Here is a 207785-nt window from a genome sequence, read left to right on the forward strand (position 1 = left end):
AATTTTACAGAGGTAATGAGGATATTTCCTGACTAAACACGGGCTTGCCGAACCTCTACTGTCGTGTTGGTCAGGTCTTCTTCGCCCACGTAAACGTATCACGTGGTGCCAAGTTACAGAGGGCGCCTATGAATAAAACCAAGACGAAAACGAAAGTGTATACAAAAACTCGGACAATAAGGAATGCATGTAACTGACACAAAAGGGCCACGACATTGAAAACGGTTGATATTGCAAGCGCAGTTCAGGTATAGCTGCGGTGTATTTTAAAGCCGGACTGCACAGAATTCAGCAGGTAAGGACAACCTTGGGTCACTTGTGACAGAACAAGGGGAAACAACACCCTGCACGACGCACATAATACCTTTGACATTCCCTCTTCCGCTACTCATGTTCCATTTTTTTTTGCTGCTTTTGCTTGAGCATAATACATTTTTTGGCGTTTACCTTGGCACATCATGTGCTCGGATAAATTGTGCTGGTCGCCCACTGCCTCTTTCTCACATTTCCCCGTGCACCCTGTTCATAGTACAGCTAGCTATGTTGGACACGATGCCTACGCGGTAACACCGCTGACGACGCAAATACTTATTAATAACGTGGCTGATGCGCGCTAAGAATAGTACGTATAACTACTACCTTTTAACTCTATTTCAGTTTTTTATACTGTGGACCATCTATACCACAAACCACAGTCGTTAAGGCGCGTATTGCGTTAGGTTTAGCCACCTTTCTGTGTGGCGTGTTTACTAATAGCTCCGCATCTCGTCCACATTCGACGTGCAGCAGGCGTACCGAAATTTCTGGGCCTTGGGAAGAAAAAAAAACGTAAATTGCTGTCACAGGCACGCCAAATCTCAGGCATTTTCGCGGAAACAACGTCCACAAGGAATTAGTGAAGGGCTCAGCGCCGTCTTAAATGACGAGGAAACATCGCTGGCGGGAAAGGCAAGGCTGAAAGGATGCGCTTACAAAGTAACCTTAAACACCACACACGTTGCAAGAGTTTCTGCGAGACACGTGGCACAGTTTCTCCCTTGAGATGGCCGGTGCACCACTTGGAGGTGTGAGATAGCACGCACACACACGCACACACATACACACGATTGATATAGACGCCGGGAACAAAAATGGCGCCGACACGGGTGCGCGCTGGTTCGACGCCGGTAAGCTGCGCGTAGCAAATCTTCCCAGAACACAACGCAGGTAGGTACGACATTGGAGGACGATGAAAATAGGACGCACGAAGGACAGGAATCGCAGCCCCTGAGACTTGTCCTAGCCACGTGTGCCTGTGCGAGCCAGTTGCAGTCTGCTGAGGCTTGGTAGATTCCGCATCGTCCGAGCGGGAAGCTGGACTGAAGCCACAAGTCGAGTCAAACGGCAGAAGTTGATGCTACTCTCCCCAAACAGAGGTTAGCCGCCTCCCATTGCTGACGTGCTCCGTCACGTGTCCTGTCCTGACCGACGTCTCTGGTCGAATGTATTTCCGGAGTATTTTGTATGGCAGCTACGCAGCTCGTGCAGAGTGTATGGCGGGAACGGAGACATCTTTTCGTGCAGAAGGCGACATATATAGTCTAAAATTTTCTGAGTAAACGACGCGAATTTACTACGAGTGACACTACGGGATTCTGTTTCAACAGCTTCGAACTTTGCAAACAGACTGACATGTCTTCCGTTGCGACTGGTCACGTGATGCTTCATTTTTCGTACTCTCTAAGTGAATTTATTTTTTATTTCTGTCTTGTTCTACCTACTTCCTGCGTAAAAGCCCCGACATAACTGACATTTCCGAACAAGCCCAAGTGTAGCTACCCTTTTGAATACGGTAGTTTTCTTGGTCGCCAATAATGACATTGCCATAGAAAGCAAAATCACGTAAGCTTGTATCTTCAGCAACAAAGTAATACGACGAAAAGGCAATCTTGTATCTGATGTGCGAGTCTTCATTTATAAAAAGTTAGTTGTGCTCCTCCAGAACGTGAGGCTACCATCTACCCAGCAAATGCCATGACCCAAACGCCATTTCTGTTCTGAGCCTGCATGCCTAGGAAACGAAAAGTGACACGTGTGAAAGTCTGGGGAAAGACAAACTTTGAAAAGAACCGGCAACGGCGCTGCGTCTTAACTCTCCTGAAGAACTCAACTTCTTTCGACCTTTCAGAAAACCCAGTCGTACAACGAACTTCTTCTCAACAACGAACTTTTAACTGCGCATCTTATAAACGACGTGTAGGCCTTCGTGGTTGCCTCAAGACGAAGCCATTCTGCGCAATGGTGTGCAATGGTTGCGAAGATCTCCCCTAAGAGAACAGCAAATGCTTTTGGTCTTGTCATACAGCTCGGACAGGCAACAGACGTGCAGCCAGGTCTCCAGTGACGCCCTCTGGCCCGTCCTCGTGGCCACCTGTTGTCTGCCATCAGCGTGACGAAGCCTTGGCAGCAAGAACGCTGGAACACTGTCCCCGTTAACGAAAAAAAAAAAAACTCCTAGCTCCGTCCGTTCTTGCGAAAGAAACTCAGGGATTGGCCGAGAATGTCACAGCTGCGGAGGACAACGCAGCGTGTCCATCTGGACTGGGACCCTGACTGAACCATGACGTGTGCGTTCCCCCGCTGAGAACGACGTCTTCATTCACGGCGAGTCGTCGTCGTCATCGTCGTCCTCGTCGCCGTTGCCGCGAGGCCCCGACGCCGAGGCCGGCCCCGCGGGCGTCTGGAGCGCGTACCAGGCGAGCGTGAGGCGGCTGAGCTCGAGTCGGTCCAGCTGCACGAGGGCGGCGCCCAGCGGCTGGTTGTGGTCGAAGCCGCGGGCGCGCTCCCACACGGTGACCAGCAGCGAGCGGCCGAGCACGTCGGCGGCTGTGTACTTGAGCGTCTGGCGGTACTGCGGCTCGCACGAGTGGCGCACCACCCGGGTCTTGCGCTTCTGCATCTGGCGATCGCCCTCCTTCAGGTACGTCTTCACGTAGGTGTCTGCGGAAAGAAAGAAATCCCACTGACGCGGCGGTTGGGGAAGGGCAACGAGAAAAACTCTGCTACGCTGAGACGTCACATATAACATAACATAACATAACATAACATAACATAACATAACATAACATAACATAACATAACATAACGTAACATAACGTAACATAACGTAACATAACATAACATAACATAACATAACATAACATAACATAAGATAACATAACATAATATAACATAATGTAATGTAACGTAACGTAACATAACATAACATAACAATATGCAACTCTTGCACATGGTTATGTTCGAGTGTTTGGGCTAGGCGTGTGAGGAATGTGCCCATCTGTCGTTCGAGGCAATAGAAAGTTGCTCGGCGAGTGTTGTGAGTTTGGCTGCGAGGCGTGCCTATAGGACTACAAATTTAGGGCCAAATTTGGCTTCCAAATTCTTGAGATCGGCCTGGTAATCGTCGGTTGTGTGTGAAGTGCGTTTCATATTAGCAGTAGATGGCAGATGCTTGCAGGACTAATGTAGTAAACTCCGAGACTGGTCATTCTTGGGAAGGTCACACAGAGGTAAAGAGCGCTGTTATTTAAAAAAAAAATATATGTACTCACCGGGCGGAGTTCCTCCCGACCCAAGAGGCAGGCCCCTGGCGCAGACCACCTCCACTTCCAGCTGGCCCTTGGTCATGATGAAGCCCAGCTTTAGCTCGCCGAGGCGCGCCAGGTCCCGCCTCGAGTTCTTCTGGCCAGGCCCCACCTCCTGGGGACAACGCTCCGAGCTGGAGCTGCTGTCGCCGCCGTCGCCTCCTCCACCTGCGATGCAGCGGTCGCACCACGTGGGGAACTTTCATTTGCTTTGGGGAACCACATCACGTGCCTCCAGACCATTCACGGCTCCAATAGCGGCGACACCTGTCGGTATTTACCTTAGAACTTTTTCCTGCTACGGCGTCACATTTTATTTAGAGCGGACCGTCCTCATTATGAAGAAGCCTCATCATGTCAGCGCAGGGGTTATGAGCAGTTATAAGGATAACCAAATTTCGTTATACGGTTTTCGGCATTTTGCCAAATACCGATAACTTCAGTGGGCCTGTATTCAATTAGGCAGGACAAAGACTAACCCGGGACATCCTCATGAACGCGACGCAACCAGCAGCTGTTCATTTAAAAATGAAACCAGCTCTTTATCGCGTAAGCTCTTGTAACAAGCTCATGTTTCGTCCTTTTAATGAGCGCGCTTTCTTTTAAAGAGTGCCCTAGAGGATGGCTTATTTCTTTTTTACTACTTTCTGTTTAGAGTATAGGTGTGGACATAAAATCACACGAATTAACAATCACACTTGACAGCTGCCCGTAGATCCACGGAAATGTCCTGCACAGCGCAATCTTGAGAGTCATATACACCGAAACTCAGGTTTAGGTTTAGCTTTATGGGGCTTTAACGTCCCAAAGCGACTCAGGCTATGAGGGACGCCGTAGTGAAGGGCTCCGGAAATTTCGACCACCTGGGGTTCTTTAACCCTTTAACGTGACGTACACTGACATTGCACATTACATGGGCGTCTAGAATTCACAGTCACGTCTTCGACTTTCCGAGCATATTATTATGGGGTTAGCTGGGGGTTGCGAGAGGTACGGGGATCGATACCCCGCTCGTCCACCAAATATGACGGGGTTAGCTCAGCAGCAGGCGCGACAGGCGGCAGTCGGAAGGCACACCAAAACCAAGTCACCCCAAGCACTAGCTGCAGCGTCCTCGTCGTCGTCAACTGCACAGCGTCAAAACAACGTCCTTTTCTCCTCGCGACTGTGCACCGTAACAATATTCAGCACCTTGAAGCAATACAGTTCTAACTGATGTAAAAGGGAAACAGGAACGTCCACTAAGTGTAGTTATTAGAAGGTTCAAAAGATGCTTCGGTTCCATCGAAACGTCTTTTATCTCTCCGAAGCGTTGGTGTTTCCTTTTCGCAATGTATTATTTCCCGATCAGTCGTGACGTCCTCAGACCTTAGACGTCATTCCAGAGTCGTCACTGAACTGTACTAGACGGGGTACAGCAATGTTCTATGCAACCGAAAATGCCTATCCTTAGGGGAAAAGAATCCCTATTTTAGTTACTTTTCCTCTGCACGATTTTGGGAAGTCGGTGCAATTTTCTCTTAGTTGTTGCAAATACTTTTCGATGTAAGTAGTCATCGTAGCATGTGATGAATAGTTAATGACAGAGAGGAGTATAGAAAGCAGGGGTGAGCCACAAGAAAAGCTGGACACTGTCGTAACCTACAGCATCGTGTTAAACAAAAAACGTTGTTAGGAACGCAATTCTTAACAAAGGCAAAGAAAACATGCATGGAAATGACTAGCGCGAACTCGCATCTCTTACATGTATGACACTCGAGCTAGTGCCAGCTCGGCATGATTACTGTCGATCCATCATACTCGTCAGCCCCCTAGCGTCGGGAAGTGTAAAAAAAAAACTATGTTAAAGGTGAAACATAGGATAGGCCGCCACTGTCCCTAAGGCAACAACAACCACAAGGGAAGTTATGAGTCATCAAAGTGCGCTTAAGGTGCTCAGCGGCACAGCATATCGCTTAAGCAATGGCACCGTCAGAAATGCGCCTCTGCAGACAGTGCAGACACGAACCTTAAGAACCCGATACATTGGAAAGCGCGATTGCAACAGGCGAAGTGGAACCGCCAATTTTTCTCTCCAGCAATGTTCGCTTGACAAAACTCGTCGGAAGAGTGAGTGCTGTCTTATGCTTAGTAATTTATCGAAAAACCAAGCGACGTCAGTGCGAACCCGCGGTCGGAGACGAAACAGCACGATTGGGCTCAGTGCTGATCACAATGCACTCTAAGCATGAAGGAGTAAAAATGGAGGGAAAAAGAAAGAAAGAACAAAAATGTCAGCTTTAATGCCATTAAGACGTGCGAAAGCTCTTGATTTGGAATTAGCTTGACTATGCCTAAACACAGCCTTAACTGGTCATTCGAATTCGGTTGACTGTTGCTTAGACATTGCCTTACATTGTCCTGCAAGACAACTTCTTTTAACGCGAAAACCTTTAATGGCTCATTTTCCCGTCCGTCCGTCCGGCGTTACATCCAGCGCCTGGGGTGACTCATCGACGAACGCAGCTGCCAGAATGTGACGTCGTCTTCGTCGACAGGTGGAGCTGTCGGCGTCGAGCGCTGCTCCGTCGTCAGTCGGTGTGCGGCAGCTAGTGGAGGAGAATGGCTCCCAAGCGGTGCAGCGATTCCGTGGCAGGTGGTTCGGCTCAGCAGAGGAAGGGCGACTCTCCGAACACAAAATGGCGAAAGATCAAAGAAACTTTAGTATTACGTGACCTTCCCTTAGCCACACCGTATCCAAATCATTTTATCTAAAAAAATCAAAGGTCGAGGCTTCAGAGACCCATCGGCCTTTCCTGGGTTGCTAGCGAAGTACTACGCGTTCGCTCTAAAAAGCAACGGTGTTGTTTAGCAAACACATGCATCCGCTAGCTATCTCACGCACTCCTATCAACGTTGCTCTTAACTCGTGAAATCAGTGCCAGCTAAACCGGTACCCAAGTTGTCGGGACCATGGTGGAGTCCTTCCGCATACGCTGCTTACCTTTGTTGACGGGGACTTGGTTGACCCTCTCGTCCGACTTGAGGCTGACGGCGCGCGACAGCTTCCGCCGGGGCAGGGATCGCCTCTCGTCCATTGCTGTGCAAGGAGAGCAATGGCGACAGGTTATCCGTTTGGGAGCGCTAGAACTCCAAACCCGCGGAGCGCCGAACTCCAAAAGAACTGCTCTGCTTCATATGCCAATCTAGAACACTTATAGTGCTAGCACTAAAACCCTCAGTCTCAGATTTCGCCGATGTTTGTCTGTCCAAAGCCTCTCTAGTCCCACACAGGCCTTACAGGGGGCTGCACCTGCCATCGTAGGGCAGTGGCGCATCGCTTAACCGCCGCACCACTGCGCCAGGAGTGATATGGGGACTCCCAGGGATCCATGACTGTTAAGTAGAGAATTACCAATTTCGGAGATATGGGCATTAATTAATCCATTAAGTCATACCCTTAAGGGTATGACTTAAGTCCCATTTCGCCGATCTTTGTCTCAAGCCTGCTTGACCTTGAAACAGCCTCGAACTGACACCGAAGTAAAAATTGTGAGGACACTTTGGCAACTAAAGTGATGAGAGGCGAAAGCCGAGGACACTATGTCGTGACGACTTCCGGTGGATGTGACGTCACACCGTTCCCGTGGCTATATTGATACCCGAATTATACATCTTTCGGGGATCTTAAGTGTAAATAACGCTTAATTACACATTTCTCTATCTAATTTGACACAAATCCGACGTTTTTCCGAGCATTTTTGGACAATTTTCACTATGCTGTGACGACTTCTGGTTGATCTGACGTCACACCATTCCCGTGCTGTATCGACGTCCGCGCTTGAACAACCTTGAACAAAAAGTGTCATGCGTGAACGGGAAGAGTTAAAGTTGAGTCTGTGATTAGAAAAATCGAATTACACGTAATCTCAGAAAAGAGAATACGGCTGCTTAACGTTAAATCCGAAAGCCAAGCAGTTGAGGCCAAGAAAGGATTAAGTTGTTCTGGCACTGTGACTGGTAGTAGTATATGATGGTAATATGAAGCGCGCAGCGAGGTTATGGATTGATGCAAACATGGCAGCAAAGTGAGAGTGTTGATGGCTGTGTATTATCGGATGCGTATTCGAACCTACTGGGCACAAAAAACTTCGCGCGGCAATTTTAGAGCTATTTTCGAGTTCCCCTGCATTTCTGTACTGTTCCTGAAGATAACCCAGCGAACTAGCCCGTTAGTTCGTAGTAATTTAGATAAGGCGGCAAAATGAACTCACAGTCTATGTTTGTCGCTATTCAACTCCATCTGTTTAGCGAAATATATCTTAGTTGCAAGCCAACGATTTGGTGAGGTCTTTTATGATTACACTAGCGTTTAGCTGGTTGCATCGAAAATAGCAGCCAATTTGCTATACTTGATAAGTATTTTTTTTACTTGCACATTGTGCCTAAGGTCATCACCACCATCATCATCAGCCTGACTACGCCCACTGCAGGGCAGAGGCCTCTCCCATGTCTCTCCAATTAACCCTGTCCTTCGCCAGTAGCGGCCACCGTATTCCCGCAAATTTCTTGACCTCATCGCCCACCTGGCTTTCTGCCGGCCCGTGCTACGCCTGCCTTCTCTTGGAATCCACTCCGTTACCGTTAAGGACCAGCGGTTATCTTGCCTTCGCATTACATGCCCTGCCCAAGCCCATTTCTTCCTCTTGATTTCGACTAGGCTTTCATTAACCCGCGTTCGTTCTCTTACCCACTCCGCCCGCTTCCGATCTCTTAACTTTACACCTATCAATTTTCTTTCCATAGCTCGCTGCGTTGTCCTTAACTTAAGCTGAACCCTCTTTGTTAGCCTCCACGTTTCTGCCCCACAGGTGAGTACCGGTAGGATACAGCTGTTGTATACTTTTCTCTTGCAGGACATTGGTAAACTGCCATTCATGATCATGAAGAATAAGCAGTTGCAGGAGCAACCTGTTTCGTGCAGCCACTGGTGGTGTAAAGAAGAACGGGAAGGGCGGCACCCAGCCCCGCAGAACTTGCGCGCTAATCATTGCAGCCAACCCCCGCACACTCACCGGCGGTGTCGGGAAGGTTGACATTTCGGCGAACCTTGAAGCTGGCACTCTTGGCCCTCTCCGGGGTTTGTGTAGGCGAAGACGTGTACAGCTCTGCGAATGATCGATCCGACTAAGATTGCGATGTCACTTCTCAAATGGCTAAAACGATTTGCTTAAAACATAGTGACTGGCTGGTTGGTTCTGCATACTGGAAAATTGCAGCGCAGCAGTAACAAGGACGAGACGAGACGAGGGTTGTTAGTCAGCGCTTGTGTTTGCGTTCTTCTCGTCTCGTACTTGTTACTGCTGCGCTGCAATTTGCCAATAGGCTAAAACGAAGACATTTTTTTTTTGTCCCTCTTACTGCATGTAATGTAAAACGGTTGCTCGCGTAACCACTTGGAAACAGCATTTCATTCTTCAATTTCGATGACAGGTAATGTGAGTCAGTGGGTGTGTTTAAAGAACGTCGAACTTTTTAGCACAGTTCCAAATTTTTTCTCTGTGCAATACCTATTTCGGCGCACTTAGGCGCATTAAAAATTGTTAGAATAAGCGCCGACGAGACTGGGTTTTTGAAACTGTGACATGTTCTCAGTATGAAAGACCGGGGGTTAGGCATACAAGCAGCACAACCAGACTGAAGAAACGGATTGCGGATTCAAATTACGGATTTATTACGATAGGCCTATCAGAGATACAGAATAAGAAGTCTTTCGCGTAAAACTGGGGGACAGCTACACTTGCGATAGATAAGAGAGATAAGTGAGCCTCTGGTCTTCCGGTGTCCGGCATACTTATGTCGCGTCATTCAGATAACATTGAAAAAATAATTATCTCGGCCGAACCGCACCTTTCTTGAGGCTCAAATTTCGCCAGCGGTAGTATTCGGCGGTCACTTTTGTGTTAGACTACGTTTAGGCCGCCTATATGCCTGAATTGGTGAGAATTAATAGAACGTCCTCATCGTACGCGGCGACGACGGACCGGAAAAGACGGTTTTCCTAACAGTTTTGCAGGTAGCGCCAGCTATTTGCGGCGGCAGAATGACAAAAGAAGAACGCGAGACGCAAAACGAAGAGCGCTTCCCAATTTCTTGGAGGCGAAAGATGGCGTTGCCTGTACAGCGGTCGCGAAACTATCTGCTTTGGTACGGGATCATCGTATATGGTGCGGACTTTAGAATAATTCTCAGCGATTTAGGCATGTACTCTACCAAACTGTAGTATAACAGAGTGTATATCTTGTTCTTTAGGTTGTTAATTTGGTTAGGCTTTGTTCCCTGCATTGCATCCACTGATTCGTTGCTTATACAATTTCATTGATATTATTATGGGAGGTCCCGCCTGTGGTCTTGTACCACGGGACCTCTTGTGTATTTCGTGTGTGATTTGTTCTAAACGCTCAGTAAACTTTCAACTTCAGCTGACCGCCAATGCCACTACTATGCGAAGTTTGAGCGGGAGCAAGCCAATGTTTTGTACAAGAAAATTTTTCTTAGGTTTTTCTCTGAACAACGCAAAACCTACTAGATTAAGCAAGCACAGCTATCAGAGCTTTACAGCTACTTGCCCTGCCGTAGAGAAAGGTCGAACTAGGTGCCCTACAGTTTATCGTTGTCTTCAAAGAACGTGACACAAACCTCATATGATGCCTTGATCTTCTATACCTCGTTTATTGGCTTTGCCCGAACACCTTTACATTGCCTTATTTTCCTGTTCATTGGGGGTTCCCGCTGATAAAGTTTCTAGATAAGTCCGTTTTGTCCCAGTCCGCGGGGATAACCGTGTCCCGTTCCCAGGGCGTACCGGGCAGGCTGTCCTGGGCGAGGAGTTGCCGGTTGCGTCCCCCTCCCGAGGACACCGAGTAGACGGACGGCGCGGAGGACTTTCGCTCCACGGGGTTGCCCTGCCAGGCATCGTCCGGGTGCAGCACTGGGGGGTGGAGAGCAGCAGGGAAACGAACGACAGTTCATTGAAGAAATACCTTTTCAGGGACTCGCATATTTCAGGAAAAGCGTTTAAATGGCCAGCGCGTCAGCGCACGAGCAAAATGTCTGTGAACTAATGAAATGAGCTGGCGTGATATTTTCTGGATTGCTCTTTAGTCTCTTAATTCGGGTTATTAAAAGATCCTGAAAGCTCTCTTGATTTGTTATTGCTCAGTTAAAACTTTATTCTATTTTGTGTTTAACATGTATACGCGCTTCAGTACAGCCTTTCTGCAGAATGCGCTGTGCCGTTTCGTTCTTTTTAAATTTGCATCTCTTTTAACCAAGCTGCTTTATGTACTTCTCGTTCTTGAAATCACTGTAAATAGAATCATAAAGCGCACTATTAAAGGTATGCTTTTAATACAATACATGTGTGCATTTTACATGTCCAAGCTACAAAAAAGATATCAACAGAATTAGTTTGGTTTGCTTATTGGGATTTAATGTCCCAAAGTAGCCCAGGGTATGAGGGACACCATAGTGAACGGCTCCGGAAATTTAGACCACATGGGGTTCTTTTACGTGCACTGACATCGCACAGTGCACGGGCCTCTAGAATTTCGCCTCCATCGAAATTCAACAGCCGCGGCCGGGATCGAACCCGTGTCTTTCGGGTCAGCTGCCGAGTGCCATAACCACATCGGCTATACCATGCTGAATACGCCAGTTCTCGTCCGATGAACAGAATTGATATTACATCATATTTATATTATATCAATTCATATCATATTTTTTATTTATTATAAAAATAAAAAGGGCTTAAACAAGGCACTTTCCATCTCTGGTCCCTCTTCGCGCCGACAAACTGACCCGCACCGAGAGAGAGACGCTTACGCATAGAGTCCATGGACGAACTCCTGATGAGGTCATCTGGCGGCAGTTCCTGGGATCGGCTGCGGCTGCTGCCGGCTCCCCTCGACAGAGGGAGCCACTCGGGCATGTCTCTGAGCGGTGAGCGGCCCAGCGGGAGTTGTACTTCGCCCAAGAAGGCGTTCGAGCCGACGGGCCGGTGGTCCCAGACGGTCAGGTCCAGGAACAGACCGTCCAGGGACTCGAGCGCGCGGAACACGAACGTCTTGTTCCACTCGGGGTTGGCCACAGGTTCCGAGATGGGCGTCTTCATGGCGGGCCCGCGCAGACCCGAGCTGGGATCGTGCAGCCGCAGCTTGACGTAGGAGCGCCGAGGGGGTAGACCTCGGGCACCCAACACCGTCACCTCGAGGTCGGTACCGTCGTACCTGCGTCGGACAGCCGCGACACTGACAAGTTAGGCCGTTTCGTCGGATGGGAACAACTCCACTATCTTTGCAAAGAACAGCATTAAACGATGAATTGACTTCACTGGAATCACTTTCACACAGCGCAAAAAGACAACGGACAAAGCGCTCGTGTTTTCTAGGCTCTTACTTCATCCGTTGTCTTTTTCCGTTGTAGGAACACGGAGGCGTACCAACACACCCGCTTTCCTTTAAGAATCCGAGGAAACCAAGAAGTGCCTGCTATCTAACGGCGCCCAACGTTCTTTGGATCATGGATATGGAAAATGTTGACAGGTTCTTGTACACTTAAGTGTAAACACAGAACCACAAGCGTTTCATCTAATTTCCGGCTAACTCCGTCACTGTCCGCCATTTTACTCCATGCAACTATGATAGCTGAACATACGGGTTCTGGTCGAAGCAACGAATACCCCAGCAGAGCATTACCCACTCAAAGTTAAGCGTGGATACACGTTAAATGAGCCGCAAATTTCGTCCTCCCCGGGGTAGGTACATCTACCTGACAGCCCAAAAAGGTGGCTGGAAGATATACTGTTTGGTGGTGCGTCATGTGGTATTGCGTGTGAAGCTAGAAGGTGGGCGGGTTCGTACCACAGGCGGACGCCCAGCTCCCCCTGGACGTGCGCCTTGTTGCAGATCTCGTCGGGCGTCTTGGGCAGCTTGCGGCGCGTGGCCGACCCTTCGCCGCCGCCGCCGCCGATGGAGCACGTGGACGACTTGCGCGACGGGATGTTGCCCGTGGAGGCGCGCAGCTCACGGTTGCTCCTGCGGACGACGCCACGGGAGATTAGTTTAATTGACCTGCTGACTGTAATGGCTCAAAAGAAGACATTAGACGGGGGGGACCAAACGTACAGCGAGGTACAAAAGTGTTAACGCAATAATACAGGAAAACGCTCGCAGGCTGCAAATTAGTGCTGCGTCTGAAACGCAGTAGGTACCTTCCTGTAGCCTCCTTCTTGTGAATACAAGGTCATTGCTCTTTCTGTCTGAGCAGTATTGTACTGCTGCTTGTGCCGCATGACGTGGATTAGTGAGGCGGGCTCCCATTGAAGCGTGTGCATCACAGAGCTAGATTTGCAGGCTACGTTGCACTGTTTCACGATGTTCGGCATGCGAGGAGGCGCACCTGAGCACAGGTGCCGGCTTACCGTTGCACAGGTGCGCTGTGCACCTGTGCAGACGGCCGGGCAACCAAAAGCGATTCAGGTCACCGGATATGAGAAAGTGAAAATATGACCGTGTAGGGCATTTCAAGCGTTAAAAGGTTTGCAAGGTAAAAAAAAAACATCTCTGTGGACGGTTACCACTGTGTAACAAGTGATTCAATGACAGCTGCTTGCGGTGGGGGGGGGGGGGGGGGGATATGTATTTATTTATTCGTTATCACTGGTCGTGTGGTATAGTGAGCGTGGAGTCACTATGGCGGTCACTTTGATGCAGTGACGTCACGCGTGACATCACTACATGTTGACCAATCAGCGTGGCACTATGTTGCGCCAACGCCACAACCAGGAAGCCTGCCCATAACAGCTGGCGTTATGCAATAAAGAAGAATAAAAACTAAGAGCTGCACCTGTAGCCAACAAGAAGTAAGCAAAAAACAAAACAGCTAGTTTGGGGTACATGAATTCACGAGGGAATGATCCAGAGAAAAAACTTCTCAGTAAGAAGTTACTTTCCTAAAAAGTGACGTCATCGTGCACGTGGCCGGCTGGCTTCTTTAGCAGGTGTTGCGACAGAGAGCATAAAGACGTGCTTTGCTGTGGACGAGCCATGGATCACAAAAACGCCCGTTAACAAAGCAAAAAAAAAAAGATATGTAACCAACTCGCCACACGGCATAGCTCTTTGCACCACACTGTCATCAATCGCTATCGCGTTTAAGCCACTTAAGGAAAAAGAAACTGCATGGAAAAGCTACTTCTGGGAAACAAGCCTCGCCGAAGTGGAGAGCTTCGAGTAGTCTCGCCTCGACCATCCGAGTGACATATATTATGCGATCACGATTTTATTGTCTCGTGACCGATATCACGCTGTCTGGTCTCTCATGTCCTCACTTTGTCTCTCCCATGTCCGGTAACTCTAATGCAAAAGCACTACTTCATCAGCAAAGCTCAAAAACCCAGGGTATGTGTGAAGCCTCAATCTTCGACCTTTGACTCTGATATTTGGCCTTGACGGTGACCTTGACCTTTGACCTTGAACTTTGACCTTGAACTTTTACCTTGATATTGCATGCGGTTACCTTTGAGGCGATATTGTCTGAAATGTTTTTCGCACGTCCTACTCGGTTTTTGCCCGTCCATCCGCACAGGCGCACAGTAGCGCTCCTGTAAAAAGGCGGTGCATGCTCTGCACATGTGCCCATCCTGTGCACGGACGCGCCTGTGCGGACACCGACCAACGTGACACGGGGTCAGTGTCCCTCTTAAGACTAGCCCTGTAGTATTATGTACACTTCATCGGAAGCCACTGTATCCAATACAGGCCTAAGTTCAGATGCAGGAGAGAGAAGCACCTATGTATTTGCAACCGTAGATGGGCATTTATGAGATCTCCACAAACCACATGGGGCAGCCGGCACAACTTCATATACGCTGTCATATATATTCGTTTCATTAATAATTCCTAAATCAATGCTTAGCTATAAATGCCGTCATGACATGCAGGAGCATTGAAGCTTTACGGTAGAAAAAATCAGACCCACAGAAAGAAGCGATGGAAGGAAAAAAAAAAAAACGCTCTCCCGTAGTTGCGTGGCGCATTGTGCAGTGCCGTATACTCGACCAAATTTATGACCCCGCGTTTCTAAGCTTCCATTAACTGGGCACCGCACAGTAGTGCAACGCTGCATGGATCGAGTGAACCTTTTGGGACAGCGTAAAGGAGGAGACGGCTCATGGTAAATCAGGTCCAGCGCTACTTCGAAGAAAGCAGTAAAATGTTTAAGTGCCGGAGCCCTTATGACCAACTCGAACGTGGTCGCATCTTTTACCGAGCGAAAGAAGAGTCCGCGGCAGCACCAGGCGCACGTCATTTTATGTTCCTCGTTTGTACAGTGGGTAGTACTCAGCCTGCCGAACACGTCTTGCCGTTGTTGCAATAACGTTATGCTAACAGAGCAGCCGCAACCGCGCCTTGCTGGTGGCAACATCTCGCGCGCAGTTTTCGAACAGAAATATCGATGATATGCTATGCAAGCTAGGGCTTTTAGGTGGATGAGGGGGGGGGGGGGGCAGTCGAAGGTTTGGCGGCCAAGGTAGGGGGCCTCTGAGTGGGCAAATAAGCCCATCACATTAGCACTACAATAAAACTGTTCGGTTCTTACGGTGTCCCCGTTAGTATCACGGCTGGCGAAGTAGCCACTGGATTCAGTCACTGCCCTTAGTAATTCTGGTTTAGGCACTTATTCGTTGCGGCGCTGGTAATATGAGTCCCTTCACTGAAGGCCCCGATGTTAAATCCAGCTGTCACACCTTTTTCGTCAGGGAGCGTAAAACACACCGTTCGGGAAATTTACCATTAGACCCATACTTAAAAATTCGTCACAAAAGGTTCGCATGTGTTATGCACGTATAGATATCATCTCGCCTTCTGAAAACATAAGAGGAACCACCCAGACGTGCTCAAGAGTCGCGCGCTGTCGTCATGGTTCGTATGTGGTGCCCTGCCTGGTAGCCTCTGAAAACTGGGCGTAGGACAGGTCCATAATTACACCCGTCAGTTTTTTAACTTAAATAACTGCTGGACCCTACTTTTTAAAACTGGATTAGACAGACAACCCGTATCGCGACAACGATCCCTGGTTAAAACTTTCCATACTACGATTTCCATAATGCCTCGCTTCCGTATGGTTCACATAGAAACCATACGGAATACGCGTAGTTTTATATGAATCATGAAAACACATACGAATAAGCCTAAACCCACACAGACGCTATGTGACGTCACGCACCTTATATAAAAATCACGTGGAAGCTGTACTGGGAAGGATGTGGAAAGCATACGACTTTACGTATATACTTCATGTCATACGGACTCTGTATTCTCTTAATCCCGTATGAGCGGCTCAAGTGAAACCTGTTAGTAAGGAGGAAAAAGGGAAACCGGGAGAATTAGGGATGGCGGGCAGCCGTCGGCAGCAGCTCACATCTTCCTTCCGGTCTCGACGACCAGCTCGACGCTGTGGGGCGACTTGTCGAGCACGGCGCACACCTCTTCGTAGGAGCGGTCCACGAGCGACGTGCCGTTCCACTCGAGGATGACGTCACCCTGCTGGAGGCCGGCCAGGTCTGCCGACGAGCCGGCCAGCACCCAGGCCACGGCGGCGTACAGGTGGCCGTCGGGGGCCTTCTTGCCACCCATCACACGCATGCCGAATCCGCGCGCTGCGACAGGGGAGGGGAAGGGAGAGAGAGAGAGAGAGCTATGAGTCATTGTACAACTACGACGACTGCTCAGATCATGTGGGGCTGAGCCTGCCGACAAGCCTTCCCTCCACCCAGAGCACCTCTTATAAGAACGCCTTCTTCGAGACCAAACGACGGAAAGTTATGACCACATATGGACCGATAACGTTCTTATTAGGGGGGACACTGGTCTTTGCGACCAAAAAATGACCAAGAAATCGGTTTTCAAAAAGTGACATTCGTGGAATCTCCAGCTATTATTTTCCAACTGTACCAAGTTCTTCCTTCAAGAAATCAGCATTTTGACCACACTATTAAATTCAGATCGTCGTATGAACTGAATTTATGTAGGAGCAGACAATTTAATGACATGAAAATTTTGGACATCTGGCTTTCTTAGTATGTCGATATCTCAACATCTAAGACAGATAGAGATGTCATATTGTTTACTGAGGGAAGCTTAAGGCAAAATGTGTGCAATAATCGAAGCAGATTTGTTCATTCGCACTTCAAAAATTTATAATTTCGCTAAGTTTATTGATGCATTACATTCACGCCTTGAATATTGATATTCCAAGTGTTGTAAAATTACTAATGAGGGTAAAATGGAAAAATGGTTTTGATTATTGCACTCTTTACTCACCATACTACGTAGCCATGGATTAAAAACGATTTTTTTCAGCAGTTCTTTTTGCACTGAGGTACTAATGAATGACTAATTAAAATTGGCTATCTTGGGAACAAACTAATTTATGAGAAAGATAATTTCATTGTTGAAATCAATATAAAAAAACTGAGCAAGGTGGTACAGTTACATTAGGATTGGACTAAAAATAATTAAAATAGGTCTAAGGCAAATAATAGGTCTAGTGTGATCCCGGTGCCACTTTTTCAACAGGTACAAGCTTTTCCCTGGCTTGGCGCTCCGCTTCTGTGGGGTGAAGTCGTTGGGAAAATGAGCGTTTAGTGTCAACTCGTGCACACTAAAACCGAGCTCGCCTTGGCAATTTTTGTCGTTGTTGTCCTCTGTTGGAGTGGCACATACCCACAGTGGGGGATTGGCCAGGGTGCTTTGTACAGTCAAACAGGTGTGAAACATTGACACATTTGTTAGGTAATTTTTGGCCATGCTGCTCTTGCGCAATTAACTTTAGATCTTCTTCATCCTACTTGAGCAGCAGATGAACACAGCAATGCTCTCCTTATAGCTATTCGCCAGAAGGTGATTGAGCGATATCAAAATAGGGACATCTCTGTACCCTTAATTATGAGAGAAACGGCAAAGCTACGATTAAGACGTCATAAACCCCACGAAAACCTCTCTGATAGAGCTAACGCTGCAGAACGCACCAGCAGTTAAGCAAGGAACGGGGAAGAGGAACCTCAATTTTTTGGAAAGAGTAGTTGTTTTGCGCCTTTATCATTGACAGCTGCTGCCTGGGCCTTTGGAGTTGACAGCCAGAATGCAATGTCGTTCGCGCATCTGGTATCAGTGGGGAAGCTCACCAAAACGGGAAAAGGATACGTGTAAAACATAGCCCCAGAAATAAAATGAATTAGCGTTCCTGGAAAATTTAACAACTGCATTTCAGCTCAGTTGGTATTCTGGTGAGAACAATGTTCACTTCTAAGTCGTCTTTCCTAAATAGGTGGTGCAGGTCGTTAAGTGTGCATTTGTGAACTGAAGGCTTATTCGCTGTCTTAAATTCTAACGTGAACTGCAATGTCTCGAAGTTCTTTGTCAGATGGCGCCCCCACTTAGAGTAGCACGAGTCGGAACTTTGCGGGGGGGGGGGGGGGGGGGGGGTAAGGGTTGTACGACAGTACAGTGGTGAGCAGCCTTGTCTAGAGCGCTTGAGCAGTGCGCACTTGGTAACAAAAACCGAAATTAGAGAGCACCCCCTCATTACAGGGCAAAGTTTTCGTCCCTGCTTTGTTTACGAGGCTATCTGGCGCTACTTCCGTGCAAGCGTTGCAGCTGGACCCTAGAGGCTGCCACAAAATCTGGATTTGTTTGCAAGGAAGTGCACCGCCCGAGCGCTCTAGACAAGGCTGCTTACCACTGTACACTTCCCCAACACAGATGTGTATCGTGTCACGTGGGTGAACGCCTGCACTCACTGCGTGCCCCGGTGTCGGCGGGGTCCCTCTGCAGCATCACTCTCTTTCGCAGCGGCGTCGGCGGCGGGCCCTGAGAGTCGACGTCGTCGATGACTATCTTGATGTTGTCCCCTTCGGGGGCCGAGGCCCTCCGCTCGGGTTTGCCCAGCTCCTCGCGTGGCAGGTCCAGCGAGTGAGTGCTGCCCGTGCCGTGGGGGGCGCCCGGAAAGAGGCACAGCTGCGCATGCCCGCGCACACATGGCACGACACGTCACAACTTGACCTCACGATTGCCGATTGGTGGTGTCATCATGACAGCTGCGCACCACTTACTAATCACTCAGGACAATGCTGTTATCTCCAAAACTCTTCCTAATTAGCAGTCGTTTCAAAACATCTCACGCCCGGCACTAAGAGGCGATGGGAGAAACTCCTCACACAGCACTGACAAGGCGTTTCGGTAAGGTTCTCGGCATTTGATCTCGTCATTTCTTCGCGCAAGCCTGAGCTCAATGCAATTTTTTTTTCACTTTTGCGTGCTCTATGCGACTCAGGTGAGCGCGAATGTAGTTTCACTGTTCTATATGGTTCATTTCACCTTTCACCTATTCTTTTATTCCTTTTTGTCCTCCTTTTCCACTCTCTGCCTTCACCCTCACATGGAGTAAATGCCAGGTTAGCTACTCTAGGCACAGCTCTTCTGTATTCATTTAAATCTCTCTCTCTATCTTCGTTTAAAGCAGTGAAAATGAACGAGACGGTACAACTCGTTCATGTATAGTATGTTCAGGTATTTTTTTTGAGAGACACGTGTGTTCGATACGATTCGACTTGAGCGTTCGATTCGATTCGAGGATGGGCGGCCCACCTGGTTCTCCGGTATGGGCATGCGCGGCAGGGCGCTGCCCGTCGAGCACCGGCGCACTTCCTCGTAGAGGCCCACCGACGGGGGCGGCAGCCCGATGGCGTCCACCGTCACGCTCGGGATGCTGCGGCGCTCGTCCGGCGAGCTCTCGGGAGCCCCGCGGCCGCCGCTTAGGTCGCTCACGTCCGAGCTCTCCGAGCTATAGCGCGTCAGCACGCCCAGCCGACCACCGCCGCGCTGGGAGGAGTGCGGGGGCGCGCAGCCACCGTCCGCCTCCAGACTGTCCAGCGCCGACGACGAGGAGGTGTTGCTGCGCCACTCGTTGCCCTCGGAGTCTTCCTCCTGCCGCAAAACAAGTGGCGCTCGAGTCGAATCGATGCGACACGCCAGAACTCGAGTCGAATCGAAATTGACGATGCGTTCGATCCTGCCGCAGAACAAGTGGCGCTCTCGGTTTATCGAGTCGCTCGATGCGACACGCCAGGTCTCGAGTCGAATCGGAATTGACGATGCGCTACGGCGATCGACAATGTGCAGGCTGCCAAACATCGAATAGAGACACTCCCTAAAACAATGTGTGGGCACGGGAGCAAGAGCTTGGAGAGCCTCTCTCAGTCTCTGAAGTCAACCTGGCGCGGCCTGGCAAGCCTCTGAGCTGAATCAAAACTGACGCTACGCGGCATAGCGTCCGGCTCGGCAAAAGGAAGTCGCCATAGGATTTATTACAATAATACTGTGTGCTGGGTGCGTTGGTAGATGTGCTTGCTGGAAGCTAGCCAAAGAATTAACCAGCGTTTCCTGTCTGCGTCTTTCTCTTTTGTTACATCCTTTGGCTGGCTTTCATTCGGCATGTATTCCACTTGGAAGTGTTCCCGCATCGACGTGACTCGAAAGCTTGAAATATGGCGCTTTCCGAGTCGTTTTAAGTGGACACTTTAATGGAAACTTCTACGCATTTGTCCCGCGTGCAAATTGCTTCAATTCTTCAATTCCGGGCAAGGTATCCGTCGATAGTTTCTGATCGCAACCTCTACAAAGGTCAGCATGCATGTCGTAATAGGTGCTTATCCACACATGTTGCGGAGCCCAGCGCGACAGCAACTGTTAACGAATACCTACACCAAGCTAAATGCGTCAAAGCTTACTTGTTTATAGGATGCGTTTGAGATACTGCCGGTTTTCAGTTTGAAGATAACTTTTGCGAGAGACCTGTACTTGTCAAAGCCCTGGCAGGAACACCTTAGGCGTGAGCGATTCGCGGCAGACCTGCGCCTGTCTGATTGGTGCTTACGGAGGGGGAGTGCAATGCATATGCTGCTTCCCGAAAAATACTTTTAGAAAATGTGGTCGGACTTCGAAGCAGAGATTTGCAACTAGGATGCTACAAAAGCAGCGGCCTATAGAGGTATCAAGGAAAGAATTTAGATTACATAATCTGTTCACAGGATAAGGTGGCCGCTGCTGGCGCTGATAGGTAGCTAATAAAAGTCAATGGGAGGGGCATTTATCCAGAAGCATAGTTAATCTGAGGGAAGACAGGGATGATGATGGTGGTGGCAATGATGATGATGATGATGCGAGTATGTGGTCACACTGAAAGCGAGGGCTCACGTCTGCAGTGGCGGCTCTCCCCTTGTGCCTCTGGAGCCTGGACTTCCGGCGCAGTCTCCCCGCCCGGGGCAGGTAGTCGTCCTCGAGTGAGCTGTCGGACGAGGCGCCACCCCGGTCCCGCTCGGGCCCCGGTCCGGGCTTCTGGTAGCTGTGCCGGCGCTCGGGAGAGGAGGAGCGCAGGCCGTTGCGTTGCCACTCGGTCTGGCCCGCGTACGAGCCGCGCTTGACGATGGTGCGGGCGCTGGGCGGAGCCAGGCAGCCGCCGTCGACCTGCACGAGAAGGGTTCGATGCCGTGGGTGGAAGGGACAACAAAGCGGAAGTGACGTCATCGTGACCTTTATCGTCGCAATCTCTCCAACAGCTTGATGCGAGAATATTTATTGATCATACTATCACAAACAGAAATAACCAGTTCATGTGGAAATTTTTTCTGAACGTGCTTTCACAAGTAATATTGAAATGCTCTTGCCTAAAAAAAAAAAAAACATCCTTTCTCTTCCAGGCGTTAGAACGTATTATAGTAAATATATATTCGTTTTCGCTTGCATATCTATCTAGAATAATCTTAGTTGTGGAAAAATAACTTAAATTGTTTGTCTAACTTCAAGCGGCAACATATGAACCATTACTGCTATATTTGTAATTCTCTTTTGTACAATCAGTTTCCTTTGAAACACCAACTCAAACCCCCCTTTTTTTGCCTAACATATTGTGGTAGGTTTCTTATTCATTTGCCGAAACCTATTATCTTACTTTTTTTCCTTCTTTGTGCTGTCGGTTGTCTTTTTCCGAGTTGTGGAATCATGAGCTTTTTATGCTGTAGCAAATTTTCTCTCGTTCTCACAATATTTTGTGCGCTAGCTCACTTAGTTATGTAGGCGATTCCTCTGCCGTTCTACTTTGGGACCTCCTGCTCTGTGCTATATCTATATGTTTTTTTTTTCAATTTGCGTAACGAATAAGGTCACTGAGTGATTGGTTGATTGATTCACTGAATATTTGATTGATATATTCATTTACTGCTCGACTGATTGATAGATAGATTGGAATCGTGCTCCCAGTGAGTAATTTGGTTCGATCCTTGGCACTGTTTTTTTCCAAACCGTGGCAGCGGCATGAGACCGTAGGTTTGGGGGAGGAGGCGGCACTACTGCTGCGTACGTGACCAGTACATGTCATACACTCACCTGCATCTGCATTTCCAGCCTGAGGGCCTCCTTGAGGGGCTCGCTCAGCATAAAGCTTCCCCGGGGACCCGTGCTGCAGCCCAGGCCGCCGGAGTCTTGCACGATGCGTTCCGTCTGCGTAAGTAGAACAGGAAGGTCAGTCAGTGCCGACAGGCACTAACCACAGATTCCGCGACTAGCCTGCAAGTCACGCTTAGAAAGAATAAACGGTGTGTTAGGTCCAGCTCGGATGCGCGAGTGCTTGATGTGCCTAGAACAAAAAAAAAAAAAGGTAATGCGGTGGTTTCGGTCCCTGCCACGCATCAGTAGTACACTTGAAATCGGCCGTCATAGCAAAAAATTTTCTCTGCGGTCAACCTGCTTCTGGCCGGGCCCACAGCCCGATTATAACAGGATGCACGACCCTCTTATAGTATCTTTAGTGCATGGCTTAATCGAGTCTGATTAATAAACTCTCTGAAGATACAGCGAGACGTGCACAGTCTTTGCGTGACGATGCCAGTTCGTGGGAGGCCACAGCGCACGAACAGGACATGTTGCATGCCACCAACCAGTTGTTGGTGATTCAAGCTGCTTACAAGTCTAAGCTGTTGCACGGAACATACGAAAGAGAGCGTGAACAGAAAGTTGATGCGACTAGGGTCATACTGGAGGCGTAGATTAAACCTGCTAAGACCACTCCGACGAATATACATGGTCTGTTCCGAAAGTAGTAGGACTGATTTTTTAAAATAAAATTTGTTCATGAGAATAGCACAAACGATTAAAATTTTTCAAAGTGGCACCCTTCCGCATCTACACGCTGCTGCCAATGAGTTTTCCAGTTTTCGTACGCCTCCAGGAACGCCTGTACCGGAATGCTGTTTAGCTCCCTCGTCACGGCCTGTTGAACTGCCTCTACCGATCCGTGATGTTTCCCCTTGAGCGTCGATTTTATTCTCGAGAATAGAAAAAAGCCTGGAGGAGCCAAGTCGGGGCTGTAGGGGAGCTGAGGCAGCGTTGCTGCCTTGTGCTGGGCAAAAAATCGGGGTCCTCAATCACATAATGAAGAAGGTCCTGGCAGATCGCCTTCCGTTTGGCCTTTTGCTCCTCTGACCACACTTCCGGCACCAACTTCGCGCACACTTTCTTCATGGCTAAGTTTTTTGTCACCATTTCAAAAACCTGGGTTTGAGGAATGCTCAAATCATCAGCAATCATTCTGATACTCATTCTACGATCACTGTTAAGTAAATGTTTCACTCGCTGCACATTTTCGTTGGACTTGCTGGTCGAAGGGCGTCTGGCGCGGTCGTCTTCCTCCACTCTTTCGTTACCTTCTCGGAACAGCTTGTGCCACTCAAAAAACACCTGATCTACCTATGGAAGCGTCACCGTAGGCCTCCTTAATCATGTTGTGAGTCTCTTTGCCCGTTTCACCAAGATTTACTCAAAATTTGATCGCGTATTGCTGATCCAGCAAACGCTCGATGATTCTGCGTGACGAGACGTTTCGACAGGGGTTCACAGTACAAGCGACCTCCTCTCTTCAACGGCCGAGAACCGACTGCCGATTTTCCCCAGCATTCCCATTATCCCCCTTCAACGATCCTGCACGCGCAGACCGCCTTTCGTCCGCCCGTTCGCCCAGGAAAAAACCAGTCCTACTACTTTCAGAACAGACCCTGTATGTGGCAAAATGGAGCCTATCTGTTGAAGAATTCAAACTCGTTGACTTTCAGGAGATAGAAGTATCGTTGGCGTCTTAGTTTACGCAAAGCTGTAAACTGGTGCAGCGCTTGCCTAGAGACAGTGAAATGACATCCCTCTATATTGCCTACAGTTAGCATTATTAGGTGGCCTTGAGGCATTACATTGATTACCCGCTCACTGTGAACGGCTCACATGCTGTCGTGTAGACCATAAAAAGAACGGCTTTAAAGACATGCAGAAACTGCAGCATAAGCCCCCCCCCCCCCCCCCTTCCCCCCTCCCTCCTTTCTCGAGGGACGCTGATACTTTTAAGTTCATGTATTGTACTTAGCTACTCGCCCTAACAGTCCCTAGCTTATTTGGCAGGCTTCAGACGCAACTGTGACTCATTCTAAACGCGCCCTTAGGCATTTGACAACGCAGTAGTGTGGCTTTCAGGAGCACCAGTAAAGTCCCAATTCTAATATTATTTAAAAGTGAGCAAACTATGCATAGCACAAAAGGAAACAAAAAATAAAAATTAGTAGACGCACTTTGAATTCTCTAAACGCGTTTGATTTCAAGAAGCGTCCGATGGAAGAGCCAGTTAGTGCATACTGATTGAAAACATGCAGTTGCTTGAGCCCACCAGGCACACAGGAAGTGCAGACAGGATGAATACATTTGCTGTTTTGAATGGTGAGAGTTTTTGTTCTGCTGGAAAATTGTTTGGAATGCTTGACATGTACAGGGTTATGTGAGTCACATCTAAATACGAAACTGTATGGTGCACATAAATTACAGAAAGGTATTCCGAGTGTATCTCTGAACATATATGAGCACTGCATGGACCCCGTATTCTGATTTTTATTCGAACATGTTCTCCCATAAAAGCTTTTGCATTATGTCCAGTTCGTCTTGTTCATCTAGCTGCATACCCAGCAATTCCGGACAAAAACCTTTATCAATGGGAAAGAGCTTATGAGCGCAAATTAAAGTTTTCGCAATTGCCAAAAACAATCCCCGTTGTTTTTTTACGGCAGTCTTAAGTGCTTGAGGCCAGCGATGGAAACATTTTAGGAGAACAATTTTGCTGCGGATTAGAAGAATGAACTATTACCTTTAGTGTTTCTATGACACTGCCTTACAATATTCCAATATTCAAAAATTTGCCCAAGAATGCTCGATATGTTTCCTCTTTCTATTCTTTCAGGCCCAGGTGGATAACAATACAATCTAACAAGACTACACAGGGCAACTTAATAGCGGTAGCGTTGGCTGCATAAGTGATTCTTATACAAAACACGACGCGGTCCCGCCCGCTTTGACGAACGAGACCAAACCCGCTCGGTCCATTTCCATTCTCCCTCTCTCACCATTCTGCGCACCGACGGCACCCTGTGCATGCCGGATCCGGGCGGCGGCCCTAGGCGGTCGTGGCTCATGCGCCGTCGGCAGCACGAGCAGCGCCACACCGCGTGCTGGGGGTCGCGCGAGTACGACGCGCAGTCGTCGCACACCAGCTGCTTGCAGTCGTCGCACGTGTGGCACGGCTCGCCTGCCTGGATGCCCTTGCGGCAGATGCGGCACGGCTTGGCCGGGGGAGGAGGGGGCGTCGACGACGAGGCCGGAGTCGAGTTGACCCCCGCCGCCGCGGCCACCGCGGCCGGAGACGCCGTGCCGACGCCCACGGTCCCGACGCCGCCGCCGGCCTTGACCGCGACGGCGCCGGGGAACACCTTGTCGCAGGACTTTTCTGGCGTCGACGTGGCCGTCGACGTCGGCTGGGACGTCGGCGGCGTGAGCGGAGGGGTTTGGGCTTTCCTGCGAGCGGGGAAAGAAACATTGCGCTATGAAGTTGAACACTCGCGGGGGGAATAGGATGTAAAAAAAAACATACAAACGTTCATGCAGTAACCAATGAAGATGACTATCTATGTGCGATGTCAGTGCACGTTAAAGATCCCCAGGTGGTCGAAATTCCCTGAGCCCTTCAGTACGGCGTCCCTCATACCCTGAGTTGCTTTGGGACGTTAAACCCCAATAAACCAAACCAAATTATCTAAGTAAGCGAATTGCTTCCCTATCCCGCTGCATTGCCCGTTGAGCACTGGAATCCAAGGCGCGTTACCAGCAAGGCTGGTATTGGCAAGCTTTGTCGGCGCATGAGCGACGGCGTTCTTCCAATTATTCCTGGAGGAGGGCATGCTTTCGTTGCATTTGCGAGAACTTTTCATTTGCTACAGTGGACACCAACGCAACGCTCCTTCTTGGCGCAAAGCGAACGCTGCCACTGTGGCAAGCCGTACGCGAGAAGCCACACAGTCGTTCTTTCTCACACGCCGCTAAACCACGGGACCTGACTCGCACCATCAACTCTCTCTCTCTCTCTCTCCCCCCCCCTCCCTCTCCCCGGAACCCTTTCTCCATGGCGCTTTTTTCTGCCTCTTGATTCGTTCAGGTGAACAAGAAGTATTCGCTTTAAAACAAACAAAAAAAAATTGAAATCCGCTCATTCACGCATTTAGGTAACTTTTTCCTGCGTAACATACAGTTATATACATCCATACCTATCCTAAAGCTACTGCCGGTTATGTCTCGTCTGCGTCTTTCAATCCCGATAGCTATAATGAAGAAGCCAGCACCTAATTAGGCAAGACAAACGCGTTCGCGCTAGACCTTCCACTTACTTGAGTACCACACCTTTAGCTCTCAAATCAGGGTGAAGCACCAACAATCGATGTACCTCCTCTCTATCCTACCCCCACCCCTGCCCGCCATTGCCACGCACACACACGCAAAAAAAAAACATGCAATCGAACTGTGGTAAGAAAAATAAGTGGACGGAGCGGTCCTCAGCGTCACTGTAACCGACGACAGGCAAACCTCTCGGCTACACAAGTACCGGAAAGGACACTTCACTGCAGAAAGACTAACATGTAGAGGAAGCCAGCTTATGAGGAAACAGTTCGAATTTCTTTGTGTTCTGCACATGCGAAATGACAAACGAAAGAAACACATCCATCACGTTGTGAGAACTCCTGGTCATTTTTTCTAGCTTATATGCCCGAGTTTATTTTTTTTTTTTTTGGCTGAAGAAACCGCTGGTGCGCGACGATCTACGTAACGGACTTACACAAGAGGCTAGTGCCGTTACATACTAAATACCGTTTTCGTAATGAGCTGAGTTTTAACGAAAGCCTCTACACGCACACGCAGCAACGACGAATTCACATGATGAAGCGCTTCACTTAAAACTTTAAGCGTTGCGCAAAAAGTACTTAGTTCTACGTGACCTACTTGAAACAAGTCGGTACGAAGCCACCGCGGTGGCTCCGTGATTATGGTGCTCCGTTGCTGACCCGAAAGACGCGGATTCAGTCCCGGTCGCGGCGATCGTATTTAGATGGAGGTGCAACACTAGAGTCTCGTGTACTTTGCGATGTCAGCGCACGTTAAAGTACCCCAGGTGGCCGGAATTTTCCGGAGCACTCTACTACGGCGTACCTAAAAGCCCGAGTCGCTTTGCGACGTTAAAGCCCATAAACCAAACCAAGCAAGTGAGTACGATGACGTCGGTGGATGAAATATAGCTATTCCTTATTGGTTAGCTCTGCTAAGGAAGATTCCCTAAAAGATAACTCGATAAAATAGGAGGAAATAAAGAATGATAGAGCGCGCACTCAAGCCGAACATGATAAGATATCAGTGGGGTGGCCAGGTATACTTCAGTGCGAAATTTCACCTTTAATTACCTACGTGCTAAGGGTGAAAATTGCGAAGACACTTTGGCAACTAAAGTGTTGAGAGGCAAAGTCCGAGGACACTATGCCGTGACGACTTTCGGTGGATGTGACGTCACACCGTTCCCGTGGCTAATCGATACCTAAATCATACATCTTTCGGAGATCTTGTGTTAATTAATTATGCCTAATTACACATTTTTCTATCTGATTTGGCACAAATCCGGCGTTTTTCCTACCATTCCGTGAAAATTTTCACTATGCCCTGATGACTGCCGGTGGATGTGACGTCACACCATTCCCGTGGCTATATCGACGTCTGCGTTATTTCGACGTAATTTTGACATTTTTTACTATAATTAATTAACTAATTACAGTCATCAAACGTGGCTTCTAGGTTCATTTTTTCCTCCTCTCTCTGAAGCAACTATTGGTTTTCTTCTATCTTTTTCAATTCCCGAGTTAACACGAGTTAAACGATGCCAAAGGTGTGACACCCTCTGCTAACAGACGACAGTGTGAGCCGTTAACGGCTTTCGCCTTAATACGTCGCAGGACTGTAACAGCACGTTTTGGTCACAGCAAACAAAAACAACAGGAGTACTTAAGTCACCTTAGGAGTGGAATGCCATAGCACTAGATTTCACACTTGTCGTCGCTTGTCTTGCAACTTCTGTGTGTGTTTGCTCCGCTTTGTCTATGAATTTCGGTCCATCAACTGCCATATCCGGACTGCTAGCTGCAGTACCGGGTATCCGCTATGCTGTGACGGTGCCAACGCTTACATATACCTGTTTTAAAAATTTTTGATTTAGATTCTCTATCTATATGGCTGTCTAGAAACTAGGCTGCTCACAACCAGATGGACACGTAGTGGGGATGTCACAAGGTCGCATGACCTCTCTAGCCCAGTCAGCAACTTTCGTGACACCAGTCGTAGGTGGGGTTTCGGTGGAACGACAACTCTAATGCTGTCGAATTAAAAATGTGAGGAACAGTGCAAGCCAAAAAACTTAATTGCGTGGCATGCTATGAAGCTTTGAAAATTTCTCGTCGCCAGGACACAATTAATGACCTGACACTGATTAATGACACTGCGCGACCAAGCAATAGCCTGATACAGCTCAAGAAAGCAGATGCTTTTCCACGTCAAAACACCCCATTCCAACCAAAGGCGTCGGCCGATTCTCATGGCCCTGCTAGCATGACAATGTAGAGAGCGGCGCCGCAATGGAGGGAGGGGTCCATCCCCGACCGTAGAGGGAAGGGATTATTCACTTTCATCTACTACTTCCTGCTTTGTCACACTAGCAGGGTGATGAGACGCCACTAGCTGGAAGGTGTTCCTTTAACGGGGAAAAGCCGCTGCGTTCGTAAGCTGTACCCGACTATAATGCTGCCGCAGTCCCTATCAGCGCGCGCGAACGGGTGCAGCCATTTACAGCTGTTTAATTGTAGGCTTACATACCTCCTGTAACCTAAAAAAGTGAATTGTTTACTGCCAACTTATTAATTAACTAAAGAAAAGAAACACACGCGGTTTATATAGTGAGTTTCAAGATCAAAATGTTCCACTCAGGAGGAACGAGCGAGCTTATTTTTATAGCTTCGATCATAACAAGTGAAACACGGAGTAAACAGTCCGCGCCTAGTTTTTAAATCCACAAAGAAGAGAACCAGGGAAGACGTACTTTTGTTTCTTCCGTAATGCAGAAAGGAGCGCGATAGAAGGAAGGAAGGAAGGAAGGAAGAAAGAAAGAAAGAAAGAGAAAGAAAGAGAAAGAAATAAAGAGAAAGAAAGAAAGAAAGAGAGAAAGGAAGGAAGGAAGGAAGGAAGGAAGGAAGGAAGGAAGGAAGGAAGGAAGGAAAAAGAGGGAGAGAAATAGGGGGACGAAAAGAAGAGGATGGGGGGCACTCACTTGACGAGCGTCTCGAACTCGTCCTCCTTCTGCCAGACCCTGGCCAGGATGGAGCGCTCCTCGGGCGTCAGGTGGCCGAGGTCGGCGCGCGACGCCCTCGGACTCAGGCCGGCCACGGTGGCGCGGAACTTGCTGCCCAGCCGCATGCCGTCCTCGTCCGAGCCGCTCTTCACCATCTGTCCGGGTTGGTGGAGAAAAAAGCGCATAGGAAGAGGTTGAGGGGGGTAAAGGGCAGTCATGGAGCGCGTCTCGTAGTCTTCAGTGTCTTCCAGAATGAAGCTCCTGGCGCCCATGATCATCTCAAAGAGGCACAAAAAAGGGAACCCGAAGCAATCGTGTCCAACATTCTCGAACAAAAATTTTTAAAATTGGAAAATTGTTCGATGCTCTTATGGAAATATTGAAGGTAATGGTCCACTCTTATGATGTGTAGCAAAGTCATTCTAAATCTTTTCCATCGATCGCATTGAACAGTTAAGACTGCCATAGATAATCAGTGGAGAACGCTTTCGACGATAGCACGTACTTCACTAGAAAGAAAAATACAAAACTGCCGTCGGGTGATCTGCGGGTATATTGATTGTTATAGTGAAATCTTACGTGGTATGAACAAACTGCGTTCATAAGCGCCGCTCAAAAATGCTTTATTCCAGATCTGTTAGGTATGCAGTTCTTTATAAAATTCGGTCCTCCGGTTTCTGTGGCTTCGTTGACCTTTGCTCGGCAGCCGGAGTCTGCCGAGTTGAGTATACCTGGGAAAATTGCAGCTGAAAATGCAAGTTTTTTTCCCCTACCACTGGACGAAAAGGACTCCGTGATGACCGGCGAAGTGAATAGCGGTGTGGTTTAGCCTCACAGATCAGCGACTAAATTTGACATTAATCTGCGAAAATTACTTGTAGCCGAGATGCCTGCATCTCACATTTTGGGAATTTTCTAGCTTAAGAAAGCTCCGTTTTCATTAAAATAGCCTCTTTTTCATTACAGTTGCAAGAGTGTGGCAGGCTTTGTAAAATTTTGTGTGGCTGCCATTGCCTCACACGTATTTTTCTGATTTCTGCCAGTCTGAGCCAATGGTCAGCGTCTTGCTATGCTAGCAAAAATTCCAAGGGGCTGTTTGATATACGTGTACGAAATTTTTGGTTTCATATAAAGTACTTCAGTTGTCAGAAGGCAGTGGAAAGAAATGCACACATAAGAAACTGATTTTATGGGCTCAGACGGCGCGTACACAATCTTTAATCCTTCAAAAAGTTCTCTTTAAGGACCAAAATTGGCTACGAGTCTTCTAACATTCCGAAATCATGACCTCCTCGTTCACGCTCGTTTTAGTCGTGTCAAGACCCGCTGGTCTCTTTAAGACGTCAGTAGAACGATCATAAACACGTTCACTTTGATCGGTTCTAAAGCAAGAATTCAGAATTTTACTAGGTTTGCTACGAACAATGTGATTTCAATGCCGCACTTGAATTTACGCAGCTCCTTGACTGTGGGCGCTGTTTCTAGCTAGCAGTAATGCTCGATTCGATTCATACAGCCGGCTTATGCGTCACAGCGATGCATTGATAACGATCTCTAACCAGCTGACATGACCTGCTGTTCAAGACGATGTTTATTCATCGCCAGATACTGTGCTGCCACACCCTCAATTATGCTCTTAAACCTCGAACAAAACTGAACACCAACAGCTCCTCCGGAATCCTAAAGCACTGGTCACTGTCTACACTAAAGGACAGTGAGGACTGTCTGATGTGGGTGTGTATGAACTGATTACCGCATTTGGTTCAGTGCCCTGCTGATGACAGCGGGACATTAGGAACGAGGCTCACGACTGTAGAGGAAAAGGCGATCATTCTGAAGAACACTGAAGGAGGCGTCATGAAACTACACGCCATCCTCAGTGCATAAAGAATTACAAAGAAAAAATGACGCCCAATTTCCATTCATCCCAGTGGAAGCACGTGGCACGACCCTTGCCATTCTGCAGTAACCATTACGAAATACTTAACTGGCATTGTCCGAGATTTTTCATAAGCGTTTTGTAAGTTCCAAGACACCTCTTACACAGAGTTCGTTGGGTAACCTGGGTTCGGTAAGGACCAACTCATTGATGCTATCTAGCAGAGCTTTGGACACGAATTGCGTGCTTATCAGGGTTCGACGAGAACTCAGCCTCTCCGCGTACAGTGTACAGCAAAAGTTTACGAAACGCGCGTGCTCGTGAACAAAATTTTGTATCCCTGTCTCACGACACATTCTCTTGATATTGATACTGCATAAGATGAAGCACGCACATGCCTGATTTTACCTCTGCATCTATGTGTCTCCATATATCCTCGAAAACCCTCATAGGATGGATTAATCGCATAAGAATCTATACCCGCATAAGGCGGGTTTCGCTCAGGCTTGGTTTATTTCAGGAGCACTTGTTTGAGGGCTAGTTGGTTCGTTTGGTTTGGTTTATTGGGGTTGAACGTCTCACAGTGACTCAGGCTATGAGGAACGCCGTTGTGAAGGGCTCCGGAAATTTCGACCACCTGAGATTCTTTAACGTGCACTGACATCGCACGGTACACGGGCCTCTAGAGTTCAGCCTCCATAGAAATTCGGCCACCGTGGCCGGGATCGAACCCGCGTATTTCCGGTCAGCAGCCGAACGCCGTAACCATTGATTCACTGCGGCGGGTGTGAGGGTTAGTTGGTTCACGATTTCAAGGCGGATTGCTTTTATTTTAGCGCAGCACATAAGCGCCTGTATGGTCCCCTTTATGTGTTGCGCTAAAAACGTAATCCGCCTTGAAAACGAGGCCTGGCTTGGTGAAGAGGTGGTGTTCTGTACTCGTCATGGCGTCCCAGGAAACAGAGAGCAAGCTCCCCTCACCTTCTTGACGAAGGACATAACGTTGTTGGAGATCATGTTGAGATCGTCCAGACGCGTGGGCGTCATGGGACTCGGATCATGCTGGCTCCACTGGTCTCACACCTCCCCACAGCCGCTGCTGCTGCCCCGGGTGCCTCCGCTCGTGTCCTGCGGGGAAGCCGAAATGACGCCACGCTTTCAATATTCACAGCCGTCGCTTATGAACCCCGAGCGTAGGCGGTCGAGATTAGATAAGGCGGTCCAGAGTGTGACACTTCGCTACGCTCGAGTGCCACACGGATGAGATAATAACAACGACAGAAAGACAGCGAAAAAGAAAAGAAAAGGTTGCCTCCTCTAACAGGAAAGTCCACGGCACAGTAACCTTTTCTTAACGCGGAACGGAAAGCTGCGTTTAATGTGCCGTCTCTAACAGCCGCGTCGCTTAAGCCCACAAGTCGTTAAGACGTCGAGCCGTGGTTGAGCGTTTTGTTCTAAGGCGGCGATGAACCTAACAAGGTGTTTCAGATGGAGAGAAGGAAACGCCGAAGGAAATGGCGGACATAAACCGCACACTGCTGCCTGTACTTAGTACGCTCCCGCCGAGAAGCAGGCGAAGAAAGTATTTACTCTTGTTTAATGTGCGCTGCATGTTTTTTTTTTGTTTTTTGTTTTTGCGAAGCGCCGGCCGGGCTTCCTCCCGTGTCGAAGCTAATAATCTCCCTAAAAAGAAAAAAAAAGTGAAGTCCGAGATTTATGCACTCAAAGGGGCAATTTTTGAGATGAATGACAATCTCTTCACATAACAAACGGAAAAGCAGACGGCTTTGTAAGCCTCTTAATAGAGACAGTGGCGCCACTGAACGTCGCTTTCATCCGCAGACGGTATGGTCCAACCAAGCGCACTGGAAACGACAGGCAGATTGATATTTGCGTGGTTGCTACGCGCATTTGACTGCAGCGCCAGCGCGGCGGCAAATCGCCTTGTATGCCTCGCACGAAAGAACAGTTTCCGCAAGACCTGCAGCCGCGTCTGTTCCAAGAAACCATGCACGCGTTCTCCGCTTCGATATTTCGCCGCGCAGAAGAAGAAGCACTCCGGAATATATCCGAATCATTTTTCGTCCCGGCGATTCGTCGAATCGCGAAATGACGAAAAGAAGTATGGCGCTAGCGGTGCTGAAACTTTCCTGCTTCTATGATGGTCGTCTCGTTCCTTTCGTGCCCCCGAAACAGGTGGAGCGTGCTACAGAAGCCTTCAGCAACGTTGTTCATCGCTTTGTGAAAAAGACAGCATTTTAGATAGAGACCGATAAGACATAAAGAGAGACGTCTACACAAAAGCGGTTGCATCCAAGTTGAAATTTATTGATGCATGCGTACGATCGGTGTTCACCGTTTAAAGCACATTGAGTGGAGCAAAAAGTAAGCAACAAAATAAAATGTGACAGAAAGAATAAACGACTCAGTGTATCTACCGCTTAGCAAGTGCGAGTGCATTATAAAGACAACAATTCCTTGGCCAGCTATAAGAGACGTGGACAGCATGCTGACGCAATATGCTCTTTGTCGGACTGGATCGCTGCTGTCTCGGTTGTAGGGCGTGTTCAGTGGTTCCTATTACGGCCAGGAGTGTCGTTCTTGGTGAAATGTAGCACGCGTCTTTTACTCTTTTCCCGCTTTTCGCCGGGACTCGATCGCGGACACTGAGACGCTTTCTGGTAGTATTTGATTTTTTCAGCGACGCGATCCGCGTTGCTCGGCTGCCGCCAAAATTGCCAAAGGCAAAAGACACAACCGGGGCGATGCCCGCGCGCGCAGCAAGATTGCGATACAGCCGCGCGGGTTGTTCCAAAAGAGAGCGAAAGAACCTAAGTGAGGAGCGGCAGGACTGGGTGTCGTTAGTCATAGTTCTATCTGCGTCAGGTATGTGCGGAACGAAAGTAGTCACTTAAGAGGTAGCATGCTTTGCACCCGTTCAATTAAGGCGAAAGCCTTTAATGCCTCAGCGTTGTCGACAGAAGGTTGTCAGCAGAGGTGTCACGCTTTTCGGTTGGTCGAAATGGTTATGACGTCAGAGCGCGCGGATTCGCAGTATTGAGGTCACCCACGGATGCCTGACGCCCCCTTTTGGACCAGACGACAATTAATAAAAAATAGTTGTCGTCCGCTCCGACAGGGGGCGTAAAGCGTCCGTGGGTGACCACATTACATACTTCAATACTGCGAACAGAGCCATGGATACAACCGAACTCATCGAAGCAGAGAGAGAGTAGTGCTGAAGAAGCAGTCAAAGTCGGCAGTCAAAGTGTGTAGTTGTAATGAGTAGTCAAAGTGTGTAGTCAAATAAAGCACTAGTACAGCACAAACAGTCTCGCAGTCAATGCCAAACAGTGCGCCAGGAAAGGCTTTCGCTTTGCAGCACTTTGCAGAGCCAAAGTGCCCCCTGAATTTTTTTGACATAGTGCTATACCCGTTGACTTAGCAAGGTGGGGATTAAAACTGACTCTTTCTGTTCCCGCGAGCAATCCTAGTACTACTATAGTTGACGAAGGATCTAAGGGCGTAGATGACGAATCTTAACTCGGGAATGCATTCTAGGGCTCGGAAGTCAGATTTTCACTGACTGTATTTTATTTTACCTACGCACTGCAGAATTCGCATGGATAGCAATCATAGTGGTAGACAAGGGAATGGAAATGAGGGGCTCGTTATGACATATATATGAGGCACAGGGCCTCAGTTCTAGCACTATTGATGCCATAGGTAGCATAAGAGGGTTCTCGCGCAACTTTCGCCTTTTCCTTTGGATTGCGTTGCACGTGATGATAACGCCAATAGTAAACGTACTACGTATTCCGCTATGAACGAGGGTGGGGCTTCTGAAACACTGTCAAGGTTAGGTTACACATCAAACAGAGACGTCGCCGTAGCTCGGTTGGTATAGAGCGCAGGACCCGAAACTCGGGGGTCATGGGTTGGGATCTTACCAGCGCGCCATCTGGTTGTTCTTTTTCTCCTGATTCCTTATCAGTTGTCCTCTAGCGATCAAATAATTACACTACTATTACCCCATTGATTAGCCTACAAAATTATAAAGTATTTATTTATTTATTGGATGGGCAATGCATGGTACTGCCAGTGGGGCAGGACAAAAGGAGATAATTAGACTCCTGACGAGGCCCTGGCCCCACTGGGCGCCACAGCAGCGGTTACAAAATACATGTACACCGTACGCATACAATTGGTTGTAACAATCATCACCGTACAAAAATGCACATGAAGCATGTGACAAATTCAAAAAGTAGGAAACACATGTTACTGTTAACACTTTGTACACAAATATAGAGATCAGAACAGAATAACTTTGCAATTAGAAATCACTATTCATACGTGTTTGGTCTTCTATTTGGAGTGAACAGAAGTTGTATTCTGCGTCTGAAAGTTCTCAGGCTTCTACATGCTTTTGCGATCTCGAGAATGTCTGGATAATTACTACATAGTTTCATAATTTGATGATCAATTGTATCTTTAGCATAATTTGTCCTTGGTTTTTCTATGGCAATGAAAGTCCAGCGCGAAGTATGACCAGTATCTCTTTTTAGATAATGACTAACAAATCGACGGTAACATTCTCCTATGCTTTCTTTGGTTTGGTGGCTGTTGGCTTCCTTCAGTCATAGTGGCAGTAATAGGAATACAAACCACTACAGACGTGATGTGCCTCTATCAGAGTGCCGCTAAGAAAGAGCCGAGGGGCAGAGAAAAGCAACCGTGACAACCCCCCCCCCCCCCCCCCCTTCTTAATTTTTTCACAGCGAGTGAAAGCAGCGTGGTACTTTTGTATCGCTTTTCCAATCGTTATACGTCTCACGTCTCTTAACAGATCTTCACTTTCCTCATATGGAAGCACCACAAGAATGTTGTTTTGATAGTTAAGATCCACAACCTCGAGCTCCCGTCTACAAGTGAATCGCGAGGACTTGTTTTTGTTGATAAAAAAATACATCACTGCGGATACGTTCTTTCTAAACGACGGACTTCTCTCTCCTTATGTCCCCAATTGTTCCCTGTGAATCTCTTTCACTTCTTTCCACGTGCAGCGCAGTTAGGGGGCCATTATGTCTTGTTAACCATTGCTTCCCCCTTCTACTTTTCTTCCCCCCTTTTTTTTTCTGGGAGCTAGTGGTAAGTTTTACTCGGCGAGATTGCGATGAGTGATGTTAATGTAGAGAAAAAAACATCACTGTTGAAAAACTCGTGAAAAATTGCGAGGACGCTTTGGCAACTAAAGTGTTGAGAGGCGAAAGCCGAGGACACTATGCCGTGACGACTTCCGGTGGATGTGACGTCACACCGTTCCCGTGGCTATATCGATACCCAAATTATACATATTTCTGGGATCTTAAGTGCTAGTTACGCTTAATTGCACATTTTTTCATCTAATTTGACACAAATTTCGACGTTTTTCCGACCATTCTCTGACAATTTTCACTATGTCGTGACGACTTCCGGTGGATGTGACGTCACGCCGTTCCCGTGGCTATATCAACGTCCGCGCTAGTTGGACGCAATTTCGACATTTTTGCCTATAATTATTTAAGTAATTACTCTACAGTCATCAAACTTGGCTTCTAGGTTCATTTTTTTCTTCCTCTATCTGAAGCAACCATTAGTTTTCTTCTATCTTTTTTAGTTCCTGCGTTAAACGTGTGTGACATGCTTTGCTAACGGACGACATTATGAGCCATAAGAGGCTTTCGCCTTAAAAACTCGTGAAAAACTACAGCGCTCGTTGTATGTTCTTGTTGTATGTATCCCGTCTGTGTTTTTTGCGCTGTACCTTGAAGATGAATAACCAACAAGCTGCTGTTCCGAAAAACTACTGAGCGCCTACTCTCCGGGTCTGCTTATTTAAAACTTACCACCGTACCGTTGTCATTTCTCCTTCTTTAACACAACGGCATAGCCCTGCGCCAGTTTTGCTTTATTTAACGCAATGTCTCAGCCTTCAGGTAAAAGATCTGGCGCTGCAGGAAACTCGGCCACGAAGTCATCCGTGCCGATCCATCGAAAATGGAGAGTATAGAAAGTTTAAACCTACGAGTTCAATTCTTCGCGCCTTTGTTCGATAGAGCGAGCGTTGTCATTCCAGCTAGCGTTGTTCAATAGGCGTAGAAAACAAAATTGAAACATAAATCTAATAAAAACGAAGCTGTGGAGAAATATCATTCTCAAAGGCCACACAGAACACAAGTAAAAAGCGAAATTCGATGAAGTTTACATTCAAACCGACGAAATACTCGCTGTCGAAGAAGAATCACCATTCCCGCTCTCGATATCATACGTTTTTTTTAGTTTTTTTTGCTGCATATGGAAAGAAACATGAAATGGTTTCTTCGTTCTGCGTCTTAGATCGTATACGCGTGTTTTGCAAGAAAGTACTACGTCAAATTTTTGTTGACCACAAAAGTAACGTTATCGCGAAAGCTGCTTTGAGATTTTTTTTTGTTCTTGGCACCTAACGTCGGTGTATACGTTAGCGCCTTTGGAGGCGTATGTTTGTGGAAGAGGCTCATAGTATTTTGCGCATTCGGAGTTAGGTGTTTAAAAAAATTGAAGCAGTCGTTGTGTTCCAAGGACATGCTCCGGCAGCAAAATGTAACCTTGCGCCCATTGTTATCGGCTTGTTAGCAGTGGACGCTGTGAAGTCGATGCTAAGTTTGAGCCCTGTGCACTAATTTTTGACGAATAGCCACCTACTGCGGCCACGTACTGTAGCCACGCACTGTAGCCACGTATTGCGGCCACGTACTATGGCCACATACTGTAGCTATGCATTGTGGCCGCGTGCTATGGCCTCGTATTTTGGCCACGTACTTTGGCAACGTACTATAGCCGCGTACTCTGGCCACGTACTTTGGCTACGTGCTGTAGCCACGCGCTTTAGCCATGTGCTTTGGCCACGTACTGCTGTCACGTACTTTGGCGAAGTGCCTTGGCCACGTACTATAGCAACCTAATGCGGCCACATACTTTAGCTAGGTGCTGTAGCCACGTACTTTGGCCACGTATTGCAGCCACATACTATGGCTACATACTGTGGTCACGTATTTTGGTCACGTACTGCAGCCACGTACTTCGGCGAAGTACTTTGGCCACATACTATAGCCGCGTACTCTGGCCACGTCTTTAGCTACGTGCTGTAGCCACATGCTGTAGCCACATACTGCAGCCACGTACTGCAGCCACATGCTATGGCCACGTACTGCAGCCACGTACTATGGCCACATACTGTGGCCACATATCCACGTACTGCAGCAACGTACTTTGGCGAAGTACTTTGGCCACGTACTGTAGCCGCGTACTCTGGGCACGTACTGTAGCCACGTGCATTATCTCCTGCCAAGTGGTCTTTCATCCCGGCCCGTCTACTTGCATGTAAACAGCGTCGCGCCCGCCCCACCTCCTTACTCTCCGATTTCCTTGAAGCTTTTTGTAGAAAAAGTGGCAGGGAGTACCAAGCGCCGTTCACACAGGCCTACATTTCGCTAGCGCCCGTTATATAGAAAAAAACGAATCACAGCAAGCCCGCAACGCTCGATGAACTGCAAAAAGACCGACTGGCAAAAGAAGAAGGAACCAGTCTCATCGTACCGAATGACAAAAGGCCTCGGAGTGCACACTCCTGTCCCTGTCCGAACGTTAAGTTAAGGCGGCCGCCCTGTTCGGGGTCGTACGTGCAGCCTCGTCACAGTCTGCTACGTCGGCGGGACCAAGTCTTTGTTCTTCGGCGCCATTAGCAGCGGCAGCCCGCCTGGGCACTTTAGGGCGTGCGCCCCTCTTCACAACCCTCTTCTTCCTTTTCTACCTCGATGAATGGGCGCTAGGTGACGCTGCTCTCGACGTCGCTGTAATTGTGTTACGTGCCGCCTTTTTACGCGCCTCCACACCCTCCTTACATTCCCCCTATTCTCGCCTTTCTTCTTAGAACGTATTATATTTCCTCTTCTTTTTTACTTTTGCACACTACCGCCCCTCCTGTCCCCCGCGGCAGTTCTTCGCATGTGTCGATCGATAACGGCCAATATATAGATATGTCTTTCGCCTCTACCGCAGCCGGGTGTTGAAACTCGGGATAACGTATACCCCACACCCTCCGCGCTTACCACCACTCCGTTGCTTTGCGCGCCGTCGCAGCCTTTGATGACCGCGGCTTCTGGCTTTCGTACGTGGCCGTCGCTTGCGCGTTGTAGTCACGTACACCCAGGTCATCTCCACCTGAGCCCCCTCTCCCCATGCTGCAGTCGGCAATCCGATACATGGTTGACGCCCCCGTGTCGGTTCTGTTCTCTCCGCTGATGATGAGCCTTGCACTGTGTGGAATTTACTTCTGATACTGACAGATAGAGCGGGCCGAATCGGCAAGATATCGTCCCTATCATGAAAATTAAGTGAATCGTGAGACGGGTGCGCCAATGAAACGGAAGCATGTCTCACTGGCATAATACCCCCCCCCCCCCTCCCCCCTCCCCCCCGCTTTCTACACATGGTTGTCTCTTGCATCTGAATGGAATCAGTGGCAATGCCTCTTATATTTCACTATCAGCCACATTGCTCACTTCGCAATTAGACTCGTTTTGAGGCCTGGTTTAATGAATCGTTGCGATGTGACGTCACCTGGTAACACAGCGCCAAAGCATACCACCAAAACACACCGCCAAAGCAGAAAATACAAAAGTGAAACCTGAAAGAAACCGTTCTTTTCTAACTCAAGAAGGAGTGTCCTGCTGTCTGAGACGAGATTAGGGTAGACTAGGGAGAACGCGAAGATACAAGAAGAAATTTAGTCACGATGACGACGCATGTGCTGTATGTGGTAAATCTGTAGAAACAGTTGAATATATTTTATTAGAATGTGACAGTACCTGCATAAATATTGAAGCACGCACAGTAACTCACCCTGAGGACCTGGTGTTTAGGGATAAAAAGTAATACGAATAAATCTGTGGTAGGCGTTAGTAAAAAAGGATTGGAAGATTGTCGGCTTAAAAGCAGGGAAGTTAAATAAAGATATAAGATCAGAATTCGAAACAAGCTGAGATTGCGTAAAAGTCAGCAGAATTTGTTTTCTTTAGGAAAAATAATCTCTATGCGGTACCTGAAAACTGATCAGATGGGTGAGATTAACATTAAAAAAAAAACGAACATGATGGCGCCCATTACCTCTCCGTTTCAAAGGCGTCGCTTCTAACATCCATCCATCCACTGCTAGGCTATGTCCCAACGTGAACTGTTGAAAGAGGGAAAAAATGTCTGTTTCCCACTTTTCTTCGTATGACTGCAGTCAAAGGGCACTCTCTCCCTTTCACTGCACTTGCGGAGCAGCCACTAATTTTACAGATGAGAATGGAAGAGAAGGGATGCTACGAGGGCTTGATTTGCCGCAACTGGCTGATCTGGCTAGTATTGAATTCAAGGTGGTGCTGGCATGGAACTGTAATGCTGTTTAGGCTCGTCCACTGATGATACCCGTTAGTCAACTAAAGGAGGAACTTCTTATAACAAAATGCAATATAGCAATATTACTATTATAACCAAATCGTTCTAAGTGAACCAGTAAAAGAGGCAGCTTCAATTGAGGGATACGGGCTGCGAAGAAGCAGCTTGCACTATGAAAACGTCGGGATATTTTTAGCCAATTTGTGGCCCGGTCTCGGCCAGTCATGACGTTGAGAACCACTGGTATCAGAGTTGTAGAGGTAAGGAGCTTCTATGACGCATCGATTTACATTTATGCAAATCGAGTCACTCTGGAACTGGTTCATCTTGTGAAGTGGGTCCAGCTTGGGCGGTGATGGTCGAGAGAATTAATGTATTGCGCATAACTGTTCTCTAGCTTGGTGCCATTTGCTGTACTGATGTGACTGATCGTGCTACCATAGCCCCGTTGAAATAGATTTTTCGTGGTTTACTGGTTAGAGACTTTGAACAGTTTACAGATGCCCGAGAGATTGTATTGTCATTTAATAAAGCAATATACATGTTCTAGTTATTAGCAAAGAAAAAATTACAAAAGAAAAAAAAGAACCTTATTGTCAGATGCAACTTAATAAATTAGGCCCACATGCACAGTCTAGCACAAAACAAGCGCATGTAAAGTATCTTTTCCGATAGCAGATTCACAGCTTCGTCATGCAAACAGAATAAAAAACTAAAAAGAATACTCCATCGTTGCAATATTGATTCTCTGCAAAACATCTCGCACGGTACCGTGTTTGTGCGTAGTTTAAGCACAGATGCTTACACGATACGATAGTAAGAGAATTTGTCCCTCAACATACTTCGAACTGCCTGCAACCACTATGGGTGGAAGCAATTTATTTGGGTAGTTCAGAAACGAAGCTTCAGATGTTCAAGAGATCTGTTACCGACCCGAGAACGCAATTTGCTGTGCGAAGAATGTGTTTAGGGGGACGGCATATCGGTAAACTCTGCCTGAAGAAAAACGAAGGTATACCTGGAGAACGTTGCGACGCCACCCAGCTGGTGTCGCATCTCCAAAGTGTTCTGAGGTATTTGGTTTCATCTACCGGTTAACCTCCCTGCCTTCCCTCTTCCTCCTCCTCCTAGGTTCCTGATCGCGACAGCCACTTATACTTCCCGTGCTACCTTTTCATTCCACTGCTTCAACTACCGTCATCATTGGCACAATTTAACAGTGTTGTATATTTAGTGGCAGTTAGCGTTTTCGTAGAGAACATACCCAGCAGTTCTGGACTTATGCATTTTTCAACAAGAAAGAGTTTATGAACGCCATTTTTTTCACCTATTGTGGGATTTCACTATAACAATCAATATATCCTCCGATCTTCCCTAGGCAAACGTATATTTTCTTCACTAGTAAGCTATTTGCTAACGCCAAGGACGTTCTCCATAGGTTCTTTATGACAGTCATAACTACTCGACGCAAGTGATAAAAATTTTTTAAAAGATAGATTTTGCTACGCATCGTAATACAGGACCATTATCTTTAACATTTCCACAACTGTCCCTTTCTGTATTCCAAAATACATAATTTTTGTCCAAGAATGCTGGGCATGGGTAAGCACAAGCCGCCTAAGAATATTTTTAACAATTAGGATTAGTGATATTCAGTATAATATCTGAACGAAGTTCGTAATGTTGGCATTGCTATGTTGATTATTCCCCGACGATTGTTCTGTCATCCCAAGCACGTGGCAATATGATAGTTTTCTGTATGAACTCAGCAGCTTACTCCAACTTCAAGCTCACACGAAGTTCTGTGCAGCTGTGGCGAACTTTCTTATTTGAAAAGTGTAAATTCTTGAAACTGAGGAGTTTCCGCCGAAACTAAGGTACAACCTAATGCTCCGTTTGTGGCGCTGCACCATGGAAGACAGTTTTTCACTGCAAATGATTCAGGCTTCAGGTCCAGACCCTAGTTGTGTTCACACTACCAGAAGTGCATAACCAGGCTTCCTTCTCACCGTAATTAGTATAATTAATAGCGATTCCCACCTTCCGACGCCGTCGACAACCGCTTGCACGGAAGCAGCTGTCTTCTCTGCGATCGTTTTTCACCACTTCCGTCCGCTTCTGTTACTGAGACATTGTGCCAACAAGGGTCTTAGTGTGACGGATGCGAACGAGTTTTTCCTGCAGAGTGAACCAGAGTTCTTTTACTTTCTTTAATCGGTGCGGAGTAGCCGACATCTAACGTTAACCTTGCTTACACTAACTTATTCACTCAGTAACCTGCAGCATTATTAAGCAGTCAGAATATTTAGGCATTGTAAACAGCTGTCACTGTAATTCAACCCTTAAATACCCTAAACATTGAACTCTTTTCATAATAATTCGAAATGTTTGACACCACCCCTGACCGCCATCTGTGATTGCATATGACGCGAACAATTTTCTAGGTAGGCTGATCAGGCCGTTTTATTAATGTCCATCATTAAAGATATAACAATGGCTGACTAGCCCACCGTACATATCACGGCGCATATGAAGGTCGTATTTAAAAAGCGTATGGAGGAATATGCAGCAAGGCTTTTCTTCAATGCGCAAGTTTTTAAGCCAAAGCAACCGGCTCTCAGCATTGCCGTATTCCTTGAAAAAGCAGTACACTCTAAACAAACGCCTATATGGGAGTAAAAAAGTAGTGAGATGTCTCCTAGAGTATTCTCTGTCATAAAAGAAAGTGCGCTCTAGGACAGCTTACCCCCGCTTTACTCTTTTCTGTACAGAGTGGAAGAACACATGAGGACCGGGCTGCAAGACTTGAGACCTTTCAGCCGAAGCGCTATTTGTGTGGGCTGAGAGTTATTTCAAGACTTGCCATGGGGCTCTGACAGGTTGGGTGACTACGTATTTGGAATAAATGACATCCTGCTGACAAAAAAGAAGATTACGACAAATGTGATATCCGATAGGAAGGGGGGGGGGGGGGGGGGCTCATTTCAGACAGAAACCGGATTTCGTTGGCGAACTTCCCAGCTTGCAAAGTGAAGAGCTCTGTTTTGCAGCCATAGCAAATAGGAAGGGCCACATTAATAGGCCAGGGTGGTTCTGATTGTTCCGATTATTCAGCGGCCTCGACAGTGTGCCGCGAGCTCGGAGTGTGTACTTTCATAAAGTGCGTTTCTCCATTAGACCGCACGCAGCTATGTCATTTACGCAACCCCACTCCCAACCGCAAAATGGCAGCCGTCATTCTTTTTTTCCTTTTAAACCCTTCCTACCTCCTACGTGCATTGCGTTGTTCCATTACCCAGTGCTTGTTGTCTGTCGTCGTCGAAGCTACAGGTAATGAATGGGGTTCGCCGTAGCACATCGAACAAACAGCACGCCTTAGTGTGCGCTGTGCGTTTGCACAAGCACGGAGGCGTACGATAGACCGCATATGCCTCGAAGACGCATCAACTTCTAAGCAGAGAGGCTGTAGCTAATCAATCCGCGGCTGCCTCTTTGACTCGCTCACATCAGTAGTGCGCACCCAGGGATGATTCAACCTGCGATTTACGACGCCAGAGGGAGCAGAGCGCGCTTTGAGCCCACTGAAGAACGGGTGTTGTCTGTGTAAGCATTGCCGGGGCATGATCGAAGGACCCTCGTCTGAGATTCTTGTAAAGGAACCACGCATTGACGCCCGCACCTACGCCGAAAGCCGCGAATCCCGAACGACGGGGTCCCGTTCCGCGTTCCAGGAAGGAACGTGTCGTCAGGAGGTGACGTTAGCGTGTCATTGAAGCGTAATTGCCTCTAAGGCGCGATTGCCGCAGGAAAAAATGGGACGGCAAACAAGCGTTGGGAAACGCGGCGTGATGACGTCCGTTAACGTCGCTGTCGTCGACGTCACGGAGTTCAAACCTGCCCGTCGCGTTTGCTTGATTGGCTGCGCGCCGGTCTTTGTTCTAGTTCGGTCCACGTCTCTCTGAGTACACTGAAGGCAGGTGCGTATAGTAGCGTCGGTAAACAAGCAGCGCGTAAAATCAATTACGTCTCGACAGGCTACGTGTGCTGGATCGTGAGGCGTTTTTTTTTTGTTTTAATGGAAAGCGCCGTTACGGCGTCATAAGATTGCGATGTCGTGGCAGATTAAACGACGCGAAATGCAGGAATGTTTTTTTTTTCTACGAAGGCTGCTCGAACCTCACCAGCGCGTCACTCACCCCAGATTAAGAAGAAGAGAAAGGAAAAAAAAGCGAACATGGCGTAAAGCGGAGTGTTATGTCTTGAGCGCTTCAGACGACGAGTCTATTTTATTTTTTGTAATTATTCTTTCTACCATAGTTGAATGATTTATAAGTTGCTTCTTCCGAGCATTTTTGTCAATGATGTAATTCATTATCGAAAAAGTTAATTGCTCTTTCGTTTTTTGACCACCGTTGGAATGAGGCCGCTATTACGAGGTACTTTTCTTTCACCGACGTGAAAAATTACCGAAGACACTTTGGAAATTGTAAAGTGTGCTTGGCGAAAGCCTCGTCCATTCTACCTCCCTTGCTTTCGCATCTCGTGGCATGTTCAGTCGGCGCACGCGCATTCGCTCCTTGTTCTTCTGGCGTTTGGTGTTGGGGGAATCCGACGCTCGCTTCCCCGAACCGCTTGGCGCGGAATCACTGGGCTGCTTCGGAGCCATGCGTCTCACTCACTCGACTGCAACGAGACGTCTGGCGAAGGAGCGCACCGCCGACGCGCGCGCGCTCGTTCTACCGCTACTGCGTGACTTCACGGTTGCTATGCAAAACTGCGCCCCCCACCGGCGCGACGGTTGCTAAGGAGGGGAGGAGGTTGCGCCGCTGCGAGGAGGAGAGGCCACAGTTGGCACGATTCCAGCGCACGGATGGACGCGACCGCGAGCATGAGCCATTAGAGGCTTTCGCCTTAAAAATGGCGGCAACGTTGCGACAACCCGGAACTGCTGCGCTAGGTATAGTAGTTTTTTATATCTACCGAGTGCGAAACTCGGTGAAATTTTGGGCACGCACCTGCACTAGAATCTGTGGGAGGTGAGCGTAGGGGGCTTGTACGCCAGTATATAGCCGCTCGTTGTGTTCAGAGACATTGTCAAATCGTGATACGCCATCTTGGAGCGCAGAGATAGCGTAGACTTCTACTCTGGATGTGATGCGCCTAAATTTCTGCCCGAAATATTACTTCGACGCGTGGCACCGCTGCTGGGCGGTCTAGACGCCTGAAAGGCCTGAACTGCTGCCTTCAGGAATGATATTTCGGCTGCGCACCATTCAGTCTCTGCCTCCAGATGGCGTAGAAGCCTCTGCGTTACGTTGGACGCTGAGGGACTTTGTGGTTATGATGATGATGATGAAGTTGCGGCCATGCCGTTCGCAACGATGGCCACATGATAGGGCAGCTGATACGGACTGAGTCACCCTCTATGAGCAAGGAAACCAGCTAATGATGACGCCCTGTAACTTTCTAATCAACACTAAGTAGCTTATCTCAATGCCGCAAGTGCCGTTACAGTCAGCCAACTTACTTGAGCTCTTGACCAATAAGAGTTCCGTAGTTTGGCACGTTATTTGCCTATTGGGATTTTCTCAACCGATATCACCGCGGAGCTCGCTATATATCAAAGTTCTCACCTTTAAAAAAGCTCGGATCGCTAAAAGAACTCGACGGAGGTAGAGCCAGTGAAGCCTTAGCGCACATTGATATAGAGAATTTCCGGAAATCGCAAAGCCGTCGCACAGTCGCTCTCAAAAGGAGCCGCCGTTTATTAAGGCTTCTCGAAATTAACTCTTCCCATTATGAGGCTCCAAATGCGCTTTCGTTTCCGGCTTCCATTCCGCTCCGGCTTCATTTCTGTTTTCTTCTTTTTGTTTCTTCCCAGTGTGAATGCAAGAAAGGCAGCGATATCGCCAGCGCGACGTCAAACCGCGCGCTATATAAGACCCCGCTCTTACACGACTCTTCTTCTTCTCCCTATTCTTATGAATAGGAATAAATTGCGGACCGCGGGGGCTCGTTCACGCGTAATTGTTTCCCACGTGCGGCCGACAGGGAGATGAACGAGTGCGGGAAACAAACGCAAAAGAAAGAAGAAAGAAGGAAAGGTGGACGCGAACGGGGAAAGAGGGAAGCTCATTCTCGGTTCGCGTACCACACTCTGTATATGCGAAGGGCTGATTAGCATTTGATGAAAGCGCGCGACGCTTTTGCCCGCACGCTACGTCGCGTCACTTACACGTCGCGCGCATCCCGTAAACAGCGTTTCGCGCTCGCGTCGATGACTGCGAGCGTGTTTTTGTTTACCTGTTTATTTTTTCCGTGACACATTTACTTCTCCTTTTCATCCACTTCCTTTTATTTGCACTTTTCTTACGGTCTTCGTTATTTGTTTATTACTTTGTTCGAGGAGAACGACATTTCCGTGACCTTACCGTGCCCGGAAAGGCACTTCCTTTTACTTTTTGTTTTTGTTGCTTTTTCTTTTCCCCAAAGAGCGGTATGCGCGGGAATGGGTAGAAGTCGGTTCCCGTCATTTAGGGAAAAATGGGACGCCCCCTTGAATTTGTCCCCGAAAACAAAAAAAAAAAAACGCTTGCGAGAAGACGCAACGAGGTGTCGGGAAAGAAGACACCGATATTGCTTTCTAAGAAGCCGATCTCCGATACGCGTTTCTAATTTAAAACCACTCAGCAGGGAACGGAAGCGATGTAGTACGGTGCGACGTGCCACGGTTACGAATGTGAATGAACAGACGTTGATGGCAGTATGTGTTTCTTTGTTGTTGTAATTTTAAACGAAGCGGTTCTATAAGAGATTCCCCATGTCGGCTTGGTTTTCGCCACTTGAGTCTGATTTGAACGCTGACTGTAGGAAATGATCGTGTCTCGGTGGAGAGAATTCCCCCAGTGCTGACGTATTTCATTCTTCGGCTGTTTTTTTTTTCGGTTTTTGTATTTCATTGTTCGTTCGTGCTTCGCTTTCAATGCAGGGGCGCCCAGAAAAGCGCGGGGGAAAAATTCGGCAACATTGATCGAAGATTTTCGTTAAGAATCACTCGCCGTTCCTGGATTCGCCTGTAAATGTACACGCTTATAAAAAAAGAACATTCATAAAGCAATTATGAAGTCCGCGCCTATCGCTTGAATTATGCCGACTGGCCACGTTCATCGCTCAGAGCACTTTGTTCTACGTTCAACATAATCCCTCAGTAAGTTAGAACACCCTAAGGAGACTACAAACCAACACATACCCAACGCCAGCCAAGTTACACCAGTGGTACCCTACAGTATACTCTCCGCAGTGCCCACACTGTGGAGAGGTAGCTACCCTCTACCATATGGTGGGGGCATGCCAATTTAATCCCTTAGTTGACCCCATTCCCAACCCCTCGGAGGAGCAGTGGGAGGCTATTCTGCTCAGCGATGATCGTGACCGTCAGCACTGGCTGGTGGGGAGGGCCAGCGCAGCAGCAGCACCCAATGGACTACCGGACTAGGCGGCCCACCCACATAAATCAATCAATCAATCAATCAATCAATCAATCAATCAATCAATCAATCAATCAATCAATCAATCAATCAATCAATCAATCAATCTGCGTTCAAGTTTTATATATATATATATATATATATATATATATAGCACAAAAAAATAAACGTGCTTGCTTGGTTGCTAGAGGTAAAATGTGAAATTGAGAAACCCTTCAACTTAGTAAACATTTATTGCGAGTTGATGTTTCGGACAGAGCCTGTCCTTTCTCACGCCTTGAGAAATCATATAGTACATGATATATATATATATATATATATATGACAGAAGCCAACAGCCACAGAAACCAAGGGGCACAGGGGATTTTTTTTTATTAATTTATTTATTTTGTGGTGTTGATCATTTTAGAATATTACTTAATACGTTATCGCTTAAAGCTAATTGATTAGAAAAGCAAAAGAAAAAACAACCACATGCCGCCGGTGGGATCCGAACCCACGACCTCCGAATTACGCGTCCGGTGCTCTACCTCTGAGCTACGGCGATGGCTGTCAAACCTTCTGCTTTCGGGGGTATTTATGTTTACAAGTAACCTAACCTTGAGAGTGTTCATCAGCGCCACCCACGTTCATAAGCGGCGGACGTAGAACGTCCTGATTTACCGCAGGTGTGACGTAGAACGTCATCGAACGGAGAGGGTGGAAGCTGTGTGAGAACCCTCTTATGCTTCCTATGGCATCAAGGCTGCCAGAATCGAGGCCCTCGCTAAGCAATTAAGCAAACAAGGAAGGGGAATGAGGGGCTCGTTGTAAATATGACAGAAGCCAACAGCCACAGAAACCAAGGGGCACAGGGGATTTCTTTATTTTTTTTATTAATTATTTATTTTGTGGTGTTGATCATTTTAGAATATTACTTAATACGTTATCGCTTAAAGCTAATTGATTAGAAAAGCAGAAGAAAAAACAACCACATGCCGCCGGTGGGATCCGAACCCACGACCTCTGAATATATATATATATATATATATATATATATATATATATATATATATATATATATATATATATATATATATATATATATATATATATATATATATATATATATATATATATATATATATATATATATCATGTACGATATAATTCGATCCAGCTTCCCCGTCTAGAGGCATTGAGGAGAAATTCTAGTTAAAGGGACTTGCCGAAGTGCTGCCCTCAGTTATTACTACTGCTGTTCTTTTCCAGCAATAAAATCTCCAACCCTAACCATTTTACTCACTGAAGCAACCGTTCCGCACGTCTGACATATCGGTGTGTATTTACAGTTTTTGCGGTTTATTTACGCATTCCACATCAAGGCGAAAAGATCAGAAAAATTACCTATTTGGTGTGATTGCACTAATAATTTTTTGTGCGCCAACACTAAGGCTTGCAATCTCGAAAAAAAAAATGGTGGTCTGTTTGTCTGAAGCCAGCTAGACATCCAGAAACAGACCTGCCTCGGATTAGAACCCACCGGGGCGCGAACAGATCAGCTCCGCTGGACACTGCGTGAGTGGCCAACAAAGCTGGTCTGTCACGCGGCCGTGGGTTCCAAACCCAGGCAGGGTTTGGAACTGACCACTGCGTAAGACCACTACGCTATCGCCGCTATTTTTTTTCTTTGTTGCACAACGAAATGCAACAACACAAGTAGTTACCGGCAAACGTGTCGACCGGAACCGCGGCGACTGCTTATTCGGCTGAAGCGGGCGGCTCTCGCTTGAAAGAACGCCGCCATGTTTTCACGCCAAGTGCGCCAAAGCCGCAACTGCCGCAACGCTAACTTGTGAGAATTGCGTGCATACCCTAACGCTATTTCCCCGTTAGTGTTCTGCGCATGCGCACTCTGGACCCGCTATTCCGCTAAGCACGCAGTAACGCAAAGCCCGCTAAACTAAATCTCTCTATTAACTTAATTAGCTCCGGCTTTAGTAAGCAGGCTGCGCAAGTCCGAATTCAAAAAAAAAAATCATGCTAGAAACTCCAGACAAGTGCCTTGAAGACTGCTATTAACAAAGTGTTCGCCTACTGAAGCCTTGTGTTGGGCGTTTTTTTTTTTGCTTGCAAATTTTTATTTCTCTTTTCCGCGCCCATTTTGTCTGCATGCTAAAGTAATAACAAATACCTGGTTTGTTTTATGATTGTTTTACGCCATGAAGGAGCTTGGGCCGCGCTGTTTTGTATCCAGTTGAGAAGTCTGCATGGCTGCATTGTATGCGTTGAATACCTTCGCTGTTTTGGTTGCCTCTAATGTATGCAGACTTTTTGTTTCAATATTCGTATATTCTTGTATATCAGTCTACAGTTCCCCATCTACCCGCGGCTCCCGGACTCGCCAAGCTTCTTACCCAGCTTTCTTTCCAAAACACTGACACATAATTAGTACATTATGAGTTGAAATGTAGTGAAACTGAATTGAATACGCGCAGTGTGATCTGCACATGCGCGGTGACGGCGCGCTTACCAGAATTATGTTGTGCAATAAGATGGCCACTTCACATCGACAGCACGTAACTTTGTACAAGCTGTAACAGCGATGACGTCACGAGTACATACCCAGTTGCTTCTGCAGGATCGGAAAAAGAATTGTTCAGCAGATATCGAAATATGGCGGAGACGCGTGAAAAGGCGCCTGGGGACAAAAAAGGCTTTTCAGAATCCCTAATCCCTTTTCCTCTTCCTCGGTCCCTAAAAGTAAAATGCGCCGGAGGGGAGGGGGGGGGGGTTGCCACGTCCGCGCCCGGGGATCATGGCGTCGAGGGCAGACGCATAAGCCGAGCGCAGACGGAACCTTGCGAAACTTCCCGAACCACTCGTTATTGCGCCCGCTCCATTATGAACTTGTCGGGTCCAATTAGTGACCGCATCTTCGGCGCGGGCCCTCTCCCTTTCTCTCCCCGCTCTTCTTTCTCTCTTTCACTTTCTTTTCTCTTCATACTTGCTTTGTCTCCGTCGAATAGTGGCGGGTCGGACGTATTTGTCGGCGTTGCAGGTTTTTGTTACTGGCGCTGTCTTTTACGAGGGTGCAGGCGCCACGAAGAGTTGGCTTATATAGCTTCTTTGAGTAAGAATAGCAGCGCGCGGATTGCACGCTACAGGGAACGCTAATGAAGATTTGCAGAGGTCAGCTAAGACCCGAGGGCGTTGTACGCTCCGTTGCTGATGATTCCCCCCCGCAACGCATTATACAGACGCTCCTCGATAGGGCCGCTGAGCTGGGGTAGCTGTTGCTACTGGAAAGGCCTATTAGCTGAATTCAAAATGGCGCGAAGACGCGGGCGTTTCCTGTGGTCAGTTCGTGCGAAAAATATACCGGGTGTTTCAGCTAATACGCTATGTAAAATATACAAATAAAACCGAGGTGAATCACGTTACTAGTTATCTTATAAAAACATTAGTAAAAGTTTTCCACCAAGCCAAATCACTTTAAAGAATACAGTTTCTATTTCCCTCAGCAAGAAACTTAAAGGTCTTAGCACTGTGGCCTGTATGATACTATGTGAGGGAAGGCAGTTCAGGTTTTGCGCAGTTTCGTTCCCTTCGCTTGCCAAGACATATTTCCGACGTGGTCAATGCGGGGAGAAACATATGAAAGGTGAAGACCCACATCTCCTCCTACGGTACCTATGACGATTAGATAGGACAGTATGGCGGTAGTACTGGTAGTACTGGCAGAACAAGGGCAGCACTGTCACCGGCATTACTTGTTGAGCCTCTCCTCGCTGCAGCGGATTTTCAACACCTGGCATTTCCTTGGAGTGTGCGGATGTGCAGTTCGAGGCAGTGTGAGGTGTCCATGACCCTTTTGCGCTGCAGGATACCGCGGCTAAATCTTTATTTATGCCGATCGGGGCTTTCGATATCCAACCTTTGTGAGTCTTGTGGCGAAATTGAGTCTATAGAACATTTTTTCCTCTCCTGCAGGCGGCTCGCTGCTCTCCGTAGAATTTGCTTGGAGATCCCCCTCGCTCGGCTTGGGCTTCCTCTATCTATTCCGATTCTCTTATCCTTCGGGGCAAGCGCCAAGGGATATGCCCTGAAACCAGTGTTCGATTCTATTCACGATTATATAATTTCATCTGGTAGATTCCTCTGCTAGAATGTGAATTCACAACTTTTCTTTCTCCTTATTTTTTGTATTGTACAAATTCTAGCTCTGTGTCCCAAATTTTAGATTTAATTATACTCCATTCCCTGTACTTGAGTGCGTTTGTATCCGCTATGCACCCTGGCCAATCCCCCGCCGTGGGTATGTGCCATTCAGCCCGAGGACATCATCATCATCATCGTGCATTTGAAAACAGTTTTTTGAATTCGGTGACATGGAAAGAAAAAGGAAGTAATGAATTAATGAATGCATGAAGGAAGAAGGAAGGAAGGAAGGAAGGAAGCAAAAAGGAAGGAGCAAAGGAATGAAGGAGGGAACATAGAAAGGTTGGAAGGAAGCAAGGAACAGAGGAAGGTAGGAAAGAAGGAAGGAGCGAAGGAATGGAGGAAGATAGGAAGGAATGAAGGAACGTAGGAAAGAATGAAGGAAGCAAGGAACGGAGGAAGGTAGGAAAGAATGAAGGAACGAACAAAGGAACGGAGGAAGGTATGAAGGAAGGAGGGAACGAAAGAAGGCAGGAAGGAAGGAATATAGGAAGGTACGAAGGAAGCAAGGAAGGAAGGAGGAAATAAAACAAAATCTTAGAAGGAATGAAATAAAAAGAAGTTCGTGTAGTTAAGAAAGAAACAAATTAGGAAGGAGACAAAGAAGGAAGGAAAGAAAAGAAGAAAGGCACAGTACTGAGCTAGCGAGTGTTCCAGCTTCAAAAAAGAATGCATTAGAAAGTGGCGAAAAAGCAACGTCGCCCGTCCGACGTACCTGCGGAATTTGCTCACGCAGCGGGACGAGCGGCTGAAAGGCGATTACATAAGCGCCTGAGCGCACACTGGCCGAGCAAAGCCGCAGCCGGCCGTCACCGCCAGGTGAGCAGATTCTCGCGCAACCGTCGGAGGGGACTCGAGTGTGACGCAACGCTCTCAAAAAAGTGCTCAGACCGCGACAGCTCTTTTGGTACGGCAATCGAAAGCTTGCAGTATTATATCTCGCAATCCGTGCCCCGCTTTGATAATGCGCACGCCCCTCTATACCGACCATCTACGCGCGGGATTTGGAATCAGGCGCCTCGTCGAAGAGCTTCCAATATTGAAAACCTCCCGAAGGACGTCGTCGTATTTCGATATTATTTCATTTTGGGCGTACATATATGTACACAGGCTGGCTTGGACGGGAATGCCTTAGAAATGGTGATTGTCGAGCAGTGTTCCACACAGCAGGAGTGGGAGGATTTTCCTGACATATTAATTTCCGTCGGTAAACTTCAGTTCAGTGACCTTCACGACTTGAAATAAAACAACCGTGTTAATGACCTTTTGACGATGGACATACAGCAAACTACCAAGACGCTAAAGGTAACTATGTTTTCACAGTGATTTACGTCTGCAGGCATAACATATACACAAAGAGATATCTACAAGCTGTCAGTGGAGTGTACCTGAAGGGCACAGACAGCCTGACCGCAGCGGGGGCCTTCTGGTTTGTGAAACTGTCTCGTATGCGTTGTGTGTGGGGTTCGACCCCAGTGGCGCTGTGTACCCACTAGTTTGTCAGTCGGTAAATAAAATAGGTTTGGTTTGGTTTATGGGGTTTAACGTCACAAAGTGACCCAGGCTATGAGAGACGCCGTAGTGAAGGGTTCCAGAAATTTCGACCACCTGGGGTTCTTTAACGTGCGCTGACATCGCACAGCACACGGGCCTCTAGAATTTCGCCTCCATCGAAATTCGACCACCGCGCCGGGATCGAACCCGCGTCTTTCGGGTCAGCAGCCGAGCACCATAACCACTGATCCACCGAGGCGGCCAGACCAACCAAATAAAATACTTGAGAAAATTAATCTTTTATCTCATTTTGTGCAGGTGAAAAAGCTACACGGCGATTACAGATTCGTGGTAGCTATTGCGTTACTCTTTTGAGAATAATTATTTTTCGGTTTATACTTTCTGGATTTATGGTTTAGGTAGTATATTTAGCTAGCTATCACATGACTACTGCGGGATTGCCAGCAAAACGTGGGCGCACAAAGGCAGTGAAGTTTCCCAGGCAGTCGGCAACGCCCTAACACATACCGTAGCGACGGATGTAAGCAACTTTGAGGTGGACCCAAACCAGTGTTGCGGCAACTCCATTCGTAGCATAGCTCGACACGCAAGTGTCCTTCCTCTGAGGAGGCTGCGTCCGGTAGCCTAAAGAAGTGATAGGTCACTTACCACGATCATTTTTGGTTAGATTAAGGTCAATACTTATGTACCTTTACTTAAGTGCACAGGCAACCCTGTTCGCATTGATAAATTACGTAGTCTAGAAGGCTTCGGATTGAGCTAGGCCACCCGTGGTATTTATTCCATTGGTGACTCTGTCGAAGTGCGGTCGCCGCGACCGTGGCGCCACGCCAGAAGCCGGCGCAGCAGATATCTTTGCCATAGCGTCTAGCGCTACCGCTTAACTTGTAACGCGCCCAGCCACTGCGCACGCGCTGATTGCTCCCGACGCGGCAGGCTTGCGGCCTGTTGAAGGGAACGTGGCGCCATTTGGCTGCTTCGGGACTATCTACGCATGCGCAGTGGCGCTCGCCGCACGCGCTATCTAGTGACCGTCATTCGAACGCAGCGCCATCTGTTTTTAAAAGAACATTGAGAGCGAAGAGAAGCTGGTCTGTAAACCTAATATGCAATGCTCTGATCACAAAAACACCAATGTAACCTAAAAGAAAGCCGTTATAAACTAGACAAAAAAAAAATCGAAATACAGGTGTCGCCACCACCGGCCGATTTCGCAACTAAAATGCGTGCGTCGACAACGTTTTTCGTCCGAATCCCGGAGGCTACGCTACACCGTCATTGACTTCAAAACGATGACGGCAACCCGTCCTTTTTGGTAAGAGCTTGATTCGACTTGAGGGACGATTTTTCAATCCTATTGTCTCTGTGATAAGTGCGTCTTTTGCAGCGGGGCAAATGTCAACATAGCCTGAAATGGGCACATAATCAATTTCTACTCATAACAATAACTGAATGGGGTTGCCTTCAGTGTCTCTTTAGGAGCGCTATCTCTGCAAGTTTTCTTTTGTTTTCCTTCTTATTCGTCAAATACTACCGCACAAAGATATTTGCGAGGCTTCCGAAATAAGTGATTATTATTGTGCCACCATTATACTATGCTTGTGCTACACTGTGTAATCCCTGAAGTACCCTTGTGTTACCTTTTGTCGCCGTTGTGGTTACCCCATTGCTGAGCCAATCCACTGATGGTCTCAGATTTGTCCGGTACACATTTCCACACACCTCGGCGGTCGTTCCGCACTTCCAGTGCTCACTCGCGAGGCCATCATTGCTACCTCATTTCAAAACGACTCGTGTACCCTCTGTGACATGGTTCATGCACACTAACTCATTCAGCCCTGTCGCGCAACGGCAGAGACTCGATTAGATGCTCGACAGTTTTCTGGGGTCAGGGTCGCGGAACCTTGACCGCATACGCCAATGCCACGTGAGCTACTCGCTGCTTCAGTGCTAGGCCTCGAAATCCGCTTGCAGTCTCATGTCCAATATTTTCGGGGAAAAAATTTGGAAATTGGAAAATTCTAAAGCCCTGTTATAGAAATAGTGAAGGTAAGGGCCGATTGTTCGAATATGTAGCGAAATCTTTCTTCTAAAGCTTTTCCATCTATCGCATCGAACAGTTAAGACTGCCGTAGAAAACCAACAGGGGACGCTTTTGACGGTAGCAAAAACGTTAATAGAAATAAATGCAAGACTGCCATCGGGTTATCTGCGGGCATAATGATTGTTACAGTGAAATCTTACATTATATAAAAAAATTGGGTTCATAAAAGGGTTCTCGCTCAAAAAATGCTTTTGTGCAGAATTGTTGGGTATAAGTTACGAGCACGCACTTTTCAGTGCCCGCGCTGAACGCTGTTTTTGTTTTCTTTGTTTTTTTCCCTTTATTTGTTTTACTATTATATAGGATTGCTAACCGAGCTCCAGGCTATTTAAAGGAGTATAGACACCTAACCTTTGGGTGCATGTTTTCTTGTTTATAATGATGCGTAAGGCATTAATGTACACGGATTACCGCCAGGTATTCTCCTACGTCCGCTAAGTAATTTATAATCGAATTTATTCCTCGTGCTATTTCCGTTTCGGTTTCAGCAACCGAACGAGGACTGCGACGTCAAAGTGAGGCAATAGGTCACGTGAGGCATGGAAAAGCGGCAATATAATCGCTGCTTCTGCATTCTTTTGTATTCCGGCTCTTGAGGAAGGCTGGCTTCAGCACTGCAGCGAATCAAAACGATGAAGCAGCGATTATATCGACGTTTTTCCATGCCTCTCGTGACATAAAACTCCGCTTTAACGTCACAGCCATCGTTCGGCTGTTGCTACCGAAACCAAGACAGCATGACAGACAAATACGATTATGAATAGCGGTAGCAGGCGAATACCACGTAGTGATTCATGCATAACAATGTCTTCCGCATCATTGTGGAGAAGAAAATATGCCACCAAAATTGGGCATCTATTTTCCTTTTACGTTCTTGGCTTCCCTTCATCTGCTATCTCTCTCCCTCTGCAACGACAATGCAGTAAAGACCGCTTGAACTCAAACTGTACATCATGAGTTGTAAAATATGTTGAAGTTAAGCGCAACGCCAGTCGCCGCTACTAGAATTCAATAATCGCCCATAACGCGCATGCCGGCCACTAGTGTCCTCCCCCTCCTCGTGTTCCACTTCATTGTCATTTATCATCTGGTGTACACTCAAAGAATCATAGAGCACGAGGTGGGCAGAGTCATTCTCACGAACACCAACCCGCTCCAGAAGCCGCTTGTTTTAGTGTGAAGTGGTCTTAGAGAGTCACCGTTGACTACAGGTCCGCTGTTAGCTCATGTCAACCTGTAGACTTACCACAACGACACCAATAGTGCCTGTCGTGTTTGTCGGATGCGACGGTGCTGCAGAGCGGCCCTCCCGGTTACAACGCTATAACAGTCGCAGATAATAGTGCGTGTACGACACGGTTCCGTCCATGGCCGGCGTCCTAATGTTCGTTCTCTCATTTTCGACGAACTACCACGACGACCTCCACGTTCTGCGGGTATGACTAGATATCCGATTAGTACACGCACTTAACACCTACACCGGTGTCTTCAGTTCGACTTCGCAACCAACTATACTCCCGTCGTTCCCGGGCGAAGTCGATTCGTCGCCGAGAGCGCAGGACGAAAAGACGACCACTGTATATCGTCTCTACGTCGCGTTCCTGCGGGTACAGTGACGGCCACGGCAGCAGCAGCAGCAGCACAGCCGGTCGCGGCACTCGTTAGCCCGCACGGTCTCCAAGCGGGAACATCTCGCGGTCGCGCTGTCCTCAATTATTCAAGCCCGGCCACGGAAGCCAGCGCGGAGGCCGCAAGCGAGGTCCTGTCAAATCGACAGGGTAAGGAGAGAGAGGGAAGGAGCGGATCGTCCTCTCATTTTCTAAAGTGATCACCATCTGCGCTCGTTCCAGCTAATGCCTCCCTCGGCACTGAACTTGCCCCTTTCTCCCCCCTTCCCCTACTCCTCCTCTCCACCCTTCCCCCATCGACGGCAAGAAGTGAGACGGAAACGACAGACAGTGAGCTGTCTGGTTCTCCCCCGTAGCATGCGAAGCTCGAAGGGGGAAAGAAGGTCGACCACGTGACCTTAGCAGTCAGCTCGACACGGTCGTCGGGGATAATGCACGCACGTGTATGCCTCCATTATTTTCTTCTTCTTTTTCCGACTGTGTCGCGTCCCTTTAACGGTGACACTGAGCCAGACGGGGCTGGATGGGATGCGGTAAAAAAGGATCAATGCCTCCGTCGTCGTCTCTTCCCGAACGGTAGCGAACGCAAATGAGTTCCTTTGTCAGTGCCGTCCCCGCAGACAGAGGAGCGGCGGTTTAAATTAATGCACAGACCCGTACCCTTCGTCCGACTATCTGCAGGCACGTTCTCTTTGTGTTGGAATTCGTATGTCGCTGCGGAAACCGAGCCGGAAGTCATCACAATACCGCTGCGCCAGGCCCCTCCGATTCTCTTTCTTTGTCTTCCGGTTGGGGTGCGGTCAGAGGCCATGCGGCCGCTGGTGTGAAAGCTGCTTTCAGCACTCTGCATTATGCCGCAAGTTAAAGGGACACTGAGTCCAGTCACGAGGAACTTTTGTGCTGAGTGAAGATCGATTGCTGTGCTCCTAGCGGCTGCGTTGATGCCAGTGAGTCAGACAAAAATTCATCACATGTCGAGAAGATTGGATTTACGAATGTAACGTATTAGAGCGAAAACACTATTCCGATGGGTACACCCTTAGAAAGATCTTTCGATATTTGTATGCTTGCGGTGTTTGTGGGTATCTGCAAAGTGAAATAAATAAATACAAATCAATCAAACAAATATCCGCGACTGGGATTCGAACCCGCAGCGGCGCGAACAAATAGCCTTGCTGGCCACTGCGCAAGAGCACTGGGCTATTGCCGCAGCCGCACACTCCTCGTGTTAAACTGCAACATTCTCACGCGCTGCACGTTGCACATCTTCATCATCATCAACTAATACTACTATGAAACTGATATTCGTTCTATGAGCTGTGTGGCGGTAGTGACAGAGAGGTGTGCGCTGCATGCGTTGGCGTGAACAGCATGGTGGCAGAAACAGGGCACTAGAGCAATACGCGTTGGCGTTGACAACATTGCTGCAGAAACACGGCACTGGAGAATAGGCCAACGGTGTACATTGGGTAGATTGGTATCGACGAGGAAAAATTGAAGATGCGCATAACTGGCTCCTTGGGTCAATGGACACTTCAATAACGCTTTCAGATACATGGAGGTGGTGTACACCCGCAAAACACTGTGCTTTCGCGTAGCATTTTCAGCTTAAAAATGCTAAACCTTCAGCCATTTTTTTTTTTACCTGAGGAACTCGTGATGTTCACACCGAAAAGGAACCCATGATCATCGTTTGGAAGTGAAAGGTGGTGCTGCCTGACCTCAGAAATCCGCACAACAAAGTTTGTCTTGACGTCACCGCAGCTGGCTTGTGAAAACGGCCCGGCAGAGGCGATACCAGCAGTCCACTTTTTGTTATTTTCCAGTTTATAAAAGCTCCGTATACAGTGAAAGTAGCGTCTTAGCAATTAGAACCCGGTAGTTTATAAATACAGGCCAGCTCAGTGTGTCCTTAGTGTAACTCTAAAGTTCTCTGTTCCTACCTCAAGTTCTATATTCCTCCTCCCGTAAAGCAGTGGTGGATTTCAACGTCGCTGCTTGCACCTTGCTTGTGGTCCGTGGTGGCGTTGACAGGTGGCATGAGCCACCTGCCTCTCCTTTAGAAGAGTAGAGGGGGAATCCCCCTCTACTCTTCTAAAGGAGAGGAGGAAGAGACCGGTAGGTGGCTGCCACGGGAAGTACCCTGTCACCTGACAAGTATGGTACATGGAAGAGCCAGCAGCGACCTGCCACCTGCCACGCTAGGCAGGTGGCAAAGAGGTGACAGAAAAATGCTCCTCTCTTCTTCTAGGGGAGAGGAGGTAGAGACCCGAAGGTCACTTCTTCTAAATATGCTAACCAGTTCACAAGTTGTGTCGAGTGGTGCATTGCATCTGCCGTAATGCATTGTGCTTGTAGTTATGCATGGCAAGTGTGCTTTGTACGGTATCTGGGGTTGTGCATGGCAACTCGCAACGATGTTCTTATGCTATCGCATTGTCGCAGCTAATGGTAATCAGATGTCCTCCAAGTTCTTTCTACGCAGTCAGTGGCCGCGCTGTTGAGCTTTACGTAACAGCAAAAACTGAGCGCCTAGATATTGCTCTCAACCGCTGTTGCTCAGGCTAACCCGAGCCTCAAGCGGCACACTCGATCGCAGAGCGGGCCATTTCGACGATGAGCCGCCTGTTGTCCTGCACGCAGTCCAAGTGGGTCCGATGGAGAATGCAGCATGTGCTCATGATTACGAAGACAGGCTTTGGTACACAGTCTCACTGTCACTTCTCCGTATGGGAGGAAGGGGAGATGAACGAACGGGCAATTTCCTTGCATGTATAATTTTTTCAATGTAGAAATGCATTCGTGTCTTTCTTCTGGCGCGTTCTCAGCGTGGCAGCAAGTCTCCAGATTTGTGCTTCCTAACGCGATAGCGTCAGGTCTCCCGTTTTGCAGAAAATCTACCATCGTCATCGGCGTTGAGAGTGAAAAATACCAGGAGAAGCAACCTAGGTGGGAAACCTAGGTCACGTGACCATGTGGCGTCATCACAACCTGTCCATCAGATTGTGAGCAAACTGACCACAGTGGCAGGTGGCAGTTAAATCAATGATCGGTCGCGAGGGGTTGCTCGGCAAGAGCAACACGGGCCGCACAAGCCCCACCGGTGCAGCACCTACCATCGCAAGGCAATGGAACATCGCTTGACCGCTGCACCGCTACGCCCGGCGTGGTATGAGAACTCCAAAGGCTATATGAATCATAAGCCGAGAATGACCAGTTCTGCATGTATGGGCAATAACTCATGGACGCTATCACGTCGTACCCTTAAGGCAGAGCTTAAGTGTCTCCTTCAATTTTTTTTTATTGGTTTATCACTTCTACTGTTCCTGTACACGCTCCGTACGGGAACCTTTGCAATCAATCCTTTGACATCGAGGGTACATGGTTAGGCTTCGTGCCTCGTACTTCGTGTAAAGATGACAAAATAAGAGCCCCCGTGGTGCTGCTTCGCAATATTATTAATACAGGGCGCATTGCCACCTGCGTGATACCCCGTCGCGAGCGTCCCGGTCTATTAACTCGCCCGTTAGGGTTAACCCCGGGAAACCCTGCGGAGACCTGTCGAGCCCCCGTGCCGCTCCAGACGGCAGGGGAGCCAAGCAAGAGGCAAGAGGCGCCCCGGCCAGACCTGGACGCGTCCAACCTGGGCTCCTGACACACCGGGCAAGCTGCATCGAAGCACCCGCGTCGGACACGCTAAGCTGCTAGGCCACAGGCCCGGCACTGACGATAGGCTTGCAGGGGGCCTTTATGTTGAGCACATTCGAGGAACCCGATGCAGCTGGGCAGGGGGTCAGCGGGCAGAGGGTGGCACCTCTGCTGGGTCACCCACCGGGCGGAGGGTGATCCAGCGCCCTCCAGTGCCCCCAGCTTCAGCTATTGACCTCCCCTCTTCTTGGATGAAGCCACGGATGTTGCCCGAACAGCAGATGGCCTTGCGTTGGCGAATACTACGCATGTGCGTGAGTGCGTGGGTACTAACAACGTGCGGCGCGACCGAATCACGCCAATGGAGTAGAGTTCCTTTATAGGCCCCCAAGGGGGCCACAGTTTCCTGTTTGGTTCGCAAAGCAACTGTTCAAAAATCGGGGGGGGGGGGGGGGGGGGGGACACTTAAGCTTCGCCTCTAGGGTACCACACGATAGAGGCAATGGGTTATTGCCTATATATGCGGCATTGGTCATTCTCTACTTTGTATTCATGGATCCCTGGAAGTCTTCATGCTCCTCCTGACGCAGTGGTGCAGCGGTTAAGCGGTGCGCCACTGGGCTGCGGTGGCGGGTGCTTCCAGCGGTGAGGCTCATTGTGAGAGCAAGGTTGGTCTTACCGAGCAACCTCTCGCGATCAATCAATAATTCACGATGGTCAATCAATCACAGCGCCTCCGGCCACGGCGGGCAGCTTTCTTCCAAACCGGTGGGCAGGTTATGGTGACGTCACGAAGTCACGTGACCTATGTGGCCCAGCTTCCACTTAGATTGCTCCTCTGGAAAATTTTTCATGAATTTCTTTTGCACATTTTTCGCTCACGGCCAACGGGGACGCCACTTTTTCTGTGGCAAGGGTGCCCTCTCTGCTTTCTGCAGGCTGCGAGAGGGCGACACACACGTACACGTACTCTGTGTGTGTACGTGTTTTCTGTCTCTGTCCCTGTTCATTAGCGCAGTTGAATCATGAATGAGAAGCACCAACTAGCCCGCCAGAAAACCCTTCCTTTTGAAGCGAAGGCTTCACTACGGGTCCTCGTGCTTCGATCGCCGGGTGCCTAGTTTTAAACTTCAGCTGAGTTAGAGGTCAAGCCATGAAAAATAGAAAAAGAAATTGAATCAATATCCATGACTCGGAGTCCAACCCGCAGCTGCGCGAACAGATCTCCTATAAGGGCCGCTCAGCGAGACCACTAGGCTGCCAACACGCCTCGTGTTAAACTGCACCACACTCTCGCGCTGTGGATTGGATTGTGTCGTCTTCCCATCTGCTCCGTCCCGCGGCACTGCCTGCTCACCGTCTTCTTCTAAGCAGTACAAATCCGTGCTTTCGCAGTACAAATCCGTGCTTTCGCTCCGATTCAAATGCAGTAAACATTCTCTGTAGTTTTTTTTTCATCTTTCTTCTCATGAGACCTGCTCTTCACTTCGGACTCTTTTTCATGTCACATAAATTATCCTGTTTCCTTTCTCCTTCCACGCAGCACACGCGCCACAGACAACGACAGAACAACAAAAAAACGTGATGACCTGAGCAAACAGACCGGCCATTTGGCCGCAGCCCTTTCGGACGAAACTCGCCCAAGGGCCAAAGAATCTCCGCGTCTGCGCTATGGCGGACCACATGCTGGACACAATGTGTGCGTTTGTGTGCGCCTGTTCTGTACGCCGGCATAATGGCGAAAAGGACTCCCCCGAGTCCTGCACGCGATGCCTCTAGCCATTATGTGACTTTTCGCAGTTCTTTTCGTGTGCAATCTATCTCAGAACCTGTTCGCAGCGTGGCCGAGGCTTTGAGAGCGGGACGCAGCGCTTTTGCGTCACTGCTCTTTCTTCTGAAGCGCATGGGAGCCAAAAACGCGGGTCTGGAAGCCGCTGTTGCGTACTCGTAGCCTCCTTAGTAGAGCGTTAAGTTGGGCGAGTTGGTATAGGTTCATGGTTGAAAAACAGCGCACATAAGACTTTACTCTTCTGTCTAGTCTTATGTGCGCTGTTTTTCAACCATGATCGTAGCCTCCATTCCACGGGGAGCGAGCCGCGTTGGTGAAGACAAATTTGTTTGTGCCCAGATGGGGCCTCTTTCACGGCTACGTTTGCTGCTCACAGAAAATAAGCTCCGCAGTTCCATGGAAACAGCGCCTGTTTTCTTTCATGCGATGAAATTAGCTTTAACCGTGTTCTGGGTGTAACGACTGGACCTGGAGGGAATCTACTGTAGACTCAGCAGCAACCACTGTTGGTCTGCGTAAACTTAAAAGGGGTGATTGTAATAAGGGAGTAATTAGTCATTGACATCCACCCAAGCGCAGCCATACGGCTACAAAGGAAAGCTGTACAGCTTTCTCAGAAACTTCGCAGTTAAAGAAAAATTCGTCCTGGTCCGGGGTTCGAACCCAGGACCACTGCTTCACCGGAGTAGTCACGCTACTAACTGAGCTAACCGGGACGGTAAGCTTATGGTATGCGTTGCAGAAGAACTTGCTTTGGGGCTAGTTGGTTCATAATTGAAGTTCAGAATGGCGCAAAAGACACACACACACAGGAAAAATAGGGGATGACAAAAATAGGCGCTCTTTGTGTCATCCCCTATTTTTCATATGTGTGTGTCTTTTGCGCCATTCTGAACTTCAAGCTTATGGTAGAACGAGAGCGAATCGATCAATAACTGAAGTGGGAACAGTGTTGGTAGAATGTTTTAGGGGAAGCCCCTAGGGTGGAGTAGATTAGGGGCTTCCCCTAAAACATTTGACCAAAAGAGGTGATTGCGAGAAATCGGCACTTTGAAGTCGCCGTGATGGCGTGTAGGCACGAATAACCTAGGGTCTGGACACCTGAAAACTTTAGCTGATAGAGCCGCAGCGGTGGCTCATTGGTTACGGCGTTCGGCTGCTGACCCGAAAGACCCGAAAGACGCGGGTTCGATCCCGACCGCGGCGGCCGAATTTCGATGGAGGCGAAATTCTAGAGGCCCGTGTTCTGTGCGATGTCAGTGCACGTTAAAGATCCCCCAGGTGGTCGAAATTTTCGGAGCCCTCCACTACGGCGTCCCTCATAGTCTGAGGTGCTTTGGGACGTTAAACCCCAATAAACCAAAGCAATAAGCCAACTTTAGCTGATAGAAAATAAATAAGAAAGAGTGGTCAGCCTCTGACGATAGTTATCGTTGAGCCCGCGCTATAAAAGCATGCACTAAAGTAGTAATTAATGATATAATCATCGTGCTTCAGCTAGACATTGCTGTCGCCGTCATATTCGCCCTGTCCATCGAATTTCAACGCTGACCAAACACAACAGCTTCGGTCGCGACACAAGCATGCCGATCCTCCGCAGTTGCTGCCTTGTTTTTTTTTTTTTTGAGCAAGTGTTTCATTTCGTATCGAACACCTGCCGGACAGATTAACCAAACGAAACTTTCTGTTGCTAAACAATGTGTACATTGGAGGCCTTATGTAGAAGTGAAGTGCACATGCGTTCACAAAAAAAAAAAAAAGAAGGCGAAATAATTTCGCAATCCAGACCTAAAGAGTCTCATATAGCTCGCTGTGTTGCTTTTGTATTTATTATAAATCTACTATTTTGAGGTAAATCCTCATTTCTTCTTTTAAGCGAAATGTCCCTAATCATTTCCCATGCACTGACACCGTCCACTCCACCTATCAATGGCGGTGGCCTCCGATGGATACATGACGTCATTAAATGCACATTTGCCCCATGGTGCTTGATGTCTCTCTCACCACGTATCCCTCGCAGCCCTCAAGACCTTCCGACACATCATGATCATCATCATGATCATCATCATCATCATCATCATCAGTCTGACTACACCCACTGCAGGGCAAAGGCCTCTCCCATGTCTCTCCAATTAACCCTGTCCTTCCTTATACAGCTGTGACTCAAAAAGATTTCCTATGCACATATTTATATTCCTATATCCTATACACCTATATAGGCATTCCTCATAGTCTTAGTCGCTTTGGGACGTTAAACCACATGAAACTAAACCTATACACTTTTGTACATCCTTTATCCTGTACACCCATGTATATTCTGCCTGTGCTTCTCACGTATGCACTTGTTTACATATGGAAGTCAGAAAGGGGGCCCCTAACAGGCCTGCACCAACCGTCGGGGTCGGCCCAGCGTGACAATATGCCGGGCAAGCGGATGTTGCTACGCCACGGGCGCCGGAGGGAGTGGGCGGCTAATCAGCGCACTTGGGGAACTCGCCGTTGAGCATAACAGACCCGGCCTCCGCCGCGCCCCCAATTATCCACTCGCGGGCACCATGAGGCGACGCGAGAAATCGGTGTTCTGCTCAGCTGGCGAGTCAGAAGACTAACCCGATTAGGGTCGAGTTGAAGATTACGTGTACTTGCTTGAGAGCGAGGTGAGGGGGGGGGGGGGGGTACATCCCCCAGAATTATATATAAATATATGTATTCTCACGTTCCCCTCCACCGTGCTGCCAGTGTTGGCTAGCTTCCGGGAAATTACGGCCACTTTGTCGTCCTGTGCGACCCTCACTCCCTCACCCGCCTAGCTCAAATTGAGTTAAGAGACTCTCGGCGCCCGACGCGGTCACAAACCGTGGCCAGCGGGCTCCCCGAGCCAGTGTGAGAGCTGAGCCCCGGGTCGAGGGCCAAAATACATTAACGGCTTAAACGGGACCATGCCCTTCGAGAATTGAGCGGAATATAGTATGATTCCATACGCGTCGAGGAGAATGAGATAGACACTTTCGTCGCCCTATTCAATGGCCTCTCTCTTTCCTTGGTTACCGCTGTCTTTAGGAGTGTTTCTTTTCGACTGTCGACAGAAAAGGAGAGGGTAGACAGAGTGATTGCAGTGTCTGCGCACATGTCGCAATACCCTTTAACCAAGGGGGTAGGGGGGACGTTTCCAGACGGATACGTTTTTAAAACATCCAGACGGAGACGTTTTTAAAACGTCCAGACGGAGACGTTTTTAAAACACGGAGACATTGGGAAATGAACTTTAGGAATGCTATAAGGTATATGGCGTGATAACTTTCAGTAAAAGCGGCGCGTTCAGGATTAAAAAACTCTTGTGCAAGCCCATCGCACCTGGCGTGATTATTATATGGGAAGGCGGTTTTATCTTTCGCGGACTCTATGGGATTTCGTGACCACTGAGTGTCCCAGCGAGTGCTGTGTTGTCCTTTTGTTGCGCATGCGCGCCTACTCTGGTAAGGTCTGTCAATCTCTCTTTCTGTCGCACACAAACGAACGTAACCCTACCTGGTGAGTACTGCATGATTCACTGTCATCCATTGGCTTCTGAATATGAAGCCTGCTATCACATTTCATAACAGCCTGTTAGCGAATTTGATTACCCCGACAGCAGACGGGCTTCTGTATGGTACATACTGTCGCTATTGTCGCTACTGTCGCTACTGTCGCTACATACTGTCGCTATAGTTTTGTAGCACTGTGTGGTCGCTATTGGTGCTTTGCAAGGCACGCAAAGAACCGGAAATTTTGTAGTGAAAGCTACATAGGGCACGAATTTGAGATTTCGCTGCGGCGGTGCTCCGAGGAGGCACAGAGACCGACCTTGAGCCGTCGCCTAGCAACCACCGTAGCTGGCGGACTCCGCGCGCTCGCCGCGCCATCTGGCATGACGTCACACCATGCGCCTGGCCGCGGAGCCGCCGCCGCCGTTTGGTATGACATCACACCGTTAATTAGATGGTATAATTAGCGATAGTTAGATGGTAAGTTCATGTCACGCGCCACTTAGCATGGAGTACTTCATCCTTGGAGCACGCATAATTCAAAGCGCTCCACCCTATACACGCAAGAACGTATTGATCCACGAGTGTGAGTGAGATCCGCTTAATAAAATAAACTGCTTGTGCGCTGTGTAAATACACGTGCCTATCAACTGTCCGTGTTCGTTTGCTCATGACGAGAAAATAAATGAGAAAGGTGCCAATAGAGCAAACTAAAATTGCGAGGACACTTTGGCAACTAAAGTGTTGAAAGGCGAAAGCCGAGGACACTATGCCGTGACGACTTCCGGTGGATGTGACGTCACACCGTTCCCGTGACTATATTGATACCCAAATTATACATCTTTCGGTGATCTTAAGTGTTAATTACGCTTAATCACACGTTTTTCCATCTAATTTGAGACAAATCCCACGTTTTTCCGACCATTCTGTGAAAATTTGCACTATGCCGTGACGACTTCCGGTGGATGTGACGTCACTCTGCTGCCGTGGCTATGTCGACGTCCGCGCTATTTCGACGCAATTTCGATATATTTGCCTATAATTAATTAACTAATTAGTCTACAGTCATCAAACTTGGTTTCTGGGTTCTTTTTTTCGTCCTCTATGTGAAGAAACCGTTGGTTTTCTTCTATCTTTCTAGTTCCCGAGTTAAACGCGTGTGGCACGCTTCGTTAACGGACGACAGTATGGGCCATTAAAGGTGTTCGCCTTAATAAAGCGATCTCCTCTCGAGCAGACATATGTCTTTTTAGAGGCATGCACATTCCGTGTTTGTATTTTCGTGAAAAGTTGTATGATACATTGGTAAAAAATATTGCGCGAAAACCTGTTCGCGCAGGACGGATCATCGCCGTATCATGTTTTTTTTTTAATTTCGGCTATTCAAGCGAGACGTACAATGCTCAATACAAGCACGTCGAGATTAAGTCTTCTCCATTTATCGAGCAGAATGTAACTGCGGCGCAAATTGATTTCAGCTTGCTGGATATAAAACAAATGCTGCTAAGACGTTTCGATTAGTAATGGCAGAAACATACGATTGCCGACAGCTTATTCTGTCCTTTCTATGCCCGATACCATGCGACACGCATTTATTGCTAAAACACTTAGTCCAGAATCTATTAACTAGCAAGACGAACGCATTTTGGAGCACTCTTTCTACACATTCCATGTATGAAGGTAAACCAATGGGCGCCGAAATATGGCGGGCATATAGGAAGGCTTAGCTTGTTACAAAAAATGCAATCGGCAATCCACTGTCCGTAGTTATTTATAGCCCTGCTGAACATCACGGGGGATTAGATCGGTTTGCTTTCAAACATCGTTCGGGTAGCAAATAAAGGATGACGACCGGCTTGTCGACAAAAGCCTAGGAGCGGATTTGGTATGTAGGCTAGCAACGATCTTATTACGTCTTATTGGCTCTGTGCAACGATGTACAAACTTCTGGTTCTGGCATGACTAGAAAAGAAACGAAAGCGAAAGCCTAAGAAGAAAAAGAACATGCCAAAGCCAACCAGATCATAAAATCTCCGAACACACAACAGATCCGACCCCCCCCCCCCCCCCCCCCCCCCCCCCCTATTTATGTTATTTATGTTCGAGCAAAAGAGTCTGTTCTTGACACGGCTTTTCTCCGAGAACCTGCATACCACGTCCCGTTACCCCGTTTCGCCTACAACTTTTACCCCAGGCGATACCGCCGTTCGTCGCTTGTACCTAAAACTGCGTTTTCGCCAAGCCTTTTTACCGCCCTAAAAAAGTCACTGAAAATGAAAACAATAAAAAAACAAACAAACGAGAAAAGGACCGAGGTAGAAAAAGAGAGGCCGGCAGCGGCGAACAGTGTCACAGAAACGAAATCGAGCGGCCCCACCGCAGGCATTCGCCGTATTACCGGGCCTTTTAGCAGCTAAACCGGCTCCTTGCAGACGGGGCTAGGCTTTTTTCTGGATCTAGTTTCTTTCTTTTTTTTTCTCCTCCCGTATTTGGCCGGGGGAGTTGCGCAACAAACTGCGCGCGTGTGAGTGTAAGGCAAAGGGGGAGGATAGAAAGAGGGATGAAAAAAAAAAAGGTCAGCAAGAAAGGACCTCCCTTTCCCCTTCCTCAAATAAACGAAGGAACGAAAATCGGATAAACTGGCGGACCTTGGGAAATACTTCCCTCGGCTCTTAGCAGCTGGCCGCTACTGAAGCACTGAATACGAAACGTTGAATGCGAGGTAGAGAAAAGAGAAGGTGTGTATGTGTGTGTGCGTGTGTGGTTACACAGCTCGTGCCGCGTAGGGGTTCTTGGCCTCTCGCCCGGCGAAATCTGTCGTCTGCGGATTGGCTTGTGGCTTGCAGTCTGCATATAGTGCCTAGAATATACTGGCTAGTGTGTCGACCGCGGCCTCCCGGGTGGCACCGGGAGCAATGAATGCCGGCGGCCGCCGCGAGGAGCGCTGCAGAGCCGGTGGGTGCGGGCCGCCGCGCTCCTACCGCGCTCGCTCTGCAACTGCTGCAAGGGGCCTGCTCAATTTTTTTGCTTTCATTAAGGTGTAACAGACCACAGCTTTCAGCTGTCATGGATGCATCTGACTACAAGTTTCATGGTTTATTTTGAGTATTTGACAAGAGGCGAAGTATTTAACGGTTGTATCTTGCGAAAGCTTGTACGAAGTTCGGCGCACAACCGAGCTTCAAACATCCGTGCTCACAAAGGAAACACGGGATTTTTATTCTAGCGACGATTGCATAATGTTTTTTTTTAATACAAAAACAACTTGAAATGCTGCAGTTATATTGGCTTGCATTTATGCGTTCTCTCTGTGTATTCTACGTTTGCTGAAAGTAAACACATTAAATTTTATTCATATCTTGTCTGTATGTGAACAATACAGGCCACAAAATTTCGCAACACTCGTTTTTACTTACAAGGAACAACAAACGCAGGGAAATGGCAGAATTGCATGGTGACTGGGAGCATTTACTGGCAGCTGCGCTGTTGAAGCAACTTTTGGTAATTGACGGTCTCTGTGCACCATCATTTTGCGATCCACCGGCGCTTGCTAGCTGCTTCACGGCCAAAACATGTGGAGCACTTTTCAATCACAGGAGCTCCGTTTTCGGCACCAGATCCTTCCGCGTCCACCGATTCGGCACTCTCAACAGCTAAACACAACTCGGAGGCTTCCGACGGGGCCCGCCTCTGGCGCTTAAATTTGCTGGAGGCTCTTGCTCGCACAAATTTCTATTTTTTCTCTTCGCTGGCACTTAAGGCACAAGGTGTTTCGGATAATCCGTAAATATTGTAGGTACGGCGTCGCGTTCCAAACGCGGTTTATCGCGGTGGAGCTCACTCCGTTTACGGTGACACTGAACATGCGCTCGATACAGGTGCTCTCAAAATGTTTCTCGTAAACCACAGCAGTTGGCGTCAATCTTCTGTCTTTCCTTTTGATTTTTCTCTCCCATTCTGCAAGCCGTAGATGGTGCAGTAAACATAGCAATGCGCTCTTTGTTCGAGCGGTAACCGCTTTTGCACAGCGGCACAAAGCAAGTCTTTTCCTTGCCCTGCTGCTTTGGCTTCGACATCTTTCTGGGGCGTTTGTAGACAGGCAAAGGAAAACAACAATCCGGGACTCACTCCATGAATTGACAACAGTGTAAACGACACGGTGAACGACACGGTGAACACACACGCACGGATACAAGATCGCACACAACGCTCGCACAGAACCCCGATGCAGTCCGAACGAAACTGCTAGGAGTACGGAACGGCTCACATGTGCGAGGACCTACGCAGAGCAACAAACGCTGTACCTCGCTGAACAGAAAAGATGTGCACAAGCAGGTTAAATCACGCACGTGTAGACCAACCGCTTGCTGCCTTCCGAAGCAAGAAAGGCGCGCTGGCCGCGTCGTCTGCTGCGGCAGCACCCTCCCGACAAGCAGCGCCCTCTGTCGCCGTCGGTGGGCATTCATTGCAAACGGCGCCACCCTTTCCCATAGCGCAGCGCGGGCGGTCGTCACACTAGCCAGTATATTCTAGGCACTATAGTCTGCATAAAGGTCGGTTACCCGAAAAGCAGACGACGGCGGCAATGGACGGACGTCCGCAGGTCTATAAATGAGGGCCGTGCTCCGCGACCTGTAGGGAAGCCCCTGACCATTCGCTCCGTTCAGGGGGGACGGTCATTGGACGAAATAATAGGGCGCAGCTTACTCCGAGAAAAAAAGAAGCAGAAGAAACGTACGCGCCCGCCAATAGTTGCTAGCGATCCTACGGTGTGTAGCTGAGCAGTGAAAACCGCGCTGACCGCTTTTTCGCGGAAATTTTGCGAGGCTTCCCGGCGTGAAATGGGCTGTACATCCAGCCACGAACGACCGAAGGTACCGACGAAAGAAGGCAAGTATGGGGTAAGGCCCGCGATTGGTTCGGCCGGTGGAGGTTTATACCGCGGAGCTGGAGTAGCAAGAACTGAGCGTGCAGTTAAAGTTGGCTTTAGAAGGCAGATTTAGTGCCACTTATAGCTTCAATGAAGATGACTGGAACGGCATTTGCTGGCTTAAAAAGAAATGTCATTGCCTAATTTATGCAAAGGAAATTCCTTGTATATGTCGAATTTCAAGAATTATTTTGTTTTCATGTACACACACATGTGCTTCTAATTACCATTACATAGCTTTTTTATGATCCAAAACATCACAACAAAGGAACCATGATCGGACATACGCCCTCAATAACAAAAGTTTATAGGCTTGTTTTATAAAGCGCCTCAAGTCAGATTCCCAATGTGCTTCTTCCTTTACGCAATGTAGGCAGTCCGTAGATAGACTGTGTCTAGAGACTCAACAAAGGCAACTCCCGATTTCTGCCTTGTCACTCCCACCTTCATACCTTCCCTCACCCCCACGCTGTGGTTGCGGTGTGTCTATCCTTGAGTCAGACAGTTATAGCGCCTTTCATTTCCTCATTACCCATTATTATCGCTATTATCAATATCATTGCGACCGACGTGGTACAGTTAATCCCAGCGCACATCGCACAGCGTGGCGGTTACAGTAGAAACAGCCTTTTTCTAATTCCCTCTCACATTTTTCGCGCGTGCATGCACCGCGCATGCGCAAGCACGCAGGGCTAGTCGAACGCATGCCTCACTGCCCTAGTGTAGTGCCTAGAATATACTGGACACTATGTCAAGAAAGGCTCCACTGTCTCGGGGTTCCGAGTTTTCTTACGAAAGCAACGTAAAACGGGGGTTACTTTAGTGACCGTAATTGTGTGACAGAAGCAATGTGCTGTGTTAGGCTAGAGCACATAAAACGTAGTTCGGCTCATTTTTGGAACGGCACTGTAAACTCGTTCAGATCAACACAACTAAAATAATTAAGAAGGCAAGAAACAAACACTACATCCTAAAGGAAATACACTCAGGCATTATTGCAGGCAGTCGCTTAGAGCCAGTACGTGTTGTTTTATGATTCGTGCTGATTGGTTAAGGTTTGATGACCAACTCACAGATCACAAGAGATAGAGGAAAACCTTAATTGTGAGTTTTAAGCGCACAACTTTTGTACCGTTTTCGAGACATTCTTGGCGCTAGACACTTCCATGTTAAAGCTGTAGCTGAATATTTATCTTTGCTTGAAGTAATTAGTTGCATTTGTGAATTAGATAAAACGCCTCTCTCGCAAGAACAAATCCATTTGTTTTTTTTTAACATTTCGCTAACTATAAGAGAAACAGCCCTATAAACCTTTGTGATTTGTAAGGTATAAATATCTAGCGTATAGGCACATTGACCCATTACCATCACAGTTTACAAAAGAATTTCTAATCACGCGGCCAGTTTCCAGACATAAACGTAGCTTATGTTTCAGGTTTCGTCTTATTTCAAAGTAAACCCTTTTCTTTAACAAAAGCAACGCAGGAAACAAAAGTGTTGCATCGTAAATCGCACGCAATCCTGATGTTGGCCTTGGTTGAATAAGAGCAAGCAGGTCATCAAATATACAAGGGAGATTAACATATCAGAAGCAAACATCGGCAAAAGCTAAAAAAGTATATATTTGTACACGTAACATTGCGACTAATAAATTGGAAGCGCATTTACGTAACGCAAGCAGCATTAGACACTGGGTGCCTGTAATTTCACGTTACGTAAGCGCATGGAGTACGGTGCAGAGTTACACGATCACTGTTTACTGGTTAGTTTTATAAAGCTTTGAGCACCTTAACGGATCCCCATAAAAGATATGGCTTAGAAAAAGGCGGCCAGTTTGCCGCATTTTGTGCTTCTTTTCTCGTATTTTTCCGCGTGTGGGTGGGAGTAATACATCTTACGAGACCATCACCATCATCATCCTGACTACGCCCACTGCAGGGCAAAGGCCTCTCCCATGTCTCTCCAATGAACCCTGTCCTTCGCCAGTTGTGGCCACCGTGTTCCCGCAAACTTCTTAATCTCTTCCGCCCACCTAACATTCTGGCGCCCCCTGCTGCGTTTGCCTTCTCTTGGAATCCACTCCGTTACCCTTAAGGACCAGCGGTTATCTTGCCTTCGTATTACATGCCCTGCCCAAGCCCACTTCTTCCTCTTGATTTCGACTAGGATGTCATTAACCCGCGTTTGTTCCCGCACCCACTCCGCCCTCTTCCGATCTATTAATGTTACACCTATTAACGTTACACCTATCATTTAGCGCCATGTGGAGCCCTTAGGGCGACAGATGGCGCCACGTTCCGGTCAGCTGCATGCGCGCCTGCCGCGTCGGAACCAATCAGCGCGTACGTAGTGGTGCCCCGCGGAAGCGGATCACGCTATGCTATAACTCTCTACTAACCGTAGGACTTTCCGGAAATCAATACTGGAGACAAAGCAGAAGATATTCGTTGCTCAGAAAGCATGCTTGAATCCCTAGCTTTTTATGCCAAGTATTTAGACGCCACCTCAGGGGCGTGAAAATGTCCCTGAATAATGAAATTCCGGTCTATACTGTTCTACCAGTAGTTTATGTTTCTATACGTGTACAAAGTACATTTTTCTTAACGTTGGGGAGGTAGACACCAGTCGATCTTTTCTTGCAAGTCTGGTTTAAGTTTTTTGCTTCCCGCACACATGTTTTGTTAGAACTCTTAAAATCTGGGTAATAGAACCAACCAACTAAGCCTGGCGGGCGAACTAGAAAAATTACATACTAATTCCCTTTGCGAACCCTAGTAAATGGCGGCACAGCGTTGAGCAACTCGAGTCCATTCAGTCTTCGTACTTAAGTGACCAGACGTCCCGATTCAGGCGGGACATGTCCCTCTTTTGTGGGTCTGGTCCTGCTGTCCCGCCAGCGTGCTTGTGGGACGGCGTTTTGTCCCGCCTTCGCTACACTAGCTACACCCGCTCTACTTAGCTCCACCAACCGGCCTAAATAATGGCAAAAACAAGCCATTGCCAGGCGGCTCGCGGAAAAGCACTCGCAATTGCGAGTCGCGTCTTTTCTCGTCCTTTTCTCGAACTATAGCTAGATCTAGCCAAAAAAATATTTAGAGTGTTGGCTAGCTAGTGAGCCGAAGTTAAATCCGGGTACAAAAATTGTTTGCCTATGCTATAGTTATGCGTTTGTCCGCGCTGTTCCCTCCGCGTGCTTGCGTTTGTTTGTTTTAATGCTTCTTTGTCGCACCAATGAAAATGCCTGAATGGAAGTGCAAGTTAAACGGAGAACTGGGTAAGGAGTTCCTATTCCTGAAGAAAGTGAAGGCGGAGTACGATGTCCGCTGCGAGAAATGTGGAAGAGACTTTTCCATCGCCCACATTGGACGTCTTGAAGTTTTAAAACACATAGGCACCGTGAAGCACAAGCAGCATATGTCAGCTGCTGCGTCTTCCATTGTACCGTAGAAGCTTTTCAGGCAAGAACATGCACCCCCCCCCCCCCCCCCCCCCCCTTAATGTCCCGCTTTGGGGTCAGAAGAATATGGTCACTTTATACTTAACGCGTATTTGTAGCTTCGTGCAAGCTTGCACCTGGGAGCAAATTTTATTTGACATTTGTATTCGTTATTCTGTGTAGTTCATAAGCATCAATCACATCTCGAAAACTTAGAGTTGCTGAGAGGCAGAACTTCGCTAATTTGAAAGTAAATGGGACAAAACGAATGGAAGAAAACGGTAAGAAAAAGCTCGTTTTTCCCAGGAAAACCAACTCCTCTTAAAGAATCGAAGAGAGATAATAGGAAGAAATTGACAAGTAGGAGTAGTCAGGAGTCGCAGGCTGGCTACTAAGAATCCGGATAAATATAATAAGCAACATTAGTTTAGGGGGGTTGGGGCTTCAAACAATCGAAGGCCCCATTTCTGAACAAACACACAGAGGAGGACTAGAAACACGCAACGTTGTGCCTTTAAATAGCAAACAGCTACATATTGTGACTCAGCGATGGTCCGACAGACCACGCATTCGGGCTGATGTATTTAGAACGTGAGTAAACAAAAAAAATGTTACCTGGTTGGGTAACCGGAGGCTAGTGAGAACGACGTCAGTGAGCACCAATGATGGATCACGTTGCTTTGCTCCGCTGTTCCGGTGCGCCCACGCGTTTCTATATTGGCGCCAGGGCGTTAGCAGATAACCGACACGCCCGACTATATATATATATATATATATATATATATATATATATATATATATATATATAAACTGGTCAGCCGCAGACCTATCTATATACAAAATTAGAAAATTGCTCTCTCCTCGTTACCCAACTTTGGCAGTATGCAAGGAAAATCTGAGAGAAACAGAAAGGGGGGGGGGGGGGAGAGTACCAGTAGAAGGTAGGCAAAGAAGAAACCAGAGCGAAACCAGGAGGCCACTCAGCGAAATCTCTGTTCCCTTCACTCTCAATGGGGAAAGCGGTTCACCAGATCGCAAGGCCGGAGGAGCAGCCGGTATATGCAACAAGCACAAAAACCTTCTTCATCGGCAGTGGTGCTACTGGCAAGTGCAAGGGAAAAAAAAAACGAAAAAAAAAACGCAAAGAAAATGAATCTTACGTCGCCGCAAGATTGAGAACGGCGTGTATGGAGGTTCGGGGAGCTGAGGTGAGGATAGGGAAGAGCGAAAGGGGATGGGGAGAGGGAAGGAGGGTTACCGATAAAAAGCAGGGCCGCCGCAACTGCCGCGACTGGTGTGTGACTGCGCGGAATAAGGTGGGACTGGGGAGGGAAGCCGAAGGGAGAGGTGGAGCCGATCAATACCTGGCCATTCCACCCCGATGCCGCCGTCCACCGGTGAGACGGGAATAGCATGGACGGCACCACAGCCTACCTGTTGAGCGAGGGCTGTGCGCATGCGCGGCCGATGCGACGGCAGAGGAGGAGCGCGCCTTTCCCTCCTCTCCTCACCTTCTCCTCCTCCTCCCACCGCCATGAGTCCGGTACCTTTGCTGTCCCGAAGTCGGCGTCTGTCTCGTTTCTTACATGATATGTTCCCGTAATATGCTCCCGTTGCTTTTAAACAAACGAGTTGTTTCATAGCCACAATACTGTTTCTTTTTTAAAATATATCATGGCCACAATAACTGCACATTCTACCTTTTTCTGCATTGCCTCGTACATTGTATACTTCATTAAACACTCTCCTAATCTTCTAATTTTCTTTGCTAATGTCTTGATTTTGTACCACATCTTCTCATGTCTGATGCGTTGTGTTTGTATTCTAGTTTTATTGCCAATGCCATGTTTTTAGGGGTCGTGAACCCCGTCAAGCCCAGTTAGAGGCTTTTTGTTCACGGTCCTCAGCATCTGTAATGTTTATTCTGGAATAAAATGATGATGATGATGATGTAAGCGCCCTACAACGCCGTGGAAGCACCCCCTAGCAAAAAAAAGAAGAGAAAACAAACTAATGAAGCTACATTAGGCTTGACTTCCCCGAACAGGGCGTTCATTAGGAGGCGCTCATTTGACTTCGGAACAAATCGACGTTCCGGGACTCTCAGCCGTTCGATTCCTTTGGTGCGGCGTTTGTCGGTGTTTGTTATCTGTCGGATGTAAACTCCAGAGACCACTGCAGCAGAACGTTTCCACTAGAAGCAGTGACCATCTTCGCGTGACTCCGTCTATACCGCTAAATAAACTTACGCTCTCAACAGAAAGCGAGTATAAAAGGAGCAGACTTTCCTCTCGAGCACTCCTTGCCATGAAAGGGGGTGCTATAGAGGGGAGCTTATCTCCTTTTTACTCCCATGTAGGCGTATTAATGTTTAGAGTACGTTTCCTGGGTCTTATTTCGGTTATAACTATTCAGCTCAGATGTCTGCCTTTCGGACACGTCAGCGCTTGAGGAGAAGTGCCTGGCGCGTGCATATATCAGAGCATCCCCTCCACATGAGTACACTCTTTCAAACTTCATACGTGTTTCTTTGCAAGTAACGACCCTCGACCTTCGGCGCATCAGCTTCTTTCATTGCGTTTTCGTGTTTGCGCGTTTTTTTTTTCTTATTTCGCAACAAGAGTGTTCGCGGAATACGTTGTCAGCATGAGAAGTCCACACGCCGCACTTCCTACTCTTGGTATTCGAGTTCATTTTAGAAAACCCCCCGCAAGGAATCAGTGGCTACGGCCGCCGGGTGCCGGTTTCAAGGTCACGGGATCTAGTCCCAGCCGCCGCGACCCGCATTTTCATGGAGGCGAGATGTGAAGGCGGCCGGGCGCAGTGCGATGTTAGAGCTCGTTGAAGAACCCCGGGGAGTCGAAACGAACTTTGTGCTCTCCACTACGGCGTCTGACAAAGCTGGAGTGCAGGTCCGGGGCCTTAGACTCAACATCCACCTATGCCCCATCCACCTTCATTCCTTTTTTTGAAATTCGTTGCACCTCCCCTAGTGTAAATAATTCCGGGGCATGCATGTGTCGAGTACATCTCTATAATTGTCGCATTAAACATCGCACGCTTCGCAGCTATTTTTCTTTCGTTGCTGATTAGTCCGGGCTTCCTACGAAACACCTGCTACCAACGTTCCTCGGTACGCTGTATTGATCTATCGGTTTTCTACCTGCAATATCACTCATGAGACTCATTGTACAATGACGTCATCACCTTCAATTTGCACTCTACCTCTTGTTTTTCTTCACTCCCCCTTTGTGCATTCTTGAGTTGCAGGCCGAGGTCACATCTCAACCCACCGACCTCTCCGCCTCTTCTCTCATTAAAGTTTTATCTGTCTGCCTGGAATTATTGGTAGCCATTGAATGACAAAAAAAAAGAACCACAAACGCAAGCAGAGCTATAAATGCTTCATTAGAGGCAAGGCCGAATCATCCCGACAAACGCGTTTTTTTTTCTCTTAGCTACAACGCGTAAGTGCCGTAGGGCCTCCCGCTGCCATAAGCGCTCTCTGTTGACGAACAGTTCAAACTGGGCATCGGAATGTGTTTGACCAGTGCCGCCTATGTGTCATTTGCACAAATACAAAGCGCACTATGCCAGCAGGGGTCAAGGCAATGAAAAGAGGAGAGAGGAGCAAGGGGGGGAGGGGGTATGCAGTGCCACCGACCGGCAGCCTTGTTCGAAGCGTCGTTTCGAAGTGTGTTTCGAAGTGCCTTTTTGAAGTGTTTACCGGGGGCCTCTGAAAAGTGGTTTTTCTGGTCGGACAACTTCAGTGGAACGTTTTTGCTGTAAGAGTTTGTTACAGTTCATTCTGCGGGCGAGGCATTAAACGAAGACCGTGCATGATTCTGGAGCCAGCGCGTGTTACCTCGAGTGAACCAGCAGCAACGGATCCGCCCTTTTCCTGCAAGGCTGGTCCTTCAGGGCAGAAAATATCGTATCTTGATCGCTGCGTATCTTGGTCGAGCAACGAATAAGGCCTCGTCGCTCGTGTTTTATAACTTTCGAATTAAGACATGCGCTGGAGCCAGCCCATGTCTGCGCTGGATTAAGTCATGCGTTGGAACCAGCGCATGACTCCTCCATGGCTTTCTGCGAACGTCAAGCAACGCTTTGCGATTTTTATTATCGTATCGGATGAACGGCGAGTCAACGCAGCTGCGAGGTGAGCGTTGAATCACGTTGTTCGACGCAGTTGCGATGGCGAGCAAACTCCGCCAGCTCCGCGCGCCGCAGCTGCGGGCGAGGCGCGGCCAGTCACATGGTATGACGTCACAGCCACACCTCCGCTCCGCCGCTTGAAGGTCATTCTTCGGAGCAACATGACCTTGAGGTTTTGCATGGGAGGAATAGAGCTACCGCTCTAAAACAATGCGGCCAAAGTATATCCCGTTTTTAGCGGTGTAAACGGAACGGGATTTAGATTAATCTTCACATTTAACCCTCGGATACGATTTCTGAGCTCCTTTGTGTAGGCGGCATAGGCCTTAGTGATTTACATTTGAACACACACGCGCGCGAAAGAACTAAACATTGAGACTTCAAAGAGAATCGGCTAAGTGATAAAAAAAAAAAGCCCGAAACTGACTTTGTTTTTCTGACGCAGGGTGGCGCCATAAAATTCTGAAAGAGAACGATTGCGGATGAAAGGCGGCGACACCGCAGGCACCACCGCACCTTACGGGAAGTGCCAAGTTTCGAGGAGCTATACGAAGAAGGTGGAGGCGGTGCAACGAACGGTTTACAGAAGAAAGGTTGCGCCGCTCACAGGAGGGGCCCCGTTGGGAAATCAGTGCGCCTCGCTCATCGCGACAAGGGGACAACAGCGATGCCGCCACAAAAACAGCTCCTTTTCGAGCTTTACCGACCTCTTGGGCCCGGCTGCCTTTCTTCTTACTGGCCTAAAAACAACAAAAGAAGGAAAGGTTTAGTTCTTTTGAAGCTCCAGCTTGTGTTAGCTAGTCGGAACCCGACTTCCCAAAGCTGTTCGCACTTGAGGCCGGTCTGCGATTTATCGGTGCGTTGTTTTATCTTCCCTGTGGGAGGAGGCGGAAGAAGTAGTAGTAGCAGTACTAGTAGTGGTAATGGTATTAGCAGTAGTACTGGTGATAGTAGTAGCGGTGATGTTCCACTAGTTAGTATTAGTATAGGCAATAGTTGGTTTGGTTGATTTACGGGGTTTAACCCACCGCGGTGGCTCAGTGGTTACGGCGTTCGGCTGCTGACCCGAAATACGCGGGTTCGATCCTGGCCGCGGCGGCCGAATTTCGATGGAGGCGAAATTCTAGAGGCCCGTGTACTGTACGATATCAGCGCACGTTAAAGAACCCCAGGTGGTCGAAATTTCCGGAGCCCTTCACTACGGTGTCCCTCATAGCCTGAGTCGCTTTGGGACGTTAAACCCCAACAAATGAAATGAAATGGTTTACGGGGTTTAACGTCCCAAAGCGGTTCAGGTTATGAGAGACACCGTAGTGAAGGGCTCCGGAAATTTCGACCACCTGGGGTTCTTCAACGTGCATTGACATCGCACAGTACACGAGCCTCTAGAATTTCGCCTCCATCGAAACTCGGCCACCGCGGCCGGGATCAAACCCGCGTCTTAGTAGGTAGTAGTAATATTAGTATTGCAGTGGGGATACAGTTTGTATTAGTATTCGCTAGTGGTAGTGATGACTGCAGTAATGGTGGCAGTAATTAGTATTAGTGGGCAATAGTACTTGCAGTAGCAGTAATGGCTGGTGAAGGAGGAGGTGTTGACACATTTTAATGGCTGTTATCGATGTCGTAATGCACCTGGCCTACACGAGATGAGAGCGATAAGAGATGCCGCCACCGCATACTTTGTATTCTAAATACAACATTTGTGTCACCCCTAGCACGTTTGTACCACTATTGGTTTGGTTTGGTTTGGTTTATGGGGTTTAACGTCCCAAAGCGACTAAGGCTATGAGGGACGCCGTAGTGGAGGGCTCCGCAAATTGTCATTAATATGCAGCTTATTGATCACAAGCTAGTCCAAAGATTTCCAATATAGAAGTGGAAAGAACAATCGAGGAAACTTCTATTGAAATCCAAGTGCTTTCGCACCGTGGATGAACCACTAGAGGGGACCGCGGCACCTGACTTCCCTCTTTTACTTTTATTTGATACATGAACCCCCTCCGCCCTCCTCCCCCCCCCCCCACCCAAAGAAAAAAAAAGGCACATATATACAAGGTGTTTCATTCTATTACTTTACACAATTTTTAAAAAACAGGCCTTTTGAGTTAGAAGGGCACTTTTTTCGGCATAGCATTGTCAGCGGTTCAGTACTTCGGAATACGCCTAAGACGCGCTGACTGACCGGCTGGCTAACTAATAGTGAATAGCGAATTTTTTAACCATTACTATTGGGCTCCTTAGTTATTTACAGGCGTGTAGCCCAAAGGAACTACTATCCATGTCAGTTTCTAGAATTTCGCAAATGCGGTTGCCCTCGGCGCTGTGGCCGAACAAACTTTGGCATCATCGCGCCAAGATGTATTCGATTTTAAGACCCTTGCAGACAAAGCAACCTCTCCAGTGGACATAACTCGTCAACATAGCCAAAATTTGTTGGGCCACAGCGCCGAGTGTAACCACGTTTTCGAAATTCTAAAAACTGATATGGATATTAGTTACTGTGGGCTACACACCTAACAGTAATTAGGAGCCTAACCGTAATAGTTGTAAAGTTAACTATTAAATATTAGTTAACCATCTTGCCTGTTGGTACATCTTAGCTGTATTCTGCTGTACTACACCGTAGATAATGCTATGCCGAAAAACCTTTCTTCTAACTCAAAAAGCCTGTTTTGAAAAATTGTGTAATGTCTTAGGTGAAACACCGTTTATACTCACTCATTCTCGCACATACACGCACACCCCATACGAATGGCAAATGTGTGCGGTATACATAATCTACATACATAATTAATCCCAGAGTATCAGTCAGGGCAACGTCACTACTCGTGCACAAAAGTGATTACTGCAGCGCATTTAGAAGCGTTTGACGTTTTTTTTTTCGTCCAGTCCGAGAACAACCATTTGTGAAGGCGGCGTGCGCAAGCAAAAGGAAAGAAAATTAATGCTTACTCAAGCTGGAACAGGGAGTGTCTCACGCGATCGCGAGCTGATATCATTGGATAAGAGTAGAAAACAGAGCTGGTTGCGTATAGTTAAGTTAGTTTCAAACAATCCCTAGCCTAACCGAGCCAGCGTTAACAGAAAGAACGGGCCACCACACGCAAGACGGGTGAGCCCGACGACCGTCATGTCGTGTACGTGCAAACAGTGCCGACATTAGAAAAAAAATAAAGTGCTTTAAAGAGGGCTCACACCGGCGGACTACTCTCCCTTTTGTCAGACAAGCGCTCATCACTTGACCCCAAGGTTTCTTTCTTTGAGTGTTTCTGCTGTCTTGAACTTCCAGCTGCTCTCTTCGATGCACAGGCGAGCCTAATTAAAGTTGGTTAAGGGGCAAAGACGGTCAAGAGAGACTGGCTAACGTAGCGCTCTAGCTTCGCAAACGTGGTCTGGCTAAGGATGCGTGAGGATATTAACCAGCGAGGCTTAACGATCTCTCCTGAGGTTCAAGACGAGGCAGGGCCAAAATAAAGAAGACATCGAGTGCGGATACAAGAAATGTGTGACGAGGGTTAGTTCACTCAATTTTCTGCTGTCGTCTCTACTAGCGAAGCTCACTTTGGATGCGATTTTGCCGAGAAAGTAAGTAGTGGTAAAAATTTGTTGGCAGACGATACTGGCAGACGATACAGCCACTCAAGTTGGATGGTACCTGGGCACGATTGGTGTGTCATGTCTCCGCGTGCTCAAGAGAGCGTTAATCACTGTGTATTTAAAAGTGAGTCCTCTTCTCCCTCCCCCTCTTATCTTTAAACAGATTTTTGCGCGAGGACGTGGCGCCCCCACGCGGGAGTCACGAGGAATAGAAGGCAACACCAAGAGCGCTTTTCTCGCTAGTCGGGCTGCCGTATTACGCAAGTAAGCGATGAGAACAGCCGGGAAAATTGAAAGAATAAAGTTTCAGGTGAAAGCACGCCCTTACAAAAATTTATTTACACTCTTTATGAACTGTCCATAGATTTTTGTCTATAAAGTCTGTAGCCTGTCTACAGACAAATCATGGAGATTAGACTATAGGCAATAAAAATCAATTAGCCAGCGTATAGACAATATAAATATTCAGAGTAACACACTTGTAGTAGTCTTTTGTGTGTAGACAGTCCATAGACTGTGAATAAACAGAATGTTTAGGTTTATTGAGGTTTAACACCACAAAGCGACTCAGGCTATGAGAGACGCAGTAGTGAAGGGCTCCAGAAGTCTAGACCATCTGGGGTTCTTTAATGTGCACCGACATCGCACAGTACACGGGCCTCTAGAATTTCGCCTCCATCGAAACTCGACCGCCACGGCCACGATTGAACCCGCGCCTTTTGGGTCAGCAGCCGAGCGCCGTAACCACTGAGCCACCGCGGCGGGGCATTCCTCTTAAAGAATCGAAGAAGAACGATAATAAGGAGAAATTGACAAATAGGAGCGGTCGGGTAACAGGGTGTGAGAAATCGGTTACATATAATAAGCAGCATTCGTTAATGGGGTTTGCTCTTCAAACAGTCGAAGGTCTAATTTCTGAACAAACACAGGCAGGAGTACTAGAAACACTCAAAGTTGTGCCTTTAAACAGCAAACAGCAAACAGCGATGGTCCGACAGACTATGCATTCAGGCGGATGTATTTAGAACGTGAATAAACAAAAAAAAAATGTTACCTGGTTGAGTAACCGCAGCCTAGTGAGAACGACGTCAGTGAACCCCAGTGATGGATCACGCTGCTTTGCTCCGCTGTTCCGGTGCGCCCACGCGTTTCTATATTGGTGCCAGGGCGGTAGCTGAGAACCGACACGCCGGATTATATATATATATATATATATATATATATATATATATATATATATATATATATATATATATATATATATATATATATATATATATACAGTCTAGCCCGGTTATAACGAAGTCGGCGGGAATCGGAAATCACCTCGCTATATCCGCTATTTCGTAATATGCGGACTACGATAAAAAAATGCAAACATCGGCATACCGATTTATTGCCGCTGAAAGAGGTCGTCCAGCGTCCCCTGAACACGTTTCGCGAGTGCGGACTTCAGGATTGCGGCTTCCATACCATCCAACTGCGAACTAAAGATCTGGTCGAACTCCGGACTCCCGAGGTACATCCGTAGCGTGTCAACAGCTGCGATGGCCGCTGCGGAGGTGACCGGCTTAGGGGCACAACTAGCATCGTTTCCATTTGCTGTCGGAGGCGCTCTCCGCCAAGGTCTCTTCCATGACACTCCCGGTAACTTCTTCAGTCGTCAAGTCCTCGGTGGCAACAAGGTCTTCGTCGGCGAAAACGAAGTCCATGTGGCTTAGACCCGCAGGCACAAGGTTCAAGTCGCTAGCGGAATCCCAAAGCTGCTCCAAGCAGCCCGTCGCGGCGGCAGCATCAGCGGATGCAGCGACGTCAATCGCGGTAGCTTCGTTCCCGTGTCGGCCGTCACGCCATTCAAGGACGGCGCAACACGAGACCGGCGTGCCATGCGATGCAGTGAAGCAACCTTTCGCTCCGCAGGAGAGCAGACGACGCCACGAAAGGACGCCGTCAGCCGAATTTTGCTCTTATTTTCGCGGAAAAAATCGCCTCAAGGACGCAAAAATGTGTTGATTGGCAGATTATTTTTCGGTTGGTATTAAATCTCTTCGTTATATCCGCTGCCGCGCTCTTATTTACTTCGTTAAAACCGGACCCAAAATGTATTGAAAATGCTAAAATGGGAAAGGGAAATAGAAATCCCTTCGTTATAACCGCTATTTCGCTATAAGTGGCTTCGTTATAAACGGGCTAGACTGTATATAGCGAAGTATACGTTTCGTTAAAGGAAACATATTTATTCAACTCGACGTTTCGATCGGAAGACCGATCTTCTTCAGGACTCCTGAAGAAGATCGGTCTTCCGATCGAAACGTCGAGTTGAATAAATATGTTTCCTTTAACGAAGCGTAGACTTCGCTATATATTCTTATAAGCAGTCTAGTACTTCACGCTTTCGCAACCTATATATATATATATATATATATATATATATATATATATATATATATATATATATATAAACACACACACACACACACACACACACACACACACACACACACACACACACACACACACACACACACACACACACACACACTGGTCAGCCGCAGACCCATCTACGTACAAAATTAGAAAATTTCTCTATCGAGCAGCCGAGCGCCATAACCATTGAGCCACCACGGCAGCTATAGACAGAGGGCAACATCAATAGGAAATAAGGACCGAAAACTGGGCGAGTTGGTGGGGATTCATACTTTAAACTGCGCAAAAAAAAAAAAACACGGAAACAAAGGTAGAAGGCACGACAGGAGCGCAGACTATCAACTAAATTTTTATTTCAGGTACAGGTGCTTATAAAAGCTCGAAAAATAACCCAGGGCATAGACGCATAGAAACACACACAACAATCACAAACTTTGGCGCGTGCACTGTCAATTCATTCATACAAAAAAAAAACTAGGAATAAAACCAACAGGTAGCATCCGATCAGGCCAACGGTGCGTACTGCCTACTTGTGCTAAGATGATTGTGTAGGAAAGGTATCTCCTCATCAAGCAGGCCGACGGAAGGCGAAGCGACGCATGCATCTGCTTTTTTTCTTGATGAGATATGCTTCCACTATCTCCCTGCATATTTGGTCTCGGTGTCTGAATAAGATTCTGGTCTTATTCAGATCTTATTCAGATGTGGAAAGCAACGTTGGCCTGACCGGATGCTACCTGTTGGTTTTATTCCTTGTTTTTTGGGTTTTGTTTTGTATTAATTAATTGACAGTCCGCGCGCCAAAGTTTGTGATTGTGTTGCATTTGTTTCTATGCGTCTATGTTCTGGGTTATTTTTCGAGCTTTTATAAGCACCTGGTCCTGAAATATAAATTTAGTTCATAGTCCGCGCTTGTGTCGTGCCTTCTACGTTCGTGTCCGTGTTTTTTTTTTTTTTTTTTGCGCAGTTTAAAGTATCAATAGGAAGTGAATGGTATATACGAAGTTCCTAGACAGACCCCTTTTATAAAGCCAGATTGCGAGTGAAAAAGCACGAATGAAAACGAAAAGACGAATGAAAAAGCAGTATATCTTTTTTTTTTTGCGAAGGAAAGTACACAATACTACTCATGGGCGCACTGCAAAAAGTTGCTAAATATTGCGTAGAATACATGACCAAACAATGTTAGATCGTGCACTGAGCGATAAGAAGCTATGGTGCTCGGCTGCTGACCCAAAAGACGCGGGTTCGATCCCGGCCGCGGCGGCTAGAATTTCTTTGGAGGAGAAATTCTAGAGGCCCGTGTACTGTGCGATGTCAGTGCACGTTAAAGAACCCCAGGTGGTCGAAATTTCCGGAGCCCTCCACTACGGCGTCTCTCATAGCCTTAGTCGCTTTGGGACGTTAAACCCCATAAACCAAACCAAACCAAACCAAACCAGTTTGTTACTCTGGTGGGCAGTTAGCAGTCACACTTTTATTGTTCCCATTTACCTTGAATAAGACTGACTAGTTGGCTAATAAATGCATTAAACCTCCTTCATTCATCAGCTGCAGCTGACGCAGTAGCTGTCTCACATATCTCGGTGGACAGGTGGACACCCGTCAAAAATTCAGGGGGCACTTTGACTGTCTAAAGTGCGTAGAGGCGAAAGCGTTTTCCGCACCACTTTCAGTGCTTCTGTGGCACTGGTGGCGTCACATGTAATTGAGTACTAATCACTAAGTGATGACAAATCACTAATTAATTACTGATTAATGCCTGAATACTAATTAACTGCTAATTAAGCTTAAGCTTCGCCTTTAGGAGTGGAACGCAACAGCGAGTTGTAGCGCTGCCAGGGAGTCCCCGGAACGCCACCACCCGTTCGGCGCGATGCCTTGCCCTTTGAACGCAACGCTTTTTGAGGAAAGGAAATGGCGCAGTAATTTTCTGTCATCTCAGTGTACACCTGAACCGCACCGTAGAGGAAGGGAGGAAGTGGGAGTGAAAGAAGACAAAGAGGGCCCGTAATGAAGAAAATGTAAATTGTACTTGAGGAAAGGAAATTACGCAGTAACTCTCTCACATATCTCGGTGAACACCCGTCAAAATTCAGGGGGGCACTTTTTTGCCCTAAAGTGTGGTCACTGATGTGTGATTAAGATGTTAAGCTTCGCCTCTAAGAGTGGAACGCGACATCTTGCAACGCTGCCAGGGAGTCCATAGAACGCCATTGCCCATTCGGTTCTCCGCCTCGCTCGTCAGTAAATTAGTTTTTGAGGAAAGGAAATGTATCTGTCTCTCATATCTCGGTGGACACCTAAACCTCTCCGGAAGGGAAGCGAGAAGGATGGGAGTGAGCGAAGACACCCTATTCACTAGACGCGCATTTGTTCATTGCGAACCATCGAGCTGGCATGTCGGAGTGGATAGCATGCTCGTCTCGCACGCCGAAGACCGCGGTTCGATTCCCGAGCTCGACCAATTTCCTACTCGGTCTTATTTATTTATATGGCCTGACTAGAAAAGTTAATTAGGCTAATTGGGTAATTATGCAATTAATTAAGTTCAGTCCCGCTCACTTGGAGCTTACTATACGATCCGTTCAATTGGTTGCATGGTGACTATCCAAAGTACAATTAACTCCTTTTGAAATTCGCGCACTGTGACGTCATAGCCGTTTCGACCAATTGAAAAGCGTGACATTTCTGTCGACAACTGCTGCTTACAACGATGAGACATTAAAGGCTTTCGCCTTAAAATATTCCGAAGCGTCATGGGTGGCAAGAAGATTTAGTAGCGCAGACTGAAAATGAGACAAGTTCGGCAATGACACGACGCTGGACCGCAAAGAATTCCAATCACCCTCATTATCAAATTCTCGAGAAGCGTATGCGCTCGTTGGATAGATATATACCCATGGAGTGCTGTTTTTAATCAGACCTTAAACTAACGCTAGAGCTTTTTGGTAAGCAGGGAAGAAAAGTTTCGTTGGTTTAGTTTGGTTTACAGGGAGTAAGATCTCAAAGCGACGTCGCCAAGAAAGGCGCCATCCCGTAGGAAGGTCACGTGACAATTGTCATCAAGCAATAGCCTGGCCAATTATTCTCACGTGACCTCTTAATCATCGATAGATCTCGCGAGGCATTGTACGACTGAATCGGCGAACACCACCTCTTGTCATCCTTTCTTCCACATCCCCGTTAAAGATGCAGTTCACGCTTAAGCTCGTCTTACGTTAGGCGACCGCCCCTATAACTGCAGCGCTAGTCGTTCTGTGGGCGTCACCGCGTCGTTCCGGAAAAGTGAAGCCGTCCAAATAATCGCGTCAGCGCGTTTCGCAACATCTGCCCCGTGATGCCTGGCTCGACTGCTTCGTGTCTCGCGACACGTCGCTCGCAAGCGGGCCATCAATCAGTCGCTGGCTTCTGTGGCACAGAACGTGGGTCGTCCGCTACCCACGAGATGGATTCTGTGAGTGTCGCTCTATGTGCAAGCGCTAGCGACAACCTCATGAATATCCGGAGCTGCGCTGCAATGGAGAGGAGCGGTATCTTCGGAAGGGGCAGGATGGTGACGCACGAGAATGTTTCGAAACAACAGCGGCAGTGTCAGTGGTTGTAGTAGCAGTGACGTACTTAAAAAAATGTCAGTAGTTAGCTCTGGTTAAACCTGGTTGCATTGCGAAAGCAACGGCCGCCTGGCTACGCTTAGGATTCGCTTGTTTGATTGGTTTATGGGGGTTTAACATCAAAGCAACTCAGGCTATGCGAGACGCCGTAGTGAAGGACTCCAGAAATTTCGACCACCTGTGGTTCTTTAACGTGCACTGACATCGCTTGTGGTTAGGCGTTTAGGCGTATTGTTTATACACAGACACATAGTTAAGCATTGGTTACAACTTTATTTACAGCAGTGAATACGCTTCTATGGTCAGTAAAGTAGTGTGACTGAGGCAAACCGTATATATACCCTCGAAAGGACACCTCCTCCCCCTCTACTACGCACAACTGGCGAAGCGAGCGCCGGCGGCGGCGGCAGCTGCTGCGGTTGCTAGGCGACGGCTCAAGGTCATTCGTGGACTCGCCGCCACGGTGAAAGTGCGGCCACACTGAAGAGGCGACGCGGTGGGCATAGTGTTGATTTCGCAACAACAATATTAAGAGGAAGGAAAAGATTTTTTTCTAGATCTGGCATTTGCCATCGCTACGGGAAGCACCTGAGCTGGGACAGCGGAAATAAAGAGATAGCAGGCAGACTGGAGAAATGAAATAAAAAAGCTGAGGGGACAGGTAGAAAGGATAGGGGGAGAGGGGTACAGTATACAAGTAATCTATTTACACTATGACATACGTACCGGTCGGACACGTGTGGTGTCGATAGTGAAAGCCGGTAATATCATGAAGCGCGCACCTGCGGAGCCGAAGCCGCAGGGCGAATGGGATAGACAAACCTTGATAGTGTTACTACGGCGTTTGGACATCAGTTCAAAAGACGACACGCTCGGCTATGCGTGTTTTGTCAGCGAATTTCAGTAATAGTTGTGCGCTTAAGCGCAGCATTCATCTATATAATGATGACAGTTGTTGAGTTTTTATGGCGCAAGGGCATCTATAGACCGCCATAGCACAAGGTGTTTATGTCTTCTCCAGGTGAGGTCAGAAACCCATTTCCTGAGCATTTCACCATAAACATCACCAGGCCAGGGGAAAGCTTGTACCCATCGTACCACCGGTGGGTACCCGCTGCGGCACTGGGGATCGAACCCCGCACCTCCCTCATGCGAGGCGGTTGCTCACGCCACTTGGCCGCCACTGGGATGCTCATCAATAGAATCATAGTGAGGCAGGGTTAAATGGAGAGCTAGCGCTGAAATTCATAGCATCTTTGATAGTCGCCTGGTAAGATTTCCAATAGTATCATGTGGTACCCCCCCTTCCCCCCCCCCTTCCCCCGCCTCTCCGCTTTCATTCTCCTTGTGTTGTTTCTTCACCTTTGGACGGCTTTGCTTTACTGCTTCTCATTCACGATAACTATCATGACCTGAGGATTAAGAAAAAAAATCGGCAGCGACACCTAAGATTGCTTGCGTGTGGGAATGGGAAAGCATTACTGTCCCTGTGTGCAGTGTTTACGCATAACATTTGTGCAGGCATTTTAAAGTTATTTGAATCGCTCGGCCAAATAAATAGTAGGTTCCTCTTTGAGATTTGTGGATGGTGATTGCACTCGCTTCTCAGAACGGGAATTTTCTTTTTAGGATGATGTGGGAGACGCCTTTCCCTTTGAGGTTGCGTACACGTGCGTATGACATCGCCCGAAACGCTGTGCGACGAACTGTTGCATCACAGTTTTGATACGAAATTCTGGGAAGGAACACAATTGAAGGTATATATGCCGTCGATTTGAATAGCTGTCGCAAGCTAGCCTCCAACTTGACTAGGACATGTAAGTTATATCTAACAATAAATCGTATGACACCAACCGGACCGCTGTAGACGAATGCTTGCGTCACAATTTTGACATGAATGTCAGGAACACTGGTGTCACATAGACGTCGGCCCGTGGCGAGTATATATAGACTAACGACGTGTATAGGATTGCCTGAAGTGGCGGTGATCGGCTTGTTGTCTGTGTCATACGGCCACTTGATGATGTCGCCCTATTTTTCTTTACTATCTGCGAGTACACATACACGCACGCAGCCATCTTTTCTCGTGACGGGAAGTAATGCTTTCGCTTTAAAAATCAATTGAAAATCGAGACTTTACACCAAATTCGCGATTTTATTTGCCCCGTCTCCCCTCAACAGTCAAGAGCAGATGGAGCTGAAAATTTGAATAGATTGCCAACTAAGAGTTTGGTGGTGCAAGTAATTAAGCTCCACATGGACTAAAATGTAAGGGGACCTCTTTACACAACGACGTACCCGTAAAGCCCTATTATGATTGACAGCTATAAAACACCTAGAACAATGTGTTGACTCGACGCCTAAAACGTCGAGTACTATGTTGATTCGACGCGCACTTAATTTCTCCTTGCACTTAATTTCTCGAACCCTCTCCATCGCTAGGCAACCAAGGGAAAGGAACCCATAGGGCAGGCAAATGCTCACGAACGGGGCCTGCGTTCGTGCCTAAAGTTTCAAGGAGGCAAAAAAAAGAAAGAATAACCAGCAGCGGAAATTCGCATTCTGCATGCCTGGACGTGTTGTAGCTTCGTCGGATAATCGACCGCGGCAGGAAAAAGAGAGAGAAAGAAAGGAAGGAAAGCGGACACACTGATTCTAAATCATAAAGCTGCTAAAAGTCACCGCGTCGACTGTTTCCTGCTTGCGATTCTGTGGTGTGTTTGCGGTAAAGCCAGGGAGATTGTGAGTATGATGGAGAGAGGGGGAGGAGGGGGAGGGAGGTAGGGCGCAGACACTGAGAATTAATTTCCTTCCTGTCAAAGAGTGAAGCGGCGCAGCAGAACAGGTGACGTATGCACAAGCACACGCATAAACGCAAGTAGGACTACACGCATTCGTACCCGCACAATGCACCGTATTTGCCATTCCAGTCGTGTAGCGGCCGGCTTTCTGGTTGTGCTGCTGGCGAAGGCGAATACCGGTGAATATGCGGGACCGAAATGTGGCACGTGACTACAGAAACATCGCCAAATGTAAGAGCACAATGCCCCGGCTCCTTGGTGGACGTGAAGTGATTGGAATCGTGCGTTTTCTTCGCTTGCGGCCCGACAGTTAAAAAAGGAAACCTGCTTCAGTTCTAGACCGTGATTCGCACAAAGTGGATTCTTTCCTCTGCTGTGTGCCAAAGGTGAATACAGCAAGAAGGCTGGACCCTCTCTCCCCCCCCCCCCCCCCTTACAAAAATAAAAATCACCGACCATGCAAGAACGTCTGTGACATGCGCAGTCATTGTAAGCGCGGGTACGCGGCCTTTTCTGGCAGCCCCTCCTCGACACTGGAAATGGCGGCTACAGCGGTGCCCACCATTGGTACGTCGCGTTGTGTGCAGACGAGACAATATCTAGTAGACGCGCGATAGCAGGACTAACAGCAAAAGCAGCGTTGGCTGGTGTAGAGAGCGAACGTGTTACAAAGAAGAAAGAATCAAGGTCTCCGCGAATAATCCTGCAAACAGGAACACAATTCTCGTCGTACATATTGTGACGAAGATGAAGCTGGCAGTGGCGCGGGACGGAGCGCTCGCGCTAGGCCAGCTGCCATTAAATCATCCCTTGTTCATCGTTCACCACGCCTCATTCTTCGGCTGGCCGCCACGTTACATTTGGTGTGAGGTGCTGGGGTCCCTTCATCGCCATCCCGGTCCCGGAGCTTCGGCGTCCTGCGCCTGCCGTGGACGTCGGCCGTGAGTGCCTGGTCCGCCCCGCACAGCCGTGCCCCAGCCCGCCCGACCTGAACCGACCTCGCCGCTCTCCCCTGCCCCGTCCCCCGCCCGGACCACAGGACACGACGACCCAAGATTCGACCGACCCGAGACCCGACCGACCCGAGACCCGACCGACCCGAGACCCGACCGACCCAAGACCCGACCTACCCAAGACCCTGACCACACATGAGGACACCGCCCCCCTGCTCCTGCCGTTCGGTGCGTCCAAGGACCTCGGCCGTCAGCTCCTGGCACCCTGCGGCCCGGATGCTTCGTGGACCGGGACTCATTCTCTCATCTTTCTCATCGTGGCGGCCAGCACTGCACCATCTTCTACAGTACTGTTCAACCCTCCACTCAAGACCGTCGCCATTTCGCGCGTCTGTTCGTCACCGATCGGGTCGATCGCTCGGTGGCCCCGGGTAGTGTGACGAAGACGAAGCTGGCAGTGGCGCGGGACGGAGCGCTCGCGCTAGGCCAGCGGCCATTAAATCATCCCTTGTTCATGGTTGATCACGCCTCATTCTTCGGCTGGCCGCCACGTTACAATATTATGCGGGCACACAGGCACGGAAAGACTCGCGCAACACCCCCAACTGTCGCACCTGTTTCTCTAATCTCTGCTTTCTTTCACTCCTTTCTTTATCCTTTCTTTCACTTAGTGGTTAGATAACTGGCTAGTGTATTGATACATAGGACGCGGCTTCAGTCCCAAAAGGTGCCCATCTGCTTTGTAATGTATGTCAGTGCGCGTTACGGATGACTTGTCGAAATTTTACCGTAGCCCTCCACTACGGCACCTCTTTATCTCTTCCTTCTTTCACTTCCTGCCTTCCCTCAGGGTGCGGTTGCGATGTGCACCCATCATAATAATCATCATCATCATCATTAGCCTGACTACGCCCACTGCGGGGCAAAGGCCTCTCCCATGTCTCTCCAATTAACCCTGTCCTTCGCCAGCCGCGGCCACCATATTCCCGCAAATTTCTTAATCTCATCAGCCCACCTAATTTTCTGCCGCCCCTTGCTACGTTTGCCTTCTCTTGGAATCCACTCCGTTACCCTTGAGGACCAGCGGTTATCTTGCCTTCGCATTACATGCCCTGCCCAAGCCCACTTCTTCCTCTTGATTTCAACTAGGATATCATTAACGCGCGTTTGTTCTTTCACCAACTCCGCCCGCTTCCGATCTCTTAACGTTACACCTATCATTTTTCTTTCCATAGCTCGCTGCGTTGTCCTTCACTTAAGCTGAACCCTCTTTGTTAGCCTCCACGTGTACCCATAAGTTGAGCAGTTACTGCGCCTTTTATTTCCTGAAAACCATTTTTTTTTTAAACGAAGTCCCTCACTGCAAGATACTTCGGAGGTGGCCATGATTGTCGCCAAAAGGCTGTGATGACAAGAGGCTATGATTGCCCCCTCAACGTGATTTGCCTTTTCTTTGTGCTGTCTCCAAAACAACACGAAAAAAATAGTCAAAGTGGAGTTGTATAAATTTCCTCTCTACGCGACAAGTTCAACGTGCCGCGAAAAGTTAAAAGGATACACCATGCGACGTTCGCGGGTTTTTGTGGCTTCCATCGATGCCTGATAAGGGTACACGTTTACCTGATGCTTTCCTTATCGGCACCGGCGGGCTATTTGTAGGAACGCAGTTACGAAATGACACTAAGAGATCACGAAGAGAGAACGACTAAACAATGCCTCAGCAGAGCGCTCCTGCTGTGGTTCGTCTATTTCCGGAGCCCTTCACGACCGCCTCCATCATAGCGTGAGTCGCTTTGGGACGTTAAATGCCCATAAACTAAACTATTCAATTCGAGGTCTTTTTGCATGCTGAGTGGCTAAAAAAAATATAAGCCTGAGTCTGTAAACTCGTGCTGCACAATGGATGTGCTCTGTATATTACCCTTAGGCTGGAGGAAGATGTAAAGGATTGGTTTATTGGGGTTTAACGTCCCAAATGCAACTCAGGCTATGAAGGACGCCGTAATGAAGGGCTCCGGAAATTCCTGCCACCGGGCCTCTAGAATTTCGCCTCCATCGGCCGATTTTCGATGGAGGCGAAATTCTAGAGGCCTGTGTACTGTGCGATGTCAGTGCACGTTAAAGAACCCCAGGTGGTCGAAGTTTCCGGAGCCGTTCACTACGGCGTCCCTCATAGCCTGTAAGATATAAATGAACCCCAGCTTGGTTGGTTTTCCGTCACGCCGACTCCAAATTTTCTGCGACACGAGCCCTTTACGCTTTCTGGCAAAAATTGGCAGTGGCTCAGCTCGGCTATGCCAGGATATACGTAGGGAAAGCGAGCGCTACGACGAGGCAAGCGGTGTGACGTCATACCAAACGGCGGCGGCGGCTCCGCGGCGATGGATGGATGGAAAAAACTTCATTGCTGATAAAGTTAAAGCGTCCTTGACCTTTACGGGTCACTGGACGCCATTGTCGATCCTTGGTCCAGGATGCCGCACTTGACTGCTGCCATCGTGGCTCGGCCAGCAAGTGCTCCCACTGCATCACACTGAGGTGGTCTATTCTTGGCTCTAAGTCTGCCTTAGGGCAGGTCCATGTGACATGCTCTAGTGTAGGTTTACCCTGACACCACGAGCATTCGTCTGCATATTGTGTAGGGAAAATCTTTAGTTTGTGCAGGTGCGGGTAGGTACAGGTTTGTAGTCTGTGCCAGTATACCGCCTCCTCTTTGGTAAGCCTTTGGTAAGCTTTGGTCTGGAGCTGGGTAGCATTTCCGCTGACCCCTGTAATGACATGAGGAGATGAGGGGCAACGTGGCAGCAGGCGAGTTAGCTCGAGGGTACGTCAACCGAGCAGACTCAACACTTTGGCTGAGCGGCGAGGCGCGCGGTGTGACGTCATGAAAATGGCGCGGCGAGCGCGAGGCATCCGCCAGCTGCGGCGGTTGCTAGGCAACGGCTCAAGGTCGCTCTCTATGCCTCCTCGGAGCACCGCCACAGCGAAATCTCAAGTTCATGGCCAGTGTAGCTTTCGCTACAAAATACGTCCAAGAAACCTTAGTGTTTACCAACGTGAAACTTGAGAACACAACACCAGTCGGCGCACCTGTTCAGGACTCGGGGAACGGTTTTAATAAATAGCTTCCTGCAAACCCGGGCGGTATTCACCTGAATAAAGCGCGGGCGCTGCACAAAGTGGGGCAAACTGATTGCTCGCGCACCTAAACCGGCTGCTCCTTCGCAATTCCCGTTGGTTCTTGCACCGGGGAGGGCGTACGGAAGCCCGAAAGAGGCATTTTTACGAACTTTGCCGCTACATTCTTCGCTTTACATATATATTTTTTCGCAATGTGGAACAAATTTACGCAGTCAGCATCAGGAGCTGGGTAGACCGCTCTGAGGCGTTACCGCGTGGCGCTCATTTACCCAACTATACGCAGCCGCAGCTCGCCAGTGAAGGCCAGGAGGGAAACAGTATTGTAAAAAAGCTCGAAGCGGACAACCGTTCATAATGGGCGAAGCCTTGCCGGCCGGAGAGGACGCGGGGGAGAGGGGGGTACGTGGCGCGCCTTATGAAAGTGCCGCCGGTTCGCCAAGATTAATGAAGTGTCCTGTAGGGAGAACGAGCAGGCCCGTATTACGGACTCGGTTCTCGAGCCCGCGGCGGCGACAGCAGCAGGATGAAGGCAGGATGCTTGGCGTGCGAGCCACGCGTGCCTTCTGTCTCGGTGGGTGCGGACGGGATTCCTCGCGACCCGTTCCCTCTCTCTCTCTCTCTTCCACCTCTCACTGCGCCGCTGCGTGTTTTGGGAGCTGTCGTCCTCGGCGTTGCCATAGTGCGAGAGAACTGGGCGGCCAAGCGTAAATGGAGCAATGAAACCCCGTGTAGGAATGGCGTGCTCGGCCCTCGCGACGTTGAGGCTGGGATTTGTTTTGTTCTTGTTTTCTGCCTAGCGCTCAACGCTGATCTCGGCTATGCTACGGGTTAGCGGAATGAAATCGCTGCTTCCGGGTTCCAGTGGTCAACTTTAGTGCGACGTTAGGGATTCGCTCGTAAGCGGAGTGCCGAAGAATCCAACGAAACCAGGTGTTCCAGATTACCCGCGAGCTGTAGGGCATTGGCGCATGCGTTGAGAGTAAGTAGAATTAGTCGAAGTATTGACGCACGAGTGCATATAACGGCTGCATTTTCACCTCTCTCTGTGCCCAGATTTCTTTCCGACGACCATCTATCCGGCGAATGTTCGTACATAACACAAAAAATGACTACATCCACACTGTAAACGCAAATATGCCTATTTTGGAGTATAAAGGGAGCAGCTGTCGTCTAGTTTTGTGCCCCCCCCCCCCCCCCCCTTAACTAAAGGGAGTGTGCTAGAAGACACCGGGTCCTCCTTTTATTCTTATTTGTGTTTAGGTTTGGTTTGGTTTGGTTATTGGGGTTTAACGTCCCAAAGCAACTCAGGCTATGAGGGACGCCGTAGTGGAGGGCTCCGGCCACCTGAGGTTCTTTTTGTGCACTGACATTGCACAGCACCCGGGACTCTAGAATTTCTCCTCCAAAGAAATTCGACCGCCGCGGCCGGGATCGAACCCGCGTCTTTCGGGTCAGCAGCCGAGCACCATAACCACTGAGCCACCGCGGCGGGGTGTTCGGCGTTTCTGTTTAGAGTGCAACTGCACCGCCATCACTGCCGTGAGCAGAAAGAAGAGAGTCGATAGAAATAAATCCGAAAAAAATCTGAAGAAACAGGTTTGAACAGCAGTAAACATGTCCACTCAAGCAATTGCTGCAGGAACAGATAGGTTTTCCTGTGCCTGGCTGGCTTGTCACGTGCATAAAATGTTTCTAAATATGCGTGCACCGACGCTAGCGTCGGCGCTGTGTCGGCGCCAGGTTATTCCAATGGTAAATTTCGAATGTCCCTACCACATTTGGGGGAATGTCTCATGTGCCATGCCATGTGTTGCCATTCTTACCCTGCAGGGCTACCCCCAAAACTGAGCTTTGCCTGGTGTACTAACATGCACACTCACTCCCTTACTGAGCCTGGCTGATGCTTCGTTTTCTTCGCTCGAGACTTCGTCGAAATCACTGGTTGTAGGCTAGAACTACTTTCGCACTAAAAGCACAACTTGAAGCTGTCTCCTGCGTATTTTTCCTCGGAGGGCTCCAGGGTTCGAGGAGCGAGCAACGACAAGTACAGCGGCGCGGAAGTGAGAGAGCAGGTCACGTGGCACGGCTTGTAGAGTGACATGTACTTCGCTGCTGTGCGGGCTCCAGAGACGCGCTGGCTTTGGAAGGTGCGCGAGATGGCCAAAAGTTCGTTGAGGCGCAGCGCCGACGGTTTCGCCTCCATCGAAATGCCACCTCTGCGGTTGGGATCGAACCCGCGTCTTTCGGGTCAGCGAGCACCATGACCTCACCTCATGAGCCACCATTGCGCCCAGAACAGTAATAGTTAACAGGTGACTACTAGAAATGAGTTAGTCCGGCTACTAGTTAACTGCTACTGTTGTCCGGCGTCACTGGTACTACTATGCCCCAGAAAACATCCTTATACTTCAAAAAGCCTATATTTAAAAATGTCATTTTCCACTTCATTTATTTAAAGTTAAAGTGACTGCAAGCGCATTCTGTACATAACTGAATTCTTAACTCGCATGCATTCTAGTTGGGCTCTTGCACGTATTGGTCCGGACATTTAATTAACAGACAGCACAAGCATGTAATGTAGTTTCATAGTAGCAGAGAAAGTTACAACTTATCATAATATTCCTTTCTTTACGGCGTCCCTCATAGCATGAGTCGCTTTGGGACGTTAAACCCCAATAAACCAAACCAAACAAAGGAAACTTCGTTTCAAAATAGAGTTTAGATATATAGAAATGTTCTTCTTCCTGAAGCACTTCTGCGAACTGGGCATTATTACACAGATTTATGCTCAATTAATAGTTGAAGGAAAGTATCCCTAAAAATTTAAGGAGAGATGACGTATGAGAATGGCAACTGGCACATGAGATGAACCGACATGGTGCGTTTTAAATTAGATTAATAGTTTCCGAATATCGGATAAGTATAGCCCCATGATTCGACAAAGTAGGATAGGTGTCTATTGATTAAAAAGAGATATAATGTTCTTACAGTAACAGTATCAAAATATTGCCGACTGCTTAGTAGTGCGAAGCAAACATGGGATAAAGTTTTCGCAGAGATTCCATGTGAGGGCGTCAGTGTGGCCGCCAGTAAAACTGTTTGCTCGTTATAAGTTTTCCCGAGTATCTGATATGAGCGACTTTTTCAAGAACAAAACCTTGAGTCTGAACCTCCAGATAATTTATCGCTGGAGACCTGCGTGATGGGCTAAATAGCATATAATTGGTCATTGCGGAATGAGCGAAGTTATAACTCATAAACCAGAGAGAAATTTTAGTTCCAGGTCAGCAATCATGAAAATATCTTCATATGTTTCAGTAGCATTCACCAAAGGAGTCTCTTCAGCATAAGCAAAAGCTGTGAATTTATCTAATGTGTTTGGAAAGTCATTAACGTAGATAGAGTATGAGAGCCCCAAGGGGAAATTCCTGAGGCACCCAGGCCCGAACTAGGCTGTAGCCAGATATTGTATACTACAGTTCTATCTGCTGCATTCTACTGCCTAAACAGCAGCAAAAAAAAAAATCGAGTGTTATTGCGCGAAAATCATAGCATTCTAAGTTACGCAGTGAATGTTATGATCCAGCGAATTAAAGGCTTCTTTATAAGGTTCGAAATTGAAGCAACCGCAGTATAAGTTGATCGATTGCTCTTAAGCTGTGCTGAAATGTGGGAAGTATACCTCCGAGTTTCCAGAAAGCAATTACGTAAGCAGCTCCAATGTTTTCCTACAATGTATTAAAACAGATAAGAATGGAAATAGGACGCTGATTTTCGAGGATATTATAATTTCCATTTATATATATGGGAAGAACTTTGGCTACTCTTAGAGAGTGCAGATACAGATATGTTGGAGGTGCGCGTTCCTTAAATCCCGTATATCTATGCATTTATCAATCAATAGCGTCTTCGAGGGCGGGGGCTGTGAACAGAGACCCCCGACGTCCTTCGAATGTCCGTTTAAACGGAAACAATGAATAATCGCCGAACGCGCACGATGACGTCACTCGTGCCTAAATCGTACTCGGCGTGGGCGCACGCATCTCGGTGCGTTCGCCGAAGAGCGACGTGAGAAGGGGCTCAGCTCTGCCCTCGCCTCCGAGCTCCCTATTCCCCCATTTGTTTCCCCATATTTTGTTTGCAGTTTCCCAATGAGGAAGGAGGGCGCAGAACTAAAGAGGAGACGAGAGCGAACACGCTATAGACGCAGGCCCGATCGAAGTCTCGCGCACTCGCCACACAAACGAACCGGGACGCTTGCCGCAACGCTCACTCGCGGCGCAGCTCGCCCCTTCTGGAAAAGGAATTGCGAAGCGCCGAATCCTCTTTTGTTCGAACCGACACGCGCTTGTTCATCGGCGCCGGCGCCGTTGACGGCGTCGCCACTAGTTCTTGTCTTCGCCGCCCAGCTCCCCCCCCCCCCTTCTAAGTCTCTCGCTTTCCCAACCCTGTCGCCCAGCCTCCTCTCCTTCTGTTTTCTTAGCTTTCGCCATTTCTTTTGTCTTGCTTGGCGCCGATCTCAACCGAGCCATGTTTCGTGCTTTGTTTCTTTTTGTTCATTTCGTTCCTACCTCTCCCGTTTACCATTGTTTTTGCGGCAAAAGAGATGCAAAACATTCGGATTTGTTCTCAATCCTCTTTATTCGATGCTCGTCGAATCAAAATCAAATTTTACCCGCGCACGGAACACCTGTTCTTTCGCTTATCTTTCCTTTTTTTCTTTCTCGCTCGTCATTTTCTGGCCACGGTTTCTCCTCATGCCGGAACCCGTTTTCTCCATCTCTCTCTCTCTCTCTCCGCCCTCCCTCTCTTTTTATTGCCTGCTTGCGTAACCGAGGAAAAAAGGTGAATCCTCCGTTGTTCCGGGCCCGTCACTGCCGCAACCAGACGTCTTCGTTGCGACGCGTCCTCTTTGAATGGCGCACTAATGTCATCTGGCTTCTACGTCACGCTCTTTGTGCGTCTGTGTTCGTATCAACACCTCCCCGTTCCCTTACCATCGTGGCCTCTTTGCCTCACACATCCTCCTCCTCTTTCCCTCGTGACGCTCCTCCATTGCCTGCAGCGCCTGTCAGAACCGGATCGACTTGTACGTCCGGCAGGAAGCGAGGGAAATTTAATTCGTCACGCTACGGCGGCGACGGCGCTGAAGAGCCTGCTTTTGTTGCCTCCCGAAAAACGCACAAACGCGAGTGATGCGCACGGAGGAGCTGTCGCTAAGTCACTTTCTTTCTGCTCAGAGGAAACAAAAAGTGAAAAAGGTAAATCCAGCTCTGCCCAGTTTTCATCCTTCTGTGCCCGCCCATGCATGCCGTATGCATCCCGACGGTTCGCCATATTTAATTTTTTTTTTCCGGTTAGCACTCACGAAGCAGCGATTTGACCACGCGGCAAAGCTTGGTTTAGTTTCAGTTTGTTACTAACTGAGAAAAATGTTCTGTCTACTTGTCGTTGAATGCATCGATCAGTCAGTAGTTAAGCGCATCAGCTTGCCATCGAAAAAGCACGATATGAATGAATAAACAAATTAATTAATTAATTAATAATGAATGAATTAATGAATGGTTTATTGGTTGGTCACTGAGGTTTAACGTCCCAAAGCGACTCAGGCTATGAGGAACACCATAGTGAAGGGCTCCGAAAATTTCGACCAGCTGGGGTTGTTTAACGTGCACTGACATCGCACAGTAAACGGGCCTCTAGGATTTCGCCTCCATCCAAAATTCGGCCGCCGCGGCCGGGATCGAACCCGCGTCTTTCGGACCAGCAGCCGAGGGCCGTAACCACTGAGCCACCGCGGCGGGGCGAATGAATGAATGAATGAATGAATTTTTTCATATGGAATTATTGTAAGGTTCTGTTTTGTAAATATTGAAGATAACAGTCCATTCTTCTGATGCGCAGGAAAATCTTTCTTCCATAGCTTTTCGATCGATCGCATGGAGAAGTTATGAATGCCATAGAAAACTATGGGGAACGTTTTTTAGGATAGCAGACAGATGAAAAAAAAAAAAGAATGCAAGCCTGCCGAGGGGATATCTGCGGATATATTGATTGTTACAGTGAACTCTTATAATAGATGAAAAAATTACGTCCATAAACTCTTGCCCGTTAAAAAATACTTTTGCCCAGAATTTCTGGGTAAGAATTATTGAATGAATCAAGCAAAGAACCAATGCACCAACTTTTTTCCGTTGAAGAATTCTATCTTCACTTATTGAGTTTCAGATTTAAGAAAGTTCAACGTGAATTTATTAATATGGGTGGTTGGCGCAAGGAGAAACCTTCGAACATTTTTTTAGGCGTTAAAATTCTCAGCAACTGTTGGCGAAGTCGAAGGAAGCGTTGGCACTCCTCAAGTTGCACACCACAGGAAATATTACGGCCATCATATATTTCAACTAGTAACTTCGTTACGTATCTTCTTCTTGACTGCAATGGTGAATTTGTTTGGGATCCCGTAGAGTTCATTGCGAAATGAAGTACTCTAACTAAAGTATAACACGAAATTTTAACTCCGTTACCTTACCGCCCATGTACGTAAGCGGCAGATTTATGGAGCCCCGGGCTCAGTCTCTAGTTCTGTTGCCGGCAGGCAGTGAAGGGAAGTTGTTATAAATGTGGCTCAATTTTCAGAGCCTTTTATGGCGCTATAAAACCGGCGAATAGCGCAAAGCTAACGAAAATCTGTCGTCATAGCTTGCGGAGCTCTGTGTGTGTGTATATGTGCGTGTGCGTGCGTGCGTGCGTGCTTGTGGGTACGTGTGTAGCAACGCCAGCATAAAGCCTGCACGAAAGTCGCTTTTGTGAGCTGAAGCGCTAATGTAGTGCGAGAGAAAGACATGAGGTCAATTAAGTCCAAAAGCTCACCGAACTAAACGGCAGTGTAACGGAGGAGGTTGGCGACAACGCCATGTTTGAGTCAACTACGGTCCAGAGCAACAGCGGCGAGCTAAACTCGAATCGCGATCTTACGACAAGTTGGACTTCACCTACGCAACACACTTAGTGCAGTGAAGTACTCTTGCCGGTGTCCACTCCACATGGCGTCTGGCGTCCGTCGAGAGAACGGAGACACCATGACACCGGGAGTTGTAGGGCCATAGAAGAGTCAGCTAAGGCTGATTCCAAGAGCGCTATCATGCAGAAGCATGAAGCGACACAAGCTGGCTTCTGAAGGGCTGAGCGGAGCAAAGGGTTGAAGAAGGGGAATGAGGGGATTAAAAGACAGCAGCGCGTATATTCCGCTTGAGGGCTTGTCGATGGCAGACAATTGGCGGGTAACACGCGATAAAGAAAGAGGTTGGAAGAAACGACGAGCGTGAGAAGTTAAAGTGGAAGCACCGGCCCTCGGATTCGATGGATGTACGGTTGCAGAGCAAATACACTCGCTTCATCTAGTCCGCCTTCTTGCTTGTTTCCGCCCTAATACACTCCTCCTAGTGTGAGCACTTCGGCGCTATATTTGCTTGTTTAAATTGTTTCAATTTCAGCTTGGATACCCACTTATAAGGCAGTGAATATCTCTATCTTTTACCATGAAGTGCCAGACTGTTGATAAGGGCTGCCTCGCTATTTGAATTCGGCATACTTTGCCGAAGATTTCCCACCTATTTATATTACGCAAAGTGTCTACAATAGAAGTGCGATTCATCACACTGGGCGAGTCTTTGATCGAAACTGAACTGGAAAAAAATCATGTCCCATGCTGTGACAGACGAATGCGCGCTACGATCTCGCACTAGACTCCCTTTGTCAGCCATTTCACGGTCATTCTGAGCAGTGCAATGCCAACTAGCGTAGCGCTGCTCTTTGAACTCGCATTCGATTCTTCCCCTGCTGTCTGGTTTGTCGGCCATTTCTTTTAAAGTTGCGAAATCAGCAGGTGCGCCGCAAATCAGAAAAAAAAAAACAACGGAAAGAGAGTAAAACAGACAGGAGTCTCATCCACAGGAAGTTAAAGAAAGAGACGAAACTAGCGACTGAATCTGAATCTGAATTCTTTCAATACAACATTCATTAAACATGACCCACACTCCCTCAGATACACACGATACGCCACTCCTCGCATTAGAACTAATTATGGTATGCAGATGACCTCGTACGCCGCTTCGGTCTTAATAAACTCCCATTCATTTATACCTTGTCTCAGGATTTCAAAACTGCTCGTTCATTTAAAAGTGTTATTAAACTTTACCTTCTTTCAACTGTTTGTATTTAACGCTGTTTTCTTATTCCCTGTTTGCTCGATGCGTTATGTTTAAGGCCTTGTCCGCTGTGTAGTGTTTTGTGCAATGCGTGAATCATGCTTCAGTGGATGCATTCATTTCCTTTTTTTGTTTTGATGTTTATTTTTTAAACATTGCCCCACAGTGTTGCTGTTGTAAACTTATATCTGTACGTATGTTTTTCTTCTTTTTTTTTTGCTTGGGGCCCGGAGCCCCGTCAGGTAGAATTTATCTGCCTTTAGCTCCGGGCTCCAGGATTCTTGATAATCCGAAATAAAAATTCAATTCAATTCGAAAGTCACAGTGAGAATATTTTTTTTAACCCCCACTCACACAAATTGTCCAATACTGCGACAACGTGGCCCCTGCCTCATAATGCGCCTAGCAACCGCTCCTACTTTCATCAATCCCTCGTCCGGTCGTACTTTGAGCGCTACTTTCTCATTATCTATTCCTCCTCTCGCGGTGTCGTGTTCGAAAACCGCTTCCTGTTTTCTTTAGAAGAAAGTCGAAACTTACCGCTATCCCGAACAGGAAAACAAAACAAAACAAAAAAAAAGAAACGTCCCGAACCACGTTCCTCCCGGCGTTAACGAAGCCTAGGAAAACAGCGTCAGCTATACAAAACTTAAGAAAAGAAGCCTACGTGTACGCCCACAAAGCTCCAGCGATACGAAGAACGTCAAGGGAGCGAAGGCTGAAAGGTAAATTTCAACGAATACCGCGAAGGAAAGAGGAAGTAGTGAAGAGGAAACATTGTGCGCGAGTAAGAAAAACAACAGTAATTGAGAGGAGACTAAGATAGAAAAAAAGACAAAATAAAGAAAGAAAAAGGGGGGAAGGCGGTTGGAGGAAGACGTTCTAGGTTAAGAGGCAGTCGTCGCTTTGAAAAGGACCGGCGCGAGTAAAGAAGAAATGAGAGAGGAAGGAAGGAGAGCCATCGCAGCTCCCGCGGACGTCGATGAAGGGAAAAAAAGAGTGAAAGAGTGAAAGAAATGCTCCCCGGGAGAATAAAAGGGAAGGAACGGGACATAATGAGAGCGCTGAAACAGAACAGAAACTGCGGCCGGTCGAAATAACCGCTTTTCTTTCTCAACGAGACGCGGGAGGACACAAAAGACCAGACTCCAGTGGGAAGGAAGGGGGGGGGGGGGGGGGGGTTCTATGCTACCAGAAGAATTAAAATACAAAAAGTAAACGGAATCGGAGCGCGGAAATACCATCGCGGCAAAAATGCGCGAGGGGTAGAATGTAAAAATGGAGGGCTCCCTTCTTCTGACGCCTTTGAGAATAAATGGTACCCCAATGCAAGTACGTGCATTTTTGTGCGTGCGTGCGTGCGTGCGCGTACTGACTGCGCGCTCCTTTCTGTAAAGTTAGGCGCTGCAGGGTGTATATGTTTGACCTTGAAGAAGCAGCGCCTAGATGCGTACCAGGGAAAGATATGCGAGCTCTTATCGCTCGAAAGGAGAGCTCGCGCACGGCACATTAGCGGGCCGGCCCGAAGTTATATTAGCGGAGTTTTATGCCCCAGAAGTGCTCCCGGCAATTTGTGGTTATCGCTCAAAGAAACTTGAGAGTTTCGCGCTATTTAGTTTTTGTTTCCTGACAAATGGAAGCAGTGGGAGCAACCCACACTGAAATCTACAACGTCAGTCTAAGATATGCACAGGACGAAGATAGCGAGAATTGCGTTAAAAGCGCGCACGCAGATGAGTGGCGCGCTGAAGGTGAACACGGTAGAGGAGACGGAAGAAGTTAAACTTCACAAGGACGCTGAACAGGGAAAGTTGGAGTGGATGCATGTTTGAAAAAAAACCAGCGCAAGAGAAGAATGGGATGGAAGCAAAAAAACACGGACCAGCGCTGTCTCACAACTGAATTCATTGATATGAATTGCACAGATTAAATAGAAAAGAAAGCATGAAAAAACGCATGAAAAAAAATGACTACAAACACGATTGAAAAAGCAAGTAAGAGAAATGAACACCCAAAACAAGGGAAGCAAAAGTTTGAAAATTGCAACTTGGTCACTGCTGAATTCCGGTAAGGAATCTCATTCTTAGTCAATGCAATTGAATTGAACTTCGCTTGCAAGCGAAAATGAAATGACATGCTATTGTCATTGTGGGATGATATTTTGCCTGATAAATATAAGGACAAGGATAGGCATTCATCAGACAGTGTGCCTTTATTAGAAGGTACCAAAGAGTCCTGGTGATAGTTAGCCGACTGAAATCGAGCGAAAGGTTTATTTGATGGACAGTTTAAGTGAGTCTGAGCCGTCTATATGGTGCACTTATTTAGCTTGGGGCAGGCCGAAATCTGCATGAGCCGTTATTTGAATTGAATTAAAAACGTCTGTCACGTTGCATTAAAGAAAAAAATCTGCTTTGCAGGAGCTTTTTATTTTGTTATCAGAGATAGGTAGACAGATTTTTGCACTGATATTGCCGTTCGATGGAGTCAGCGTTTTGAATAGGTGTAATTGCAGTTCCTCAAACACACTCAAGCCATTGCCTGCATAGAGCGTTTTTTTTTTATAAAATAAGCAATGTCTTTCAATATATAATCACGGAGGCCGTACGTGTTCATCCCTAGTTTCGTGGAGCTTTATTCTTCTTTGCACAAATTGTGTTTTATGGTTCCATACAAGACGTATAATGTCTATTGTACTGAAGGAGTGACACCTATTGCGGGTAACAAAATGTTACCATTCCCTTGTTGCCTACCGATGCAAATTACTGCCGAAGTCGTGTGAGGTTTCGACCGGCCCGCATTTGTATTACTGTGCAGGAAATAAAGATTGATATTATTAATGTGAAATCAAGGAAAGACGTACTGAGATTCTATAGTGCAGACAATGACATTAATATAGCCACTGAAATTTAAATAAAATGAAAGTCTTTTCTCATATTTTATGACAATAAGAGTCACACATAAAACACCTTTGGTTTATGCAAGAGAAGAGCCAGAACCCTTTTTCTTCGTTTTCTAGTTTTCTAGTTTTTTTTTCTAGTTTTCAATAAATAGCGATTAGCTGGTGTCTTTGAGTTATAATCTGAAATGTGGAAAAGAGATCAGGTGTTCTAAAAGCGTTTTTCTTTTTCACCCACTGAACAGCAGTAGGTTTTCAACATCGAGACGAGGGTGCGATGGTGAGCGGTGTGCCGTCACGATGAGGTGAATTTTGTATAATTTACTGATTGATAAGCAACCTTCACGTACGAAATAAATTGACAAGAACGGCCGCGTTTCTTGATCGCTGTCCGCCTCCAGAACATTCGTTGAGATCAGGCAGCTTTCCAGCTCGACACTTTGACGCCACTACTATTGCAACTAAAAAGAAACCATGTTGCACAAGAGAATTAAAATTAAAATAAAGAATATGTGCGCTAATTTTGGTTTTGAGAGATTACGGACTGTATGTACCTCTACATCACGGTTGTATACGACCACGGGATCAACACATCAGCCAGGACGGGTCGTCATCTTCACATATGCGGAGCCGCTCTTCAACATATAAAGATGTCATGATTAGCTCAATTTGCGCCGATCAGTACCAACGAACCGGATAAAACTTCAAAGGAAGCTGCTTGCACTTACAAAAAAAAAAGATTAGAGAAGGCCCTTAAGCTTCTAATTAAGGATATACGAGGTGATAACTTTAATGGTTGGTTGATTTATGAGGTTTCACGTCCCAAAGCGACTCTTGCTATGAGGGACGCCGTAGTGAAGGGCTCCGGAAATTTCGGCCACCTGGGGTTCTTTAACGTGCGCTGACATCGCACAGTACACGGGCCCCTAGAATTTCGCCTCCATCGAAATTCAACCACCGCGACCGGGATCGAACCCACGTCTTTCGGAAGATAGCGTTAATGGAATGATGGTCATAGAGGCGGTATTGGTCCATCTCAACTTTGCATTTATGATCCCTGGAAGTCGTCATAACACTCCTGGCGCAGTGATGCAGCGTTCAAGCGATGCGCCGCTGCCCTTTGAAGACAGGTGTTGCCTTCGGTGGGGTTTGTGAGACCAAGGTTGCTCTTCCCAAGCAACCTGTCGCGACCAATCTTTAATTTACTGCCAGCTGCCACGATGGTCAGCTTGCTTACGTTTCAGAGGGCAGTTTGTGAAGACGCCATAAGGTCAAGTGACCTAAGTGACCTACTTAAATTGCTTCTCCGGCGATTTCTCGCTCACAACGCTAACGACAACATCGGATTTTCTGTAGAAGGCACCCTGGCCCATCCCCCACTGTGGGTACGTGCCACTCTACCTGAGGCCAACAACAACAGCAACAACGGGAGCCTTAAAGCTACGGCGTTAACATTGAAGCTATGTTGTGTTTCGCACTAAAACGTTCTACGAGCGTTCGCGCGATGTAACGCGGGTTTCAGCTTCGTCTCTTAAGGGAGTCAGAGGAGCCATGCGCGTGTTAAAAGGTCATGGTCACGTGTAAAAGGTCTGATGGATTTCATGACACTCAACAGGCGTCATCAATAATAATTCAGCAACTGGCGAGATAGTACGTATTACACGATTCATAGGTCATATAAGTGATCAATATGACCTATGCGCCTTGTGTTCCAGCTATGCGATGACGTCATATTACGTAGTCGACAACCCCTAAATCTCAAGGGGAATGGTTTGGGATGGTCTGGCTGTAGCAGATGTCGCTTTTAGATGACATTTACACTATTTAAACAAATAGGCGGACAGCTCAAACGTCGCTGCATCCACTTCTTCAATCTACCGGGAACAAGCAGGAAATAAAGAAGAAAACCCCCGCGCTTGTTGCTTTGCCGTTTCGACGGCCCGCCTCCCACTCCACGTGGTGAAGTGGGCGCCTTCATTTCCTGTATAGCTGATACGCCGTGCCCGGTCGGTTTGCGGCGGCGGCCGCCCTACGGCTCGCTTGCAGGCAGTGACCCAGTTTTTTGCAGCGCTCGGGCGGGGCTTCACTTTCTCCTCGAGCTCGCTCCCATTCCGAGCACTCGGCCAGAAACGGGAGAAAAAAGAGCAGCCAGCCACTTTGCCGTCTCTCCTGGGGACGCCTGTCGGTGTTTTGGTCGGCCGCGCACTACTCTGCTGCGTCGTTTGCCCCGTACGCCGCAGTTTCGCCGACCGCTGCTGTCTTTACTTTTTTTTTTCCAGAGCGAAGCGGATTTTTTGCGCGCCGTACATGTTTTTGTTTGGGGAGGGGGGGGGGGGGGAAGGGGGGCGCACAGCTGTTCTTCATCGGTGGTTTCCGTTTTCATCAGCGGAGCTGTGAGAAACCGCTTCAGCTTCCTGCTATTTGGATGCGATGCAGGCGTCGCAAGACTCAAATGAAGTTGGTACCATCGTTTCCTACTACAGTGGGCGAGAGTGTGTGGTGTGGTATGGAACTGCATTGCATGGTATGGTATGGAACGACATGGTATGGTATGTTATGGTTTGGTTTATGGGGTTTAACGTCCCAGAGCGACTCAGGCTATGAGGGACGCCGTAGTGAAGGGCTCCGGAAATTTCGACCACCTGGGGTTCTTTAACGTGCACTGACATCGCACAGTACACGGGCCTCTGGAATTTCTCCTCCAAAGAAATTCAGCCGCCGCGGCCGGGATCGAATCCGCGTCCTTCGGGTCAACAGCCGAGCACTATAACCACTGAGCCACCGCGGCGGCCGGTATGGTATGTTATGGTATGGAATGACATGGCATTGCATGGAATGACATAGTATTGCATGGAATGCCATGGTATGGCATGGAATAACATCGTACAGTACGACGTGGTGAAGTGGCATGGTATGGCATGGAATGAAATGGTATGGCATGGAATGAAATGGTATGGCATGGTATGGCATCATATGGCATGGAATGGCATGGAATGGCATGATGGCATGGTATGGCATGGTATGGAATGACATGGTATGAAATAACATGGTATGGTATGATATATGTGGGGTTTAAAGTCCAGAATCTCGCACGCGCTCCAAGATGCCGCAGTGGATGCAGTTGAAAGCGAAATGCTTCTTTCTGCGTTGGTTCATAATCATATAAACTTTCTTCCAAAATTCCTGCTTGCAAATACATTATTCCTTGTATTTATGTTGGAATCAACACCAAATTATAGTGAATCTCTCAATTTGGTTATGGGGTATTTCAACGCTGGGAAACGACACTGACTCCTTCCATTGTTGCTTCTGCCTTTGAGCCCGAAGCTCCTGGTCTGATTCAGTTCGGAGCGTAGCTCAAATATTGTACAATTTTTTTTCTCCAGTATGCCATTATCATGAAATTTCGTGGTTGGCCTCCTTTGTTGTACAGCGTTTTGATTTCGATTTTTCGGAGGAGATAAGCGGGGATAAGCATTTTCCTCATCTGTATTCAAGTTCCCACTGAGAAAAACGATTCAGCGCAAAGTTGATATCGAATTATGCGTGAATTCGAGGAAGAAAGACGAAAATTTATTGAATCATTTAAGCGCACCCTGCGCGCAATGAATACTTCTCGAGAATTAGGGGAAGCCACAAAAGAGCGGGGACGTCAAAACCTCTAGGGGGGGGAGCTTGTCATTCAAGCCTTTGCATTGAAAGCATTGAAAGTAAAAGTAAACCACTGCGCAGGCTTTCGTCGCGTGCTTTAAAGGCTACCGGGTCGCGGTTTGCCTTGTGTGTTTATTGCAGACAAAGCCGCTTCAATTTCAGCGAGGGGTACGTCATGGTATGATTAAGTTATGGCTTTTGCAGGCGTAGTCTCACCGCATCTTTCGATGAACACCGAAAGCGAAACCAGACAAAAGAAGCCACTACTGAATACTTTTTATTGTATTATTATAATTATTTTCATTGCAGCTACTATTACTGAAACTCTAAAGGCTTCTACGACGCCCAGAGATTCCATCACACGGTGGGACTTGGAAAAACGCACGGCAGTCTAAATGGCGCCGATCAAAATATTTCCATCCATTGCGACTAACACACGACTCCTCTGTGTTTTACAGGTTTGATGTGGCGTGCGGCCATTGCTTCTTCGGAATATTTATAAAAATCACGTGATCGGGTTAGCTGGTCGCATATGGTTCATTATGAGGCACTGAGCAGAGCTCGATCCAAAATTTGTTCACATAAAAACTGATTTTACGGCTCTTTTAGCCATGTTGGTGTTTGTTCGGCTCCATGAGAAGCATTTATTACATTAAGAAAGAGGATTGTAAATGGAATTGTTTTTCACGCCCCTTAAACTGACTCTTGACATCACGACAAAAACTTGGAGGGGACACATAAACTACGCCTTAATGATATGAGGCCATAAGGTTAATGGTTATTGCCCATACATGCAGGATTGATCGTTCTCTACTTTATATTCATAGATCACTGAGATTCTTCATAGCACTCCAGGCAGAATAGTGCAGCGCTGATATTTCTGAACGCACACAACACAACGCTCGCTCTGGAAAAGCTTACAGCCTCTTGATCCTACGCTCCCGGGGGTGCAAGTTTTTACACAATCAACTTTTGAAGTTACTGCTCAAAAACTGCGTGGGCCTACATATGAGACGCTAGGAATTTATGAGTTAAGTAAATATCTCTGCGCTTTACATATGGCTGCAGTGTTTGACGCAGTAACTATGAGTGCACTGTATCGTATGTGATGTCCAATAGTGCATCTAGAAGATCCGAATTTTTAGTAGCTTACTTGAGCACATTCCTCCCCAAACATTGCGAAAGCTTAGTACTGGGTGTGTCGGCGCTTTAAAAAAAATATTTACTTGCTCCTTATCCTTGCTATTTATTTATTTACCCTCAAGGCCAACGGTACTACCGAGGACGGGTTACAAAATACAACAAAAACGAATAAAAATGCAGTAAGTCGTCGTTTACTAGTTTCCTTGCAATCCCGGCATTCCTTTTTCGACTTGCCTTTTTCTTGAGTCTCCCCTAAACTGTTCATTTTCCATTTTCATATTCTTTTCGGGAACGCTACGCATTTCATTTTTTTTTTACATTCATGGCAGCTGTTCAGCGCATATTAACGGACTTTTTCACGAAGAATACTTACCGCTTTTAAACGCGCTGCGCGGCCTTCCGACTAATCCGATTAAACCCGCGCGCCCGCTCCCAGCATTTCAATTCCTCAGCTCGCACGCACGCGGGCGCGGATTTTCGACGGCGGGAAACGTTGGCTCCGAAGGAGGCGTCTCTCAACGCCGTCGCTTGCCCGTAAAGCTGGGGCGACACAGCGCAATCTGTGCAGCCCCGCGTTGTCCCCGTCGTACTTGCACGGGGCCCAGAAAAGCGCAGCTGTTTACGTACGGGGCCGTAAACACCTGCGCGGGCCACCAACTCCGCGCGCCGAGTAAATACGGAGCAGATGAAGATGTAGACGAAGAGAGGGGGCGCCACTGCTTACAGCTCGGCCAGTAGTGGAGTCGTAAAAGCGTGGGTGGGGGAAGAGTTAGGGGACGAGGACCGTGCCGGGCGCAAGGACTCGACTATGTGTGCATGTCCACCGAGGGAGCGAAGGAGGGCGCATGCGCTGACGAGGTTGAGGGAAGGAAGGAGATTTAGGGAAAGGGTGGCCCACCGCACCACCAGCGGCGGTCGGAAGCAACAGGGGCGCGCGGAGAAGACGACGACACGGACAGCTGCGAATCGATGCAGCGCCGACCTCGGCTCGCGCACGAGCTGTCTCGCGCAGCGGTGGGCCTTCCGCCAAGAAACCGGTACGACGAGCACCGGCGGAAAAGAGGAGGAGGAGGAGAAAGAGGTGTTCTCCCTCTCCTCCGTACGCTCACCCGCGTCATCCTCCTCTCCCAGTTTCCCCTGAAAGCCCCGCCATCCCGTCCACCCACTTCCCTATCTACTGGCGACATCCCGCGGCGTACAGGAAAGGGGTCCTCGCGGTCGACTTCCGGCGGCGGCGGCGCTGGGAATGACTGTTGCGCCGCCTACTCTTCGACGGCAGAAGACGAGTCTATCCGGTCCCGTGCGTGCGAGCCTTTTGTTGGAGGGGAAATGGGGAGCGTGTCCCTCCTATGCGTGTCTTCCCAAAATTGACGAGATATCGGGGATGATCCCGGGGTAACAAGTCGGGATGATTGGTGGTGCATTGAGGCGCTCGTCGTCCGGAGAGGAAAAACAGCGCGGACGCTGGAATGGGTCCGGATATAGTATCACGCTTGTTGCTCCCGTTCCTCCGCTTCTAGATTATTCTTTCAGTCTGCCAGTTATTTTTTCTATCGGCCACTGTGGGTTGCTATCGACGGATTCAGTGATCGATACTGTTGACGGCGGCTGTCAATTTTGCAATGAGATTCTAAGGTCCAGAAATTTCATTTAAACCAGTGATCGTTTTGCTACTTCGTTTCTGAGAAATTTTAATGGATGCATCTGTGTGTTTATGCACAGTGTTGTTCCTGCAGAGATGAAGATTGGGGGGGGGGGGGATGCACTGTAAAGCTTTTCCACAAAACTCTTTGTCTTATCATCACTATTATAATCGAAGCTAAGTGAATTGGAAGGCAAAGACTTCCCCTAGTGATCTCCGATTAACCCTGCCCTGCGTAAGTCGTGCACAGCCTAACCCCGAGATTCAACAGCTACAATCCAATTCTACTCAACTGGGGGCTATATCAAGCCCATGTGAGACGTGCGCCGCTCACACGTTTTCTTTTTTTTTAACGGAGTACACAATAGCGGGAATTCTATTGTCCTTCAATACTCTCAACCCTAATGTCCAGTATGGTTGCGTCCTTATCATCTTCTGGATTCCTCTTTTCCCTCCAGTCTTCCCTACTTCCCGATTACATTTTCCGTTCGCACCACACGGCTGTCTGTCTAGCTCGGTACGCCTGCTCGTTCGTGACTTTTTAATAAGCCTATCGCTGAAAAGAACAGCAGACGGGACTCCTTCTGAGCTTCTCATTGGCCTGCTCTTCTTTAGCATTACTGCGCTTTTGTCGCCACGCCCTCCTGTGAAGGAAGAGACGCCGGCACTAACGAAGACAACAAGATTCATCCCAACGAGGCTCGGCGCGACAGCTAATCGATCCGCAGCGTCAGGATTAACGAACAGCGAGCGCTCGCTTCTTGTTCCGGGCACGCTGCGATTTGAGCGAGGAGCGCCGTTTACGCTCCACAGTACGCGGAACAGATGTGCGCCTTTTCGAGATAGCGCATCGGTTTGCGGAAACTTGCCATGCGCGCTAAAGTCTGGAAGCTAGCCGGTTCTCAGCAATGCCTGTTGGTAGCTGGCTGAAAGTTCTGTTTCAAGGTCACACATCAGCCTGAACGTCGCTTGCTAACATCAAATTATGATTAACCAGCAGTCAGCGGTGACTGTCACTGTGTCATGGAGTCCCATAGTACTTAATTACCAACATGATATATCCTATGCCTGTAAGCGTGGCATGCGCATAGCTGGGATTATCGGTATAACGCGTTTGCAAAGAGCGAGTGTTGCCAAGCAGAGGGGATGGCTTCGGCTGTTTTGTATCGCCTCAGAGCAGTTAACTGAGAGTCTGCGTGAATCAGTAGGTGTGGCATGCGTATGGGTGTGATTATCGGCGTGACATGTGTTAACGATTGATGGTCACTGTATAGTAAGCGCTGGCTGGAGCTGTGTTGTGTCATCTCAAACCAGCTAACTACGAACGCCCATATGCCTGTAGGTGTGACATACGTATAGGTATGCGTGACATGCGTACAAAGCTAACGATTACAAAGTAGCCAGTGATGACAGTTGGTATATCTCGTTTTAGAGAAGCTATCTTCACAGTTAGGCGAGTGTGGCTACAGGTGTGACATGCGTTTTATGTTCCTATCTCCACGAACACTGCAGTGTTCGTGGAGATAGGAGCACAAAACGCATGTGGTTATTCGCAAGTACGTACCAAGTAAAGAAATGTAATAGGTATCGCACTTGTTAGCGCTAAACTACCAGCTTAACCGAATGATAAGTTTCGTTTGATGATAAGTAAGAATGATAAGTAAGACATTTGTCTATAGAGACTATAGACTCTCTATAGACAAATCCTGTACAACAGTCTATAGGCAATAAAAATGCTGTAGACAGTCTATAGACAATCTATAGATTTATGGTCATTCCCTTTCGATAGACTTTTGTCTATAGACTATGAATAAACGAAAACAAATATCTATAGGAAGGCAATACTGTCGATAAGAGATGTCTATAGGCTGTCTATAGACCATTTTTATAAGGGATGTATGATCCTTAAGAGCTTGTTTCAATGACTAGTCTTTTCGCTTCTACCTCTTCTGGAGTGCACAAGCATTCTTGTCTGGGACAACGATACAAGTCGTCTTCGCTGCTTTAATCTTGTTGCTGCGACATGAAATGACAAATCCTTGAGTTTTTCTATCCTGAGAAGAAACATTACCCCCCCCCCCCCCCCCCCCCCCAAAAAAAAAAAAAAAGTGTCATGATTCTCCACGTAAGGCCAAAATAACGAGAATAACCGAGCGTTAGAGGTTCAGCCGTTTTTCACCGCTTGCGCGGTAAGTCCCTCGAATGTATCTGGACTCGAGCCAAGTATAAAAGCGTCGCCTGAAGCTTACGCTTCGTGCTTCACATCAAAGCAGCACGAAACTCTGCGACACACGGGCTGGAAGCATCGCGCACGGCTTGAAAGCGACCAGAGACCAGCACTGCCACCGTGGCCTGCCTCTACTCTTGGCGGGGTTCCAAGACAGGCACCACAAGAGGGTGAAGTTAGATGGGTTTACTTCCCAACGGAAAGTCTGGATTCGCGTGGAGCCTTAAAACGGGCCCTCAGAAAGGCACGCTTTTGCACTAAAACGACGACGTGGTTGTGGCAAAGGCAGAAAAGGGTATGTTTGAGGCAAAAACGAAAGCTAAAGAAAAAATGAGTTAAAACCTCTTTTTCTATCAGATAATAAAACATTATTAGATATTTTATTTGAAAAGTAAGGCTGCCGGTAGAAAGTTTTAGACCATGTGCAATCTTTCCTTGGTCACATGTTTCTATGTCCCGAGGGCTCGGATCGGGCCCCTCGCTATCGACGGCTTTGACATATCGCACCCTCTTTGGAGGATACTGACAAGCTGTCCTTAAGATGAGGAGGAGTTATATTAGCGCAAAGAGCCGCTTAGGACAAAGAGTGCCATGGCACGATGTATTCTAGTTTACACAATGCGGGATCAGAGAGCCATTTCCCAAGTATATTCATCCCCCATTCATCCAAGGAAAAGCCTCCAACGAGATTTAGTTGCCCTAATCGTTAACTGCAGAAGCGCTGTAAATAAACTTGATGAGTTTGCTAGCCTTCTAGAGTCTGTAAAGGCAGACATAGTATTTGGTACTGAATCATGGTTAGATGTATCAATTCGTGATAGCGAGGTGTTTCCGAAAGAATTCATTGCTTACCGCAAAGACAGATCCCGCTTTGGTGGGGACGTCTTTCTGTTGGTGCATTCCTCTTCAAGATCATCATTACTAGATCTCACTTACAATGATGTTGAATCAATATGGTGCACACTTACGCTACACGACAACTCATCATGCCTTGTAGGATCATTTTATAGCCCACCCATTTCTGATCTGAGCACGTTGCAATCATTTTATGAAATTACTTCCGAGGTTTCCCAGAAACTGATATTGCTCGGGGTTGATTTCAATCTGCCGGATCTGCATTGGGTTGATGGCATGAGTGTAACCGCAACAGGTTGTGGAATCGATAGAGAAATGAAGATCATCATAGGTACTTTTGGCTTATTACATTATGTTCAGGAACCAACTAGGAATAAAAATGTTTTTGATCTTTTCTTTTCAAACTCTTCGGATCAAGTTAATGATGTTCATGTTATTCCAGGCATTAGTGATCATCACGCGGTCGTTGCGTTTATAAAATCACCGCATAACAGACAAAATAAATATGACTCAAGGCGAGTCTTCTTTTAGGAGAAAGGTGACTATGCTAGAATGTCCGAAAAATTACTCGATCACTTGCCCGTTTTTGAGCGCTTTTATGACGAGTGCGATATTCATGAATGATGGCGTTTATTTGAGGAAAAACTTTTTGAACTGAGGGATGCACACGTGCCAAGTATAGATTCGGCTAGATTGAAGACACGCCGAAAGCCGTGGGTGACTGCCAGTTTGATGAAAATGATAAGGAAAAGAAGGCGTGCGTACCTCAAGTTTAAGAGAATAAAACGTGAAGATCACTTTAGCAGATTACTTGAACTAACGCCTGACCACAAGAAAAAACTTAAAACTGCGAAAGAAGAGTACTTTAAAACGCTGGACGTTAAAGTGAAGAAAAACCCTAAACTTTTTTGGCACTACTTAAGGGAGTGTGGATCAGATTCATCTGGTGTAGGTGAAATCGTTTATAATCAACAGTTCATCTTAGCCACGACCAAGCCCCTGAGATGAAGCGCTCTCCTAAATCCATAATCCGGTAAATACCTTTTGACAGGCAAGCATAAACACAAGTAACGTTGCACACCAATATGTGCGAGCTTACATTTTCCTATTGGTATCATTTTAGTCATTTTTACTGTTCAGTTACCTTTGCACCATTTCATCTTTTCTTCACGTTTTACGGCACTGCTTGAACGGTTCCTGCAATTTTAAATATCGTGGTATATTGCGGCATACTACATCCTCCCATATATAATACGAATGAAGGGCTACCTATAATGCGCCACATATTTGTGTTCACTCGGGCTTTAAGTAGGCTCACTCATCTTGTGTTCACATAATGAAAACACTGCAATGAGTACTCTTCCATCTTACCTAACAAGTAATAATTCTGCCAGATTTTGTGATTTCTTGCTCTCTATATTCATTCTTCCTATAGGGCAAACAAACCATTTTGTTCTTAGTAAGATCAGTATGGAAATCACAATGTTCACACCTTAAAGGAGCTCCTGCATACAGATCATTCTTTATTAGCTTCTAAAAAAATTGGTGCAAAATTTTAATTATAAGGTGATTTAGCTTTTTTGTCTCTATTTCTGCGCGAATAAGTTGAGCAAAACGTCATTTCATATAACTCTGCATCGGTTGTACCGTTGCTTTTGCGCCATTTTCTGCCAACATTTTTGTACTTTTATTATGGCTTTAAAAAGACTGACAAGAGTACGCTCGTAAAGCTCTCGCCTTATGAGCCGAAGGGAGTGGGAATGTTGACGCTGTATCTCTCGCTCTCGAAAAATGGCCTTGACCGGAAGGGGAGGGAGGGGGGGGGGGGGGGGGGTGCTTGACGGTACCTTCGTTCACAGAGCCAAGCGCGACCTAAGGGTGTCTTTCCGAATGGTCTCACTCGGAACGGCAATTGTCGGTCTTCACATAGCCGGCGACGAAAAGCCGGATGTAGAACAAGCCCCCTGTCACTTCCGAAGCGGCGCTGATAGGTTTAGCGGCTTTGCGAATCGGGTGGAAAGAATGAAAAAGCGAACAGCACAGTTTACTAAGGTAAACAACAACAACAGGAAAAACGTTAGCGGTCCGGCGAGCGTAGCGTATGGACTAAAGCGACCATTTGCGACTGTGGCTTTGCTTCCAAAACGGTGACAACAATTCCACGAGTCGATAGTGAGAAAAGCACTGAGATGTTCTCATGTACAGTCAGGGAGGAATAAAACGCCAACAGCGCCTGTACAGAAAACAAGATATTTTATTTGTTTACTTGCACCTGCAGTATGCGACTAGCCTGATTCATGTTCCAGGGTGGAGGGAATACCGAAATAGGTGTTCCTAAACATAAAGCGGTTGTGAGGAAATACCTGGTTGCAAAATAAAAGCGATACAAAGGGCAGTTTACTTACATGTTTTCATTGTGAAAGAATTTTTCGCTGATTTAATTTTGCATTTTTTAAATTTATTTTTAATTTTTTTCTTTTCCTTTCTAATGACACACCCACTCATTAGCAAACAGTCGTAAGGAAACGCATATGCTAGGTTCACCTTTGTTCGCCAAGAAACAGCTCTATTTTGTTGCCTACGGTTTACACGCTCGCCTCAAAATTTTGGGAAGAAATTTTCGGGTTAGGAAGAAATTTTATTTTTCTTTGATATCATGCGTGACGTCATCTAGGATTTTTGGGACCACTGCTGCTGGTCAACGCCGATACCGGGTTTTGTTCCCGATGAGCCATCAATGATGTCATCAATGAGCAATGATGAAGTCAATGATGACTTCATTACTGCCTTCTGACCTTGTGTCTAGATATGTAGCTTATAAAAGAACGCACCGGTGAAAGTAAATTTTTCTTGAAAGTTTGCTTTTGTCGTCTTATGTCGTCCCTTCTGTGCTAAGATGTACAACCATCTACCCTGCTTAAAAAAATTTTTAACGGTGAACTAAATGTTGCTTTCTTATTAAAAGTGTTGCATACGCGTGTTCGCGTTTTATTCCTGCCCCACTGCCTCACTGTCGAGTTGAGCGGTAAAAACAAATCTGTGGAGTCCTGTCTTACGGGGTTGTGTTCGGTGCCTGTTTTCCTAGCTTTCTGGTATTGCACCACGCGTACGATTAGTGAGTGTCGGAAATACTTTGATTAATCGGTTAACGACCCTGAGCTTCCCAAGAAAACACAGTGAGAAACGAGGCTAGCCGTAGCAGATATCTTTTACCGCTCTGAGTTCTTTATAGCGTTCATCAACATCAGTGCTAGAGTGGCTTCGCATCTCGCTTCCACCGAAATGCGGCCATGATCGTCTGCTTGTGCTCGGAAGCCAAACGCCAGAGCCACTGAGTCGCCAAAACAAATTTGGAAAGGTTTCTTTGGCCTTGATCGCGCTAATGCCGCAGAGGTCACGGGCCACTTATTGACAAATGCCGACGTAATCGGGACGTTGGCCTCTTGTCGGAGAAGGATTTGGGGGCGGGTTCTATCCGCAACTGCGTGCAGAATGACTAGAGGTGCAAAAACAAGCGCCAAGTATGGAACGCTTTTGATGTACGCACCTTTTCACTGTTTACAGCTTGATTAAGCGCGCGTGCGTGTTGGACTGTGTTGCGACGCATGCGCAGTAGATGCCTGTATGAAATCCGCCAATCAGATCGCTGCTGGCACAGCCCAGTGGTAATATGGCTTCACCCAAAAAGGGAAATGCGAAAAGGTCTATGGAAAGATCAGCACTTCTGGGGTAATAGCGGAGCTTCGAGGTAAAACATTCAATTCCACTCAATTCAATTCAATTCCACTAGGAGGTCCCCTTTCAGTCATCGACTACGGGACCTCCTTCTGCATATCAATATGTATTGAACAAATGATTGACTAATAAAAATTCTGATTCTGATTCTGAAGTGCGATACCAGGAATGGCGTGTTTTCTCCGGGAAGCAGGCTTCTGTTTTGAGGACGGATGTCGACGCTACCTGTGCGCTTCTTATACGATCATGTAAACAAAAAAAATAACTTCTTGCTTGAAAACAATCCTTCCGTACAGAACGTGGTGCCCCGTAAGCGAGTATCCCTTCAAGTATCCGATCCATCGCCACGGAAATAACCTAACCTCGCAGGGGCTAAGTCTGAATCTCGTAACCGTATATCGTCCGCGTACATGGATTCATGGTGAAAAAAAAAACAGAAAACATCACGAAAGAAGTCAGCAAAGCGGAATAATTGGATGCGCCAGCTGGTTCTGAACGAATGAACGCTGCACTAAATTCAGCGCTGGCGGGAACTTCATCTCAGTTACATGCGCTTTTGCTTGACTTTCTTTCTACTGATCGATCGTGTCACTCCACCCTCCTTCTGCTACCAAGCGTGAAGCGCTCCCACCTTCAGTCTATCTGATTTTGATCAATTTATCACATTTGTTTCAGAGCCTTTTGCCAAAGAGGACGCACCGTCGTTTTGCATCCGGCAGCTATGGAAAGAAAAGAAATCCCCGCTGGTCGAGCCTCAAGTCGCAGGATTGCCATCTCGGTTTCAGGGATGAACTTTTTCCCGTTAAACAGCGGGGTCCTCGGCGCAATATCGTTTAGGCAGTTCCTTATATTGGTCGTAATTATAGCAGTCTATACAGCGGCAAATGGAAAACAAACGCTCTTTCTACCGATCTCCAGTTGGCCCTGTCCTGCGTGTGACAGGGGCTGGCACCGTATCCCAGCCGATTTTCTAATCGCATCTCACCACACACCTAGCTGCTGCCCCTGACTACTGTGCCTTTCCCTTCGGATATCTGCTCTCTTACCCTGATAAACACCGTCTTAATATGCGTTCTGCGCTTTACATATCATGATGAAGTTAGCTTATTTCTCTTGATTTTATTGAAGATAATATTAGCTGGAATTGGTTAACTGGAACTGGAATCTACGCTTTCCTGCCTTCATGACTCTCAACGTCATCTCTATTATTTATAGTATACCACTCATTTGTTTTCACATTGTCTCAACTTGCTAGCCGTGACGTGGAGAATGTGGCTGTCGCCAGCCAATGCGGGGCCGTTTTCTTAAAAAAACACTTGTTTTTAAGCATACCATAGTTTGTTCGAGGTCTACTGACGCAATAATGCTTTGTGTGATATAAAGGGTAAAGACTTTCGTAGTTTACAAGTCCAGTCAGGTTGGAGAAACAAGTTATTTCTGAATTCATGCTTGTAACAAAGGACTAACCTTACGAAGATTTCTTCGGTTCAGAATAAGCGCCAAATAAAAATGGTGGGCTGAGCTTCAGATCCTATCCCTTTGTTTTTAACTGCAGTTTTGTGCATGGTTGAAAGATCACACGTTTTGGGAAGTTGTTTCGTCAAAAAAAAAAAAGTCTACACAGGTGTGAGCCCGGACACAAGAAAGAATGAAAGAAGGAAGGAAGGAAGGAAGGAAGGAAGGTAACGAAATAAGGAAGGAAGGAAAAGAACGAAATAAGGAAGGAAGGAAAGACAGAAAGGAAAGATTGGAAAGAAAGAAAGAGAAGAAAGAAAGAAAGAAAGAAAGAAAGAAAGAAAGAAAGAAAGAAAGAAAGAAAGAAAGAAAGAAAGAAAGAAAGAAAGAAAGAAAGAAAGAAAGAAAGAAAGAAAGAAAGAAAGAAAGAAAGAAAGAAAGAAAGAAAGAAAGAAAGAAAGAAAGAAAGAAAGAAAGAAAGAAAGAAAGAAAGAATGGGAACAAAGAGAGAAAGGAAAGAAAGGAAGGAGAGAAATGAAAGGAAAGGAAAGAAAGGAAAGAAAGATTAAGAAAAAGGAAAGACGAGAAAGGAAAGAAAGATTAAGGAAAGGAGAGAAAGGAAAGAAAAATTAAGGAAAGAAAGAGTAAGGAAAGAGAGATTAAAGAAAACAAACAGACAATGACGACAGTGGTGAGCACAATATTGACAAAGAAAACAGAAAGCGACCGCTGACGCACAAGTACAGAAGTTGGCGAGCCAAAAATTACAGGACACCCACTTGCGAAATTATCTCACAAACAGGGAAGCAAGACTGGTGATTATGCTTTACATCACTTTTTTCTGAAAGTAATGACAGCCGAAAAAATAGGTCAGTAAGAATATTACTTCAAGGTTAATGTATATAAAGAAAGCATTTAAAAACGCCGAGGGAAACTAACAATGCTGGGACGCATCACGAATAACAGCTCTCAATTTGGGTCCGTCTTATCACGACATGCCCAAGAGCTATTTTCGGGCGATGACAACCCGATACGCATGCATCCTCACAACTTCAAACCCTTTGTCAAGTAGCCTTCCCTTCATGTCCATAAATATTTATATATCCGTCCAAAATACCGCTTCAAACACGGATACAAGCGTACAACAGTCGGCGTGTCCATCGTATCGCTCATCAGAAATACACGCGGCTCGCCTCTGTTAGACCACACTGTATTGTGCGTCATGAATGCGCCGATTTGCAAGGCTCCTTTCAAGGCCAGGACGCCGCTTGCAGACAGAGCGGCCGCATTTGCATGCCAAGTCGTTAGAAGCGCGCCTAGCTCGCGCGCTCAACTCCAGAACGACGTCGAGAACGACTACGGAGAATGCATCGTCGACACGCGGCCACGGTATCGAGCGTGGAAATGGTAATCTAGGACCGCCGCCACCAGGCCCCCCGTGTGCGCTACGCCGAGCCACGCCTCGGAAAGCTGCCGTCGTTAGCGTTCTCAGTCTCGCGTTTCATCCGAAGAGCCGAGCGCGACTTGTCGCTCGCTAACGAGTCGGAGCGCTTTGAAGGCGGCTCCAAGCGCGCTCTCTGACCCAGATTGTATTTTCCCATCTCGCGCGATGCAATGCGGGACCCAAATAATAATGGCCCGTAAGTGAAAGCGATGCTGGGATGAGCTTCGGTGAATAGGCAATAGTCTGCCGGAATGTTGGCGGAACGTGGCGTCGCTGTTGGTCGAGCTTTGCGAAAGCGTCCCCGGAATGGTATCGGAAAGGTGCGTTTCCCCGCGTTCCACTAGCTGCGCACAAGTGAACTTTGATAATGACTGAAGTAGGTAGAGAAATTCGGGAAATTTGAAGGTTAGGACTGCAATTCCACTGTTAGTTTACTTTACATTCTTTAAAATAATTTCAGCCGTCAAGAAAGAGACGGATGGCATTGCCCGCTATTTCACCTACCCATTCTCTCCCTCACTCCCTCGCTCAGTCACTCCCTCCCTTTTTCCTACTTTACTCACTCATCCACTCACTAATTTGCTCCCTTTCTGCATTTTTCACTCGTCCACTCACACAATCACTTACGCCCTTCCGCCTTCCTTATTTTCCTCGCTCACCCATCCACTCATTTATGGACAGACTCCCTAGTTCCTTCCCTACCTCATTCATCTATTAAGTACCTTATCCGTTCACTCATGCGCTCACCGACTCGTTACTCCGCTGCTTTACTATGCTCCCTCCTTATTCACTTCAGTCACTCACGCACTCCCTCACTCGGTTCCGCTCTACCGCACTCATTCACTCATTGACACATCATCTCGCTCTCTCTCCTTCACTCACTCACTAAATTGCTCAGTCGCTCACTTGTTCGCCCACTCACTCACTAATTAGCCGAGTCATATGCTCACTTACTCTTTCTATCTCACTCGCTCACTCATACGTTCACTCACTCAACCACTCAGTCACTGAGAGTGAGTCACAAGTACACCCTCTAACTCACTCACTCATTCGCCACTCGCTTTCTCGTTCACTCATTTAATGTCATTCACTCAGTCAATCGCTCATTTACTCACTGGCTCAATAATTCTCTCTCTCACTCACGTGAATTTCCTCACATTTATTCATCCACACTCTCACTCGCTCACCCACAGTCAGAATTATTCCTATCACTCGAAGTAGATTCTTCACGACATTATCCGGCACTTTTTTATCCAAGATCGAATCGAATCGATCTTATCGAATCGGCTTATCGAATCGACCCGCCTACGGGGCAGATGATCATCAGGTTAGCTTGCTTGGCGCTGGCGACGCATCACGCAGGTATTGGCCACCTATAGGCTCCGTCACTTGCTTCATGTCTCGATGCAACATCTTTTCATGTCATTCTTTAAGGTGTCTTGCTATCCTTGCCTCTGTCTTTTCACGTCCCCCCCCCCCCCCTCGCTTGATCCCTTTATCCTATCCGTTTTATTTCCGCCGAATAAAGATCAGCTGTTCAAGAATCAAGCGGTGGTTTCCGCTACCAACAAAAATATTTTACTTGCCTTTTCCTTATAATTTTTCAAGAAGTACCACCTATGACCCAAGGACACATTAGGAACAGCATGAACAATGGCGCGCTCTTTCGTGCAATAAAGAATAGAGGGACCTACGGTAGCCGAAGTCAAATCACAGCTGCGAAAAACGTCCCCCTTTGGTTCGCCGCCTGAATCTTAAACACCGTCTCCCGAAAGCTCGCGGCAGAAAATCACCGCCCCTTATTAACTGGGAGGTGTAGGAATCGTGGGTAAGCAAAAGGGGATAAAAAAAAAGAAACAGTCCTCGCTCACTGAGCCTATAGAAGCAAGTCCGGCAGTATATAAGAGAAAGCAGACTAGAGGGATGAAAACTAATGCCCGAAAGAAAAACATCGGCCAGCAGATAAATAAAAGATGGGGATGGGAATCACGAGGCGGCAGAAGAAAAAAAGAGGGAAATAAGGACGAGTGACGGTGACATTTTCTCTCAAGTTAAAAACTTGCAAGCGCAACTGGCCAGACCAGCAGATCGCTGTGGGGGGGGGGGGGGGGGGGGGGGGGGAATGGAAGCACCCCGTGGCGACCAAGCCACGCACATCAGAGGGGAAGAGAGCGAGATAGATGGGGAGAGAGGCGGAGGGGAGTAGGGAATCGAGGAAGAAGCAAAGAAAAATGGCTCATTGCGCGGTCAGCAACGATTTCTGTCACGTCGCCGTCGGAGCGACAGCGGCTCTTCCAGGGATGGGGGGGATTGCTCTCCCAGCCAGGCCAAGGGTCCGGCGCCGTCGGGAGAGTTCCCTCATTGGCATTCGCTCCCTCCATGTTCCCGTCACGCTCGATACGTCGCGGTAGCTGTCTGGGGCGCGCGTGTGGACCCTGCACTCGGTTCCCGCGACTAATACTGTGCAACGCTGTGGGGGTCTACGCGGGGCGCTTATTGATTTAAAGACGTTATTTATTGCATCGTTTGTTGTTCATGATGATGATAATAAATTAGGGAGAAAGAAGAAAAAACCTTGCAAACTGTAGCCTCGTATTCTGGGTCCTTGTATTGTCCACATTGCATTAAAAAGAAATGTCGATTGTTAGGCCAGTTGGTACAGAGTTATAGAAAATTCTAGAAAGCGCAAGGGAAGAAAATAATGAGAGGACTGAACGGTACAGTCATTGCCTGGTCGTTTTGTTCTTTGAATTTTCTGTGCAGAGATTAAATGAGTTGAAATAGGAAATAGATGCAGTGCTACAATAAGGTTGAGAATAAAGCTGCACCAAAGACGCGCGCACACTGACCACCGCGCGAAAACGCTAGCATTGCTCGAAACACCTTTATGTTTGCCTTCCTTAAATGTATAACATTCTTGTAGCAAATAAATAAATAAATAAACACATCGCTTTTAAAGAAGTAGGTTTTCAGATATATACCTGGTTGCTTGTTGTTCAGCAGAGAAGGAATTTTTCGGCGCAGAAACTGCTTCATGAAAAAGAGAGACACCTATGAATGTTACCTCTCTCTCTCCAACTTGGCATAGCACTTCGGCCTCACGCACCCCCGACAGAGTCAACGCTTTCTTCCTTAAATCTTTATAGTTTATGAGGGTTTAAACGTCCCAAAGCGACTAAGGCTATGAGAGACGCCGTAGTGGAGGGCTCTGGAAATTTCGACCACCTGGGGTTCTTTAATGTGCACTGACATCGCACAGTACACGGTCCTCTAGAATTTCTCTTCTAAAGAAATTCTAGCCGCCGCGGCCGGGATCGAACCCGCGTCTTTCGGGACAGCAGCCGAGCACCATAACCGCTGAGCCACCGCGGCGGTCTTCCTTAAATCTGAATTAGCGGCCGAGGAAGGAACGGCATGGTTCCACCTGGGCTTGTTGGTCCTTCAATTAGTCTGGTCAGGCGCGCACTCTGTGTGGAGAAGACAGGCAGAGGAAGAGGGGGCATGCACGGATATGCCCACCAGCCTTGACTGAGGGCAGCTGGCGACGCTGCCTTCGATATAATACCGCTAAGACACTGAAGAAGGTAGAACTAAGGGCCAGTGTGTCGAACACTTAACGTAAGGTGACTTATAGGGATATTGAAGGCAAACTTAAGTTGGTCTCCATCGACCTCGTCAAGTCACCTTTGGCTTTTTGTCCGTGCCCCTAAGCATCTCAGGATGTTTGAATAAATTGATTTGATTTGATTTGATTTGATTTGACGGACTATCACCGTTTAATTAAAACGACGATCCTTTCACTGAAAAAAGAGCTTTTGTGAGCTAGAAAATGTAAAAAAAAATTAACTTGTCGTCACCGCAGCTCGAGTATTGCCTGTAAAGAGCAGTGCGACGACGGATTTTTACGTGGATCCCAAAGTCTAGACCACACAGCCATCCATTTCCGGACAGTAGTCATGGAGTCCTTTTCGGTCTCTACATCGCAATTTTTAATCTAGTGGCATGAAATTTTTAAAGGCAACTTTTCTCGGCAACTGCTAAAGGACAAACATCAACATACCGAGAAAATGCCTTAGTATCAGTTGTTACTAAGAACGAGAACTGGCCGTGTTGCAATCACTATCTCTTCAGCACCTTGCCTTGGTACCTTAACCCAAGTGCTGAAGGTAACAAGCTACCTCGAGCTACTAATGTAGCAGCCGCCACGCTTGCTCAGTGGTTATGGCACTCCGCTGCTCACCCGAAGGACGCAGGTTCGATCCCAGCCGTGCCGGTCGCATTTCGGCGAAGGCAAAATGCAAGAGGCCCGTGTGCTGTGCGATGCCAGTGCCCCTTAAAGAACCACAGGTCGTCGAAATTTTCCGTAGCCCTTTACTATGGCGTCCCTCATAGCCAGAGTCGCTTTGGGACGTTGAACCCCACGAACCGATAAACCTACTAAAGTAGCTTAATGGTACTTGAGGCACATGGTCGAAATTCTCTGCAGCCCTCTACTATGGCGTCCCTCATAGCCAGAGTCGCTTTGGGATGTGTAACCCCACGAACCCATAAATCTACGAAAGTAGCTTAATGGTACTTGAGGCACATGGTATAAATTGTCCGCAGCCCTCTACTATGGCGTCCCTCATAGCCAGAGTCGCTTTGGTACGTTGATCCCCACGAACCCATAAACCTACTAAAGTAGCTTAATGGTCCTTGAGGCACATGGTCGAAATTGTCGGTAGCCCTCTACTATGGCGTCCCTCATAGCCAGAGTCGCTTTGGTACGTTGATCCCCACGAACCCATAAACCTACTAAAGTAGCTTAATGGTCCTTGAGGCACATGGTCGAAATTGTCGGTAGCCCTCTACTATGGCGTCCCTCATAGCCAGAGTCGCTTTGGTACGTTGATCCCCACGAACCCTTAAACCTACTAAAATAGCTTAATGGTACTTGAGGCACATTGGCACCTCACACTTCCCCTTGGGGCCTTAGTATGTAACCTTGAATACACTTTAACAGAAATGGATAAAATGGGAGCAATCAGTTCTCTATAGCACTCCCGTTTATGAGAGGGAGTGCGCTAGAGGACAGTCTACTCTTATTTTACTCCCATATAGGTGCATTCGTGTTTATCTTGTGTGTGTGACCAACTGGCCCGTAGTTCTGCAGTCCTAAACTTCACTCCTCTTTTACGTGGCTCCTCGCTCTCTAAATGCACGCTCAGCACGGGACTGAGTGGCGCTGCCTCCCTATTCACCCTTTCTAAGCAGCTTAGGTACCTAATCGGCCCAATATCGCAAAGGGTGGTTTCACTCTGGTTCTTTGTAGAACCGGCCTGTGCCAATACGTTTCCAATACTGGGCCGATTATCTGTGCTGTTTGAGTTCTTCCTTGTGACCTGTGAGTCTACCTACGTTACCACGAATATGTGGATAAGAAGCACGGCGAACGATGTGTGTTCGCTTTCCTAGCCGGCTAGCTGATGCGATGCGAAGCTCCCCCAACATTGCACCGTTGTTTGTGTGTGGAGACACCGTTATAGACGAGGGGCGGTGGAATCGGGATCTGACGCGCACCGGCGTAAGCGTTCCGAGAAGAAATCGGTGCCGAGCTATAAGCGGCCACGTGCCTCTCCCCTCTTCCCACTCACATCCCTTTCCTCCACCGTGTTCCAAAAGAGCCTCGTACCATCCCAGAGAGGCACGTTGTGGCAGGCAATCACTTTACTCGGCGTAAACGATGCCCCTCCCCGAGCGTTTAGAAAAAAAAAAAAAAAAGGTTCGGCTCGACTCGACTGGGCTGGGCACGACTTTGGTCGGCTATTAGTGTGCGCCAGCTACCAGGATCCTCCCTATCCTCCACCGCTTTATTCTTGGATGGCGCGTATTTTTTTTTTCGGTCTCGAAACTTTAGTCCCTCCAGATGTTCCAACGCGTAGGTGCGTCGAAGTAGAGAGGCGGCCGTTTTTCATTGTCTCGTAAAGTTCGTGCTTAAATCTTTTTCTAGTTTCTTTTTGTTTTCAAGTAAAAGCTCACTAGTAACGTACTCTTCAGCGGCACTGTGTCGGCTTATATTCTTTTATCGTTATCAGTCTGAAACTAAACAGACCTAAAAAGAGAGAGATATTAGCAGGAGTTGGTACCTTAGCCTACCTGATACTTGCTGAGTGCATAAAAGAAGCTAGTAAAGAAATTAGTTACAGACAATATTTTCAAAGCACTTTATACTGCATTTAAAACAAGTGCCACAGAATAACACTCTCAGATATTTCCATCAAAAAATAAAAACAATTTCTTAACTTTGCCCATGTCTCGAATTCCGCTAAAATAAAGAAACCACTGGGTATGAAACCTATCAGCGACAGAACGCATGAGCAGTGACGGCGATATCAGCACTGGGGACTGCAGTAGTTCTCCTACTGGAGCTTCACAAACTGTGCTCTATTGTATTAGAAAAAGCAGGACGGCTTGCTGGCTTGCACGAAATGTATATATTTATGCATGGACAAACTACGGCTAGGTATGTCATGACTGCGCAAACTGAAAACAAACAAACAAGCAAACATGGACGACACTTAAAATACCTTTAAGAGTACCATAACATATCAATAGATATTCTTCCCACGCCAGTACTCCTTATATGTCACCTGATATTTGTCTACACTCCCATGTATGTGGAATTTGTCGTTCTGTACATTATTATTTTCTTTCCGGCCAAGGTGTTTAAAAGCTTTACTTTAATTGCATTATTTCAATTCACACGGACCTTGGAAGGCAGGTTGCTCAGAAGCCGGTGGGCAGGTTGGCACTTGCCATGGTGGGCAGGTTATGATGACATCGCAAGAACACGCGAACTCTCTACCATAGTTAATCTAATTTCCACCTGTCAAGGTGGGCAGGTTAGTGTGACGTCCTAAGGTCACATGGCTTCTTTCGACCAGTCGCCGTGGTGCACCGTGGAAGATGAGCCACCTGCTTTTTCGTGACACGGACGGAGGGACGGACGAACGGACATCGGATTTTCTCTAAAACAAGACCTGCAACTCTATCACATTAATAACGTAAGTCGACGCAGAGAATAGCGCTAAAATATTTTAATGTTCACAGTGATTGCAAGGCTTATTAGCTGGCAAACCTGGTTTTATAAGCCACAACTTCAAGCACGCGCTAAAACGAAAGAAAAAAAAAGGTAGGAGAAAGATTTCTGCGCGGATGCTTTGCTCAGTTACAAAGTACAGTTCTGAACTTTTTAAAAATTTACTGCACGCAACTTGTTAGGAATAATTCGGTCCTAAAAGATAAAGTTAAAGGGAAACTTAAAGCATGACGGTAATCCCGCCACCCATCCATTGTGTCTCATCGACTGTATTCATGATAAATAAGAAATTCATTATAAGCCACAACTTCAAGCACGCGCTAAAACGGAAGAAAAAAAAAAGGTAGGAGAAAGATTTCTGCGCGGATGCTTTGCTCAGTTACAAACTACAGTTCTGAACTTTTTAAAAATTTACTGCACGCAACTTGTTAGGAATAATTCGGCCCTAAAAGATAAAGTTAAAGGGAAATTTAAAGCATGACGGTAATCCCGCCACCCATCCATTGTGTCTCATCGACTGTATTCATGATAAATAAGAAATTCAATCATTGTGTCGGAGAATAAAATTTTATTATCCCACCTGACGGGTGGGACATCTATAGACGAAGTCAACAAACACTGCAACCAGGGAAGGCATTACGGAATGTTTTCTTTTATCACTTGTGGATGTTGATCTTTGGCCAATTAGTAAAGATATCATTTTGAGCTAGAAGGTAATTGATTAGAAATTAGAATTATAGAGGACCTACTAAGTCCGCCGCTGTAGACAAGGGTGGCGCTGGTGAACACTGGTAAGGTTAAGGTGCACGCAACCTATTTAGCCCCGAAAGTAGAAGATTAGACAGCCACCGCCGTAACTCAGTTAGTAAAGCACCCTACGCGAAATCCGGAGGCCGTGGGTTCGGATTCCACCGGCCACATGTGGTCGTTTTGCTACTGCTTTCTAATCAACTATATTTCGGTCATAAAATAATTACCTAAGTAATTTTACATTGATCAACAGCACAGAGCGAAAAAGGCATCGAAACATTCCCCCATGCTTTCTGTTACGCCGTGCAGCGGCTTACTCAGGACCTGGATAAAGAAGAGGGAGGCGCGCGCAGACTGATCTGGGCTCGCACACATACACGCACACATGCATGCAGAAAGAGTGAGATGAGTTTCTTGAAAGAAAATGTTCTCTCGCGCACGCACACACACTTTTTACAGAGTAACTTCACCTCAAAAAGAATGTAAATGCAGTGGTGCATCCTCTACAGGCAAACCTTACCAGCTAGAATAAAACCTGGGAAATCCCACTCCGTAAAAACGGGAGCTCCTATAGCGTTGATGCATGCATTGCGTCCGTATAGCTGAGTCGTTTGCGGCAAGCTGTGTTCCGTCGAGCCCTCACCTGTTGATCCCTGACTGTTGACTTACTACACATGTATGTCATAACTAGCCGCTCATCTCCCAACTCTTTTCTGCTCAGATTTAAGTCAGGTAGTCCGACCGTTCTTTCGTGCATACAAATCCCTCCAAATATGATAGCAGCTAGGAGAGAAAAGATACATTGACGCTTAGCTATAAGGACGCAAGGCGTGCATCAACGCTGTAGGAGCTCCCATTTTTACGAGGAGTCCGATTTCCCAGGTTTTATTTTAGTTGGTAAGGTTTGCCTGTAGAGGATGCACCACTGCATAAACACCCTTTTTGTGGTGAAGCTACCTTGTAGAAAGTGTGTGTGCGTACGTAAGAGAACATTGTCTTTCAAGAAATTCATCTCACTCTTTCTGAGTGCGTGTGTGCGTGTATGTCTGTTTGTGTTTGTGTGTGTGTGTGTGCGTTGGTTTGTGTGCATGTGTAACTGGGTGAGTGAGTGACTGGGTAGGTAAGTGGGTGAGTTAGCGTCCCTTACGGAAGTTTTCGTGCGACTCTGCCGCATCGCCTGCCCAACACTTTTTACATATCAACCAATTCCCCCAGAATCCTATTGCACGCCGTACTTAACTCACAAAAGTTGATAGTTATAAGACATTTTGCACAACATGAGTCGTTTTGTTTTCCACTTAGATATGCTGGAAGCGTGCGGCCGTTTCTTGCTGTTTGTTTGTTTGTAACCGCAAACGTATTCATGTTTCCGTTCACATGCATGCATAGGATAATTTTAAAGCCCAATTTCACCCATCCAGTTGAGTAGCTTCTCTGGGCAAAACAAGCGTGAACTCTCTCACTATTCAGTGAAAAGAGATGGCACAGCAAATAATAATACAGCACATTAAAAATGCACATAGCTGTCGTTCTCCCCATAGACGAACCTTCACAAAAACGAAAAAAGATGCGATACTTCAAATCAGTTTTTTTTTCTAAAACATCAACAAGGAAATCCTCGAGACGTCGCGGGAACGATGGAGGATGACGGGAGAAATCTGCGCAGGAAAATTTGAGCTTCGTTCCGTTCCATAATTTCCTCTTGTTTACGCGAGCAGATGCATCCCGTGAAAAGTGAAGAAAAAAAATAAACAAACCGCAGCGATATGTCGCCTCTGTTTTGTACTTTCGCTTGTCCACATATTTTCCTGTAGCCCAGAGGGAACCTGTACTACTCGTCTTGCCCGAAGCAAGTCATGCGTCTACATTTGTAATGAACACTCCAAGTGACACACACATACACCTGTACGAAACACGTTAATAAGTAATGAAAGGTTAAGGTCAGTGCTGCCTGAATCCGCCAGCTATATTGTCTTGAGTGCTTCCGCGTGCTTTTTTTCCATCTAGAAATGTTTACCCTCGATTCGTGGCGCGCGCATTCATTCGCGAATAGCCCGCAGCACCGCTTGCATTTCGGCGCTCAAGAACAGCTCGTAGCAAACATATAACAACACCACCCGCTCCGCTCTAGCCGAAAGCGCAATCTGCAAGGAACCTTATTCGCTCCGCAAACGATAATATGCGCGCGTTTGCGGCGAACAATCATTCCTCAAGACTCGAAGACGCAACACGCTCCCTTTTTACCCCTTTTCTTCCCTTTCCGTGCTAGAAAAGACGAACAAAACATTTCCGACCGGTGACGCGCCTTTCCTCAAATCTCGCTAGTGAGGGCCTAGCGTATTCGTGGGTCGTCTTTCTGACGAAAATCGAAGGCTGACATGTTGCTCGTGTTTCAAACTGTGTTCGCTTCTTTCTTTCTTCCTTTTCTTTTCTTCTCTTCATTTCGGTCGGTTTGCTCACGCACGTATGGACCTGTTTGCAGCAGCTTCGCTTATAACTCGTTCGCTCTTTGCGAAGCACCCTGCAAAGCTCGCGTGCGTGGGCGAAGGGAAGTGGCTTGCCCGAGGCGCCCCGGAAAGCCACCGACGAAGACAGCAACAGGCGAGTGGCGAAGCGCTGTTCGCTTTGTTTACACAGCGACGTTGTCGCACGTAGGACTAGGAGCGCGCGCTTTGCGTGTTGTACGTCCTGCGCACCCGCAGCCTACGGCCAAGACGCCCATCTCTTTAATCGAGTTGAATTTTTTTTTTGCAAATCGATAACTGCCATTTTTATTACGTTGTTCTCTCTAGTTATTTTACGGAGTGCACGGAATGATTCCACTGAAAAAAAGAATGTCTACCAAGGTTTCCAAACAGCACAGTCAATCGGCCCAATATTGCAAATAGATGTTTTCACTGGGGTCCTTTGTAGGACCGGGGTTTCCCAATATGTTTCCAATATTGGGCCTATCACCTGTGCTGCTTGGTTTGGTGGTTTGAATGTGAGGGTGTTAGAGGTCCCCTTATGAAAAGAAAAACCGGCTTCCATCCGTCTCTGTCACGATAAGGGAGATGGCCCAATTGCATCGTTAGGCAGGTGGCAAGCTGTCCACCATGACAGGTTGAAATGAAATTAATTGAAATGAAAGAAATTGCCACCTGCCCAGAACGGCACTGCACATCAGCTCATTGGTTGAGAGACAGCTACCTGAAGAACTATCTGTGCGAAAATGAGCCTCATGGGAGCAGGTTAAGAGCAACCAGGGTTTTACAAGCACCACTGAAGGCTGTGTATGAAACAGACACTCGCCGTGGCAGTGGCACATCACTAAACCGCTGCACCACTGCGCAAGGAAGGGAGTGAGGACTCCCGCGAACAAAGTAAAGAGAAGTACCCCCTTTGTCATAAGTAACCGAGCAAGAGGTTTTTGCTTCTGAACCGTATAACGGAACCTTACGGCACCCCTGAATACCGAAAGGTGTCAGAACATGGGGTCCAGGGTTCACCTTACTTTACACAGTAATGAGAGCTTAAGGGCTGCCACAAGCGCTTCACTACGCGGCTAAGAACCAAACCACGGTTGTCCGGTTACTTTTGGCAAACACTGTATTTGTGCGGCAAAGATCTCTAATGTCATTACGTTCTACTTTTGAGATCATGTTAAGCCCCGTCAAGCTTTTTGCCAATTTGTTAAGAAAAAAAATGGAACTCTCAGGATAGAATTATCTGAATTAGAACGCTCACCAGTAGAGTGGCCAGAGGTAGAATTCTCTGGGTTAGAACACCTTATGTGCACAGCTACAATCAGCCAACTGATTTCCTTGATAAAATAGACAAAGAAAGATTATACCGAAGCTTACGTAGAAAATATTGTATCTTACCACGTTATTGAAACAGATGGTACTCATTAAAATATCACCCAGCGGATGTGCAAAATACATCAACAGCTGCGCTAGAAATTCAAATTACTGCGTATCATAATCGTCCAGCGAGTTGTTTATAGGGAGTTCCGTTGGAGCAGTAAAGTCGGTCATTGTGAGCTGAAGCCCTCGAGGGCAAGAGTGTGGGTCGGTCCGAATTGAGCTCTGTGGGCTTCAAACTGAGTTCGGTCTGTAGTCCGGAAGTTATGGTGCATACAACGAGCGCGACAAAGTTTGCTGCTCCTAACGAAGGAGATCATTACGGAGGACGCCTCCAGCGATGTGTGTTAGTGACAACTGTAATGGTTTTGACGTAGCTAAACCGAGTAGATGTGCGAAAGCATATGTTAAGACTGGTTGGCTTAAGATTTTGCTTTTCTGGGTCGTCGGCACGTCTGGCGACGACATTAGCCTCAGGTTGAGCTCTGATTGAAGTTTAGCTAATATGACCTGTTCGCTTTGAGGATGGAGGCTGATGAAGACGACGATGAACAATGCTAAGTGCGAGAGTGTGCTGCACTTCAGCATGAGGTGTGACCGGCTGCGGCGATAGCCTAGTGCTTTCTGGCAGTCAGTGGCCAACGAAGCTGACCTGTTCCCACCGCTGCGGATTCAAATCCCATTCGCGGCAATATTTATTTATTTATTCAAGGTGTGCTTCAGAGATGGCCCGGCGTTTGCAGCTTTGGTCGTGAAGTGAAGCTTTCGCTCTTAAAATAAATGGTGGCCAGATGAAGAAAATGAGCTGTCCAAGCGCGCAGTTGCAGTATGGACACCGACAATGCGCAACAATTGACCTTGTTATTATTGTGATGGCCGCTAGCATTCATGAAACATTAGAGAGAACACGAAACATGAGAGTTCGTTAATATTCAAGAAAAAAAAACCTTCTTCTCTATTCCGAGTGGGATCAGAACCCACCCCGACGCAGATAAAAAAGTCTGCTTGGCTGACGTCTTATAGTACTGAGCTGTAAATACGAGGCTACGGAGAGTGCGGTTGTTCGTTATTTTTACACCTGAGTAATAATAATAATAACACCAATGGTTGCACTATACGCGAGGTTATAAATCCAGCGCTAGGGCTGAAGGGAAGAATAGCAGACGGTTTAGCATGGCACTTAAGGTCCTTACGGGGTAGGGGCTTTTCACGTAAAGGCCTTTGCCAGGAACGTGTTTATCGTGAAGGCTTTCTCCCCAACAGCCTTTATCAAAAAGGACTTTCTTTGATTTGAACGGCTTTGCACTGAAGGCATTCATACTGAAGGCCTTCACCCAGGTCATCTCGCTGGTGAAGGCTTGCCAGGTGTGCACATCTGACAGGCTGCCCACAACCCGGTGGGCTTCCATCGCGTACACAGACAAGCTTCAGACACGTACCCCCTCTACCAAAAGTAACCGAGCAACAGGTTTTTGCTTCTCAACCACACAACTGAGCCTCTACGGCACCCTTAAAGACCAAAAGGTGTCGAAACGTGGGGACAAGGGTTCACCTTACTTTACACAAGTTGAGAGCTTAAGGGCTGCCTTAAGTGTTTCTCAACGCGGCTAAGGAACAAACCACCGTTGCCTGGTTACGTTTGGCAAGGACGGTACATATGCCCGAAACCTGCAAGTGCGCCTAGTAATACTACCGCACTAAAAGCAAACGAGGGGGGCCAAAACACCTGTTCGAGACCATTTACAGACGTAGGGAGCAACAAACAACATCCGAAAATCTGGTCTTCCGCATAGTTGTAATACCATTGGCATTACAGAGCATCCTCCTACAGATCTTCTAGAAGGTTCATTCAGTTGTAAGTTGTAGCCCCGTCCTGTCCTCATCTTTCTGTGTCCTGTTTCAACGCTACGTTTGTTCGTTGAGATTATGTATGACCAACTGGCCCCACAGTGTACTCTGTTAAACTTCTAGAAGGTCCCCAATTTATTTATTTATTTATTTATTTATTTATTGCAGTATGCCGTGCACGTTACTTTGCGTGGTCATTTTTGTTACCGGCCTATGGTTTCGATTTCGAAGGGCAAACTTCTCAGCCCCCCTCAGGGAGACCTATGTGGTGTAATTCAGCGCACGAAACCGAGAGGGTAACCGCGGTCTTAGCCTAAATCGATTCTTTAGTTTACGGTGCAAACAACGAGCAAAATTAAGGGGTCCTTGTTGGATTCTCTACGAGCCACGGTAACGAATCGGTGGGCCACCGTGACCTGGTGCATTAAGATATAGAGTATACGAAAAAAAAAAAGTCAGAGACCGATCGTTTACGAGGCAGAACAGAGTCTATCGTCTGGAGAACAGGCAACTGAGTCCTCATGTAGGAAAAGGGCAGAAAAAACTACTGCGAACCCAGCAGGGAATGGATGGCCCCTGGGGTATCGAAGGGGCACAGACGGCACTCCTCGCATGAGAAGCGTCTTTCTCGTATCGTCTGTTTCGAGCTTTCCCTCCAGTTTCCCAGGGGACGCCACTAGTTTGGCGCTGTCTCTGTGCTGACGCTTGACGTCAAATAAAACAACTAAAAAGGAGTTGCGTCTACATACGCTCGCTTTGTACCGCATAGAGATGAAAAAAAAAATAGACTGTAAAAAAGAAGCCTTGCCAAGTTGTCTCAACAATAAGCTCAGTGGATCTTGTGCATACAAACAGAAGTACACGTTGTACGGACATAGTTTTATTGGGACTGGAAAAATTACTGTATATCATAGACGAAAGAAAAGTCAGGAGAGGCCCTCGCTATGCGAGCTGCACGCCACAAAGTCTGCCGGAAGTCACGCGCTTTCGCAAGGACTGCTGGGAGTCTTTGGCCGCCGGCGCAGCCAATGGTAACGCTGGGCTCAACGGCATCGTCTGCTGCACTATCTGCTGCGCATGCTCAAGCCAGCCGAGACGGCGACCAACTAGCGAGGGGAGCAAGGGTGCGCGATCTTCAAAAAATGTGACGTAACAGCCTCTATTGCAGCCTCTACTGGGTTCTTTCTTTCCTCCATGTTATAGAGACATATCCAACGTGGACGTCGCCATCGCTCGTTGAACTCTCGCGTGTACCTAAGTGAAGTTCAGAGAGAAATATGGCGACACCCAGCGTTGGCCTTCTGGAGATATCTAGAGACTAAAAATATCCCAATCTTTCAGACATTCAGCCTCATGGTCTGGCGTAAACACACATTATTTCTTCGGTGGATATTTTATTAGACTTTGCTCTTTCGTGCTAAATGATTCACGGAAAGTGCGCAGGATTGTCGCTTTAGCAGAACAAGCAACACTGACGCTTTGTACTAACTGGCTGCCCCTCAGCTACACTGAAGTACAGTCGCGAGTAAAAAAGATTAGCACACATGACGGAACACCGGAGCGCCGGAATGACGCCTGGCGCTGCGGGTGATGAAGAGGCTGATAACGAGAGTGCCGGGCCGTCCCCATTCTACAGTATTAGGGGTGTTCAATGGACTGTCACGGACCAGCAGAATTACTGGCTAAAAGCAGCGCTATCATCTATTGTTCCCGCGAGTTCGTTTTGACAAACCATCGCGGACATAAAAAAACAGTAATAAAAAGAAGCCATCTTTGCTCACGATAAAAGACAAAATAAATGCCGCATGCACAGTCACGTAGGGTCGGCACTTCAACGTTCGGGTGGTGTAGGCTTGATAAAGCTTACTTCCTGCCGTCCCCCCTAGGCTGCAAACATGGAAACGGCCCGATAGGCAGGTCTCCGAACCGCAGCGCCGTGTGGTGAGATATACAAATTCTGATCTCCAGTGATCTGTGCTAATATTTTTTGCTCGCGACTGTACCTGAAAACTTTAGTGTCCCTTGAATGTAGTACGTACTGGGATTTGCGAGGATGAGCCGACAAATTTTCGGACTTTTCCGGCCGTAGAGAAGAAATCACAACTCTGATAACAATAACAATAATGATAACACTCACAGCTCAGGGAATTACGGCCATTCTGGCACGTTGATTCCACGTGGAGGCGTTTCCTTTCCCCACTTTCTCTCTTTATGTATATCTGCCTGTCTGGCGAAACGAAAAAAAAAATGTTTTTCAAAGTTTAACAAAGAAGCGCTATGCTACTCGGAAATTGCAATACCTCGAAAATGCTTACCTTTACTATAACGAAAACCCGTGCGCATTAATTCAAAGAACAGGTCTGACGGGCCAGGAAGCTCAAAGCAGAACGGAGAAAAGCAGAAAGAAGGGAGAAATTAGATTACTGCCGCTCCAGCAGACGTTTCAGATCACTAAGAATAGACAAAAAAAAAATCACACTTTCTTTTTACATTGGTATCACACATAGAGTTTCTTACTATTACCTAGAGGGAAAGCTGGCGGCGCTGCACTTCAGCCACCATGGACGCCCAAAGCATCATGGGGCGGTGAGCTACTTGTTGCGAGACAGTCATAGTTTTTTGGGAACACGGAGTGTCATTACTAAGATGTTTCATTCCAAAAACGCTGTCCGTGTGTGCGCAGACGACTTTCGCGCGAACGCAGTGTGCAAAAGCCATAGTAGTGAAAACGCGACAACAACGACGCCAATAAAAGGTTTCACTTTTCCGAAATGCCATTAAAAAACCTCTTATAATATTTAAGCAACAACATCTTTTTTGAAAACATATTTACTTTTAAAAGTGCGCCTGTTAATTACGAAATATTAGTTTTTATAGTGTTCACTACTTGGCCAATAGGAGAGCGAGTCGTCTCTTATTTTGGGCAAACTTTGCACTTAAATGCTTTTCTGCTTGTTTGTTGCAATCATTAGACCAGATATTGAATGTTAGGACGTTTGTAATTAACAAACAATTTTATTTTTTTATTATTTTTTGGCCAAAAGTTGCAGTTCCGCAACAAGTAGCTCACCGCCCCATGATGCTTTGAGCGCCCATGGTGGCTGAAGTGGTCTCGAGGGGTCGCCATGCAAACTCCCCTAGACGGGCTGCCAGCTTTCCCTCTAGGTAATAGTAAGAAACTCTATGGTATCACAAGACCAGTGGAATTAATGTTTGTTTCTGTGGTAATACTTATTCTCTGAGTTCCGTTTCAGGTAACTGGAATGGAAATTTCGGAAGGGAAAGTCGATGAGAGTCGACGACGCAAGTCAGGCAGAAGAAGACGAACTCATATCAGTGAACAAATTTCAGGCAATAAAGCTTGCAGGTGGGCCCGTTTCTTTTAGTGGACGATGGCAGTAGTACAATTATTCTTCTTATGTCTATACATATACCACCGCAGAGACATGTAAACCACAATGCAACGCTACCCAAGATACTCAAGAAACGCTGTACTAAAGGACTTTGCATGAGTTAGGAATGAAAAAGCTTGTCACTGAGTTAGATAACACCGCCCTTGAAAATATTTTGGTGGTGCTGAGTAAACATGAATAATCATGCTACGTAGGCAGTCAGTGTATAGCCCATTATACATCATCTTGAGCCACCAAATGTTATCCGGTTGGGATATATTTTCAGCATTTTAGATATTTCTCAGAAGCGCGTCATAACTGCCTGCAGTGAATTCCAATCCCAATAGGTGATTATTTATCTAATTTCGGATAAATTTAGGATAAATTATTTATCCAACATAGGGACTTTACAATACTTTCAGCATCTCAATCGCTCTTCTTTTCACCCGTTCCTGCTGTTAGAAGTTGTTTTAAAACAAACCATCACATTCGAGGCCGTTTCAACCTATCGAGCTTGCAAAACAAGCAGAGGAAAACACACAGTCACCGAAATCATATCAGAGCTACAAATCAACCAATCTACCAGAAGTACCAGTTAAAAATGAATTTTAGGGTCATTTTACAAGACTTGCATGATTTGGCTCTTCGCAGAATTTTTCCGACTTTAGAACATTTTAAGTGCGTTCATAGCGCTTTGTGTATGAGCATTTATCAACGTTCACTTCGCTCCCAGAAATGTTGAGGCAGCGCCTGAAGCGAATAGTTTCGATTCCTTAAGGCTTTTATAGCGAGCTATAAAATTCTTACGGCAAAGCGAATCTCGAAGACTCATTGTCTTAGATGTACGTATATGACTTTATTCTTACCGAGCAATCTCTGTTCATGGCTAGACAGCTTCCCGCTCAGAGTTTCACGTTCTCTATTTCTCGTTTTGAAAGTTGTTTTTACTTCGACTTCCATCCGCAAAATTCCCGCAGAAAAAGCCTCGACATCAGCGCATCGCGAATCACATCCACCTCCGGCGCGCCGTCGTCTTCGCCGCAATACTTCGCGAGCTAGAACGAATGCGTTTACATTTCTTTGGCGGCCGCCGCCAGACGGCGCGCGAATCCAAACCGCAGTCATTTATAATACACGACGCACTCCTAGAGGCCCGAACTCCACTTCAGCGTCGCCGAGGCTTCGCTGGAGTCGAGCGCACAGCCAGCCGACAGACGCTGGTTCTACTCTTCGGAACGCGCAGTACATGCTACGTGGCATTCCCGTTCGCTCTGCTGAGAGCGCGTTTTGTGGGTCCTTCTGGAATTCATAAAAATAAAAAGCGCTAGGAGGAAAAGGTAGTTGTCATAAAATATAGTCGGCGAAGCCTTACTGCATAGCCACTAAGTGTGGCGAGGTGCCGTGATGTTCGGAGTCACCAGATTGCTTCCGCTATTGCGAGCGTCTTTTTTTGTTTCTAGTCATTTTTACTAAGGCGCGATGCGCGTGAGGCGCTATGCAGCATCAAACGTATTTGTAAGCACTGCACGATTCCGAACTCTCACTCCCCACTACCTTTTCATTTTCCTCGCTTTTTTTTTTACTACAATATTTCTCCAAAGGAAAAGTGTAGCGGTAGCGTCCAGTTCTAAACTTCGCAGCAGCTGTTACTCGATATAGTAAATGAAGGAAGTTAAGAGTTGGAAAGTGCAAAGAAAAAAATCAGGAAGAGGTCCTGCCGCACTTTCTCTCTCTTTTTTTAATTTGTTTACGTGGCTCGGCCCAGCACATTTTGCCAATCCAGCGATAAACTAGGACCGCGAGTCACTGCCTCGGAATAAACACGACACACTGTTGTCGAAAAAGAGACTTTTCCGTCTCCCGTCGCAATGGTGTACACGGCGGCTAGTGCTTAAAGCGATGTTGCATGGTCCATGCAATTTTGTTATCAATTCAAATCGACTCCCTGGCTCTGTCTGACCATTTTGATCTTCGTCCAAGTGCAAAAGATATTTATGGCCGCGAAAATTTTGATTTTTAAATTTTCCCGCCACTCGATTCAGGCTCGTGACGTCTACAGCAAAACGGACTCCGTGATCACCGTTTTGACGTCTACAGCAAAAAGGACTCCGTGATCACCGTTTTTAACGGCGCATAGAGGTCGCTCTCTAACCCCCGACATTCAAGCACTGCCGCCAGTCATCGGCCTAGTGGAAATATAGGCAGACGCTACGTGACCTTCTCATGGCGAGACGGCATTGTGGAGGCGCAGTGGAGAGCGATGTACCGCACGCTGTATGATGCAATAACTTTATACGGTTTTTCATACAAATGCCATACAGTTATCATACATTTATCATGCAGATGTCATTTAGTTTTGCGAAGTCATACATTTGTCACACATGTCATACAGTATCGTACAAATTGTATAATATTTTTATGGCGAAGCCTGTATGAGGTTACTGCACCATACAACTAAGGTTACGTAAAAGGGCAGTGACATTAACGTAATGAACGAAAGCAAAGAGAAAAAAAAGAAAACCATCTTATTATGCGAGATTATCGTCTAGATTAAGTTGGTCTAGAATGAAGCTTGCAAGAATGTTGCGTATGGCAGAAATTACGAACCTCGTTGCTCTGTCGAGTGGAGATGTTGTAAGTCAATATGCGCCAGAGCTGAAGTCGATATGCGGCACTTGTCAGCAGCGGATATGTCGCCGAATAATCCTTCGTCATATACGACTTGGACACAGGGACTGCATCATCATCGCTCACTCCTAGACTTTATTAGGTCGGCCGACCTTTCTCAATTCATTTAACCATGTTTATTGTGTTAAAGCACTAATCCGGAGGCTCAGAGCCTTTCAAAATCGTATCTTGTATGTGCACTTCGGGAGTATACAAAAAAAAAAAGAGGCAGAAAAAAAATCACATCAATATCCACGACTGGGAGTCGAACCTGCGGCGGCGCAAACCGATCAGCTTCAAATGCCTCTGTGCGAAACCACTAGCATATTTGTTTTCTTAAACATGGTACCTGTTACAGCGAAGCAATGCCCTATGTACGGTGTCAGTCACACTTAGAGGAAACACGGCTCTGCGTGTGCGCAGCCATGCAGAGCCGTGTTCACGCTAAGTGTGATTGACCCTGTACATATACTATCCGGAGCCCTTCACTACGGCGTCCCTCGTAGCACGAGTCGCTTTGGGACGTTAAGCCCCCATAAACCATGTACAGTCGGGGACAAAAGTCTCCGGGCCACGTGTTCCTCTAACGAAGCCGATACCTCTGCTATTAGTCGGCGGCTGGAGACCAAACTTGTGGAGGTAAAAGTTAAATTTTTGTTCTTTCTTCTCCACAAGTTCGGTCTCCAGCCGCTGTCTGATAGTAGAGCTATAAGCTTTGTTTGGGGAACACGTGGTCCGGAGACTTTTGTCCCTGACTGTACAAAGCATGAAGAAAACCGAAGACCCCTATCGTTAAACTGCATCATACTCTCGCGCTGTACATCGCAGAACATCGTCTTCATCGACTTCCGTCTGCGAGGCGAACAGTTAAGCGTTTTGTGTGTGTTTGTGTGTGTGTGTGTGTGTGTGTGTGTGTGTGTGTGTGTGTGTGTGTGTGTGTGTGTGTGTGTGTGTGTGTGTGTGTGTGTGTGTGTGTGTGTGTGTGTGTGTGTGTGTGTGTGTGTGTGTGTGTGTGTGTGTGTGTGTGTGTGTGTGTGTGTGTGTGTGTGTGTGTGTGTGTGTGTGTGTGTGTGTGTGTGTGTGTGTGTGTGTGTGTGTGTGTGTGTGGAAAGGAAATGGCGTAGTAGCTGTCTTACAGTTCGGTGGACACCTGAACCGCGCCGTAAGGGAAGGGTTAAAGCAGGAAGTTAGAGAAGAAAGAAGAGCCCTAGTGGAGGGCTCCGAAGTAATTTCGACCACATGGGCATCTAAACCGTGCACTGACATCGCCCAGCACACGGGCGCCTTTTGCGTTTTGCTACCATCGAAACGCGGCCGCGTTTCCTATTTCCTCTATAGGACAGGCGCATAACTGTGGACATCTCAATCGCGCTTTGAGGTATGTGGCGGTAGTGTCTACCGGCAAACAATCGTGCTTCCGCACAATATTTCGTGCTTAGAAAGGCTAAACCGGTGGTCATTTTTTTATTTTGAACCATTATTACATAACCTCTCTACGCCCTGAGGCACAAAATATCGCGTTAAAAAAGTCACTGGCCGCAGAAGCGGGCCGCGCAGTGACTTGGGTGTTAAGGCAACGAGTTCTGTGTTTGCAAAAATTGTCAAATATTCCAACTTATTCAACAGCGGAAATTTTGTAGATAAAACCATCGCCGTCCTCTCCATTCTGAGCCGCTCCGCTTGTGCTCAGTCACGTATGCGATTGCAAACACCACCGTCATGGTAGGAACAGCACCGCTTCGTAATTTCGTATTACTGGTTATATTGCCTCAACGATAAAAAAAATAACTACATAGGAAGGTAATCGCGAGGAGGAAAAAGCGGAATTCGTTTCATGAATAATACACACAGCTTGTCACGTGGGTAGTCAGGACAGCTAAGGCAACTGAAACGTCATATTCGCCAACTCATTTGTCACAGTGAAATTCGTACTCGCTCTTCGGTTAGTATCGAGGAGAGGCTATATTGCCTGGTCCCACAGCGCTGAATGCAACACAATCGCGATGTTCGCGCATTTGAATTCGTTGTAAATACTCAAGTAAAGGACAACAAACAAGACTAAGAAAAAAAAAAGACCAAATACGTCACTTTGAGGGCAACAATTATTACTTGTAGCTGCTCCTTCGAAGCGACTCACTAATTTGGTGACAGACGCTGAGGTTAGACTGCACTTTAATTAGTAGTCTTTAACGTTGTCAAAAACTCTTATCATGTCCCTCAAGAAGGCGTCACGTTAACCGTGCCGGTTGTAAACAGTAGTCGTGGAGAAAAAAAACAAAAAAAAACACAGCAACCGATATCCAGCTTGTGAGTGCAAAGTACTAGAGGCTGGCTTCCAGAGCAGTCCAATTTCCGCGCATGCAAGAGAGATGCGCCTGCACTTCTGACTCGATTCTTCTCTTTCATTACTTCTCACAAGGCCTGGCTGAGGCGCCCATGGTGAGTAAGCCATTTTCCCCCCTTTTTGTTTTTCAAAATTTAACCTAGGCAAACCTAACCTAGTCTAACGAGCACGCTAGTGAGTCGTTTTGAGCCAGCCTATAAACGAATTGTCTCACGCGAGTGCACACAAGCAGACTACCCCGTGAAATCGACAACTCCCCTCGAATCACAGAACACACTGTTACGTAAACCAGTACGAACCCACCAACGCGCAGTTCGTAACGCTCCTGAGTCAAACAGCAGCCAATAAAGCATCGACGAAAACAAACCAAAATGCGGAGCTCAGGCCTTTTTTTTTTTTTTTGCCTCGCGTCGGCTTTTCCCCTAGACCTATACCACCATCTGCGGTGAGGCGCAGGCAGAACTCATTTTCGATGTCGTCGCGATTTGCGCGCAATTCTTTTCGTCCCCGCTTCGCGTGTTCGCTGAGAGCACGCTAAGGAATTCGAGCCGTCACCAGCGCGCTTCTGATCGATGCTACGCAATCCCAGCGCGCGTCATCTCCGGGAGATTTCCAACCTCGCCTGCTGTGCACGTCACGCCAAGAAGCACATCGAGATAAAGCACACTGCCTATAGAGTCACTCCTTTCCTTTTCGCTCTTTATTTGGTAACAGTTCATCCTGAAGAGGCTTCGCAGTCGACACAGGCGAAAAGGTTTAACTCTCCGAGCAGCCTGACGACGCGAGAAAATAAAATACCGTATTTTCCGGTGTATAAGACGCACCCTTGTATAAGACGCACCTGCCATATATGCAAGCTGTCACTGAAAAAGTTCGTATATAAGACGCACCGGTGTATAAGACGCACCCCAGTTTACCCAGTTAGGCTAGTGAGGCTTAATTAAACACGCTTGCGCGACTATCGCGAAATGCACCGTACCTGTGAGCAATTCTTAAGCAACGCTAAGTGATCGAAAAAGGCAACACTCACGCCATACCCGTCCATGTTTTAGCAAAAAAAGAAAGAAAAAACGATACATCTCCCCATATGTCCATAACATTTTATTTCTACTTGAAAGCTTCCAAGTCTTCATCTTCAGATGCGCTATCAAAATGTTCACCCATTTCTGGAAGCAACTCGGCTGAAACATGCATTACGTACACGGAGCAAAAAAAGTTGCAAAGGGTGACAAAAAAGAACGGCCGCTTGTCTTGACAATGGCGAGAAGCGCGATTGTCACCATCTTTTGGCGCTTCTCATTACTTTTGCTTGGGGCCTCCGAAACAGCCGCGCGTTTGTGATCCCGGAAGTCGTCATCCCCGCCGTTTCATGATAAAGATCACCTAGAATGTCGCGCACCGCGGTCCTGGTATTGAAGTATTAACCGTGTTACAACCGCGTTATTGGTAGTGATATTTTTAGGTGAAAAAAGCTTTAGCATGAACCGGAGTAATCGATGAACTCGCTAAAAGGAAGATGAAAAATTCGCATATAAGACGCACCCTTGTATAGGACGCACCAGCAAGATTTTCGGAAAAAAGCCGCGTCTTATACACCGGAAAATACGGTATTCATTCGCGCCGCAGGCAATCTATTGCGGGATGAGAACTGTGTTATGCGGTGGGACTGCGGAGAGATGATTAGGTGCCAGTATGATAAATGCAGTATGATAAATGGTAAAAGCATAGGTGTAACTTGGTTTCAGCCTTGAAGATGATAACGCGCGCATATGCAGATGGAGTCGTTCGCTTCTTACCCTTTCCCCTCTCATACATTAATGGGTTTCGGTATACCGACGTATTCGGCTCTGTCCGTTCGACGACGGTGTGACGTATGAAAGAACATTTACGTCGGGTTACACCAAATGGCAACGCTGAAAACTCGTACCCCCTTTACCAAAAGTAACCGAAAAGCAGGTTTTTGCTTCACAACCGCGTAACTGATGCTTTACGGCACCCATAATTACCGAAAGGTATCATAACATGAGGACTAGGGTTCGCCCTACTTTACGCAGATTCAGAGCTTAAGGGCTGCTGTAAGGGCTTCGCTACGCGGCTAAGAAATGAACCACAGTTGAACAGTTACTTTTAGCAAAGCCTGTACATTAAAGCTTGCCTGCTATCGTTACATCACGCAAACGTAGCTGGAGCCCTCACTGTGGCACTTTTATTTTTATTTCTTTACAAAATCCTTTCTAGCATATGTCTAAAAAGCTCTACGCAAAAAAAGCCACATCGAAATACAATGCGACTCATTTTCACAACTAAACCTTATGTTGTCTTCATCTTGTGGCCCGGAATATATCATTCCTTCAATTTTTCTCACCATCACACAAGTAAGACAGCAATAGAGTAGTCAACTGCATGAGCTGTCTCGGTGTTATATAATCTACTCGTCAATAAAAGCACCGCTTGAGCGATATTACCTATGACAGTGCTGTTAAATGCTATAAAGAGGCTAACATTGAAAGCGTTGTGGAGCGCTGACGACTAAAACGCGCAATGTTTATTGAGTGAACAAAGAAAAACGTCACTGTGAGCGCAAGGCGTGCTCTTTACTTCAAACTCGACCGAACAAAGATCAAAGTACATACACGCTTCGCCCGCATTTCGCAGCACAGCTCACTTGAGCATCAATCACTCCAGAGTGCCAACACGTGCCAACACGTATTTTGTTTTAGCTACACAAAGGCACTGTCCGATATTATCGCGATAAAACTAGCGCCGATTACTGCTCGGCTTCTCTTTTCTTTGTTTTCGCGTTCCGTCTCGTTAAAACCGCATGCCACCCGACCGGCCAACCCAGTGTTGCCAGCCCGTGCTGGGCACTCCACTGCAATGCACCCCGCGCCATCCACAACCGGTCCGAAGTTCGAGAAATTCAAATCCCTACCACGCACTCACGTCGTCCCATCCGCTGCCGCTGAAGCAAAGCGATACGCTAACGAAAGCGCACGCGCCCTTGAAAAACAAGTTATAAAAGAAACATGGCGTCCAGGCGGCGCCTGCATCGAAAGACGCTGCTCGTCGGAATCGTCGTCTGCACAGCGCTCAACCAACCCACACATATTCGAGCAAAAGCGACGGCGAGCTGTATATGTAGATATAAAAGGAGTCCGCCCACTCGGGCCGCCTGTCATTTGTGCGCAAGAGAAAAGGGCGCCGCCAACGCCACGCAACCGAAGAAAAGAGGAAAAAAAAAAACAAACCAAACAATCTAGGGAGACGATGTGAGAGAAGACAGCCCAGCCGGCGCCGAAGCAGGCGGCGGACAAGCAAGCTCACCCTGTGAAGTCGTCTTCGCCGCCGGCACATCCCTGAGCGTGTGTGCGCAACACGTAGCCGTCTCTGCTGCCCCCTACCAGCGGGCCACGACGACTACGATCCTCCGACGGCAGCGCAACAGACTACTGGGGGCCCGTCTCTGCCGACACCGCCGCCGCCGCCGGGCCAGGGTCGAACCCTTCCTTCCCTCTCCGCCGGGCAACTCCCTCTTTTTTTGTTCCCTCCCTCCCAACTCCTTTTCTTTCTCTCTTTCCGTCTCGCCGTCTCCGCTCCCAGCCCCGGTGCGGCTCCGGAACTACCCTCTCCCGTTCCGGGTCGTCTCCATTCCTCGACACCGGGGGGGTGTGGGGCGGCAGCGCCGCTCCGGGAGGTGCGGTGTGAGCCCTGCGAAAGAGAGCCGCCGCACGACTCGCGAAGGCCAATGCCAGCGGGCCGCTGGCGCGCGATCAACACAATACTCGCTTCGCCGCAACGCTCTCCATCGCTGTGGAGAAGCGAGGAGCACGGGGCGCCCGTCGTTGTTGCAACAAGTGCGCTCTTTCCTCCTCTGCCTCACCTCCTACCTCGCCTCTCTGCCTCCTGTCTCCACCCTCTCTACGCCCTTATGTTCAGTTCATGCTTTTTTTTTGCCCGCTTCTTTTTCTCCGCCGTCGAAATTAACGGCAGGTTTTAAGTGCGAGCCCAGCTTAATTTCGCCTTTTTCTTAGCTCTCAAGCGTCTCTATATTTTTGTCACCTGTGTTAATGGCACCTTCTAGGCGCAAGTGAAAGACGTTTGCGGCTGGCAGCCCCGGTTTTTGTTTATTTAATTTCTTATTTCATTTCTCACCGTTTTCATCGGCATTTAAAAATACCTCGGCGTCCATGGCTTGTCTGCACACTCGCTTTAATCGCATTACTGGCGACCGGTACGCGTTTCTAATCAATTACCCTTACTCGTGCAAGCCGCCACGACTTGTTGGGTGGTTGATTAATGTTTCCCTCGTTCTCCAGCTCTTTCTCCTTTCTGTCAGCTTCAACTTCTCTGGGTCGAGAGAGCTGTAAACTGCTTCTAATAACAGCACAAGCTGCTCTTCTCAGCAAATTAATCAGCGTGCTAGGGCGTGTTCACCGTTGAGATTGAAAGCAGTCGAGTGAGCTGACCGGCTGAAAAGAAAACTAAGTGTCCCGGAATATAGCGACCTTTTCCCAACCTTTCGCGCACTTGCCGTTTGAGCCTAGCATTTCCTTCAAATAGTGCGCGTCTTTCGGAAAGTTGAATGGTAACTGCTTAGTCTGCACACATGTCGCTACTATGTCGCCCCAGTCAGAAAAAAAAAGGTCAGGTTATTTGAAGCCCTGTTACATCCCTGTTGCTGTTGAAGGAGTCGGCATGCAGAAAGTTCCCGACATTATGATTGGTATTCACTGAAGTTTACAGGGCATTTTATTTGTGAACCATTCCTTTCAAATTTATTTCAAAGGTTAATTTTCTTAAAGGCTTCGCCACAGGCTCAGTACTGAATACAACTGATTAGAATGAATAGGCAGACTAAAGTGTGAAAACCTCGCAACTGTGGTTCAATGGCCTTGACGTTCGGCTGCTGATCCAAAGGTCGCGGGTTCGAACACGACCGCGGCTGCGTTAATTTGATGCAGGTGAAGTAGAGAAAACACTGGCATGCTGTGCAATGTCAGAGCCCGTTACAAATATAGGTGGTCGAAATTAATGCGGAACCCTCGGCTACAGTGTCCGTCATACTCTGACGGGACGTTAAACCTCCACAGTCCAGTCAAGTGTGAAAATCAAAGTATCCGAAGCAGTAATCACTTTACTTTTCTAGGGCCAAGGGAAACACATATGGGACGTCTGGAGTAGCCCTGATGAAATCCAATGCTGTTCACTTAAGTCTGGATGAAGAGCAATGGAAAGATAAAATAGGATATCCTCCTGGTGGACTAAGAAGCAACGGTAACAATTAACGCTCTTGCCCGTTTACAGCGAAAGCTGCTTTAGCCATAAGATCTTAAGTACTGCGGTGAATATTTTAAGTTACCTTAATTATTAAGGTTTCGTTAATTTATTCAATTTAATTAAAGTAAATAAATTTCCACCTACCAATGGTTGGCCGACGTCAAGTTGGAGGGTGGGAAATCTTCCTCTAAGTTTAGGGAAGGGAAAGGGAGAGGAAAGGTGGGAGAGAAAAGAGAGACAGGGTGAAAGGCGACGGGTCGCCAGATCAGATTTCGCTGATTCGCATGAGCTCGGCTACGCTCTATATTATGGCTGACAATGTAGATTTCAAGGTTAATCCCACAGTTAAGTGTCGAATACAAAGGTATAACAGCTTCCGCTGATTAATTCGCTGAGCCGGTAAGCTCAGCTCTACAATTTTTTTTTGATGTCACATTAGAATAACCTGCATTGATACGAAAATAACTGCTTCGTGTGCTGGAAAAAAAAATGGCTGAGGCTTAGCTAAGGTTAAGCCTAGTCAGATGCGAAGCATATTGATGGCTAGGCTTGGTAATACATGGCTTTCCTTGGTTGAATACTTGGTCATTTTAATACAACCACTAGAAGCCTTCGTCGTGGGGGAAGACAACGGCATGGCTACAGCGGAACGCCGACTAACCCTGAGACGCGCGTTGGGTGAGCGCCTGGATTGCCACGGAAGCCGCGTCCGCCTGCCCGGTGGAGAGAGCGTTTCACCTACACCGAGTGTGAACGCGCGTTCGAAATGCGCGGGAATGCCGCTCGAGGACATTCCGGCGTCTGTCCGATGGCATCGTTCTCCCTCTCCCAGCGCGTGACGGCGATCTGTCGTGACGTCATCGTGTCACGTGATGTGGCATCATCGTGTCGCGTAATTTGGAGGCGCACAACCACAGCGACGGCGCGAGGTGGGCCCCCGTTTCTCCACTGTCGTGACGTCATCGTGTCACGTGGTGTGACGTCATGTATCACGTGATTTGGAGGCGCACAACCACAGCGACGGCGCGAGGTGGGCCCCCGTTTCTCCACTGTCGTGACGTCATCGTGTCACGTGGTGTGACGTCATGTATCACGTGATTTGGAGACGCATAACCACGGTGAAGGGCTGAAGTGGTAGCTAAAGTAGTATGCTTCGCATAAAATGCTTGAAATACGCGTAGGGAACATTGACCACGGCTACTGATACGCACGTGTTGAGCCTTCACAGCAGTTATAGATCGAGAATCGTCGTAGAGAAATGGAGCCGTTGCATGAGTTTGAAGGCATGTCTCCACGGTTCCAGGCTCGGGAACCCATGGTGACAGCCTACGTCAGACACGCTTGCAACATTCATACAAGGCACACTTTTCGTTGCTGGTGAGGACTGGATCGAATATGAATGCGTTGCAGTGCACGCAGTGCTGTGCTAAACAGGGTGTCGTCATTCGTCATTGATCGTTGGCATTCTACAGTGCGTGGGCTAGCCACTTGCTCAACTCGAATGCCTTCCCAATGCTGTGCAGGTGAAGCCTGATAGAAGCCTGGAAGCTTATGGTAAGTTTGGCTACTGTTTTCGTCTGCGGCCGCTTCCACGTCCACAGTATTGAACACGTATGCCCGGTGGTGCAGAGTGCGGAACAAAAAGCCAGATCCTAAACTGAAGTTTGAACTGAATTTTTAATCACAGCGCTATTCCGAAATTCTCAACCTATTCAAGGGCTTGATTCGGATGCTGATGAACCCACCCTTAAAGTAAAAAGCAGACTACCCCAATGCTCTGTTCTGACAGATCCATTTCTGTTCTCCACTGCTCAATGACTTCTGTGAGCGTGCAAAACGGGTTTATTTGTCGGAGTCAGTATTCCTGCCTTCAACTGAACCATGTTTTCTTCAGCTCATAAGGCAGGTATTTATGCATCTGTGTTGACTTTTTCAAAGCGACTTCAAAAACGCCGTTTTTTATTTAACTATTATACAAGGAATAGACGAATAAGAGCGCTCCTGTACAATACATGGGTTTCTATTCAAGCTTCCGCTCTATATTTCCCACGTAAAGTCTTCCATATATGTCGAGGTTCAGGAAACTCTGTAAATGTACTAATGCATTAACCCTGTTACTATCAGCCAGTTAGAATGATTTTGATACATGCCAAACAATGCAGGCTGTTCTTTTTTTTTCTAGTTTGTATCCACAAAGATGATATAAACTTGCCGCAAGAAGGATTTTGAAAGTCTAACGTAGCGTCATGCCACCCTTTAAAGTTAATAGCGTAAGAGCAACTTGTAATGCATGTGATTGCGTAATCTGTGTCGCGTCAGCTTTTTACTGCGTATGAAATAGTTCTGTCTCAAGTTCGGCGGCTCCCTGTTGCCAAATCGTAGGCGCTGTCAGTCAGAATCAATCTCTTGATAGAAAACTGCTCAAGATGTGCTTCTTTTGAAAAGCTTAGACGAGGTGGCACGTCGAAAAATAATCGCCACAGTGTAGCTTGCTAGTGACTCGAAAGGCTGTATTTGGTAGCATTTTCGTCTCCGAATGGTAACCAGCACCCCGTTTATTTGTGATGAAAATTTGCCGTTTAACATTGAGAACAAACCTTTACCGTGATAATTTGCGAGTTGCTGCCGTTATATCACAGCGCATTACGAAGAGGGGCTTGTTATCTGATCGTTATTTACCGATGAAACAAATAACTGCCTCTTTTACTTTGCATAAGAAACAGAGGCTCATACATCTGCTTTTGTCGCTTCCTTCAAGGCGGTTCTGCGGGAATGATGAAAAAAAAAAGATTTTATTTTTAGGGTTTAACGTCCCAAAGCAACTAAGGCTATGAGGGACGCCGTAGTGAAGGGCTCCGGAAATTTCGACCACCTGGGGTTCTTTAACGTGCACTGACATCGCACAGTACACGAGCCTCTAGAATTTCGCCTTCATCGAAATTCAGCCGCCGCGGCTGGGATCGAACCCGCGTCTTCCGAGTTAGCGGCCGAGCGCCGTAACCACTGAGCCACCGCGGCGGGGCGAAGAAAGAAAGAGAGAAACAGACAAAGAAAGAACGAATGAAAGAAAGAAGAAAAGGAAACCAAAGGAAAAGAGAGGAAGAAACATGAAAATAAAGAATGAGAGAAAGAATGAAAGAAAGAAAGGAAGAACGAAAGAAACAAGGAAAAAGAAAGAAAAAGAACGAACAAAAGGAAGGAAGGCAGAAAGAAAGAAACGAAGGTAGAAAGAAAAAAGAAAGGAAGGAAGGAAAGAAAGAAGGCAAAAAGGAAGGAAGGAAAGAAGGAAGGCAGGAAAGAAGGAAGGATGGAAAGAAAGAAGGAAGGAAAGAAAGAAGCAAAGAAAGAAAGCAGGAAGGAGGGAAAGAAGGAAGGAAGGAAAGACGGAAGGAAAAAAGAAGGAAGGATGGATGGAAAGAAGCAAAGAAAGAAAGCAGGAAGGAGGGAAAGAAGGAAGGAAGGAAAGAAGGAAGGATGGAAAGAAGCAAAGAAAGAAAGCAGGAAGGAAGGAAATAGGGAAGGAAAGAAGGAACGAAATAAGGAAAGAAAGGAAGAACGAATTTAAGCTGTATGTGCGTCCCTAAATGAACAGTTGTCAGTCAGCTCTGTGTTCGTCCTCTTCTCTTCCTGCTTCTTTTCTTTGGCCGTGTGCCGTTGCACTGAAAAACTATAAACTTAAATCAAGAATACTAACCAGCCCAAGGACTAACTCTACTAAAGAAAGAAAGAACGAATAAAAGAGAGGAAAAATGAAGCAAGAAAAAAGAAACCAAGAAAGAAAGAACGAAAGAAAGGACGACAGTAAGACCCGAAAGAAAGACAGAAAGAAAGAAAAGGAAGGAAGGAAGGAAGGAAGGAAGGAAGGAAGGAAGGAAGGAAGGAAGGAAGGAAGGAAATAAAGAATGAAAGAAATAAAGAATATAAACATGAGTACAGCAGAGCAGTAAGCGAATTCGCGAAGCTTGAAGAGAATGCGCAGAACTGAGGCTTGACCTTTCGCAGTAGTACTCATTGCCAAGATAACGTATGCACCGTCTACGCGCATGCACGGAGAGGAAACGATACGATACACCCAAACGCCGCTGGCAAACACACGCGAGCGCGCGATGCCGAGAGCGTGCTTCTCGCCGGCGCTGCTAAATGGGGAAGTTGGCGTGCTCGCACCACGGGCCGAGTGACGCTTCCCGCTTCATTCAGGCAATCGCGCGACCGATACGCTATCGTTTCAAGGCATCGCAGTTTTCCTAGAAGTTTTTTTTCTTTTGCGAGGGAGCAGTTCTACTCTGTCAAGACCCGACGTCAAGCCGATCGTTTGGCTGTGACAAAACCTCTGTTCATTTATTGACGCATGGGCTGGTTCCGCGACCTACGGTGTGCGAGAGCAGTGGTGAAACGCACGCAAGGATTCAATCTGCCGATCTGTTCATGGCGCAGCAAGGCAATGGGAGCTTCTAAGTTCAGCACGCGTCTGCATTTGCATAAAAAGCGACCAGGTGTCCGGTTGGCAACCAATAACTTCAGCTCTCCCCCTCTGCCATATAATAGGCCAGAGTATGATCGCGGTGACGTTGGGAATTCAGTTTTTCTATTTTGTTTTCTCGACACAGTCGCTGAATAGTAGCGAGGTCTTCTACGTGGCATTACTTAAAGAACGTTTAAGACAAACAGTTGATACCGACAGACACGTCTTACAATAGTGATAGTTAAGCAACCGACGTTGCTTTGACTCGCTATTGCTCTCGGTGATTTCCTTCTTCCATTTTGTGTTTGCGCACATCACTGCACTGTACATAACATTAATAACTACACCATAACCCAACAGTATCCTAAGTGTACTAATGCTTTTTACGTGCCACCTGCTTTAAAGTTTACAGCTGTTCCTTCCACGTTGAATGTCATCGCACCGAGAGACAGAACTCGGAGGGTAAGTGGCAGCTTACCTACACCGGACGTTTCGCGTAGTACGTTGGGACACTAAACCAATCGTACCGGTGCGTCACGAAGACCTCTCTGTAAGACGGGACTGTAACCATCGTAATCGCCGAAGTAGTTCGACACCATTCACGACATGCGCGGGAAACAGAGCAGAGGTCATGGCTGCAACTTGTTAAGGGCCACCTTTTCGCTTGTTTTCTTTTTCTGTCCTCTCAGCACACACCCACGGTGCTAACACAACCAAGCGAATCCCTAGAGTTTTATCGCGAAAGCAATACTACTTGCACTTTCACGCCTTTGCCGTGCCGCGGCGGTGACCTCCATCGTGCCGCGGCGGTGACCACCAAAGCAATACTACTTGCACTTTCACGCCTTTGCCGTGGCGCGGCGGTGACCTCCATCGTGCCGCGGCGGTGACCACCAAAGCAATACTACTTGCACTTTCACGCCTTTGCCGTGCCGCGGCGGTGACCTCCATCGTGCCGCGGCGGTGACCACCAAAGCAATACTACTTGCACTTTCACGCCTTTGCCGTGGCGCGGCGGTGACCACCATCGTGCCGCGGCGGTGACCACCATTGACCTTCATTTGACCTTGATTGCATTAGATTAGATTGGACTGGATTGGATTAGATTAGGTTATAGTACATTAGATTAGAGTAGATTACATTGGATTGGAGTGGATTTAATTGGATTGTATTGCATTGGATTGGATGGTATCATGCCGCGGCGGTGACTACCATTGACCTTCATTTGACTTTGATTGCATTAGATTGGATTAGATTGGATTGGACTGGAGTGGACTAGATTAGATTAGATTACATTAGATTACATTATATTAAAGTAGATTATATTGGATTGGAGTGAATTGAATTGGAGTGGATTGAATTGGAATGGAATGGATGGGTTTGAATTGGATTGTATAACCGATGCATCACCACAAGTCTAACCACAAGCACCACCACCAGCTACACTACCAGCTGTACCATGGCGTAGGTACGGATATTGCTTTCGCAATTACCGGGCTTAACCAAGCTAAGCCACAGCGAATTTTCGTTGTACAGCTTTCGCTCTTCAAGACTTGAAAATTCGCTCGGAGCACTGTTGGCGGCTATAAAAAAGGCTGAAAGGGAACAAATTATTTGAAAACAGTGCGTTCAGGTCTCAAATGTGTCTGAAATCAGAAGAGTTTAATTACCCACAACATGAATTATGTGATAATACTGATCGCCGAATAAATTTAGAAATTATGAAAGAGCAATGAATAAAGTAGAAGAAATAAGCAAGCCACACATGGTCAACAGCATTGAGTGGTCTCTTAAAGCATGAGAGAGAGGGAAGAGAATATAGCCGGCGTTTAAAAATTTCTGGTTGGGATGCTATTTTGCGTGGGGAAGGCAATTCGGCAGATAAAGGCAGAAGGATAATGGTGCGGAAAATATCAAATAAAACAAAAAGAGAATATACAATGCGGCAATTAAGTGCGAACTACGGTGCATAGGCGAGTAATGATGTAACATATGAAATTATGAAGTACATAGACCGACATATGAGCTAGCAAAGTTCGCAGCGTGAAAAAGTATGAGGATAGCATGCAAGGTGAAATTAGAGCTTGGCAAGATGTTAGAGCTTGCCAAACGTTCATTGCATGTCTCTGTTGCCTAGGGCAGGCTAAGGGACGGAAAGCAGTGTCCATTGTTATTCACCATGAAATGTTTATGGTAGGCATGCTCGACAGCATGCGAAAAATCTCGCAGTGGGGCTCTCACTGGTTGCACAAAGCGGCTTAGCGAAATAGCTTCCAGTTCTTTTTTTTTAGACGAAACAGTACTACGTTTTGCATTTCCCCATTCAGGAGAAAGTTGAAGACATGCATAGACTACCTCTATGTCGCGTAGAAAAGAACAACATCAAGAAAACAATTGAATAATATAAATGGAACGTCCGGGTCATCTAACTTGTTTCGTACGTGGGATAACGAAAACGTTTGGGGTAACAGTTCGCTGTTTTTTAAGACTGCGCAGTTCTCTGCTTTATCTCTTCCGATTTGGGCGAAATGGGAACGTTGGCATACCCCAACGCTCGGACTCGTTCTCAACGCCTGCTAGGGATGAAAAGGAAAAAAAAGAGCACCACGAAAAAAAAAACGAACAATGCAACCGCATTTTGCAGGCTATCTTCCGCTTGCGAAGCGAGATAAGAGCGAGAGTCGGTCCTCTGACGTCACAGCCGCCTCTGCAACAGCAGACGTGCGTGTTCTGTGTCAGGCGGCCAGCAGCCGCGCTGACCGGGTGACCCAGATTTCGGCTAGCGTCGCGAGCGCGCATGCCCGACCCAGAGAGAAAGCGAAGCGAGAGGAAGGAGGGGAAGGAGGGTGAGGGTGAAGCAGCGTGGCGTGCCTGGAGCTTACCGAGACGGACGACCTGGCATCGCCGCGGGCAGCGTGGTACGCCCGCACGTTTCTCTGTCTATCTCTCCCCAACCTCACGTCTCTTTCCCTCTTATTTCCCTATTTGTTCCCTTACCCCAGTCGGTTCTCCCTTTCAGAGCTTAACCCTGACGGACTCATCCACCGCTTTCCCTCGCAACTCCTCCTTTTCCCCGGGACGGCTTCGTAAAGTAGGCCACTTTACAAGGTCGCCGAGCCTTGCGAAGAAGCCCGCCTGCGCAAGCGAAATGTGTATATATATATATATATATATATATATATTCGAGAAGGATTCAAGAAAGTAGACGGATTTTGAGAAAGGGAAAGGTAGAGAGAAAAAAGGAAGCGATGTGGTCTTGCGATGAGGGCGTTGGGTCCAGGTGCACTGGAAATAATGGGACGATTTGGTGAGCTGATTTAGGGAGAAGAAATGGGGCGAAACGGGAACGAAGCGAAGTAAGAGAGAAAATGCAATTAGGGCGAGGTGAAGTGGCGCTCTGCATGGCCGTAGAATTAGGAGAACCGTTGACCCGGTAAACCGAATTAGGGGCGAAATGAAAAAAAGGGGAAATGGGAGAGGATTTGAAAGAGATCGAGATGAGAAGTGGGGAAGATGGGGAAGCGGGAACTTGAGGTGCACAGGAGGCGAGAACGCGACTGCAGGAGTGGCATAACTTGACCGCTAAACAAGAAGAATGAATTCTTGAGCGAAGTATTGTTCGTGCTCTGGTCGGAATGAAGTTGGGAATAAAGACTGAAGGGGTCTACAAAGGCAGCGTAGGCTGAAATGAGTGCGACAAAGAAATAGTAATGAAACTAGGACGTAATTTCCCTGGAGTGTCTGGTGCTGCTGGCACTAGCTTGCCATTCAGAATACTGCTAATATGAAAAGCAACAAGAAAATAAATCTGGCCGCAGGACGGAAAATGTGTTTTATTTTGGCAAATTACTTTAACTAGTGATTCAGCATGACATGAGTGTTTCGTTCTAAAGTATTGTTATTTTTCGTTTAGAGGCGCACAGAGAAGCTGTTCTTGATAATGAATACTGGATGTAATTAGGGTTTTTCACGAACGGCTCTAAATGCCTGGTATTTTTGTGTTGTGCGTAATCCGTTGTGCATAACGTGCTGTGCACTATACACAGCTATATGTATTGGTTAAATCTCGGCCTTTCTCTGTGAGAAGGATGACATTTAACTGTCATTTCAGAGTTATTTCGCAAGAAAATTATCTCTCATTTTTCGATATCATTTCTTCGAGTGCATAAGTCGCTGAATCTGCAGCACTTTCATATCCCTGCTTACCTTTCATGCCTTTCAACTTAACTCTGAAACGCGTCTTCGCAGTGTTTAAAGCTGCCATTTCAAACTCCCAGCAGCAATAGAAGCAAGTGCTTTTAATGGTAGCGCTTTACTCGACGACGTTCATGAGAAGCTAGGAGGCTAGTCAAGGTTTTGGGGCTCGTTTTTAACAGGCATTTCTCAAGCTCATTCGGAGGTTAGCCACGCCTTGGATGCACAGGGTGAGAAGACCTCACTGTCACCAACAACTTACCGAATTATCGGTGAATTAAGTTTTAGAGCTGCTAGCTTCCACGGATTTCGTTCTGTTGTTTCCACTGGAGAAATACAGTTCTGAAGAATCGGCTTTTATGGTAACAAATCGATTCCAAGCGGAGTTTATAAATCTTGCTCAGGAGCACAAACTGAGGGCTTTATATAAAAGTTCGAGACCAAAAACTACCACTAAATGTAAGCATGAATGTCTAAGCACAAGCACAAAGCAGAGAAACGAGACTAAACAGTGGATTTCGGGTTGCAAAGGTGATGCAACTGGTGGAATCTTGACTATTTCGATCTCTAAAGCCATGTCCGTAGAGACTGTGCGCCATTCGAAGGTCTTTCTTGCATAAGTTGAGAGAAGCCTGGAGCATGCGTTCGGGACTAGAAGAGAAGAAAAAAGAAGGGAGTGAAATAAAATCGAAGAGTACCTATTTAGTAGAATGAAATACGGCAGAAAAAAAGACAACTGAACAGAAGACAGAAGACAAGAGAATAGAACATAATTGAAAAGAAAGGAAGCGAAGAGAATATGATAGAAAAGAAGATAATTCTGTAGAATAGGAGATAATAGAATGAAAGAGAAAAGCATAGAATTCAAGACAAGACTGGAGGGGATACTTAAGCTGCGCCTTAAGGGTATGACGTAATTGCGTATGGGATTAATTTTCATATATGCAGAATGCCATTCTCCACATTCATAGATCCCAGGGAGTCCTCATATCCCTCCTGGCCCAGTGTTGCAGCGGTTAAGCGACGCGCCTCTTCCCTGCGATGGCAGGTGCTCCCAGTGGTGGCCCTTCTGCGGCCCAGGTGGATCTTCCCGGGCTGCCAATCATAAGTTTAACTACCACCTACCATTGTGGCCAGTTTGTTCACTATCCGGTAGGCAGGTTGTGATGACGACGCAAGGTCACGTGACCTAGGTGACCCACCTGCCTCCTAGGTTGCTCCCTGGGGACCACCTGCCAGAGCCATGCCCGTGGCTTTTCGTTCACAATGCCGACTACGCCGACAACGCCGTCGCTGGATTTTCTGGACAACGAGGCCTTTAACGCTATCGCGTGAAAAGAAGAGAATAGAAGAGATAACCGAACACGACAAATATCTTAGCAGTGCCATGTTAAGTGCTTACGTCAAGGCTCCAAGGTTTACGAGGCATACGTTACTAAAAGAGCTGAACGATTCTCCTTTAAGTTCTCGTTCAGATTATCCACGTATCCCCATTCCTGAAGTAGAAAGTTTTTCGAGCACGACAGGATAAAGAATCATTTACAAGGTTTCGCAGTCGTGTTTCGCCGCTACATTGTTTCCTGCGCAGGTCTGCTTTAGCGCTTTCTCTCCTGTATGCACAGATTGTCGCGAATCAGAACCGGTAGTCCATTTCTGGCTGTTTTGCCGCTGCCGAATTTATGTGACACTACAGAAGTCGTCGTGTCAGATTAGCTTGGTTTGAGCAGCCCTACCTTGCTATCTTTTGAAGCTGTCATTCTCGGGCACAGCTACCAGACTGTTTTTTTTTTCTTTTGCCGTACGAAACCTGCCAGTTGGAATCGCACTCGGTATCATGCTAAACATAGAGCAAAACGATTTCTGCCTGTAGTAAATCCTGAGCAAATGTACGATGTTAACAAGCCCACTTGGTGATGCTGAATTTTTTCAGAGGGTGCCGCATGATGGCGCTACGACTGCACAAGCATGGAGGGAGTTTACCGGGAACGTACATCTGTAATTCAAGACGCGCAAAAGTAAAGAAGAACGAGACAGAGTCTGAAGAGTCTTCTATCTTCCTGGCTCTTCTTTACTATAAATACGTACCCTCTAGTTTTGTTGAAAGGTTAGACGTCTAAGGACAATGAAAGGTTAGACGTCTAAGGAGCATCGCGGGTTTGTTCTTTGCGCGTAACAGCCTCTCTTTTTTTTTTTTACAACCACATCAGTGTAGGAGTATGACAACTACCGTTAGGCCGATACTTGCGTATGTACAGGGTGTTTCATCTAAGATTTTGCACAATTTTAAAAACTAGACTTTTTAAGTTAGAAGGGCGCTTTTTTCGGCACAACATTAAGAGCGGTGTAGTACATCAGAATACAGCTAAGCGTGCTAGCAGGGTGGTTAACTAATACTAAATAGTTAACTTTCTAACTATTAATGTTAAGCTCCATAATTACTGAGAGGTCTGTGGCCCACCGTAAGTAATATCCATATCAGTTTTTAGAATTTTTAAAACGCAATTACTGACGTCGCTGCAGCCGAGAAAATTTTGGCTATATCGCACCATTATACATGCGCTTTCGAGCAGCTTGCAGGCAAAACAACCACTCTAGTGCACGTAGCTAGTTGAAATAGCCAACAATTGGTGGGCCAGAGCACCTAGGGTAATCGCTTTTTCAAAGTTCTAAAAACTGATGTGGAAATTACTTACGGCGGGCTATTCGCCTCTCAATAATAAAGGAGCCTAAAAGTAATAATTAAGAGTTAATCATTCGGCATTTATTGACCAACCTGCCGTTTGGCATATCTTAGCTGTATTCTGCTGTACTACACTGCTGACAATGTTATGTCAAAAGAAACGCTCTTCTAACTAAAGAAGCCTATTTTTAAAAATTGTGTAAAGTCTTAGGTGAAACACTTTGTACATATAATTCTAGGATAGACAGTATATCCTGGTTATGTTATCATTAGAGCAGAGGCTCAAAGCTTACACACCAGGCCATCAAGAACCAAAATCCGAGCTCCGCTTCCCACAGAAGACGCAAGGCGTTTTGTACACTTGTCAGCTTGCCCAAGAGAGCCTGTCCGATCGGCTCCTCGTAAGTCTCGTGCACACCTCCGAGTCTCACGATATTTTTTTTTTATTCTTCCTTTTGTTTGACAATCTAGAGCGCGCGGAGACGGTCGCTGACGGCAAGCTTTTGTTCGGGTGTCATAGGCAGGTCCCATCGGTTCCCTGCCTTCGCTGCATTCATTCTTTATATCGGAAAACAATCCCCCGCTTCCTGCCTTTCCACCGCAGCTGACGGGTGAAAAGGCCTCTGTTTTCGCTGGAAGAACTCACCCAATTTCAATGATCCTCCTGTCCTTTGTTCCCTCTTCCGAGTTAAAAGGCGGCGAACTCTGGAACAAAGAGCAAGGTTAGTTTAAAATTGGGCTTCTTCCGCTGCATGGGAGCGCAGTGATAACTAGGCTGGTTGGATTAATTTTTTTCTTTCGCTTCGAAACGAGAGTCACAGGCTTTTCGTTTATTTCTTTCGTGTTTTTTTATTTTTACATCTCGCCCGATTAGCCCGGCGAGAAAGTCAATACGCATTAGAAGCTCTGTAACGCTCACTTCGGCTTTCACAGGCAGGTTTTTTTTAGACTCCTCTACCGTCGCTCGTCGCTGTTCATTTGTGATAATTTGATCCTAGAAGTGGTCGTTAGTACCACTCTCATTTTATTTTCTGTGGGGGAGGGATGATTAACTGCAAGGAGGGCGGAATATTTATGCGCTTTTTATTTAATTATTCATTCGTCTCTTTCAAATGCTTAGAGGAAAACTTTCTGGTTTATCTTGCATATTTATCTGGATACCAGGGCTAGCTTTTGCAGTCATATCAGTCGTTAGAACCGGATGCATGGCCTGCTTTCTTGGGCACCGCTTTTAAATGCGAGGCAACTGTAGAATATTGTAAAATGTTGTTATGAACATATCGATGGGAATGGAATGTTCTAGTCTTCCAAAGCATGACGACATTTTGCTTATAGAGTTTGTCTTGCGCTTACATAAAGTAGCTAAGACTGCCACAGAAAACCAGTGATGTGTGATTTTTACTATAAATAGCAGAAAAGTGCATGTGTCCTGAAGGGGGATGAGGGGATATATTGATCGCTATGGTGCAATCTTACGCTATTCGAAAAATTGCATTTATAAACAACTTCCCTTTGAAACATGCGCCTGTCTGGAATTTCTGGGTATAAATTGGTGATTTCCGCTAGCTAAACAATGTTATTTCAACCTTAACATCTAGTTTCTTTTGTCATTTCTGATACTGAAGGCCATGCCTGTCTTGCAATATACAAAATAAATCGCTTTTTAAGCCAAAAGCGAAGGGTGAAAAATTTGGAAATTTAGTTGAAAACTACAATATACTGCATTACACTACACTACACTACACTACACTACACTACACTACACTACACTACACTACACTACACTACACTACACTACACTTGTTGACGCAGTACATGGATGGGCAATGTGTATCCTGTAGCTGTACAGGGGAAGAGGTGGCGGTGATCTTTTTCTCTATTACTTTTTGCTGGAAGGTGAAAAAACACAGAGCAAGAGCGTTTCGTCCAAATATTCTCCATAAGTGAGACACTGAACATTGAATCACAGAGCGGGTCAGTTAAGACCGTACGCACCTGGCAGACGTAAATTTGCACTCGCATTACTTTACCTGTTTCCCTAAGCCCGCGTTTGAGTGGTACAGAGATTAGAAATACAACGCTCGTGTTCGTGTTCGTGTGCGCGTGTGTGGGGATGGGACTGCGCTTTAAGACTAGTGGTAAAATTCGCAAATAAATAAATGCGGCACTGTGTAGACGACACTGCGATGCATGAGAAAAGGCCTGAAGTATAGGTCTGGCATGGTCGCGTGGACTTCCATTTCCTGTTTCGACTCATCATCGCCTAGCTTCGCCCCCATAAAAGTCTAAATACGGCATTAAAGCTTTCAGAGGAAAACATTTGCAGCTTAATTGTATGTATACGTGTGCTAAAATATTTTTAGAAATAAGATGTATTTTTCCCTACAACTTGAATATCATGCGCGAAAAGGCCAAAACTACCCGAAAACGTTCTTCACGTGCACTTCCATTCGCACTCGCGGACCAACATTGCTTGGCTTCGCCACACTAAGGGTCTAATTGCGGTAATGCAGCCTTTACAGGCAAAAATTAGCAGTTGTTTATATATACGTGTACAAAAATGTTTTTAGAAATAACATGTGTTTTTGCCTTCAACGCGAATATCTTATGCAAACAGGCCGGAACTACCCGAAAACTCTTTTCATGTGGACTTGCATGGTCACGCGGACTCCTATTTCCAGTCTCAGCCCAACTTTGTCTAGCTTCGCCACATTGAGAGTTCAAGTGCGGTGGTGCACCCTTTACAGGCAAATATTAGCAGCTTAATTATATGTATACACGCACTAAAATGTTTTTCGAACGAAGATGTATTTTCCGTTAATACACGAATATCATCCGCAAACAGACCAGAGCTACCCGAAAGCAATTTTCTTCCATGGTCGCCTGGACTTCCATTTCCGGTCTCGGCCCAACATTGCCTAGCTTCGCCACATTGAGGGTTTAAATGCGGCGGTGCAGGCTTTACAGGCAAAAACTAGATTATATACGCGTACTACAAGGTTTTTCGAAATAAAATGCATTTTTTTCTGGGCCACGAATACCATGCGCAAACAGGCGAGAACTACCCAAAAACACTTTTAATTTTGAAAAAAATGTGCGCCTACAGCCCAGCCCTCGGAGCGGCTCCCGCTGCCGCCTGCGAGTGACCCCGAGAGCCATCACATCAAAGCTGGGTCTGCTTCAGCGCTCCCGCGACTAGCAGACCTTGCGCCCTTTGCTGCGTTGCGTCAGTGTGGCCGTCGTATTGATAATAAACAGCGGTTATGGACCGCTTCTGATGCCTCCGATGCGCTTGGAAACCCCTAGCCTTCCAAACCACCGCTATAAATGCGAGCAGAGAGAAGTGCACTGGCATAACGACGAGACCAAAAAGATGTCTAGTACTGTTGTGCGTCGACAGAAAGTTAGAATGTGAGTGTTCTTTTGGTAGCTTTTGTTGAAGATTAGGGGGTACAAAAAACTCCTGCATAAGAAAGTATTCATATGGCGGCCAGTTCTTCCCCTATCGGAGAAACCCTGGAAGGAAATCACTTGCCTTCTGAATTATTTTTTCCTTATGGGGTTTTGTAACAGAACAGTAGTGTTTAAGGCCATCTTACACAGAATTCATGACGCACCGCTGGGGACCAGTGGCTGGTGAATTTTGCTGTTCGGCATCAGTTAGGGGGAGGGATGAATGAAGTAGTTAAAAAATAGTTAAAAAAAGATAGAAAGGAGTGCCGCAGGGACCGGCTCTAGAATAAATTCGACTACCTGGGGATATTCAACGTGCACCGACATCGCACAGCGCGCAGGATCCTTTTGCGTTTCGCCTGCATCGAAACGAGACCACCGCTGCCTCGTTTGAACCCATGTGCTCCGTACTCCGACTACTCCAGAAGGGTTGAAATGCGGGCCAGTTGGTACTACTGAGCCGGAGTACAAAGCCATTGAGCCACTGTGGCGCATAATTGCGCCAGTCGATTCCTTTCCATTGCGCCAGAGTCGGCGCTCTTGTGCATCTTACTCTACGTTTCCGACTGAAGGACACTGACCTACCAGACCATGTCTTCTCTCTTGGTTCAGGTCGATGTGGAAACTTCGCGCGCATTTGCGTGTATCGACATTATGCTTGCACTGCAGCTACTCTGTCGTCCCGCAGTTCGTCGTTTCGCTATCCGAGCAAACGCCTGTCGCGGACGAACAGGTGCGATGGCTTCGCGTTGTGAGAAGGGTGGTGAGTAGGCAAGGTGCTTGTGCAGTGTACTGCTGGAAAAGCCTCATTTTCAATGAGACTTCCCTTCCCGTGTGGCAACATGCCGCCTAAGCGACTCTTCACTAGGTGAAGTGTCGTGACAATAAACTTGCCCGTCGGACAACCGCATATCTGTCTTCGTTAATAACCCAGTTCACACATTATCTGTAAGGTCAGATGGAATCATCACCTGTAAAGTGATCCAAGCTGTGCAGTGTTCGCGAGAGTGTGGTATTGTCCGCTTTCAAAGCTCTGACCAACTGCACTGCTGTTCAGTTTTTAGAAGATAGCACTGCAAGAAAATGTCCTCCCGGCCACTGGTAGTTGCGCATGGGAAAACTGAGCAGACGAACGGCATGATCAGCCCACCGATTCACAGCTATTTACACTTAGTGAGCTAGATGAGAAAACCAAGATAACTGGAGCTCATCGCAGCCAAGCTCGGTTGAACGGCAGAGGCACTGAAGCGAGCGCGAATAGGAAGCGGAAGCAAGAAGGTCCCTGTGCTGACGTCACGCAGCCGGCTTCCGCTAGCTGCTGGCGCCCACTGGCGTGCTCCACGCGCAACAAGGGGCGGAATGACAGCGAATTTTCAGTCCAGCGATTACGCCGCTCCTAGAAATGGAATCTACAAAAAATGAAATTCAATTTTCGTGTATTATCAGGTGCCCACGTTTGGATGTCCGCGGCTTTTAAAATTCGTCACAATCTTCAGCGTCCTTTTAACTCTATGTCGGATGACAAGAGATGGGTAAATGTACTTAGCAAAAACTGATATATACGCTATCGATTACGTACGTCAATATAGTAAAACCATTCGAAAATGCCAAAAATCAGGCTTTTTGTTGGAATATAAGTAGAACAGCATTTGTGCTGCTAATGGTTTTAGCAAGCACTGAACAGTATGTTCCAAGGCATGCAAGACCAACAGTGTGAAGCCTAATTTCAAGGTTGAAAAAAATATAACTGCCGCACTTTTTCTTGGCCCAATTGTGACCACGAAATGAAGAATCGCAGCAGCGCTTGTAACCCAGAACGCGTATTTCGCACTAGGTGACCCATGAGGCACGGCCGAAAACACAAGACGCAGAGAGCATGTCGAAAGCCTCGCACATGACTTCCAGCCGCACATTTTAACGAAATGGCGTTAGAGCGGACGTTCGGAGGAAAAGACGAGCTCGTTTTCACGACAACTCGGGATTGGTCGAGAGGGCAGTGACATCACACGCTGCGCTGGGGAAAGAAAATTATTAAAACTTGTGTTAAATTGCGACCGTGAGTTACCAGCATAAAGGAGACTAAGCAAAACTGTGATTATCTTTTGTTCTTAATAGAAACCGATTGCAAGGCAGTGCTAGCCATTGTCAGGCGGCAAAAGACGCATTTATTCCCGTAAAAAGTGCATTTTAAAATTTTACCTTCATTCGATCCAAATCAGTGACGTCACAACCGACATGGGCTCTGTGATCACTGCTTGGCGCCTCAGGGATCTGCCGTAAAGGCGCACTGCAATTTGCTTGGAGAAAAAAAAAACACAGCCAGCGGTGTCGACATTGCGTTTCATTTCTGGTCCTTTTCTAGCTTATAATATCGCCGTTTTCAGTTAATGTTGCGTTGTTGTAAACAGAGTGTGGTGATACACCGATGGAGGCTAAAGTTAGTCTCCATTCAATGTCCCTTTAATAAGATCTCAGAAATCTTAGACTCCATCAATTGGGTGCGCATAAAAAACACTGCGTATGCATTCTACAGGCAGTTGTAAGTTATGAACGTATTCCTCAATTCCCTTGGATGCAGTCGCTCAAAAATGCTGTCGGTTAAATATGCGGAGGCGCATTCTTTACAAAGTCCCGCAGATGGAGGGCGCAGATCTTATCCTCTGGACTCGTGCCAAATATGTCCGACGTTGCCAAGCACTCACCGGATGATATGCTGGTATGCATGTTGCCACGTGCAGAGCTTGGTAAGAGGCTCTAAGCCAGGAACACCTGCCGCTCCTTCGTTATTGCACTCTGAAGGTGTGTAGTCAAATGAAGAGCTGGGACAAGTTGAGCTTGGAATCTATTGATAGAATCCCGTGTTCGAATGAAAAAGAAACTACTCTCACTGAAAAAGGCTTTTCTATACTCTAAAAATGATAAAGAAAATGAAGTGCAGACGTCGCCACTAGTTTTCGAAATGAATCTGCGTTGACAGTGAATCCGGTTTTCCGACGGGGATCTCTGGGGCAAGGCTAAAAGCCATTCAGACAGCTAACGAATGGTGAAATATGAACAGGAAGGAGCAAGGACAGACCGGACTCGATGCTGGCAGCACCGCGTGCATACAACTGCATTAACAGCTCGTAGTTTGACTGCACTAGAATAAAGCCCTTTGGTTCGTCTTTACAACAAGGCAACATTACAACCCTAATGTTCTTACTGCAGTGTGTTCTCCCAGAGAAAAACAAGTCAAATGTCAACGAATATTTCACCAGAGGAGCGCAACATGTTTTAGCACTTGGCGAGCCTCGCTTTCGATCGTATAAAGCTTTGTGAGCGTGTTAACCTGCCTTAGGGGCTGCAGTCGCTCGACATAAAATAATTTTCTATGCAGAAACAGAGTCTCTGTAAAAGTGCACGCCTGTGTGAATTATGCAGTGTATTAAGCATTACCTCTTAAATACAGTTTACTGTGTCGTGGTCCTTGGAGCACTGTTATTGCGCAGTCGTCATCATCGGCCTCGGCTGTCGAAACAGAGCAGAGGTCTGTGTGTGGCTAGACCCCTCCCAATGCACTTTTGCGAAGCAACCGCTTCACTACTGATCTCACATGGCGCATTAACTTCCATTCCTACACTTTTTTGCGCTGTACTACGGAGCTCCTATATACGGGCGCCAGTAGAGCCCCCTTTCGAGCTGACGGCAATGAAAGAATGGCGGCGTCGAAGTCGTATGGAGGAATAAACCGACGGACGGGACCACACAAAGCACAATGTGGTGTTCGTGTGAGTCTTGCCGAAATTAATAAATAAATGCCCGTAAACTGCAGCTTTTAGCTCAAATAGAAATACATCGTCTGTAAGTGAGGTTGGTCAAGAGTTATAGTTGTGCTTTAATGCACAGGCTACGTTTCGACAAGGCATACTACCGCATACTACGAACCAGACGCTCTTTGCCACGGAAGAAGTCTTTCGCACAACTGTTGCTGTAGTGAATAAAATAATTTAGGCTAAAAGGGAAAACAAAAAGCATGACACCATGGCTGAAGACAGTGGAAGAAACAAAGAAGTGATATCAGGGGCAGAATGATGAAAAAGAACAGTCGCTGTGTTACAAACAGCTTTACATCTGTGCTGTACTTTGTGGGCAAATTGTGGCTCGCCGTTTTCACATGTTTCAGTACCTCTAGCGGGATTTTTCGTACATTAGTGCAACCAGCTGTATAGCTTTTAATCTACACAGTCACATTTTTAGTAAGTTGCTTCCCTTGAGCAATTGACACCTTAACTAACACTCGTTAACTGAAGTGAACAATTGTTTTGTAACATTGTGGTTATTATGCGGTTATGTTATGAAGTGGTCACAAAAACTGCGCAACAATTCGCATTAAAATCTACTCCTTGACCATCGCCGTTAATTTCGAGCGGTCTAAAATTTACATTGTCTTTTCCCATGCCCGTAACACCTTGCTTCCATCATGTGTTATTTTTTTTTGCTGTTATTGTGAGCATGCCATACTACCGTAATACTAACGCAATACTACCGCACTACCGTAATACTGTTACAGAGGCAGATTTTATATATTTAAATACGTATGAAGTTCATACACTACATTCTAGATGGAACATTTCTACTCGTTAGTTTGCATAATTACCTTTGGCATGAGGGGGCGGGTGTGTGTGTGTGTGTGTGGGGGGGGGGGGGGGGGTTAAAGCGTCATCTTTCTTCACTACTCCAGCGGTCACCTGCACAAGAAATACATTGCCGGCGTCAAAGACAGAACAGTGAGCAAAAGGCTGCACGCAGACAAGAGCAGCAATACAGACACTACACTCTGGTGGTTATTAACTCACTCCCTCTTGTGGATGCTTTGTGACACAGTGCTGCGAACAGGAAATAGTTTTTTTTTTTTTTTTGCTGTACCAGGCTCCGCCACTAATGGGGCATATTCTGCGCTCTTGGAATTTGCGCGCGTGCTATTACTCTATCTGTATTGTTTCTTTCCTCGCTCACTCCTCTCTACTTTATACTCCCTCTACCAACCCCGCCTCTCCCTTGCATTAGAGGCCGTCATTAGCCCCCTACTGTCTGTCGCACTGGAAGCGCCACACGTGCGGCGGATGATGACAGACAAGGCACGTGGCACCCCGGGTGAACCGCGATGTCCTGTCTCGGCTGCACTCATAACTGCTGCTGGCATAACGTGCGCAGCAAACATGGCCTTTCTGCGGTCTGTTCATGCCATTAACTGCTTTCTCCACTGTGTGCACCTAGATTAAAAAGGCACATTCTTTCAAAAGCCACAGCACACTGCACTAAGGCAAATAAACACCCAGCGAAAATTACAAAAGCGTGGAACTTCGCGGAACTCTCGGTTTCATTTTCTTCCTCTGTTACTGCCTACTCACTTCAACCGAAAACATGAGTCGGCGATATCTGAGCGAGGGGAGGCACTTTTCTCTTTTTGCGCTTGTTGTGCCATCTAGTGAGAAGGGGAGTAAATCACTAGGAGAAAAAGGAAAAAAACAAACTAGAGGTGATGCCGCAACTGCCGCTGTTGCGAGCGCCACTGAAGGCACGGCGTGTATGTCTTCTCGCGTTCGGTGACCGCGCGTGTCTTGCTGTCGCCTCGAATCATCGCTCTGCGCACGCTAGTGGACGGTACGGGAAGAGACAGGACGGTAAAATAAAGAAAACGTCAGCGACGACGTCAAGATCGAGACACGACGGGAACGATGCGCCAGGCGTAGCCAGGCGGCTGCAAGCTCGGCCTCTGGCGGTGACCAGAGGAAGCTGCGGCACGGTTGGCGGGGCCAAAAAAGCAGTAGCAAGGTCAGCGACGGCGGAGGCTCGCTGTCGGTGGCGGGGCAACGCGCCGAGCTTTGGAAAGCGGATGCGAAAAAACCCGGCACGAAAATCGATCGCCAGCAGCAGAGAGGCGGCGGCGCAGGTAGACGACGATGCCGCCGGCGCGCTCGACGGGGTCAGGTTCGGGAGGGCCATTCCCCCTCTGCGAACCTTCTCTCCCCTGTTCTTCCCCATCGCCACTTCCCTAGCTCCCCCTCACCCGCGCCCCAGATATCCCTCTTCACCAGCGGGGCCGCGGGCGGCGCTGTGTGGAAAAGAACCGTGTTTTTTTTTTATCCGTATCCTGCTCGTCCTCCAGTTCTACTTCGTGCCTCTCTTGCCGCGTACGGGAATCTGGGACGCTTGGTTGCTTTTCGTCTGCGCGTCAACAGGTGGCGCAGGCTTTTTTCTGTTGTCCTGCGCTAAGCTTGCTTGTTGCATCTGTGGCTGAGGCTACCAGCTCTTGCAAACCCAGACTACTTATCGCATGCTTACAAAAAAGCACGAGTTCTTATGCGCATGTTATGGCGCTTCGGCGACTGCCGGAGGTGCTTCTCAGTTTGCGCTTGTGTGCGCCATCAAGGTCACTGGCACAACGTTTCATTTTTAGTGTGAAAGCACTTTTTCGCTATTGACGCGAATGAGTTTAGAATCCGCGGCGTAGCGAACACATCAGCTTCGCTGGCTACTGCACGAAAGCACTATGCTATCGCCGCAGCCGATCACGCCGATCTCTGCCACACTTTTGATGATGATGATGATGATGTCCTCAGACTGTTGCGCTGTGCGTTGAACTTCGTCGTCTTCATCAGCTTTCATCTCTGCGCTAAAGTCACGAAAGGAAAGGAAACGCTCATAACTGGTTCCCTAAGTTAGTGGACACCTAAATCGCGCTTTGGGCTACATACATGGCGGCAGTGACCGAGAGATGTACGCTACTTCCGTTTCCGTTGACAATGTTTTGGCAGAAACGCGCCACCGGAAAAATAGGCCGCCGGCGATATTGAATTCATTGGCATCTGCGTTGACAACATTGTAGATTCCGTTGATTTTGAGCAAAGGAAAGGCGCATAACTGGCTCCCTGGGTCAGTGGACACCTCAATAGCGCTTTCAGGTACGTGGAGGTCATGTCCACTTGCAAAAACATGCTTTAGCACAATACTTCGGGCTTAGTAATGTCAAACCGCCAGAACATTTTTCTCGCCTTTTCATTCGACTATTCGGAAGGTGCTACGCATTTAGTTTTCAGTTTGTTATAGAATGAACTGTCCTTTTACCCTAAATTGCCTTCCTGGTACCATGGTTCTTCCGCTAGACGAAAGTCGTTCCTGTGTGCCAGTTATGTATATGCTCTAAATAAATCCGCGCGTAACACGAAGAAGTTAAAAAAAAAGTCAGTCAATGAGGACGATGCTCGACCCACTGCTCTTCCTCACATTTTCCTTCTTCCCGTCGTCTCGTCACTTTTAATTGGTCGAGTACCGGTTAGGAACTCGGTCATGGTATCTGCACATCTCTCCATGAGGCACACGAAAATGCTAGAAAACCTGCTGTTTGTACGGTTGTGAACAGATGAAAAACAGAATCAAAGGAGTCTCCCATATCTACCCAATTAACCCTGCCGCAGCTGGCACAAGACGCGGGTAACTGGGTAGATTGGGAGAGTTCTTTGTCCTGCAGTGGGCGTTGTCAGGCTGATGATGATGATAACGGCGATGGTTAAGGAGGTTTATTCGGTGCAGCTAGTAGTGCTCAGCGCAGCGTTCGTCTCTCTCTGCACAAAACACAGAGCACGTCACAGTCGTAGACAGGAGCCACGGGGCTTCCTACCATAACCATGGCGGATCAATAACGTTCGGATATCTAGCAAGGGTGTTTCACGTCGCGATTGGCCAGGCTGAGCATCGTAAAACGGGCGCATCGCAGCGGAGCGCTTCTTTGCGGTTTTCGCGTCCAGATGAGCACATGAAAGCAGACTCACGACGGAAAAAAAATAATAAGCGAGTGGGTATCGGTATAGTTTTTTGCTGATGCAGATAGCTTCCTTACGATGCCGTCGTCGATGCCACTGCCGACGAGCTGCATCCAGCCCCACCATCCCACGCTTCGCTTCCGCTAGGGACAGTAGATAAACCCGCAACCTTTAACCCTGCTTTCCGGCGACTAGAAATTGCGTCCTACGCGCGTAAGGTATGCGCGAGCTATCTATAGTAAATACCTCCCCCGCCCGCCTAAACGCTACCGGAGATCGTCGACCTTCGCACGGTACCGCAGCCTCCTACAGCGATAGGTCGCGCATTTCCCCGCGTATACCTCTGTAGCATCGCGTGATTGCTTGGAGACTCCGGATGCGACTCCCACTCGCGGAAAAGAGCGCACCCAGGAAATTTGGTGGAGGTTTCCAGGACAGAGTTATTGGCACCGCCGCCGGTGCTATACTCTGGTGGGAGGCTAGTAATAACTGAGCGTTCGGGTCAAGTATGGAAACGGCATTTCGCCATCGTGTCTCCGATGCCTATATATATTTATATATGTTGCTTCTTGATACCGGGTCGTAAAGAAAACGTTCGCTGGTTTTCATTTTCTTTTAGCCTTTGTTTGCTTTCTTTCCTAACGTACGCTCAAATGTGAGTGTGCGCACCCAGCGTTACGAGCGTTTACGCTGAAAAAAAGAAAGATAGAAAAAGACGACGCGGAAAGAGAGGGGCGTTTTGAAATGCAACTATCGATGTCCCGGACGGTTGTTTTTGGTTTCGGGTGATTGTCATCCGTATGATAACCGTATACTTTTCTATCTATTTTATATCTTACTTTTTTTTGTACCCTACAGCGCTGAGGGATGGAAATGGTTACAAGTAGATCACTTCCTAAATTTATAACATTCTTTATTTTGAGCTGACGGCACAGAGAAGCTGTGACACAGGCCGCAATAAGGACCTCGGGTTAACTTAACCACAAGTTTTATACATTGAAATATTTATTTAACTGGTCAGTCAGTTCTCAGGTAGCTCTCTGATAAAAGTTAGAGCAACACAAAAACAATCACGAGAAAGACAGGATGACGCGCTACTGACAACTGAATTCTTTACTGAAAGACACACATAATATATAGTTGTCAGCAGTCAACTATTCAGTTGTCAGTAGCGCGTCATCCTGTCTTCCTTTATCGTGATTGTTTCTGTGTTGCGCTAACTTTTATCAGAGACTATGCACCAACTCGCCCAGCAACCAGTTTTACTGAGTTCTTAGGTAACCAGGCAGTCACTAGGTTATATAGTTAGTCAATTACTCAGTCAGTGAGTTAATTAGCTGATTAATTAGCCAGTAAGTTTGATATTTTCCTGTTAACAAATTTTATGTCATGGCTTTATGGTTTGCATTTTGCATAGAAATGCGTGTGCGTTCTTCAGAAAGAGTGTGAGCATTTTAATGTTTTTATCATAGCGCTGTGCTGACCGCAACAAACGGCAGAACATGGTCCATCGCTAACGAAGAGAAATTTTCGTGGCTTTCTGCTGAGCCTGAGCTGGCCGTTATTTCGATAACCTGCCTGCAGTCTGTTTAATAAAACAATTAGTTCTCACTCGCAGCATTAAGTGAGCCATGAATCTGGCCACATTCCAGGCAGGTCACCAGTGCATGTTCCATTCAGCAAGCGCTAACACAGGCGTCTTCGATGACTCGTGGACTCCAAATACGCTAGCTGTAAAAGAGCGATTTCTGAATTAAGGGAACATTCAGTCACTCATTAGCATATGCCTGAGCGCCACCATACGACTACAAAGGAAGTAGCTTTTTCGGAATCTGCGTAGTGGAGGGATAAATGGTCCTTATCCTAATGGAGACGATTTTCTCTTCAAGTGCAAATTTTCCAAGAAAGCCAAAGTTTTTTTTTTCATTTTTTTTCCGTATGGAGCCGCTCAGGCGGATGATAATGAGTAATTACCCCCTAATTTAAATACACTCCACCTTGAGGGACTCCCTTAAAAACACTGGACTAGAAGAAATCTTTTTTTCTTCTAAGCTGATATAGGATATACGAAGGGGGCAAGGAATCGACACAAAAGCTCAGACGGACAAACCTGTGCTTCGCAGGAATTCGGCTATACAAAAAACTCTGTCAGAGCGTATGTGGATCAATGAACGCTTTTCAGATATCGCTTAGGGCTAGCTAGGACAAAGGTAAGAAACGACAAATTTTTATACTGAAACAGATTCAAAATCTTCGGGGTAATTCATCATCGAATATTGGCTCGCGGCAGCACCTAATTAGCCAACGGACCATGGCAGGGGGCAGATCTTCAAAACTTGCAGGTATTAAAAAATTCTTTTTGCGTATCTAAAAAAGAAATAGGCGTAGCGTACAAGTTTAATATATTTCAACGTGCATCAATAATTGTGGCTAGGTAAAGCAAATATAAGGCGGGGACACACACAGTAGGCAAAAAGGGAGAGGAAATTTGAAATACGGAAATAAGAAAAGTCGCACGAGCAATGCTATAAGGAAGAGGGATCAAAAAAGGGGACCTCTCAACTTGATAGTTTCTCTTGCGAGTGAAGCAGCAGAAAATAAATTTCCGCTGAAGACAAGCAGAGGGAAGCCTATTGTCATCGCTTAGGCAGTTTCAGGAATCCGTGCCCTTGTAAGTCGTTCGCTTTTCATTTTTCTTCCGTTATTTGTACACGACTGGAATTTTGAAGGCACGGACAGGGATCTAGCACCGTAGGAGGGTAAGAGAAAGGAAACCTAAGCTTTTTCGCAAAGCCTGTATGCATTATGGGGCGGAGAGGTCTCGGAGAAAGTGTGCGCACGAAAAAGAAAGTGCGCCTAATGGATATAGATGATCTGGGCTCAGTGATAGGTGCGAGTTGGGGAACAAGTTGGAAGCGAAGAAGGGATTTCAAAACTCCATGAGAGCTCGACAGAGCGAGAAAAAAAAGTTGGAGATGTGTGCTTGTCCAACGTGGCGTTAACGTACAGGAACATGACGTTCGCGCGACAAAACAGCCTGGCAAACCAGGACATAACACGGAAAAAGCAGTGCGAGCCACTTCAAAACGCGCGCCCAGCGCACAAACTTGAGCGAGCATAAAGTAAAAGCACGGACAAAATGCGAGATGACACGGCAAAACAAGCGCGTAAATACCAAAGGACAGGACCGGCGCGGCTAATGGCGCGGTGACAGCAAAATTCAAAAACAAAATCGAAACCACTGCGGGGCAGGAAAGAGCGGCTTTCCGGTTACGCACGCGCCGCATTATGCAAGCTTCTGCAAGTTTCAGTAACCACAACCGCGGCCGGATACTCTGTCGACAACAACGACGGCTTTCAGGTATTTCCGAGAAGGCCGTATCATTCGCTTTTTTTTAATCTTTTCTACTTCGCGTTGCTGTTGTCAGCGCTTTTCCAGAACAAAGCGGCGTGACACATAATGCACGATGTTCTCTTCACCTGTGATGTGCGTACATGTGTTATTAGAGAGCATTAGAGAGTTACAGCATGGCGCGATGCGCTGTCATGATCTACTTCCGCGAGACGCCACTGCGCATGCGCCGATCGCCGGCGACAGATGGCGCCACGTGCCTGTCAGGTGCGTAAATCACAGAGCTGTTGGAAGAATAGCAAAGAATAGCACTGTGTGCCCACGGCAAAACCACAAACGAGGCAGTACAAGGAGATATGGGCTGGGCATCGTTCGAAGCACGGGAAGCTAAGAGTAAAATACTATATGAAGAACGCCTGAGGAAATTGGATGATAACAGGTGGGCAGCTATGGTATTTAAATACTTATACAGAAAAAGCGTTGACTCACAGTGGCAGAAAAGAACTAGGAAACTAACCAGTAAGTATGCTGGTCATGAGAACGGAGAAAGAACGAGCATCAAATGGCAGGTTAAAAACGGGGAAGTTAAATTTGGATCAATTCAATGGAAAAGAAGCATAGTGTAGAACTACGAGGTCTGTTAGAAAAGTATCCGACCTTTGGCCGAAGGAAAAAAAACTGGCATAACTGGAGCGTTAGAAACCTAATAACCTTCAAATTAGTCTCCTTGGGGCTCCATATACATCTCCCAGCGGTGCTGCCATTGTTGGAAGTATTCCGAAAAGGCCCTTTTCGGAATGTAATTTAGCTCTGCTGTCGTTGCAGCCATAATGTCCTTTCTTTTCTGAAATCGCGCTCCTTTAAATGGCCTCTTGATTTTAGGAAACAGCCAGAAGTCGTAGCGGGACATATCAGGAGAGTAAGGAGCCTGTTGAACTACAGGAGTCTGGTTTTTCGCCAGAAAAGTCTGAATCAAATGCGAGGAATGTGCAGGAGCATTGTCGTGATGGATGCGCCAATTTCCTGCTGACCCCAACTCCGGTCTGTTGCGCCGCACTGCACCACGTAGGCGACGGAGGACATCCCTCTAGTACTCTCTGGTCATTGTTTGACCCTGTAGGGTGCGTACTCGTGGTGTGCCACACAGAGGGAGTCAAAGAAAGCTGTCATCATCACTTTGGCATTGCTGCGCACTTGGCGGGCCTTCTTTGGTCTCGGTGACATGAAATGCTTCCACTATGACGACTGGGACTTGGTTTCTGGGTCGTACCCGTACACCCAAGACTCGTTACGAGTGATTATTGTGTTGATGAAGTCGGGGTCTCTGTTTGTGGAATCCAACATGTCATGTGAGACTTCAACACGAAGCTGCTTTTTCTTCACTGTCAGCAGCTTCGGCACGAATTTCGCTGCCACTCTCTCCATGGCCAAATCTTCGGGGATAATGGAATGTGCAGAAAAATTGCTGATGTCCACCTCTCCCGCAATTTCTCGGATAGTCACACAACAGTCCCGCATCACCACAGCGTTCACTTCGGCAATTACCTGGTCATTTCGGCATGTTGATGGCCGACCGGAGCGTGGCTCTCTCTCCACGGATGTGCGGCCGTCTTTAAACCAGTTGCTCCACTGCTTAATCTGTGTGCTGCTCATAGCATCATCACCGAAAGCCGTCTGAACATTTCGAATGGTTTCCACTTGGCTATCGCCAAGTTTCTGGCAAAATTTGAGGTAGTAGCGCTGCTCCTCTCGCTCCGCCATTTTCCTTGCAACAAAAAACCGACGAGAGCACTGCGCACTGCCTCACTCAAACGCTGCTTGCCAGTGACTGACGCTATCGGCAGGCGGGAAAAAATTCGTGCATGCGCCCGAGGGTTCAAGGTTGACTGCTGTAAGCGCGCTTGTTTCATATCCATGAGGTGTTCGCAAAAAAAAAAATAAAGTCGGATACTTTTCTAACAGACCTCGTATATCGATACTGGAAAAGGCAGATCAGGAAAGAATTTGTCTATGATTACTCAAGAGGCAGTGCCCTACTCTTTGAAGCTAGGTCAGGTCTCTCAGAATGCCCAGCTACAAAAAAAAAAAAAAATCAACGAAGATGATGACACATGTGCAGTGTGGGGTAGATCTGTGGAAACAATTGAACACCTCATACTCAAATGTGATGGTATCTATCCGGATGTCGATTCAGGCACAGTCATTCTTCCTGAAGCCCCAGGGTTTAAAGATAATAATGGTCATGTAAATAAATCTGCAGTGGAAGTTAGCAAGAAGCGATTGGAGGATTGGTGGCTGAAAAGCAGAGATGTGACTCAAGGTTAGAAGTGTAGGAAACCGTAGTGAAAGGGTATGGCGAATCTTAATGAGAATTGACAACGCAGTTGAACAAAAATAAAGAAAGAAAAGCTGAGCATGGTGACAATTGCCACCACTCCGTTTCAAAGGGGGCGCTCCTATCCATCCATCCATCCATCCTGCTTGCGGGACCAATCAGCGCGGACGGAGTGGTGCCCCGCGAAAGTAGACCACGGTAGGGAATCTAGGATCACACTATTCGACGACTATTTACTAACGTCTGGTCCCGCAAACGCTGACGCTTGCCAACACATGCGCGGGATCGGGACACTGAGCCTAGCTGCGCGATTCAAAACAAACGATGAGGGCAGTGCAGCGGAATGTCGCTACCGCGTTTGACAGGCTTCGAAGCAGAGGAAGAGGACACCAGGAATCCATGCTGCTGCCGCAGTGCGTATTAAGATGAACATCGAACAATGCATGTCTCACCCTTGTTTACGCTGCGTCGGCAACGACGAGAACCGTGGCACACTTCCTGGAAAGACCGCAAATTAAAATCGAGGGAAACAAAAATCGACCGAGAGTGTGTGAAGAGAGAAGGAAAGAAAAAAAAAAGGGGGGGGGGGTGCGGTTGCTGGAAAGCTCGTTCACCGAGTCACTACTTTGTGCTCGGTGCCTATTTGTTCGAGGCTAGTGTCGGTGTTCGCTGGGCGCCAGTTTCGTAAGTGTGAGGAATTCGCGTCATGGCGAAACTGCACACAGGAGCCAAGCAGACTCGCGGACACGCACAGATACTGAGGGATAAAACGGCCCCGTGACAATATATTAGCGGGGAGGTGATGGGAACCGGGCTCACTGTAAATCGTGACGAAGGTGTCGCCGAGCCCCCAAAAGCGACTTAAAGCAAAAAATAAGAAGGGACGGTAAAGAAGTCAGAGATAGCGGGAAAGACTCGACAGCTACGAGCAGGCGAAAAAAGAAATTGGAACAGCGTCGAGCGAGGCGTCGTGATAGACCACTGTATATTTGTTCGTTTTGCGAGCCACGAGTCACACTTCGGGAGTTGGGCAAAAAAGAAATAATAAAAGAAGCAAAACAACGCCGGTTGCGCAACGGGATCAGGGATTATTTGTTACCGAGACCCGGGGGGGTTTAAAATCGCACCTCCGTCGCGCCTCGGGGGCTGCGCACTTGGCCATCGTTTTTTTCCACGTGGGTGTGAGGCTTACCGAGTTGCGTAACACGGAGAAAACAGTTCGGCAACCGACCTCGGTGCGCTTCAATGTCGGTGGCGTTCCGTAAAGGGTCGCCATAGGTATGGCTCTTTCAACTCTCCAATTCAGTGGTGATCTGTTCTGTGTCAAATGCAAAAGCAGGTAGGCGTCGGTCGAAGCTACCATTGTTGTCACCTATAGGTGAAGCGAAAAAGTTAGCTCTATGCGTTGACGTCGTCCTTCCGAGCCTAGTTGAGCCAGTGAGGGAGTGATCTGTGAGTGAGTCAGTCAGTGAATGTGTGAGAGAGTGAGTCAGAGATTAAGTGACTGCTGTGTGAGTGAGTGAGTGACTGCTGTGTGAGTGAGTGAGTGAGTGAGTGAGTGAGTGAGTGAGTGAGTGAGTGAGTGAGGGAGGGATTGATTGTGTGTGTGAGTGAGTGGTATGTGAGTGAGTGAGTGAGTGAGTGAGTGAGTGAGTGAGTGAGTGAGTGAGTGAGTGAGTGTGGGAGGGATTGATTGTGTGTGTGAGTGAGTGGTATGTGAGTGAGTGAGTGAGTGAGTGAGTGAGTGAGTGAGTGAGTGAGTGAGTGAGTGAGTGAGTGATTGATTGATTGACTGTGTGTGTGAGTGAGTGGTATGTGAGTGAGTGAGGAAGAGAGAGAGAGAGATGAAAGAAAGTAATAGATTCGATCTAGTGACGAGACTCGGAGTTTTGCCGATGAGAGTATTGCTTTTCATTTACTTACTAAAGGCCCTTCTTATGTCATTGCATAGTCGTGGGGGGGTTGGGAGCGGTAGGGCGGCTGGTTGTAACTGTAAAAAACAATCAACTAATTATTTAACATAAAGGAAGACTAGCAATAAGAAAACAAAAGGTAACAACACCCATGATAACTAAGAAATGTAAAAATTCAGTTTTATATTTCTTTCTTTTCAGTAGCTAATGTATAGTTTAATCTCTGGATGAACATTTGAAAACGCGCAATTAATATCAAATTATTGACCTATCTTTCTAACATCCCATTCCCGCAAAACTTCTTGAATACTTCATCTGCAAACATGTAATATATTTTCTTGAAACTGACAACATCCTGAGTGAATTTCAGCGCACGGCTTTCGTCGAAGGTTCAGCACCATTTCGTAATTAATTGAATTCACTCTCAATGTAATTCATTCTCTCGATCTCGGCACCCAGAATGAAGCTATATTCGTATACTTGTCAAAAGCACTTAAATGCACCCCAAACACTTACATAACATCAAAGCCGTTTCAAAACGTCATCCGTTGTTAATTGATTTTCTAGTTTTCTTTCTTTTCGATCAAACCGCGTAAGCGTCCGCTAAACCATTTTTTCTACAGTGGGTGTGTGTCGTCAGGTGTTCTACAACGGTCTATTCAACGACCAGTTCTTTTCTTGCTCTATATTAATGACCTGCCTTCTAACATATCTACAAAAAATCGATTGCATGCTGACGATTGCGTGCTCTACCACACCATCACTTCCGCTCAGGACCATAATCTTCTAATTTATTCTTTTGCCAGTTTGTTTCAGTGGTGCGACACGTGGCGAGTGAAAATTAACTTCAGTAAAACCGTCCTCGTGTCTTTTATTAAATCCTTCTATCCTTCGACATTCACATATTCGTTGGATGGTTCACCCTTGAATAGAATAACGGGATATAAGTACTACGGACATGTAACAAAAAAACTCCGAAGACTTGGGCATCTTAAGCCTACACTGTGTGTAGTTTCACAGCATACAAATATTTTAGCTTACAAAACACTCATCCGAGCGCTTTTTGAGTACGTCTCCGTCTTGTGGAATTCCTATGAACAATCAGACACCAAGAAAATTCAGTTTGCTCATTAGAAATCAATTAGTTTTATCTGCCGTCATTACGACAAGGATTTCTGGCCCTCGTCTATCCTTTATGTTTAGTCGTTATAACCGCTTTCGACACACCAGTACATCGAATACCTCAAGTACATATTCACTCTGATTAATCCTCCACGCCTAATGACACTGAGCACGTATACCAGTTTTTTCTAAACATTTCTCAACAAGGCGCCACCACACACAAAATATTTCTCATGTTTACGCGCACGCAATAGCTAATGGGTTAATGCCCATATATGCAGTATTGGGAATTATCTGCTTAACATTCATAGATCTTTGTGAGCCCTCATACCACTCCGGGGGCACTAGTGCAGCGGTTAAGTGATGCGTCACTGCCCTGGGATTGCAGGTGCTGCCACTGGTTGAATTTCATTATTAAGTTCATCATTTCAATCATTAATTTAACCGCCAGCTGAAAGGTTACACACGCACGCGAACACGCACACATGCGTACGCGCGTACGCGCGCACACACACACACACGCGCGCGCACGCGCGCATACGCGTACGCCCACTCTCTCTCTCTCTCTCTCACGGATTGCCACCGGTCGAATTTGTGCTATCCAGGCTGCACTTCTGGCTCTTTCCGAGCAACCTCGCCCGACCAATCATTAATTTAACTGCCAGCCGAAAGGTTACATTTCCCACACACTCACTCACCCACGGATTTTCGCTTAATGGGACAAGTAAGGCTCACGCCTTTAATAAAAAAGTAAATTAATGATTTCGGCGAACGATGTGGGAAGGCGATTCAATTCGTCAATAGCTAGATTAAGAAAAGAGAACGGGGGTAAAACTGTGCCGGCAAAAGGAGGGCCAACTTTGCATGCGTGAACGAATCTCGGAATAATAAGCTCGGTGGGTTTAATTAAAGCAGATGCGTAGATAGCTGCGTTTCGATATGTTTTATGAAAAAAAAAATCTAAGGCCGCAAATTTTGAGTCTGTCTTTCAGTGCTAACAGTCCAAGCAGCTTCTTAATTGCTGAAATACTTGAATGATGCGCGTACTGCCAAGTAATTAAACGAGCAGATTTGTTTTATAATGACTCTACCTCAATAATTAGAGGTGACAGATGAAGATCCTAAATTAGGGACGACGCATATTCAAGCTTACATGGGATGATTTCAGTATAAGCAATGAGTCTAGTGTTAAATGTTCCTCATCGCAAAGAACGACGAATAAGCCTGAGAGTCTTATATGTTCTAGCCAGCATACTTTTAATATGTATGTTCCAAAGCATGTTGGTATTCAGATGAGCTCCAACGCATTTAAATGATTCTATGGAGCCGACTCCTGAACTGTCATGTGTGTGAATATGTTAAAGGACTTCGCTGTGTGTTGTATACCGTACAAGCTTATTCTTTTGAGCTTCAACCCTCATCTACCAGTCAGAACAGCAGTTTTCAGTTGTATGACGATCATTTTCTAATTTAATGTGGTCATTAGAGGCATTTAAGAAATGATGAACTATATAGTCATCCGTAAACAGTCTGGTTGAAAAATTAGTGTTGCTGAAGGCGTCATTTAGTTGCCTCCTTCCTCCCCCCCCCCCCCCCCCCCCCCCATCTCCACTTCGTATTTTGCTACGCGAAAAATGTTTTCTTTTTTTTTTACGACGACTTCAGGTACAAAAAAACAGGCTAGTAGAATTGATTTCGTACACTTATTCGAACACTGCCAGGCCGAATTAAAATACGAATACATCTTTGCAATACTGTTCCAGTGTATAGCAAGACATCGATGCGCCGCCGATTTGTGAATATACACTTTTCAGGACAACGTCGACGAAAAAAAAAAAAAACGAATCACGCTACATCTTCTTGGTAGCTAAAGGATTAAAGGCGAAAGGTTGCGTTCGTTCTATAGACTGTGTTCGCGTTTGGTTTCTTTCTGTAGCGCAGTCAACTACAGAGAGTACGCGCTCTAATGGCCTCGTGCTGTGTGAATACGCTAGACAAGCACTGACAGTTCTATTTCAGTCCAGGCGATCCAGACTTTGGTTTAAACGAGCGAATTTTAATGTCGTTTCTTTATACTGAAGTTGCACCTTAAAAAAAAAAGTTCGTTAAAAATTTCTTGTTATATGCACGTTCACCTTTTTCCCTTAATAAAGTTACTGCACACGAAGAGGAACAGATAGTATTACACAATGCTAGGGCCCGACACTTCCAAATAAGTTACGTAAATGTTCTACTTACTTCTGGGGTCCTGAACGCAGGCTTCAACTGCGTATGGCGCCTATCTGGAAAGTTTTTGATATTTATTTGATTTCCTTCCATAAAATTTCTTTCCGACGTGCTCTAGCCGTTTTGTAATTTCTTTTTTTTTCTCTCAAAGCTTTGAAGAAAGAACACGAAATGCTCGTATTGTGCAACAACATTCATTAAGGTCAGCGTTTTGCTTTAAAAGCTACCAGATTCAGGCGACCTACTACACCACTTCAAATAACACTTCAAGAGACCAATCCATTCTATCGCAAAACAAGCACAATCAAGTAGTCATTCATATGCGAGCTCTGTCGCACCACCTTCACCGCACTTTTTTTTTCTACTGACCTCGAAGGATTTCAAGCCCGACTCTCATTTGCATGTAGAACACAAGGGAGATTGTAGCTGCAAAAGTCGGTGTATAGCGGGATAGGACAGAAGGCTGTATGGAGACGATCAGCATCAAAAGGCAGGCACTTCTTCCCCCGTGCATGGGAATTCCGTCACACGCAATATGGTAATGGAGAACCGGTCCAGGTGGCTGTCTAAATTAACCCAGATCCCTCCGTTACCACGCCGCCTCCTCTAATAGGTCTCGCAACCTAAATCCCTGCACTTCGCGCAGTTGCGCTTGTGCTCCGTCAGGCAGAGCTGGCGGCGCAGCACATATCGTGTCGTAACAGCTGCGACCAAGAGGGCGGGTCCCCCCTCCTGCACGTGCCCACCGTTCCGTAACGGGTCGAGGCAAGAGGGCAATCATTTGTCCCGAATTACCGTCCTCGCCTCTCTACTGTGTAGCGAGCCGGGCAGTCATCCCTCACGCGCTCGCATACGTGAATCTCCGCCTCTTTTGTCGTTTGTTTTTTGGTTAATGTGAAAAAGAGGACAGGGCGTCGCCATGAAAGGAATCCTGCGTTGGATCACGTACGTGTCGCTATACGTGCCCCATTTCAACCCAGAAAAAAAAATTAACATGGCTAAACGGTGTTGTGCCATTGAGTCGGGGCCGCATTTATTTTAATTGTGACGGAGGGGTGGCGACACTGGCTGGCTATGAAGCAGATAAAAACAATCCAAACCAGCGACAAGGTTGTGGAACACAGTGCAGTATGTACGTGCATCGCGTAGTCCCGTTAGCTGTCCTGTCGCGAAGCTTGGGGCTGCATTCACGCGTTGTAGAGATGCTATGCCATGATGTTAAGTTGTAATCTTCGCTTTCCGTTTGTTTTCTTCAGGCTAGAATACAGAGAAAGGAGGAAGGTGGGGACAGGAGTAAAACACGTGAGAGTGTTAATCTGTACACGATTCTATACTTGTTTGTTTTCTTGGGGCTAGAATTGAGAGAAAGGAGGAGGGTAAGGACAGGAGTAAAACACGTGGGAGTGTTAACCTACATACTGGTGAACAGCGCAAAAAAGGTGGGACAACAACAAGACAAGCGCTGACTATCACCTGGGTTTATTGAAGGACAGAAGGGTATATATAATGCATATATATGTCGAATGCATCAGCAGTCCTTCCGTGGCACTTAGCAACAAGGAATTGGCTTACATCACTTCACATGTGACATAAGTTTTGATTTTCACGGCCCTTTTCACACTATCTCTTACTTCTTTGTGTTATGTTTTTGTATATATACCCTTCTGTCCTTCAATAAACCCAGTTGATAGTCAGCGCTTGTCTTGTTGTTGTCCTGCCTTTTTTGCGCTGTTCACCAGTATGAATGCATACCAACTCGCCCAGATCTCAGCCTTACTAAGTGTTAACCTATACACGAATACCTGTCCAGAGCTTTTAGCGACGACTGCGTTTCCTCAAATGAACGTGATTTTGTTTTTCTTACGGAACGGTGCCTTGAGTCAGTACTGTTTGCCTTGATCGTACAGTCATGGCAAAGCTACCCTGAAGTCTCGGATCGACGACTAAGAGGAGCTGTGTGGCGGCGAGAACATAAACTGGTAACGAGATAAACAAAAGAAAAAGTGCAGATAAGCGTGCTTTGATCCTCATAATCGGCGATTCCAACTACCCATACCCGAGTGCTCGGTAAGAGTGAAAAAAAAAAAAAAAATTTTTTTGGTTGTTTTGTATTGCAGATGTGGCTTCGAAAACATCATCATCGCAGAGTCATTTCGCTCGAAATGATATGGAGGCAGTACTCCCGTGCCGTTGTTTATCTGGTCGCTGGTTCATGTTCAGGAGGGGGCGGGGGGCACTTTGGCTCTCTAAAGTGCTGCAAGGCCTTTCCTGGCGCACTGCTTGGCATTGACATCGAGACTGTTTCTGTACTAGTGTTTGATCACCCACAGACACCTTACGCCACCTGTGATAGCGGACAACAACTATTTTATTAGTTCTCGTCTGCTCCAAAAGGGGGCGTCAGGCATCCGTGGGTGACCTCATTACTGCGAATCCGCGCACTCTGACGTCATAACCATTTAGACCAACCGAAAAGCGTGGCACCTCTGCTGACAACCTTCTGTCGACAACGGTGAGGCATTAAAGGCTTTCGCCTTAAAAGAGAGTAAGCTGCCCCTTAGCACTCTCCCTTTTACAAAAGAGAGTGCATTAGAGGGCAGCTTATTCCCTTTTTACTCCCATATAGGCGTATTTGTGTTTATAGTACATTCGTTTCTCCTATTTAAGGTTTGCTTTTTCGTGACTCTTCTTGATAGGCTCTACATTGCACACTAGGGCTTTGTTGGAAAAGCCACTCTCACTTTCGTCCCCCAAGTATAGAATTGTAACATCGTCATACATTTACAGCAAACGCAGCAGCAGCGTTTGACGCGAAGACTTTTACTCTTTAGATCTTCTTCGTGCATTATAAAATTAGTTGCCAGTAGTACGGGTGCTCAGAATTATTCTTTTGAAGTTTTCGAAAGACAGACAATAAACAGCTTCCGAAAACCGTAAATGTTGCCTGTAAACGTTGCAACTAGGCAGGCACAGCGCGGTAGCGAAATTGGCATCATAAACTCAATAATTACCTGAAACCCATAGAAGCTTTCAGTCAATGTAGTAAGCGTCCCCGCTTATACTGGAAACTTGGAGGCGGTCGCATTTCCAGATTTTTCTGCTTTGGTAGAATTCTTGTATCGCTCGCGTTTTCCGAGGTCCTCGGCTCCAAATTTACATCTCAGTTTGCGTAATTACGCATGCAAAGCAGTGACCATCGGTACGACAATCCTCTATTTCACTAAGCAGTTGTTGCATTTGATATTTCTTTGACTTCGCTAGTTGAAAGTGAGGACGGAGTAATCAAATTCACATTTTGCGCTTCGACTTTTCTCTGCCAAATGGAGCCGAATGGTCTTCCCTACGTCTCTCTCTCAAATGGAGTAGTTTAAAAACATTGACAAATGGAGTAGTTTAAAAGTAAGACCGCTTCCATGTTTCGAGTATAATGACGCACACTAAATGCAGTAACAAAAAAATCCCAACATTCATTGCAGCTAATCAACAGATTGACGACGACAATTATCCAATTCAAGTTTATTTCCATCTATACAACTACAGATTACGGGAGTGCAGACAAAAAGCCAAACGAATTTAGATTAACGGGGTCTGTAACCCCTACAGAAATGGCACTATGCTTAATAAAGAGAACACAAAGATAGAATAATGGGTAAACGAAAAAAAAACACTAGTGAACGGGCAAAAAAAAAATATCAACAATAGAATGCTGAAAGGAATGAAATTGCAGAAAGCGTATAGTATAAAATGATACAAATAAAACAGCTTCAAAATTCACAAGTATAAATAATAAGTTACTAACAAGCAAAGAAAATTGGTTAGGCATTCATGGCGTCAGTGTTTACTACAGCAAAGAAAACAAATAAAAAAAAGGCATCCACAATGAGCCCACTAAAAGAAGAGATAGGTTATTGAGTTTCTAATGAGTTTAACGAAGAGGGCAGTGTGTGGCGTAACATTTGTTGACCGTAGTTATTGCGCGCTTTAGGAACGTACCATGTTTCTCTGTGACGTGTGTTGTAAATGTTAGAACTCATTGTCACTATCACTCACTCGCTATCTGTCCGCCTAACTAACGCGAAAATGAGTGTCCTGTTCTGCTTAGGGTTTTTAAAAATTCCTGAGGCCCAGTTCTGACCACCCTGTAAATTCGCAACCAAGATGAATAAGTGAAGAAGTGACGTCAAAGACCACCACGTGTCATGAGCTGTAACATAACATCATTGGGCGAGTGATACAGTTCCTTATCTAGAAGTTTATTTAAAAAGACCCACATGATGGCTTAATTGCTTTCGGTTACAACAAACAACGGACACAGTGCCGTCCACGCCGACCCTTGGATTGAAAACTACACGCATCATACTGCAAAAAAAAAAAAAAAATTCACAGGGACACCTCATTACATCATGTGTTGGCATTAGGATAGCATTGGAAGCTGTTGATGCCTTTACCGGAATTGACGTCACTCCCCTTCAGCCAATGGGTGAGTTTTATGAAGAACGACGCATTTCTCCTCCCGGGGCTTCTAATATTGTTGCATTAAAATAATAACGGAAGTGGCGCTGGTATATGTCTTTCGTGTACACTACGGTCACTTCGTTGACTTCGCGAAAGTTGTCGTTCGTTCTATCGCTGCAGTTAATAAGGAAAACTTTTCACTGCGCGCGCTTTAAAACGCCGCGATCTGAAGGGAATGACCGTAAGTTCGTTATTGACGTAGAACACGTGACCAAATTTTCACTGCACGTTCGTGTCCGCTCGCTGATAAATGGCCGTCAAAAGGTCAGTGAACAAGAAAGTAGGTGCAGAGAGGACTCTCGAAGTGAATGAACGAAGAGACAAAAAAATGAAAGGTCAACTTTCAAAAGCGTCAACAGAAAGCGCCGCGGAACGTGAAGTGCTTTCTCGTAAGTGACCCGTGACATTAAAAAGACTCCTCCTTTACACAGTGGAGAAGGTCAACGCTACTCGTCTGTTCTTCGCCCTGACAGAACAGCTCATTACTATGAATGATTAGGGTTTATGAGGGAAAAACAGCTTTTTCTTTGGCAACTTGTCGTGAAATGTATTAATTAGCTTAATGTGACGCACAAGAATGCTTGCACTTTCAATGATTCTGCGACGCGAGACGACGAAGTCTGCGATTTTCTTTCGTTTCATACCTTGCTACAATGGCCATTTAGGTCACGAAAAACGAATAATTTATGGCAGCACGTGCTTCCTAGTAAAACTGCGCCGAGGCCACATTAAAAGCCTTACAGTCAGGTGTTCATTAAGCGCTAAATGAAATCGCTTTGCTCTAACTGCAATTTCTGTCCGTTTAGCCTTTCGTTACCCCCAAAAGGTACTGTCTAACCTGAACTCTACTCATATGTACAGCCGCCACGATGGCTCATTGGTTATGGTGCTCGGCTGCTGACCAAAAAGACGCGGGTTCAATCCCGGCCGCGGCGCTTGAATTTATTTGGAGGAGAAATTACAACGAGAAGGAGTACCGCGCGTGCGTGATGGCGGCCACAATTGGTATCCGTCCCCATGTTAAAGTTAAGCATTTCCACATAAGTTATAGTGGGGCCCGTGCACTGTGCGATGTCAGTGCACGTTAAGGAACCCCAGGTGGTCGAAATTTCCGGAGCCCTTCACTACGGCATCTCTCATAGCCTTAGTCGCTTTGAGACGTTAAACCCCATAAACCAAACCATACTCATATGTACAGCTTTTGTCAAAAGTAACCAGGCTGCATGGTTTGCTTCTGGCTCGTATAGTAGAGCCCTTACAGCTTCCCTGAAGCTGAAATGGTCGTTAAAGGTAAGGACTGGGGGTCTTCTTACCTTCCAACACCTTTTGATCTTTAGGAGGGCCACAAGGGCTCCACTATACAAGCTAGAAGCAAAGCATGCAGCCTGGTTACTTTTGACAAAGACGGTACAATTCCTGCAAAATTTGCAGCTGCAGAAGTATCCAGTAACGAAACACGGCTCATTACGAACCAATCAAACAGTACTGTTGGCTTCATTGCAATCATGCAGTTGCGTCATCATGCTCTGCATCCAATCATGCACTGAGCATGAATAGAAGTTTACTCGAGGTTGCAGCTCTGGCTCAGTGGATATAGCACTCGGCTGTTGAACCGAAAGACGTGGGTTCGATCCTGGCTGCGGCGGTCGCATTTCGATGGAGGAGAAATTCTAGAGGCCCGTGTGCTGTGCGATGTGAGTGCCCTACCCGGGTTCTTTGAGGTACGACCTCCGTTACATAGATAAGACCGTGGAGCAGCGTAACAACATGCAGAGGGGTTTGCACGTGGCACGAGCCGGACGTGTTTTACTACACAAGTGAAAACAGTGTCACAATGCGAAAATGGCGGCGTCTGTCTGTAGACTGCCTGCGACAGTGAAGCCTCTACCCTCGAGAAGCACCACCCGCGAGTCGCCTTTCCACCGCGCCCACCAAGCTAAGGGGCTACTCACACACTTAACAGCCCCCCCCCCCCCCACCCCCACTTCCTCCTCCAGGAAAATTCTCTCGCGTGTATGAAGCCTCTGCTTACAGTTTAGTTTATTACAGTTATTACAGTTTACAGTAATAAAGTTATTACAGTTATTAGTTATTACAGTTTAGTTTGTTACAGTTTATTACAGTTGGTTTAGTTTAGCTTAGTTAGTTTAGTTTACAGGGTTTGACGCCACAAAGCAACTCAGACTATGAGGGACGCCGTAGTGGAGGGCTCCGGATAACTGCAACAAACTGGGGTTCTTTTACGTGCACTGACATCTCACAGTACGCGGGCCCCTAGCAAACCGCCACGGCCGTTGTCAATGCGGTAAAATCATTCAGTCGAGTAAAAGTTTAATGGCACGAACCAGTGCACTTTTATATTTTTTTCGTTATTCCCCCACTAGTATTAGACGAGTAAAAACATCCGAACAATTATCGAAGGTACCTCCAACTGCTTTCGCAGAATGGTCGCATCAGAAGTCTGCTCGTCATGTAAGCTTTATCATAGTCCTTCAATGTTTTTAAGAGCATTGAAGGACCGTGGTTTTAATTAATTAATTAATTAATTAGTTAATTAAGTAATTCATTCATTCATTCATTGCCGGTCAAAACGAGGGTGACATCGTACAGGCTGAGGAGAGTATGCGGTGACGATGTGGGGGCCGCCAGGCAGACGGCTGAATCTACTTCGCTGTGTGCACCGAGGATGGCACGTGGGATTCGCTCAATTTGAATCCGGAGTGAGTTGTCAGCCGCATACGATGAATGCTCTGGCAAAGCGCGAGGCTGAGGCTGCCTGAGGCTGCTAAGTACCGAAACTACCAGATTTTAACTCACCCTCGATTCCGCTTGAACGCGCTTGAACGGTGTATGTTGCGATCAAGAGGCTAGGTAGGAGGGACAGTAGACCGTAACCCTTGTACAGCGACCACTTGAGCACATGTGGGGAAAGAGGTTCCATGGTATCAAGGTTTGATGTCTTGTTACAAAGAAGCTGGCTACGGTAGTAAAGAGCTGTTCTTATTTCCTCGGCCTGACACAGGGAATGATGAAGCCAGGAGGCAGGTGTGTGTCTTGGCGACGGTTGGCAGGTTTTTTTCTGCCCACTTGCACAAAATCTCAACTAGGCAGTAGCAGTCGCGATAGTGACAATCATTCTTTCTCCTCTATAAGTTTAAGCAGTTTAATCTTTAGCACAATGCATTCGGTATCTGTTCATTTTCCTTTTTTTTAACAGTCTTTATACTTTTGCTAATCAGTGTCAGTTATTCAGTACATGATTGCTATATTCATTATCCTTTCTGTGCCAAACTTATGCAGTGTCATTATAACATGCTGTCTTCGGTGTTTGGTGTATTCCTTCCGATGCGTATCGATACGTTAAAGAACCCCAGGTGGTCGAAATTTCCGGAGCCCTCCACTACGGTGTCTCTCATAGCCTTAGTCGCTTTGGGACGTTAAACCCCATAAACCAAACCAAACCAATAAATAGGTTGTTCTTTTTCTTCTTTTCGTCTCTCGAATATTTAGTTCTCTTTATTGTTGCTTTGTTTAAACTTTTACTTTCACTTTGTAAAGCCTAACCGAGGGTCCCATTTAAGTCTGTGACTCTTAGACCCTCGTATGTACTGTTATTGTTGGTTGAACGATATCTTACACCTTGTATTAATCAACTGGAACTGTATATGACGTCTGACGTTGTGACGTTTGAGGAAGCATAAAGCAAGCAAGTGAGCACGCGTTTAGTGAGGCAGGCTTGCCTTCGGCTTCCGAATTTCGCACCGCTGGCGGAGAATTCACCAGATATTTCAAGCTGTGCGCGCTCTTGAAGAGACACTATCGCGGTGGTGCTGGGAAACCTGGGATGATCTCTCATATACCAGCTGTTTCAGAGAGGACTCTAAGTAATTCTCAAAAATAGGTCTTTTGAGGTAAAAATATGGCTTTTCAGCATTTTATTACCAGTGTTGGCCGACATCAATAAACTGGTGAATCGTCTTAAGTAGTAAGTTGGTTACCTAATTTTCAATAATTAACTTCTGGATTAGTAGAGTTAGGCGCCTTGTTGCCATAAGAGATTTGCAGCCGGTGATAGCCATATCAGTTTTTAAAAATTAGAAAATGCGATTGCGTTTGATGTTGTGGCTCGACAAAATTTGGCTTTTTTGACTAGTTGAGTGCACTGGAAAGGTTAAAAAGGTTAAAAAGTCAAAAAGGTAATTATCAGAAATTAGTTAATCAGCTTACTACTCAAGACTATGCACCGGCTTTCCTGTGTCCGCCAACACTGGCAATACTATGCCGCAAAAGTCATAATTTTACCCCAAAGAGCTTATTTTTGACAATTACTTAGTTTACCCTAAAACACCTGGTGTAGCCTCCCTACTCATTATTTCAAACCATTCTCTACTACCTTCGGTTTAAGCGTGTACGAAGCATGGAAACAGTGACCGTGAAGTGGACGACAAGCACCTGGTACGGGGAAAGCAATCTCTGCCTCGCCCAAAGATAGGGTGGCACGATGCCGGAAAGCTGTATTGAGCCACCCTATCCCGCTTGTGTTGCGGTACTTCCCACTCCTCGCAACTTCGCTGCTCCAGCGTGGGCGGGGCAGATATGGTCGCGTGTCACCTACCTCACAGAGTGACTCCATTTGATTGACGTCGCTTTGCGCTCTCCCACAGGCGCGCGTTTTAAGGCGAAAGTCTTTAATGCCTCTTCGTTGTCGACAGAAGGTTGTCAGCAGAGGTGTCACGCTTTTCTGTCGGTCGAAATGGCTATGCCGTCAGAGTGCGCGGATTCGAAGTAATGAGGTCACCCAGCGGATGCCTGACGCCCCCTTTTGGAGCATACGACAACTAATAAAATAGTTGTCGTCCGCTCCGACAGGGGGCGTAAGGCGTCCGTGGGTGACCACATTGCTTACCCCATTACTGCGAACAGAGCCATGGATACAACCGAGCTCATGGAGGCAGAGAGAGAGTCGGCAGTCGAGAGCAATTTGCTACCCTCATGTGCAAATATTTAACGCAGGAGTGCACATAATTTATACATTACAATGACTGTATTTTGTGAACTGTGTTTGACTGTACTGGCTGTTTTATCGTACTGGCCTGCGTTTATAAATTTTGACGTTGTACCCACTCCTATCTTAGTCCAGCTGGACTGATAGTACGTACAAATAAATAAATAAATAAATAAATAAATAAGTGTGTAATTGTAATGCGTAGTCAAAGCGTGTAGTCAAATAAAGCACTAGTACAGCACAAACAGTCTCGCACTCAGTGCCAAACAGTGCGCCAGGAAAGGCTTTCGCCTTGCAGCACTCTAGAGAGCCAAAGTGCCCCCTGAATTTTTTTCGAATGGCACGAGAAATGGTTCAAATTAGCCTAGCCACAGCGGCGAGGGGAAACGTGTTTTCGAAATCCTAAAAACTGAGATGGCTAGCGTTAATGACCAGCTACAAACCTCTCTAATTGCAAGCGGGCATCTGTAAGTAATGCTTGAAAAGTGAACAATTCGAATTTAATTAATCACTTTGCTAGTTCATATGATTCGCTTCTTTTGGATGTCCGCTAACACCGGTATTAATATGCCGCAAAAAGCTTCTCTGTACCTGAATAACCCGGTTTTTAAAATTAGCGGCGGCTTCTCTGAAACACCGGCTATATATCGTTGCAAGAGTGTTTAATGCCGAAACAATATTACGAAGAAAGAATTTTATCTGCGCACCTAACTGGCTCACACATTTAAAAAACAAACCTTTGACAATACCTCGAAAAACTGCTTTTGCTCCCTTTCCTTTCGACGCGTTTTGTCTCCGCGCTTTTGAAATTCGCAGAGTAAAAATTATAAATCAATGTACTCTGCGTCGCCAAAATAAAGCCGGCAAGTTCTAACATCGAGCATGATTTTCTACTTGTGGGCAACCAATTTACGTACACGTTGATATGAGCAAATCATTCTTCAGTGGACATCCGCTCGATTGCATGAAGAAGAAGGGCGGACAGGTGACGCCACCTGTACGCTTTATTGATCACTAACTGAAAGTTCTACAGCGCCTCTTTTTGAACACGTACAAGGTGAAACAAGCTATTCACTTAACGCGGCCTCTTACCAAGCTCTTTCCGGCGAATAAAATGTTTTACAATCTATTCATGGACGATGTGTCCGCGTGCATATCCTTCCTCCGGCGCTATTAACCAAAATTCCCCGTCGTGCGTAAAAGGAAAAAAGCAAAGCCGTTGCGAATTAAGGAGATGCTTTCAGAAAAAAAAAGTAATAGAATTGGGGGGGGGGGGGGGGGGGGGGGGGGGGGTCGCGAATCACTGAACACGCATGTTTTCCTTCAGAGGGGTTATTGTCCAGGCGTATTACAGACTAAACTGGCAATTCTTTCTCTGCTTCGCCGTTGGCTGAACCTGGTGGCGGAGGATAAAGTGGGCGGAGCGATTGTCAAAAAAACTATCCGATGTTCCTCATTTATTCGTTCGCTCGTTCGTCCGTCGGCCTGCTTTTCAGATTTTGAAACGTGAAATAAGTGGCTTGCAGCACCGATCACCCTTCCGACCGCACAAATTACGCAACCAAGCGAGACTCTGGGACCGCCCTAATTGAGAGCTTTCGAGAAGAGGGAGGTAATGGCGTGATTTAGTATAGCGCAATTTCGCGGTAATGCCTGCTTTCGTACCCAGAACGCGAGCGCGCCCATCGCTGTTATGCCCTTCGCGGCCGCAGTTGAAGACATTTACGAAGGACATTGCCCCTTCTCTTTTAGGGCGCAGCTCTTTGGCGTCCGTTCCTGGGTTTCGCGTCGTCGTCGGCCGCGTAACCAGCTCCGCCCCCCTTTCATCCCCCCAGCGCTAGCAGCGACCGACTGATACCGCTGGATGCCGCTGACGCCGCTAGAGAGTCAAGATAACGTGACTGCATAGAACACCGTCGCCGCCATGCAGAAAGAGGAGGAAAGGGTCCCCCCCCCCCCCCCCCTGTTCTTGTGTGGCGGATAGGGTGCTCTTCAGTTGCCGACGCGCCGGTTATTTCACGTAGGCCCCGGCACGTCGACGAATACGTGACCACCTTCCCACGGCTAGACCTGGTTCTTAGCGCTGCGGAAGCGAGGGTATCATATTGTTTGTGTCGGCATCGGCGGCGTTGTCCCTGAAACCAACTCCGCAGCTGGGGTTGACTCACTATCGAAAAGGTGAAACAGCTTATTTGCTGCGCTCAAATTTCGCATTAGGAAGTAACGTAATCGTCGGTAATTTTTTTTTTTCTACATCTGATGGCGTTTAAGCGAGGAAGTCCACTTTAAAAGTGCGTGCCCTGAAAGAGTACAGAGTGAAATTGGGTAGCAGAGCATGCTATTCCGTCTTGACCGGCATATTTTTTTACTTCCAATCGACCGTCGACGATGGGAGCTCTGCTGTTGTTTGGGACTTGTGTTGCAATGACATCGCGTGCGCAGCACTGACATATCGCGCAAATAAGCCAGATTAATGATGGGGCATTCTGACGTAGTTCATCGGCATCGGCCGGGTACGAGTTGAACGACTGTATTCTAACCCTACTGATTCCCGTCCGTTGCGCCTTTTTTGAGAACTGGCGGCAGGTTTTGTAATTATCCATGTCGGCTTCATTTCGATTGGCCGTGCAGTCATTCGCGACTAACACAGGAAAAGATGGGAAAGAAAACGACTCACTAGGAAGAATGAAGGTCTCTCAGTATGCCTTCATTATGAATACCAACGCGCTCAAAGGTCTTTCTCAGATCAATCACAGATACGGCTAGCTGGGTCTCCGCGGCGCCTCTAGCCTCCTTCTACAGCATCCAGTCCGGCAAAGTTCTACAGACCACGCTCCGCCATTTTTTCTCGCAACCATCCCACAGTTTCATACAGACACCAGCGACGTCTGTATTTCAAGTGCTTATTCATACATAGGAAATGTGTGCGACGCCATTTTATAAGGATACGATGCAGGAAAGCCAACTCATCGAGCTTTCAAATTCGTATTAACACGGGAGAGTTAAAGGCCCCGTTACGTAGAAAATCCGGCGTCGGCGTATTTGGCGTTGTGAGCGAAAAATCGCGAGCATGTCTCTGGAAGGTGGTCGCCAGAGAGCTACCTAGGAGGCAGATGGACCGCCTAGGTCAAGTGACCTTGCGGTGCCATCACAACCTGCCCGCCAGGTGTGAGCAAACTGACCACCGTGGCAGGCGGTAGTTAAAGGTGCACTGAAGAGGAATCTGAACTCGTCTTTTCGCCGCGGGAACTCAATCTGCACGTTCCGAGCATTCTTAGAAACTTTGATTTATTGCCCTGTGTGGCTGATTTTCCTAATTAAATCGAATTAACGTCCGGCTCCCGCCTTTTTTTTTTTAATTCTCCCTCGTACGGTGGGCGGAGTCGACCAACGCGTGGAGTGCCTTTCAGCCAGTACCGCGGCGGCTTGCCGCTCTGCCATCGGCGGAGTAATACGTAGTAGTCCGTAGAAGCAAATAGTCCGCACGTATCTTTATTTCTGCGGGCTTATTTTGCGGCTATATTATCTGAGAATGAAACTATTTATTCACGCAAACCTAAAAACAAAATAAAGCGAAAGCAAGGCCTCCGCGGAGCTGGCTGAAAGGCACTCCACGCGTTGGTCGACTCCGCCCCCCGTACGGGGGAGAATTCGAAAAAAAAAAGGCGGGACCCGGACGTTAATTCGATTCAATTAGGAAAATCGGCCACACAGGGCCATAAATCGAAGTTTCTAAGAATGCTCGGAATGTGTAGATTGAGTTCCCGCGGCGAAAAGACAAGTTCACATTCCTCTTCAGTGCACCTTTAAATTAATGATTGTTCGCTTGGGAACAGCAACCATGGGTCGCACAAGGCCCACCACTCGGAGCACCTGCGATGGCAGGGCAATGGCGCAGGGCAATGGCAGGGCAATGGCGCACTCATACAGAGGGCACAGTGTAAAAAAAAAATAGAAAAATAAACGAGTTTTAATCTGAAAATAGGCGGGTGCAAAAGAGCAGTTTCTCAAAAAACAAAATTCGTATGCTGTGCCAGGAGTGGTATGAGGACTCCCAGGGATCTATGAACGTAAAGTAGAGAATGAACTTCTCGACGCTATCGTGTCATACGCTTAAGGCGGTGCTTAAGTGCCCCTTCCAATCTTTTTTTTTATTTTCAGTATTTCGGACCACATTGCCACGGAGTGAAGCAGTGCTTTCCCACTAAAAGCAACGGCAATAACCAGCGTCCACACACCACACATCTACTCACCTTTTTCTTCAACCTACCTGGCATGGAGTTAGCAGAACTGATTATTTACGGTCTTTTAGAGTGATGGCCCGTACACCAAAGGAAGGAGAACGCAGTCGGGTGCAGAAGGTCATTTGAAGTATAAAACTTGCGAAGTTCGCTTGCGTAATGTGGCCGCGACTATCGCGAAGCAGCAGCAATGGGAGGTAACTGGAAAAATATTTTGTCTTGAAGGCCCAAACTGAGTAACGATGATATCGGTGGTTAATATTCTGATAACGACGAGTTGGCGGAGGAGAGTTTCTTGAACTATTACCAGCCCAGGAGGCCTGGTCAGCTTGTTACGAAGCCCAGTATTTCTGGAAAGTGGTTAGCGCCAAAAATTAGCATATAAATTGTTTCGCGTAGCTCTAGGAACCAGGACATTATTCACTGTGAACTTACTGTCTAAAGCAAGTTCAAGAAAAAGAGAAAAAATAAATAGCGCCTCCTTCGGCAAACAAAAACGCAGGTAACAGGAGATTGAAGCCGAAGAACCAAAGCAACGTTCAACGAAAAAGAAGTGTTCGCTGGATGTCTTTCGGAGAAATACAAAATATGTATTGACGTAAAAAATAATGAAAGCCATCCTGAAACATTTTTTATACATGAGACTTGGCTTGAGAGTTGCAACTTACCCAGCATACCCAATATAACTCATGGTTTGGTTTGGTTTATTGGGGTTTAACGTCCCGAAGTAACTCAGGCTATGAGGGACGCCGTAGTGAAGGGCTCTGGAAATTTCGACCACCTGGGATTCTTTAAGGTGCACTGACATCGCACAGTACACGGGCCCCGATATAACTTATGGGGAAATGCTTAACTTTAACATGGGGACGGAGATCAATTGTGGCCGCCATCACGCACGCGCGGTCCTCCTTCTCGTTGTAAAATTTGAGTCCTTGTCTGCCTTCCGTGTACCAACAGTTTTCGCATCTTACGCCATTAGATGGCAACTGTGTGCTGAGTCTATCCTAAGTGTTCGGGAGGCCGTGGGATCAATTCTGCCTCGATCAGCTCTACTATCTGATGTTCGCACTCCATCGCTGACTAGCAGGCGTCTGGGTGAGTCTGCGCGCGGTTTAGATTCTGCTTCACTCCGGATTCAAGCACACGTAGGCAAGGGCGTGACTGCACTCCCGTACTGAGCATCCATTACTTTTCGCACGTTGCTCCTGCTTTTGCCTGCAAAGGGTGCACTACTGTATTGCTGCTTATAATGTGGTGAAGCACCTCTTATAAAAGGGGGTCGTGATGGTGGGTTTGATTTATTTATTTATTTATTTCCAACGTCCATTGAGCACATTTTTGTAGGGGTAATACATAGGGAAGCTTACATTGTCATACAGGCGGTGACAAAAGAGCAGTTTTTAAAAAACAAAATGCGTTGCTGTTTGGTCGCCAAAAAGGAAATGTTTTATTCTCCTAAGCCATAGAGCTCAAGTAACAAAAAAAGATCGAAAGATTTTTTTGTGAATCCGAGCATACAGGAGAGCATCGTGGGCCTGGCTGCAAAGGCTGCGATGACGGTGACACCTGTAAACCAGCCGCTCGTGACCATTGGGCCGCGGCAGGTTGATGTTGGCTATAGTGAACTATAATGTTGGCAGTAGAAGTGAACAACTAGCCAAGTGAGCAGCTAGATAGAAAAAAATATTCGGGAGACACTTCAGTTCCGCCTATAGCGTTAAAAGGTCCATTCAGTCTTGAGTCCTACTTGCATATTACTTCGCAGACACCGAAAGTGTCGGACAGGGCAAACAAGGCCCCTCTTTAACAGACTCCAAATAACGAGGTGTTTGTAAATAATCTGTATATATCTCCTTCTGTACATACATAACCTCGTATAGTAAATGCCGTGTTGGAGAAAAAGCCTCGATAGCATACGGATAGCATGCCTGACTCGCGAAGTAATGTTCACAGTTTCGATCCCCATTCCATTACCACAATTTTCTTTTCAAGGAAATTATTTCCCTGAAATTATTACACATTACAATGACGTTTGAGTCATGCTGCGACCTTATAATAGCAATTTATCTGTTTTAATCACTTTCAATTCGGCAGTTCCACGTGCAATGTCACGAGCAATCCGGATTTCCTAGACACGCCAACGCCAACTACGACGCCAGGTTCTGCGCTGGACGGGACCTTATCGCTGTCATGTTAAAACTAGGAAGTTTAAGGGAACAACTTAACTAGCTGCTACCCTAGATCAAGGTACTACTTGATTCTAGCAACCGTAGTAGCCCATTTACATTTCAAATGTACAGCTAGGCCTGTCCAAACAAAACTTCGGGCGTCAGTTATACATGGTTTTGAAAAGCGCGGCGTGGAATGAAACGGAGCGAATGAACAAACATGATTTGATCAGGCCATCGTTAGCGCAGACCATCGATCGAGGTATACGCGAGAGCTGCACTGGTCGTAAGTCAAAGCTGCATGGCCGCGATGGAGTCGGCAAGCCTCTCCAGACGGAAAGAGAGAAAATACATAGTGTGCGGAAGGGTGGAGAGGCCCCCTTCAGTAAAAGTCTGTGGCCTGCTGCTCCACATAGGGGCGAACAGAAAAATCCATAAATAAGGAAAGACACGCAAAAAATTGGCACTGGCTTAGCTCAGCTATGCCAGTATATACGTAGCGAGAGGTATGGTATATTCCTGGTTACGTCTAGTTGAATAACACCATCTGTCGGGCTAGTTGGTTGCGATGCATATCAGCCACGCGAACACCACACAGGAAGAAGAACGAGAAGAAGGTAAAGAGCGCTGAACTTCCAACTTTTATTTGAGCAAAAACTGAACCCGCACTTTTATACACATACCAGGTAAAATCCCACCAGGGGGGTAATCAAGGCGCGCTATCGAATTGGGACCAACACGATGTCCAGGGCATCAAAATGATAACTACTATCGCACTATACAAAGACTTCCATGAAAAGCACGAATGACATGCGGAAAAACAAGACAATGTAAAAACAGGGTTGAGTGTGCGCAAATGGAAAAAAGGAAAAACAGGGTTGAGGGCGCGAATTTTGCTAAAACCATGAGAAGGCAAGAACCCCCCTGGTGGGATTTTACCTGGTATGTGTATAAAAGTGCGGGTTCAGTTTTTGCTCAAATAAAAGTTGGAAGTTCAGCGCTCTTTACCTTCTTCTCGTTCTTCTTCCTGTGTGGTGTTCGCGCTGCTGATATGGTGATATGGTACGTCTAGTTGTTTTGCTTATCGCCATGGCTACGTGTTAGACATTAGACGAGACGCCGCACAGCGTCGGCCTCGCTGTCCTTGGCTACCATGGCAGTGTTTTTTTCCACCACCGCATCACCATCATTTATGCACCGCGACCGTCCTCCTCCCCTTGCCGCGCATGCGCAGTAGAGAACGACGCGCCTGCTGCGTGTCGCGCATGCGCAGTCTTTCTCTCGGCGAGAGGCGAGCGGCGCCGGCAGCTGTGACGTCACTCGGCGGCTCCTCTCGGTCGGAGACGAGCGGCGCACCAGCTGCGCGGCTGTGACGTCACTCGGCTCCTCGCGCATGCGCACAAATGGCGCCAAGGCCCACAGCGAAACGGCGAGACTGTGGGTAATGTAGCTCTCGCTACAAAAATGAACAAGGAGCGTGCTTGCCAACGTTTCTACAAGAGGACTCGTCTTCGTCGGGGCAAAGCGTTCATATCATTGGCGGCGTTTAGATAGGGCCTTCCCTCTGAGGAGGAAGGTCCGGTGAGGGGAAAGAGGGCGTGAAGTGGGAAGGGTGTTAGGATGGGGAGTGTGAATGCTTAAGAGGAATAACTGGTTCACCTGCATGACTGTTAAATGAAATACTACTGCTCAGTAGAAAGGAATCTGGGGGGTGAGGAGGGTCGAGAGACAGCGAACATGAGCTTGAACGGCTGTTTGTCCACACATGAAGAGCTGCAACAGGTGGCATGGTATGACTTGTTGGCCTGACCTGGATAAAGTAGAAAACAAGGTAAAAGTTATTTGAGAAGTGGTGATGACACAATACATACTGAGCGGTACTCTTGGTGCCGACTTCCAGTAAAGATGAGGTGGTGAAGAGGCCTGCCATAGACGGCGGGGAGCGAGCTACCGTTGATTCAACATTCTGATGTCCGCTGGCCAAACCAGAAATGCTAGGCACAAGCGCTGCTGAAGTCAGGCAACGAGCCATGTGCTTTGTTTTCATTTCAAGGGCAAGAAATGTACAGGGGGATTCTTTTGCGTTCACGGGTTTTTATTTTGAAGCACGCCGGCTTAATCTGTGCAGGTAGATCGTAGAGCAAGGCTGATATTATGAACCTGTTGGAGCTCATTAATTAAACGTTTAATTAACTAAAATATCTAATCAACCTTTTCATTAATGATTTTAGAGGAAAAGGTTATAACACGAAATTGAAGGCCACCTACATCGAATGGGCTTCAACTTTTAAATTTTGTTAATTGGCAATGTGGTGCGAAATATCGAATGAGGAAGACAAGCATTTAGAAGCTAGCTGAGTTTAGGACGGCGGCCGTTTCGTCTCTAAAAGGAAAATTTGAATTACGGAGAGCACATTCCAGTTACTGTGCCCATGGGAGGAAGCACCAAGAGACAGACCAACCCCAGCGGACACGGCTGCCCGAGCGCTTACTCACTGGGCTCCTCATCCCAGCTCTTCTGGCTCGGAGACTAACCAGCCGCTGCTGCGATTCAGGGAAATAATAACGCATTATAGCGACCACCACCGCCTTTTCCCGGCCCCTGCAAAGGGGCTGAGTAAGACGGAGGAGCGAACTTTAAGGCGCCTGCAGACAGGTACTCTACTCTATCCTGCAATCATAAAACATTACGATCCTAACACGGATGGGCGATGCCCGGACTGTGGGGAGACCTGTGATATCTTCCGCATGGAGTGGGCATGTACTCAAAATCCCCACCTCCCCCCTACCCCTTCCAGAGAGGCATGGGAGACTGCCCTCCTCAACTGCTCCTCGCTTGAGTCCCAAAGGTCTCTGGTGAAACGGGCGAGAGACGGGGTCTTGTCATGCGGTGTCCCGGACAAGGGACGCCGACCATGTAGCGGGGCCACTCTGTGGCTCCCAAATTCTATTTCATCAAATAAAAGTTTTCACCACCACCCCAGCGGACAGACTTAGACCGAGCTGTCGTAACGGATGCTCTAGCAGGCGCCTCCGTAAAGAGGAGAAGCGGATGCAGGCCAACAAGAAGTGATCTATCGTTTCGGGTTCAGCGCAGAACGGGCACTAAGGAGAGACCGCCAGATCAGCTCTATGAATGTAGAAGTTTAATTGGGGCACGCGACAACGTAGACTTGTGAAAGAAACCTCAAGCTTGCGCGATCGCCGTCCTTGACTGCATCACGGGTAAAGAAGATGCCGGAAGTTGGGAGAGGAGGTCAGTGCTAATGCTGCAGATTCTTTCAAGAGCAGATACCTGCGAAACCTGGCCGCAGTAATATATGCGCAGGGAGGAAGGAGGGATACAACTAGGCAAAAATTTTTTAAAAAAGTTATTTCATCTTCCTCTAGTCCACGACTGCGCCAAGCGCACGGGCCCGCGTGTGTCGCGTGCAGGGAAGAAGTTGAACGCGAACAGAAGAAGCCATGGCTACGCCCACATCGGGTCCTTCTCCGGAACCTGGCAGCCCCTCGATGAAAGTTTCAAAGCCAGCGAACCCGTCGCAGAAGAGAAGCGACTCCCCGAAGCGCAGTGGACCTGCGAAAGCGCCTGGGGAATCGCCGAAACGCGACGTGTCGCCGAAAAGAACGGGCGGCCCCGCGAAATCGGCAGCACCCGCGAAGGACGCGGCCTCGGCGAAACTGTCGACCGGAGCTGCTCCGCAGAAGCCCAAACGTGCGTCGCCGAAACGTGAGGCTGGTTCGACGAGGCAAGCACCAGCCGGAAACGCGCCGTCATCGAAACCGATCGGAGCTTCGGCGACCCGGGGTGGCTCTCCGAAACGTGACTCTGTCGGTACTGCTCCGAAACCTAAGGCGGCTCCGGAGCCCGCTGACTCTTCGAAACAGGCAGGCCCACTCGCTAAGGTGAGAGCTGTTCTTAGCCCGTAAGAATGAATGCGTTTACCGCGTCGCGTGACTTGCAAAGAGTGAATACAGGGAGGACAGATCTTAGGCGGCAGCCGGCGTCCAGTAAAGGAGGCAGGAAGACTCAGGTAGAGTGTACTAACTCAGGAGAGGTCCTCGCCATCCGAGCTGCACGCCACAAAGTGTGCCGGAAGTCACGCGCTTTCGCAAGGACTGCTGGGAGTCTCTGGCCACTGACGCAGCCAATCGTTCTGCTGCATTGTCTGCTACGCATGCGTAAGCGCTCTGAGACGACGGCCAGTGTGGGGGAGCCGGTTTCAAAAAAATGTGACCTAACCACCTCTCGTTAGTTATTTCCTTGCTCTATGAGTGTGAGTGACAACGCTATGGGCTGGTACGCCGGTAGCGTGGAGGAAAAAATGGCTGAGGCTTAACTTGGTTAAGCCTGGAGAATGCGAAGCATCATCGTGTCGCGTAACTTGGAGGCGCACAACCACAGCGACGGCGCGAGGTGGGCCCCCGTTTCTCCACTGTCGTGACGTCATCGTGTCACGTGGTGTGACGTCATGTATCACGTGATTTGGAGGCGCACAACCACAGCGACGGCGCGAGGTGGGCCCCCGTTTCTCCACTGTCGTGACGTCATCGTGTCACGTGGTGTGGCATCATCGTGTCACGTGATTTGGAGGCACACAACCACAGCGACGGCGCGAGGTGGGCCCCCGTTTCTCCACTGTCGTGACGTCATCGTGTCACGTGGTGTGACGTCATTTTCTCCACTGTCGTGACGTCATCGTGTCACGTGGTGTGACGTCATTTTCTCTACTGTCGTGACGTCATCGTGTCACGTGATTTGGAGGCGTACCACAGCGCACGGTGGGCCCCCGTTTCTCTACTGTCGTGACGTCATCGTGTCACGTGGTGTGACGTCATGTATCACGTGATTTGGAGGCGCATAACCACGGTGAAGGGCTGAAGTGGTAGCTAAAGTAGTATGCTTCGCATAAAAAAACTGAGGAGGGAGCGTCCGGCGACAGCCTCGAAGCCTAGTCTTAACAAGTAAAAAATATAGTAAAAAAAGTTTGTCTCCCCGTGATCACGCCACGTGATAGCGTGCGGTAAAATCTAGCCCCGCGGCGCGCGCGCATGCGCGGACTAGAGCGGCAAACTGACTAGTAGGGTGCCTCGGTGCGCGCATCGAGGCACCCGACTGACTAGACAGCCTCCTTGCTGTAGACGCCCCGCGCCACAAGACGCGCATACGCGCGCACTAAAACATGCCAGAACCAAAACGTAAGGAACTGATGGAGAGCGAAAAACTGAGACAAAACGGCTTCATAAACACTCCGCTTGCGAACGCCGGCCGCGTGACGTCACGCTCCCTTCTCAGTTTTTTCCTCCATGGCCAGTAGGCTACCAAAGGCTCCAACTTCTCACCAGACGGGGCTAGCTACCGCACGATCACTGTGACAATGGCCTGCAGTCTTATAGCAGAAACCTGAAGACGTAGATCAGACATGATTTGTATTCATACGTTCATGCGTCTCACTGCCTGCGTTTACTCCACGGTCGATTCAAATGCCTCTGTGTGAGGCTAAATGCAACTTTATTCCGTTTTAGAATGGTATGCATAGAGGCATTGAGCCACTGGAGCCTAGATGCTTGCAGCCGTCACCTTGCTCTCCAGTTGCCAGCATTTCTTGCACTATCGCCGCCAGATTTATCACTGTCTTTTCAACTGGGCAGGCCAGCTTTATCACAATTAGAAACGGACGGCGTATAGAGTTGGAGAAAAGTCTGCCTCTGACTGACTTCGCGCTGCCTTTTCACTTTCGCCCATTGATTTACCTCACGTCATTCACACTGACCTCCCCTGTGTACATTCGACCCTGTATATATGCGCTTGTCATGACCTGTCTTTGAGTTGAAAGGGGGCAATGTGTTCTGCATTACTCCGCGCATCACCCATGTCCTGTTGTTCAAGCTAGCCTCCCAAAATGAACTCGAAACAACTGGCTCGAAATGAAAGATTTTAATGTCTTTCCTTGCGTTCAGGATGTACCGGCCAAGATCAAAGCAGCACGGGACCCAACGGAGCGTTCTACCTCGGCCAAGGCACCCATCCCAGCCAAGGCTGCGACGGGACCCTCATCGAAGCAGCCAGGCGCCACCATCGCCCCGGAGGCCCTGTCCTCCGGCGTCGACTCCGGCACGCAGGGCTCAGCGTCGTTGAGCCGTAAGGACTCCGTGGGCCCAAGCGCGCGTAAGCTGACGAGCAAGATGTTGCTTCCTTTCGTCGGCTCTCGCGGGTGAGTGGACGTGGAAGTCGATATCATAACCCGAGGAAAAGAGCCCGATTGGGCCCAGTTGGGCTTGATTAGCGACACATTTTTCGTCTGCATATTTTTTCAACCTGAGACAACGATTACTGCTAGGTGGAAGCCGAAAAGCTATTATTTGATTCTCGGGCAAGAAATGTTTTTAAGTGTGCAAGCCAGATTTTTGCGGAAATTCTTTCGCGTCGGTTCTGCAGGTCTTTCGAATCACAGTAGAGAGCATCCATGCCTTTAAGTATGCACTGAGTACGTGACGATCATGAAATCGTATCGTAGGATAGGCTGATAGTGTTATCCAGGTTGCTCTTTTGTGTCACGATTGTGGGGTTTAAAATAGGGGAGATAAACACGTTCTCCCCGTTTAAGCGCGGCTGACACAGTTCAAAGCCACCCGGACCCCACCCCGTGGTCGCGAGCGCTACCCAGCGCACGCCGACCACGGCGGGCCTTGCTCTACGGGAACAAAGGAACGACACACTGGCTGACACAAACAAGGCATTTATTGCTGCAACATCAATAACGCCAGCTAGCAACAAAATACACTGAGGAATCGAGGATGTCCGACTCACCAGCACGGTTACGAGCGAACGTTCGCCCACGGTTGGGCAAAGGGAAGCTCCGAGGCCCGACGGGACGGGGTGACGGGAGCAAGTTCCAACCACAAGACGCCCGCGGCGAAGAGCGGAGCGGCGCGCGGAAACGTCCGCGTGCTTCCCGGTCCCAAGGAGAAGAGAGAGAGCCTTCCCCCGCGCGCGAGCGGCAAAACACGCCATCCGTGGCGCTGCTGTCGCTGCGACGCGAGCGCCCTCCCCTGTTAGTTAAAAGTAACCCCACTAAAGGGAGTGCGTTGCGGGGAAGCTAACCACAGGGAACTAGTGAGTTGAGGGAAAGCGAACGCAGGGGACGAAGGCGTCCCCACAAGATAAAGGAGAGACAGAGAACGGCAAGTACATAGCACGCTTGGCATAAGGCGTAAGAAGCTTGGACCAACTCACCTATCCTCGACATCATGCTGTTGCAAGTCACCACACGCCCCGTACACTGCATTGTCCATTTCCAGAAAGCATAGTGAAAGATGTTACGCTGTCAGGTCATAACGAAGACGTATACTCAAGGCGACAGGCGAGTAGGAAAAGCTCGTCTATTGTCGTGCAACTGCATCTCACTCAAGTGGGCTAATATTCATAAATTGGTTATGAGGAAATGAAATGCGCAGTCACTGTCTCACTCACTTCAACTTACACCTCAACCGCACAAGGAGGGGGATGTAAAAGGATATATTGAAAGAAGGAAAAGGGAAAGCCCAAAATTCATTTCGACCGCGTCCTATAGGCCTAAGCAGACGAAGGCCAACTATTCACTGAGCCACCACGGCTGGTCCTGGCGTGAGCTGGTGTCCACGAGAGAGATAGTTACCGGCTGACATGATTTGGGTGCTCTGTGGGCGCAGATCTCCCGACACGGAACAGAAGTGTGGCCCTATCAGCAGCCCCGAAGCGAAGCCCAAGCTGACGCAGCCCTCCGAGGGCAGAGGCCAGCAGGCGGACTCATCGACGGCCCCGGACAGTCCTGCCAGAGGGACAGGGTTTCGGCGCTGGCTTAAGGAACGCATTCGGCGGGTACGTACTACATCTCTGGCAACTACGAACAGCGCTCTAAATCGTAACAGAGCACAGCATTATAGAAAAACACACGTTGGTATGCGTATGTGTTCTGTGGCACAGCAGCAATCGGAATAGCTATATAAGTAAAGGATCGATTTACACACGTAAAGAAACAAAACTGCCTAAACTACGCAGTCACTTAAGTTAAAACATTCAGCCAGAGCTCTTCCTCCCTTCTTTCACTCCTATTTTCCTTC

At 47.3% G+C, this 207785-nt stretch overlaps 1 protein-coding gene across 1 annotated transcript; it reads right to left on the reverse strand.

Annotated features, from left to right (window-relative positions):
- Nucleotides 1–350: 350 nt before the first annotated feature.
- On the reverse strand, nucleotides 351–148363 carry LOC149336174 (uncharacterized). The gene is made up of 16 exons (XM_089552686.1): nucleotides 148262–148363; nucleotides 32323–32469; nucleotides 29442–29617; nucleotides 25156–25603; nucleotides 22109–22222; nucleotides 20921–21190; nucleotides 19313–19651; nucleotides 18466–18682; nucleotides 16086–16323; nucleotides 12524–12697; nucleotides 11487–11890; nucleotides 10468–10593; nucleotides 8678–8770; nucleotides 6607–6702; nucleotides 3591–3791; nucleotides 351–2979 (listed from the first exon to the last, which is right to left on the reverse strand). The coding sequence occupies exons 2-16, from the start codon at nucleotides 32386–32388 to the stop codon at nucleotides 2639–2641; spliced, it is 3303 nt and encodes a 1100-aa protein (XP_089408812.1). The 5' UTR covers nucleotides 32389–32469; nucleotides 148262–148363; the 3' UTR covers nucleotides 351–2638.
- Between the last annotated feature and the right edge of the window lie 59422 nt (nucleotides 148364–207785).

This window comes from Amblyomma mixtum, chromosome 7, assembly GCF_055824585.1.
Source record: "Amblyomma mixtum isolate Tamu chromosome 7, ASM5582458v1, whole genome shotgun sequence".
Lineage (NCBI taxonomy): Eukaryota > Metazoa > Arthropoda > Arachnida > Ixodida > Ixodidae > Amblyomma > Amblyomma mixtum.

Bases quoted from the DNA above. Each gene is read 5' to 3' on its own strand.
- LOC149336174 (XM_089552686.1), bottom strand. From the start codon at position 32,388: ATGACGCCCACGCGTCTGGACGATCTCAACATGATCTCCAACAACGTT. The intron at 22,223-25,155 runs GTGAGAGAGGGA...CTACTTACGCAG, and splicing joins TGCCGTCGGTGCGCAGAATG to ACGGAACGCATCGTGCAAGA. The intron at 8,771-10,467 runs GTACGCCCTGGG...GATCATTCGCAG, and splicing joins CGCCCAGGACAGCCTGCCCG to AGCTGTACACGTCTTCGCCT.